Source organism: Eulemur rufifrons, chromosome 5 (genome assembly GCF_041146395.1).
Source record: "Eulemur rufifrons isolate Redbay chromosome 5, OSU_ERuf_1, whole genome shotgun sequence".
NCBI classification, from domain to species: domain Eukaryota; kingdom Metazoa; phylum Chordata; class Mammalia; order Primates; family Lemuridae; genus Eulemur; species Eulemur rufifrons.
Genome location: NC_090987.1, coordinates 53,923,243 through 54,205,273, shown reverse-complemented (window position 1 = coordinate 54,205,273; position 282,031 = coordinate 53,923,243). Strand labels below are relative to the sequence as shown.

The 282,031-nt window shown below is 55.4% G+C and overlaps 1 protein-coding gene across 1 annotated transcript; it reads left to right on the top strand.

Moving 5' to 3' along the window:
• The first annotated feature begins 72,071 nt into the window (after positions 1 to 72,071).
• Positions 72,072 to 277,633, top strand: ADAMTS2 (ADAM metallopeptidase with thrombospondin type 1 motif 2). The gene is made up of 22 exons (XM_069468315.1): positions 72,072 to 72,328; positions 73,331 to 73,725; positions 137,914 to 138,073; positions 191,489 to 191,691; positions 213,617 to 213,700; positions 234,294 to 234,450; positions 237,939 to 238,044; positions 238,784 to 238,927; positions 239,349 to 239,481; positions 240,672 to 240,785; positions 251,740 to 251,885; positions 253,631 to 253,806; positions 254,973 to 255,106; positions 260,966 to 261,089; positions 262,170 to 262,250; positions 263,447 to 263,613; positions 264,572 to 264,731; positions 266,381 to 266,513; positions 267,369 to 267,576; positions 269,070 to 269,199; positions 269,518 to 269,607; positions 276,684 to 277,633. Exons 1-22 carry the CDS (start codon positions 72,205 to 72,207, stop codon positions 277,139 to 277,141), a joined length of 3,627 nt encoding a protein of 1,208 aa, XP_069324416.1. The 5' UTR covers positions 72,072 to 72,204; the 3' UTR covers positions 277,142 to 277,633.
• Positions 277,634 to 282,031: the final 4,398 nt, after the last annotated feature.

Below are 282,031 nucleotides of genomic sequence, written 5' to 3'. Positions count from 1 at the left end.
CCCTGCAGCACATGGCGGCGCGGTGGGAGACAGATCAATGGGTGGCAGAGCGCTGGCTGTGGCTGTCTCAGACCGGGAGCCTGCGCTCGCCCGCTCTGGCTGCTTAGTATTTACCAAGTAAAAGTCATTGCCCTGGAGACGCCCGATTTATTGACACTGAGAGATGAACGCAGTCTGGTCTGCGGATCTGCACGGAAAGTCTCCTGTGTTTCTGAGCTGAGTTTCAGGGAGAAGGAGTCTAGCAAAGTCTGCCTGGAGTGGGGCAGCCTGGGGGTGGGCAGGCGGGTGCAGCATTTGTGCTTTGCACGGCCAGGCGTCCGTGCTGCGTGGGCGATGCTTTCCGCAATCTGACCCCGGTAGCTAGTCTTGGCTCCCGAGAGCTGTCTCACTCCGCTGCCCCTGTTGTCCTGGGGCCACTCCATCCTCTGTCCCTTCTGTCAGGCTCAGCCCCAGCTCTTGGGAGGGAGGCACAGGGACACCCTTGTCCTATAAGCTGGGGTCTCCGTAGTCAGTATTGCTTTAGACCTGGGTGGCTGGGCCTGCCCTGGTCCCCCAGGCCCTTTATGCTTTGGAGTCCAAGTCCCCTGCCTGTGCCTGGGACCCGGGGGGCCTGGGGGACCCCCCCAAACCTGAATGGGGACCCATGTAGGCCCTGGGTGTGAAGTGGACCACATACCTCCAGGCTCTCTGGGACTCAGGCCCATGGACACTCTGAGGACCCTATGGCTGGGCCTTGGTTCCAGAAAGGTGGCCCAGGGAACAGCAGCAGGGTCTTCCTTTTGTTGGATCATGTGAGGTTGGGCTGCCAGAATGGTGCTGATATGATTTGGGGTGACACAAATAGTTTAATAGACAGGGGCCCCACAAAATATACTTGCCCAGGGTCCACGTGCCCCAGGGGCAGCCTCGTCCGCAGCAACTCACGAGCTGTGTGCTTGGCATCTGCAAATGCCCAAGCACCTGCCCCCCCAGCGCCACACCCTCCTCCCCGGCACAGCCCCCCGAAGACTGCTGGCCACGGGTCCAACGGCGGTGCCTGCCTCTCGTCGTGGGTTCCCCTGCGTCACCCCAGTTTTGAGCAGCTGTCAGGCGGCTGTGTGCTGTGGGGGAGGCAGGGCCGTCTCCACACCAGGCTGGCAGTGAAGAGGGGTCCCGGTGGTCCCCGGCAGGCTTCACTCCGCAGGCCCAGCCTGAAGGCCACTGTCCTGGCTGCTCTCGGCTTGCACCGAGGGGGGCAGTGCTGTCTCGGGTCCCCTGCCGTCTGCATCTTCTGCCCCCTCCTGGCCTGGCTGCATCCCAGGGCAGCTGCCAGGCCTGGTCATTGTCTGTCTCCAGGGCCAGCCCTGGCCTTGACACGGGGTGTCAGTGAGGACTGGCTCAAGGCATGCAGGGGCCACCGAGTAGCTGCTTCATATTGGTGACAGATGCTTCCTTCCAGACAGCAGATAAAGGTCTCTCCTAAATTCCAGAATAAAAACATCCACTTATCTGGAAAATGTCAAAAAGAAGAACGGCTGCCCTTTTCCAAGCGGAGCCCTGCGGGCTGCGGCGGGAGCCAAGGGCCCAAGACACGGCGACGTGGGCCTCAGGAGCCACAGACACGCTTCCCTCGGGGGAGGGTGCGGCCCCTCCCGCAGGTACAACCCGAGGCCCGAGACCCCCGCCAGGGCCGGGTGTGGTGCCGAGGACCGCAGCATCCTGTGGCGGGAAAGGCGAGCAAATGCTGGAGCTGGGGGCGGACTTGCTCTGCTCGACACCCCAGGGCGAGCCACGGCTGACGCCACTGCAGAGCCCCTGGAGACGCTGACGCCCGCTGGCTGTCGGAGCTGGGAGGAGCAGCCCCCCGGAGGGCCCGGTGCTCTCCCGTTGCCCTGGGCTGACCCCGGCCTGTTGCCCGCCAGGCCCCCGTGGGCACCCAACCTGGGGCTCAGTGCCCAGATGCGAGCCCTGCACTTGGCCAGGCAGGACCCACCAGGCCCACCCCACTCCCGCCTGGGTGCCTTTCTCTCCCATTGGGTCCCTGTCTTTCTTCTCTGCCTGGCTCTCGTCACCTAACACAGCTCTGCTCAGTCCCTTGGCTCTGGAGGCTCTTTCTTGCCTTGTTACAGGCCCCTTCACTCCTGGTACCTCTTTGTCTCTACACCTGACCCTGGGTCAGAATGTGCTGGAAGCCTCACCCTTTCCAGGGTCTCCCACATCTCAGCAGAACCGGGGAAACTGAAAGCGCCCAGCAGCCCTCTCCCGCCCAGTGAACCGACCGCAGCCTGTCCTCAGGCCGGCAGGTACCGTCGCCAGCTCCCACAGCCCAGACGCATGTCCTCCTCGCAGCCCTCCTCGAGGGGTTGGCGGGGTGATGTGGGGCGCCCAGACGGTGAGTTCTGGGAGGCTGGGCCTGGTGCCGTGCTTGCCACCGTAACCCCGTGCCTGCAGGAGCGCCTCGGACAGCAGCGGCCCAGTAGATGCTTAGGGTCCCCCTGCGGTCCCTCCCTCAGGCTCGTCTCTGGGTTCGAGCCCAGCAGAGACAGGGGTGCTGTCTCCGAGCCCCAGCAGCAGTACTGGCCGACCCTTCCCGTGAAGGGACCTCCAAGCAGTGAGCCTCAGACCAGGGCTTGGGCCTGGAGGTAGGGCCTGGGAGCTCACGGGCACAGTGGCGGCACCTGTCCTGCCTGGCGACTCTCGCTGCTCCTGGCTGGGAGCTGCAGAGCCCGCCGTGGCAGCAGCAGGGACCAGAGCTCCTGCAAAGTGGCTGCAGACGGTGGCTGAAGCTGTGAGGGTATCAGCTTGCTCTCCGGGGCAGGCATGGGGGGCCAAGACGCTGCCTGGGCAGGGCCCCTGGTGGCCTCTGCCGCTGAGCACCGTTTCAAGACCGTGGAACCAACCGTGTGCGTGTCTGTGGAGAAAATATGAAGCTCGTTCTCTTGAACTTTAAGTGCACATGTAGCTCTTTCATACGCATTTCTGCCGTTATAGAAACTGACGCATGTATGGACACATTTCACAGTAAAACTCCGGATGCTGGGCTGACGGGAAGGGCGCACCTTCGTCCTGCCTGGGCGTCACACGCAGGATGGAAGGCGGCAGCCTGCCCGGGTGCGGGGCCTGCCCTGCACTGGCACGAAGGGCTTTTGCTTTGTTGTTTGATGAGTGCTCAGAACAGCGTCATCAAGCAAATTGTATTTTTCCTCCCACTTTACAGATAAGGAATCGAAACCTGGCGTGGTTAGGCACCGTCCAAGGTCACGGCCTCAGCTGCCGAGCACCACCTGGGCCTGGAGGCAGCGGGTGGGGCCCCTGAAGTCCCAATCTGTGACATCCCCGCGGAGCTTCCTCGAGACATCCGAGTGCACATCCTGGACCCGGGCCCTCACGGCAGCCTTCCCAGCCAGATCCGCGCCCACTCTGGGCTTCGTGTCAAAGTTCAAGCAGGCAGACAGACTTGATTAGATTTTATCCCTTGCTTTGAATTATTCATACTTGTCCTCTAATTTCCCCAGGAATAATCTAATAACACACGGCAGCAGGAGGACGACTGGGTGAGTGGGGTTTGCGACGTGCCCACCTAGCACCGCTGGGCGGAGGCTGCCCCAAACCGTGTTTCCTTTAAAGCAAAGCCCTCTGTGAGTGCTCAGGACCTGGGGACTTTGCCTGGGACAGTTTTGGACAGGTCAAAGTTCCAGGAACCCCCTGCATCCTGGAATAGCTGGCCCACCCTCTGTGGCTGGGATCCGCTCTGTCGGCAGGCCCTGTGCTCCTCCCGAGGGAGGGGCTGCTCGCCAGCAGGGACTTGGCTGATGGGTGACGCAGAGGGTGTGTGCCTGGGCTCAGGGCCTCTGGGCCTTCACCCTCCCGCCCAGCAGGACAGGAGCAGCTGCCTGAGGCGCCCGGGACTCGGGCCCCAGACAACTGTCGCTCCCGTGAGCTGTGACTGGGAGGTGATTCCAAGGATTCCAAGACTTCCACCTGCGGCGCTCAGACCTGGCCCCGTGCCTGGCCCCACGGACTCTGTTCCCATCATCTCCCGTCCAGGCCACATGTCCCATTGTCCCAGGGTGTGTGGACCAAACACCCACAGCCACAGTGCTCTCCTGCTCCAGACCCAGAGCTACATGCCTATTTCTTCTGGGCAAAGGTCTAAGCTTGTTGGCTTGGTGCTATGGTTTGAATGTTGGTCCCCTCTAGAGCACAGATAGAATTTTTTTTTTTTTTAGAGATAGGGTCTTACTCTGTCACCCAGGCTGGAGTGCAGTGGTGCAATCACAGTTCACTGCAGCCTCAAACTCCTGGGTTCAAGTGATCCTCCTGCCTCAGCCTCCTGAGTAGCTGAGACTATAGGCACACACCCATGCCCTGCTAATTTTTAAATTTTTTTTGTGGAGATGGGGTCTTGCTATGCTGCTCAGGTTGGTCTCGAACTTCTGGTCCCCCTACCTCAGCCTCCTGAGTAGCTGGGATTACAGGTGTGAGCCAACACACCTGGCTTCAGGTTGAACTTTAATTGCCATTACAAAAGTATTGAGTGATGGGACCTTTGAGAGGTAATTAGGCCACGAGGGGTCCACTCTCATGGATGGGGTTGGTGTTGCTAAAAGGAGTTTGGCCCCTCTTGGCCCTTATATCTTCTGCCGTGTAGTAACGCAGCGAGAAGGCCCTGGCCAGGTGCTGGCAGCTTGCTGTGGAACTTCCCAGCCTCTAGAACTGCAAGGCAATGCATTTCTGTTCATGCTAAATGACCCAGGCTCTGGTATTCTGTTACAGCAGCAACAACAGAGCAAGGCACAGGACAAGGGAGGCCCGGCAGCCCTGTTCCTGCCCCCGGTGTGGGGCCACTGCAGGGCTGGAACCCCCCAGGGGGCTGTGCTGCCCTCCGGTGGGGAAGGTGGGACCCACACCACACGCCTGGGTGGGCTGGCACCTTCCTTATCACCTCCCGGTCACAGCTCACGGGGAGTGACAGTTGTCTGGGGCCCGAGTCCCGGGCGCCTCAGGCAGCTGCTCCTGTCCTGCTGGGCGGGAGGGTGAAGGCCCAGAGGCCCTGAGCCCAGGCACACACCCTCTGCGTCACCCATCAGCCAAGTCCCTGCTGGCGAGCAGCCCCTCCCTCGGGAGGAGCACAGGGCCTGCCGACAGAGCAGATCCCAGCCCTGGTGGCAGAGGGGGGGCCAGCTGGGCCCGGGGCCCGCAGGACCCAGCCCTCAGGCCCGACGAGGAGCTGCTCCTGGCCCTGCTGCCAGGCTTTGCAGCCCTCGCGCCGACCCTGCCGGGTGGTGGCTCCCGCCGGCTTGGGAGCAGACCGAGGGCCAGGCCTGGGTTTGGGGCTTCTCTGCGGCCCCCAGAGGCAGCCGAGGGAGGCCGGGGAGTGAGCACGTGCAGGACGGAGCAAAGCCGGTTTCTGCAGCGCTGACACTTGCCGGCCGGAATCGCAGTCTCTCCGTGGTCGCCTCATTGACTCCACCGCCCGTGAGGTGGGTACTGCTACAGCTCCCACGCCACAGAAAGGGAAACTGAGGCACAGAGCGGTTAAAAGGCTCTCCTAGAGTCACACAGCAGCGTAGCCAGGCGGCAGGGTCTAATTTCAAGACCCACTACGTTTCCCAGGAAGCACAGCTTTCATTGCAATCTCACAAATTTTGATATTTTCATTATCATTTTTTAAGTTCAACATGCTTTACACTAACTTACATTGTGATTGGTTTTCTTTGATACATGAGGTTTTTATGTGTGTATTTCTCAATTTTCAACCAGTAGGCCTGGCCTCTTCCCTAGTGAAGCTGTCAAAGTGTCACCAGGGTCGTAGCTGCCTCCTTTGAGAAGCAGCAAATGTATTTGTTTTCTGTGCTGTGTGGTAAGTTACCATAGATTTAGCAGCTTTGCACAACACCTGTTCACTAGCTCACAGACATGCAGGTCAGAAGTCTAACGCTCCGGGACTGGGTTCTTTGCTCAGAGAAGGCTGAAATGAAGGGGTTGGCCAGGATGCATTCTCATCTGGAGCTTGGGGTCCTCCTCCAGCTTCGTCCAGATTGCTGGGAGGATTCGGTTCCTTGTGGTTGCAGGACTGAGGTCTCCGCTGCCTTGCAGGCTGCTGCCTTCCGGGGCCATTCTCGGCTCCTAGAGGCTGCGTACATATCTGGGCATGTGACCCATCCATCTTCAAAGCCAGCAACAGAGACTCCCTAGAGCTGAATTTCTCTTACACTTTGAATCTCCTGTGCCGGGAAAAACCTGTCCCTTTTAAAGGCTCGACTGATCAGGTCAGGCCCACCAAAGATAACCTCCCTAGCGTAAGGTTAACTGACGTGGAACATTAATTACACTCTCGGAAGTGTCAGTGGAGAAGGTGTGTGTACACCGGGGCCAGGGGCCTTGTGCTATCTTGGAGTCCTGCCGGCTGCGTGGTTCATGGACCTGCATCCCACTCCAGTCCCAGGTGCGAGCTCCCGTCATCTTCTTAGCTTTCTGATGCATTCTAGCAGCTTTTTAAATTTTTGGTCCAGTTTTTCTGCTTTTCCTCAGTGAGAAGATGGGTTCAAATGTCATACCTACCGTTATTGCAGACAGAGCTTCCTCTATTCCTGACTAGAGCAACAAAAACAAGCTAAATTCTTAGGAATAAAAGGAAATTTCCTTAAGTTAATAAAGGGTGTCTGCCAGATATCTAAAATAAATACCATATTGAATGGTAAAATATTAGACTCACTCCTGTTAAAAATCAGGATCAAGGTAAGTTCAAGTTCTTTGTCACTACTTCTAGGTGAAAACTGGAGTCTTGGCCATAAAAAATTTAAAATTGCAAAGGAAGAGAAAAAAACCCTGTTGTTATTTGTAGATAGACATGATGTTCTAAGTAGAAAATCTAGGAGATTCAGTCACCTGTCAAATTACTAGAGTCAGAGAGTTCAGCAAGATAACAAAATAGAGATCAGTACAAAAAATCCATAGCATTTCTAACCACAGAAATAACTAATTAAAAACAGAATAGAAACAAGATATCAGTTGGGATAGCCACAGAATCTGGAAAATGCTGGGGAATGAACTGCCATGAAATGGGAGGGGCCAAGTGTTGGGAGGTGTAAAAGCTTACAAGAGACACACAAGAAAGTCTGAACTGATAGTAAGAAATGTCACATTCAAGGATGGAAATATCCAATATTTTTTGGAGACTTCATTCTCCCAAAGTTAATATAAATTCAGTAAAATCTCAGTCAAAATCTAAGGAGGATTTTGCATGACACTCATCAAACTGATCCTGAGATTCCTAGAGCAGCAGCCTGGGCAGGAAGGGTGAAACGGTCTTGGAGAAGAGCATCAGTGGCCCTCTCCCACATGTCCCTGCCGTGCTGGCTCCTCGCAACTGGGACTCACGTGCTGCGGAGCAGCTGACAGCGCGGGACAGCTGGCCAGGGCACATCCGTGCTTTTACTGGAATTTGGTACAGATAGAGAAGGCATTTCCAATCAGTGGGAGGAGCTTTTTTCCTTTTCTTCCTCTTCTTTTTTAAATAAACGAGGTAAGATCAATTGGCTCTTTGTGTCAGTCAGGGCACACTCAGGAAAAGAGTATTGAAAGCAGGAAGAATTAAATGCAGGGAGCTAGTTCTACTGGGGATGGGAGAGTCCAGATGCCAGCAGGGCAGAGAGGCAGCCGTCTAGCCCAGGCTGGAGGGCTGGAGGGGGCTGGGCCGGCGGCAGGATGCTGGACTCAGCAGGCGGACCCCGGGGAGCTGGAGCCACTGAGCAGAGCAGGACGGGTGGGAACACCTGGCTCTCCTTTCCCCTGCTCTCTGGTCTCCTGGTGGCACCTCCCGTGGACTGAGCCCAGCTGGAAGCCAGCCACAGAGGCAGGGAAATTCAGCCTGTGGGGGCAGCTCCCCATGGCCAGGGCTAAGCTCGGGAAGGGCTGGAGCAAACAGGCTAAGAGTGGCGAACCACGCTGCCAGCTTATGAAAGAACTCACATCCCTGTCTCATGGCTTTCAGAAAATAAATTCCAAATTGATCAAAAGCCTACACATAAGAAACAAAAAAATTCAGGTCTTAAAGGAAATATAGGAGGATATGGTTATAACCTTGGAGTATAGAATGCCTTAAAGATCATATAAATTAAAAATAAACCATAAAAGAAAGGATTGATACAATTTTTAATATGAAACTGAAAATTCTCTTTATGACAAAAGATGCTATAAACAAACAAAAAAAATGACAGACAAGGAAAAAATATTCACAGCCTATAGAAAAGACAAAGAATTAATATTAGAATATGTAAGCAGTTTTACAAGTCAACAATAAAAAGGCAAACCAACCCAAAAGAAAAACCGGCAATTCCAAGAAGAGGAAATTCAGGAAATCTAAGATGGGAAACTACAAATGGACAGCAAAAACGAAATGCTGGCCAACATGGCTAACAATTGGGGAAATGCAAATGAAAACACCGCGACACACCATTGCAGGCACGCGCAGTGGCCACCTCCACCAGCAAGGGCACGTGGTGGAGACTGGGGCGTGCCCCGTGCCACACGCCTTTCTTCCACTGCAGTCAGATCCCACATGTTTAGGGGGTCCAGCGTCTCGCAGTAAAGGCCACATTTCAAAGTCTCTTTTGCCACTAGGGGTGGACTTGTGACTAGGTTCAATAACATGTAATAAGTGTGGAGGGGCAATTTCTGGAATCTCCCTTAACAGAACTGGTGCATGTCCTTTGCCCCTTTGTCCTTCCTAATGCCAGGAATGCAGCTGTGATGGCTGGAACCACAGCATCAATCAGATGATCTGGGGAACGGAGGCCAGGCATGATGGAGCTACCAGGCCAGGTTCCTGGGGACATTGGGGAGCAGAGTGGCTTGGCAACCTCAGCCTGCCCACCCCTGGACTTTGAGTGAGGCCTACACCTCTATTTTGTTTATGCTCAGTTCCTGTTACTCAGTGCCAAATTGTTTCCTAATTGGTGCAGGCCATAGATGAACACAGGCACTGTTACGGGCTGAACTGTGTCCTCCCCAAATTCATAGGCTGAAGTCCTGACCCCCAGTACCTCAGAATGTGGGTCTGTTTGGAGGCAGGGCCTTTAGAGAGGTCATTAAGATGAGGTCATATGGGTGGGCTCTAATCCTACAGGACTGGTGCCCTCACAAGAGGAAGTTAGGACACAGACACACAGAGGGGGAGGGCCACGTGAGGACACAGGGAGAAGACACCATCGACAAGCCGAGGAAAGAGGCCTCAGAAGATCTTGGACTTCCAGCCTCCAGGACGTCAAGAAAATAAATTTCTGTTGTTAAGCCACCCAGCCTGTGGCATTTGTCACGGTAGCCTAAGGACACTAATGCAGGCACTCTGGGGCCAGTTGGGCTGTTTATTAAAATAGGAACTGCTCCTGCTCTTTGACGCGGCCACCTACCTCTCTCTGTGTGGAGGAGCTTCCTGTGTACGCCCAGCACCTAGTAGGTGCTCAGGAAACTGTTGTTTGCATGTGTGACTGTGTGTTTAAGCCTCTTTGCTGCAGCACCATCCACACAGGTGTGAACACGTGGACACACGTCTGCAGGACGCGCTCCGTGCCTGCGCCGGTGGGCTCCTCTGCAGACGAGCTGCTGGGAGTTCCTGGAGCTTTCTGGGGAGCCACCGCCCGCGGGGGTGCCAAGTGCTGCCTCGCGCCCACTTGTTCTCATTGGCCGTGTTCTGCCAGCTCACCTGCCCTCTTACCCCTCTTGGCGCATGGAATCTGCTCTCCTGTCTCCCCTCCCGCCCATGGCAGACCCGTCTCCGAGCTCCGGCCCAGAGAGGCCTTCCCGAGCCACCTGTCTGGCCCAGCGGCTCCCGCTCCGCAAGAGGGTGCGTGTCCCCTGAGGGCTCACCGTGGGTTTGGGGCCCCAGGGGAGCAGCCAGACGTCACAGCAGCTTGGGAGCATCCAGTGGCCTCTGTGGGCGGATCCGTGGAGCCCACTGACCATGCGCAGGGGCTTTCCAAGGGACCTTCTGAGCCCAGGTTTGCATTTACCCACGGCTCAAACCGTGAGGAGTCCGCGGTAAATACTCACTGAGATCATGAACTCCGAAGGGCAGAAGGAAGCACGGAGGTGGCTTCCTGGGCCTGAAATCATTCGGAAGGGGCAGTGTCCACAGATGGCCCTGCTAGCCGGGGGCACATGACAGGGGCCGTGGATGGCCCTCCCAGTGTGGACAGCCTGTACCTGTCACAGGTAGGGTGCTTCGACCATCTCTGCCACGCTCACTTCAGTGGGGGGCTTAAATTACTCTTAGCAACTCATTTACACAAAGAAAATGGAAATGATCTCAAGTTCCCTGCCAGCCTCCAGGAAGAAGAATTAAGCAGAAAGCAACAAATAAACCCATGATTTCCTTCCCTCTTGGGCCTGGGGAAGTGAATTGCTGGCTACTTTTGTCCAGGGGCGCTTTCCCTGAGCGGCTCCCTGTCTAAGCCCTGAAGCTCCTGGAGGCAGAAGGCAGGGCAGGCGACAGGACACCAGGGTCCTACCCAGACTGGCCCTTGCCCTGCGTCGCCCCTGGCGCCCCCCTCCCTCCCCAAGGCCCTGGCAGACTCGGTGCCCAGCGAGGGCTGTGTCCTGATTCACAGATGGCACTTCTCAGCGTGTCCCCACGTGGCGGAAGGCGTGAACAGTCTCTCGGGCTGTGAGATGAGGGCGCCAATCCCACGCACGGGGCTCTGCCCACACGACCCGATCACCTTCCCAAGGCTCCACCTCTTAACACCATCACACTGGGGCTAAGTGGCAACGTATGAGTCTCAGGGGCACAAACAGTCCGACCACAGCACGCAGCATCGTGTGTGGTCGGGTGCCCGGGACAGACTGGTGTCCGCAGGCCAGGGTCCCATGAAGCTGAGCGGGGGAGGAGAGGCCTGCCAATAGACAGAGACGAGAAAGGTCCTGTGTGCCCTTCCCTTGCCCCACACTCCCCGCTGCTGGCGGACAGCCACCTTGGTCAGCCTCCTGTGGGTCCAGCCCGTGCTTCCTCGTGCAAATACACGCGGATCAGCCCCACGCTGCGCCTCTCCCTCCACCTTCCTCACGTGCGCGGGAACCACGATAGACTCTCACTTAATAAGGTCCCTGGCAGCCTCTCCAGAGTGATGCCTCGAGTGCGTCCTCGTCCTCTTCATAAACAGCTGCTGCATCAGTCAGGGGCCCGGCAGAAAGCAGATGGCTCGCTCAAACTGGGCAATCTGAGGAGTGTTTTCTGGAGGGACTCTTTACAAGGTGTGGATAGGACGCAGGAAAGTCACAAGGGGTGACCCTTGTCCTTATCACCCTAGGCCTGAGGGGCGAACACACGACCGGGCAGGAAGTGTGGCCTTTGGTCCAGGGTGCAGCCTGCCCGAGGTGCCCCTGCAGGGAGGGGATGCAAAGCCCCTCTGCCTGGCTGAACCTGACCTGAAGTCAGAGGGCAAGGGGGCCACTGCCCTGGTCACACCACAGCCTGCAGGGCCCCGAGCGGGGCGGATGGTCTGGAATGTGGACAGGCAAATGGGAAGGTAGCCAGTGTGCTTCCGGCTCCTTCTGTGCGTTGCTGTGCCACACCCATTTGTCTGAAAAGTGAGTCCCCTGTGACTTCACTTAGGTTTCCAGCCTATTGCTCCCGCGCAGGCAGGCGCCCCCACGGGCTCCATTTCCAGAAACGCGTTGCTGGGTCAAAGGGTAAGTGCGTGCACAACTTTGATAGTCATTTCCAAATTACCTCCCACCGGGGTGGTGCCTCTACCCACGTGGTTTCACCAGCCGAGGGCGCCGGCCAGCTTGCGTTTGCGCCAAGCGCGTGGTGAGGAGCCCTGGCAGGGTCGCTTTGCGTCCCTCTTACGATTGGGTCCGACCCCTTGCATATGCCGAGGGCCACTGGAATTTCACTGTGCTTCCATGTTCTTCTTAACTTTTTTCCTATTGAGTTATTGATCATTTTCTTATTAGTTTCTAAGAGCTTTTTATATATTAGAGATTTTATTGCTCTGACAGCGATCTGAGTTGCAAATATTTCTTCCCAGTTGGTCTTTTGACTTTGTTTATAGTGGCTTTTGCCCTACGAAAGTTTCCAATTTTTGTGTTGCCTATCAATCTTTTATGGTTGCTAAATTTAGAGTCATAGTTTGACATGCCTTCCTCATTTCAAGTCTGTAAAGGAATTCACGTGTATTGTCTTCCCATACTTTCATGGTTTCATGTATACATTTAAATTTTGCTCCATTTGAAAATTATCCTGATGTGTGATGTAAGGTATGTATCTAACTTGGTCTTTTTCCAGAAGGCTGCCTATTTACCCCAACATCGTTCATTTATTTATTTATATTTCAAAATATTAAGGGGTACAAATGTTTTTGGTTACATGGATCATTTTGTAATGCTTGAGTCATGGCTACACGTGTGTCCATCACCCGAATGGCGTTCATGGTACCTGCTAGGCAGGTTTTTTCCCCCTCCCCTCTTCCCACCTCCCCTCTGCTTGATTTCCGCCGAGTTTTACCTCCCTCTGTGCGCATGTGCCCAGCGGTTAGTTCCAATGTAACGGGGAGTAGATGTGGTGTTTGTTTTTCCATTCTTAACATCATGCATTAGCATGCTCATCTTTACCGAGGGAGACACGCCTTTGTCACTGCCTGCCTTCGGTGTGTCCTCGGGCCTCTCTGCCCTGCGGGTCTGTGGAGATGGCTCCGCCTGTGCCACGCGGCCGTGACGCTGAGGCTTCGCGATGCTTCAGCGTCTGCCTGGAGGGCTCCTCCTGTTGCCTTTCTCCAGTGCTTGTCTTGCTTTCAAATCCTGCATTTGCAAACCTCAGACTGTTCAGGCGTATGATTTCGCTTTCCTCGTGTTCCTGGCTGTTCTTCCCTGCCCTCCACCTCCAGGTGAACATCCAATGGCAAAGGCTGCCTTTAATTGGCAAGTTTGCTTTATTTCTGAGCTACTCTGTGTTCAGAATTGGATAAGGAAGAGGAAAATCACGCTTTGGACACCCGTACCCGTGATGTCAGATACGAGCTGCCCGTGCCTTCTCCAGCCCTGCCCTCGCCCTTCCCCACCCTCTCCCTGGCTGTCCTCGGGCCGGGACACTCAGGCAGCCTCTGCCCCTCTGCTCCCAGCCTTGTCCCTCCCCCACACCCCTAGAAGCCCTTCTCCCAGAGGCCACTGTCCTTTATCCACGTGAGTGTTAGACACCTACACGTCTCCCCTGCTGTGGGGTCCCGGGCAGGTCCAGCCTGCCCAGGTGTAGCTAGAGGCCAGGCCTGAGCATTCTCTGCTGGAAGGAACCCACCCTGCCCGTTGGACAGCCGTGCATCCCACAGGCACCTGACACTCAGCCTTCCACCCCTCCCCCACCCCAGCCCCTCCCCCCCGCACCCCACCCCTCCCCCACCAGCCCTCCCGTCCGCTGCTCCGTGCTGCATCTCTCCAACGCATCTTGTGCGTGAGTCTCGCCCTTTGCCTGTGTGGCACGTCCCTGAACTGGCCACTCCTGAGTTGCTGTTATGCTCCTTCCTGCTGAAGACCCCCCTGGAGGCTGTCAACATGATCTTCTTAGAAGGCAGAGCTGTTGGTGTCACTTCCCTGACCAGGGCCCCCTCAGGGACTCCTGTAGCTGTCAGGATGACAGGTGCAGGATGTCAAACGCACTGGCTTGGCACCCTTGGCCCATCGTGGCCAGGCCTCAGTTTACTTCCCTGGTGCCCGCACCAATGCCTTTCCCCGGCCCACCCCCCCAGACGTCCCCCTCCCTGCCCACCACCTGCCCAGCAGCTCCTTGGCCTTCAGGTCTCAGGGTCTGGGAGGAGCCTCTGGCCCCACAGGTCTGGGCTGGGGCCGTCGGTCTTCCAAGCATGAGCACAACCGTGGCCCATGAGGGCAGATCCACGCTGCTCACACGGACCCCAGGGCCTGGCACATAGTAGGACCTTATTCTTGCCTAAATTATAATGTCCAGAAAGCAGGACAGCAGCCACTGATAGAGAAATATGATGTTTTTCAGGAACACCCCTGAAACTGCCCCTTGGCACTGAAATGCTCTCTCCGTCTCTGAAGGGCTTACGGAAGAGCGGGCAGCGCGCCAGCCGCAGACAGCAGGAACCAGCCCGGCAAGCGCTTCCATGATGCATGCGCTGCGCTGCTGGTCCCCGGAGGCCCATGAAAGGATGGATTATATTTTCAGCAGAAAGAAAAGAAATTTGTCATCTCCTCCAGTGCTGGGAGCCAAGGTCATCCCAACTGCGGAGTCACCTCTTTGGTGGCACCAGGGGCATCCCTCAGGTGTTGGGAGAGGCTGGGGCTGGGCGTGGGGTCCCAGAGGCCCGAGGGCCAGGCACTGCCCAGTGTCTCGGGGCCTCTCTAGGCTGGGAAGTCGCTCCCGGGGCAAGCTCCAGGGTGCCACTGCCCGGGCGCTTCCAGAGGGTGTGCCTCACGCCCACTGTGAGCGGCACGTCTGATGAGGGGCACAGGGCAGGCCCCAGCCCACGCTGCCTCCTTCCACGGGGTGCCCACGTGCGCCCCTCCCCTGCCTGGTGGCATCTCCAGGGAACTGCGGTTTCCGCTCCCTCTGCTGGCTCTCTCCTGCTGCCGGGGTGCCCGCTGCCCTTCCTGGGGACCATGCTACTCCACACACGGGGGAGAGTTGCCAAAACACAGGAGACCAGAGAGCACAGCCTGAGATAGCCAGTGCTGGACAGCTACTGGACGCAGACAAACAATATCGGAATCCATTCTTAAAGCCCGGACATCCCCCCCGCCCCAGGTCCCCGGTTAGTTCCCCGTCTTCCTTGCCCGGCCTCTCCAAGGGCTTCACCCTCCTGCCTGCGCTGGCTCTGCTTCTCACAGAGCAGGCTCTCCAGTGGGAGTTCCGCCGCCTCTCACCGCGCAGGGGAAGCAGCTGCTGGTCTCGCAGGGCCAGTTTCCCCGAGAGAGCCCCCAGCAGGGGGGGCACAAGCCCAGGCCTCCCGTCAGACAGTCCCGGGCTCGGGGCAGCTGGCGGGCGGGAGGCAGCTGTCCCTGGTGCACATGGCTCCAAGGGGCTTTTGGGCAGAGATGGAGTCTGATTCGTCCCTGGAGGCCCAGAGCCCTAACTGGAGAGTAAGGGCTCAGCAAATTTGTTGACACAGGGTCCTTAGATGGGGGCAGCGGCCAAGTCTTGGGCCCGAGGAGTAGAGCCAACAGCTGGTGCAGACGGCGGGGTGCAGGCTTACAGACTGAGCTATTGAACCAGGACCAAAGCAGCAAGTGCCTCAAGCCAAGAGCCACGGGAGGTCAGGAATGACTGCCTAGAGGGAAGGTCAAGGCAGGCTATTGGACCTTGACCTTAACCTTGAAGAACCGGTGGAGTTTTGACAGCTGTGGATGTTTAAGGCGTGACCTTCAGGCCTGAGCAAAGAGGGGGGCACAGGAAGGTGCTGGGTGTGGACAAACAGGCAACTTGCATTAGAAACGAAATCAAGGACATAAATACATGAAAAAGTCTCAACCCAATTAGTAATCAAAGGATACAAATTAAAGCAATAATGGGATGCTTGCTTCTCCCGAAATACTTAGTATGCAAAGATAAAATCGCATTGGCTCTAGGTTTGGAAGGGATTTGGAAGGCTGGCCCCCTCCCAGGGGCAAGAATTTTTTAAGGCTGGGGCCATATGCATAAAAAGCTATAAAATGTGCATATGCTTTAACCGGCAGGGCTACTTCTGGGACGTTATCCTAAGGGTAGAATTAAAGCTGGGCCCCAAGATTTAGCTGAGCTGATTTTCATCGAAATGTTGTTCATGGTAATAAAAAATCTCAACATTTAACAGTGAATCGGTTGAGTAAATTTTAGTCATTAAAAATCACGCAGTAAAAGAGCAGTTACTGACGTGAGAAGATGTTAAGTGGGAAAAGCAGGCTGTAAAGCAGCGTGAGCAAACCAAGCCAAGTTTTGCTCATTTGAACTCCAGTGAGTGGCAGGTGTGTGTGGTGGGGGGGTGGGCCGTCCTCGCTCTCGCCCTGCAGGAGGCAGGCGCGGCCCCAGGTGGCAGTGGCGGCCTTCTCCTCTCCAGGTAACTCTGGCTGGGTGAATCTTTCCTCCTTTGTTCTCTCAAGTGGCCGCAGGCTTGCACTGAGCCAGGCCCTGGCTCTTGGACTGTTCTGGCACCATGCTCTCTCCGGCCTTGCTGTGGCTCCGGAGAGCCGGTGCCTGGCCCGTCCCTTGGGTTGGCTGTAGGATGTTGCCCCAGGGAGGGGCAGGCCTGAGCCTCTGCCTTGAGCCCCAGCCCTGTCGTGCCCGAGGGTAGCCGCACACACACCCAGCTCATAAAAGGGGGTGCTTCCTTGTGCCCTTGCCGTGGACCCTTCCCTCCTGTGGCCTCCTCGGAAACTTCCTTCCAGGATTCCCCAATCCCATTACAATTTTTACTTGTATTAATATCTTTGAACATTTACTTTCTGTTTTAAAGCTCAAAAAACACAAAAAGGTATTACATACCGAAAAATGTGATTTCTAACCATGCCTTCTAGCCCGTTAGAGTCAATGTTATCAGTTTCTTACATAGCTTTTCAAGGATGTTTTATTTTATAAACTTTATGATCATTATTCAGACAAATATTAATACATGCGTATAATGCCTCCTGCCAGTGGCTTCCACACAAGGGGCCCTGCGTTGTGTATGCTGCTCTGTGTCTTGCTTCTCACTTGATGTGTCTTGGCTATAGTTGCACGTCAATCTGTGAAGAGCATCTTTTTTATGGCTATGCAATATTGCACTGTCTGGAAGTACCAGTATTTGTTTAACAATGGAGGTTTAGGGTGTTCCACATCTTTTGCAATGAAGAAGATTTTGCACAAGTGAAATGTGCACCTGTGTGATGATGTCTGTGGGATAAGATCCTAGAAGCAGGCAAAGCTTTGTAGCCCAGAAACGTGGGTTGAAATCCCCAAAGCGCACTCCACGGAAGAGGCACCAATCGCTCCCCACCAGGAACGTGTGCAGAGCCCATTTCTCCACGCCCCTGCCAACACGGCGAGTTCTCAAGCCTTTTGATATTTGAAAAATAGTTCAGATTTTTCACTTGCCTTATTACGAATGGTATTGAGCATCTTTTAATATTCTTAAAAATAATTGTGACATATTGCATGCATACTGACAAGTGCATGGGATATATTTGCACAGGAGAATGAATAATGCCGAATTAAACTTTCTAAGATGACCAACAGGCAGATCAGGACTTAGAACATGCCCAGCGTCCCAGAGCCCACGTGCCGCGGGTGCTCCCTCATGTATGTCTTGATTTCCTCTTCTCCCACAGGTAGCCACTGCCCTCAATTCTGTGATACTCCTATCTTTCCGCAGTCATTCTAGAAATCGGTACACACATCCTTAATTTAGCAAAGTCTGTGGTCAATAACACCCTCATCTTCCTCCCGATGACACAAAGGCCACAGGATATTTGCATGTCATTTACCCTCATCCCCAGCTTATGTTATTTCTGTCATATATTTAAATTCTCTCTCTCTCCTGTGATTTCCGGGGTCTATTTGCACGTAGGAAATAAGCTCTTTGTCAGTGATATGCGTTGTAAATAGCTTCCCCCGTTTGTCTTTTTAAATTTTTATTCTGGCCATAGAGGTTTTGCCATGCAGTTTTTCAAAACATATATGTATTAATGAAAAAAGACCAGCAGATTATACCCAAAATGAGAGCAGCCCTAACCACAATAAATAATGAAATTGTGGCTAATTTTGTGTTTGTTCTTTGCATTTTAAAAGTTGTGGTTGTTGCTGGTTGTTTTTTTTTTTTTTTTTTTTTTGAGAGTATATTACTTTTGGAATCAGAAAAAATATATAACATGTCATAAAAGTAGAATTGTTCATCGACAGCAGGACTGTCCAGGCCTGGCGGGCCGGGGGCACTGACAAAGCCTTGGTATTAAGGCCCTCGTGGCCTTGGGTGCTGCCTCCCCTCCCACCCGGGCCCTGCAGACCCAGCATCTCCACCTGTGCCGGGGTCGCCACAGCTGTTTCTGGGAGACCCAGACAGGGGCTCCGCCTGTTACCTCTGCTGCGTGTGCCTTGGCCCCTGCAGCCCTGGCCCTCCCTACCACAGTGCCCCAAGCCATCCACCACCCTTGGTCCTCAGGGGACCTCTTGAGAGTTGAGTCATGAGAGCTGGGCAGCCTCTCAACTCCATGTCACCTCCTGAAAGGCTGAAATGGCTGCAAGTGGCTTTAGTTGAAACTTTTTTCTCTTTTCCTCTATAATCTTCACATCCCCAGGCTGTACCCGGTAGGTGCTTCGTGAATGCTTGTGGACTAAACGTGGTGGGGAAGAGTTGGGGGCCCAAAGCAGGAGAGGATGGGACTTGGTAGGTCCTGGGATGCCCTGAAGGGGGCCAGCGGGTGCTCCACCCCACCAAGCAGGAGTGGCCCGGGGACAGCTGTTGGAGGCTCTCCCCAGACGGCAGGGGCCATCATGCGGGTGAGGCCAGCGGGGACCTGGGCTGAGCTACCTGCACCCGTACGGGCCCAGTGTCAGAGCCCAGCACCTGCCCAGGGCGCGACAGCTCCGGAGTCTCCTCACACCGGGGTTTGGGCAGCAGCGTGGCTGGAACCATCCTTGCTCCTGTCTCCGCTGCCACCCCAGCTTCCAAAGCCACGAGGAAAGCCTGTCAACCCCTCCCTCCTACACTCCTTGCCTTTTGGTCCCTTGGGAGACGTTCCTGTTGCTGCTGGGACGTCTCCTGGGTAATCGTGCGTGGGTTTGAACGTTACCAACCCCGAAACTTCCAGCAGCCTGGCCTGTGCTTGCAGGTTAGCTGCCAGAGAGCTGCGGGCGCATTTGTGGCTCACCCCGAGCAAGCTTCCACCTCCTATGGCCTTTGCTTTGTGTCAGCCTCCTTCCTCGCTCCATTTTATGTTCCCATCCTCGTTTTTCTGTCTTTTTTGGCTCCCACATTTAATTTATGCAATCTTGTTATATATGTGTATTCTCATAAGCACCTTAAATCCTTTCCAGAAACGTTGGGTGGAAATCATAAATACCATTTCTATCTTCATCTGGAGTCTGGAGGTGGGTAAACATCTCGGTGGCAGCCAATATCATTAACTCTTACCTGGGCAGACAGGGGCACGGCTCCTGAGCAGAGTGGGGCGTGGGGAGGCAGGGGGAGGAGCAGGGAGGGGACAGTCCTGCTCAGCTGCGAGGGAGGGGCCGGGAGCTGGCCAGAGGGCCCTGGATTTCCATGGGGGACTCTCCAGCCGCCTCAGCCTCCTGGGTTTTTTTGAGAAAAGGTGTGTTTTCATTCACCTGCGATCCAGGCCTCGCTAGGCGTCTGGCAGGACTCCAGAGATACGGGCGGGGGGCAGGTGAGCAGAGAAGGAAGAGAGGTGGGGGCAGGGGTGGGCAAGACCCAGTGCGGGGCGTGGGCCCGGAGGGCCCTGGCCACTGGGGCTGGAGGTCACAGACGCTGTCTCGGCGGCCGTGCTGTCCTGGTGATGAGCTTCCGGGCCTGCTGTGGCAAGGCTGGCTGGAGTGGTGTGGCGGGTGCTGGCTGTGTGGACCCTCCCGGGGGCCGTTGCTGAGGAGGCGGGCAGGCGGGCGGGGGGCAGCGCAGCTGAGACTGCAGGCTCTGCCCATCCTATGGTCACACCCCTTTTCCTGGGGACAGTGCTCAGATGCCCGGGGACCCTGCCTCCCTCCCACCTGTTCTTTGGACCCTCTCCCCAGCCACGTGGGAGACTAGGTCTGGTCACAGCTCTTGGCTCATGGTGGGCCTGTCTGTCAAGGTGATTCAGTCAAACTGAATCCTGGGGCTCAAGTGGAAACTTCTGGGAAGAAATGCTTCCTTTCTTTTTCAACTTGAACCTGGAAAGAGCAAGGCCTGGAGCTACTGGCAGTCACATTGCACTATGAGGAGGCTGACAGGGAAACCATCTGGAGATTGGAGGAACAGAATAGAGAGAACTTGGCACCTGGAGGTGTTATTTTGAGCCCCTAAATCCAGCTGTGCCTGAAGATAATTTATTGATTCATATAATTAAAAATTCTCAGAGTATATGGGCTTCAGGAGAGGCTTGATCAAGCAGCTCCATGGTATCACAATAGAGGGACACAGATCCTTTCTATCTCTCTACTTTTCACCTCCAATGGTGCTGGCATCACCCCAAGGCTGGCTGTCCTCTTGTTAGCAGAATGGCTGCCCACAGCAACTGCAATCATGCTCTTCCTCACTGAGAGAGAACTTCTTCCCCCAGGAGCTCCTGAAGCATAAGGAAGCATCCTTCTTGGACGATCCCAGCAAACATCTTGTCTTGTCTCATTGTCCTGACTGGGGTCATGTGCCTGCCCCTGGACCAGTCCCTGTGGTCAGGGGGCTGAGATGCCCTGATTGACCAGCACTGATAGGGGCCCAACCTGAAATTCCAAGGTCCTGTTAGGGATGTGAGGATAAGTGCTGGGCAGGAGCCTGGGGTGCTGACACAGCACGGGCTGGCTGGCCAGGCCTCCAGCCATCTCTTCGCTGAGGTGGGCTTTCCTCTGACTCCCGCTTTTGGGGTGTCTGGGTCTTTGGGTCTGACTCCAGTTACAGGGGAATGGTGGGGCCCTTGCTGGGGCTTGCAGGTGGCTGGAGGGGCACCCCATTCAGAGTGAGGCTTCGAGAAGTCGTCAGGGTGAGCGAAATGGTAGGGTCGGGAAGCTTGTCACATTTGCTGTCCTCAAGGAATTCTGTTTGGAGAAAGGAGCTGTGTCCCAGCCTGGAAGCAGGAGATCTGCATGGGAGTCATGGGTCACTGCCTCACTTCCTGAACCGATCCTGATCCCACGTGACATGCCTGTTACTAAGGTTTGCTGTTGAAACGTGAATGGCTCATGTCACTGAGGCGCACATTTCTTGTTCTGATGTGATGAAATTAATAACCATGGCTTAATAGGTATGGATCAAAATGTAACTCAGCCACCAAAGCCCCATCAACTCCAAAGTCACTGGGGGTGAGCCCCAGGGCAGGGGGCGATGTGTGCCCTCCAGAGGCAGGGGCGCTGTGTGCAGAGAGAGACTCCGCTAGATGTGGGTGGAGGCTGCCCCTGACCGGTCTGGGCTGGGAGTGCGCCTGCATTTCCACCACCACTTTCTCCCACCCCAGGAAGGGTTTTGCAAACAAACAAGGCTGTGGATGGCATGACTTGGGCTGCCTCCCCCAGGTCTCATGTCCCTGCTTCCCGCCTGTCCCTGCTCTGCTCCCCTCAGCCAGGACACCACTGCTTGGACGGGCTTCTGCTTCCTTTGTGGACACTTCCCTTAGTAACCACCTCCCTTCCTCCCCTGGATGCTCCTGTGGCCCGAGAGCCCCAGACGAGGCCTCCCCAGTGCCAGGCACGGGAAGGGACAGCCTACAGTGTGGACGCAGCCTTGCCTCCCTCCCAGAGCCTGCCCTCCTGCCTGCTCCTCTGGGTGGGGGGTGCCCTTGGCTTTCAAGGTCATTGCCTGGGTCAAGGCTGCAGAGCCGTGCCAGGCAGTAGTAGCTTTGGGGCGTCTGATAACACTCTTGAGTGAGAGTAACGCCGCCTTAGATTTCCATTTGTGCCATTGCATCTGGTGCTCACACTGGCCCGGTGCATGAATGTCCCCAGGTTACAGATGAGGGAACTGAGTCTCAGGGCAGGGATCACCTGGGAAGGTCACAGAAGCCAGGCTCCTGCTGATTCTCTTTGTGGTGGCCAGTCTGTCCCAGCCTCCAGGCGCAGGGCCTGGTGGGGAAGCTGTGAGCTGCCAGCATCCCGGGAGGGGAGATGAAGCTGTGACGGGAGTGCGTCCCAGGCCCGCTCTGCCCAGAGCCTCTGATTGCTGGGCGCTGGCCAGCCGAGGACAGGATGGTTATTGCAGACCTGGAGAAGTGTCCTGTTCCTTTGAGTGCTGTTTTTTTCCACTGCAATTGAAACAACTTCGCTCCTTCACATGGGGCTGGGTCAGTCTTTCCTGGCCGCGTGCGGCTGAGCTGGCCCCGGAAGCCCTGACCCGGCCTGGGCCGCCAGGACGAGTGCTGCTATCTGGCTCTGCCCCCAGCGGTGACCTCAGGGGTGGGCCCCAGCCAAGCACTGGGCCTCGGGCAGGGGCCCGGGTCTTGCTCCCTGGTCCTGAATCTCCTGCCAGGGCCAGCTGTGGTCACTGCCTTCGTCTTGGGCCACACGGGGGAGAACACTCAGCCTCTCGTGTCAACCCGACCTGGGCTCTTAACCTGACGAGGGGACCTGGAACCTTCAGCCAGGGCCTGGCTGTGGCTGCTGGGGCTGCCTCTTCATGTCCCCTTCCCCTGGCCTGCCCTGGCTCCAGTCGGCCCACATGGAAGGCGCCCCACCCTAGGGAGCAGAGAGAAAGGAGGCCCTGTTCTAAGCAGTCACAGGCCGGCTCTCCCCCGGGTGTAGGGACAGGGACGTGGGCACGGACTATCTCGCCCACCTGGCCCAGGTCCACGAGCCTTTCTTTGCCCAGCACGGGTCTGGCCTCCCACTTGCTCTCTGGTGCCCACCCTAGATGTCCCAATCCTCGGGCTCTCTGGAGATAGAAGACCCAGTGCCCAGCTTCAGCCCATGGCTGGGGCCAGGAGCCTGGGAAAAGGACAGAAAGGGGACATCACCCAGGCCTGGCCGGCCAGAGCCCAGGGAGAATCAGCAAGAGGCCAGACCACACGTCTGAGCCCTGCGTCCACCACCTCTGTGACCCTCCCAAACCCTGACTCTCCTGGCCTCCACTGAGAGCCCATCTGGGGGAGTCTGGCTGCCCCGGGACATACGGTCCCTCGGGACAGAGCGAATGGGGGGTGAAAGAAGGCAGTGCGGGGGCAGGATGAGGAGCCCACAGGGGTGGGGGTGCTCGGGGCTGGCGACAGCAGATCTGTGACCACCCCGGGGCTCACGGCCGAGAGATGAAGTGTTGCCCGAGCTGCCTTTCATGGAATATCCTGCTGTCAAGTGTGGGTGGCTGTTCCCGAGGTGCACGGCAGGGAAGCAGCAAGGCTTCGTGTGTGAGCGCGTAGGTGTGTGAGTGTGTCCACTGGAATACACCCCCACCCCCACCTCGCCCACTGGCGCCTCGGCCTCGAGCCAGCCCCCTTCGCGGCTGTCCCTGGCCTCCCTCTGCCATCCGCTTTGTGTGGGATGTCAGGGCGGGCACTGGGGCTGACTCCTCAGGCCTTCCACGGGATCCTGCACAGAGCGGCTCGTCTGTAAATACCTGCAGAGTGAATGATCCAATCAGCCAACCAAGCAATAACTGCAGCAAAGAGGAAAAGGTCTGATATGTAAGGGAGAAAAGGAAAGGGAAAAGGGACAATAAAAGCAGGTGAAAGAAATACAAAGGCATTGCGATGTGGGGCTCGCTGGGGCAGGAGCAGAGTATTCCAGAGTATTCCACAGCACTCGAAGGTGGGATCCTGCCCTTGTTGCCCTTGTAAGTTCTCCTTCAAGACCAAGTCCAGTGTCTCCCCCTCTGTAAAACACCCCCCACCCCACCCCCCCACGAGCTAAGTGCCTTTTCTCCAGGGCGAAGTGGCAGGTTGGCCGTGACTCCTGCACACCTTCACCACAAGTCATCGTCACTGTCTCATTTTCCACCCTTGTCTCCCAGGAGTCCCTCAAGGGCAAGGGCATTGTCTAATTCTTCTTGTAGATACTCAACAAATTTGTTGAATCCAATTGAAGTTTGGCTATTTCAGGTCTCAGGCATTTCAGAAATTTGGCTGATGAGAGAGCCATGCCTCAGGGGTCCAATCTATTTGACATTTTCTTTCAAAGATTTAAGACAGAAGACCCAGAAAGGCAGGGAACTGGCTTAGCCCTGTTCAGAGGACTGTGTCCAACACAGACCAGGATGCTTTATAGGAAAGAATTATTTTTCAATAGTTGAAACTGCTTGAACCATTAAATTGGACCTGCTGGAAGCCTAAGGCTACTCATGTCAAGCTCGCTTTCTTCCTCCCTCATTCCCTTGCTTTTAAAAGCGCCATCGTTGTTTAATTTAAGATAGTTTGAGTTCAGTCGAGTCCAGCCTGTGTTTTCTGAGACTGTGCTCTGCTCGGCCCCGCTGGGTGCTGGGGTGCAGAGGTGGGGGAGGCAGGGGGTACGGAGGGGGCAGATGTGCTCAGAGGCAGGCCCGGGGCGTCCCCGCATAGGCGAGGGTGCCCGGGCCAAGCCTGAGAGGCCGGGGGCGGCTGGAGGCGGCGGCACAGGTGTGTGCCGTGTGCTGCATGGCTCAGGCTCTCTGGACTCAGGGAGACGAGGGTTCAAGTCCCAGCTCCCTGCCCACCAGCTGGCTGCGATAGCTGTTCTCTCTCTGCCTTGATGTCGTCATCTGTGCAGCAGGGCTAATGACAGACTGTGCCCCATGGGACGGTGAGGCCTCAGTGAGGCACTGAAGATGGTAGAGTGCTTAGACAGGGCCTGGCACCAGGCGGGGCCCAGGACAAGGGCTGTGCTTGTTATGAAGCTGTCTGGGATTGCGTCACTGTGGAGAGGGAGGCAGGGGTGGCCAGACCGGCCAGGGCCAGGGCTCAGCCTGACTCTTTGACCCTGGAGCTCTGCTTAGCATCTCCCGCTCCTGCCACCCCTGCCCCCTCCCCCTCACAAGCCCAGCCCTGCTGCCCGGGCTCTGGGGCAGGGGCCACCCTGGGGGGCGGCGGTGCTGCCTGGCGGTGAAGGCGCCTCTGCGGGCATGCCCACCGTCTGTGTTCCCTGGTGCTCAGGCTCCGTGGAGGCTGTGAGGAAATCCGAACAGGCCTTCGGAGAGGGCGAGGAAGAGGCCGGAGCGGGAGGAATTCCCCACTCTGGTGTGGCAAGGGGCACAGCCATGGTTGCCCTGCTGCTGGTGCCATCTGGAGCCCAGGGCCCCTTCACTGCTGACCACGTCTGCTCCCAAGTCCTGCCGGTCTTCTCTCCCTGGAGTCCACGCAGAGTTCAGAGCCGGTACAGGGACCCTGCTGTCCCCTGCTGCGTCAGGTCCCAGGATCCCCGGGGGTGGACCTGAAGCCAGGCGGCCTGCCCAGCCGAGAGCCAGAGCTAAGCTTCAAGGACGCTGCTGCTGTCTGCTTGGGGCTCTGGGGACCCTGGACTGCCATGACAGGCCTCCGAGAGCAGCTCTTAGTGCTGGAGAAACTTTTTTACAGATGGAAGCACTAATTAAGACATTTGAATGTCTTCCATATTCCTAATTCTTTGTTCTTTTCCTTTATGTAACAGAGATGATCCTGCCCAGCTCACTGCCAGCTGGTCTAGTAAACATCTAGACACTATAAGGATGTTTTATTTTAATTGCCTGAGCCTCAGGATTGTGGAAGCAAGGTGGCGGGGGAAGGGCTCGGGAGGAGACCGTGAAGAGCACGCCTGCAGGGAAGGGCTTGCGCGGGAGTGTGGTCTGGGCACTTTATCGTTTGAGCAGGTTTGGAAGTTTTTGACCCAGACCCAGGAAAGACTGAGAGGCGTTTGGAGGAGGCTGAGGCTCTGCCCAGGTGACGAGAGGGCAGGTTCTGGGCTAGTCAATTAAACACATTCCTCCTTAATGAACATGGCAGACGGCATGAAAACGTGTCTTATTTTCTAAGTTGCATGAATCAAAGGCTGGCAGGAGGCCCGCCCGGGAGGCAGGAGCTGTTTGCTCCGGACCAGACACGTACAGGATGTCCTGATGCCCGGCTGCGGGTGTCCCCCTCACGGGGAACACGGCTTTCCAGCACCGGGCTCCGCGCCAGCCCCGGAGAGCAGGCGATGGCCACCAGCAGCACGGAGGGGCCTCGGGCGGGCTGGTCCGGGCACTGGCTCAGCCGCAGGGTGGCCCCCCAGCAAGGCCAGCAAGTACCCCTGCCCAGCCCGAGAAGCTGATTAGCGGGGTTGTATCTGGGCCCAGAGCTGGCCCCAAAATGACCTGAGGGTCTCAGCTTTGCCAGTGAGGGCTGAGGGGACAAGAGGGGCCAGGAAGGGGGCTGAGGCTGGCAGCTTCTCTGGGGCCGACTGGTGGGTTGCTCCCGGCTCTCACACCTGGGCTGGAGCAGCCCTGGTGACAGCCTGCCCTGCACACACCGCCAGGGGCTTGGCCGGGGCTGGCCAGCTTCCCAGGTCCAGCAGAAGCAGCAGGGCTCACCTGGCTCTTGGCAGGTCCTGGCCCCTCGGGAGCAAGTCTGGTGTGTTGTTCTCCAAGTGGGCTCTTCTGGGCTGTCACTGCCCTGGGGGGGAGCAGGAGCAGCTCCTGGAGTCCCCATCTTGCCGCTTTCAGCACTCCCTGGGGACAGATGCCCTTGGGACCCCGCTCTGCAGCTCTAGAAGGGAGGGGGCTGGGACTTCTGGTCAGGTGGTCCCAGGGCGGGGGAGTATGTGAGGGATGGGGCTGGGGAGGCAGACAGATGCTGCCCGTGTGGGGCAGGCCGGGCGCACCTGCTCTCCACTACCTTGCTGTCCTGTGCCGCTCAAACCCTGTCCCCCGCCCCTGCCGCAGGTGGCATGCTCTCAGTTCAGCCGCAAGAGTCGCAGCTTGGCCTTGTTAAAACTGGGATCCACCATGAACGCTGAGTCTCCACTCCTAACCCGCAGCGTGCGCGCGTGTGGCGAGGAAAACTCATTAGGGCCCAGCGCTTCCCGGGCTGAGGAAGCGCCGGGCTCATTAGGGAGGCCAAGCCGGTCCTGGTGGTTCTAATGAGCTGCGAAAACCACGAAAACCACGTGGGAACAGGACAATTAGCAGAGAGCGTGTCTTCCGATTCCCAGAGGGGCTTTTTCTGTCTCATTTTGGAGCCCGAAGGCCAAGGCATTTCTTGGGAAGGGGGCGGACAAGCTGGGTCTTCTCGCTTGTGACTCTAAACGGAGCCTCAGCGGCCACAGCCCCTACAGTCCGGTCTCCCCCCCACCACCCCCAACTGGGAAGGGGAGGTGGGCTGGGTGGGGCTGTGGAACCGGGCGGCGTGTGGACAGTGCCCTCCAGGGGTCCCGACGAAACCGGGCTGGGACTCTGGCCAGCTCCTGGGTCAAGGCGGGGGTCTGACAGGGAGCAGCCCTCCAGTGGAAGGATGTGAGGCCCGAGTCGGTTTATTCTCAGACTACTTCCCTGACAGTGGCCAGTGGCAGGAAGGCCACCAGGACAGAGCTCCCACACTGTCCCTGGCCCTTCTCGGCCCCCACCCCACCTGGGCCCTCAGGGGCTCCGGGCTGCTTCTCCTGGCTTCCTCACCCCAGTGGCGGGTGGAGAGGACCTTTTGCCCAGAACTTCCAGGAAACGTCCAATCCCTGAGACTCATCTCCCCCTGGGACTGCCGGCCATGCCCACCCTGGGCTGGGGACCAGCTAGTCACTCTGGTGATTCTCAAAAGGAAGTCAAGGGGCCACGGTCACCAGCGGATCCAACCCAACGTGATCCTCAAGCAGAGACGCAAAGCTCTCCAGGGCATCTGGCCTTCCTGCCAGAGGCTCCCCGCACGTGGGGGCCGGCGGGGCCCACAGGGCACACGGGTGTGCGAGGGCAGCTGTGTTCCAGATGCTGGCCCTGGAGCAATGCTCTGTGCCCGTGGCCCAGGTCAGGGGTCCATGGACGAGTGACCCAAGCCGTGTGCTCCCCTCTGTGCATGTATGTGCGTGACAAGCAGTGGCACACACGTCTCCAGCTCAGTGGACACATCTGTGCTCTTGTTTCTCAGCTCATAGGCCACTGAGTTTCTTTCTTGACACCCTAATTCCCTCCGCGTCCCTGACACAGCACTCTTGCTTTCTTTCCACCCTTGACTGCTCCCTTCTCTCTCTCTCCTCCATGCAATCTTTAAGCTCAGCCCCAGCGCCCGGGACGCGGCCCTCGGCTCTTGCTCCCGCTCACTTGAAACCACAGCCAGGCACAGCTGTGAGAGCACTGCCAGGCTGGCGGCCGCGGCTCTGCAACTCCAGCCTTGAGCCTGGACTTGCCCACTTGGCATCTCAGCTGGCCCAGGACTTGAGCTTGCTTTGCCTGTGCCCCTGCCCCTCCTCTAGCCTTCCCCACCCCCTGCTCCACCTGGAGACCTGGAGCTGGGTGCAGGCTTTGCACAGGCACCATCCAAAGCAGACCAGCCCCGGGATAGAGCTTTCCAGGGGCACCTGCTGGCTCCCAGTCTGTCTAACAGGTCATGGAGGAGCGGTTCTCAGTGCCAGCAACTGGGACAGGAAAAAGTATGCAGAGGGCTTGGGGCTTCTTGATGCCCAAGCAATGAAATATTGATTTGGAGGTGCTGGTCACCAAGAGTATACTATGGAGTCACCCTGGATACATCTCTCCATCTTTGTCCATGGCCAAATAATCCCCAAATCCTGTTTATTTTACCTCCTGGGGGGTGGGTCTCAAATGCATGCTCTCTCCTCCTCTCCACTGCAACCCCCAGCCCACAGCATTGCTCTTTCCTGCCTGGACTCTGAGTTGCCCTGAGTTGTCCCCCCCGCCCCCGCCATATCTTCTCCAGCGTGTTCTACACTCGGCATCAAGCACAGTCCCTGGCACCTAGTAGGGAGGTGCTCAATTAACAGTCATGCTATGGACAGTCAAGATTGCCTCCCAGGTTCCAGCAGGACCCAGTGGAGAAGTTTGCTTCTCAAGGCATATTTCATGTTGCTGGATGGTGAGGATTATTGCTGCTATTTTTGGCTTGCTGGGAAGAAAATTAACAACTTCTCCTTGGTATTAAAACTGGAGGAGAAAGGCTGCTTTATCAGAGCAGGTAGGGATCATCAGTGAGAACACGTGGTGTTTGGTCACAGGTCCACCTGTGTATATAGTCCAAGGTTGGAATGATCGTTGCTCACGTCATGCCTTGTGATTTTTTTTTTAAAAAAAGCTTTTTATTTTGAAATAATTTACATTTGCAGGAAGTTGCAAGCATTGTACATAGAGTCCCTCATAGGCTTCCCTTAACGACCCTCAGTGGTGGCATCTTTATAACTACAGGACAATATCAAAACAGGAAATTGACGTTGGTGCAATGATGTTAACTAGACTCTAGAGCTTACTCCGTTCTCACCATTTTGAAACTTGTAATCATTTCTCTGTGTGTGTGTTTCCATGCAGTTTCATCCCCCATGTAGATTTCTGTAACCAGCACCACAATCCAGACACAGCAGTGTCCCAGCAGCACGAAGGGGCTCCCGTGCCACCCCTTTGTGTTTGGTGTTCGTGCTGGTATCCTGCCCTCCCTGTCCCTGCCTTCCCGCTACCACTCTGCTCTCCGTCTCTCTAGGCTTGGCATTGTGAGAATGTTACAGAAACGGAATCCTGCAGCATGTAATCTTTCGGGGATGACTTTTTCCACTCCGTACAACGCCCTTGAGATCCACCCAGGTTGTCACGGGTATCAACAGTTTGTTCCTCTTTCTTGCTGAGGAGTGTGCCATTGTGTGCATGTACCGCTGTGTGTTCAGTCATGTGAGGAAGGGTCTATGAATATTCATGTACAGCCTTTTGTGCAAGTATCAGTTTTCATTTCTCCAGATAAGCACCGGAGAGCGTGAGGGCTGGGCCATGGGGTCGTTTGGGAGAAACTGACGAACCGGTTTCCAGACGCCCGACCTGTCTTACACTCTCCGCAGCGATGGGCAAGAGATCCAGCTTCTCCGCGTTCTTGCAGCATTTGCTATTTTTTCCTTTAGCTGTTTTAATAGTCTCACCGTGATATCTCACTCTGGTTTAGTTTGCATTTCCCTGATGGCTAAGGCTGTGGAACATTTTTCCATGTGCTGATTTGCCATCTCTATCTTTTCTTTCTTTCTTACTTTTTTTTTTTTTTTTTTGAGGCAGAGTCCTGCTCTGTCACCCTGGTTAGAGTGCCGTGGTGTCAGCCTAGCTCACAGCAACCTCAAACTCCTGGGCTCCAGCAATCCTCCTGCCTCAGCCTCCCGAGTAGCTGGGACTACACGCATGCGCCACCATGCTCGGCTAATTTTTTCTATATATTTTTAGTTGTCCAGCTAATTTATTTCTATTTTTAGTAGAGAAGGGGTCTCGCTCTTGCTCAGGCTGGTCTCGAACTCCTGAGCTCAAACGATCCGCCCGCCCTGGCCTCCCAAGTGCTAGGATTACAGGCGTGAGCCACCATGCCTGGCCCATCTCTATCTTTTCTTTGTGAATTACCTGGTAATGTCTTTTGCCCACTTTGTAATTAAGTTATTTATTTTTTTTACTGTTGAGATTTTTATTATTGTAGTAAAAAATACATGAGAACCAATAAACTTTCCTTTTTTCTCTTGATGTTTTTCGTAGTAATATAAATTGGTATGCACCCAGAAGTCTGTGTGGCTTGCCATGTGGGGACTTAGTTAGGGCAACAGCCTCCAATTCTCAGGATTTAAATACAATAAATATGTATTTCTTGCTCAAACAGAGCCAGAAGTGGGTTGGGCTCTTCTTGGCAGCTTTTCCCAAGCAGTGGCCGTGGGACCTGCCTGCCCCAGCCCCAGGCCCCGTCAGCGGGACCACTGGGCCTCTGCAGGAGCCGTGGGGGAGGCAGACAGAGAAGGGACGCCACTGGGGAGTGTACTCTCCTGGCCAGTTCCAAAGTGGGGTACGGTCCTCTCATCACATCTTAGTGGCCACAACTTAGTCACCTGGTCCCAACCCAACTTCCAGGGAGCCTGGGAATGTGGCCTCTCTGGGTGTCCAGGAAGAGGAGGCAGATTGGGTGAGTGCCAGGTGCGTTTCTGTCACTGTAGGGGCACAAGGCAGCATGGCTGGGGCGCAGGCCTTGGCTCTCATGCCTGCGAGCCTCCAGCGCCAGCCTGCCTGAGGGGCACCCGCTGCATCTGCTGCCGGGAGGACGCTGGGCCCCGGGGAGGGCCTTGATTTGGACCAAAGAAAGAGTTGGGACAGAAGGTAATTAGTGCCACTCACCTCCTTCCTTCCCTTCTGTTTGTTTCTTTCTTTCTTTCTTTTTTTTTTTTTTTTGCCACTGCATCCCAATAAAGAGCCCTAAAAACAAAAGCATCTCTTCCTAAGAGGGCCTGGCACAATTTGCCCACACGTAGGGGGCAGCAGTGAGGGGAGGGCTCTTCCTCACCCCGTCTGAGGCTCCAGCCCACTTTGCACACTGGTAGCACGACCAGTCAGCAAGCATGCTTTATTCGCCTCTGTGGTGTTTTCTTTTTCTTTTAAAGTAGAGTGCATTTTGATATAACTTGCATATAATAAAATGCATAGATTTCTAAGTGTGTAGTTAACTGAGTTAAAAAATACATACACACTGGCGTAACCACTACCTCAGTCAGCACAGAGAACGTTGTCCCCGGCCCGACTCCCGCATGCCACTCCGAGAGGCCAGCGCCGTGCTGGTGTCTGCGGCCCAGCCCAGTTTTGCCTGTCCTGGGACTTCACGTAAAGGGACCCTGGAGGGCTCACTTGTGCCAGCTTCCTTCACTCAACACATGTCCATCATCTACGTTGTGCGTAGCTCATTGTTTCCTTTGATTGGTGACTATTATCCCCTGGTGTGAATAGAACATAATTCATCTGTTTACTTGGTGATAGACACGTGGATGGTTTCCAGTTTTTGGCTATTATGAATAAATCTGGTATGAAAATTTGTGTGCAAGTCCTTTGATGAACATACACTTTAATTTTTCTCGGTTAAATTCCCAGGGGCAGATTGCTAGGTCATAGGGAGAGCGTACGCTCACTTCCTAAGAAACTGTCAAACTGCTTCTCAGAGTGGTTGCGCCATTTTGCACCCTCCCCAGCATGGTGTGACAGTCCCCGTAGCGGATCCCTCCACGTTTGGGATCGTCAGTCTTTTAAATTTCAGCCATTCTCCTGGGTGTGTGGTGATAATTCATGGCTGCTTTGACTTGAATTCATTGGTGAACGTGTTGAACATCTTTTCAAGTCCTTATTGATTATTCATGTATCTTCTTTCATGAAATGTCTGTGCAAATTTTTGCCCATTTAAGAAAATTGAGTTGCTTATTTCATTACTGAGTTGTGAGAGTTCTGAAAATATTCTGGATGCAAGACCTTTGTAGGACAGAAATATCCCAACTATTTTCTCCTCATCTATGGGTTTCCTTTTCATTTTATTAATGATATCTTTTGAAAAGCCAAAGTTTTTAATTTTTATAAATCAATATCAATTTTTAATTGATAATTTAGTGCTTTTTGTATTCTAAGAAATCTTTAGTTATCCCAAAGTCATGAAGATTTCCACCTAGGGGTTTTCTTCTAGAAGTTTTATAATTTCATTTTTTAATTGCTAGAACTCAAAATATAGCAATAATTCAGTAAAATTTGCTGTAATACAGGCCTACTGATGACAAAAATGAAATTTTATTTATTGTGGGATAACATTAATTGGGGTTCAAAGTTATGTTTCTTATTATCAAAATCTGTTGCAAATGCTGACCAGTAATGATATTTTATATATTTCATCTTTGAAAAATGCCTTTGCACAGAGAGAGGAACTGATAAATACCAATGCAACACAGAAGCACGTGATTTTTTTCCCATTTAATTATTTCACTGAGATATAATTTACAAACATAAAATTGACCATTTTAAGGTGTACATGTCAGCAGTTTTAGTGTATTCACTATGCTGTCCACCATCACGGCTGGCTAATCATGGGACCCTTCCATCACCCGCACACAAACCCTGCGCTTACTGGCAGCCAGTCCCAGTCCCCCTGCTTATCCCTGGCCGCCACTGGTCTACGTTCTGTCTCTCCAGAGTTGTCTATTCTGGACATTTCCCACGGCGGCTGCGCCATTGTACATTCCCACCAGCAGTGCACGAGGGTTCCGGTTTCTCCACGTCCTCACCAACCAACTCTCTCTCGCTCTCTCCGTTTCCTTCCCTCCCTCCTCCCTTCCTTCTTTCTTTTCTTTTTAACTTATAGCCATCTGAGTAGCTATGGAATGGTGTCTAGTGGTTTTGATTTGCCTTTTTCTAATGACCAATGAGGTTGGACATCTTTTAATGTTCTTATGGGTCATTTGTATATCTTCTTATAGTTTTAGTTTTTATGTTTATTCATTTAACTAATTTTTGTGTAAGGTAAGAATTGAGATTCATTTTTCTCTCATACAGATGTCCAGTCGGTCTAGCACCATTTGTTAGAAAGATTATAATTTTCTGTAGTAGGAAGAATTCTAAGATGTCCCCTGGGGTAGGCGCTGCACAAAAGTGTCCACACCCTAATCCCTGGAAGCTTGAATATCATGCTATGTAGCAAAGATGAATTAAGGTAGCGGATGGAATTAAGATTGCTGATCAGCTGACCTTAAGATGGGGATATTATCCTGGATTACCTGGGTGGGTCCAATGTAATCGCAGAGGTCCTTAAGGGTGCAAGAGGGAGGCAGAAGAGAAGGTCAGAGTGATGTAAGGTGCTAAGAACTTGGCCTACTGTTGCCAACTTTGAAAACAGAGGATGGGGCCATGAGCCAAGGAATGCAGGCAGTCTCTAGAAGCTGCAGCAGGCAAAGAAACAGATTCTCCCTATGGTCTCCAGAAAGGAATGCAACTTTGCTGACAGCTTGATTTTAGGCCAGCGACACCCATTTGGACTTCTGAACTACAGAATTGTAAGATACTAAATTTGTATTGTTTTAACCACTAAGTTTGTGGTAATTTGTTATAGCAGCCATAGAAAACTAATACAGTCCCCAATATCCCAGCCCTCCTGTGTACACACTGTTATCCCCTCCTGTTGAGTGTGGGCAGGATCTATGAATCTGAGGGCCATCACTCCTGTAAAGTATATAGCGAAAGTGATTTTGCAGATGTAATCAAAGTCTTCAATCAGTTGGCTTTGGCTTAATCAAAAGGAAGATTATTCTCTGTTGGCCTGACCTTGAAAGAGATCAAAGAGGTTCAAAGGAGCAAGCTGCCCTGTTGTGGAGAGGGCCACGTGGCCGTGAGCAGAGTGTGGGCTCTAGGAACTGAGGGCCTCAGTCCTACAACCAAAAGGAACTTGCTTGGAGGAGGAATCCAAGTTCCACGTGGGAATGCAGCCTTGGCTTGCACCTTGATTTTAACCTTTTGAAACCCTCGTGCACCACGCCAGGACTTGAGACCCACCGAAATATATAATTATATGTAAAATAATAAATAAGTGTTATTCTGAACTGCTAAATTTATGCTAATTTGTTATGTAGAAATAGAAAAATAATGCATGTCTCCACTGAATTGCCTTGGCACCTTCATTGGAAATTGATTGAGCACATCTGTTTGGGTCTATGTCTGGTCTCTGTTCTTTCCCGTGGATCTGTGTGTCTGTCTTTCTGCTAAAGTGACTATCGTTTGGATTACTGTAGCTGTATAGAGAGTCTTGAAAATCAGATACTGGGAACTCTCCAACTTTGCTATTCTTTTTAAAATTGATTTTGCTATTTTAGGTCCTGTGAATTTTCACACGCATTTTAGAATCAGCTTCTGCTTTCTCTCTTAAAGCCAGCCACTATGTAAACAGTCTGGTGACGGAGACCACCATGCTGCAGAGAGTCACGTGTAGGAGCACTGAGGTACCAGACATATGACTAACAACTTCTTGGCCCTTCCAACCTGGCCCAGCTGCCAGCTGAAGGCAGCAGAGTGACTCACCCCAGCCAACACCATTTGAAGGAGAAGAACCACCCAGTTGAGGTCAGTTAACTTAGCAACAACAAAATAATTGTTATTTTAAGTTACTAAGTTTTGGGATTGGTTATGAGGCAATAGGACACTGAAAAGTAGGGCTATTCACTTTTTCTGTTTTTTCTTGTGTCACTTTTGGTTAATTGTGTTTTTTAAGGAACCTGTCCATTCCATCTAAATTGTTGAGTTGATTGCCATAAAGTTGATTATAATATTTCATTATTTTTCTTTTAATATCTGTAGGATCTGTAGTGATAGCTTCTCTTCCATTTTAGACATTTTGGTAAGACATATATCAAAAATCATGTTGTACATCATAAATACAAAGAATTTTTATTGTCAATTAAAAAAGATATTTTGTAATTTGTGCTTTTTATTGATCAGCTTACTGGGTCTTTTCAATTTTTGTTTTTGCTTTTGAGGCAGGATCTTGTTCTGTTGTCCAGGCTGGAGTACAGTGGTGTGATCATACCTCATTACAACTACTACTCCTGGAGCTCAAGCCATCCTCCTGCCTCAGCCTCCTAAGTAGCTGGGACTACAGGTGCACACCACCATTCCTGGCTAATTTAATTTTTTTTTTTTTTTTTAGAGACAGTGTCTTGCTATGTTGCCCAGGCTGGTCTCGGACTCCTGGCTTCAAGTAATTTCCCTGCCTCAATCTCCCAAAGGGCTAGGATTACAGACATGAACCACTGTGCCTGGCTGTTTTTTTCAATTTTATTGATTTTTTTCAACATGCTGTCTTTTGGCTTTATTATTTTTCTCTCTTATTTGCTTTTTTTTTTTTTATATTTCACTGATTTTTGCTGTTTATTATTTCTTTCCTTCTATTTACTGTAGATTTAATATATTCTTCCTTTTTAGATTGCTAACGTATAAATTTGAACTATTGATTTTTAATCTTTGCTTTTTTCCCTGTTATAGACATTTAGCATTGCTTTAATTGCATTCCATAAAATTTGCATTTTTTTGTTTTCATTATCATTCAGTTAAAATATTTTCTTATTTCACTATTGATTTCTTCTTTTGTCACATGAGTTATTTAGAAGTATGTTATTTTCTAAACATTTGGAGTGATTTTCTAGATGTTTTATTGTTACTAATTTTTAACTTAATTCCATTGTGGTCAGGAAACAATGTAAAATTTTAATCTTTTAAAATTTATCCAGTCTTATTTTACGACCCAGAATATTTTGGTGAACATTGCATGAGCAATTGAAAACAATGTGTATTTTGAAATTGTACGGTGAGATATTCTACAAATGTCAATTAGATCAAGATTATTCATAGTGTTGTTCAAATCTTTTATATGCTTACTGATTTTTTGTCTCCTTGTTCTACAAATTACTGAGATAAAGGTGTTAAACTCTCCAGTTATTATTGGAGAATTGTTTATTTCTCTCTTGCTCTCTCTCTCTTTTGATTTCAGTTTTTGCTTTATGAGTTTTAAAACTCAATTATTAGGTCCAAAGTTAGAACTTTTATGACTTTCTATTGTGTTAACCATTTTGTCATAGCGAAATATCCCTCTTTATCTGTGGAGAAACTCTTTGTCTTGGAGTCTACTTTGCCATATTTTAATATGACCACAATGGCTTTCTTATTTTTACCATTTTCATGATATATTTTTTCCATGCTTTTACTTTCAACTTATCTATGTCTTTATATTTCATATTCTTGTAGTTTGGCATTGACTTTAAAGAAAATAATGATTTAAAAATTGTTTTTAATCAATTTAATTTAATTTTTTCAATTTAATCAAATTTCAATTTAATTTTTTGAATCAATGATTAAAAAATCAATTCTGATATCACTGTCTTTTAGTTAGTGTTTAGCTCATTTATACTAAATTATTGATATAGCTGGTTTTGATTAAGTCTAATGCCTGGTTATTTGTTTTGTGTTTGTCTCATCAGCTTTGTGTTCCTCTTCCTCTTTTGTCAACTTCTTTTGGATTAATTGTGTACTTCATTCTTCCAAAAAATTTCTGCTATGAGCATTTTATATATTTCTCCTTTTTATATTTATTTTTTAGCAGCTGTTTTAGGAATTATAATATGTGTTCTTATCACAGTCTACTTATGATTAATAGTGTTTGACTTCACACATTACTACTCACACTTCACAAATCTAAGAAACTAATAACATATAACTTTCTTCTCTGTACTTTGTGCTATTGCCATAATTGTAATTATTTTTACATTATAGACCCCACCTTATAATGCTATTACTTTCACTATATATGGGCATTTATCTTTTAAGGAAATTAAGGAAAAAGCTAGTGTTTTAAATACACGTTTACCTTTTCCAGTGGCTGCCATTCCTCCCTGCAGATCTGTCTCCCTCTGGAGTCGTTTCCCTGCAGCCTAAGGACAGTCTTCGTGTTTCTGACACAAAGGTCTGCTGGCAACCAGTTCTTTTAAGCTTTCATAATCTGAGATGTCTTTGTTTCATCTTCATTTTTGAAGAATGGTTTTGACGAATATAAAATTTTTGGATTATAGTTTTTGTTCTTTCTTCATTTCAATGTCCTTCTGTGGTCATCCGCTTACCATTTGCTAGTGAGAAGACAGCCATCATTTGTGTCCTTGTTCCCCTGAGTTTATTTCATCATTTTACACTGGCTGCTTTTAAACGTTTTCTCTTCATTTTTGGTTTTCAGCAGTTTGACTATAATGTGCTTGTGGTTTTCATTGTATTTACCCTGCCTGAGGGTTCGTTTAGTTTCTTGGGTTGGTGAGTTGATGCGTTTTACCACATTTGTGAAAATTTCAATCATTATTTCCTCAAAATGTTTTTTCTTCCCATTCCATCTCTGCCTTTCTCTGAGACTTGAATTACACTTACGTTAGTCTGCTTAATAGTGTCTCATCGGTCACTGAGATTCCATTCTGTTTACGTGTTAATATTATGTTTTATCTTTTTCTTCAGAGTAGAAATTTTTATGACTCTATCTCTAGTTTATTGGCTCTTTCTCCTGCCATCTTAGATTTCCTTGTAAGCGAAGCTAGTAAAATTTTGATTTCTGATGTTTTCTTTTCAGTTATAGAATTTCCATTTGTTTCTTTCACATAATTTCTATTTATCTGCTGAAATTTTCCATCTGTTCACTCATTAAGATCTATTTTTCTTTAAGTTCGTAATCGTAGATCTAATATCCTTTTTAAAACCCTCATCTGCTGATTCTAACATCTGGGTCATCTCAGGATCTGTTACTATCAATGGCTTTTTAAAAATGATGAACCATATTTTTTGCTTTGTTGCATGCCTAGTAATTTTTCATTATATGCTGGATATTGAGGATTATGTATTTGAAGGACTCTAGATTATGTTTTTTTCCTTTAAGAGTTTTGAGTTTTGTTCCGGCAGATAGTTAATTTCCTGGCAGCTCTCTATGGTCCTACCAAGGCTTGGTTTTAGCCTTTGCTAGGGCAGGGTTGTATTAGTTATCTATTGCTGTGTAACAAATTACCCCCCCTCAAAATAACTCCTTAAAACAACAAAAAATTCATTATCACATCATTTTTGGGGATCGGGAAACCTAGAGTGACTTAGCTTGATGGTTCTGGCTCAGAGTCTCCCAGAAGGTTGCAATCGAGCTGTCGCTGAGTGGAGCGGTCATCCACGGCTCCACTGTGGCTGCAGAATGTGCTTGCGCACGCACGCGCCTGCTGGCTGGCCTCTGCTCAGGGCTGACTCTGGCCAGAGGCCTCTATTTGCCCCACGTGGGTTCTCCCTAGGGGGTACTACACAAGGGTATGAGTAACAGGTGAGCATCACTGGGGGCACTCGGAGGCTGGGTACCAGCTCCCTCAGGGCCTAGGGTGGTACTTACTCTAGGGTAGGATTTCTTAACCTTGATACTACTGACATTTTGGGCTGGAAAATTCTTTGTGGTGGGGGACTGTCTTGGGAGTGCAGATGTTCAGCAGCATGCCTGGTCTCTACCCACTAGATGGCAGTAGCACTTGCCCTGATGACAGTCACAAATATCTCCAGACACTGCCTCATGTCCTTTGGGGGAGGGGCAAAATCACCCCTGCACCCAAATTGAGAACCACTTCTCTACGACATGGTCCTTATTCATGAGATGTGGGCTCCCTGGTGGCTTAGCTCAATGTCTTCAAGATGTCTCTTCTCTCTGGTTGGGCCAGAACTCCAACGTCTCCTAGTGCAGCCTGACCTTTAGTATTTAGTATCTCAGTTCCGCTTCCAGCTGTGTATCTACTGCTCTTTGCTGGATCTTTCGATCTTTCCCTGCACATGCGCAGCCCAGCTGGCAGCCCAAATCTGCACTCCCTCTGCGTACTTCCCTCCTCTATGGTAGCCAACTCCTTAAGTGTCAGGGGTTCATCAGCCCAACCCGCAGCCTGGCCTCCTCAGCCCAGCACCGTGCTCTCCCTGGGAGGTCTGCTGGGCACCCTGCTTCCTTGCTGTGCCAGGCGATTGTCCTAGGTGAGGAGTCTTGGTGCCCGCAGGGCTCCCCTGACCTGCTTCCTTCTCCCAGGGATTGTGGGCCTGGCCTGGCTGCTGTCCAATGCCTGACCACACTTGCCGTATATATTTTGCCCACTTTTACAGCTGTTCAAGTCAGGACAATGTGATGCCAATCATACCATCGTGGCTGGAGGCAGACAACCCGGACAGAGCGTTTTTGTTTTTTTTAAAAAGAACCAATTTTTAAAAATCAGAAGATTTCATTCAAAAATCAGTCTCTCCATTGCTCTTGAAAATCCTAGCTGTCAGCATGGGATTGCCTGTCCCTTCAGCGTCTGTCTGGATTAGGGGTGGCCGTACGTCTTCATAGTTATGCTGCTGTTGTGCTCATTTCTGTGAATCCAATTCTCTGTACTCATGTCTCTTAGGAAACGACAAAGATATATTGAGTGGACAGTGTGATTTTTCTCACACATGCTAAACTTCACTTGTTTTTGTCACTGCATTTGAGTTGGTGACCCCTTCCCTTGAAATTTAGGGGCTTTGGGAGCAGATGAGATCCAGGGAGGGAAAACATGCTGATGTCATCTGTCTTGTCCGTAAATAAATTTTGGAGACTGTTTGATTGGAGGCGGCACATGTTCCACAGGGTTGCCAGGCTCGGGTGAGCCACACGGCCCCCGCCAGGCCATGAAGTGAGCAGACTGGCCGAGGGGTCTGCTCTGCGTGGCTCTCCGAGCTCAATCAGAAACTGTTCACTCTTCCAGGGGGCTTCTCCGGCGGGAGACCCTTCAGTAGCAAGTTACTGAAAGAAAACTCAAAGAAGAGAGAGACGCTGCTTCACAGTGTCAAGGTCATCCTCTGATTCACCTCCCACTCCACCCTGTCTGGGGTTCTCCATCCTAAAGGGGATCACGTGGCTTGTCCCTGAGGTGCATCTCATACCCAAATCACGGAGTAACCATTATTAGGTGAGTAAGGGCAGGAAGGACCTCAAACTGTACTTCAGCGGGACTTGCAAGCTCAAAGCCCAGGGGACCAAGTAAGTGACATCAGTAAATCAGGCTAGATGTCGAACGGAAGGGAGTGCTGGGGTCTGTGGCCACGGGAGAGCACATTCCCTGCTCAGGCAGTCTGTTTCCAAACGTTTAAATGCGGAGCAGGTCGAACAAAGCCACACCTGGCTTTGCCTGCCAACTGTCATTTACAGATTGTGGCTCAAGCTCTTTGTTAGTCAAGTGAAAGACACCATTGTCAGTGTCCCCTGGTGGTATCAGTTCTCTGTCTGGGGATGAGCCCCGTGTGGAGGGGGCTCGTTTCAGGAGCTTGGAACATTCCCAGTGGATTTGGGGCGGGAGGGGGGCGCCCCAGGACAAACAGCCCAAAGCCAGCCAAGGGGCTGGGCTTGATGGCTGCGCTGAGCTGCCCCCTGACCAAGTGGCACTGCCCCTCAGAGACATTCTGTGTCCTGCAGCCTAGGGACGGATTTCTTCCAAGAGCTTCTCCCCTAGTGGTAGCCGGCAGGTGCGCAGTGGGGGCAGGGCTGTGGGGGACGGGCCTGCAGTCCTCCCGGCACCAGCTGTACCCAGGTCCTCTCTGGCAGGCCTGTCCCCACCCCCCGCCTGGGGAGCACAGCGAGCTGCAGTCCAAGGCCCCGCAGAGGTAGCAGTGAGGGACGGGCAGTGGCCTGAGGCAGGGGGCCAGGAGAGGCGCTCGCCCTGGACACTGCCCCTCTTGGCCACAGCAAACAGCCCCCGTGCCCCAAGCAGCCACCTGCCCCCACAGCCAGGCAGAAGCGCCCTCTCTTGCTGCAGCCCCGGTGCAACGCGTCACATCCTCACTTCCCGCCCCGGCGGCTCTGCCGTCGTCCGCACCTGACCTGTTTGTTACCTTGCAGGGTCTGTTGGTTCCCTTAGATTTTTCTAAGTGTTCCTGAGAAAAATGGACACTCTTGGCTTTTAAATATATTTTTAAGAATGCTGATTTCAGGCCGGGCGCGGTGGCTCACGCCTGTAATCCTAGCTCTCTGGGAGGCCGAGGCGGGTGGATCGCTTGAGGTCAGGAGTTCGAGACCAGCCTGAGCAAGAGCGAGACCCCATCTCTACTAAAAATAGAAAGAAATTATATGGACAACTAAAAATCTATATAGAAAAAATTAGCCGGGCATAGTGGCGCATGCCTGTAGTCCCAGCTACTCGGGAGGCTGAGGCAGTAGGATCCTTTGAGCCCAGGAGTTTGAGGTTGCTGTGAGCTAGGCTGACGCCACGGCACTCACTCTAGCCTGGGCAACAAAGTGAGATTCTGTCTCAACAAAAAAAAAAAAAAAAAAAAAAAAAAAAGAATGCTGATTTCAATGATCTTCACAGATTCATAAAAACATAGTTCGATGCCTATGTATGATTTCTAAAAACTATCAGAAAACTAGGAAGAGGCAGGAATGTCCTAACTTCATAACAACTCCTACATTCCAAAGCCTACAGCAACCAGGCAGCTTGGCGAAGACGCTTAGAACCTTCCCGGGGAGCTCACGTTCTCCCCACGGTTAGCACCACCTCTGGGGGCTGCTTACTGCTCTGAGGGGTGAAATGGCCTGAGACCCGTCAGGATCAGAAGGAAAAAGACGGAATCCTCCTTATTTGCAGATGATAACATGACGTGTGTACTGAACCCAACTGAATCAACAGACAAAATGCCAGCACCGACAGGAGCTCCCGCAAGGATTCTGCACACACGATCAGCTCTCGGACACCACTAGCTGCTCTCTATTTCAGCAACGACCAACCAGAAATAAGTCACAGAGCTTCTTGGTTGGTGAACACACTGAGGTGCAGGGGAGGTGGCATCCTGGAGAGGACATGGGAGCTCCGCGCCACGCCCACCCCACCGCTTGCCCTATGCATTGCCTCCATTTGGTTGTTCCTGAGTTGTTTATAATAAACCGGCAAACATACTGAAGGCAAAGCCTCTAAATACCTTATCTAAAAAGTGGGGCTCTTTTTAATTGATTCAATTTGGGGACTGGAACACGCAGAAAACTCTTTGCTTTATACGTGTAAGAGAAGCAGTATTTGCAGCACTATTGCAACTCCAAGTATTGAAGCCGGAGCGGAGTTTCTCCCGGACTACAAATTTATAAGGTGCACAAACAGCTGGCTACTGTCTGAACCCTCCATTGTTCTTATCAAATGATGAGAAACTGACAGCCAAATGAATTATCTTTACTGAAAAATGAAGTGAAGAACCATATATGCAGCATATGTATTATAAAAATGTTAATATCCAAAAATACTGTAAAATTCTTTGTAGGAAAAAGTTTTTAATGAAAAGTAACCAAGAAATTGAAAAGAAAGTCATCATTTGCAATAGGAAAAACTTAAAAACCATCCTGAAGTCAGCCTAACAATGCACAGGACCTCGCTATAGAAAAATGGAATATTCCAGTAAAGAACATAGCAGAAGTCACTACTAAATGAAAAGCTATGCTGTGTGCACAGAGATGGCTTAATGTTGCCAGGCTCTCAACTCTTCCAGATTCGTCTGTGCATTACATGCAATCCTGGTCAACATTCTAGCTGGAATTGTTGAGAGGGTCAATAAACTCATTATGAAATTTATGTGGAAGAATCAAGGTATAAGAAAAATTCTACGATCTGAATATTTGTGCACCCCCAAAATTCATGTTTCAACCTAGTCCCCAATGTGATAGTATTAAGAGGTGGGGCCTTTGGCAGGCGATTAGGTCATGAGGGTGGAGCCCTCATGAATGGGATTAGTGCCCTTATGACAGAGACCCCAGAGAGCTCCCTGGCCCTTCTGCCACGTGGGTGCACAGCAAGAAGGCGCCATCGATGAATGAGGAAGAGGCCTCACCACACACCAGATCTGCCAGCGTCTTGCTGTTGCACTTCCAGCCTCCAGACCTGAGAGAGAGAAATTTCTGTTGTTTATAAGCCATCTAGTTGATGGTATTTTGTTATAGCAGCTCGAACAGATTAAGACAGATATCTAAGTCAATTCTGAAAAATGTTCAAGTAATAGCAGAGAGCAGGCAGGACAGTTTCTGAGCAGATGTCCCGGTGCTGTCAAGGCTGTGGTCCTGGCAACAGCGCAGGCCAGGACACGAGACTGTAGAATAGAGCGCTCACAACAGACCTGCTGTACATGGAAACTTGATGCACAACAAAGGTGACGCTACAGAGGACTGGGGAGAGGCCAGGTTGTTCAGTGGATGAGGCCGGAAAAGTCAGCTCACTTTGGAGCTGGACTTCGGGGTCACCTCAGTACCCAGGTGGCTTCTGGATGGATAAAGGAGGAGCTTGAAAGCTGGCAGAAGAATGTGCAGGCTAACATTTTTGTGACGTGGAGCTGGGGAAAGACTTCTTAAACAGAGCTCCCCACGTGGGCACTAGCGGTGAAAGCGGATGGATTTGGCTCAATCCAAACCAAGGCCGTCTGCCGAGTGAAGAGCACCACAGCCCAGGGCAACAGAGGGAGGACTGGGAGATGGCGGTGCTGCCCGCAAATGCTAAGGGAGGACTACTAGAATGTAGAAAGGAGTCTGCCAGTCTGTACAAGAGACACGTAACCCAACAGAACAATGAGAAGGGGGAAGAGGAGGGGCTGCAATGGCCAGCTGGTGTCTGAAGAGACTCAAACACACCAGTGGTCAAAGAAATGCAAATGCAAGCAACAGTGCGATGCCACTGCACATCCAGCAGAGTGGCGGCCCTGACCAGTGTCGGTGAGGCTGTGTGCTGGAAGGCGCGGGCAGGCTCTCGGGAGCGCAGGCGGTCCAGTCATCCCGGTGGGCAGCTGGGCAGAGATCGGTAGGCTGAGTGTGCCCACGCCCGTCGATCCAGGAATCCGAGGGAGGTGATCACAGGGATGCCCGGGGGTGGGGGGAATCACGGGGGGGGAATCACGGCCACGCCTCCTATGGCATTGTTTCTGATGGCAGGAGCTGGGGCCAGACTTTGGGTTCACAGCCATGGGAATGTTATAGGTTCAACATGGATTCAAATTTCAGTGCACCTTGCAGGGGGAAGAAACCCTGAATGAGGTGGTCATACGGTTCCGTGGACAGAGCTCAAAAACAGTGCGAAGAGAGGCAGGTGGAATGGAATGGAGTTTAGAGCCCAGCGCTGTCTGTGTGGGTCGGCAACGCGCACACGGTTCCGCCCGGTCCTTCCCGGGGAAGCCTGTGCGGGCCAGCACGGGTCAGGCTCACTGGACACGCACCGACAGAGGGACGGACGGGATGGGGGATGTGAGCAGAGGGAAGAATTCGTGAAAAAAATAAGCTGGGGGCTTGCATGCACCTGTGTTAGCAGGAGCTGTGATCTGCAGCAGAGGGACAGATAAATAAAGGGTCAAACAATTTCCAGGTTTTAAAATAAATTCACAAAAGTAATTTCTTCCTGTATGGAGGAGCTGTGAAATAGGTGTAGATGGAAAATTGGATTTTAATCTAGGGAAAAAGAAACCTTAACCCATATCAATCCCAGACATCATGAGGAATTCCTGATGATTTAAAAGGTCATTAAAAAATTAAAAGGATAAATAGTTGCATGTTGTCTCAGTTCTGGAAGGAGGGAGAGGACAGGCAGCGGCAGAGAGCACGTGGACACAGAGTTCCAAGTGCCCGCCGCGTGGCGGGGCCGTGCACTGCGGCGGGCGTCACCCAGCGCGCTCTCTCCATTGCCCACGGCCACCAGCCACGATTTCTGTCTCACAGACGTGGTTCTTGGCGCTTAGTGAGGGAGGGAAGGGCCTCACCTGAGCCTGTGGAGCAGCGTGCAGGGCGCTGCCTTCCGAGCCTGTGCCCTGACCCAGCCACGTGGCCGGGGTCCAGGAAACAGCAAAATAAAGGTGGCTCCGTAAGGAAATGGCACACAGCAAGAGACAACGCAGCCACAGATGGTAACTAACACGTTCCATAAAGATGGTGAGGAAAATTAACACAAATATAAGGACTTGTTAAAATGCTAATTCTCCAGAAGAACATGTTCAGAGCAGGCAAGAAAGGAGTTTATGTAAAAGGAAGCTAAAACCATAAACCAGTGTTTCAAGAAGCATTTCACTTTGTAAGTCCTTAAAGAAATGGCAGCCAATAATGCATCACCACCTCACACAGTTATTGACCCACGAAGTAAATGCATGTTATAACACTGCGTTGGTGAGGGCAGGCGGGACAGGCGCGTGCAGCTGGGGGAAGCCGGTGCATTCAACGGGACCGGCGAGCAAACCCCTCTCCCAGAGAAGTCAGAGCGCCAGAGTCTTTCTGCTGTGCCCTGAAGATGCATTTGGTCGGAGGAGCTGTGTCCTCCCCAGACGAAGACTGGCCAGGTCTCACTCGGGCAATAGGCCTGACACAGACTACATTCAGAAATGAGTATGTCCAGTTTAAAATGGTGGCCTCAACTCCAAACGTGGCTGGATGTCCCGTCTCGGTGAGGCTGCCTTCCCCATTCCTCTGTCTAGAGCCTCTCTCCAGCCGCCAGCCTACCCGTGCCCGCCAGGGAGGCCCGTCCTGCTCTCCGCCTGCAGGGTGTTGGCAGCTGTCCTCTCACATGGGCCATTTGACGGTGCCCGGAAAGTTCCCTGCTGGACTCTTCCCGCTGCAACTTCTGTGGTGGCCAGCCCCTCCTGGTGTCCTCAGCATCTGCTTTTTCCTGCAGTCTCATTGTGTACAGCCTCCTCTTCAAGTCCCCTCGTCCTCTCGGGCTGAGGGTCCCCAGGAGCGTCCTGCATCCTTGGCCCTGCGGGACACCAAGAGGGAGGCTGCTCCCAGCGGCAGCCACTCAGAATCTGCTCCCATGGCGACGACTCTGCAGATGCTGCTCCCACGTGGGAGTCAGACACCAGCCCCTGTGTCCAAGGCCTCCAAGGGACCCCACGGAAGTGCCCTCACTAGGCTAGCAGTGAAGGAGGATGCCCTACACCTGTCCCCTTGGAGGGACAGTCACAACATGGCAAAGGCTCTCTCCAAATAAATGCACCCCAAACTCTCTCTCCCGTGCTGCCCAGGCATGGCTTCACACTCTCACCACGTCACCTCCCCTCTACAGCAGGGACCTGGGCACGGGCAGGCCACTGCTTTGCCCAAGGCTGCATCGGGATTAGCGGATATGAATCCATGTCTGAAGACCCCGTGGTGTGAGACTCTACTGCTTCCCAATGGGTGTGTGGGATACCGCCCCCACCCCGCCTGGTCAGTGACACAGACCTGGAGACCAGGCCATGAAGTGTCTGTGCTGGAGACCAGCAGGGTGCGCGCAGCTGTGGTTGGTGGCCCATCCAGGAAGCGTGGGCCAGGCTGGGTCATAGCCCTGTGCGTCAGGCTAAGGCAGTTGCCCTGTACCCTGCGGGACATGGGGAGTGATGGGCAGGTTTGCAGCAGGGAATGGAGGGATCGGTTCCAGGTTTTGGAGAGAGCATGAGTACTCTGGGTGGAGGAACAGGAGTTGGGTGGGTGCCAGCCTCGAGGACTGCGGTGGCACCTAGGAGCACATATCCCTCAGCTGTGATGCGCATTCCGGGGTGCTAGGCAGTGGGCTGGGCATTGTGCCGCCATCACCATGCTGTGAGCTGGGGGACATCACCACCATTGGATGGACAAGGAAATGCAAGTCCCCAAGAGCAGGCGGGATACGGCACATCTGATGGCGGCACCCCTGCATGTGTGGCCCTGTGTTGGGCACGTCTCAGAGGCTGTCGTGGCCTGCCTGAGGCTTCCCTGGTGCTTCCTGGCACCAGGAAGGGGCTGGCCGCTCCTTCTCTCCATCCCTCCCCTGCATCTCTTTCCTCCCTCATGGCTAGGCCTGGAGGGTCTTCGTTTCCGGCTGGGCTCTGGCAGCAGCCCCACCCATGATGGCATCACAGCCTGTCCCCTGCCACCCCACTCCTTCCCCAAAGCTCCAGGTTATTTCCATGACAGCCAGAGTCTGCAGCGAGCCCAGGCCGGTCTGTAGGCAGAGCCTCTGCCCAGCTGGCCATGATGCTGAGCTCCAGGGCCACCCTCTGCCCCACAGACCCTCCATCCCACACGCTGTGGATGCTTGAAGGGATGAGTGTTTCGGTCCTGAAAATCACAGAGGACTCTTTTTTTTTTTTTTTTTTTTGAGACAGGATCTCTGTCACCCCAGCTAGAGTGCAGTGACATCATGGTAGCTCACAGCAACCTCAAACTCCTGGGCTCAAGCAATCCTCCTGCCTCAGGCTCCTGAGTAGCTGGGACTACAGGTGTGTGCCACCATGTCCGGCTAATTTTTCTAGTTTTTGTAGAGGGGGAGTTCTCAATTTTTGTTCAGGCTGGTCTTGAACTCCTGAGCTCAAACGATCCGCCCGCCTCGGCCTCCCAGAGTGCCAGGATTACAGGTGGGAGCCACCGCGCCGCGCCGCAGAGAACTCTTGACTGCGATGCATCCCTTGTCCATCTCCCGTCCTACGTCCTCATCCTGCGTCCTGGTTCCGCTTCTGCCCTCATCCTCTGCACACTGCTCGCCCGCCGGCTAAGCGGATGTGAATATTTTCCCAATCAAGCAGGATCTAGTGAGCTCTTTCCTGGAACAATGAAGGCCTGTGGTCACATTTAGGACACTCAATCCCTCTTCTGAATTCCTGACAGAAATCCTCCCAGGGTGATGTCCAACCCCCCCAGGCTGGCTGGGTTCCCTGCCCCCGCCTGGTCCACGGCCCCTGGGCAGCTACAGCCCCTCCCTATCCAGGTCACACGCTAGACGCCTGCCTGCCTTGGCACAGGTGCCCCAGCAGAGAGGTGCCCTGCAGGGGCGGGAAGCGTGTTTGTTCTCCTCCGAAGCGGCAGGCGGTTTCGTGGCGCCCCAGGCTCCTCTGGGCACATCTCCCTTTTTCTGTGTTGAAGGTCTCCCTCGGTTATGTAAACGGGGTGAGCCATTTTCATGGTCCTGCGACAGAAGTGAGAAGATGGCTTTTCTGAGTGGTTTTAAAAACTGCCTCGCTCCTTGTGGATACAGTTGGTGCCTGGAGAGGAGGTGGGTGGCTCCGGGTTAAATGAGTATAAGGATGGGAATCTTCCTCCTTCTGACAAGCCTGCTTCCAGAAGATCTCTGCGCCGCCTCCGAGGGGGCAGCCCGCCAGCCCGCTCTGGATCTGGCCCCTGTGGTCGGTGCTGCCTGCGTGAGCGGCACGTACCCTGCCTTCCGTGTGGTGGGGTGGTCTGTGCTTCAGATCACCTTGAGGGTGGAGAGAGGGGCCCAGGTCCACCACCACCCGCACCTCTGCCCCTGCTTCCTGTGGGACCTGACAGTGTAGACGAGGCTGGTCTGGCTAGTAGCCACCCTCATGCGGTACAGCCCAGGAGGCTTAGCAGGCAGCCCAGGCACCAGACTCGGCCCCTTCCCCTACACCTTCCCGCAGCTGAGCCCCTCCCCCTGCACCCTCCCCCAGCTGAGCCCCTCCCCCTGCACTCTCCCCCAGCTGAGCCCCTCCCCCTGCACTCTCCCCCAGCTGAGCCCCTCCCCCTGCACTCTTCCCCAGCTGAGCCCCTCCCCCTGCACTCTTCCCCAGCTGAGCCCCTCCCCCCGCACTCTCCCCTAGTTGGGCCCCTCCCCCTGCACCTTCCCTGAGCTGGGCCCCTCCCCTTATACCTTCCCCCAGCTGGGGCTCTCCCCCTGCACCCTCCCCAGCTGAGCTCTTCCCCCACTGCACCCTCCCCCAGCTGGGCCCCTTCACCTGCACCTTCCCCCAGCTGGGCCCCTCCCCCATTGCAGCCTCCCCCAGCTGGGCCCCTCCCCCCACACCCTCCCCCAGCTGGGCTCCTCCCCCTGCACCCTCCCCCAGCTGAGGCCCTCCCCCTGCACCCTCCCCCAGCTGAGGCCCTCCCCCTGCACCTTCCCCCAGCTGAGGCTCTCCCCCTGCACCCTCCCCCAGCTGGGCCCCTCCCCTTGTACCTTCCCCCAGCTGGGCCCCTCCCCCCACACCCACCCCCAGCTGGGCTCCTCCCCCTGCACCCTCCCCCAGCTGAGGCCCTCCCCCTGCACCCTCCCCCAGCTGAGGCCCTCCCCCTGCACCTTCCCCCAGCTGAGGCCCTCCCCCTGCACCCTCCCCCAGCTGAGGCTCTCCCCCTGCACCTTCCCCCAGCTGAGGCCCTCCCCCTGCACCCTCCCCCAGCTGAGGCTCTCCCCCTGCACCTTCCCCCAGCTGGGCCCCTCCCCTTGTACCTTCCCCCAGCTGGGCCTCTCCCTCTGCACCCTCTCCCAGCTGAGCTCCTCCCCCACTGCACCCTCCCCCAGCTGGTCCCCGCCCCCTGCACTCTCCCCCAGCTGAGCCCCTCCCCCTGGACCCTCCTCCAGCTGGACCCACCCCCACCATCCTCCAGCTGGGCCCCTCCCTCCTTCCCCCTCCCCCAGCCGGGCCCCTCCCCCTGCACGCTCCCCCAGCTGAGCCCCTCCCCCTGGACCCTCCTCCAGTTGGACCCCCCCCCCCACCATCCTCCAGCTGGGCCCCTCCCTTCTTCCCACCCCCCCCCTCACTGCCTGAGAGTAGGGCTCACAGAGGACAGGCCTGTACTCCTCAGCTGACTGCTATTGCTTGCTGTTGCTGGCAAGTGGAGGCTGTGGCAGTGTCCTCTGAGGCCAGACCCAGACGTTATTTGAGTGTAGGGAAACACCATGGATGTCCTGTGGTAGGGCTGTTCACAGCTAAGGATGTCCCCTCCTCCATGAAGCCCACCCAACCCCCATGCTTCAGGGCAGCCAGAGGTTTCTCATCACTTCTGGGTTCTGAGGACGCCTCCTGGCATGGGGCTCTGCCAGCCACAGACTCCGCTCCCTGCCGGCCCACTCATTCCGGAATCAGGTTAGCACAATGTCCTGCTGAAAACCCTCCACGGGCTTCCCGGGACTGTTGGAATAAACCCCAAAGTCCTCGGCAAGGTGGACAGTGCCCCACACTGCTGCCCTGTCCTCACCTCCTGCCCCATGCTCCCCACGCACTCTGCCCTGGCCACGCGGGCCCCTTTCTGCCTCTCGTTGCTGCCCGAGGGTCTTTGTGGTTGTGCTCCCCGTCTGGAGACCTCCCCCCAGATCTCCAGGTGGCTGCTGCAGCTCAAACGGCACCTTCTCAGGGCGGCTCCCTTCTCAAGCCATTACTCACTCATTTGTTCAAAAAGTATGTGTCGAGGCTGGCGCAGTGTCTCACGCCTGTAATCCCAGCACTCTGGGAGGCCGAGGTGGGAGGATCGCTTGAGCCCAGGAGTTCAAGACTAGTCTGAGCAGGGGCGAGACCCCATCTCTACTAAAAAAATAGAAGAAAAAAAATAGCTGGGCAACTAAAAATAGAAAAAATTAGCCAGGTGTGGTGGCACGTGCCCATAGCTACTCGGGAGGCTGAGGCGGGAGAATCGCTTGAGCCCAGGAGTTTGAGGTTGCTGTGAGCTAGGCTGACACCACGGCACTCTGGCCTAGGCAACAGAGCAAGACTCTGTCTCCAAAAAAATAAAACAAAGTACGTGTTGAATCCCTTTGAGGTCCTAGACACTGAGCATATAGCCGTGAAGAAAAGCCAAGTCTCTGCCCTGAGATAGCATGCATTCTAGCGGGTACAGATAGAAAACAGACCAACACGTAGACACACAGCATGGCAGATGGTGACGCGTGCCCAGGAGAGAACAAGGCAGGCGCAATGGAGCTAGCTGGGGAGGTCTCTCTGGAAAGTTGCACACCTGCAGAGAGTGAGGAGGTCCTCACAGGGCCAGCTGGTGGAGGTGGGTCTCGAGCAGAGGAGGCGGGAGTGGGCACGGCCTGTTAGGGAAGGGCAGGGAAACTTCTAGGCGAAGGTGGGGCAGAACGAGCTGGGGGAGGAGTGTGAGGTGAGGTCAGAAAAGTGGACCCCACGCCCACCTGCAGCCCTACCCCGTTTCAGGCTCTCAGCATACACCCTGGTCACCTTCTGGGGGTTGAGATTGAGACCACGCAGTGTCCTCATGGGCTGCCTGGACGCCCCACTCACTCAGGCCTATGTCTCCTGCTCCTGGGCACCACCTGCCAGGGTGTCCCCTTGTGCACCTGCAACGGAGCCTGCCAGGGAGGGTGTGGAAACCACCGCCAGGCTTCAGCTCGCGAGCCAGGCCATAAAGGGGTTGGTGCTTTCCTGAGAGAGAAGCCGGTTGTGCCTGGTAGGTGGGCTCAGTCACATGTTCCCCGGGAAGCCCCCTGCCCAGAGTCTGTCTGCATTGAGCAGGGTGCTCAGCTTGTGGGACTCCATCTTTAGGGGCCTGGCAGAGGCGTGGGCTCTCTGAGTTAGGATTCTTGGCTGCAAGTGTCAGAAGCCAGCTCAAACCAGTTCAAGGGCTCTTAGAACCAAACTGTTGCTGCCTCCGAGGGACCCCAGCACCAGGCCTGGTGTGCCTGGACCCTCCATCTTCGGCTTCTGGGGCCTACCCAGGCCGGTTTCTTCCCCTCCAGGCTCCTGACAGTGGCAGAACCTTGTTTGGGCACCTCTCCTCCAGGAGGAAAGGGGCCGCCAGCCTTGGGTCCAGTTAAAAAGCACTGAGGAAGGATGCTGATTGGTCCAGTGTGGGCGGACTGTCCAATCCCGCAGCAGGGGGGTGGGGCACTGTGTCGGATTGGCAGCTCTCCTCCCACCCAGAGATGGGCAGTGTCCCAAAGAGCCAGACTGGTCTGTCCCTCCCCCCTGCACCCAGGTTTCTGGCTTGTGGCTGAGACCCTCCTCACAGCTGCCCAGACGTGGGAAGAAAGACAAAAACCATCCATCCTGCAATCTGGGACACACCAGAATCCCAGACTCCTGAACCAGTTTTAACATCCACTGGCAATGACTGTGCCCCTGCGGCGGGCGTGCCCTGTGCCAGGTGCTACAGATTAACAGCCCTGCACAGGTGTGAGCCTCCCGTAGGTATGCCAATGCCCAGTTTTCATCCGGGTGACTCGGAGGCCAAGTCGCCAGCCCAGCGGAGCCACATCTGGATTAGTGTCTGCTTGGCTCCCACACCCGGGCTCTCACCGCCAAACATGCTACCACCCTGACACGGCCAGGTGGGAAAAGAAGATTCTTCAAAATGCAACGTGACAGACATGAAACGACAAACTGTAAATACAGAAAAAGTAAAATACATGAGCCAGATGGAATTATCTGACAGCTTCCGCAATAAAAGGATGAGATAAAACAGGAAAAGAGACATGAAGATTTTTAAAAGTTTAAAGTAGAGGAGTAAATAGCAGTAGCTAACAGAATAAACGAGACCAAGGAAATAGTAAGATAGGGTAATTAAAAATCCGCGAGTCCGGAGGAGCGGCAGCCTGATGAGCCCGGGCCGGGCTCCAGCCTCCCCACGCCCCTCCCCCAGGCCCGAGGCTGGCGGCCCCACCCTGGCAGAGTGCCGGAGGAAGGGCTCACAGCCAGCCAGGCTCCCTGGCACTGAATCGGGCACCCTGACCACACAAGCGGCTGTAGGGAGCAGATGGGCCTGGACTCCCTCCACTGGGTCTGGGTTCAGCGCCCACTTCCATAGCTGATAAGAGTGAATGAGGCTAATCCCTTCCTGATACGAGCACTTTGCATCTCCACGAGGCATCCTGCACATGCATCTGTTTAGAGACTCTCGTCAAATGTAACTGCTCACATTGCAGACAGGCCTCCCTGCAGTGTGCCCTGATCTAAGGGGATTAACTGCCCACTGGGAGGGCAGCAGAGCCTGGGGACTGTGTGCTGGGGTCTTTGACCCAGACACCTTTCTCAGCCTCGCCTGCTGGGGGTCTGTCTCTGGCCCAGGAAGTGAGCCCACAGAGCCCTGGGGTCTGCCCAGCCCACGCTAGCCTGGGTGGGGGCTGCAAGCTCAGTGGCTCCCTAGCAGGGCTGGGCTGGCGGGGCTCTGTGTCTGAGAGCAGCGTCTTCCAGCAGCCTGCAGACAAGGGGACGTGCGTGTTGTTGCTGGGATACCGTGGAGCACTGGGAAGCTGGGCCCAGCTGCTGGCTGGCGATGGCATTGATCTTTACCAAAGGGCTGTGCCGTTTGCGTGGCCCTGCGGCTCCTGTGTTTGGGCAGGCCCAGGGCCTGGGGAGTTGGGGTGGCTGTCAAGGGGCCAGAGGGCTCAGCTCTGTACTGGGCATTGAAGGGCAACCCTCCTGGGGGGCTGCAGTCCATGAAGGGCCACCACGCTCTGGTCATCGCCCCTCTCCCAGTGTCTTCTCTGAGCCAGGCATGAGGCTGGTGCAGTCGGCTCCTGCCCTCGTGGGGCCCACCTTCTAGCTGGGCTCACAGACGATGCACACACCAACGAGCGTGGGTGCTGGCAAGGCGGTGGAGGAATGGAGGCAGCTATGGCGACGGGGAGGTGGCACAGCACTACGGCTGGGTGACCTTGGACGACGGCCCTCGCCTTGCTGAGCCTCAGTTTTCTTACCTGTAACATGGGGATGTTAAAAACAGTTCTTGCCTCAGAGGGTCATTGAGGGAATTAAATGAGATGCGGCATTTAGAATATTGCCTCACACATAGGACGTGCTCAACATGTTTGAAGTGTTGTGGGCTGAATTGTGTCCCCCCAAATTCCCATGTTGAAGGCCTTACCCCCGGTACCGCAGCGTGTGACAGCATTTGGAGACAGGAGCTTTAAGCAGTAATTAAACTAAAATGAGGTCACTAGTCCAATATGGCCGGTGGTCTTCTGAGAAGAGGAGATTGGCGCACAGGCACAAGACCACGGAGGACATGTGGAGCAGATGCCACTGACAAGCCGAGCAGAGAGGCCTCAAAAGAAACTCACCCTGCTGGCACCCTGATCTCGGACTTCCAGCCGACAGGACCATGAGTGATGTGTTCTGTCGTCTGGCCGCCCCGTCTGCGGGACTGTGTTTCGGGAGCCCAGCACACGAATACAACAAGCGTCCACGATTGTTGTTCTGTGCCCAGTGCTCAGCCCAGGGCAGTAGGCAGCAGGCAGCGGGGGCTTCTGTGGACCGAGTGGATGACAGCGTGGCTGCAGGGAGCGAGAGGCGGCTGGTAGGGCGCGGCCTGGGCTTGCTGTTGTGTTGTAAATAAACCGGGCGCCACTCGGGGCTGCTCGCCACCCGCACCCTTTGCCGACAGCTCGCGTAGAGCTCTGTGCCGGTGGCGCGTGGGACTTCCCTCTCCGTGGGCCCAGCTTGCTCAGCTGGTCTGCTGCTGATTGGACATGTCCATCGTCCCCGACATTTCGCTATCACAGACGGCACTGAAGGGCCCCGTGCAGCCCTCGGGTACGCTGCAAGGTTTTTCTTGACAAGGCGTCGTGGAGCATGTGGATTGTTAATTTTAATTTTAATAGATTTTTCTTTTAGACTCGTCTTTTTAATGACATCCTAAAACTCAGAGTAGCTGGCTGGGGGGGTCTCGGGGCTCAACTGCTGTGGGGCAGGTGGGCCCTGCCACCCCCTAAAGCAGGTCATGGCAGGAAGGCACCATGTGGGGGCTGCAGCCCCCTCCCCCTTTCTTCACACAGTATTAGGGGGCCCCCTGACGGTGAGGCCCAGGAGATCGCCTTCTCCAGCACCAGACAGAAGAGGCGGGGAGAGGCCGGTGCGGAACGGGGAGAAAGACACCCTGCTAAGCTAGGGCCTGGCCTCTGACACCTGCAGCTGGGGCCTGGGAGAGCAGCTCCCTTCAGGCCGCATCTCTTCGCCCTTCTATCCGGCGCCCAGCTGGTAATCGCCACTCTGGGCGGTGGGTGAACCCAGGCCCGCTTTTCTCGATGATCTCCACGCGTCAGACCTGGATCTCCAGGACCGTGGAACAGGGAAGGGGGCAGCCCCATGTCCCCCTTCTCCATGACAGGGGCCCAAGGTGGGCACACCTCAGGGGGAGGACAGAAGACTCCAGATGACTCCAGGTGGATCTAATTGGCCCACTGTCCCTGATTTATATTCCCTGAGCAGCGGTGGTGGGGACCCACTCCTGAGGCTGGGCAGTGCCATCCTGTCTGAGGAGGGACAGACGTGGGGGCTTCGTGCACACATCCCTGGAGAGGGGGTGAGGCCCTGTGTCCGTTGTCCATGTTCGTGGCCTTTTTTCCTCGTGCAAATGAAAGCACTGAGGTGCCATGGGCCGGCAGGGAGGGGTGGATGTCACTTGCATGTCACTGACAGAAGGGGAACTGTTCAGTCCTTCTGGGAGATGATGTGGCAATATCTGTTAAACTTAAAAGACACAGTAACTTTAACCTGGCATTCCCACCCTGGTGATTTTATCCTGTAGAAATAGAACCACCAGTGTGCAATGAAGCAAGGATGTTTATTACAGGCTTGCTGGTAGACACACACACACACACACACACACACACACACACGGCACGTAACGCGCCTGCAAACAACCTAAAAATGTCAATGCCTATGGGAGTGGTTGGAAAATTGTGGCCATGGGCTTTTAAGCAGCTGTTAGGAGAAGGTGGGAGGTGGATCTCAGGCTACCGTCCTGGGTGGGGGGCCACGATGGGGCACGAAGTGAGAACTGTTACCTGCTGCTATGGATGGAATAATTCCGTTTTTGACAAACAAACCTCCTAGGACCCTCACATGACCATGAGAGTGGGCTGTGCCAGAGCCTGGGGATCCCGGCGGGTATTGTCTTAGCCCATCTAGTGTTGCTATGAAGGAAGACCTGAGGCTGGCAATTTATAAAGAAAAGAGGTTTATCTGGCTCCTGGTTCTGCAAGCTGGACGAGAGGCGTGATGCCAGCACCTGCCGCTGGACAGGGCTGCTGGGAGCTTCCACTCATGGTGGGAGGGGAAGGGGAGCCCTCGTGTGCGCAGAGATCATCTTGCAAGAGCAGAAGGAAGGCGGGGAGGTGCCAGGCTCTTTGACAACCAGCTCTGTGGGAGCCAATAAAGCAGGACCCCGCTCACCACCCCCACCCCATGATTAATCTCTTCGTTAGGGCCCTGCCCTCATCACCCAAACACCTCCCACTAGGCCCCACCTGCAACATTGGAGATCAAATGTCAACATGATATTTGGAGGGACAAACATCCAAACTATAGCAGGTTTGGAGAGAGGCAAGAGGGATAGTGGCTTGGAGGGGCCAAGAAGCCCCCCGGTTGGGGTCCTGAGACTGGACTTTGGAAGGAGATGGGTCCAGCCACTGGGGCTGTGGTCCAAGGCCAGGGTAGGGCTGTACCTGGCTGAGCCAGACTGTCCCCCACCTCCCGGTGGTGGTGGCTGGTGTGGGTGTGAAGGAGGCAGGTACAGCTTTACAACCTTGACCTTCAGCTCCTGTTTCGTCCAGGGCAGTCCCTCGCTTGGCTGCTGAGTTAGCATTTCCTGGGCTTTCATGCCATGCAGACACAGGACCCACTGGAAACACAGTTGCCTGGCTAGTATGGTCTTCAAGGAGGTAATTAAGGTTCAATGAGGTCATAAGGGTGGGCCCTGGTCCAACAGAACTGCTATTCTTATAAAAGAGAAGCGACACTGGTCATTTCCCCCACAGCCCACCCCCCGCGCACGCAGGAGAGGCTGCGACCAGTGAGAAGGCGTCTGCGGGCAGGAACTGCGGCCTCGCCAGGAACCCACCACGTGGGCACCTCGATCTCAGACTTCCAGCCCCCAGACCCATGAGAAATAAATTTCTGCTGTTTAGGCCCCTCAGTCTGCGGTGTTTCGTTATGACGACTTGAACAGACTAATAGAGCTATTCAACTGGACAATCCAGGTTGTAGGAATTAACTTCTTTTGTGACTTAACAGGCATACTCTGCATCAGAACCATTAGAGTAGTACAAGAGACACTGTTTTGTGGCCACTCCTTCTCCTCCCTTGTGGGCCATGTAACTGGGGTGAAGCTGACCCAGCCCTGCCTTTGAGGGTGAATCACACTGCCAAGGCCTGAGGCCTCAGTGAGTTCTTGGCCACTGGGTGCAGGGACAGGCACCTGACCCCATCTGGGTCCATCAGATATCTGGGACTCAGCTGGAGCTCTTGGGGAAGCAGTTTGCTTCCTCCCAGGGATTAGGGCTGTGAGAATGTACAGTTGGAGCTGTGGCAGCCTTTTTGGCACCATGAAGAGACATCTTGTTTGAGAAGGGAGTGACCAACAGTAAGTAGGGGAGAGAGTTCGAGGGAAGAAACTGGGCTCTCAGGACAATATTTCAAGCCATTCAAGGCCAAACTATCCCTGGATGTTTAATTTTGTGAAACAATAAATTCCCTTTTTGCCTAAGTCAGCCCAAGTCAGTTTCTGTCACATGCCATGTAACCAGGATTGGTCCACCAGTTCTTGTCCACCTCTGATCCCTCTCATCGCTGGGCAGGGCCCCTCCACTGTGGGGGGTCTGACACACAGAGGGCTACCACTTGTCTCACGCACGGTTCCTGGCTTTCCCAGGTGGCTTCCTGCCTCACAGTCCCACAGGCAAGATTTGTATCCAACCTCTAAGAGTTTTGCAGGAGGAAGACAGGCATGGGGGAGGCGGATCAGAGCTTTTTCCTCCAGGAAGGCTGAGCATTGAGTCCCTATGGCCCAACTTTAATTTAACTGACAATTTAAAAAATCAAAACCAGCGTCTGGGGCATTTAGAATGTCTGTCTTCCCGGTTTAATTTCATGGGGATCGTGTTATGGCTTTGGATAAAATGTTTCATTTAAAAGAACTGGTTCATCAAAGCAGGGCTTTCCTGTTAGAGGGTTAGCTCCATCGATAAGAAGCATGTTCATTAGGGCAAAGCAGTGCCTGGCTCGGCCCTGGCTGTAGGCTCAGAGAACCTTTGGCAATCCCTTGTGGGCCTGGGGGAGGCAGTACTGCTGGATCCCGACTGATTTCTGGAACACACCATGCATGTTCTCTCTCCCTTTGCCCACGCTGCTGCCTCTCCCTGGACGCCTTTCCCTAGGTCTTGGCAGGCAGGACCCTACGTAACCTGGCTTTCCCTGTTCTGGTGTGGCCTTGGCCAACGCCCTCGTCTGTGCCAGGCATGATTGTCTGCAACGAAGGTGTAAAGCTTGCCCCACTTGGAAAAAGTGTCTTTGGCAATGTGGTTAAATTGATGATTTTGAGAGCAGGAGATTATCCCGTATTATCTGGGCAGGCCCAAAATCACAAGTGTCCTTGTAAGAGGGAGGCAGCAGGAGATTAGACACGCACACAGAAGAGAAGGAGGTGATGTGACCAAGGAGGCAGGGCTCAGGGGGATGCCACCATGAGCCAAGGACCCCCGGCACCACCAGCAGCCGGGAGAGGCAGGCACGACTCTCACCTGAAGCCCCTGGAGCAGTGAGAATCATGTCAGACTTCTGCCCTCCAGAACGGGCAGAGAATAAATGCCTGCTGTTTTAGGCGTCCCTCCTCTCCCCCTTGGTGGGGATTTGTGACAGCAGCAACCACAGGAAGCGAATTCAGGAGGGACGCCCATGGACACTGTCCTGAGCACACCTGGGCCTTTGCTGCTAAAGGAGAGGGCGGTGCCCGGGGCTGGAGCTCGGCCGCACGGGCTGGCCCAGCGCGGGGAGGCACCAGCCCCTCCCCGCTCTGTTTTGCTTCCCTTCTCTCCCTGACGTCTTGCTAACCTCTTGCACCACGGCCCTATTCTCTCTGCCCACAAAGGAGATGAGATGTGGAGAGTCACAGGAAGAAGACAGTTGCTTTTCTTCCCATGATTTGGAATCATTTCACTTGTTACGACAACCAGCACTTCCATAGTGTCAAGAATGGCAAATAATGAAAATGAAGTGGAACATGCAGCGGGTTGCTCTGCCATTCCCAGCGCCTCCCCCAGCCCTGCGTCCACGCCCTTTGCCACGCGACTTTGCCGGTTCTCCCTCTGGATGGGATGCACTTCCCCACGCCACGCGTGCCGGGCTGGAGGGACATTGTGCTGGTCCTGAGTCCAGGCCTTGAGAGGCATTGTGTCTTTATGCTCACTCTTCTAGCAACTTCTGACCTTGTCTGTGAGGCGAGCTTCCCCGGGGAGCTGCTGCCCCCTCAGCCTGGGCCCTGGAATGCGCACAGGGAAGCAGAGCTGTGAGCCTGGGAATATGTTACTGCTGTTTTCAGTTGCCAGGTTTTAGGGTGGTTTATTATGCAGCGATATTATGGCAGTGGTTAACTGCTATGGAAACTGGTACCTAGAACAGAAAGCTACAATATGTGGCATTGGCTTTGGAACCAGAAACTGTTACAGGAGGCTAGAAAAATGATGGCCTGTGTTATGGATTGGTGAAACATTTGCTAAAACTGTTACTTGCAATAACTTGGAGGTTAGAAAACGTACCTGTTGTGCGCATGGCCTTGGGCTGGGTGTGTCCAGGTAGAAAGTTGAAGGCATGAGCCAGCCCCTGATGCCCAAATTTGATGTGGAACTACAGAGAAAAGACAGCCTGGGAAAAAGCTGGCCACTTCTCAAAAAGAATTCTCAGTAGAGAGCCTGAAAATTCTGGAACTTGCTGGGTTGCAAAATAAAACTATTTCTAATCTCCAGCCTTTCCATCCGATAAAAGATTTTCAACTTAACATATAGCCTGGAAGAAAAGTCAAATCGATGGCATGGCTGTTAAGATATAGGTTGGGGGCACGGATCGAATCAAAGGCACAGCTGCCACGTCTGTGTGAAGACCTCTGGAAGGACCCAGCGGTGCCTCGTGGTTGCTGGACAGACCCGCGCTGTGGTCCCGCAGCAGCCTAAGCCGCTCGCAGTAGCTGTAGTAAGTGCGGAGAGGGGTATTTCTTGAAGTGAATTGTGAACGTGGCTTTTGGCACCCAGAATCCAACAGGAATAGGAATAGGAAACCTACAATTTTTGAGAGAGCTGTTTTGACATAAGCCCACCAGTCTGGACTAAAAGAGACTACGACTATTCAAGATGGGGAAAAAAATCTCCGGGCCACCGACTTCTCATGGGCAAGACACAGGCTGACAAAGACTTCAGGTGGCAGGAAGGGCATGTATTCTAGCTTTCTTCTCAGCAGTGACCAGGGAGCATGACGGAGAGGAAGGCTCTCCTAGACAGCAGGGACGAGAGTCACCTGCAGCAGTGGGCTGAGGATCCAGTTCCAGAGAGGGGACCTGGAGCCAATCTCAGAGCACTGCCCACCCCCAGGGCAGCAGGACCTGGCAGTGCTTCTCCAGCAGGATTTAAGAATTGCGACGGGCCGGTGCCTGCCACGGGTCCCGTCCTGCCTCGTTTCCAATGGGAGTGTTTGTCGAGTCGTCCTGCGCCTGCTCTCCCAGGGCGAGCTGGGGGCCGTGGGAGGGGGGAAGGTAGGAGGGGTGCGGGCAACTCCTCCTTTTGCTCCACAGGTCTCTGGATTAAGACGCGTCTGGATCTGACTTAGGACCTGAGATTCTGGACTTCAAGCCTGATGTCATGCCTGGATAAGACTTTCAGGGCTCTTGAGATGGCAGTGGGTGTGTTCTGTAAGTGGGAGCATCTTAGCCTATTTTGTGCTGCTATAATCAAATACCTGAGCCTGGGTAATTTATAAAGAACAGTGTTCTTTCACAGTCTGAAGGTGCGAAGTCCTAGATCAAGGTGCTCGCATCTAGTGAGGGCTTTCCTGCTGCATCCTCACATGGCAGAAGAGCAGAAGGGAGAGACCCCCTCCAGCAAGCCCTTTCTATAACAGCCCACCTCCCGACACTGCGCTGGGGGTCAAGTGTCCAACACATGAATTTTGGAGGGGATACGCACATTCAAACCATAGCAGGAAGGCCCTTGAGTAATTGTGTCCAAGAGGGCAGTCTGTGGCACATTGTATTACTGTTCCAAATTCCTCACCTATTCCATATTAGTTCCCTGGAGCTACTGTAACAAATGATCACAAACTTGGATGACATAAAACAACAGAAATTTATTTCTCACAGTGCTGAGGCCAGAAGTCTGAAATCAAGGTGTTAGCGAGATTGGTTCCTTCTGGAGGCTTTGAGGGATAGTCTAGTCCATGCTTCTCTCCTGGCTTTCGGGGCTGGGTGGCTGTACTCGTCCGCGTGGGCTGCCAGGCAAACACCAGAGGCTGCGGCGCAAACAGCAGAAGCTTGTTTCTCGCGGTGCTGGGGGCTAGGAAGTCCAAGATCAAGGTGCCAGCCCATTCAGTTCCTGGCGAGGGCCCCCTCCTGGCTTTAGATGGCCAAGTGTTGCTGTGTTCTCACATGGTGGAAAGAGGGAGAAAGGGAGGGACGGAGTGTCGGGGGGCGAGGGGGAGCAGGAGACAGAGACAGATCCATCTTCCTCTTCTGATAAGGCCAACAATCATATTGGATTAGGACTCCATCTTACGGCCTCATTTAACCTTAATAACCTCTGAAAAGCCCTATCTCCACATATAGTCACACTGAGGGTTAGGGCTTCAACATATGCATTTTTCGGGGACACAATTCAGCCTGTAGCTCTGGGAATCCTTGGTATTCCTTGGCTTGTAGTTGCATCATTCCACTCTCTTCATATGGCATTCTCCCTCTGCCTCTCCACTTCTCTTATGAAGATGCCAGTCATGTTGGTGAGGGTCACCCTAACCCAGCATGACCTCATCGTAACTAGTTACATCTGCAAAGAGCCCATTTCCAAATAAGATCCTTTTCTAAGGTTCTGGGTGAGTATGCACTTTCGGGGGACGCTATTCAATCCAGTACACCTCCTTATCCATGCCCACTGTCGTTGACCGCAGCTTCTGTCTAGGATGGAGTGTGCTTCCCCACCGCATCCATGATGGGCTGGGCAGTGCCTCTTGCCTGGCCAGTGGGACGCAGGTAGAAGGGATGGCATGCTGATTTTGAGCCCAGGCCTTGAGAAGCAGGTGCCTTTATGTTCATCTTCTTAGAAACTTCTCGCCCCCTCCATGAGACGGGCTTCCCCCTGGAGCTGCTGTCCCAGCGCCTTGGGCTCAGTATGAGCTGACTCGGAGCCGCACTGCCTCAGCTGCCCCGCTGGCCTGCAGAGCTGTGAGCCTGAGGATGGTGGCCTGGGGCTTAGGTTCCGGGGTGGTCTGAGGGGCAGTGCTCCTGTGGCAGTAGCTGGTTGATACGGTGAGTAAGTGGCAGAAAGGGACGAACAGCCCTTCTGAGCCCCTGCTCCTGCCGCCATGCTGGATTGTAAGCCCACTGTTGCCAGGTATTCTATTTTATGAAAAGGAGCCAAGGATCTACATTTCTAATCTGAAAGCTCCTAATTTTATGTGTGTGCATCTAATTCAATTAAAAAACTCGCTGCGCTGTCCCAACCAAACACGCCAGTGGGCAGGATTCTGCCTGGAAGCCTTTGGCCAGTGGCCTGGAGTTGTGGACGTACCAGGCCCAGTGGGTCCCTCTGCTCAGCTGCTCCTCCATCACTGGCACCACTGTGGGCAGATCCTGGTTCCAGGAGGAGAGCGTCCTCCCGTGTGGCACGCGATCGTGACAGGCCCAGCAGAAACCCAGGCTCTTGCTGGGAGGAAATGCTGAGCTTGTCTCTGTGGATGGTTCCAACAAGGCCAGGAGATGTAGGAGACTTGTTACTGTGATGCCTTCCTGTCCTTTGATGGGGCGTCTCAGGTTATGTTGTTAAGAAATATTTGTCAGGACGATGCACCCAAAATTTCTGTAACAAAAATGATGGAGTTTTAAGGGTTACTCTGAAAAAAAGAAAACTACCAGAGAAGAAGGAAATCAAATGCCACCAAGTTAGAAATCGATTCTACGGGACGAATGTCTCACTTTAAATTTAAATTGAGTCCAAGTTCATTTCTCTCCCAGACGTCTAGAAGGTGGCGTTCAAAATGTTTACCCTTGTTTCATCTGCCTTTTTGCTTAGTCCTGGCCCCACCTCCTTTCCTTCACTTGTCATTTCATTGCACACATATGCTCGTCTTTACATCCACGTACACATAATTTTATACACGGCTGTGAAGTATGCCAGACGAAGAACGAAACAGTCCTGAAAACAGCTGGAACATTATGCAACAGTGGGGAGACGGGGCACATGTACATTCTGTACTGCAAAGTTGCACAACAGACCAAGTTTGTTAGAAGTGAGGCTGGGAGGCTTTTATTTTTTCTCTGGGACAACAGCTTGCTTGATGGAGTAAGCCTCCTGCAGAAGGCGTCATTTCAGGAGCCTCCACTTGCCCAAGAAGAGGAGCTGTGCTGGCAGCACAGAGACAAGGGGTATGACAGGCCTGCGGGCTGGGGCAGGCTGCTGAAGGGACAGAGGCTCATGCCCAGCGTCCAGCAATGCTGAGGTCTGGGGTGCGGTGATGGCTTGTCCGGGACCATCTGGCTCTGCAATTCTCAGGTCCGTCCACTGTCTCTGCACTATCTCAGGGTGCAATGAGGCCGAGGCTCAGAGTCCAGTGAGGCTGAGGTTCCGGGTCCAGCAAGGCCAAGGTCCAGGGTCCCGTGAGGCTGTGAGGTCCAGGGTGCAGAAAGACCAAGCCCTGAGACCCAGTAAGATGGAGGCCCAGGGTTTAGTCTGAGTTGAAGCTGAAGTCTGGGGCTCAGCAAGGCGAGGCCCAGTTTCTCGGGAGAGTTAGGTTTTGGGGAAGCATTTGCTTCCCTGCTGGCGTGTGTCAGGTGGACAGAATCTTCTTTCTGCCAGCCTCTGATGAATCTTGAGCCAACTTGCTCCCACTCCCTGTTGCTCCCGGAGCTCAGAGTCTTCCTCTAGACAGTGGTGGCCTATCTGGGACCACCTGGCCCTGTGATTCTCCAGTCCAGTCACTGTCTCTCTTGTGTCACAGGAGGACTCAGGAGAGTAGGGGCTTGGTCATTCAGGCCACGGCTAGGTCAACCCCGGGGCCACCTGGCCCTTTGGCTCCGCTCTTACTCAGCCATGGGCCTCCTCATCTCACAGCTTCAAGCCAGTAAAAGAAACCAATGGCACCTGCAGTCCAGTTCAGAATCTCCATTGCCAATGCCCAGGTTGCGGGCGGGGCATGCTTTATGATGTTTAAATGAGGGAGATTTGAGGTCTCAGTTGACCTCAGGGATAACGGTGTGGCTGATGATGCGCTTTGCCTGCTCGATAACCGAGGACGATATTAAGGCTGCCAGGGCCCTTCTGTCTGGCTTGGAGGCGCTGTGGGGACTGAGGGGCTGCAGGGGCTCCCCATCAGAGGAGCTGCAGGTGGCTCAGTGTGAACAGTCTAGGCAGGAGACCAGACCGCAGCCAGACCGCGGAGAAGGGCTCCTCTGGGAAGCAGCTGCCCACCCCTAGGTGCTCTGAGGCCTGGGCCAGGGCCTGGGCTCAGTAATGAGGGGAAACGCTGTGGTCCTGTGCTCTGGGGGCCTCGAGAACAGAGAGCTGCTGGGGGACTCAGCTGCCCTGCAAGCAGGCCAGCGACCCCACTGTCACTGCAACACCTCAGTGCGCTGGCAGCCCCGGTCCGCAGCCCGAGGGCAGGGAAGGTGAGCGCACAGCGGAGCCTCCTCGCAGGCTTCCAGCGTGGACCTGCGGAAGGTTGCTAGGGAGTCTCAGGGCTCTGCCGCGGCCCCTCAGAAAGGAGATGGGAAATCGCCATGGGGGAACAGCGGCCGCCTGAAAGTCATTCGATTTCCTCTTTCTCATTTTCAGAAATGCAATTAGGGAGGCCGGGCGCTGCGTGGGCTCTGGAGCGCGGGGCTGCGTGTCTGCGTCTGTGGGTGTTTGTGGGCTGCAGGTCAGCATGCGTCTGTGTGCCTGTTTGTGCATGTGTCACCACGTGTGCGTGGCACAGCGTGTGCGTGTGTGTGCGTGTGTGTGTGTGTGTGTGTGCGCCTCGGCGAACGAACGATCTTTCTTCTGGTCTCCTGGGGAAGTTGCCTGTCAAGCGCCCTGCATCAGCTTCCTGTGTTCCATTCACATGAGCTCGCTGGCAAGCCCCCTCCTCGCAACGGCAGCTCCCCTGCAGCACCCTTGAACCCCAGCCCCCCCCAGCCCACGTCCCTGCCCTCCCTCCTAGCAGCCTGTGCTTGCAGACTTGTGTTTAGAGGGCCCTGGGCATAGTCCCTTCCTCAGGCACTGTCTGTAGCTGCAGCCAGTGGGCAGGATCTCTTGGTGGGTAGCAGGGGGCTACCAGGGCCACGTGAGAGCCAGGAAAAGGAGCATTTTGGAAAGTTACAGCAACTCAGGCCATTGTGGAGGTCCCTGTGTGAGAGAGCAGAGAAACCCCGGGTGGGGGATGCAAAGCCGTGGGCCGGAGAGCTGCCCCTGTGCTGTGACAGGCCACGCAGGGGCCCAGCCCCAGCTTCCCCAGGGCAGGAGGCAGAGGTGGGCTCTGCGGTGCAGGGGCTGGAGGCCACGGACCCCAGGGGTCCAGGGGCCAGGTGGGGATGGTGAGGTCTAGAAGTTACCCAGGGGCGGCAGCTGTCCTCAGCTCCAGCTCATGGTCGCCCTGTGGCAGAGTGGCCCAGTAGAGCCAGGTGGGTTTTTTTCCCCATAGAATCCAAAGCTACATATTTTCATGGGAAGTCTTTTGATTTTTCAAATCTTAGCAAATAACTGGAGTTAAAACACAAAACCCTGTGGGCCACCGGTTGGCATGCCTCATTTATGACGCTTGAGTCTATGGCAACAGCTAGTGACTCCACTACTACTTTAGGCAAAGAGTGGTATTTATGGGAAAGGTGCTCAGGTCTGTACCCCAGAGGGCCGGGGGTCTCAGAGAAGCCTCTGGACACCCTTGTGTGGGGTGAGCGCTGGAGTCAGGCGGTACAATTCTGTACCCTGGGGGGCTACCAGCCCTGAGCTTCCACTTCTTTAGCTGCAGGTGGCCCCTGGGCCTGCTGAGTGGCTCAGGGTGGGACGGGCCAGGACACCTGTGCTAGCTGCTGCCCATCACCTCCTGTAAACAGCTGCACCTGGAGCACAACGTTGGGCTGTAGACATCGGAAGCATAACGTACCGGAGTAAATTGACCACGGCCGTCCATGGAAGTCGTGAGGACAGGGAAGAGAGCTCACCTAAGCGCTTTGCTCCTTCACGGCGGAGCTGAGCCAAGGCCCGCTGCTCCCGGTGGCTTCGTCCTTCTGCTCCAGCGGAAGAGGAAGCTGCGGGGCTCAGCTTGGTCAGTCGCCTCTGACCAGGGCAGATGAGGGTAGTCGTGGGCAGGGATGTGGTCGATCCTTCTCCTGAGAAGGGAGCTGGGGAGCCCCAACCAGGGCTCCTAGTTCCCCGAGCATTTTGGGTGAACATACTCTTTCTTCCTTCCCCTACTTTAAACCCGCCACTGAGAACAAAATGCAAACGTCCGGCTGAGACCTGCAAGGCACTGCCTCATCGCTGGCCCTGTGGCCTCTCTCATTTCATCTCCTCCTGCTGTCTCCTGCTCTCCCCACCCTCTGGCTTTGCTGCTCTTGTTGCTTTCCCTGGAGCAGAGAAAGCTCTTTCCTGACACAGAGCATTTGCCTGTGCCTGCCCCTGCCCGAGAAGCTCATTGCTTGGGCCACTCATTCCCGGGAAGTTCTCTCTGATCAGCTTTTAGCCCAGACCTTCCCTGTTCCGCCTCCTTGTCCCATGCATTCTACATCATCTGCCTCTTTTTATTTTCTTCATAGCATCTATCTTTGAAAATTATCTTACTTTGTTGGTTCAGTCCGCAAATATTTACCAAGCACCTACTGTGTGCCAGGCTGTGTTTTGTCAGTGGCCGCATTTCCTGCACGTCTTTGGCAAGGTTATCAGGCCAAAGCCAGCCCTGTCATCCTACTGCCCATGTCCTGCAGTACAGCCAGGGTTTGGTTCCAAAGTCAGCGATGACACGGAAAAGGCCATGGTCAAAATACTCTGGAAAATCTCCAGTGCCCACAGTCTTGCACCCACAGCCCAGTACTGTTCTTGGGTGCAGCCGTGCACAGGAGGGCTGGGCAGCAGCGCCAGCACAGGTGTCAGAGCCCACGCTGCCACGTGTCAGTTGGGAGCCCTTCATGTGTGTTAAATCATTTGAGTCTCAAACCCACACAGGAAGTAGGTAGATACTATTATTCCCATTACACAGTGTAAGAGACTGAGGCACAGGGGGCTTGCCAAGGGCACATGACTAGACAGGGAGTTGAAATCATCTGTGCTGCTGAGCCGTGACGAAGTGCCCCTGCTGCCCAGGACAGCCACACGACAGAGTGGGGAAGGGAGCTCTCCAGTTTGGAGATCTGCCTCGTTATTCCAAAAGGATACTTGTACTTTCGGCCACCAACCTGGATTAGGGGCTGCTCACTTCCACCCTCTGTTAAAAACAGATGTAACCCAGGCCCCAAGCTTTGCAGGAGAAGATGGGTGCTGTGTGCACCAGGTCACTGAGTGTGGGGTGCTGTCCTGGAGACCCCCGTCTGACCAGCAGGAAGCAAAGGCACTCGAGTCCTCGGGCTCAATGTCAGGCTTCCAGTGCCCAACTGGGATGATCGTGTGGGTGTTGCCACCATGTTGGGGAGAGATGTCAAGGCCAGGTCGAGGGTGTGGCAGGGACTGGGGGCAGATCACAGAGCTAATGAGAGGGTAGAGGGAGCTGGCGACCACAAGGGAGGGCCCGGGATGGGCCTGGCCCTGGCTGGGCGTGTGCACGGGGAGTGGAGGTGTCAGATGCCCAGCCTGGGAGGACCGGGCACGGGCTGGGGCTGGGGTGGAGATGGGGGCAGTTCCGGGTGGGAAGGTGGGTGGGGCTCTCAGACATCTTGAAGGAGGGGTCTGGGGAAAACAACACTGACAGGGTGGGACTGTCCCGGCTGGGGTCATTGGCACATGGGCTCTGACAGCCCTTCTGGGAGAGCACAGGACACCTGTGTTTTGGCCATCCTTCTAACTGGTCAAGGGCAAAGATGATGCCGAGGCAGCAGGGGCCCTGAGGCTGTGGTTGGACGCTGGAGCTGCCCCACCTGCAGACTTCCTGGTGTGAGATGAGGCGTTTGCTTATGGTTTAAGAGGTCTGTGTTTCTTGCAGCCAGAAGCATCTTGAGGTACCCAGAGGCGTTTCCAAGATGGGAGGGACAGACCAAATGTGGCCCCCCTGCCGCCTGTGAGAGGCCAGACACAGGTGAACCCAGGGCTCTAGACACTGGCCCAACTGGGTCCTGGGTGTCAGTATCTGCCACACCCAGATGGTCCCTTTAAAATTCTTGTCTGCTCTCTCTGCTAGGTTGAACACACATGCAAGTGGACAGTCACAAGTAGGCATTGAGCTATATCCTTCCCCGGCCACCACTGCTTAGACTGAGTCTGAGCTTCCTTCTTGCATCTCCACGTAGAAGTGTTAACTGAGCCTGGATCCCCAAGCCCCCAAACTTCAAGCACTTTGTCTTTCACTTCCAGGCGGAACTGATCCCAGTTTGTGATGGCAATAAAAACAGTTGCTGCCTAGACACTGCCCACGTTTCCCCTTTTGCCTGACACAGCTCCCTGCAGGGTGTGTATATTGAGGGCAGGTTGCTCAAGAAACAGCGAGAACCACAGTCCCCGAAGGCCACCTGGCTACCACATTCTGTTCAGTCAGCATTTCCTTGGCATATTGCTTGCCAAGGCCACTCCTGGCTAGAGCTCTGCCAGCGCATCTGACAGGGCCAACGGCAGTGCTGGGCAGCACTGTCATCTTCAGAGGCCCCTCTACAAGGTCAATAACCCCTCATGCTTGGTACACTCCGCACATGGGCCCCAGTGGGACTGGAAGAGTCTAGGTGCTTCCCCACAACCCCAGGGAGCTCGCTTGTCTGGAGGGAGGACAGTGAGGTCTCATTGCCTCCATCTGCTTGGCAGGTCTTGCCAAGGAAGGTGACCTTGTTAAAGGGGTAGAATACCTTCTGGGGGCCTGGTTTCTGTGTGGACATCAGGGGACGGCAATGGCTCTCAAGTGGGCTCCTGTCTCTAACGATGCCTTGCTGCATACGTGGCCCAGAAGCCAGAGGCACAGCAGCCCTGACTGTCCTCTGCAGAGAGACGCAGGCACCCTCCCGCCCGGAGCTGGGACCGGCACAGAGGAAAACACTCTTCCTGCCCCGCGTCCCTTCTCTGAGGTATATGGAGTGACTTGTGACACCCAAGAAGACCAGGAAAGGTTCCCATTTCTTCCTGCACCTCACACCTTTGGGAAGATTTTAAGGGGCTGGGTGTGCAGGACCTGAACCAAGGCTGGGTTATCCTCATCCCCCCCAAACAGCGGCTTCCAGATCAGGGCTGCCACTCCAGTGCCTGCAGGGCCCAGGCTGGTGACACTCACGAGCAGGAGGCAGGTGCAGGGCAACAGGGAGTGGGGGGACTGTGCCAAGTGGGGGAGTACAAGCCAGACCTAAAGGCATTCAAATTCAAATAAAAACAAGCACTCCTAACATGCTCTGAACAAGCGTTGGAGCTGAATCAGCCCTGTGGTCCTTAGTTTTTGTCTTTGGGATCTAGACTGAATAAGTAGACTCGAGCAAAGACCGCTGGGGATTTCCATGTCCCGCATTTTACCGAGAGGAGAAGGCGGACCAGAGGGAGAGGCACACACCAGGGGGGTAGGGGGAACATTTCCTGGAAGAGGAAGAGAAGAGATTTGAACCGCGGAAGTTTGAAGAAGGAGGGTTATTTATTTATTTATTTTTTAGCTGAAGACAGGTGATCAGGAAGCTGGGATGTGTCTCTAGGTCCTCCCCTCCTCTAAAGGGGCTTCACTGGAAATTTTGACGGTGTGTGCCTTGCGCAGTCACTCAGCCTGTGGGTGTCCTTGTGGGGACTGACGTGTGGGCTGGTCAATGGCGGTGGTCAGCCTCTCACTCGTCCCTGGCCTCGGGCAGGGGTCAGAGCTCTGTCTGGGAAGAGCCTTTGGAGGCTGGGGGTGATGTGATGGGAACAGCGGCCAGGGGTTATTTGGGAGTGTCAGGGAGATGGGGGACAAACTCTCCAAAAAATTCCTAGAGCAAGTACCCCAAAGTGTGCAAAATAATGTGGCTACATGAACCCGTTAGATGATACCATCGACTCACAAAGTCAGAGTTACTCCTCTTCAATTCTTTCTGATTACATTAAAGAAAAGATCTCTGTGCTGGTCTGTCTGAACACTTTTGTAACACTTGCTAATCCGCTTCAGCTCAGTGCCTTTTGCAGGTAGTAGTATGTAGAATTTGATAACATTTTTTCTTTTCATTTTATTTATTCTTGGCTGCTATCTTTGATTTATGATGAGATGGTTAGATGTTGGCTCTTCCATTTATGGTAGTGATTTGAAGTATCCTTTACAAATTTAAGTAAATTATTAAGTGCTGTATCAAGAAATATAATGGCGGTAGTAATGGCAGGAGGATATGGTAAGGACCATAAACGTGGCCGGACGGTAGCAGATTATGACCCTTGACATAGATGAGACTGCTGGCTTCATCTTTTGAGGAAGATGAAAGCACAGACAGACACGAGAGGAATGCAGCATGGGTTCCAGGACAGCACCTGACTGGACCCAACGCTGGGCTGCCTGGCTCCCCCAGCCTTCAGGATTCAGCTCATGCCGCTTCTTATGGGAAGTCCTCCCGGATGCCCAGCTCTGGAGTCATCTCTCTTCTGATACACTGGGATTCCAGTTCCAAATTTCTCTGCAACCAGCTGGGTCATCAAAGGTCACAAGAGCAGAGGCAGGGGATCTGTGGTAAATTGCAGGGTAAGTGCCCCATTTAATGGTTGCTAAGCAGGAGTGTGGGCCCAGTGTGGCCACCCTTCCAGTTTCTCAAGAAATGCTAGAAATCTACATTTTTAAGTAACATGTCACCATTTTTAATGTTGATGATCAACGTCCACCATGCCTGGGGGCAGGATCCAGCCTCAGGTGTCCTTAGGTGATACAGCGAAAGGAGCTTCCAGGTGAAGATGGCTGTCAAGCTGTAGCGCCTTCACACCTGGGTCCTAGAAATGACAGAGTCAGGGACACCAAATCACAGCTAAAGTGAGTTGTGCAAGTCATGTGTTTCCCCATAAGACTGGACCCTCCTGGCTAGCAGGGAGGGGCTTGAATCATCTCCGGGTCCTCTGCCCCCCTGGCCAAGGCCAAGGCCCTGGCCACACAGGCCTGGGGCAGCGTCAATGAGAAGATCAAAGGGACAGGTGTCCACCCTCTGGGAAAGTGAGACGGAAGCTGGCATCACACAGCAGAGATGTTCCAGCAGTCATGTCTGAGAGGGGGTTCCCAGGCAGGCACTGGCGGGGGTCAATGTGCCAGGGAACACCAGGCCTGCTGGGACAGGGACTCCAGGCACTGGGAGAACAGGGGCCTTGCTTGGAGAGGAGGGATTCCAGCTAGCAAGGGCTCTGGCAGCAAACTCCCAGGAAGAACTGAGACGCCCCTGGACACTCAGTTGGAAAAGGTGGGCGGAGTGTGCAGAGGCCATTTCAGGCAGCGGGGTGGGGGTTGGGGCGGCCAGGGAGTGCAGTGGCAGGAGGCTAGAATGGCCACGTGGGACTGAGGACAGACGACAACCTGACTGTGTGTGCTCTAGGACCAAGGGCTAGGGTCCGGCAGGAAGAGGCTGTGCTCAGAGGCTGCAATGGAGGGATGGGAAGGCAGATGGGGGTCAGGGACTTCAGGAGAGGAGAGAGGTTGGGGACTAAGGGAATCTTGTCTGAGTAAGGGCAAAATGTTGATCTTTGGGGTGGCCGCCAGAGTGCACCTCCTGTAACAGCATCTTTCTGCCTTTGGGGGCACCAGGCCAGGTTCGGCGCTCCAGGACCCAAGAGTCAGCCCCCGACCCCGTCCATTCGCACACCCTGTCCCGCCCCAGGGCACTGAGAGAGGGTGAGGTGGGCCCCAGGTTCCCAGGACTAACGGGTGGTACCCGGGCACCCCGAGGGCTCTCTGGTGCGGGGTGCTCCGGCGGTGCCGCTTCTTCGAGGGGCGCGCCGAGGGTGGCCGGCGGCCGGGCTCCCCCAGCCCGGCCCGCGGCGCTTCTCTGCCGCCGCCTCGAGGTGTCTCTGCTTCGCTGCGAGCCCGGAGCCGCCGCGGCGGCGCGAGGAGGGGAGCGGGCGGCGGCGGCGGCGGCGGCGGCGGCCGCGCCAAGAAGCGCCGGGTCACCGCAGGCTGAGGCGCCCGCCGTCCCCGCCCTCCCCCTCGCTCGCCTTCTCCCTCCCCCCCGCCTCCCTCGCCCGCTCGCTGCTTCCCCTCCCCGCCTTCCCTCCGCGCTCCCCGCCCTCTCCTCCTCGCCTCGCCTCCTCCGCCCCGCGCCCTGCGGTGCTGCAGCTGCGGGCGGCTCCAGCTGCCCCCAGATGTGGGCTGGGCGGCGCGCGGGGAACTTTCGCGCCGGCTGCGAGTGCGGGGCCCCGGCTGCAGTCCGGCTGCCATGGATCCGCCGGCGGGCGCCGCTCGCCGCCTGCTCTGCCCTGCGCTGCTGCTGCTTCTGCCGCCGCTCCTGCTGCTGCCGCCGCCCGCGAACGCCAGGCTCGCCGCCGCCGCCGACCCCCCGGGTAGGTGCGGCCCGGCCCCCGCGCCCTGCGCCCCCCGCCGGCCGGCCAGCCCCGCGCGCCCCGCCGGCCCCTCCCCAGGCGTAGTCCGGTCCGACTTGGGCAAACTCCGCGCGCCCCGCCCGGGGCCAAGTTGGCCAACTTCGGGGCCGGCTCGGTCGCGCAGGGGGCGCCCCGGGGTGCAGCCCGGCGCCTCCGGCCGGGGACAGCCTCGGAGCCCTCGCGGCTCCCGGGTCGCGCAGCGTGGAGACTGAGGGCCGGGAGAGCCCGCGGCGGAGAGCGCAGTCAGCCCCAGCGGGTCCGGGGGAGCCAGGGCGAGGCGGCGCCCGGGCTCGCGTCCGGGGACGCTCGGGAGGAGCCGGTGCCGAGCGCGCCGCCTTGGGCCCTGAGGATTGGTTGGGGCTCCCGGGAGGGGATCCCCGTTGATCGGAAGGACCCTGCTCCACCCCTGCCTGTCCTCGGGCGCGCGGGGAGAGGGGGCCGGCAGCGGGCTGACCGGGAGCTGGTCACGGAGGGCAGGCCGCTCGTGCTCGGGGGAGCCGAGTCCTCGCCGCTCCGAAGGCCAACAGTGAGGGCACTCGGGCGGCAGGGGCAGCCGAGGGGTCAGGCGCACGGGTGGGGGCCAACTGGGAAAGGCTTCCGAGCAGCCCCATGTCCTGACAAGGACCGCAGGTTCGGGGGTGGGAGACACTCTGACGAGGTCGTCCCCTCAGGAACTGTGAAGTGCTCACCGAGCCCCATCCCAGAACAGGGCAGGGGGCCGAGCTCTTGTTTGGCAGGGTCCGGGAGGGGGACAGCCCTGAGGCGGCAGGGCTCCGGAGTGGTGGCCCTGTTAACGCCCCTTCCTGGTTGCAAGAAAGCCGGGGAGGTGCAGGCTAGCTTTTGGGGGCTGCGTGGCAGAATGTCTATTCTGTTAGTCGGGCGGGGTCTAGGGGATGCGCGTCTCGGCGCCGGGGCTCTGGGGCTCCCCGGCCTCCGCTGGTCTAACGCCCCTTCCCATTGCAGGCGGGCCCCTGGGGCACGGAGCGGAGCGCATCCTGGCGGTGCCAGTGCGCACTGACGCCAGGGGCCGCTTGGTGTCCCACGTGGTGTCGGTGGCTACGGCCAGGGCGGGGGTACGAGCCCGCAGGGCTGCCCCGGTCCGGACCAGGAGCTTCCCCGGCGGCAGCGAGGAGGACCCCGGCAGTCGCCTCTTCTACAATGTCACGGTCTTTGGCAGAGACCTGCACCTGCGGCTGCGGCCCAACGCCCGCCTCGTGGCGCCCGGGGCCACTATGGAGTGGCAGGGTGAGACGGGCACCACCCGCGTGGAGCCCCTGCTTGGGACTTGCCTCTACGTCGGGGACGTGGCCGGCCTAGCTGAAGCCTCCTCCGTGGCTCTCAGCAACTGCGATGGGCTGGTGAGTACGCACTTCTGTCGCTCTTTTTTGTACGCTGCCCTTGCCTGGGCCTTGGGAACGGGTTATCTGGGAGTCCTCTGGAAGGGCAGGACTTGCGCTGAGGACCTTCTCTGCCCTCTCAGTGCTTAGGAGCCACGGGCACCGACTGAGAAGTTGGCTGGAAGGCAAGTTATTTTGATTGGTCTGAGCAGGGGACGATTTATGCAGGGAACAGCCAGGGTATCCAAAATGCTTATCAGGTGCATCTTCCTTATGCCTGCCCATACATGTCTATGGCTTGCATCCAGGTGTAGGTCGGTGTATGTGTGTGTATGTATCTCTGTGAGTGTGCGCATCTGCACGTGCTCTGGAATGTTGGCGCATACTTGTATCTGGGTGCCTGTGCACCTGTGTGAACATATGCATGTGCCATTGTGTCTCTTGTGCATATATGTGTCTGTGCGTTTTTGCTCATGTGGGTCAGAGTGTCTATTGGGTGTGTGTCCCTGTGCTTTTCGGCATGTGGCCCAGCAGTCTTCGTGCTTCTGTGTGTGGGGGTGATGCCAGCCCAGGGAGCAGGCAGTGGCTCTGAGAGTTACCCTCTGCCCCCTGGCTGACTGGGAGCCACTGGGTTTTACGCTGTGGTTTCCTGTTGAACTCCAGCTGATTATTTGAAAAGTTGGTTTTTCCTCTCTATTTTGAGCTGAGGGGAGCCTTTGGAAATGAAAGCTCTATTGCCCCTGAGCTGCTTGATCTTTTGGGGGCAGCCCCTGAAGAACAGGAGACAGATGGGGGTTCCCTTTTGGGACTGCCTGGGCCACCTAGTATGACTGGAGCCCTGAGGAGTTCTCCTTCCTCGGTGGCGGGGGGCGGGGGTTGGCAGAGGGACCATGGCTCTGCACAAGGGGACCTCGCAGGAAGCCTGGATCGATGGTCAGGGAGGAGGCTGACATTGGCGGTGCCCTGTCTGCTGCCTAGGGGCCTGGCATACAGCAGAAGCCACTGCAGTTTTCTATTTTGGACTGGGTGTGCGGTGGTCAGGCCGGCTGTGCTGGCCAGACATCTGAAGCCGCCCACCCTAGGATCTGCTCTAATTGCTGCTCAGGGACCTCCTGCCCCAGCAAGTGGCCGCTCTCCCAGCCCTGTGGCCCCTGAGCACACTCGTCCTCAGGCAGCTGAGGTTCATCCTGCCGTCTGCAGAGCCAGCAATTACACCTGGGCCCCACAACCGCTGGCGTTCTTTTTATGGAGACACAGGAAATGTGACTTGTTGCTTTGGAAAATCACTGCCTTTGGCTGGATTTAGGTAGAACTTGGGCATATTGCAAACAACAGTAAATATCCTTGGAGGAGTTGGATTAAAATGGTGAGCCTTGATAGTCCTGTTGTCTCGAGGATGTCCCAGGCCTCAGAGGTGTGTCTCATTTTACACTGAAGGTGAGTTTCCTAAATTAAAGGAAGTCTCTGCCGGGGCTCGGGGTGAGGCGGGAGGAGTCCACACAGATGCAGTCTGCTGGTGGGCCACCTCCAGTGTACTCAGTGATTCCTGCTGGATGGCATCCTGGGGAGGCATTGTCATTGTGTCATTCATTCGGTTGTTCATTTGGGGATTCTTTTGTTCAGCCGCACCTTCTAATGTGTTTACCCAGGATAAACACATCTGGTCAGAGATGTGGCAGGCCTGGTGCCCCCCCAGGGGCTCCCCTCCTCAGAGTGCCTAACGGGCTGAGGCACTCTGGTCAGACTTGGAGCGCGCTCCTAGGGGGCTCTTTGGATGGGGTCTTGAAGAATGAGTGCCTGGCTGGAAAAGGTGCAGGTTGGCAATCTGGGCAGAAGGAGGGGTGTGTGCATAGGTACCATGTGTGAATTTGGCGGCGCAGGACAGGCATGCTGAGGTGTCACATACACACTGGACATACTCAGGCAGACGTACAAGACACAGATGGGAAGAATATTGGGGTTGGAGGAAGGGCTGGGGCCTGGCTGAGTGGCCTTGAATGCTGTCAGTGAGCAATGGCCTTGAGAGAGTGGGACAGCATCATTGGTTCTTCTGTTCTGTTTTCTTTTTTACTATACATATGTGCCTGTTCTGATTTTATATTAACTAATTCCTTAACCCTCTAAGTCCCTCTGTGTTTTCATGATAGTAGGCTAAGGACCTGGGGTGTCACACATGGTGCCGCTGGACCTCACAGAGGCCCTGTAAGGGAGGCATCCTCTGCCCTGGTTATAGATGGAGCACTCAGGCTCTGGGAGGTTGAGTAACTTGCCTTAGGCCACACAGCCAGTGCTGGCAGGAATCTGTCCCCTTCTGTCATGGTGCTCCCAAGTCTGAATGGGTGGAAGGGACATCATGGGTCCAATTATCTGGGGGTCCTGAGGAGTGTCAGCTTCAGGCATGGCTGAATCCAGGCACTCAGAACATGCTATCTATCTCTCAGCTCTGCCCCTGTGTTCATCTCAGAATGCCCACCACCCCTGCCATGTGGGGCCACCAGTGGCTCCTGGCCTCGCTTGGCTTTTGAGGAGGAAATCTCTCTGAAATGGAATGCTCTCCTCTCTGGGTGATACCCGTAATAGTCCTCGGGAGGGATCTGATTAGCCCTCCTTGGGTTACAGGCCCATCTTTAAACCACTAGCTGTGGTGTAGGCCTGGCCTGAGTCTCTTGCTCACCTTTGTGGTTGAGGGTGAGAGTCAGACCCCCAAACTCTGGAATGGAGAGGGTTCAATTCATACAAGCAAGGGGAAGGACAAGTGTGCCGGAGAGATGACAATGGTTGCCCCGTGTTCGGCTCAGATATCCTCCTGGGCTCTAGACTTGCCTGCTCCGCTGCCTCTGGGATTCCTTCCTTGGACGACCCCACACTTCTCAAGTTACATGGGTCTCTCACTCTCTTCCACACCCCACTCTTCACATGGGTGGGAATCCCAGGCTCCCTGCTCCCGTGCATGACTCCCTCCCCCAGCCAGCCACCGTCCTGGAGCTCTCTGGACCCCGTCCCAGTCTCTATCTCCTCACACACCTGCCTCCAGCCCCATCTTTGGCTCCTATGCTCCTCAGCTGCTCCTGACTGGTCCCTCCCAGCAACCTTCTTGCCACTGCAGCCAGAGTGATTTTAGAAACCACACATCAAATCATGTCACTCCTTTACTTAAGATCTTTCAGTGGTTCCTATTGCTTGCTCTTAAAAAAAATCCAAACTCACTGTCCTAGCATTCAAGGCCCCGCTGACCTGGCTGGGTGCCTCCAGCCTCATCTGTCACTGTGTCCTCCTCACGCCTGCACTTCAGTCTCACTGAACTTTGAGTTCCCCCAACACTGGACACCCAGGGGCTTTGCACAGGCTGTGCCCTGGCCTGGACAGTCTTACCCCCTCCTCTTTACCTGCTTCATGCTGTAGGCCTCAGCTAAATGGCAATTCATCCAGGAAGCTGTCCTGGACACACACATGCCATGTCGTACCCTGTGGTTCTTGGCAACTAGTACCGTGGCATCCCTGGCTATGTCCAAAGGGGCCAGCTCCAGACTTTGCAGAGTTCAGCTGGGAGCTGTGAAATGAGAGTGCCCAGGAAGTGGGGGTTAGAAGCCTGTGCAGGAAAGGGTGTGGGACCTGCCCAAAGGCCCTGTGACCCCAGTGTTCAGGGAAGGCTGGTCTGCTCTGCTGCCAACCCCAAGGTGTCTGCATTCAGTGGGGTAGGCCCCCTTGGAGAATGGTCAAAAGGTCTGCCTCTTTTCCCACAGGCAAGCGCTATGCACACATGCAGTTTTCCATGGTTTTCTTCCCTGCACCTTCGGGTTCATGAAACCTGAGTTCAAATCCCCTGGTTTAAATCAAACTGAGTAGGGAAGGGAAACCTTCCCTGGGCATGTATGGGGAAGGGTTGGGTGGCCGGGGGGGGGGGGGGGGGGTGAGAAGACCTTGGGCTGGGCACTGATGACTTACCTCCTGATCCTGGGCCACCTTCCCTCTCCCACTGAGCCTCAGTTTGTCCACATGGAAAGTGGGGGCTGGAGTCAGCCATCTCTGGGACCCTCCAAAGCTGGAGTTGCACATTCAGATGCCTTAGAAGCCAGATGGGGACCAGGCACAAGTGAGGGGACAGGGTTGGTGTTGTCCCTCGGGAGCATGGGCTCCTTGCTGCTGGACACTCCCACGTTTCTTCAGAGAAGCTGCGTTTGTGTGTCATATTTCTGATTCTGTTGTCATTGTGCGTCCAGAGAAGTCCAGCATGGAGACCTCATGCGGGCCCTGACTGGGGCCCTAGGGGCAGATGTGGAAGTGCTGGGGGCTGTGCTGGCAGCAGGAGTGTTGGGGCAACTCAGCAGACAGAGGCTGTGCCGGGAACTTGCTGAGAATTCCGCCCTACTTCATCCCAGCCAGCCCACTCCCCCTTTTGCGCTGTCCACAACCACCGGGCCGCCTCACCACCACTTCTCACCGGGGCCTGATTGGCGGGAGGGGCTTTCCTGGGGCTTTCCTGGGGGCTCTTCCCCAGCCAGGGGCTGGGGAGGGATGTAACTGCCAAGACGGAAGCCGACTTGCCAGGGGGTTGGGCTCCAGCTGGCAGAGCGGCCGCCCAGGGTCTGCGGCCCGCCTCGCGGTGGCCCCTCACAGTGACATCGGGGCATCCCTGGTCTGCAACCCGGACTCATCTAGCTTCAGCTAATAAGGGTAGGGGTAATTCGGGGGCCGAGTGGTGCCCCCTGAGCTCCGCCTGCCCTGCGTGACTCTTCCCTGGGGGACAACTAGCTGCAGCTGCCCCCGGGCCCCTCACACACCCCGGACACAGCCTACTGGAAAAGAGAAGGGAAATCTCCGCAGGCGGCCCTCAGCAGCACTCTGATTGGACAGGCTTAAGTCATGGGACCTTTTCAAAACCAATCATCGTGACCTGGGAGTGCAACATGCTGATTGGCTCCAGCCTGAGTCACATGTTCTGCCCATGGCCTGCAGTGTTCGTGGGGAGCGAGGGCTGCTGGGAGGCTGTGCCTGGGTGCTCTCCTCGGTGCGCCCTGGGGCCCGGAGGGTTGGTGGCTCCCTACCCCGTCGCTGAGCCTGAGCTGAGGGCCTGCATGGAGGCGCCTGGGGTCTGGCAGCTGCAGCATGGCCCTCGGGAGGAGGACCCTCGGGAGAGGGTCCGAGGATCAGCACTTGCACCAGCTCCCTGCTTGGCGCCTCGGACCCAACCCCTGCAGTGTTGCTGTGGGCCAGCCCCTGTGTCCCCATTTTACAGATGAGGAAACCGAGGCTCCAGGGAGTTTCTCAGCTTTGTGGGGTTCTCTCTGTGTGGGGTGGCCTCTCCCCTTGGCATCCTTCAAAGAGAGGCATAGTGGAGCCGGCCCCCACCCCCCCCACCCCCCAAGGCCAGCATGGCCAGTCAGTGGCCTCTGTCTCTGATCCCAGGGAGGCCACCTCTTCCTGGGCCCTGCATCATGTTGCTGCCCTGCCCTGCACTCCACCGTGTGTGTGTGTGTGTGTGTGTGTGTGTATGTATTTCTGGCACTGGTTGCTTAGTGTAGTGATGCTGCTCATTCAGGTGTTGGCAGGTTTCAGGTTCCTCTTGCCTGATGGCTACCCTCGGCTGCCCTGTCCCCCAGTGTCCCCAGCATTTAGTGAGTCGTGGGTGAGTGAATGCAGGACCTCCCTCAGAGTCAGCTGGGAGGCGGAGAACGCTGGGCCCTTACCCAGGCCTGCAGTGGATCGCAAGTGGTGCAGCCAGTGTGAGCAGAGGAGTCATCAAGGGGCTCATCCGCCCTGAGCCCCAGGGACACGCTCCATGGACTGGCACATCCACTTATCATCAAGGCTGGCTTTGCTTGGTGGTGGCCTGGGCCTCCCCACTCTGGTCTCTGAAGATCCTAGGGGCAGGTGTGCATCGGGCCCCTCCTGGGACCCTGAGTCTGGATGGGCAGGCAGACATGTCCTTCATTACCCCACCTCCCTCTCTGGCTTGGGCAGCCCTGAGGTTTCTGTGTTGCTACCAGGGCACAGCAGGCAGCTGGCTGTATGTGAACATGCGTGCCTGCTTGTGTGCCCATGCATGGGGAGTGTGTACCTGTGTGTGCACATGGGCATGTCTTGTATGGAGTATATGTATACTTAAGTATGCATGTGGGTGTGCACATGTGCATCCATATCTGTATGAGTGTGTACATTTGAGCGTGTGTATGAGTGTGTGCACTCGAGTGTGTATGTGGGTGCACGTGTGTGTACTTTTGAGTATGTGAGCATGTGCATGTGCACACATGTATATTTAAGTGTATACGTGCACGTGCATGAATGTGAATGTGTGCATGTGTGTGTGTGTTCTTCGAGGGGGTTTCCAGCAGCAGAGGGGGCTGAGATGAGGTGGAAGTACTGAAGGGGAGGAAGACCCCAGCCTCTCGAATCTTGGTGTCTCCTGAGACCCCCACCCCCACCCCTGACGGGTGCTCTAGAATGGGAGGACCCAGGTAGGAACCTCTGCCTCTGCTGCATATGTTTCATATTAAATGTCAGCTGTCCACCCGGTCTGCGGTGTTGCCATTAATATGGAGAAGTTATTACTGAGCCTGGAGCCGGCTCCTCGGGCTCATCCATGAATTTCAATTATGCTGCACATCGACTCCAGGGCCTGCAGAGTGGGGCACAGAGCTTCCGCTTGGAGGCAAAGGAAACCTTGGCGTCCAGGACCAATGCTCGGGCACTGCCGAGAGGCCAGGTGGGCTCTGCACATTTCGGTGGTTAACACCCGTAAGCAGTGGGCTTAGTGTGGGCTGGAGGCTGCTGTGGACACAGAGTCAGCTCTGCAGCCTGGACAGGCACTGCAACACTGCAAACCTCAGTTCCTCAGATTGCAAAAGGGGAATTCCATCAACACCCGCCTCACCAGGTGTTGGAAGGATGGGTACACAACATGCACTTAGTCCAGGCCTAAGGCAGGGGAAACATTGGCCATTTCTGCCTTTCATTGGATCTAAGGTGCTATCAAAGACAAGACACACTGTTACTTTATATGCCACCAAGAAAGAGGAGACACTCCCATTTAAACCACAACCTGGTGCCTTAATCACGATCCACTTGAGACACAGGCACCAGCTCCAGTGGCCCCTGCTTGCTCTGATTGCTCTCCTCACCCTGAGTGGGCTGTTTCTCCTGCCTTGCTGTCATTTTGCACATATTGGGTAACCAAGTATGGCAGAGCACAGCTGCACCCACTTCCGGGTGCCTTCCTCTCTTTGGTAAAGTATGAGTAGTAATCATTCCTCCAAGGATCGGCATTTGCCTTGCTGGCACCAAGGCTACACACTCTGCTGTGTCTCTGCCTTTCTGCCCACACCCTAACTTTTTGCCATCACAGTGTGACTTTTTGAAGACACCGTGAGTGGCAAAGGTCTCCACACAAGAAATGCTGACGCCACACACACCTCATGCAAAGTCATGGCAATGTGAGATGCCGTGGCTGAATCGGTGTGTGCCCGGCAATGCCAGCCCCCCACGGTGCGAGACCCACTGCTGCATCCTGGGTTCACAGGTGGCAAATGTGAAAAATGTGTGTTGCAGAGTCATGAAAACATGGCTGGATGCTGCTGATGGAACAAATGATTTCGGGGCTCTGAAAGCTGGCATGCAAGTTCTGTGCTGGGGAAGCAGGCAGGAGCAGAAGCTGGAGGTCCAGCTCTATGAGCAGGACACGCAGAATTCATCTCTGAGCCTGGGCATTTGTCCTCTGAAAGCAGAGATCAGGGCCACATGGAAAAATAAGGTGTTTTATTTGTGTTTCATGCAAGGCTTGTGAAGGCTTACTAGTGGCCACTCTGATTGGGACAGAGCTTCTGGAGGCATGATAAAAAGTGTCTCAGAAGCTATGAACATATTGGTAGATATTTATACATACAGATTTTTTTTTTTTTTAGAGACAGGGTCTCACTCTGTCACCCAGGCTAGAGTGCTGTGGCATCATCATAGCTCACTACAACCTCAAATTCCTGGGCTCACGGGAACCTCCCACCTCAGCCTCCTGAGTAGGTGGGACTACAGGTGTGTACCACCACACCCGGCTAATTTAAAACATTTTTTTTGTAGCGACAGGGTCTCATGATGTCTATAGATATTTTATGGATTACACACATACCATCTCCAGCCACTTGCAAATGAAACCTCATATTAAGTGATACCACAGATGAATTCTATTTTTTCCTGTCAGTCTGTTCTTATACCAAAACTAAACTCTGTTTATTATTAGAGCTTTAAGGCTCCAATATCTAAAGTATTAGGTACTTTGAAGCTATGCTGTCCAATACAGTAGCTACAAGCCACGTGAGGAAATTGAACACTTAAAATATGGCTGGTCTGAATTGAGAGGTTCTCTGAGTGTGAAACACACACCGGATTTCAAAGACTTAGTACAGAAAAAGAATGCAAAATATTTCATAGATAAGTATTGATTACAGGTTGAAAGGATACTATTTTGGACATATTGGGTTAAGTAAAATATATCACTTAATTTCACCTGTCTTTTTATTTTTTTTTAAACGTGGCTACAGATAAAGCCCGAATCACATGTCCGTTGGGCGGTGTTGCTCTGGAACATCTGGCTGGATACTTCCCTCTTTGCTCTGACTCTCTTGCAGAGTTCTCTTGGCTGGTCACATCTGTTTATTCTTTCAAATGAATTTTAGAATTGTTCTGTCAGGTTAAAAAATCCCTTGTGAATTTGATTGACAGTAAATTAAACTTAGAAACTAATTAAAGGAGGAATTGACATAATTTACAGTATTTACCAGGAACATGGTTTTTGCCCAATTTATTTAATTCTGCTTTGATGTTGCTCAGTAAAGTATTATTCCTTTTTAATACAAGCACCATTTATTAAAATCAAGGTTATCTCAAGGATTTTTTTCCTTTTGCCATTTCAAATTCCATCCTTCCCATCTATTGTTGGTATACAGGAAGCCTATTGATTTTTATATAATTATCTTTTATTAAGCAGCTTGATTGAACTCATTAATTCTAATACAGTGTATATTTATAGATCCCTGTGGGTTTTCTAGGTATACGGTTGTACTGTCTGTAAACACTGATAATTTTGGATCCTCATTCCCAGTCTCTCCGTCTAGAACCGTCCGAGCGATGTACAGTGGCTACGGGCATCCGCGCCTGTGCCTGGCTTTAATGGGAACGCCCGGTGCTTCTCTGCTCGCTGTGACGCTTGCTCATGGATTAAGATGGATTTCACGTGAAGGCAATATCCTCTGAATTCTAGTTTTCTAAGGTCCCATTTTTATCAGCAAAGGTGCTGAAATCTCGATAAAATGTCTTAACTCTTAACGCCCTATCCCCACCCCCTCCAGGTAAGAGGCCAGAGGTGTCGCAGTCCCCTGGGGCTGGTGTTCTCAGCCTCAGGTGAGCTGCCAGTTCTCATTTGCCCACACTGCTGGCCCAGAGGTGAAGCCCATTCCCCATTCACGGCTGTCAGACCCCTCAGAGGAAGCATTTGTGGGGAGTGGGCAGCTTTGCGGAGGAAGGTGAGGGGGCTCTTCTTCCCTGCCACACAGGTGGCTCTGGCAGAACAGGGCCTGGTTCTTCGAAAGCCCTGTGGCCTGTGTGTGGGGAAACTCCCACCTTGGTTGGCCAGGTTCTCTGCCTCTCTGTCCCTCTGCTCTGGAGCGGGCCACCTCGATGCTCCTCCTGCGTGTGGGGCAGATGCGCCCTCTGCTCTGTGGCGTTGGCACCAACCTGCACAGCACCCACCTGCCCGGTCTCGCTGTTACCTTTTATTCTATGTGCTTCTAGAAGGTATTTTTCCAAACAAAGGCAATTCTCCCTTAGAGGAAATCTAAGAGGGCCCGTCCTGCAGAAAATAAAATTGTTTTCCATTGCGTGGTCTGTCTGCCCACTGGTGGGCATGGAACTTGGGAGCTTTGAACAATATCTGTTCAGACCCCACCCTGAGAGATTCTGATTTATTAGACCTGGGTGGGACCTGGGATCTGTGTTTTACAAAAGCCACATGGGAGGGTCTTGCGCACAGCATGATGGGTGCCCGCTGACCTGGAGGGGGGCTGAGCCTGGAGAGGTCTGACAGACCAGGGTTGGGTCCTGGCTCTTCTCCTGCTTACCTGTGACCCTCCGTTTCCCCAGTCGTGATGCCACCTGCCTCATGGGACGTGTGCCAGTGAAGGAGCAAAGGGGAGCAAGGCAGCTGGAATGTCCCAGGAGGCCCAGGGAGGGAAGGGATGGCCAGTAGGGATGGCCAGGCCTCCTGGAGGCCTGGGATGCAGGCTCCTGACCCTCTCTGACCAGGTGGTCCCTCACCTGGAATTCAGATCCCTAGCAGAGGGAGGACGGCCTCCTTGCATGGCTGTCCCCAAGGCCACCCGCAGTGGGGAGGGGTCCTCACAGGGTGGCAACTGGCACCTGTTGCTGGGCTGTCCACACACAGCAGGTACCTGGAACTCCGTGGGCATTGAGCACTGATCCTGAGAACTCAGTCGGGGCAGGGGCGGGGCGGGGGGCTGGGGCAGGCATCCTCCTTGGTGCTCCTCAGTGCCCCCCAGCTGGGCCCCCAGGCCCTGTGAGGCTCCTAGCCCTCCCCCTCCCCTGCCTGTCCCTATTTGCTCCTATGGCCAGCCATTGGCCACTGGTTTGAGCTCACCCACCCTGAGCTGAGGTCTGGGCCCCTGGATGAGCACCCCAGCATGGGTCTGTCACAGGCTGGGCTGCCTGTCCAAGACCTGTGACAGTGTGATGTAATGAATATCGAGTTGTTTTTCATCCCCGGTTCCTGTCTCAGAACCCTGGGCCTCACTCTGTCAGAGCCCCCAGGCTGTGCGCCGGTCTACTGTGATCTGGTTTTGCTCACAACACTTTTGACACTGAATGTGTGGCTTTTGTCCTCACCCCGACCAGTTCTCCAAGTAAAACCCTTGTCCTTGCCTGAGTGATAAGGCTGATAGGAGCATCTGTAATTATAATATTTGGTCTTAGTTCCCTGGTTCCTGATGCAAGCGCTTCTAAGACCCTTAGACTCTCTAGAGTGACAGGAGTGTCTTCTTAATGCCAGTGAGCTGGCTGGCAGGCGGAGGCCCCTAGGGAGCTTCAGGATGGGGGCCTGGCCCCCAGAAAGACCAAGGCAGGGCTAGAGGGTTGGGACTTCAGCTCCACTCCCCCAACTTCCAGAGAGGAGGCTGATGGAACCTCCATAAAAAACCCTGAGCCCCAAGGTTTGGAGAGTTTCTGGGCTGGTGAACACCTGGAGGTGCTGGGAGGGTGGGTGTCCCCGGGGGGCGTGGACGCTCTGCGCAGCTTCCCACGCGCCTTTCCCTGCGCATCTTTTCCACGTGGCTGTTTCTGACTTGTATCCTTTATAATAAACTGGTAAGAGTAAGTCAAGCGCCTTCCTAAGCTCTGTGAGCCGTTCTAGCAAATTACCAAACATGAGAGAGTCGTGGGAACCTCCCGGTTTAGAGCCACCTGGTCAGAAGTGCAGGTGGAAACCTGGAATTACGACTGGCATCTGAAGTGGGGGGCGGTCTTGTGGGACTGAGCCCTCAAACTGTGGGGTCTGCACTGACTCCAGAAGTGTCACTATTGTGCTGAATCACAGGACAGCCAGCTGGTGTCCTGGGGGTTGGAGAACTGGTGGGGTGAGGACAAAAGCCACACATTCAGTGTCAGAAGTGTGAGTAAAAGCAGATCCCAGTAGACCCGCGCACAGCCGGGGGCTCTGACGAGCGAGGGAGGTCCCAGGCCAGGGCTCAGCAGCCCCCAGTGCAGCTGCAGAGGCAACCGTTGCAGGAGGGGCAGTGCGGGGTCCAGCCAGAGCCCCTCCGTTCCCGTCTGTCCCCTTCTCCTCCCCATGCCAGCACCTCCTCGCATCCCTCCTCTCCCCTCTGTCCCCCCACTGCCCCCCTTCGCTTCTCCCCCTCCCTGCTTTCCCACCCCCTTCCGCTCCCCCTGCCCGCTCCTTTCTCAGCGTCCTTCATCAGCCAGACTCCTGGGCACCCTTGCTGGGTGGGGGCCCTTCACTGCCGGCTGCACACGCTGCCTGCCTGTGCCTTCCTGTTCACACAGCACCTCCTGTGACGCCACTCAGAAGCCCCCACTGCCGATGGGCACGCTGGGAATGGAGAGGCAACAGGGGCGCAGAGGGGAGTGACCCACCCAGGTCACACAGAGCCCGGAGTCTGGGCTCCTTCCGCGGCAGCTGGAGCTCCCACAAACCTTGCGCTCCTCAGAGGTACACGCCACTCACACAGGCGGGCTCACTGCTGCGAAGGAGGGTTAATTCCTCTCCTCCTCAGCTTGCCACAGAGCCCTTGGTACACTTCCCAGCAAACAAGGGGACCAGAGTGGCCCCTACCTCCGATAGGGTGGCTTGGCCTTTGGGCACTGTCTTTCCTGTCAGGGTGTCCAGCCCCTCCCTGCCTGTGTCCTCAGTGGGGAGGGTGGTCCGCCTAGACTGTTCCCTGCCCCCGGGCTGCCGTGGAAGGGTGTTCAGGTGGTGTCCTGCATGAAGGCGCGTGGGCAAGGGGGCCCGTGAGGCCGGCGCCTGCTCTGCCTGGGGGTGGGTGCAGTGGAGGGTGGAGGGTGCCCAGCACCGGATGGAAGATGGCAGACACCGGAGGAGGGGGAAGGGTGTGCCAGGCGCCTGCCCCCACCATGAAGGTCACCAGAGTTGCCGCATTCTTCTCTTTGAGGAGCTCCTGTGTTCTCAGGACATGGCACATAGGAACCAAAGCCACGGGCAGTCGCAGAGAGGCGCTGGCCGTTAAGGGTGGCTCTGGCTGAGGCAGCCTTGGCTGTGGTCACTTTGTGGCCTCTGGTGGCTCCAGGCTTGGGCACAGTCAGGGTGGGCAGACGTAGGCCAGCTCTGTCTTGGTGTCAGCCTGCCCTGGTTGGCCGCAGGTCCTCACAGCCTTCCCCCAGCCTGTCTTCAGGTGCCCACCGGGCTCAGCACCATTTATTTGCTAATTCACTCGTTCCTCTGCCTTTGAGATGCATATTCCATCACCTGGTTCATTTCTGGCCAGTTTTTCCTTGCACCTGTCTCAGGTTCTTTAATTGCTGTTGCTGAACAATATGTTCCAATATCTGATAGGGCAAGTATCGCCATCATGCTTTTTTAAAAAAAATGTTTTGGCTGTTTGTATACATTTTCCAAATGGATTTGGGTTGTTTTCTTATGAAATATCATAAGAGGATCTTTACTTTGGATAATGTTGCATGCCTAAAATGGTGTCCAGCCTGCAGCAGGACCTCAGCAAATCTTTGCTGAACAAGTAAATGACATCTTCATGTTTAATTTTCTCATGGAAATAAGGAAATTGATTCAAACCTTTAAAAATATACCCCAGTAGGTTTATAACTAAGAGACTTAGAATTTTATTGCCATTGTGAATAGGGTCTTTTCCACTGTATTTTACAGCAGGTTATTATAGATATCTAGGGAGACTTTTAATTTATAGATGACCATTTACTCAGAATACCTGGGGCCTGCTTGTTCCAGATTAATGATATTCTCAGACTTTAGATGTCTTCATTCCTAAGGAGCGAACAGTTAAGATGACACATTAGTACAAATTATACACGCATGTGCAGAACTGCACCTCAACCGTTTACAGCCATTGTTGACCTGGCAAACCCAAGCCTTGTGGTACGGCCACCTGAGTACCCCTTGCTTCTTTGGTCCCAATGACTTGCACCTTTGCCTTGTGTTTCAGCAAATTCGTCTTCTTGTTACTATAGTGCACAAATGTGAAACACAGATAATCATACAAAATCCTTTTAAAATAAATATCTTGTTTGGATGTTTCCCATGTCTGCATTTCCAGATACATAAGTTTCTATGTTTATTTTGTATCCAGACTTTTCATGAACTTCCTTATTAGTGTTTTTTTTTCCTTTTTTTTTTTTGTGGATTTCTTTGGGGGAGAAGATTTTGTAAGTATGCAATAATCTTCTGCAATTCATAATATTTTTGTCTCTTCTTTTTCAATGTTTATTCATTTTATGTCTTATTATGTTGGCTAGAGTATAAATTGAATTTGGTAATTCTGTGTGGGAGATACAAGCATATCTTCAGAGCATTTAGCCCATTGTCTAAGGGAGTCGAGAACCAGGTCCTGCTTCCTTTTCTGTGAATGCTGGTGGAGGTAGACCCAAAGTGGACAAGTCTTGCCCAAAGTGGATCTCTCGTGTTCACTTACCCACGGCGGCCTGGCTTTTCTTTCCTTGGTCTATTGCATCCAGTAGAGCCTCGAACGTAGGAAGTGCCCATGCAGTGGTTTCGTGGGCATGAGTGGCAGTGGCTGGCCTCCCCTTTAGGTCAAGGAGCCTCTCAGCCCCTTGTGGTCTGTCAGGTGTCCCCTGTGGGTAGGGAGCAGTGTACCTGGGCATGCACAGGATTATTTGCAGGGCTGGCAGGAAAATGCTGCCTTTGAAAGATGGTCCTGAGTTTCTGCTGGGGATGTGGTTGAGTGAGACACTTTCAGAGGAAGCAGATCTAGTTGTACAGTCTGGAAACTCCACAGAAATTTGGACTTAGGAGCCCCGTTTGAGTCCCTGCTTTGCCCCTTACCAATGAAATAATCTTCTGAACTTCAGTGTCCTCATTGTGCAGGGTGGAGTTTGCAAATTGGTGGGCTGTGTGCCATGTCCACCCACAGATGAGTTTTGTTTGGCCTTCCCAGTGTTTGACAAATTTCTTACAAAGCTCAAGATTTCCAGTTTCTCTTGAGAACCTGGGAGAGCGGCCGGGCCTGGCCTGCATCCCTGAGGGCTGAAGCTGAGCAGGGATGGAGCCCTCGCGAGGGCTGCCACACTCCAGGTGCTGCAGTCTCCACTGCTGCCTGCAGTCACCCTGGCCCGCTTCACTTGTGTTCACTCCCTGCACGGTCTCTGTGTAGCAGCTGAGACTTTCTCTTATTTGGAGATTGGTAACACATGGGCTTTGGAGCCGCCATGTCTGCCCCCCGTCTCCTCCCCACGATTTCAGTCCGCATCGGCTCCGTGCGAGGCCCCGCGCACCGAAGTCGAACGTGGTTCTGCCCCACGGAGTGTGTTTGATTCTGGCTGCTCCCCTCGCTGGCCGAGCCTATCGCTCCTCTGTGAAAGGTAAAGGTCAATGACAGGAACTGCCCTGGGGGGTTACTATGAGGCTTAAATGAAGTAAAGCCTGTGGCCACTTAGTGGCAAATACTTTGTTACTGCGAGGTGGTGTGTTCCTCATGGCACTGCTGGGAGGAACCAAAGTGTGAACGTACTTGGAAATGTGAAGCGCAGTGTAGACATTCGTCACTTTGCAGTGCTCTGTGGGCTGGGCCTGGGCGGGGTGGGGAGGCAGGGCTGGGGGAGGGGCGCAGGCCAGGGTAGGATGCTCTTCCCGCCCCAGGCATAACTGGCCCGGGACGTTTTGCCAGATGAGGCCGTGACTGTTCTGAAATGGAATTCCTGGGTCAGAGTAAGGAGAACAGATGTTTACTGGAAGAGGCCAAGAGCTGCTGACATCACCAAGAGCCCCTCAGGACCCGGCTGAGGCCGAGGGTCCCCCATCCCTTCCTGCCAATGCAGCATTCCTGGGGAGCTGCCAGGGCTGGGGGTGGACACACACACACACACACACACACACGCCACTTCTTCCGCCAAATCGTCCCCACCTGAACACAACTAATCAGGATATGGAAAACTTTCCAGGCTGGAGAGAAGAGGCTTGTCGGCAGGCAGGCCCTGAGAAGGGAAACGCAGGCAAGGTGGTGAGCAGACCGTGCCCGACGGAGGGGCAGCCTTTGTCGGTGGAGAACTGGCCCGCGAGCCGCAGGGACGGGGAGCAAAGGTCCCTGCCTCCCACCTTCTCCAGACAGGGAAGGCTTGTCCTGTCATTTCTTCTGTGGCCGTGAATCTGGCGGGTGTGACAGGCTGCTGGCGCCTTGCTCCTGTCCTTCCACCAGCACCTGTGCAGCCGGTGCTGGTGGCCCTGTCTCTTCCTGCAGGCCGTCCCCAGGGCAGACTCCTATGACTGCAAGTGACGGAAAACCCAGGGCGAATGCTGCCCTCTCCCCATGGGCCCAGCCTCAGAACTCACCAAAGCCCACCTTCTCTTCCCAGCAGAGGCCCCGCCTTTCCCAGAGAGTTTCTGGGAGGGTCCTCAGGGTGGTTCTCACTGGCTCAGGCTGGGCCATGTGCCAAGCTTTGAGCAAATCACTGTGGCCGGGGCAGGAGAGCAGGGCTTCGATTAGCCAGCCCTGGCCACGTGGCCATTGGCCCCAGGGGTGGTGTCTGCTGTCTGAAGCGCTGGGAACAAGGCAGGGAGGCTGGGCCCCCCTGGGGAAGCCAGGTGCTGTTGTCAGGAGGAGCTGTGGGAGCCCCACTGCTTCCAGGACCTCTGCCCGTCTCTTCCCTGGCTCCTGCCTCCCGTTTCTCCTGTCCCGTCCGGCCGCCATGACAAGCACAGCACCGCCTTGCCACGCCCTCCCTTAGGTGCGTCCGGGGGCTCCCCTTCACCTCGAGGGTAAGTAACACACAGGTGCCTGCTGACCAGTCGTCAGTTCCTGCTTACTCTGACCACTGTCTTTGCTCCCGTCCATCCTGTGGGCCTGGGGCAAGAGTTCCGAACGATCATACGTTTCCATCCAGTGTAATCTCTGCCCATGTTGAGCACAGCCCTTGTCATACGTGTGGCTTGGCTGCAGTTGAACCTAAAATGATCTGAGGGCCCGAAGGGAGTGATCAGGTGGCTGAGGAGGCAGGGGCTTCTCTGGCTCACATGGGCTCGCACTGGCAGAGCAGACAGAGTGGGGGTCTCTGAGGACCTCCCGGCTTTTGCGTGAAGTGCTGGGGACCCATGTGCTTGGCCAACTTCTCACCACCCACCTTCCAGGAAGCCTCGCCGTGCTCCGTCTTGGCGGCTGACACAGCTGTGCTGCTGCGCTCCTTTGCCGAACTGTTCGCTCTTCTCTGTGTGCCCCCCTCGCCTTCCCCTGCCGTGGGCCCTCTTGGCAGTCTGGCGAGGCCCGTGGATGCTTTGTCAAACAATGTTTTACATGCACACTATATAATACAAAGGAAACGGATTCTATTGAACTAAGGCTATCAACGTTGAAAACATTTATAATGCATCTATACATGTGCTTTTTAATTTTTTATCCTCATGCTTTTTAAGGTTTTTGTAGTTTTATTGAGACATAATTTATTACTATATATTTTACCCATTTATAGTATAAAATTCAATGGCTTTGGTATATGTTCAGAGTGATGCAACCATCACCACAATTTTAGACCATGTTTCTCACCCCAAAAAGAAACCCCATACCCTTTAATAACCCCAGTTACCCCATACCCACCAGCCTTAGGCAACCGCCAACCTACCTTCGGTCTCTGTGGATTTGCCATTCTGGACGTTTCACACAAATGGCATCGCGCGGTATTTGGTTGCCCTTTGTGCTGGCTTCTCTCACTCAGTGTGACGTTCTCGAGGTTCGTCCCTGTTGTAGCGTGTATCAGGACGCCGTCGCTTCTTACGGGCAGGTGCTCTCCCACTGTACGGATGGACTGCAGCTTTCTCATCCGTTCATCACTTGGTGGATTGGGTTGTCTCCACCTTTTAGCTCTGGAGAATAAGGCTGCTGCGAACATTCATGTCCAAGTTTCTCATGTGCTTTTTAATTAATGCATTAAATAACAAGACCTAGGAGTGCACAACCTCTCTAATTTAAGTTGTGCCAAGTGTAAACACCGTCTGGCCCCCTCTGCGACGGTGGGGATGAGAGATGCAAATGCCTGTGAGTGCTGTCGCCATGGGCACAGGTGCAGCTGATGCTGCTGGGTTGCGCTGCCTCTGCCCGGCGCTGAAGGCATCGCCAGCTTCCGGTTAGCGGTCAGTGAAGATGAAGGTGGAGCGTTAGCCTCCCCTAGTTTGTAGAGCTCAGGTTAAGAACCCCCCAGGGAGCACCCTGAGGGCCAGGACAGACTGCGGGTCCCGGGGGTCCGGGTGAGCGCTGTGGCCTATGTCAGGGCCGGGTGTGCAGACCAGGGTGGAGGCTGTTCTGCCCACACTCAGCCACACTGTGCGGCCCGCCGGGAAGGGTGGTGCCCTGCTACCCTTTCCTCCCCCAAGCATTGTCCGTGCCCTTACCCTGGGAGTCCTGCAGCCCAAGGGTGGGGGCCCAGGCCCTCCTGGGCTGCCACTCCGTGGCCCCATCGTCTTCCCTTCGGCCAGGCCATTTCCCTTCACAGTTTCCTAGCAGGGAATGCAGGCAGGGGCCTGTCAGCAGGGGGCCTGTCAGCAGGGGGCCTGTCAGCAGGGGGACTGTGGACAGATTTTACGTCAGACACACAGACCTGGGTCCCTGCCCCCGGACGGGTCAGTGCTTGCCTCTGGAGGGCACCAGGCCTCTGTCACTTGCTGTGCAGCCCTGCCAGCTGTGGGGTGGTGAGGGCTCCTTGGTTTCGTGGAGGCCACGGGTCTTGGCTTGGTCCTGGGCCTCTGGGTTCTGCCTCCTGGCTGTCCCCGTCTGTAGCAGGATCTGGCCCTCCTGGCCCATGCCGGGCACAGCACTGCTTCTGAGCAGTGATCGGGGGGAGAGTGTGCACAACTAGCAGACACCTCGCCAGGCACCGCTCCTTAGGGCCACCCGAAGTGGGGGTTAGGCTCCAGCTGTGTGTGGGAGAGCGACTGTCCCCTGGTGCTTCCAGGTCCCCTGGAAGGAGCTGCAGCCTGGAGAGGCCTCTTTCTCTCGCTCTCGTCCCCACACCTGGGTTGCTGCCTCACCTGGCCCGGGCCCCACCTGCCCGTGGAGCTGCCAAGGCCCTTGTCTGGGGCCCTCTCAGGGGGCCCCCCATCCTGCTTCTCGTGTTTCCGAGGCAGCCAGAGGCTGCTCTCACAACGTGGCTGGCGCAGCCGTTCTAGGATTGGCTCCCAGCCTCCTCGGGCCTCCTGGGTGTCTTCTGTGGCAAAATGGCTCTATTTCAGGGCGTGTGGGCGCACCTGGCATTGCTTCAGGCTTTGCCCGCAGCTGAGGGGGTGGATCACAGCCCTTAGTGTGGACCTGGGTTGGGATGGAGACTGGACTGTGTGCCTGCTCCCGCGTGACCTTGGGCAGGTTGCTTGACTTCTGAGGCTCCAGTGTCTCTGCCATGCGATTGCCAGGGCGGACTCACGGGCTGGTGGCACGTCCTCCGGTCTTCTCCCTCGCCTGTGCTGGGCCCCATCAGGTTTGGCAATTCCAGTGCCAGCAGTCCTGGGATGGCTCACAACGGCTTGCAACTTACAACGTTTTGTTCTATCTTTCTTAAATTAAAAAGTGTTTTAGGCCGGGCGCGGTGGCTCACGCCTGTAATCCTAGCACTCTGGGAGGCCGAGGCGGGTGGATCGCTCGAGGTCAGGAGTTCGAGACCAGCCTGAGCAAGAGTGAGACCCCGTCTCTACTAAAAATAGAAAGAAATTATATGGACAACTACAATATATACATACAAAAAAATTAGCCGGGCATGGTGGTGCATGCTTGTAGTCCCAGCTACTCGGGAGGCTGAGGCAGGAGGATCGCTTGAGCCCAGGAGTTTGAGGTTGCTGTGAGCTAGGCTGAAGCCACGGCACTCTAGCCCGGGCAACAGAGTGAGACTCTGTCTCAAAAAAAAAAAAAAAAAGTGTTTTATATGCTTTCATATAAAACCTAATGCATAAATAAACCGAAGGAAGAAAATGAAATTCCCTGTAATCCCATTACTATTCAATATTTTTGTGTGTGTCTCCCACATCCGTGCACATGTGTACAAACACTTACAAAACAAGGGGCATATAGTACATTCCCTTTGTGACCTGCTTTTGTTCAAGCCATGTATAGTGGACGTATTGCTGGAGCCTCCCAGGAGAGCAGGAGTGAGGTTTGGAGTTTGAGCTGGAACGCTCTGCAGGGAAGGCTGTGCATTCCATTGCCTGGGGAGGGTGGGCACCAAAGGCAGGGGGAGGCAGAGGAAGAGGACAGCACTCCTCGGTCCCCCACCATGTGCAGGCAGATGGAGGAGGCCATGTGTACAGGAGGAGAGTGATCCCGGAGGAGGGATCACAAAGTGGGATGGCAGGGACCCAGCAGCACGGAGGGGTCTCTGTAGGCATCAGGGTCAGGGGTGGGGAGTTGTGAGGGGAGTGGATGATGGTCCAGGGGGTGGGGAGTTGGAGCGCCGTGGACACAAATGCTGTAGTGAGGGAGAGGTCAGTCTTAGAAGATTTGAGTGTATGTATGTAGCGTTTATGTGTGTGCTTGTGTGTATGTGTGTTTGACTCTTCCTCTTTGCATAGTGGGTTTTAGGTGGCTTGAATTTGCTCACAAACCAAGGACAAAGACCCAGGAGAGAGGGAGAGTTTAAGCTGTGGAAGAGAATGTGTGTATTAGTCAGGGGTTATTCCTTACATGTGAGAAATCTAAGTGAAACTGGCTAAAGCAAAAAATAATTCATTGGTTAATAAATCTGCAAAAAGAAAAATATAAAGGGCTACTAGCTTCAGGTATGGCTGGATCCAGGTGCCCAAATAAACTTTCAGTCACTTTTTCTTTCACTTTCTCCCACTCTTGGCCCTACTCTCTGCTGTGTTGATTTTACTCTCAGGCATGTTCTTCACATGAGGAAGAAAAATGGCTGCAGGCAGCTGCCACCTTGCATCCTCACGGATTGTCTTTTCCCTCAGTTCCAGCGATGGTTCCTGGATTCAATTTGCTGGACTGCCTTGTGGCAAGTCCATATCCCTCAGCTGTGCTCACTGTGTTCGCTGCGTTCGGGTGATGATCCATTCTGCTCAGCCTGCCTGGGTCATGTCCCCCTGCCCCCACTGAGACTGAGGGGAGGAGGGGTGGTTCCCGAGGAACACAGGGGCTGTGCTATCCGAGGAGGATGGTGAGCTCCAGGCAGGCTTAGGGCTCCCGAGGAAGAGGCTGGGGCAGAGATTGGGATCCCTGGGAGGCTGGAGGAGGGAGCTGCTGCTCCACAAGCACAGAGAGAGAAGGACACGGAGGCAGATGTGGAGCAAGAGGGGATTTCCTCGTGGCCTCCCCCTCCTCACCAGGCAGGGGGACGGCGAGGTTGCTGACCGGTCTCCACAGATCTCCTAGGAGACAGCTGGCCCCGGAAGGAGAGCATCAGGCTGGAGGTTGACTGATCACCGACTGCCCAGGAGCCCTCAGGCTGGGTAGCAGGAGTGGCCTGAGTGCAGAGCAGCAAGCCCTGGGCCCAGGCACAGCTGTCCTCCTGCCTGGGCGGCATCGTCTGGGCAGGGCCAGAGATGTGGCAGGCTGGGTACAAACATGCTGGGCTGCACAGACCTGAGTGAGAGCGCCGGGGAGCAGGATGATGACTGCTCTGCCTGGGAGAGGCAGTGGGGGCTGAGCCCAGCCTGCAGACGTGTTTCGAGTGGCCTCTGGGTGAAGAGAGGGTCACAGCCTTGCCTGGGCAGCGGCGGGGGTTCTGTTCTGATGAGTGCGCCTAGGGTTGGGGCGAAGAGAGGGTCACAGCCTTGCCTGGGCAGCGGCGGGGGTTCTGTTCTACTGATGAGTGCGCCTGGGGTTGGGGAGACAGGCAACAAGCAAGAGACCAAGCTAGCGTCATTCCATAGTGGTGAGAACCGAGCAATGAGGAAGCAGGCGGTGAGGCTGGGCGCGGCCAGGGCACGAATGCACGCATGTGAGTGGGTGATGCGTGTGTGTGAAGGTGACGTGTGTTTGTACACATGATATGCGTGTGCATGGGATATATTCTCAGGAGTGATGCATGCGTACATATATGTGATATACATGATGCACATATGTGAGGGCATCTGTGAGATGCATGTGTGCACTCGTGTGGGCATATGTATGTGGTGTGTGTGTGGCGTAGGGGATGCAGGTACACGAGCGATGCATGTGGGCATGTGTGTGGTGCCTGTGTGTTCACTCGGGAGTGCGTGGACGATGCGTGTGGGAGCCCGTGCGTGGTGCCTGTGTGTTCACTCGGGAGTGCGTGGACGATGCATGTGGGAGCCCGTGTGTGGTGCCTGTGTGTTCACTCGGGAGTGCGTGGACGATGCGTGTGGGAGCCCGTGTGTGGTGCCTGTGTGTTCACTTGGGAGTGCATGGACGATGCGTGTGGGAGCCCGTGCGTGGTGCCTGTGTGTTCACTCGGGAGTGCGTGGACGATGCGTGTGGGAGCCCGTGTGTGGTGCCTGTGTGTTCACTCGGGAGTGCATGGACGATGCGTGTGGGAGCCCGTGTGTGGTGCCTGTGTGTTCACTTGGGAGTGCATGGACGATGCATGTGGGAGCCCGTGCGTGGTGCCTGTGTGTTCACTCGGGAGTGCGTGGACGATGCGTGTGGGAGCCCGTGTGTGGTGCCTGTGTGTTCACTCGGGAGTGCGTGGACGATGCGTGTGGGAGCCCGTGTGTGGTGCCTGTGTGTTCACTTGGGAGTGCATGGACGATGCATGTGGGAGCCCGTGCGTGGTGCCTGTGTGTTCACTCGGGAGTGCATGGACGATGCGTGTGGGAGCCCGTGTGTGGTGCCTGTGTGTTCACTTGGGAGTGCGTGGACGATGCGTGTGGGAGCCCGTGCGTGGTGCCTGTGTGTTCACTCGGGAGTGCATGGACGATGCGTGTGGGAGCCCGTGTGTGGTGCCTGTGTGTTCACTTGGGAGTGCGTGGACGATGCGTGTGGGAGCCCGTGCGTGGTGCCTGTGTGTTCACTCGGGAGTGCATGGACGATGCGTGTGGGAGCCCGTGCGTGGTGCCTGTGTGTTCACTTGGGAGTGCGTGGACGATGCGTGTGGGAGCCCGTGTGTGGTGCCTGTGTGTTCACTTGGGAGTGCATGGACGATGCGTGTGGGAGCCCGTGCGTGGTGCCTGTGTGTTCACTTGGGAGTGCATGGACGATGCGTGTGGGAGCCCGTGTGTGGTGCCTGTGTGTCAGGGCATAGCTGCTGGGAACCCACGGTCCTCACTGAGAACAATCTGAAATCTTTGACAAGACCTCTGTCATAGCTGGAGGGAAACAGAAGAGAAATGACATGCAGGTATGCTAATGTGGCCACCAGACGCCCCTGCCCAGAGAGCAAGGGTGAAGAGGGCTTTCCGGCACTGTCCGCGGCCCAGGCCTGCTGCTTAAGTCACGGCCTGATCTTCCTGGAGGCCGTTTGGCACCGCCCCTCCTCCCAGAGGCCAGGCTGCAGCGTCTCAATGCCCAGAGAGTGACATCAGTGTTTCCCCAAGGATTCTGTCCAGGGGAGCCTCTGTCCTGTCCTGAGCCAAGAGGACCCTGGTGTCACCCACCCGCCCTGGTCCAGGGCAGGAGCTTCCTCTGCCTCTCTGTGGCCTCAGAGACAGATGCCAGCTGCTGGACTGTGGCCCTTGTCGTCTTCTGACCACCGAGATTCCAAAGAGGTGGAGGCCCAGCGTCTGCCGAGCCCCCTCTGCGTGTGTCTGTTTCACCCCCTTCCAGCCCTGCTTTGCAGGGGTCGAAGCAGCTGTACCAGTCTGCAGGGGCGCCGTCCCTCCTGGCAGGGCAGCGTGGCGTCCCCGTCTGTCCCCCGCCCCGCCCTGCGTCTCCTTTCCCCGGCTCGTGTCTGGCTGCCCCCGCGGCTCGTCCTGCTCCCGGCTTTAGTCTCTTGCTGTTTTAATGAGGGCTTGGCCTCCTGTGCGTGGCGGCTCAGCGGCGGTGCATTTAATTAATACTCTTACATCGCAGTTCTTCAGAGTAAATGCTGCCATTTTATTTCTCACTAATTGGAAGAGGCTAGTTAAGCTCTGAGATGAATGACTCTTTCTGCCGGGGACATCTCAGCCTGGAATCTCCATCAGGGTGGCCATGCTGGGCCAGGCGCTTTGGGCTCTGTCCGGAGCATCGGGCTGGGAGGCAGGAGGGCTGGCCTGCTCTGTCCCACCTGGTCCAGGGAGGGCACCTTTGCTCGTGGCCAGGGCAGAGGTCCTGCCCAGGCTGAAGCCCACCCCTGACCTTTGGGGGAGGACATGCAGATGAGGGTGTGCCATTGCCCATTCCTCCTCATGTCCCAGCTCCTAGCCCTGGATGAGGCCCCGAGAGACCCCAGGGAGCTTTAGTCTGGGTTTCCGGAAGCTTCCCCTGGCCCAGTCCTCTTCCACTCTGCATGCCTGCTCCCCTGGCCTGAGCCGGGCGCGGCTGCTCGGCAGGTCCTCAGCTAGACGTGTTGAAATGGACGTTTCCCAACAAGTGTATGCCCCATACCTGCTGCAATCAAGGAGACACGGATCACACCAGGGCTGCAGGGCTGCTGGCCACCCAGGGCTGGGCAGCGGGAAGAGGTGCGGGAGTGCCCGCCTGTCTGGGGGATGGCTGCTGGGCCACTGCCTGTGGGAGTTTAATGAGCGCACCTGCCCGACCCACCACCGCAGGTCTCAGTGGTGCAAGGGGCCACCATTGTGCAACAGAAAACATTTTAGCCGCCTGCATGTCCATGCAGAGGAGAAAGACTAGATGAACGCTGTGCCCGCCCTTGGAGCAGAGCAGTCTGGAGGAGCGAGGAGGAGCTGGAGGCGCAAGAGGGGTGGACGGTGGAGGTGCGGAGCTGGTTTGGGGGTGGACGGTGGAGGTGAGGAGCCGGTTTGGGGGTGGACGGTGGAGGTGAGGAGCCGGTTTGGGGGTGGACGGTGGAGGTGCGGAGCCGGTTTGGGGGTGGACGGTGGAGGTGCGGAGCCGGTTTGGGGGTGGACGGTGGAGGTGAGGAGCCGGTTTGGGGGTGGACGGTGGAGGTGTGGGGCTGGTTTGGGGTGGACGGTGGAGGTGAGGAGCCGGTTTGGGGGTGGATGGTGGAGGTGCGGAGCCGGTTTGGGGGTGGACGGTGGAGGTGAGGAGCCGGTTTGGGGGTGGACGGTGGAGGTTGAGGAGCCGGTTTGGGGGTGGACGGTGGAGGTGCGGAGCCGGTTTGGGGTGGACGGTGGAGGTGAGGAGCCGGTTTGGGGGTGGACGGTGGAGGTGCGGAGCCGGTTTGGGGGTGGACGGTGGAGGTGAGGAGCCGGTTTGGGGGTGGACGGTGGAGGTGAGGAGCCGGTTTGGGGGTGGACGGTGGAGGTGAGGAGCCGGTTTGGGGGTGGACGGTGGAGGTGAGGAGCCGGTTTGGGGGTGGACGGTGGAGGTGCGGAGCCGGTTTGGGGGTGGACGGTGGAGGTGAGGAGCCGGTTTGGGGTGGACGGTGGAGGTGAGGAGCCGGTTTGGGGGTGGACGGTGGAGGTGCGGAGCCGGTTTGGGGGTGGACGGTGGAGGTGCGGAGCCGGTTTGGGGGTGGACGGTGGAGGTGCGGAGCCGGTTTGGGGGTGGACGGTGGAGGTGAGGAGCCGGTTTGGGGGTGGACGGTGGAGGTGCGGAGCCGGTTTGGGGGTGGACGGTGGAGGTGCGGAGCCGGTTTGGGGGTGGACGGTGGAGGTGCGGAGCCGGTTTGGGGGTGGACGGTGGAGGTGAGGAGCCGGTTTGGGGTGGACGGTGGAGGTGCGGAGCCGGTTTGGGGGTGGACGGTGGAGGTGCGGAGCCGGTTTGGGGGTGGACGGTGGAGGTGAGGAGCCGGTTTGGGGTGGACGGTGGAGGTGCGGAGCCGGTTTGGGGGTGGATGGTGGAGGTGCGGAGCTGGTTTGGGGTGGACGGTGGAGGTGCGGAGCCGGTTTGGGGGTGGACGGTGGAGGTGAGGAGCCGGTTTGGGGTGGACGGTGGAGGTGCGGAGCTGGTTTGGGGGTGGACGGTGGAGGTGCGGAGCCGGTTTGGGGTGGACGGTGGAGGTGAGGAGCTGGTTTGGGGGTGGCGTGTGGGTGCTGTGCATTGAGGGACAAGCACTGCCAGCCACACCGTTTGTAATGTCTGCTCCTCTGTGCATGTCTCCAGGGGCAAGTTCATAGGCGGTGGCTGCAGCCCACACACCATGCCAAGCCCAACAGTTTACTTGGGGATGCTGTGTGGACAGGGTCGGGGATGATGTCCTCTTCTGATTTTCTTTGAAGTGAATATATTTTTGTAATACTCAGATAATTAATACAAGAAAGTAAATGAAGTTTTTCTGTCATTCTTGGTGCACACACAGGTGCTGTGGTCAGAGCCATGTGCGTACCGTGGGGAGGGTACGCTGTGATCAGCACGGTGCCTGCACACACTCGGCTCCTCTGTGTCCTGGGGTCGCCCTCCCTGTGGCCGGGGCTCACTGATGAGCAGTCTCATCACCTCCCTGGACACCTACATGTCTGTCTCTCTCTCTCCACGAGGAGCTGTGCTGTGGGCTTATGGGGTCTTCATGCTCCCTCCCTGTTGTGTTGGTGACAGGAATTGGGCTCACAAGGGCACTGTCCGAGCAGGTGCACATGAGAGGATGACACTGTGTTACGATATCGGTGGCTGTACCAGCCGAGTCTGTCTTCAGGGACAAGGACAGCTCTAGCCAGAGCCCAAGCATGGATTTAGGAAGAATTACCACGAAACCAAGAGGAGGAAAGAAACCAAAGTGCTGGGGGACCGGGCGCTCAGAGGAGTTGGCCACCCTGCAGGTGGCCCGGGCAGAGCTGGAAGGAGGGCCAGACGCAGTGGGGCCCCAGGGGCACCAGGCTGGGCTCTAGGCTCTGCCCTTTGCATTCCTGTAGTTGACTGTTGCTGAAAATCAGCTGGAATTTCTTTCTGTCCTTTCTTTCTTTGCTTCTTCCCTCCATCCTTCCTTCTCTCCTTGCTTCCATCCCTTCTTTCTCTTTCTTTCTTTTCTCCTACTCCATAGTATACGACGGTTCTCCATCCTTCCTCTGATGGATCCTGCCGTGAAGAGCCCTAGTCCAGCCTCTGCTGTCCGGGAGCTCACAGGTTCCTGGGGAGACATGTGAGGAGGGTCTCAGATGCCATCCCAGGGAGCAGGGATGGTGTCCTGCAGGGTGGGGAGCCCCTGGGGGACGGAGGCAAGTGTGAACCCCCTCACCACCCAGTGCCGTGGCTGGACCCCCATGAGGCCCCTGCCCCAGCTTTTCTAAGCACCTCCCAGGGTGCTGTCCTGCTGTGTCACTGCAGCTCTGGTGTGGCCTCAGCCACTGTGGACCCTCCTGAGGGACACCACTATCCTCTGTTGCCACTGTCACTCTGGCCTCAGGGAATGGGTCAGATTCCACCCCCAGGATCCCTTTAATTCTTTGCAGATACTACTTCCTGGGGCTCTTGTCTCCTGTCTTCTGTCCCCCGTATCACCAGGCTCCCTGCCGCCCACGCCCACTTCCCATTTCCTGGTCCTGGCCTTTGATGTCCATCGGATGCCCCCTCTGTGGTGAGCTGCTCTTTCTCTCTGGGAGCTTTAGAGCTCTCCATTTGTCTGATGTTCTTAGGTTTCATATCATGGGTCTAGGCATGGGGCTTTCTCTGAGCTTAAGCTCTCTATGAATCCATGGCATTGAAATCTTTCATCTAATTTTGGGAAATTCTTGACCATTATTTCAAATATTCCTTCTCTCCCCTCCCCCCACGTTCTCTTTTGGGGTTCATCCACATCACCCGACTTTGCTCTCGTGCCTCCCCCCTCTTGCTCCCTTCCCAGAGAATCCAGTGAGTGCGCCAAGTCCTCAGGGGCCGAGTTGGCTGTTTGCCTCATCTGTTCTGCGGTTCGGTCCAGCAGCCCAGTCCTTTTTCCAGGGACAGTATGCGTCCCCACCCGTTCTTTGTCGCTGCTCCTTCCCGCTCTGTGCTTCTGTGCTGTTCTTTGTCTCCTTGAGGACACACGCCATGCTCATTTCCACTCTCCCCTGTCTGTCGTCGGCTGTGCCGGGCACGGTCTTTCTGTTGAGCACACGTGCTACTCAGATGTGAGCTCTGCTCCCCAGGGGGTCTCGGTGGTTGGCTGGTCGTGTGGTGGGGGGGCTCGTGCCAGCTTCCAGCTCAGGCCCCTCCTAGTGAGTGGGACAGGGAGGGGAGAGGACCGTCCCAGAGCTGGCTTTCCTCCCGCCCTCTTGTGTGCCCACCCACGCAGCTCACATTTCCTGACCCAGGAGCCCAGCTCCCTGGGCTGATGGAGGAAACGAACTCCCTTTGGGGGTACCCCCACTTCACCCACAGGAGTGCAGTCAGCGGGACCCTGACGTGTCATCGCACAAGACTCTGGCCTCAGTGTGTCCTAGAAGGCGAGGTATTTAGTCTTATGCATGGTCATGTGTGATGTGTGTCTGGGGTGGGGTAGAGGCTGTGCTGGGGCGGAGGGTCTGTGTCCTGGGGACCCAGGAGGAACAAAAGTGAGAGGTGTGAATGAGGCCTGGCCTAGGCAGGGGCAGGGGAAGGAGGAGGCCGGGCAGGCCCTGGGGGTGGGTGTGGGAGGGAGGAGGGATCCAGGGTGATGTCCAGGCTTGAGCTGGGGTGACTGGGAGGAGGGGCCCTGCTGACTGATTGTGCTCTGGGCAGGGAGGAGCAGAGTCTTAGGAGGAAGGAGCATTCTCATCCAGAGAGGCCCTCGCTTGAGGCTCTCAGGGCCATGCTAAGGGACACCCCTGTGGCCCTGGTGGCTCTTGCTTGGCCCTGGCACAGAAAGGTGTGGGCCCTGGGGACCCCTGTCCATTGGCGGAGGTCTGCTGGCCTGGAGCCTGGGGCCATGAAGGCCATAAGGGTTCCGTGGAAGAGAATGGCCCCCAGAGTGTGCGGCTTGCGATTCCGGCCCAGGCTGCCCTGTTGGGCAAGCACGCTGGCCTCTGCAGGCCCTTGTTTCCCTCATCTGTGAGCTGGGGGCACAGTCCAGCAAGTGTGGGCCCATGAGGAAGGGATGCGGCCCGGGGGCTGGCAGAGAGGCGAGCGGGTGGGGCTGTGAGAGTGTGGGCGCGAGCCCAGGAGGCCTGGTTCCTGGCGGGGCAAAGCACCGTGGATTTACTACTCTTGTTTCAAAAAGAGGCGGAAGCAGTGCATGTTCCGGCTACTCCTGGGTGGGGAGGAGCCTGTCCCCTTGGCTCCCCCCGCCCCTCCCGTTCTCTTAGCTCAGGGCTGGCGGCCGCCCAGCTCTGAGTGAGACGTGGCAGCCGGGAGGCTGAGGCCCAGCCAAGCCCCAGATGGCTGGCGAGAGGTGCTTCCCCCGAGGTGAGCAAGACAAGGACTGGGCTGACCTGGTGGGAGGGGCAGGAAGGGCCTAGGAGCCTGGGAAATGCCATCCCTGGCCCTGGCGCTGCCTGCCCGCTCCTAGCTGCACCCCACCTGAAGCCTCCCTGGGGATGCAGGAGCCTGAAGCTGAGGGTCTGGGCACGGGCGGGTGGGGCTGCTGGGAGCCCCCTCAGTTCTGGCTGGGGATCCCCCTGACGTTGTGTGTGAGTGCACGTGTGTGTGTGCCTGTGCACGCGTGTGAGTGTGCACGTGTGCGCCTTCTGCACGGGCCCTCGCAGGGTTTTAGGCCACTGATTGGTTCCATAGTTACCATGAAGTCCTTAAATACTACCCTCTTGCTGCTGCTTGATGCATCAGATTTTGACATTATCTGTTGACTTCCCACCGTGGCAGCTGAGGGTTTAGCTCACTGACAGCCCCGCTATCTCTCCATACCCCATTCTTCTAGAATAATTCTGTCACCACTTTTATTTAATAGTTCATGTTGGAATTCCCCATTGTATCAGTTTTCTGTGGCTGCTACAAAAAATTGCCACAAACTTGCTGGCTTAAAACAATAGGAATTTATTCTCCTACAGTTCTGGAGGCTGAAATCAGTTTCAATGGGCCAGAGTCAAGGTGTGGGCAGGGCCTGCTCCCTCGGGGCTCTCGGGGAGCCTCTTCCTGGCCTGCTCGTGTTCCTGACTCGCGGCCACGGCGCTCCTGTCTTCGAGGCCGGTGCCTTCAGCCCTTCTCTGCTCTGTCTTCTCTGCTTCCCTCCTACAAAGCTGTCTGAGGTTGCACTTAGGGCCCATCTTAGTCTGTTTGGGCTACTCTGACAAAATGCCATAAACCAGGTGGCTCACAGGTAACAGAAACTTACTTCTCACAGTCCTGGAGCTGGCGGTCCGAGGCTGGGCGCCAGCGCGGCCGGGCTCTGGAGATGGCCTCTTCCCAGTTCACAGATGGCACCTTCTCACCGCGGCTTCACGTGACGGGAGGGACGAGGTAGCCTCTGTGGTCTGACAAGGAAGGGCGCTAATCCCACCCACGTGGATGGGACCTCATGACCTAATCACGTCCCAAAGTCCCCACTGCCCAATCCCTTGGGGGAACAGGTTTCAACAGAGGAATTTCAGAGGGACACAGGCATTCAGTGTACGGCAGGGCCCACCCTGAAAATCCAGGATCTGTCCCATCTCAAGCTCCTTGACTTCAGCACATCTACAAAATCCTTTTGCTATAGAAGGTAACAGTCACAGGTTCCAGGGATTAGGGTGGACATATCTTTGGGGGCCGTTTTTCAACTGCCTGGGGGTGGCGGGGGGAAGTACACAGATGGGCCTTGGTCAAGCAGAGAATCTCTGTCAGTGTCCACTCCTCACGTTCTTTGCTGTCACTGCGCCTTTGCTGATGGGGTGACATCCGTGTGGTTCTTGGCGTGCTGCTCCCAGCTGTCTGACCCTGGGGCATCGCTGTGCCTCTGAGCTACTGGGCGCCGGCCGCATGGGTCAGAGAGAGCGGGGGGAGGGGCACAGCCGCAGCCTGGTGCAGGACAGAGCCAGACGAGGCCCTTCCAGTGGAGTGTCCAGTCAGGGGCCAGCTCCTCCTGGGCCAGGGGGCGAGGTCCTGGGTGGAGAGAGACGGGCACGGCTTTCCTGTTCAGAGGGGCTGGGAAGGTCGGCATCAGAGTGAACATCTGTTGAACATATGTGTCTTTTCCTTGTATAATCTGGTTTGGAAAGATTGTTTCCTGTTGTCATTGAGAGAGTAGATGACAAAGACCTGGCCCTGCCCTCAGAAGGGACCCTGGGCTCTTACCTGGAGCAGAAGGGCGTGAAGGCCAGGAGGCAGAGCTGGCAGGAGAGTGGGGACGGGCTGGGTGGCACGGCTGCCGCCCTGGTGCCTGTGCAGGAGCGGGCGGGCAGCCTGCTGCGTCTGCGTCCCGCACGGCCTCCCCGTCCCAGCAGGGTGCCGCCGTCTGGGGAGTGGCCCTCTTGCTGCCCCAGGACAAAGACTCTACTGCCTCTGCTTCCCCAGGACTCCCAGCCACTGTCTCCCTGGGCCTCCCAACACCCTCTCGAGGCTGGACATTTCTCCCATTTTACATTTGGGGGACGTGAGGCTCAGGGAGCCTGAAAGGCTTCACCACCCACGCCACACCCCTGGCGAGGAGGGGGGAAGGTGAGGGGAGTTGAGTCAGTGACCGAGGCTCCTCCTGTGGCCCCTGAACTGGGCAGCAGGGCCCTTTGCCACCTTTGAGGGACCCATGGAGGGTCTAGGGCATCGTGTATTTCAACTTTGATGTCATCTGATCACCTGGGAACTTGCAGAAATGCAATTGAACTGGTGTTTGTACCTGTCTGCTGAGCTGGACTGTCCCTCCTTGTAACTTCTTGTGGACGACGTGGCTGCAGAATTCTAGTCCGCAGTCAGGTGAGGAGCTGCAGGGGGAAGGGGAGCAGAGGTCCAGGACAGCAGCCACCCTGCCCCAGCCCTCCTTGCTCCTTTCCCTGGGCCCAGGGCCTCACCTGAGCCTGCTGCCCCAGAAGGGTGGCTGAATGGGTGGGTACCTGAGGGGGCCATTAAAGACCAGGAACAGTGCCCCTCAGGCTCCGGGCTGGCCCCACTGCGTCCCAGGGACCCTGGGTGGGACTGGAGGCTCTGAGGAGGGAGGCAGAGGGCCAGGAGGGCAGGGTTGCCTAGCAGACAGCACCCCCGGCCACACAGGAAGCCAGCCAGGCACACGTGTTGGACCCACCAGCCTGGGGAGGAGCCCCTTCTCCCCTCATCTGTGCACATGGGTGTCATTTTGGGAGAAATCCTTTTGTGGATACAGTTAGAAAGGATTCCTCTCAAAGGTTTTGCCTAGAAAAAAAAAAAAGAGGCTCTTGGTTGTGGGGGCTGCGGGATGGTTCTCACGCTGCAGGAGGGCCTGTGGCCCTCGCCCTGGCACCCTTGCTGGTGGCAGCCGCTGTGTCTGTCCCCGGCCTGCCCACGGGGCTGCTCAGCTCCCCTTCCAGCTGGCGTGCACGACCTTTCCAGCTGGCATTTCAAGTGCTCTCCCTTGGCGCTGCTGAGCACCGCGAATCTCTGAGGCGGTCATTTGTCAGATGGTCCCGATGCCTCCCGACATCCCGTCAGAGCCCCCTGCTGCTAAGACGGTCGCGTCAGACTGTCCCAGTGCCTGTCTGTCTCCCCACCTCCACGCAAGCAGCCCGAGCGCTTTATAAACTGGGAGAAATCAGAGCACCAGAATTCTCAGTACAAACACTTACCTTCCGCTTGTTCTTGCTCCAGAAGGCAGTGAACTTGGCCCACTGTGGGCAGCGGGGCTTTGGGAAGGAAGCCTTACCTCCTGCTGAGGGAGGGCGAGCAGATCCTGCAGAGGGGAAGTAACCTTCCCCTATTTATGGAATGCGGTACCAGGCTCTGGCCTGGGGGCCGCAGACCCAGCCAGAAAGCTCTGCTGTCCTGAGATCTGGTCAGAGGGCAGACAGTGACCCCGTATAGAGCCCACATGTTGGGACTGGGAAATGGTGTGATGAAAAATAGAACATGGTGGCAGAGTGCGGTGTGACAAGGAAGGGGCACTTCTGGCCAAGGTCCTTCTGAGGAGGAGACGTTTGAGTGAAGATCTGGACTCCTGGAAGAAGGTTGTTCCAGGTTGAAGCGACAGCAGGTGCAGAGGCCCTGGGGCAGGCTGTAAGCTCAAGTGTGCCAAGGACAGAAGGAAGATCTCTGTGGTTGAAACTTGGAGCGAAGAGGAAGAAATCCGTGCTGACGAGGGCAGTCACGTGGTGGGAAGCCGCTGGAGGGTTCGGGCAGGCGGGTGACAGGTCTGATTCATGGTTCAGAGATTCTGTTGGGCAGCCGTGTGGAGAATGGAGGACGAGGTCACACAGGCGCAGCCTGGCGTGCTCCATGGCACTGTCAGCAGATGGTGCAGCGCAGCCCAGGAAGCCCTGCAAGGTGGTGGGCCGGGACCAGGCTGTGAACACGCGTGGGCAGAGCTTCCACCGTGTCATGGAGCTGTCCTCGGAGCAGGGCCCACTCGGGTTGGCCGGGCGCTAGAGCCCCGAGAGGGCTGGTGGGCTCCTGTGGGCCCCAGGCCGTGCTGTCTCTGCAGCCTTGGAGGGTGGCAGTGCCCTCACAGCCGCCCTGTGGGGTGGTGGCAGTGCCCTCACAGCCGCCCTGTGGGGTGGTGGCAGTGCACAGCAGGGCAGCGACACAGCGTGGGCGCCCTGTGTTCGCCCCATGCTAGCTGGGCGGGGACGTGGCTGGGGCTGGCGGCCACTGGCTTCCCCGGGGGATTCTCCTTACTTGGCTGACCCTCTGCCGGGGGCTGGGCTGGCCCCTAAGGACTCAGGCCCAGGGTTGACTCTGCCAGGGCTGTAACAGAGGTGGGACAGCTACTCCTGGGTTAGCCCCCTTGGTGCACCCCCACCCTGCAGCTGACCTCCTGTCTCCCTGGGGACCCCTCGCCCTCAGGCGTGGCTCCTGGCAGGCCTGGTCCTGGGACAGTTGCTGTGTCCTCAGGCCGTCAGAGCACTTGGTGCTGTGGCATTCGGTCTCATGGCCTTGCTTCCTTCCTGGGGGTCGAGTCCAAGGTCGAGTCCATCTGTCTGGCTGTCTGCGGGCCCAGGGCCTGGCACTGGAGTTAGAGCTTCAGTGAGACTAGTGACAGAGCAGGGAGCCATGCCCTCCCCTAGGCATGTTGGGGCCAATCACACTTCCTGGGCTTCCTCCTGTCCTGGGAACACAGGCTTTGGGGAGCTCTCTGGGACCTCTTCCTGCTCACAGGCTGCCTTGGCCCCAGAGTGTGTGCTGAGTGCCAGCTGTGTGCATGAGATGTCTGGGACTTGCAGCACAAGGCTGAGTAGCAGTCGGGAAAATCCTCCTGATTTTAGGGGAGAACAATTTTTCACGGTGGGGTCTCGTGTCAGCTTTAGATTTTTTGTAGACGCTCTTTATCAGGTTGAGGACGTTCCTTTCCATATTCATTAGTTGAGAGTTTTTTTATTTTTACTCATGAATGGATGCTGAATTTTATCATATGTTTTTCTACATCATTTGATGTGAATCACGTGTTTTTTCTTCTTTGGTCTGTTGTGTGGTAGATTACATTGAGTTTTGAACATTGGGCCAGCCTGCATTTCCAAGATAAACTTACCTTTTTTATGGTGAGTTATACTTTTTATACATTGCTGGGTTAGACTTGCCAATATTTTGTTGAGGATTTTTGTATCTATGTTCTTTAGGGACATTGGTTTTTTTCTTTATTGAACTTTGTCTAGTTTTAGTATCAGGGTAATGTTGGCCTCATAAAATAAGTTGGGAAGTATTCCCTCTTCTTCTACTTTCTAAAAAAGATTGTGTAGGCCGGGCGCGGTGGTTCACGCCTGTAATCCTAGCACTCTGGGAGGCCGAGGTGGGCAGATCGTTTGAGCTCAGGAGTTCGAGACCAGCCTGAGCAAGAGCGAGACCCCATCTCTACTAAAAATAGAAAGAAATTATATAGACAGCTAAAAATATGTATAGAAAAAAAAAAAATTAGCCGGGCATGGTGGCACATGCCTGTAGTCCCAGCTACTCGGGAGGCTGAGACAGGAGGATCCCTTGAGCTCAGGAGTTTGAGGTTGCTGTGAGCTAGGCTGACGCCACGGCACTCACTCTAGCCTGGGCAACAGAGTGAGACTCTGTCTCAAAACAAAACAAAACAAAACAAAAAAAACACAAAACAAAATAAAAAAGATTGTGTAGAATTGGTGTCATTTCTTCCTTAAATGTTTAGGAGAATTTTCTAGTAAAACCATTTGGGCCTGGAAATTTCTTTCTTATAAGTATTTAAACTACAAATTCAATTTCTTTAATAATGACAGGACTTTTTAGGCTCTCTATTCTATCTTCGGTGAGTTTTGGTAGTTTATGGTTTTCGAGGAAATATACATTTGACCAACATTGTTGGATTTATGTGCATGGGGTTGTTTGTAGTTTTTCATTAACTTTTTAATGCCTACAAGGTCTTCAGTGATAGCCTTTTAAAAGATCCCTGATATTCCTAACTTGTATTTTCTTTCTTTTTCTCATCTGTCAGTCTCACTAGAGATTTATCCATTTTATTGATCTTTATAAAGAACGAGCTTTTGGTTTCATTGATTTTCTCTATGACTTTTCTGTATTCAGGATCATTGATTTTTACTCTTACTGTTTCCTTTTTACTACTTGCTTTGGGTTTGTTTTGCTTTTCTCTATTTGAGCAATTTTTAGCATTCCATTTTAATTTACTTTTTATGTTTTACTATATCTTTTTGTGTAGAGTTTTAGTGGTTGCTCTAGGGGCTGCAATAAACATACTAACTTTCACAGCCCGTCTGGAGTCCGCGTCTCACCACTTCAGGTTTCTTGCTGAGCCCCGATGTCGAACGGGCCGCACCTCGCCCCGTGTGCCCTGGTTGTCTTCTGCATAGCCGTGTCTGTCGTAAACTGCATTGCTGAAAATTACAATACTGTAATTCCTCTTTATTTTAAAGTACTCAAGAACTAGTCTGTTTTTTCAGATCAATAATTAATGTTTCTGTTGCTCTTCCTTTATTCCTGAGGTTCACAATTTCTTCCTAGCGCCCTTTCCTGCTGTCTGAAGGACTTCTTTAGCAGCCGTCTTAGGGCAGTTGGTCTGCTGGCAGTACATCCTAGTCTTTCTTCATCTGAGAAGGTCTTTATTTCTCCAGAATTCTTGAAGGATATTTTTGCTGGAAATAGAATTCTGGGTTGACAATTCTTTTCTTTCAGCATATGAACAATGTTTTTCCACTTCCTTGGACTCCATGGTTTTGATGACAGATCTGTGGTTATCTGAATCATTTCTCCCGTAGGTAACATACCATTTTTCTCTGACTACTTTCACCATGTCTCTGTAGTTTTCAGCAGTTTGATTATAATGTGTGTGGGAGTGTATTTCTTTGGATCTATCTCATTTGAGGTTTGCCAATCTGTTGAATCTGTGGGTTTATGCCTTCACAGAATTTGGGAAGTTTTCAGCCATTATTTATGCAGATATTTGTGCAGTAATGCACTTTTTCTCTTCTCCTTCTGGGACATGAATGTTAGATCTTTTAGTATTTTCCCACAGGTCCCTAAGGCTCTTTTCATTAAAAAATATTTTTATACTCTGTGGTTCAAGTTGGCTAGTTTCTGTTGATCTGTCCTCAAGTTCACTGACTTATTCCTGTCATATCCATTCTGTTATTGAGCCTATGCAGTGAGTTTTTAAAGTTTCTGTTACTATAGTTTTCAGTTCTAAAATTTCCATTTGGTTCTTTTTTTATATATATCTTCTCCTTCTTGCTGAGACTACTTTCTGTAAGTTGCAAGAGTTTTTGCCATTACTTTATGGGTATTTCTATAATAGATGCTTTAAGATTATTGTCAGATAATTCCAACACTTGTGGTCTCTCAGTCTTGATATCCATCGATTGTCTTTTCCCAGTGGAGTTGAGATTTTCCGGGTTCCTTGTATGCCAAGTAATTTTGGACTGTATCCATGACATTTTAATATTATGTTAAGAGACTCTGGATCTTGTTTAAATGCTGTGGAGAAGGCTGATATTTTTGTTTCATCAGGTGATCGACCCTACTGGGTTCAGGCTGCAAGTTCCAAGATGCTTAGGGATTGTGGTTTCAATGTTAGGTCCATTTCCAAAGCCTGTCCAGTGCCATTCCTGTCAGTACCATGTACGCACCTCTCGGTGGGCAGTCTGGGACCTAGATATCGGTCCACCTCGTGAGTCAGTCCCCAGAGCCTGCGGTGTGTTGTTTAGGGTCAGATGCACTCATGCACAGCTCACACGTGAGCCCACTTTCTGACATCAGTTTCCTGAGCTGTCTTTGCCATCTTCCTAGCACTTTCCAGTTTCCTGAGGCTCCCTGTTAAGGCTCTCTGGCCAGAAGGTTGGAGCTTTAGTTACCTGTCCTGTTGCACACTGTCTATGACTACAGTCCCGGGAGGGCAGAGAGAAGAATAAGCAATGGGGTTTCATTCTGCCTTTCTGGGGCCCCAGCGCCTCCAGTTGGAGAGTTAGGCTCACTTCCTCCGAGTTTTAGGTGCCTGTGGGCCAGGTGTGAGAGCACAGAGAAAAGAAAAAGGAAATAGAAAAGAAAAATGGGGGATTCCCCCACTGTCTGCTCAGTCCCTACTTCTGGGGTTTGAGCTGCCTGGTATCTAGGCCAAGGGATACCGGGGAATAAAAAAAAAAAGTAAACTCCCTGCCAGTTTTGTGGTACTTCAAATTCTGGACTTCTTTCTCAATCTGTGTGTCCTTGTTTGCTTTCCAGGATCCTCAGGGGGCTGCTCAGGCCTTTAGTCCACCTTGCCCGCCACACGTAGCAGCAGACACAGGAGTGTGCTCAGCATCTCACCTGGAACCGGGTCCCCCCTTAGGGGGCCTTCTGTGTGCTGGGCAGTTTATAGTGAGGGGAGGGACTTTAACCAGCAAAACGCAGGCATAGCTAGATCCCACCTGGACAGGTGTTTCCTAGAGAGGGAGGGAGGCCCTTGCCTGCATACTTGCGCCCAGCAACGCTCACAACACGCCTGGAACAACCGAGAAGGGACTCAGGTTTCATCAGCCCCTGCCTGAGACCCTCCAGGGGCTGCCTATTGCACAGAGGAGAAAATTCAAAGCTCCCACCTGTAGCAGAAGAGGCCCTACCCAGTCTGTCCCCACCTACCGCTCTGACTTGTGCATTCACACCTGCCAGCTGGGGCTGGATAGAGACCCGGGTTACCCCCGCCTAGTAGGGCCAACAGGAGGTAACCAGGCTAACAGGGAAGTAGAAGAGAATGCCGTGACTATGAAGGCGACAGTTCAGGGTAATGTTGGGGGCAGGGGGAAGAGAAAGGGGGTGTTCCTGGGGGAGGTGAAATTGGAGCCGAGGCCAAAATGACCAGACAGAGCCAGCCGCTCAGAGACCCGGGGAGGAAGGTTCCAGGCAGAGGCAGAACAGGCCTGCCACGAGGCCTTGGAGGAAAGGAAGCCCATGTGATGGGAGTGTGGAGAGCAAAGGGGGGCTGTGGGAGGGGACATGTCAGCTTGGGGTACCCTCTATTTTCATAAAGGCAGCGGGGTGAGAGGCAGAGATCCCAGCGCCTGCCCACGTGTGGGCTTCCAGCTCATTCTGTGCTTCCCTTCCTGAGGCCAGCCAGAGGTTGGCTGAAGGGCCGTGCGGGCTGGGGCTGATTTCCAGGTTCCCCTGCAGTCATGCCTGGAGCCTGGAGCCTGAGGGCTGCCTGGAAGGGCGCCCACGGGCAAGGTGTGCAGGCCTCTTGCCCGCCCTCCTCCCCGCTGCCCGGTGCTGTGAGCAGGGCCATCCTGCGCCCCCACTGGCTTCACCTGCCCCTCGGACGGCCCTCGCTGAACGAGAGGACACTGTTGGGGGCTGCAGGGCAGATGGTGCAGGTGTCCTGCCTTAGTTTGTGTTCTTTTCCCAGGGGGTAGGTTGTCTCCAAGTTCTGTGTCAAAACCAGAATTCAGCAAACTCAGACCCAATGCACTAAAGCAGGAGAGGCTTGAAGCCCACTTTCCCCTAGTTCCTCAGGCACTGCCTGGCGGGGGGAGATCTGTGCACAGCTTTGCCTCCCCATGGTGTCCACGGGCTGCAGTGTAGCACTCTGGGGACCCCCCCCCGTCCCAGAGTGTGGGGGGCTGGAGGGCAGAGCCCGGCTCTGGGGTGAGCAGACCTGGATTGGCCAGTCATTAGTTGTCTGATCCAGAAAGAGTCGAGTAACATCTTGGAGCCTCAGTTTCCCAATCTGTACAGTGGGAGTAATAATACTGAGCTCACTCACTCTGACTTCATCATCTTATTTTTAATCCCTTGACAACTCTCTAAAGTAGGTAATCTTGTGTCATTTTATAGGTGAAAAAACAGCGGTCAAAAGCGGCCAAATAGCCTAGAAGTGACAGAGCAGGGATTTGAGTGGAAAGTCTCAGACAGGTCTCAGCTGAGCCCAGTGTTTCCCTTCAGCCCAGGGGATTCAGAGGGGGCATGGCCGGATTGGGCCTCTGAGCAGTGCCCTCACTGTTTGGGGTTTCTTTCTTGGGGGGCAGGGGCAGGGGCCTGTGAGGCCCCCGAGCCTTGGCCCAGGTCACAGTGGGGAGTTCTTGCAGTGGGGACCAGTTTGCTCTGCTTGGCCAGAGTGAGGAGCTGGGTCTTCGCTGAGGCCAGGAGGGGCAGGCCCCTGGCTCCATCCTGGGGGGCCTGTGTCGGAGCGTGTGCCAGTCCATGGGGAGCACCCTACTGCCTCTGGCCCGTGGGGCCTCTCTGGCTTCTATCTTTCTTCTGGCTCTGTGCAGATGAAGGGTTTGCCAGGGCCAGAGCAATAGTGCTTCATCTGTCTGCTGGCTTGCGTTCTCAGACTGTTTCTGAATTAAGTTTTATGTACGAGGACTCTTAAATAATATCACTGTGTTTATTCAGATCTTGGCTTTAAAGTACATTTTTGAGCATGTACATCATTCCTCCTGAACCAGGGCCTCCTTTATGGAGGGGTTATCTTCAGTCTGAGAAATGCCTGCTGCGTCAAAGTCCCCGTGCTCAGCGCTAGGGATGCAGAAGTGAAAGGGTCTGTCCTGTCCTCAGGCAGGTCATCGTCAGTGGGACAAGGACAAAAGATCAGACAAAAAGTGTTGCCAAGGCCACATCGGTAGGTGCTGTAAGAGGAAGCTGTTCTTTCCTTTCTTTAGTTTTCTGTTATTCATAATGAAGCGATTCACATTTACATAATTGACAATTAAAAATTATTTTTTGAACATACATGTGTTCATTATCAACGAAAAAATTAAACAGTGTAGAAAAGCATGAAGAAGAAAGCAAAAGTCATGAAATCCCACATTTCGAGATGGCCACTGTGGGAGACAGAACATCCTCCCCAAGAGTCGCCTGGGCCTGGTCCCCGGAACCTGCGAGGACGCTATGTTCACGTGCAAGGCTACGGATGAAAGTAAAGTTGCTAATTATTTAACTTTAAAATGAAGAAATCATCCTGGATTATCCAGGAAAGGCACAGTGTAATCACAGGGATTCTTAAAAGTGGAAGAGGGAGGGAGAAATTCAGACTCCGAGAGGGACCGGAAGATGCAGGCTGCTGGCTGTGCAGACGGAGGAAGGGCCTCAGGCCACGCAGGGTGGGCGGCCTCTAGAAGCTGGAGAAGAAAGAGAGTCTTTCTTAGAGAGTCTCCTTAGAGCCTCCAGAAGGAACGAATCCCTGCCCACACCTTGATTTTATCCCAGTGAGACCCGTTTTGAATTATGACCTCTAGAGCTATAAGCAATAAATTCGTGTCAAGGCACTAAGTCTGTGCTAATTTGTTACAGCAGCAATAGAAACTAACACAGTGACCACTGATACTTTGGTGATCATTTTTCCATGTTGTTACCTGTATGTAATTTTTCATAAGTGGGATTTGTCATTCATGATATTTTTATTATAGTCTTTATATTTAAGTTTATTTTTGTTCTCTCTTCTGCCTTCTTGACTGGAATGCTCAGCTCATGTATTTTCATTGTGGTCTGCAGTTGTGACTCATTTAAGGCTGTGAATTTGCTTGTGGTGGTGGCTTTGGTCTCATCCCAAGTTTCGATATGTTGAATTCTCACTGTCATCGTTTAAAAAAGTATTTATGATTTGATCCCAGTAACCTAAGAGCTACTTAGGGGAAAGTTTACAAAACTTCCCAGTGGTTGGATTTTAGATTGTTAACCTTTGGTGTTAATTCCTAGTACAACCCAAATGTTTTCAGACCATAACATCTGTGGGTTCAAATCAGATTTCATCAGCATTTATATCCGAGTTTCACCATTTCTGTCACACCCACCCCTAACCAGCACAGACCTTTTTCCTGCAGGGACCTACATCCCCTTCCACACAACCCCCTCTAACACCTCTGGGCTTCCTCAGGTTCTGTCTCGGTTCTGCAGAGCCCGTCTGCACCTTCCCGCCGAGTGTCTTGCTGGGCCCCTGCCGTCTCCCGGCCAGCATCCCAGGCTCTGCAGGTGTCGTCTGTGTAGACTGCTGTAACACAGGGTCACAGACTGGGTGGCTTATACACAACAGATATTTATTTCTCACAGTTCTGGAGGCTGCAAGTTCAAGATCAAGGTGTTGGCAAACTCAGTGTCTGCTGAAGGCCCGTTTCCTGATTTCAGGGATGGTGACCTTTTCCTGTGTCCTCACAGGGTGGAAGGGGCAAGGGAGTTCCCTCGGGCCTCTTTGATAAGGGCACTAATCCCATTCCTGGGGGCTCCACCCTCCTGGCCTAATTACCTGCCAAAGGCCCCACTTCTTCATACCATCACTTTGGGGGGGGTGAGGGTTTCAATATATGAATTTTGCGGGGACACAAACACTCAGACCATAGCAGCACTGGGAGCCTTCCACAGCTGCCACATTCTGTCAGAATGGGAGAGCTTGTCTCCGTGGATACCTGGCAGAGGTGCCCTGGCCAGGGGCACCACCCTGAGTTTATGAGCACAAGGGAGGACCTGGGTGCTCCAAGCCTTGGAGAATTTCTGAAATTGTCCTTGTCCCCTGGTGTTTGCTCAGTTTTTGCAAATGTTATATGGGCTTCTGGAGGGAGTGTGTGCTCTGGATTGTAGGGTCAGGGAAGGAGGAGGGGCCCAGTGCCCTTGCTGCCATGGAAATCAGAGTGGAGCCAGAGAGAGGCTGAGGAGGAGGGTATGGAGGTCCCTGTGGCCTTGGGAGGAGGGACAGAGGCCACGGGTGCTGGCGAGTAGGAGAGGGGACACAGAGGTCAACCTGTTAATGGGGGTGTGAGGGCAGGGGAGCACTTGGTGGTACCTGGAAGGGGAGTAGGGTCTTCTTGTGAGGATTGGAGAGGTCCAGGCGTGTTGCTGGGCTGCGAGAAAGGACTCTGGAGCGGGGAGGCTGAGGACACAGCAGGGGGAGGGACAAGGGACCCGGGGAGGCTCCTGGGGAGTCGGGCATGGGGTGGGGTGGGTTATCCTGCCTCAGAGGAGGAGGATGATTGCAGTAAAGAGGGTCTGGTGGCCTCTGTACCAGCGACTTCCTCGGCGGGAGGCAGGGAGGTGGCCTTATGTCCCAGTGATGCAGGAGCCCAAGTCATGCCTTGAGAGTGAAGCGGGGCTGTCAAGGGAGGGTCATCGCAGACATACAGGCTCAGAGTGTTGGGGAGGGGCGTGCTCAAGAGTCAGGAGTGGCAGGCTGTGCTGAGGGGCTTCTGGCTGGACTACAAGGGCAGGGGAGGAGGCAAAGTGGGGACCCCCCAACTTCACCCCTTGGTTCTTGGCACCGAGAAGCAGAGTTGGCAGTGGTCTCAGCTTGTGGCTTTGCTGCACAGGTGGAGTGGGAGGCTGAGGTGCAAGGGCTCAGGGGCTCAGGGGCCAGGGCCACAGGGTAGGGGGATTCAGGCCAGGGTCAGTGTTTGTAAATGTTCCCATGTGCTTGTAGGGTATCTGCCTTCCGTTATGAGTTGTCATGTCCACCCATAAATCAGCCCAGCTCGTTTCATTATTACATGAATCTGTGCGTCTCTGCTTTGGTCTAGGAGAACTGTCACCTGCTGGGAGTGGCCTGTTGCCATTTCGCTGACTTTGTTCTCGGGCTACCGTCTCCTGTGTGTCTAATAGCGGCAGACGCTGTGGTGCTTGGCTCGTGCGACTCGGTGACTGTGTTTCCAGTGTGTCGTCAGTGAGGCAGGGGCCTCCTCGAGCCACTTACTGCTGGCTCTGGATTCTGTTTTATGATGTTAGAGACACCCTGCTTTCTGTGTCGCGTTTTTCTCTGCCTCTCTTTCACCGTGTTTCGGGGATGTCTTTCAAACAGCGCGCCTTTTGTTTCTTTAAACTCAATCCAATTGATCTTTAACTGTAAGGTGAAACCCATGGGCAGGTGTCGTTGGTGACGTGAGTGGCCCGGCTGCTGTAGTCTGGCCTGTGTCTTCATGTCTTTATGTTTGATTGTCCCCCACCCTTGGGGGCAGGCTGGGAGCTGGTTTCCTCTGGCACCTGCCCCTCTGACCGCTCTCTGACTGCTGCCCTCCCCGACTGCCCCCCTTGCCTGGACTGCCCCTGGGACCTGCCCGCTGGGCGCACCTCCACCCGCCTCCCGGGCCTTCCTCTCCGGCGCGATGCCACCGCCCCCAGGTGGTGCCCTCTCTGCCAGGCTGTGTCTTCTGGGATGACTTGCTGGGCCCCGCTCCTTCCTGCTCCCTAGCTTTCCTGCCGCCCCCAGCCTGGCTGCAGGGTTTCCCCTTCCATCCCAGACCACAGGCCTCAGGTGCTACTGTCCCCTCTGCGCCACCTCCTCTCGCCCTGCTCCCCAGCCTCGAAGGCCTTTCGCCTCCACGTGCTTCCCCTCCATGTGCGCAGCGAGGCCCCACCTGTCCCTCGAGCTCCCGTCTGCTCCCGGTCCCATCCCAGCGTCTCAGAAGCCCTGCCCGGCCTCCCACCTCCTCCACTGCCACCTTGTGTCACCCAAAGCCGGGGAGGTCCCCACTGACCATGGAGGGAAGCGTGGGATCCTGTGGTCGTTCGTCTGCCCCACAGCTCAGGCCTCCCTACTCCTGCGTCACTGCCGCGGTGTCACCCGACGCTGCGCTGCTCCTAGATTTCCTCTCTTCCCTCTGGGCTCTCCCCTGCCCACCCCAACCTGGTGGGGGCCCTGGGGGCTCGACCCCATTCTCCTCCTCCTCGTTGCACTTCCTCCCAGAGCGACCTCAGCCATCTTCGAGTGTCTGCGGAGCAGCTTGATGGCTCAGGTGGGCCCTTCCCTGAGAGCCTGCCTTGTCTCTGCACATGGCAGCTCCTCCCAGCCGCCCTTCCATCCTCAGTCCCCAATCAAAACAAATGAGAGCTCAGTCCTGCCTCCCAGCCCTGAGCCTGGGAGAGAGCACCGGGCAGGGCTTCCTCTGGCGGTCTCGGTGCCAGCCCCGCCCCAGCCACCTTGGGGTGTAGCGAGCGTCCTTCCACACCTGCAGTCACGGCAACCCCTGGGCTCCCAAACACCCTGGGGTTGCTGTGGCTCTTGGAGCCAACCCGCAGTCCGGCTGTGCCTGCCCTGCATCCCACCAGGCCTCCCCCTCCTCCCCGCTCCTCCCCTCACGCCTGCCGGGCCCTCGCCGGCATCTTTCCTTCCTTCAGGGTCCCTAAGGATCTACTTAACGGTTAGCATTCCCTTTCCTCATATGTTGCTGTCTAGATTGTGTTGTCTGCATCTTTTCTCTTCTGCAGTGACTTAGAAGAGACCATCCTGTTTTTATCCTGCTAGCTATTACCTTTCAGTTTTTAACACCTCCCTAACATTAAGTGTCTCTAAGAATCACCATCAGAAACCAGAAACCACTGGTGGAGCCATCTGTTCAGGAGGATTGGAGCATTTCACCCCGTGGCTCCCTGCTTGCCACTCCCAACCGCACACAAACGGCGTCGAGTTTACTGTGGATAGAGTCGGGCTCACCGTACTGGCTATCACTACTATTTCCTTTGTTTCTTTCTTTCTTTTTTTTTTTTTTTGAGACAGGATCTCACTCTGTTGCCTAGTCTGGAGCGCGGTGGCGTCATCACAGCTCACTGCAGCCTCCAACTCCTGGGCTCAAGTGATCCTCCTGCCTCAGCCTCCCGAGTAGCTGGGACTAGTAACATACACTACCACACCTGGCTAATTAAAAAAAATTGTTTTGTGGAGACAGGGTCTTTCTATGTTGCTCAGGCTGGTCTCAAATTCCTGATCTCAAGTGATCCTCCTGCCTGGGCCTCCTAAAGTGCTAGGATTACAGGCATGATCCATTGTGCCCAGCTCCTTATATTATTATTATTTTTTTTTACAAAAATAATAAGTATCTTCCGTTTCAAGGGTTTTCTTTGATATCTATATTTAGTTTCATAACTGTATTCAGGATGATTTAGATTTAACTGGTCCCAGGCAGTTTTTTCTGCTGTTGCCTTTGGCCTCAGCCTTCCCTGTCTGTGTGATTGTCATTTGTATTCCCTCCCCAGTTGGCTAGAGGGCCTTCCTGGTGGTGGGACCCGGGAAGGTGGCCTACTCAGCTGTGCATGCCGAGGTCTGAACGCTTGTGTACCCTGCACCTGCATGCTCGGGTCCTCACCCCCACGGGGATGGTGATGGTGTGAGGAGGATCTTGGACTTCCCAGCCTCCAGAACCATGAGAAATAAATTTCCGTTGTTTGTAAGCCACCCAGTCTATGGTATTTTGTTATAGACGCCTGTGTAGACTAAGATAATATATGATACCCTCAGTAGAAGGGGCTGGGCAGGCCTGTGGGCCACGTGCTATGTGGCTGAGCGAGACCCTCCGTCTCCCGGAACACAGCCCAGAAGGCCATTTCCTCCTGGATGGGGACTCCTGGGTTGGAGGATCCTCCTCTCCTCATCGGGCAGCCTCCGCCCAAGGTCTTTGCCCGTCTGCACTTCCTCCTGTTCGCAGTGCAGATCCATCTAGTTGTTTCCGTGGCAGTAGGACGGCCTGTTTAGGGTGAGTGTGTGGAGGGCAGCCCAGGTGGGCTGCTCCTAAATCCTTCAGAGCCTCCAACCCACCCTGCCCCAACTCCTGGATCAGGAGGGGCTCGTGTGCCTCGCTCAGAGTGTCCTGGGCCGGTCCGGGATTCCTTCCGCTCCGAGTCTGTCATGGTTGCAGGGAGAGGCTCACTCATGTGCTTCAGGTTGGAAATCAGGCAGGAGTGTGGAAGTCCCATCCCAAACCCCGGAGATGGGACCAGCACCCAGGCCATGACAGTGAGGACTGCCTGGTAGGGCCACGCGGGCACCTCGGATCAGTCAGTGCTGGGGTCACAGGGGCCCAGCTGAAGGGATTTGCTGAAGGCAAGACTCACAGCGCTGCAGCCAGGGTGAGGGGACCCACAGTGCTGGGCGGAACTCGAGCGGTCCCTACAGTGGGAGCCCTGACCACCCCGGGGCCCGCCAGGCCACGCAGAGAAAGCAAACCTGCCCTCTGTCCCCAGCTGCCAGTTTCCTGTTGGTGCCTCCCTGTACCCAGAGAGCCCGGGGGAGCTGGTTTCTGCGGTCAGCCCCCAGGGGTGAATGTGGAGGGGTGGCCAGCGGAGAGCCCCCCTGCCCAGAACGTCGGCTTGTAAGGCGGAGACACGTGGGCCGTGCTCTTCTTTGTATCTTTTCAAAGCCAGGTTTCCTTTCCAATCCAGAACCTGTTTGGTCAGCACGTGTAAGTGCCCGCCTGGTGCGGGTCGTCGTCGTGTTCTGAGGACAGACAGACTCAGCAACTCCGGTAGGGTGCTCGAGGCGGAACAAGGAGCCGCCCAGCCGGTAGAAACCCTCCAAGTGCCCCCAGGCCCTGCTCATCTGGAAGCAGTAGTCATGGGCGGACAGAAAAGGTCTCGATGCCCGTATCCACACACAGGCTTCCCTTGCTCCTTGCTTTAGACCGCCTCAGTGGTTCTAGGCACTCGGTGTGGGAAGGTTATCGCATCGAGTGTATGCAAAACCCACGTCTACTTGGGACTTGATGGGAGATTTGAAGCGTTTCCAGGGATAATCTTGACATTTCCTGCTGACTCTAGAAGCAAGCCCCTGTCCACTCCACTGGCAGGAAGCTCCTTTGACAGCAGGGACAGGCCTCCTTGGTTGCTGGGTGCACTGTGCTGAGGCCCCCTGAAGACGTGGGTGTGGCCCTGCAGGGGTGCTGGGGACGGGGTCGTGGCTGGGGCCCTTATGCTCCCCTGCCTGTGGGTGCAGGGTCACAGGGCCACCATTTATGACCTGAACAAGTTGCCCCTGATGTCATCCTGGGCTGGAGGGTCAGATGTGCTGGGGTGCTCGGCATTGCTGGGCCAGGCTAACCTCAGCATCCCTAGGGGTGTGTCTGCTGGGGCAGCCCCAGTGGAGCCTCCAGCCACGCACGCATCTGCCCTGAGCTGCCGCGGAGAGAATGTTCATTGCACGCGACTGGCTGGCTGGACGTGTTTCTGGGCTGTCAGCTCTGACGACAGGCAACATCCCTTTTATCAGCGTCACCCCCCTGCTTCCCAGTCATGACGCTGAGTGTTTGGGACACACCAGCACCTAAAAAAACAAAGACCATCCCGGATGCCGGCTCCAGTGCGTGACCCGGGCTGGGATCTGCCAGTCCACTGGCATGTTCTGGGCCATGGCAGTGGGAAGCTGACGTTCCATGCCATCCCGGGCTCTGGCCTGTCCAGGGTGATGAGAAGGCCGCGTTCCCAGTCTGTCTGGATTCATGGCCCCAATTCACTGCAGTTAAAAGGGAAAATACTCTTCACGTTGAGACATCAGTTTTTGCTTCAAGTCTAATTTCTGATCCATAAACAAAGCCTACAAGAATAAGAGTCTTCTCATGTGTGAATCAGTTAATTAATTCAACTGACTTAGAGGAACACACAGTGCCTCAGCCTCTTCGTGAAGTTTAGCACTTTTGAGGGAAGTGCGAGCCTGTCAGGACAGAGCAGCCCAGCAACGTGCCCCTCGTTTGGAGAGAGCAGAGCAAAGTGACGCCAGACTGTCCCCCTGCCCACAGGGAGGGGCAGCCCTGAGTTAGCACTTACACGGGTGCTGTGAGTCAGAGGCCGGGGCCCAGCACCAGGATGAGGTCATGGTGCCTGGGGCTGCAGGAAAGACGGTTCCCACTCCCCGGGGAGGATGTCACAGGCCCAGGGAGCCTGCCAGCGTAGCTCCTGACAACCTCTAGGAAGACAGGAAGGCTTCTCTTTCCATGGAAAAATGGCTGTGACTCAAGCAGAAGGGAATTAAAGGCATGCTAATGGGCTGGGGATGGAGGCTTGGAAATGGGGTGTCTTGGAAGGCCCTACCCAGAACCCCAGGAAGCTGCCTGGACAGGGGTCTGCGCTCCAGGGTGGAGTGGGGGCTTGGGTGGGCTCCATGCAGTGTGCTCTGCCTCAGATGCATGTTGCAGGGAAAGCGTGTCACCTTGGGCTGGCTGACCCACCTCACCCTACCTGGCCCCTTATCAACAGTCCTTCTGGGCTGTTCCCAGAGGCATGGCTGTCCCTAGGGTGCAGGGGCCCTGGGCACATATATTTTTTACAGGGCTCCTCTCTCTATAGACAGTTTGATTAAAAAATGTATGACAAGATTCATGAGCCTGCATGGGACATAGTGAGGTGTACCCATAAGATGTAGGGGAGCGGGGAGAGAGGTGCTAGCGCCTTTGTCTGCTATCCGGTCAGTGCGTGCACGGAGCCTTGTTAGCGTTCAGGTCCAGGAACAGTTCTTCATGTTCTTTATTGTTGAGTGTGCTGTTCCCAGCTACTTGCGTGTTTTTATGCCCCACAGCGGGGGAAAAAGCAGCCATGCTGTCATCACGGGTAACACGTGGCTCTCTGGAACCTGTTTGCGTGCAGACGCTGTAGATCTTCCTGCCCCACGTTCCTAACCCCACGTACTCAGTGCTCCGTGGGGTGTTTCCCCCACCAGACTTCGTCCTCGGCCCCGCGAATGCGGGTGTCTGTGGCTCCCTGTCAGGCCCTGTCTGTGCCTCCTCACCGAGGACCACCCATGCAGATTTGCCCAGTGTAGGCAGGAAAATGTGAGCCGTCGCTTATTGTCTGGTCATGTTAAATTTACCGTTCGGAACTTTATAGCTTAAGGGAAGACGCACATATCTTGCGGTCACCTCTTCCTTGCAGTCCTTAGGCTGTTCCTCTGCACAACCGGAATTCGACCTTGTCCAGTGTGGAGTGCACCCCTGCCTTCCGCAAGCTGCCATCAGCAGCAGGGGGAGAAGAGGCCCTGTCATGTGCAGCAGTCCCTGCATCAGCAGACCAGCCTGGGACAACGATACCCAGCGTCGCTGAGAGGCCGGGGCGGCACAGGGAAGGGTCGTGGCATTACAGAGCAACAGCTGTGCTCTGAAAGCCCTCCTGGCAGAAGGGTGCAGCGAGCCCTGCAGGACTGCCCTGAAATGGCACAGAACCTTTGAGGATGTGGGGCCACCGCCCTGGGCGCGGTAGCCCAGGATGGCACCACAGTTGGAGTGGGGATGGACAGGAGCCAATGACAGCAGGAGCCTTGGGCCCTGAATTCATTCTGTGTCTGATGTGAGTGGAAGTCACCAAAACTTGCATGTCAGCACTTTCCTGGTGGCTCCAGCCCACTCACATGCGTGCAGGAAGTACCCCTCTGGCCATCAGGGACAGCTTGCTCATCAAGCCACTCGCCTGGGACCCTGGGACAGCCTCACAGGCTCAAGTCTTAGAGCTTCTGCAGCATCTGGTGGGCCCCCCACACAGGGTAGATGGTTGGGGAGTGCCCCAAAGGGAGCAGCAGGGCCCACAGAGATGGCTCAGGTGTGGACCCTCTGCCCAAGAGCACTGCTTTGGCTACACTCTTCTCCCTGGTGTTCTTGCAACCTGTCAGGCTTGCTTCCTCCTCAGGGCCTTTGCACTTGCTGCTCCATCCCTGGAACTCACCAGCTCCTGCAGTGCCCACTCCCTGAATGCCAGGGATGCAGCAGCAAAGCCAGGCACCTTGTTCCAGGGAATGGCAGTCATGATGAATGGACACCAAGAGTGGCCTGGGGTGGTTTTATTTTATGTGTTTAAACTTATTATTTTGAAATGACTTTAGATCTATGCTAATTTGCAAAAATAGCAAAAAATGTTGCAAAAACAGCATCGAGAGTTCCTGTATGCCCTTCACCCAGCTTCCCCTGGTGTTAACGTTAACATCTTACGCACCATAGAGCAAGGACTGAAACCAGGGGGTTTTAGCATTGACACTGTTACAGCACTAGTGCTTAGTGTCTTAGTATGTTTTGTGTTGCTATCACAGAATACCTGAGACTGGGTAATCTGTAAAGAAGAGAGGTTCCTTTAGCTCACGGTTCTGCAGGCTGGGAAGTTCAAGGGCATGTCCCTGGCTTCTGGCGAGGGCTTTCCTGCTGCATCATGACTGGGTAGAGAAGGTCAAAGGGGAAGCGGACACATGCAAAAAGGGAAACCCAGGGTTGTCCTGGCTTTATAGTGACCGTATCTCTGGGGAACGAATCCACTCACTACCATGAGAATGGCATCAAGCAATTCACGAGGGATCTGTTCCCACGATTCAAACGCCTCCCACTGGGCCCCCCTCCCAACACCACCACACCGGGACTACGTTTCAACGTGAGTTTTGGTGGGAATGAACAAATCGTGTCCAAACCATGGCACATGGTCTGCAGACTTCACTGGATTTTGCCAGTTTCCTGATTGACGTCAGGTGTTGGGTTCAGGATCCCATTCAGGGGATGCCTGAATGGGATAAAATGCCTCGTGGCATTTTATTAGTTGTGACCCTTTTGTTTCCTGCCCTCTGAGATTTCATGACCTGCATGCTTTTGAAGAGGACTGGTCAGCCACTTTGTAGCCTGTGCCTCCACGTAGGTTTGTCTGGTGTGTCTTCACGTTGGATCGAGTTCATGCATTTTTGGCAGGATTATCACGAACGTGCCGAGCGCTCTGCTGGGCGTCGTGGTGCGCTGGGTTTATCACATCAGATGGCGAACTGTCTCGTGCCGTCAGTGATGAAGTTCTTCACTGGGTTAAGGTGTTGTCTGCTGGGATTCTCCCCTACAAAGTTACAATTTTTTCCCTTTATAATTAATAAATCTCTCATAGGGAAATAGTTTGAGGTGCTGCAAACATTCTGTTTCTCATTGTACTTTTGCCCACTAATTTTAGCGTGCACAGATGATTCTTATCTGCAACAGTCCTTACAATGGTATTGCTGATAGGGTTTATTAGGGTGATTTTCTATCTCATAATTTCTTCTACATTTATTAATTGAATTCCACTGTGATGAAGAGCTGCCTTTCCTCCCCCATTTATTTATTATTTGGCTATTTACTTATACCAGTATAGACTCGTGTATATTTATTTTATTTTGTGAGTTATACCATTACTATCATTATTTACGATTTTGTTCAAATTACCCCAACTTTGGCCATTGAGAGCACCTAGAGTTGGATCCTCTGCCCTTCTACCTTGCTCGGGGTGCAGTTTTACACGGGGTGGGGGCAAACCGCCTCTGTACAGGGAGCACAGGAGCGAGCGGAGCCCCGAAGGAGGGGAGCAGTCCTGAGGCAATGAGAGCTGACCTGTGGCCACAGCCTGCTCTCGGGGACGGCCTGGTGCCATGGTGTGCACCTGGCCTGGAGGAGCTGCCACCCACTTCCCTGCCTGCTCTCCGGTGGAGGCCCTGAGAGCCCAGGCATGGCACAGCCGGTGGGTGGAGCTGTGTTGTGTGTACGGTGCCATGATGTGCCGTGGGTGGGTGGTTGGAGCAGGCAGGGGTATCAGACATATGCCTGATGTCACCTTTCATGCCCTGGGACTCACACTGTCTCCCCCTGTGACACCTGGTGGCCAGGTCCCCTGTGAGGAGCAGGATCCACGGGGCAGCCCGTCCCATGCACTCTGTCCCCTGAATCTGCAGCGGTGACAGTGGGGCGCCTGAGCCTGCCCATGCCCTGGATACAGCACCTTCGGTCATTGCTGGCCTGGCTGCTCAGGCTCCTCGACTGGGCTCCGGCCACCCACAGAGGGGCCCAGGGTCATGCGGGCTGCTGTCCTAGCTCTAGAATGAGTAAACATCCCAATGTCACTAGTAGGGGCTCGCCAGTGCTGGGGCCCTCCCCCTGCCCTGGATCAACAGTGGATGAGTAAGGACATGGGCCGGGTGGTGTCTGGAGGCCGGAGGAGCAGCCTGGCTGTGGCCCAGACAACCTGGCCCTCAGAGCCCGTCTTTTCCATAAATAAACTAGACAAGACCCTTCGTCAGCTGGTGTGGCCTGATTTTTGTTTTGGGAAATCTGGACAGAAGGGGTGGCAGACAGCCTCGGGCCCTGCAGGGCTGCCCGCCTAGGAGTGGCAGTTGGGCAGGCGGGCAGAGGACGGTCGGCGGTCAGCCTGCCCCGGATACCATGGTGGGCCCCAGAGATCGGAGCAGGAAAAGAAGCCTGATTTGAAGGAAACCAAACTCAGGCAGTGTGCCAGGCTACTTGCGTGTGAGGCCCAAGATGCCCGGAGAGGGCCTTGGGGCCCAGGGACCCAGGGTGGGGACAGCCCTTGGTGGAAAGTGAAAGCAGAGAGCTAAGAAAGCTTCCAGGCCGGGCAGCCCAGCACCGAGGGCGAAGAGGGCACCCCCCTGAGCCTCACCGTCACCTCTCAGGCCCGCACTTCCCGGTCAGGCTGGGTGTGTCTGGCCCTGCTCCTGAGGGGCGCGTCGCTGGGCAGTGTGTCTTCCCACACCGCCCCGAGCCAGGCCAGCAGACCTTGTCCTGCTGTGGCCTTGACTCACTGCCCCTGTCGCCGTCCCCACGCTGACCAGACATGCCTGGGGGAATTCCAGCTGAGGGCGAGCCTACGGCTCCCTGCCCACCAAACCCACCTTCATCCTCCCACCAGGCAGGCCTTGGTGTGCATGTCTCCCCCGGCCACCTGGACTCTCTCGTAGGCGCAGACCACATGGGAAGGACTGGGACCCTGTCTCTGGGGTCTCTGGGACTGGGGGCTTCCTCTCTGGCTGTGCTGCCCTGGAAAAGGTGCTGAATCCTGTTTAGAACATGCCACACAACTAGGACTCTGTACCCTGTCTTCCAGGACCTAGCCTCGGCCTTGGGATAACCCAAAAGATTGTGGGGAGAGGGGCATGTGGGGAGCCCTTGCCAGCATCTGGAGGCAGAGCCACCCTCTCCACAGGGAAGGAGGACGCCAGCCTGCAGCTGGCCCCAGGCACGAGCTCCAGAGACAGTGGAGCTCCCCTGTCTAGGAGGGGCAGCCGGGGGTCCTGGCGCCTGCTTGCCGCCCGCTGGCTGTGCAGCCTTCTCATCTCGCTGTGCCTGCACTCACTGTTGTGTCCTGAGGTGAGAATACCTGGTCCAGAAGGGAGGGCGAGACGGGCGTCCCACACGGCCAGCCCAGGGCGGGCTCCGACTTCCCTGGCGTGGCAGTGCTCCCGCATGCCTGGTGTCTGACCACGGGGCAGTGCTCCTGCAGTGACCTGCCCAGGTGATGCCCTCCTCCCTGCCCGTGTGGAGGTATGCTCCCGAGCAGCCGCCTGCCCAGCTCTGGCCGCGCAGGGCCCGGCACCCCTGCCAGCAGCCAGCTCTGTGTGGCGTTGGACGTGGGGGCTGCTATGGGCTGAGTGGTGTCCCCCCCGGCCCCCAGGTTCCTATGTCGAAGTCCTACCCCCTGGATTTGGACACAGGGAGCCAGGGTCTTTAAAGAGATAATTAAGTTAAAATGAGGTCACTAATCCAATGTGACCCACACCCTTCTAAGAAGAGGATATTAGGACACAGGCATGCACAGAGGAAAGACCATGTGAGGCCACGCAGAGACGATGCCACTGACAAGCCACGGATGGAGGTTTCAGTAGGAACCAGCCTGCTGACCCCTCGATCTCGGACTTGCAGCCTGCAGGACTGTGAGAGCATATTGCTGTTTAAGTGGCCCGGTCTGTGTGGCACTTTGTTCTGGTGGCGCCAGCAGAGGCCACCTAATGCAGAGGCACTGCCGCTGGCCTCTTGTGGGAGGAGCTGCCCCTTGGAGCTTTTCATCTGGCAGATGTGGGTGAGCCTACAGTGGATGCTGAGGGACAGTCCAGGGTCCCCAGGCCATTTGGTCCTGGAGCGGGGCCTTGCAGGCTTTGGTTGCGGGCCAGGGTGAGTCCCCTGGGGGCTCCAGGATGGTGTGGGTGGTAACATCTGCAGCCCTTGCCACCAAATAACATACATCTAGGGAAAGAGCAAACATCGGCACTCAAAGACAAGAGCCCCTGCCATTCCAGCCCTGGCCAGACGGAGCGTGCTCTCTCTGGACAGGACTGGGTGGTGGTGCCCAGACGTGCTGGCCCCGGGTGGTCAGAGGAGAGGAGGAGGGGCAGTGTGTGCAGGCCTGGGAGGGCGGCGTGGCTGGATTCTAGCTGGTGGGGGCTGCCTCAGGGCCTGCGGCCGGCCTGGGGAGTGAGGGCGCTGGACCTTACTCCGAGAGCTCTCCTCCACCTACCTCAAGGCCAGGGCCGTGGTCCAGCTGGTGGGTGTGGGATTTTGATAAGATTCCATACTTCTGAAAAAAGTATTGAAGGATTCACTTTTCAAACAGTGAAAAATTTCACTTTTTGATAGTTTGGCAAGTGTTCCTACAGCAAGAGTGATTTTTCTTGTTTAGTGGAGAGCGCCCTGTTATTTATGTGAATGTTAATTTGTGACTGGGGACATTCCCCGACATGGTCTTCATGCTGAGCAAGACCTGGGAAATGTCAGCGGAGCATCTGGCAGGGACGACTGTCAGTTCTTGTGACGGATGGGCAGGCCTGTTGTGGTCCCTGGGTCTGGATCTGACCTGCTGACCCCTGTGTCCCGGCCAGGGCGGGCAGGCCAGCTCTGTTTCCTGGAGTCTTCCTGGCTTTGGTATGCTCAGGGGCTGTTGAGATGGGGGAGCTGGCTGCAAAAGACTGAGCGTGGGACATTCTGGACTCTCACAGGTCCCGTGGGAGCCACTCTAGCGTCGCTTGATTTAGTGGGAAGGCCGACTGGCTGCCACCCCAAACCTTAACACTGCCAACTTTTCGTTACCCGTTTCCAAAGAACTCTCCTGTCACACTAATAATGATGATGACAACAGGCTAATTTATTGGGTGCTGTGCTGAGTGCTCTATAGACAATATCTCATTTAACCCTCACATCAACTGTGTAAATCCCATTATTATTGTCATTTTATACCAAAAACACTGAAGCTCAGAGAGTCCACACAGTTAGCCAGCAGGGAAGTAAGCATTTGTTTATTTTTATTTTTATTTCAGCATATTACAGGGGTACAAGTGTTTAGGTTACATATATTGCCTTTGCTCCACCCGAGTCTGAGCTTGAAGCGTGTCCCTCCCCCAGACGGTGCTCACCACATTCACTGGGTGTGGATATACCCATCCCCTCCTCCCCTCTTGGAAGTTTGAATTGAAGCAGAGTAACTGGCGGCTACACTCTCAGTTGTGAGGCCGTACTGACTTTCGGCACAGAGATACAAATGATTTCACAGAAGGGGACCGTACTGGCCCTAGGCCTTCCTTCTTCAGTCACCAGTAAATCATGGATATATTTGTTCCTTAAATGATCAAAAATCTGTAAAACCCTTTTGGCCTGTTATAAATTTGTAAATTTTGTAAAGTTTTTTGAAGGGCATAGAGTTTTTGAAAAAATCTGACCATTTACATTTATTGTCATAACATATATTTGTTCTTACTTCTATCATCTAATGTATGTTTTCTGTTTTTCTGGGGGTTTTGGTGCTGTTTTTCTAGTCTCCCATATTTTATATATGGTCTAGCTTCTGTAATTTGGAAGATATATATTAGTTTTACTAGTTGTGGCTTCTCTCACTTTGAGTAGTATTCTTAACCTTAGACTTAGAAATTTAGAAACTGACTTTAGAAATTTATCAGTAATTGTTGATCCCTCAATGGAAGATTGGGAAATCAATGCAGTTAAACTATTCCTTCCTTCCTTCCTCTACTCTTTCTTTGATTTTTGTGAATTTGGCAATTTTTTCCTCCACTTAGTAAAATCAAATTATGAATTATGAAAAATGACCTCTGGTTTGTAATCCTAATTATCTCAGCGGAATAGATGCAGAAGTCAATTCTGGTATCTCAACCTGTAATTTCCCTGTTTGTGTGTCTTGATTTTGAAATCCAGTCCGTGCTGCATAAATGGCAGGTGAGGAATGGTGGAGAGAGCGGCCAGGCGGCGCCGCGGCGGGTGCCCTGAGCGCGTTCCCTGGCAGCCCCTCCACGCGCCGCGTTCCCTGGGCCCAGCGTCGCTCAGGGTGGCACACGCGGCCAGTTGGCAAAGCCAGGGCTCCTGTCTCACGCTGGTTCTAATGCAGTGTCTCTCTAGACCAGTGGTTCCTAAGGGTTGGCCTAGGAGGGGAACTAATGAGTACCAAACAGGACATCAGGAAATATTGAATCCTATCAAAATCCCAACTGACTTCTTGGCAGAAATTAACAAGCTGATCCTAAGATTCATACAGAAATACAAGGGGCCGGAATAGCCAAAACAATATTGAAAAAGAACAAAGTTGAAGGACCCACACTTCCTCATTTTAAGACTTACTACAAAGTGGTAGTTAGTCAAGACTGTGTGGTACTAGCAGAAACACACGCAGATCTGTCTTTCTGCTCTACAGATACAGGTGGCTGGAATAGAACTGAGAGTTCAGAAATAAATCCTCACATCGATTTTTGACAAGGGTGCCAGGATAATTCAACAGGCGAAAGAGTAATCTTTTCAACAAATGGTGTTGTGCAACTGGACATTTGTATGTGAAAAAATGAAGTTAGCCTCCTTCCTCACGTCACATACAAAAATTAACTCAAATGGATGGATCATAGATCTAAATATAAGAGCTAAAACTATATAGCTCTTCAAAAAATGTAAGAGTAGTCTGTTAACTTTGGGTTGGCAAATTCTTAGATGTGACACTGGAAGCACTAATGACAAAAGAAAAAATAGATAAACTGGACTTCAAGAAAGTCCTCCATGACCTCAATGGACACTACCAAGAAGTGAAAAGACAACCCACAGAATGAGAGGAAACCTTTGCAAATCAGATATCTGATAAGGGACTTGTATCTAGAATATATAAAGAGCCCTTATAAGTCAATAAAAGACAATTAATACCATTAAAAATGGGCAAAGTATTTGAATAGACATTTCTCCAAAGAAGCTAAACAAATGGCCAATAAGCACTCGGAAAGATGCTCAGAGTCATTATCCATCAGGGAAATGCAAGCCAAACGGAATGGTCTGCTTCACATGTGCTAGGATGGCTAGAATCCGAAAGCCAGAAAACAACAAGGAGCAGTGAGGATAAGGAGAAACGGCAACCCCAGACGCTGCTGGTGGGCGTGTGAAATGGTGCTACCGCTGTGGGGGACAGTCTGGCACTGCCACCGTATGACCCAGCAGCTCCACTGCGAGAGAAATGACAGCATCTGTCCACGCAAAACTCGCACACAAACATTCATAGCAGCGTCAGTCATAGGAGGCAAAAGGTAGAAACAACCCAGCGTCTATCAACTAGCAAATGGATGAATAGAAAGTGGCATATATATACATATGATGAGATATTATTTGGCAATCAAAAAGGAATGACATACTGAGACACGCTACAGCACAGATGAACCTGGAAAACTCACTAAGTGAATGAAGCCAGTCACGAAAGACATGTAGTATACGATTCCATTTACCTGAAATATCCAGAATCAGCAAGGCCACAGAGGCGAACGTAGAATAGTGGTTGCTCAGGGCTGGTTGGTGGGGAAGGGGAGAGGTAGGGGAACATGGGAGTGACTGCTAATGTGTATGGGGTTTCTTTTTGGGGTGATGAAAATGTTCTACAATTAACAGTGGTGATGCTTGAATTGTATACTTTAAATGCGTGAAATGTGTGATATGTGAATTACAGCTTCATAAAGCTGTTATATATTTAAGAAGCATTGAACCTCATATTGAAAAAAATTATTCCCTTTTCAATTGTATTTTACACTTTCTGATTAAGTCAATTGAGTCTCAGTTTGGTACTGACAGACCTTTAACACCTCTCTAATGCCGCCCATCTCTCTGTGCCAGCTAGGGGGAAAGGCAGGCGGTGGGCACTGAGGCGCGAACGAAGCCCAGGCATGGAGGGAAAGACCTGGGTGTGCCTGGGGACAGGGGCTGCCGGCGCCCTGTGCACGGCCGTGGGCGCCAGGAGACATCCTTGGCCTTTATTTTGTAGGAGTGGGTTTCTGGTCTTCAGTTTGTTTTGGTTCTTATTCCCGGACCTCTCCTTGGTCCTGTGAGCACTGTAGAAGGATAAACAGTACCTAATTCGCAGGTCACCTGGCCCAGCTCCTCACTTTGCAGAAGAGGAGGGACCTGGGGGCTGCAGGCGGCACAGGAGTGGCTCATGACCAGAATTTGAAACCAGGTCCCCTGGCTCTGTGTCCCTGCCTGTCTCTCCCTCCACCCTGCCCTTCCAGGTAGGGCCCAGCTTTCCTTAGCACCTGCTGACACTGGACTCTGTGCTGGGGGCTCACGACTGTCGGGGCTCCTTGGTCGTGAGCCTCAGAAACTGGCTCTGGCCAGCTTAGGCCAAAAGAAGGGCTTTCTGCAGTAAAGGAGCTATAGGGCCTGAAACCATGTCCAGAGAGGGCTAGGGCTGATGGACGAGGCGGGAGGGTTCTGTGGCGCTCAGGGACAACCGCCACTCAAGAGAACCTTGGGAGGCCCAGCCTTGGCCACAGCCCCCTCCAGCCTGGAAGGACAGGCCCTGGATGGGGGTGGCTCCCCACGAGGAAGGAGGAGAATGGCTGGTACTTGGCAAGGACCCCACGTGTCCACCCCAAATGCAAGAGAGAGGGAGGCACCCTTGTTCTGCCACGAGGATAGCCCAGGGACCCTGCAGAAGTGGGTGCCCTGGAAGGCAGAGAGCAGGAGCTGACAGAAATGCAGCAGGGAGGACAACTGACTCCTGACCCCATGGAGTGCGCTTGCCCACTGATATCCCTCTGGAAAAGTGGAGAATCAATACGCAAAACGTCCTCTGGGACGCTGCCCTGTGAAGCAGCCCACCCTGGTTCGGGCGGAGTGGCTCGGACCCCGCTGCACCCTTATCCCACCCCTGCGACTGTTCAGTGGTGAGGGCTCCAGCCGCTGCCCTGGGCCCCCCAGGGCTGCCGGGGGCTTCCCCAGGCACCTGGGAGGGGCGCGTGTGCCCAAGCAGGGTCTGTCGGGATGCCCTGGCGGTTGCAGGTGCCATCATTAGACCAGGCTCGTGTTGCCGCGGGGGAAGTGGGGTGGCCACTGCCCCATTGCCCGGCTGAATCTCAACGGTTCATTACCAAAAGGAGGAAGGGGAGAGAGGGTCTCTCAGAGTCAGAATAGTTTCAGGAGTGGATATCTTGCCAGACGCCAGCATTTGGGGGTTCCCTATGGCAAGTGTGCATGGTGTGCGCGCGTGTGCTTGGAGCAGGGTGAGTTTGGGGGGCAACGGGGAGCTGGCGCGGGTGCGTGCTGCCTTGTCCTGTGTTGGAGCCTGGATCCCTCTGTGTTTGGAACAGCTTCTCTTTTCCTTTCTATTCTTGATTGTCACCCCTGCAACCTTGACAAACACCTGACAGTCTTTGTGCCGGAGGTTGCAAGAATGTCAAGGTTGAGTGACAGACCTGTCCCTGGTCACACACACGTGGGAGCCTGCTGGTGTGCTGCAGCCGGTGGCTTTCACGGCAGGAGCCAGTGAGGAGGGGCAAGCCAGGTCGCTCTGCGGACGCGGACGGGGCGAGGACGCACGCTTGGGCTGCCGTGAGCCCCTAACTCTGAGGGTGTCAGTGTTTTAATGCTTTAACGTTCAAAGTGACGGAGGGTAGCCATTAAGCCTTTGGATTCTTGTAACATTTTAACTTTTAGTTGCCATTTCTAGTGATGACCATAAATCAAACAGCAAAAGAGCAGGGCCCAGAAGAAGGAAGAGGCAGGGCAGCAATCTGTAATTCACCGTGATATGCTGGCGACCTGACTTGATGGCCCAGGTGCCAGGCCGTGAGCCCTGTGGCAGCACCTGAGGGTCAGGCACAGAGCCTCCCTCCATCCCCCAGAGGAGGACCTGCCTGGCTCGGCAGCCGGTCACAGACTTCAGGAGCAGAGCAGCCCTGGTGGTGAGGGCTGGCCAGCGTGCCAGCCCCGGCCAGACAGTGTCCACCGGCAGCTCCCAGCGGGCGCCCCTCAGACCAGCGTGCTCCAGGCTTCCTTAAATGTTTACCAAGTGGAGAGAGGAAACCGATTCTAATTAATAAAAATTGCGTGTAAAAAGAGATGCGCTTGCCACTGGCAGCATGAAAATCAAAGTCCTGGAAAAGACTCAGCGAAACGTAGCTGACATTCTGCGCCTTGTTCTCTTGTCAGTTTTCTTCTGCAGCCGTAGACAGGCCGTCCCGGGGCGCATGCTAACGCACTCGGAAGCCAGGCGAGGCCCGGACCGCGCTGTCGTCGTCAGGAGTCCCTCCTGAGCGCGGTTCTGGCCAGCTGTCTCGGGAGGCCGCCAGCCTGGTCTCGGTGTGATCGGCCGCCGGTCCTGGGGCAGGTGCCACCTGTGTCCGTCAACATGATACACATGTGTGCGTTTCACGGTAGCCAACAGGATGGGCTGAAGCTGGCGAGGACAGCGAGAGCGTCTCCGTTTGAGAGCCGCCGCGCGGCAGTCTCCGGTTGTGTGAGGAGACCTGAGCAGACTGGCCTCGTGCCTCAGACGTAGCTCCGTGTGCTCTGGTGCCCTTCGGGCAGGCACTTGAGCTCTGGCCTCCTGCCATGGCGAGGTCCAGGGTGGCCTCAGACAGATCCAGTGTGCTTGGGTCAGCCCAGTGACCTTCCCCCAGGAGGCCAGCCAGGGCACCTGACCCCTGGGGCCAGGGAGACCCCAAGCTGTCCCTTGGTTTGCTCTGGCCAGTGAGGGCTCCTCCTCAGCAGGCTGGGTCTGGCCTCGTGGTCCTGCGGGGTCCCTCCAGGATAGCCCTGGGCTGCGGTGTGGATGGCTATTGGCCTGGGGCACAGGCCCCCAGAAGAGGGGGCTGCCCTTCTCTGTCCTGCTCTCCCAGTGTCCTGCTCTAATTGCCCCAATAGGCCTGCCCTGTCCCAGGGGCCCGTCTGGGAAATGCCCCTTCCACAGGGGCCTGGGCTCCGATTCCTTGACCCTGGGTGTCCCAACAGGCCTTCCCCCGCCTGGGCCTCAGTTTCCTCATGCGGAAAGCAAACAGGCTTGATGGCATCACTTGGGTGGAGGAGCCCTGGCAACGTGTGCCCTGGTTGCGCTGGGCCCCGGGTGGCAGTGCTCCCTGGTGACCGTGCAGGGGAAGGGAAGACTGGCCCATCTGCAGGTGAGGGCGTGGGGGCCCAGGGAGCTCAGCACCTTGCCCAAGGTCCCCTGGCCAGACAGAGGGGTGCCAGGAACCTCGCATGCCAGGCTGCAGGACAGCCTGCCTGCCCGTGGGTGAGTTTTAGTACAACCATGAAGCAGGTGCCCCACACGCATGCGGGCGGCAGTGGCTGCGACCGGAAGCGACTCCTGCCCTTGTGAACACCCACCGCGAGCTGGCAGTGGGGCGGCCGCAGCCCCCTGGCCTGCCCCTCCGCGTCTCTCTCGGAGGACACGGCCCACTGCGTTGGGGTCATCCGTTCCCTCATCCCACAGGCATCTGCTGACTCCCTGCCAGGCCCGGCTGGACCCTGCGACCCAGGGCCGAGTCAGAGTGTGGGGCCTGCGGGCTCCCCCGGCCCCTCCCCACAGCCCTGCTGACCTCATTCCCACCGGCGGCTCCGGCTCCTGCTGCCCCCGCTCCCACCCCCACCCCGGGCCACCACCCAGGAAGCCCGAGATGCCACAAACCCACGTGTCCTGCTGGCCTTGTCCTTCTTCCTGTGTCCCTCAGAGGACGCCCCTCTCGCCCAGCCACCCACCCACCAGGACCCTGAGTCAGTTTCCTGCCACTGCTGCATGTAACAAATTACTTAAACCCATAGGAATTTATGCTCTCACGCTCCTGATGGCCAGAGTCCAAGCTCAGCATGACCTGGCCGGCCTCGAGGTGTCAGTGGCCGCGCTCCCGCCGCGGCGGCAGGTGGGCAGCTGCCCCGCCCCTGCCAACGTCTCTCCACCTTCCAGGCCGGTGTCTCCCTTCGCTCTGCTCGTGGCTCTCTGTGCTGTCTCAGCCCTCTGCCCGCTCACAGGGGAGTGGCAGCGACTGCCCCGAGGCCCTGGTCATCCAGGACAATCGGGGACAGCCTCTGGCGCTACAGAGCCTCACGCGGTCACACCTGCGTACGCTGCTGGGGGACCCAGGTAACTCTGGGGGCCTGTTTTTCAGCCACCACAGCCCTGGGAGCCTTCCTGGGCCCCTTTTCCCTTCTGTCTCAATCAAATCTGCCCCCAGGTTCTGTTGGCTCCACTTCCTCAGCTTCCTCAGTCGGCCACTTGTCCCCGTCCCTCCCGCTCCCTCTGCCTCTGCCCCGGGCACTGCAGCACCTTCTCCCAGCCCCTCCAGACCCATTTTGGTTCTTCCAGTGCATTCTCCCTGCAGCAGCCCACAGAGTCCCAAACAGGAACCGGATCAAGGCGCGCCCTGCCCAGAAGCCCCCAGGCTGCCCACGGTCCTCCCTGCGACGCCCCCCTCTGTGTGATGTCCCCCCCACCAGCCTGCCAGCTCTCCCCGTCACCCGTGGTCTGCCCCCCTGGGCCTTTGCATTGTGGTCCCCTCTGTCTGGAGCGCCGCCCTCTCTCCGACTCCGCCTGGCCCGTGCAGAGGGTTTGGGGAGGTTCCGGGTGGACATCACGGCCCGTCAGCAACTCCCTTCATTCCCGGGTCTGGGCCTGACACTGTGCTCTGTGGTCCTCGACCCTGCGTGTCCAGCAGCCTCTACTCATTACTGGCTCTGACACCTCCTGGTGAGTGGTCCGCGGCACCCACTGGCACACCGCTTCCCAAGGGCCCTGGCCGAGTGTGCCGGGCGTGTGGCCCCCTCTCCAGCGCCCCTCACTAGACTTGACGCAAATGGCAGCTGCCCAGCAGCCCCATGGTGGTGCCGACTGCATTTAGGTCCTTGGAGGCTTCCAGTCAGTGGCAGGACAGTGTCCACAGAGCACCAGAGGGGCCGGGGGAAGGAGGGCAGCCGGTACAGCCACTCTGTCCCTTCCCCCTGCACGATGGTGTGGCAGAGGCTATTTGGGTTACTCTGGAGGTGTGCGGTTTCCGTACACCTGGACAGGGATGCCAGGGCCTGCCTGCTAGAGGGCACGGCCCTGACGGGACGGGGCCCCTGGCCAGTGCTGGCTGAGCTGGAGTGTCAGTGGCCCCAGAAATGCCAGCTTCTTGATTTTGCTAGAGAATCTGGAAATCTGGTCGTTCACGTGAAATCTCCTGATTCTTAAGTCTGAGCAACAAATTCAAGCTTTTAAAAACCCCTCGTGGGTCATAAGCGTATGATCTTTATAAGGGAAATACACCTGCGGGTGGGACATGGGGTGGGCGTCACTGCGAGACCTTTGGTGTATGAGTGATGGACCACAGCATAACAGTGTGGGAGCTGGAGGGGTCGTGGGCTAGGTGGCCGGGCAGGGCCACCAGACGGCCCAGGGCAGAGTGGGGCCACGTGCACAGGGAGGGGTCATTGAGGGCGGAGCCAGGCCTTGAAGGGAGAATGGGGTTTACCTGCTGGCCAGGCGGGAGTGGGTGGGACTCCTGAGCACGGCACCGCAGGGCAGGCACGGGCTGGCGGGAGGTGTGCGAGCAGGGCCGGGAGGGCCCTGAGACCTGGGAATGCCGGAGCACAGCACAGCCCCGTCCAGACGGAAACGGGGAAACGGGATCCTGAGAGGGGTTTGCAGCAGGGGAGGGCCCTGGCTGGCAGTGCAGCTGCCTGTGGAGTCTGGACCGGACTGGCGTAGACGGAGGGTAGGGGGTGGGGGCTGCAGGGGCACGTGCTCTGTCCAAGGCCCACTGTGGTCAGAATCTATGTTTTCCAAGGCAAGCTGGAATTCCATGTTTAGAACACAAAATCTCATTGTTTTGAGTGTTGGCTTCAGGGCTTTACAAATATTGTTTGGCCCAAATGGAACATGTCTGTGGGCAGATTCAGCCCCTGCCTGGCTGCTTGGACTGTTGTCTTAGACTCTGGGCTCCTGGGGTGGGGGCAGCACTTGGCCCTTACATGAAGCGTCCTGGCACCCTCCTGGGGAACACGCGGGGCTACAGCCATGCTTGCGTTCCTGCTGCTCTGGGCAGCGCTGGCTTTACAAACACAGCAACTTTTCTGGAAGGAGAGAGTTGGGGGTGGGGGTGGGGCAACCTCAGCGGAGCCCCTTCCCCAGGCAGGGCTCAGCGCTACCCAGTGGCTCTGCCTCTGGAAGTAGACTCTCTGGGCGGATGGGGTCCTCTAGGGCCATCTGTCCATGCCCTCTGGCTGCCCAGTGCTCAAACCGAGCTCCAGCTGGGCAGGGTCCTCAGGTGGGAGGTGCTGGCCTCCAGGGCCCTCCTCGCGGTGCCCCTCCTTGGTCTGTGTGTGCTGGGAATTTGAATGTCTTGTCTTTGGCCCCGCAGGCTGGTCTGATCCGGATGGAGGAAGAGGAGTTCTTCATCGAGCCCGTGGAGAAGGGGCTGGCAGCGCAGGAGGCTGAGCAGGGCCGTGTGCATGTGGTGTATCGCCGGCCGCCCACCCCCAGACCCCCTCCCCTGGGGGGACCACAGGCCCTGGACACAGGTGAGGCTGCGCAGGTGGGTGGGCTGCTTGGTCAGCCCTGGATGTCCCCCTGGCCATCTGAGGCCCTGGTCCTCAAGGGAGCATCCTGGGGAACTCAGGTACCCCCTCCCAGGCCGATGGCCAGCTGAGGCTGAGTCCCAGTCTCAGTAGCTCAGGAATGGGATGGCTGCCTGTCTGTGCACACGGCATAGTTGGAGAGCAGGGATGCTGGGGCTGGGGCCTTGCTCTGGGTGCTTGTGGGCCACAAGCAGTCCAATCACCCACGGCCTGCAGGTCCGGGGCCTCTGCAGCAGAAACCAAGGCTATCCCAGGGCCCACCTTCTGCTGCCCGAGGGCCATTAAGTATCGGGCAGCAGGGGAGGCCCAGACCCGGCCTGCACCCATGGCCCGAGTCTGTGCCTGTGACGAAGACATCTGCCCCTAGGCAGCCCCTCCTGCCTCTGTGCTACCACGGTCCCTGGGATGGAGCCTGTGTGGGTCCCAGCCCTAACCTGGCTGCTCTTTCCAGATCCCCAGGGATGTGCCCCATGGAGACCTGGGAGGCACTCCCCACAGCCTCCGCATCCCCTGCAAAGGCTCACAACTTAGAACCAAAGTGTTCCTGGGCCCAGGATCGCGGGAGGAGTTGCTGGGTGGCTGTGGCCTCTCAGAGCTGGCGTCACCGTAGCCCAGATCTTCCTAGCATCCCCTGGATCTCTGGTCCTGGACTGTGGGGAGGCCAGGGTCGGGCCCTGACATGTCCTGCAGGCCTCACCGTTCCCAGGGTGCCCCTGTGTGGATGAGGCCAGCTCACCTGTGCCTAGCTCAGCCCGCAACCTCTGGCCCGACCCCTGGCTGGGGAGAGCCATGGCAGGTGCATCTCCTAGTTCTAGCGAGCGCTCTGGAGGCCCCTAGCTGGGCCAGCCCTGGTGCTGTGATTTACTGAGAGGTTCCCACCACTCCACAGCAGCCCTGGTGCATTTATTTTAGGTTTTTCTGACATCCCAGCTTGACAGATAAATTGGGTGCAGTCTGGCAGGGCACCATTCTAATTCTGTGAAACAGTGTCAGATACCTCTGCAAAGGAGTTGTTCTATCAGGAAGCCCAGTGTTCTCTGGGGCTAGTCAGTACACCGTGGCCCCTTGTTCCCTGGTGATGAATCGCCATCTGCCTAGACTGCCAACAGCCGGCCTACTGGGCGCTGCCTGCCCAGCTTCCCCGGCCTCAGCCCAGCCCCTCCTGCCGGTCCCACCCTTGTGCTTCTGTGCAGGGGAGGAATGGGGAGTGACCTAGGAGGGAAGGAGGGAAAAAAGGGCCAGGGAAGTGCCCCATTCCTGGGCTCAGGGCCCCGCTGCCCTTGGGACAGTGTGGGCCCTTGGTCTCTGCTTTCGCATCTGCTCAGTGGGGTTAGAAATGCCTGTCTCTCAAGATCTCAGGGCCTGGCCACTTTGTACTTCTGGGCTGGCCTCTACTGGAATATTCAGGGTAGTTCTAGGGGCCTCCGCTCAGACAGGGGGAGGTGAAGCCTGCACAGTGGGGCTGGCCAGGTGCCCTTGGCCCTGTCTCTGATCCCAAATTCCATATGGTGCTTGTCTTCCTGAACACGGCAGCCCTTCCCACATGGCCTGGCTGGCCTCGCCTTATTTTCTGGGCTTCTGCTGGTGTTTTGGCATCTTCCACCAAATCCTCCCTCCGCTACCCCGCTGACCCCAATCCACATATCTTTAATGAGACCTTGGAACTCGGAACGCAGGCAGGGCATTCCAAACTCAGAATAAGCCCAGAAACCACTGACCTTAGAGGATGCTGGGTGGGGCCACCTGCCAGGTCAGGGGTGAGGCTGCGCTGGGAGGTGGGTAGGGTGGGGGAGGAGGGAGCCTGTGCAGGCTGAGTGCTAGGCCTGGCCCTGGGCTGTGAGCCCAGGGTCTCCAGCTGGGAGCCCAGGCTGTGGGTGTGGGCGCGGGCCTTGGGCTGCGGGTCAGACCACAGGCCGCGGGGCTGGGGCCAAGTCCCCTTTGCCTGACTTTCCTGTCTGGTGTCAGCATGGCCCTGCATGAGTGACTTGGTCCTCAGAGAGCTTGTTTCCTGCTCCGTGTGCCTACCTGCTCCTGCGTGGCCCAAGGCTGAGAGCGACACACTGGCTGGAGGGGGTCCAGACGAAGTTAGTGCCGGGGCTAGGTTGATGGCCCGTGGTGACCGCAGATGTCCAGCTTTCCATCAGCCGGGGCCTTATCAGAGCCCAGGCTCGTAGCTGGGAGATGTTTAAAAGCTGTGTCCTGTGTCAGGGCACAGCAAGGGGACACAGCATGCTGGACACAGAACCCTGGGACCTCAGTGCAGAGGGGCGTGTGTGTGTAAGCCAGGGGACCCTTTCTTCTGGTGAATTCTGATGGGAACCCTGATGTATCAGTGCAGCTCTGGCTGAAGCAGGCAGGAGGTGCTGATTGGCGGCTTCCTCCTGCCTACACAGCAATTTCTGGAAGCAAGTGTGAAACACCCTGCTGTTTATCAATGGGTGGTGGATAGGATGGGGCCCCTGGGGAAGGGGAAACAGCTGTCCTGGGCCTCCTGGTCTGCGTGGGCCTCTGTCTGGGGCGACAGGCTCTCGGTCCTCACAGGGTCGGTGGTGCCTGGGGGTCCTGGGCTCACGTGGCCGCTCTTCAGGCACCGAGATGGGTGTCCCGTTTTCCCTGCCTGGGGTGATCCCAGGGGCTCACGGAGCCTCAGGAATTCATTTCCACCCACGGTTTCTGTCATTCAGGATCAGTTGCTGAGTTGCAGATCGCCAGGGGAAACGGATGGAAAATGACAGTTTTAAATGTATTTCACAGGCCCAGGCCCGGGGTGGGGTGTGCCTTGGTCAGCTGAGGTGCCACGGTGCCACCGTCTACCCTGGGGAGGGCATTGGGATAGCAAGGGGTTGAGGGAGTGGAAGAGGACCCTTTCTTCTCCTCCTTGGCCATGCCTGGGTCCATAGACGTGTCCTTGCCTAGTGCCTTTGGGCCGGGAACTAGCCAGCACGGGACGCAGAGCTCTGAGGCCAGCGTGGCCTTTTGGGGCAAGGCGGTTGGGGCATCCCCCAGGCTTCCTCTGGGGCTGGGCTTTCTCGGGAGTGACAAGCACCTGAATCCCTGTTCTCTGCCATCCCCAAAGCCAGTCCTGTGCCCGGGGCTGCGTTGGGGGCGGGGCCTCCGTGTGACATTGTCCTCTGGTGTGCGTATGTGTGCATGTTCACGTGCATGGGTGCATCTCCTCCCGCCTAGGGCTGTCGAGGAGGACCCAGGGCTGGCGGGCGGGGGACGGAAGGCCCGCTCTGTGCTTGCAGCTGGGTGTCCAGGTGCACCACTGCCCTCTCAGCCTCAGGTTGCCGTGACGTCGTACCGCCACCAACCGGGGGCTTTAAACACTAGAAATGTATTCTCTCACAGTTCTGTGGGCAGATGACTGACGTCTGTCTCCCTGAGCTGAGATCAAGGTGTCTCTGGGCCATGGCCCCTCTGGAGGCTGCAGGGGAGGCTCTGCTCCTGGCCTCTCCCAGCTCCCGCTGGCTGCTGGCGCTCCCCGGCCTGTGACTGCGTGGCTGCAGTCTCTGCCTCCCTGGTCACACGGCTTCCTCCTCCTCCTCCAGCTGGGTGTGCCTCCCTGTGTCTCCCTCTCGTAAGGGTGCCTGCGATTGCATTCAGGATCACCCCAGTAATCCAGGACAGTCTTCCCATCTCGAGGTTCTTAATCTAAGCAGACCTACAAAGTCCTTTTTTGCCATGTAAGGTACTGGCCACAGGCTCCAGGGATCAGGACCTGGTGTCTTTGGGTTCCGCCAGCTGTGGGAGGTGAGTGGCCCCGCACAGGCTGGCTGTGCAGTGGAGCGGTGCGCACCTGCGGGGCACCGCGTAGCCGTGTGGAGGAGCAGTGCCATAGCTGTCTCCCACGCCGTCTCAGGGACAGTGTGCAGGCACGGCCCAGGCAGGCCCTTGGCCCTCCCGCCTCCTCCACTGCACCCTCTGGCTGGTGGTAAGCGGAGCTCTTCCTGTGCCCGCCTGAGTGCCAGTCCCAGCCAGGCAGTCCCTCCTACTGTGAGGCCGGGAGAGGCGGGGCCGTGCTGCGGCTGCACTGACCCTAAGCCCATGTACGCTGAGAAGTTGGCCTTGCAGTTGGTGCCCAGGGCCTGGCTGTCTCAGCCTGCGAGGGGCTGAGCTTGGGATTTTGCAAAGGTCCCCACAGGGTGGGAAAGATCGCTAGTCATGTGATCTCTCAGACACAGAGTGCTGTTTGCAGAATGTCCTGCCATTCTGAGGCAAGAGCTGCAAACTCAGAGGCCTGCAGGGCCCTGCAGCCAGTGCCAACGAGGGTAGCAGCAGAGGAAAACACTAATTGCACCCACCCTAGGCCTGGCTTTCATTTCCCTCCTTTTGATATAAGCATAGACAACAGAGAATACATCTCTGCTAAAAGGAGCAGAGCAGCGGGAAGGCAGCAGCCTGTGGGGCCAGCCCTGGCCTTGCCATGGGCACAGGGCAGACTGGAGACCCCCTGTGAAGGGGTAGCTCCTCCTAGGCTCCCTCGACCTTGCCCTGGTGGCAGTGTGGGTCTGGGCCAGCGATCACCCTGCTGACAAGAGAACCCAGGTATCAGAATTTTATGTGAATCCTCCTGATTTTAAAATGTGGCTTCAAATTTCAAAAACACCATATGGACCAAACAAAACACTGCCGCCTTTGGGCAGCCGTGCTTTCTGCAGAGGCGGACGTGTCCTCTGCCTCCCTTTGGGGCTGCCCTCCTGGGCACCCCCGGGCCTGGCCTTGGGATGGAGGAGGGGCAGGGGGTTCCCGTCCTGGGGAACAGCCACGGGGTGACCGTGCCCCACACCCCGCCAGCCCGAGGGAAGAGAAGTCAAACAGCTCTGTGCCCGTGACCTTGGCCACCGCCTCCTCAGAGGCAGCCGGTGCCAAGCCTCTGCCCGCTGCTGTCAGGCTGCGGTGTCCTCCCCGACAGGCAGAGGAGGGACGCCACCTCAGGGGCCAGGGGAAGCCTGCTGAGGAGAGAGAGGACAGGGCACCACCTGGGTGGCTCCTCCCCGCGGCTGAGCGTGGCTGGTCTCAAGGTCTTCACCCGGCAGCCCACAGCCAGCCCTTCCCAGCAGGCCAGGCCACAGGGAAGTCCTCCAAGCCGCAGGGAAGCCTGGGGGGCGGGCAGGGCTGGGGGCTGGAGGCAGGGCCCACGCTGGGGCCTCTGTCGGGCTGAGTCCTGCCGGCAGCGAGGAGTCCCCAGAGGGCTTGGGAGGGGCCGGTGAGTTCTGCGTCTCAGCCCCCTCTGGGTGCTGCTGTGCGAGAGCGACTGGAGCAGTGGCCTGGGGGGAACTGGAGCTCTGTCCCCACGGACCAGAGGCCTGGGAAGCAGGCGCAGCCCTACCGCCCGTGGCAGGCAGATCACCAGGCCATGTGATGGGGACGCTGCCAGTGCGAGGCGTGAAGGAGAGGCCCAGCCAAGATGAGGTCCGGCGGGTGCTGGGGGTCAGGGGTATGCGGGACAAATTTGCTGAAAGCCAGGTCAGGGAGCCTTGCTGCCTGGTGGCTGTGAATGCCTGTCCCAGCTTCCTGTGGCTGCTGGGACAATACCACGCACTTTGTGGCTTAAAGCGGTACACAGCCCTCTCAGCCCTCCTCTCCTGCCACGGCTGTGCCTGCAGCCCAGGCCGGAGGGCGCCGGGGAGAAGCTCTGATTGTGAAACCCGACGCAGCTCGGGGAGGCGTGTTTCCGAGCTGAGCGCACCCTTGGCAGAAGCCACGGTGCTCCCGTCCTCGTGTAGGCTGGGCCCTTGGGACTCTGTTGGAGATGCCAGTGTGGTGACGTGGCCCCAGGCCGGGAAGGGTGGGCGGCGGCAGCGCTGGGAAGGCGAGGCTGCACGTTCTCAGAGGCCAGGAGCTGCCTGGGGTCAGGCGGGGAGAGTGCTCCCAGCTCCCTGGCCTGGCGGCTCCCCCACCCCGGCTACTGCTGCGAGGGCAGAGCAGGGCTTGCAGGGGCTTGCGGGGGCTGGGGCCCACACCATCGCCCCGGGGACACGTGCTGGGGGCGCGCCGTGCATGCCGTCTGTGCCTGGCGCTCCGCCTGACGGCCCCGCGTGCTCGGTCCCTCTCCTGTGCCCTTGCTGTAGATGTAGCCTCCCTGTGCCTGGGGCCAGCCTGTCCCCTCCCCGCCCCCCCCCCCGCCCCAGGCCTCTGTGTGGGTCAGGAGTGGAGCTGACCAGGGCCATATGGCCCGGGAAGGGCCTGGGTTTTTGGTGGAGCACTGTTAACAGATGACAAACAGGACCCGTGACCCAGAAGATGGTGGCCTCGGCCCTGGCTTGGCTTCGGCCCCAACTCAGGTACAAGGGACAGTTCTCAAAGGTCTGTGGCTCTCAGAGGAGCCACCTTAGGGCTGTCTGGGCAGCTGCTCCCAGCAGGGGCTGTTCGGTGCAAGGGTCACATGTGCCTGGCTCTACCCCGCCTGCTGCTCCACTGGCTGCCCGCAGGGCCCTGGGCGCCTCACCAGCCCTCCCGTTTCTCAGCAGGTACGACGCGAGGGGCTGTGGGAACTAGACGGGATAGTGTCCTCTCCCCACGGAGACGGGCCTGCTCCGCGCGTGCTGTGACGCATCCCCTGGTTCCGGGGCTGGTCTCCTCGGCCCACTGCCCTTCTCTGCCGTGCTCTCCTCCACAGATGCACTGAGCTGGTGCTGTCTTGCCTGACCTTTGCTGCGCTTCTTTGCTGTGTTGCAAATGTCCCCCGAGAGCCTCCCTGGTGGCGTGCAGTTGGCGCACCCGGCTCGCAGACGGCCCGCGGCTCAGGAGTGAAGCTGTGATCTGCTCGAGGCGCCTCTGGCATTGAATTAGTGGCCGTGGGCTTGGCACACCCCCACGTTGCGGGTCCCCGACACAGCAGAGGCAGCTTTCTGGGAGCAAGGCCATGTCTCCAGGGGCAACCCTGCGTGTCTGTGACATCTGTGCCTCGGGCCTGGGGGTCCCCCTGCCAGGGCGGGAGCGGTGGGGCCTGCTTGGTGCAGCCCAGGCTCCCACCAAGCCCTGGGAGCCCTGTGCACAACTGTGGAAGAGACTTGGGCTTCCAGCATGTTGGGGATGAAGGGACATCATCCAGGCGGGTCCTCGGCAGAGGGCTCTTGGGTGCAGGATGCTGGGGCTGCGGTGAGGTGTCAGGGCCCAGCATCAGGGCCGAAGGCGTCTGCCGCCAGGGGGCTGCAGAGGCAGCTGAAAGGACGTCTGAAGGGGACACAAAGCTGTTCCCCAGAAGCAGCAAAGACAGGACTGGCTCAGAAACTGCATTTGGGCCCAAGGTCCGAACCCTGCAGGCCCGTGCCTGCCGGAGGCCTCTGGTCACAGCCCCAGTCCGTCTCGGAACTCTCTGCAGGTCGGCAGGCACTGCAGCCAGCTCCAAGCCTGAAGTGTCTTCTATAAAAATTTCCAATTTTCCTTGACCCATTTCTCTTTGAAATTAATACTGAGCAGCACTGTGCACTCAGCCCTGGAGGAGCTGCGGACGGGGAAGGGTCACGCGGTCAGGGGGAATGTTGGTGTCTGGCGCTCCCGCTCTCCCACTCCCTGGCTCTGTTTCTTCCTCCTTTCTCACTCGTTTGGAGCTTGGGCTGGGTCCTGAGTAGGGACGTGTCCCCCAGAGCTCCTGACTTGGCCCTGTCGGCCTGGGTCTGGTGCTGGGGTGTGGGCTGCCCCGTGGGCGGAGCCTCTGGCACGTGCCTGAGCTGGCAGGAGGACCCAGGAGGAGCCCAGCTGGAGCCCTGCGGGGTCCAGGCAGGACGGTGTGCACACCTGGGAGGGAGTGCGGGGAGCTGGCAGTGTGGGGTCTCGGGCGGCCTAGGGGCTGGGCCTGTGTGGGGAGGGGCTGCGGGCGTGGTCCCCAACCATGGGAGGAATGGCAGTGATGACACCGTGCCTCTCAGATGGGAGGCCGAGGCCCAGAGGGCGCCTCGCACAGCGCCACACGTGTCCTCACCGTGCGTCTGGGCTGCCCCGGGTGCTGGGTGAGCAGCCGCGGACCAGCCGGACCAGGTGTCTGCCCTCTTGGGCTCCCAGTTCAGTCGGGGAGACCCGACGCACAGATGCTCGCAATGGTGGATAGTCCCGCCGTAGTGAAACCGTGAGAAAGGGCAGCACGAGAGAGCGCGGGCAGGGAGGGAGGCCCAGGCGGGGGCAGTGGTTGAACTGAGACCTGAGTGAGAGGAAGGCCCAGCCGGGGAAGAGTGTTCCTGGCAGAGGGGACAGCACTGCAGGAGCCCTGAGGCCAGAGTTACCGCAGTGCGACCCAGGCACAGAAGGAAGAGCTGGTGCCTGGAGCCCAGGGAGTGAGGGTGAGTGGGAGGCACTGGGCCAGGCAGAGGGACCGGGGTCGGTCCCTGGAGTGGACAGGCGTGATGCGAGGCTGGGTTTCATCCTCATGCAGGGGGAGCCTTTGGGTGGCTTTCAGTGGAGAGAGTGGGAGCAGGGAGGGAGCCCAGTGACAGATGGCGGTGGCCGAGCCCATGGGGCAGGGCCAGTGGATTTGGTGGCCAGTTTGAGGTGGCGCTCACAGGCCGTGGGTGTGAAGGAAGGCATCGAGGACAGCTCCCGGCTCTTGGAAGGCCTAGCAGCTGGGGGCGGCTGTGAGTCTGACCGAGGCGGCTTTGGGGAAGGAGGCAGGTCAGGCGGCCTAGGCCAAGGGCAAGAGCCAGAGTTGGGGCCTGTCCCGCTGACCCCCCAGCCGCGCCTTCTGCGGCTCCACACTGCCCTGGCTTGGGGGCAGGTGTCTCAGGAGAGAAGGTGCGGGCCACACGCCGAGCCCGTGTGCTCCCAGGCTCACAGGGTGGAGGCAGGGCCCTGGCGCGGCCCCCAGGCAGGCTCTGGGTGCACTGGCAGCTCCTCTTGCCCTGGGAGGCAAAGGGCCTGCTCTGTGGGGTGGGCTGTTGGGGACAGTGCCAGGTCCCAGGTCTCTGGCAGACCGAGGCCTCCTCCCCCAGCCTTCCAGGATGCACGGACACTGGAACGTGTCCCGCATGTGCTTGTGAGCGCGCACAGGGCAAGTGTGGTTGCCTCCCACGCCCTCAAAGCAGGGCCGTACTGTCCACCCTGTGGGCCCCGGGCAGCACAGCCAGCTGCCGACACAGCGGTGGCCTTGAGGCAGCCAGAATGCTCTTGGCCCCTGGGGCAACCTCCCTTGGAATTTGGGGTTGGGGATGTCTTGGCAGCTGTCCTCGGGGTCTATCCCTGCGAATAGGTTCCTGTCGATCCTGCAGAGCGGCCTGAGCCAGCCCGGATGCCCTGGAGCTCTGGCCCTGAGCAGTCCTCAGGGAGCCCTTGCTGAGTGACTGAATGAGACTCACCGCTCAGCATGGCGGACTGGCCCCTGAGTAGCTCCTGGCTTCTCCCAAAGCAGTGCTGCTCTCTGCGTTGATTGGTGAGGAAGAGTGATCCTCGCTGTGTCTGTCACCGCCTGTGTCTCCTCTTCCTCGTCAGCCTTTGCCCGTTACCTCCTGGGGTCTTGTGTGTTGGGATAAGCCCTTCATGTGCCCTAGACATTGACTTTCTGTCACGTTTGATACCAGCTCCGCCCCAGGCTGCAGCCTCTTTCCTTTCCAGTTCTGTTGGTGTTAGCTGCGCAAAAGCCCATGTTCTGTAGCCTTCTGCATGGGGGCTTGGGCCCACCGTGGGTGCTGGGACATCCGTGCAGAGAAAGGGTGAGTGCGGCCGCCTGGGAAGCCGGGCCGCACGGTCCTCATTCCCGGAGCAGCACCTGCTTCTCGGAGATGTCTGAGAGCTGGCCACCGAGGACGCTCACTGCTACCGTCGCCATTTCAGGACACTTGCCGGACTTTCCTGGCTGCGGACCCCCAGGTTGTGGCGGTGAGCCTTTGCTAGTCCCGCGGGCCCCGGGGGCCTTGACGGGCCCCATTTCCTCGCTGCTGACCAGGGCTGGCTTCTCAGGCTTGCTACCTGTCAGGCAGGGCCAACACACACTTGAGTGTTCTGCCGTCACCGCCTTGGGACTTTTAATCACTTTTTGAACAAGAGACCTTGTATTTTCGTTTTGCACTGTGCTTAGCGAATTATGTGGCCGATTCTGCTCTCCACTCTCCTCCTGTGACCCTGCTTCCTCCCTGCAGTCTCTTGGAGATGCGCTCCAGACCTTGGGGTCTAGGACACCCAGGCTCTGCACAGTGGCCAGAATCAGGGGTGCCCAGCAGATGCCAGCTCCCTTCCTTCTAGGCCCAAGCGCCAGCACTTTCTAACAGTTAACCGCTGGGTCTTTATTTGGTGATGTCTAATGCAAGCCTGCTCATGGCCAGGGGACAGGAAGCCATCCCTGCTGTAACGCAGGCCTGGCCATCAGAAATGTGCCCCTGTGACTGCGATGGGCCATTCAGTACCTGGGGCTGCAGTGATGTGACTCTCAGCCTCTGCCCTGGGGACACTGTTGACGCAAGGGCTGTTCGCAGCATGCTCTGGCTACTGTCCCCGCATACTTGTCTTTGGACAAGAAGGGCCCTGTGGAAACCACAGCACTTGTTCCCTCATTCATTGGATCCACCCTGCAGATGTTTACCCAGCACCCGCGCGAGGCCCTGGGTATAGCGCCAGGCTCTGGGGCTCGAGGGCACCAGACAGGGGCAGCCCCGACCTCATCCAGCTCACAGGGAACTGGGTGGCCGCAAATACCTGCACAACTGTAACTGGGAAGTGCCACAAAGTAACTCCACAGTAACTGCTGTGGGGGTGTGGCCTGAGTGTGGACTGCAGCTCCTCTGGAGGAGAGAGTGGCTGGGGGCAGTAGGCACAAGGGGCCTAGGGCAAGGACGAGGCTTGTTTGGGGGTCTGGCAGTGGGGCTGGGTGAGGGCCAGCTGTGTCCCACTGTAAGTGGCATGGTCTGGTTTTTGTGAAGGTAAGAGGGGAAGAGGCAGGGAGCTGGGAGGAGGCTGTGGCCTGGAGCAGGGTGGCCGTGGGGATGGAGAGGAAAGGCTGGACCAGAGGCACGGAGCCATAGAGGGGGCCACAGAGCAGCAAGGGTGCTGGGGGTCCTGCCAGGCAATCCCCACACTGCCCAGAGGAGTCCGCTCCCCACTCCCATGGGCGGACCACACTCCCATCCAGAATGACCCCGAGGCCAGGCAGGAGCCAGCCTGCAGCCCGGGGCCAAGCTGCGCCCCACGTCTCCACCCCTGCCGCCCACCCTGCCTGCCCACTGAGGTGGTGCTCTCCGGGAAGGCGGTGCTCTCAAGAGTTGTTTCCTTTGCTGGCTCCAGGCCTAGGAAGGTCCCTTTGTGCCGGGACCTCTTTTCAAGACTTCCATCCACATCTCCCTGGATCCACGTTTGAGTCTATCTGCAGATTCCCAGCTGGGGGAAATGCTGCCCTGGGCTTCGAGCCCTTGGCAGGCTGCAAGGGCTCTGTGGGGTGTGCCCCAGGAGCCTGTGTTCAGCCTCTCTGTGCTCAGCCTTTTGACAGTTCACGTGGCAGGGGCTGGGGCCAGGGCTGGGCAGCCAGGCTTGGAGGGACAAGCAGACTTGGCAGGAGAACAAAGAACGGAGATGGATCAGGCCCATCTGGCCCAGCAGCGTCCAACAGGGCAAAGGACCAGGGACCACCCTCAGATCTCCAAGCCACAGCACAAGCCCTCAGTTGGCTGTGGGGAGGGGACTGGAAGTTCAGGACATTTTGTTTGCATGGGGGGCTCTAGGGGACTCATGTTAGGACGAAGGGCTGCGATGGCCTGCTCGACCCTGCCACCCAGCCTGGAGCCCATACCACGGTGGTCACAGGCTGTGTCGTGTGCACAGGGTGTTGGGCCCTGAGACCAGCACCCAGAGCCGGGTGACAATGACTTCTGGAAGGTCAGAGCCCCCAAGGACAGCAGCTTGTGTCCCTTCAACCCTGCCCAGAGCCTGGGCAGGCACCCACGGGGGCAGAGGTCTTGCACGGGGACGTGACTCGGGTGGGCAGGCAGCAGAGGCAGGGGCACTGGGTGTGGGGTGCAGGTGGGTGCCAGCTTGGCCGGTGGCAGGAGGGCCTCTGAGTTTTTAAGAGAAGCCAGAAATCACAATTTTATATAAAACCTTTTCATTTTAAACTGTTGGCTGTTAATTCAAAATTTTTGAAAGCTGTGTATGAGCCAGTCAGCCCGGGGCGGCGGTGGCTTCGGCGCTGGGGCCTGGCTCCCACGCCCACGGCCCTCCGGCGGCCGGTGACGGTCTCTCGGACGTGGCCACGGCTGCCTCCGAGTTGAAACGTACTTCAGAGGAATTTTTATTTTCCTTTCGGGAATGTTGAGAGAGACCTTTCCAGTGGTTCCGTGTCTGTGAGGAGACATCTGTGGTCGTCCTGTTTTCCTTGGAGGCCGGCAAGGAAGCCCATCTGCAGCGCGTCACCAGGACGGGGTGTGGGGGGCTCTGTCCGGGCCAGACAGCACCTCGGACCGCGTGGGGGCCCTGGAGGGGCCAGTCCTCAGAGCCCTGGAAGCGGCCCCCTGCCCAGGACAGCCCCAAGGGAGCCTGGCCGGCGGCCCCTGGCAGCGTGTCTGGTGCCCAGTCCCAGGGGTCTGAGGTTCTCTTCCCTGGGCTCCCGCGCTTGTGCCCATGCCTGGGCGCCCTCCAGGCCCCTGTAGCTTGGGGAGCAATTGGTCTGTTGTAGTCATAAGAGGACCCCCGACCCCGTGTCCACAACGCCCAGGGCCTGTGCTTCACGTTCTGGGCAATGTCCCCACAGCTGCTTATGTTCTTGGCCTTCGTCACCGGTGGGACAAAACGGCTTGGATTTGTCTTGGGCCCTAGGACTGATATGGGGTGTGGGGTCCTCATGGAGAGAGGAGGCCCTGCAGGAGCCACCTCGGGCCACCTCAGGATGGGACTCCTGGGGGCAGGGCCGAGGCTGCCTTTGGTGGTGTCCTCTGTGCTCCCCACGAGCTGTGGCGGCCCCAGGTGTGGGCTGGGAGCCCAGCATGGCTCTGGCTCATGGCGTCCCTGCTCTGGCCTGGCCTTAGTTTCCTCATTTGTAAAATCGGGGGTGTTGGACTAAAGCCAGGCCTCAGCCCACAGCCCATGGCTCATGTGCTGTGTCCCCACGTCCCTCCCCCGCTGACTCACACGGTGTCTTCAGAAAATTTGAGTGTACACTTAAAAATCAGAGGTTTCACATTAAAATCTCAATTCTCAGTTTCTTCAGAAAGATCAGAAGCCTGGCCACCTTGGGCATGTTCCTGCGGGCAGAGTTTAGCCGGCAGCTCCGTGCCTGTTCCGGGCGGGGCGAGCACGTCCCCTCTCCCTGCTGTTTCACGCACCCTCTCCTGGCCCTGCCTGCCCTGGTTGGCGATGAGCGAGAAACTCCCGGACAAAGACCACCTCTGGCTGGTCGTTACACACGCGCACAGCCTCTCCTCTCTCACACACCTGCGCACGTGCTGTGACGGGGCCGACACATCCGCATCCTCATCCACGCAGGAAGCTCTGGGAGGAACCAAGCCACCCTGAGGAGCTTCCCTGAGCTGACACTGGGAACCCAGTGTCCCGCCCGTCTCTGTGCGCGTCCCGCTCAGCTGAGGCATCAGGCCCATAAGGCTGCATGGGCCACCCTGACACTATGTTCTTTTAAGAAAGTCCCAGGACCCTTCCCTGTTGGGTACCTGTGGCCCAAGAGGCAGGTCACAAGACTGGACAACTTGGGACCTGGGAGCTCACTGTGCTGTGGGCTGAGCTGTCTGCCCGGCCTTGGTTTGCCACAGCCTTGACCCTGACTTTGTTGCCCGGTGCAGTGGGCGTGAAGGATTCACTTTCCAGGGTCAGCGTCTGTCTGTCCAGCCAGCCAGCCAGCGCCCGTGAGTGCCCCAGCCCTGTGCTGGGCGCCGAGCGAGCACAGTCTGTTCTCTGCCCCGGAGGAGTCCGGCTGGGAGACGGGGCAGACGAGGATGAGCTGTCTCGAGAGGTGCTAGCGTGCGGGAGAGGCCCGAGGCGCGGGCAGCACACGCCGTCCTGGGTGGGGTGAGCTCCAGGAAGCTCGCCAGAGCTGGTGGTGCCCTAGCCAGGGCGCAGGCTGAGCGGCTGTGCTCTGGCTCCAGGGACAGGGCAGGGTGTGCTGGCTTAAAATGTGGACTTTGAGGTCCTGCCACCTGCTTTAAATCCTGGCTTCTCCCTCCACCTCCCAGCGTCTCTGTGTCCTCATCTGAAAAGTAGTTAATGGATGTCCCCCGGTAGGTTGTTGGGAGGGTCAGTCCCCGTCACACCCGTAGAGGGCTCAGTGAGGGCCTGGCGCATCGTAGTGACGAAGTGCCGTCCTGACCAGAGCGGAGCCCGGCCTCCAGCCGCAGCGACGGGACAGGAGCTCTTCACAGCATTCCGTCCCCGCAGCTCCTCCTCCATGCCCCTCTCAGGGGGGCCCAGCCCACGGCCATTCGGGCTGTCCTTCCCTGTTCTGACAGCTGCCGAGCCGTCCGATGTGGGAGAGAAAGGCTTCCCTACAGGGCCGCCAGGGTCTCTGCGCCTCCAGCTGCCTCCCCGGGCCGCTGCTCGCACTGCGCTGACCAGCGCTGTCTGCTGGGCTGAGGAGGCGTCTTAGCAGTCCTGGCCCAGGCCAGTGTGCCCTTCTGCCCCCAGGGCAGGTGTGGGAAGCAGGCACGGCCTGCAGCCAGGGTGGGGGTGGGGTGGGCCCCTACGCGGGACGGGCCTCCCGGGGTCCCGTAGACGGGGCTGTAGAACCTCATCAGCGCCTGCCCTGTGCACCCAGGGCCCTTCAGAGCCGAGTGGACGATGAGAACTGACAGTCACGGCTCTGTTGGACACTGTGATGTGCTCTGTTTTTCTCACCCGCTATCAAAACCCAAAATGAACAAATGGAGCTAGTATTTAAGAGAATTTTTATACAGACATGGCTTTCCAGCTTTCCCTGAGCAATCGGGGCCCTGGCAGCACCCAGCTTGCATTGCGCTTCTGCGTGGCTGCTCCCTGGGGAGGGGACTGTGTTCCGTCCCCCCAGCCCCACCGTCCCCAGTGACTCCCTGGCTTGCAGTCCGGGGCTCGGCCAGCCTGTGCCATTGTGCCCTGTGGCCTTCCTTTTAGCCAAAATACATTTCTCTGCATCCTTGCTGCTATCAGCAGTTGATGTAGGAGAGTCAGGCAGAGGGGGTGTGGGCGTCAGAGGCGGAGGGTGAGTGCGTGTGGCCCGCCGGCTTGGAGAATGTTCTTACGGGCTTAATTTGCAGCCCCACAGGCACTGGCTCTGCTCATTTGTGTCTGTTCTGGGCTCCCATAAGCATCTGAATTGCTACCTCTGGCCTATTTAAAAGAAATTAACTTGGAAATTGAATGGAAATTCATATAAATCACCACTTTAACTATTTAAAAATGTATAATTGAATGGTTTTTAGTATATTCACGATGTTGTGCAGCCATTACCACTATCTAGTTCCAGAACATTCTCATCATCGAAGTGCAAACCCCATACCCATTAGCAGTCAGTCCCCCTCCCTTCCCCCTAGATCCCGACAACCACCAATCTACTTCCTGTATCGATGGGTTTGCCTTCTGGATGTTTCGTAGAAATGCAGTCATAACATGTGGCCTTGGGGTTTGACTTTACCCTCCGGTCTTTAAAAATAATCTGTCTTGCCTGTGTGCAGGCCCGAGGTTCGCCATGCGGCTGCAGGGGCTGGTCCCTTCCTCCATGCCCATGCTGGCCCGGTCCTGCCCCTCGCTGGCCTCTGAGGCCCTGCAGGTGCCTGCCTTCCTCTCTCACCCAGGCCTCGGGCCTTGCCGGGCCGCTGGCCACGCCGGGCTTCCAGAGCCGCACGCCTGCGCCACCCCTGCACCCAGGGGCTCCCCCCACCAGGCTACTGGACAGCCCCCTGGCTCCTTCTCTGACTTGTTTATGACCATGGTCCCTTCTCTATTGGTTCCAGGTCCCCTCCAGAAACAGGGATGAAGGGGTTTCACTAATTTCTTCAAATGATTTGGAGTTTTAGGCTGTTTCACTAAGGTTTTAGGCCAGTCCTTAGAAGGACTCCACAGAGAGCGTATAGTCCAGGGTCCACTGCATGGAAGCGTCGGATGCCCAATGACGTGACTATCAAGTAACAATAACACTGAATGATCCCCACACTGCTCCCCCACACATCTGCAGTCATGCCCAGTGGCAGATTAAAGTCCCTGTAGGCGCTGGGTCCAGGGCACGGGTGCCATGCACATGCCCGCTCCCACCACCGAGCACAGAGTCAGGGCTGGGTCGAGTCAGCTGGGTTCCTGTGTCTCTCCATAACGGGGGCTTCATCTCACAAGCCCCCTAGAATAGGCAGCACGTGTGTTTACGAAGCTGAGAGCTGTAGGAGGGGAGGGAGCCGTGGGAACTGTGGTGAGAACACTCCAGCACGTGCATCTTCCTAAGGGGTGGCCCCTCCAGCTCCTGAAACGAGCCCAGTGCTGACACTGAAGTGGCAGTTGTGCCCCCCGCAGATGGCATTTGGAGGGGCCCTGATCACCTCTGGAGCAGCTCTGAACTGGGAATGTGGAGTCAGTGTGGGACACAGCACACGGACCGCCACTCCCAGGCCCACCCCAAGAGAAGAAACTCATGAGAAACCGCTGCGGGGACGGAACTGGAGCTGGTTTGGACCTGGCGTGTCCCCTCTTAAGAGAGAGGACAGGAAGTGGGGCCGCTGGGGCTGAATGGGGGGAAGGGTCTGAGCTCGCTGGTGGAGAGAGATGTGGGCCCGGCGCTGCAGCCGGGGCCAGCACAGCTGTGAGAGGACAAATTAGAGAAAAAATGATGCCATTTTTTTATAAGAAAAGTTATAAAGGAGAAAATGGAAACAGAAAAACCAAGAGAAATTGAGATGACAGAGTAAGACGGGAGAAAGAAGCCCAAATTTATAAATCATTAGAGTAAATGTAATCGAATTAAACTCTCCAATTTGAAGGCAGAGGCTGTCATAGTAGATAAACAAGATAAATCCACAGTCCAGCTCTGTGCAACCCAGAGATACAACTAAAGGGCAAAGGTAAGAAAAGGCTGAAAGTAAAAGTACAGAAACAGAAATATCAGGCAGCCAAAGGCAAGCTGATGTTAAATCAATCTCAGACTTAATAGACTTCAAGACAGGAGACTCTGCTAGGGAAAGGCAGGTCACCGTTTAATGAGAAAAGGTTCATTTCTCCAAGATGATAGAGCAGTTCTAAAGGTATAGTCACTTAATAAAATAATGTCAACATACGTGATGTAAACTTTGTTAGAAATAGAGAAATTGACAAATCTATCATCATTTTGCAGAGATTCCAGCCATTTTTTCCAGTTAATGTTGAATTAAGTAGACCAACAATTCCAGTAGAGATAAGGATGTTCTAAATAATGTAAATTTTAGTAGCAAGCTGGATTTAATGGATATAGATAAATTTTGCATCTGACATGTAGAAGTTACACATTTTTCTCAAGCACATATGCAACACTTATAAAAAGCGATCAATTAAGTGCAAGTCTCATGAAAATTAAAAGAGTAGTTAGTAGCATCCGCAGATCTTGTCCTCTGACCATCATGCCTATAAGTTAGAAATTAATAACCTCCAAATTAAAGTTCTCATTAGTTGGAAATTAAAAAAAAACTTTTAAATAATTCATGAGTCAAAGAAGAAATAATAATGGAACTTTAAAAGTAATTGCAACTAAATGATAGTAATACCACTAAATATCAAAACATGGATGCAAATTTATATTAAAAAAGAAAAAGTTTATAAATTAAAGAGATAAGTTTCCAGGGTAAGAAGTTAGAAGAAAAGCAAACTTGACCCAAAGAAAGTAGAAGGATTAGACATCAGTGAAATGGAAACCCTCTCAGCCCTGACAATTATTCCTGTTAGGAGGATGCAGGGCCAGCGTTGCCAGGTCTTTCAGCTTTTCAAGGGAAGTGAGAAATACATAGTTCTGCAAGAAATTTCTGAATTTAAAAATGTATGATGTCTGTCAGCTGAATTCAGGTTGTGTACCTCGTTTACGACCCCTGCCACTGGGAGGACTGTCCTCCTGGGATTTAACTGGGGGTGACGAAGGTGACTCGGTGAGAACAGCCTCCCGGCCACAGCCAGTGAGCACCCGCTGACAGGCCCGCACCGCCAGGCCCTGCTCCCTGGGGAGTGCGTGAGTCCACGCCGCCTGCGCCCGGGGGGCTGTCCTTCTGGATCCGCATCCCGGCTCAGACTTTCTGTGGACTCACATTGTCGTGACTCTTGGCTATGTACCTGAGAGGAGAATTGCTGGGTCATATGATAACTCCGTGTTTAACCTTTTGAGAAACTGCCAGACTGTTTTCCAAAATGTCCCCGACGCGGTGTCCCCCAGAGGGCCAGCGCCAGTCGCTGCACAGAGAACAGGCAGAGGCGCCGTTTCCAATTAGCAGGCTCTTCGCTGTCTGTGTCTGGGGTCCTGCTGGTTTCTGGCTCTCTCTGAGCACTCGATGTTCTCAGGCTCCAGCCTGTTCTATCCAGAATTTGGGGAGGTGGTGGAGAGGGTGTGAACCCTGCTTGTTTTGGCTGGAGAGTAGTTTTTACATTGGGTCCATGCTGAAGTGGATCCCGCATCGGGCAGAAACGATTCCTGAGGCTTTTTGTGGGTAACAACTTCAAACCCTGCCCGACTGTGGCGGCTTCTTGCAGCTCTGCGTCCCGGACCGTGTGAATGTCATTTTCACGTACAGCGTCTCGCAAGGGCCTGGAGAGGTGGGAAGACCCCGTTTATCGGTGAGAAATGGAGGGCTGGCGATGGCATGGTTCGGAGGCGGAGGAGCTGGGTTCGATGGGTCCGACGCGGGCCTGGGGTCTTCCTGCCGTGCTGGCCCCAGCGCTCGGGCGAAGGGGCAGGGCCCGGCCTTTGCAGGGGCGGCGCGCCGAGGAGGCCTTTGCTCCGCCCCCTGGTGCGACCGGAGGCTCCGGACGGTCTGGGTCTCTCCTGTCCCGCGTTTCCGCGAGGCCCCGCTGGCAGAGGCCATGCGCACGGGCAGAGTGGGAGGTACCCGTGGGCCGGCGGTGCTGCTGTCGGAAGATAAGCAGAGGCTGCTCCTGGGAGTGATGGGAGGGTGGCCTCGGCCTCCCTGCTCCTGCCACTCACTCCCCTTCTTGGGGACAGTGCGGCCAGCCCAGGGCTTGCACAGCGCAATACTGGACAGCCGCACGGTGGGACCCGGAGGCCCTGCTAGCTGCTGTGTGACATGCAGGCAGTCAGCTGGGTCACCTGCCAAGTGTGGCCTGGGGCCTGGCCAGACTGGAATAGCTCTGAGAAGTGAGAGGTCAAGGAGCAGATCATTCTTTTATTTTTTCTTTATAATAGGTTTATGGAGACATAATTCACATATGCTGTAGTTCAGCCATTTAAAGCGCACAATTCCACGGTTTTAAATATATTTAATATATTCACCGAGTTGCATAACTATCACCACAGTCAAACATTTTCATCATGCCAAAAAGAAACCCTGTACCCATTTCTCCTCAAGAACTTTTACTTCTTCCTTTCTCGTTTGGATGCCCTTTTTTCTTTTTTCTTCCCTGATTGCTCTGGCTAGAACTTCCAGTGCCATGCTGAACAGAAACGGTAAGAGGAGGCTTTGTTTTCTTATTCCTGATCTTAGAGGAAAAGCTTCCAGTCTTTCATCATTGGATGTGACGTTGCTTTGGGTTTTTTATAAATGCCCTTTATCGTGGAGGAAGTTCCCTTCTCTTCCCCGTTTCTTATTTTTAAAAATAAAGGGTGTTGGATTATGTCAGATGCTTTTTCTGCATCAGTTGAGATGATCCTGTGGTTTATTTACCTCTGTTCTGTGAGTGTGGTATGTTACGTTGATTGATTGTTGTGTGTCGAACCACACTTGCATTTGCAGGGGTGAATCCCACTTGGTTATTTTGCACAATCCTTTTACTATGCTGCTGATTTGGGTTTGCTAGTATATTGTTGATGATTTTTGCAACTATATTTGTAAGAGATATTGGTCCGTAGTTTTCTTTCATTATGATGTCTTTGACTTTGGTATCAGGGTAATGCTGGCCTCATAGAATGAGCTAGGAAATGTTTGTTTTTCTTCCATTTTTTGAAAGAGTTTGAGAAGGAATTGGTGCTAATTCTTTAAATGATTGATAGACTTCACCAGTGAAGCCATCTGGTGCTAGGAGTTTCTTTATTGGGGGTTTTTGATTATTGATTCAGTCTTTTTACTTGTAGGTCTATACGCATAATGCTTTTTATTTCTATAAGGTTGGTAGGAGTGTCCCCACTTTTGTTTCTGATTTTAGTAGTTGGACCCTTCTCTCTCTCTCTCCCTCTCTCTCTCTTAAACCTTGGTCAGTTTAGCTAAATGTTTGTCAATTTTGTTGATCTTTTTGAAGAACCAACTTTTGATTTTGTTGATTGTCTCTATTTTTCAATTCTCTATTTTGTTTATCTTTAATCTTTATTATTTCTTTTCTTCTGCTAGCTTTAGGTCTATTATAGGTTTTCCTTCTTCTAATTCCTTAAGATATAAAGTTAGGTTATTGATTTGGGATCTTTCTTATTTTTTAGTGTAGGAATTTACAGCTATAAATTTTCCTCTGAGCACTGCTTTTGCATATCCCGTAAGTTTTGGGTATATTGGATTTCATTTTTATTTACTTCAAGATATTTTCCAATTTATCTTGTAATTTATTCTCTTACCCAGTGGTTGTTTAAGAGTATATTGTCTAACTTCCACATATTTGTGGATTGTAAAGTTTTTCTTTTATTGTTGATTTCTAGTTTTATTTCATTGTGGTTGGAGAAGACTTTGTATGACTTCAATTTTTTAAATTTATTGAGACTTGGTTTGTGACCTGACATATGGTCTATCCTGGAGAATAATCCACGGTACATGAGAAGAATACATATCCTGCTGTTATTTGGTAGGGTGATTATCTATGTCTGCTAGGTCTGGTTGGTTTACAGTGTTGTTCAAATCCTCTGTTTCCTTATTGATCTTCTGGCTGGTTGTTCTATACATTTTTGGAAGTGAGGTATTAAAGTTTCCAGCTATTATTGTAGAATTATCTATTTCTCTCTTCAATTCTGTCAGTTTTTCATTCATATATTTTGGGACTCTCTTGTTAGGTGCATATATGTTTATAATTGTTATATGTTCTTGATGAACTGGCCCTTTCATCAATATATAATGCTCTTCTTTGTTGTAAAATTTTTTGACTTAAAGTCTATTTTGTCTGATATTAGTACAGCCATTCCAGATCTTTCCTGGTTACTATATACATGGAATTTTTTTCCATCCCTTTTTAACTTATTTGTGTATTTGGATCTAAATTTGGTTTCCTGTAGACAGCATATAGTTGGATCATGTTTTTTTTTCTTAATCCATTCTACCAATCTCTGCCTTTTAATTGGAGCATTTAATTCATATACATTTAAAGTAATTAGTTATAAAGAAGGACTGAATTCTGCCATTTGCTATTTGTTTTATACATGTCATGTATTTATTGTTTTTCAGTTTCTCAAATACTGCCTTCTTTTTTGTTTAATTGATTTTTTCTAGTGTTCTATTTTGATTCATTTCTCATTGCATTTTCTGTATATTTTAAAGTTATTTTCTTAGTAGTTACCCTGGAGATTACCACTATTATCTTAAACATATAATAATCTGGTTTGAATTAATACCAACTTAGTTTCAGTAGTTTAGAAAAACCATGCTTCTATACAGCTCTGTCTTCCCCACCCTTTATAATGTTATAAATGTTAAAGATGTACAAATTACATCTTTATACATTGTGTGCCCATTAACACAGATTTATAATTATTGTTTTATGCATTCGTCTACTAAATCATATAGGAAAAAAGACAGGAGTTAAAAACCAAGAATATGGCATTACCTTTATTTGTAGTCTTTATTTCTTCATGTGGCCTTGAGTTACTGTCTAGTGCTCTCTTATTTCAAACCGAAGGGCTTTGTTTAATATTTCTTGGAGGGTAGGTCAACTAGAAAAAAAACTCCCTCGGTTTTTGTTTAACTGGAAATGTCTTACTTTTTTCCTGTGTTTCTGAAGGGTAGTTTTTTGTTTGTTTGTTTTTAAATTTTTTAGTTTCAGCATATTACAGGGTTATAAATCCTTAGATTATGTATATTGTCTTTGCCCCACCGGAGTCAGAGCTTCAAGCATGTCCATCCCCGAGACAGTGTGCACCACACCCATTAGGTGTGAATATACTCATCCCCTCCTCCCCCCTCTCATCTACCTAACACCCAATGAATGTTACTACTATATGTGCACATAAGTGTTGATCAGTTAATACCCATTTGATGGTGGGTACATATGGTGCTTGTTTTTCAATTCTTATGAAACTTCACTTAGTAGAATGGGCTTCAGCTCTATCCAGGATAATACAAGAGTTGCTAGATCACCATTGTTTTTTGTGGCTGAGTAGAACTCCATGGTATACATATACCACATTTTATTAATCCACTCATGGATTGATGGGCACTTGGGTTGTTTCCACATCTTTGCAATTGCAAATTGTGCTGCTATAAACATTCGAGTATTTTGCTGGAGATAAAGTTCTTGGTTGACAGTATTTTTCTTTCAGCACTTTAACTATTCTATCCCACTGCTTTCTGGCCTCAGTAGTTTCTGATGTTGAATCAGCTCTCAATATCATTGAGAATCTTTTGTATATGGCAAGTCACTTCTCTCATGCTGCTTTCAAGACTTTTTCTTTGTCTTCTCTTAGTCTTTTGACAATTTGATTATAATGTGCCTCAGTATATATCTTTTTGAGTTATCAAACTTGAAGTCAGTAAGCTTCTTAGATGTGTAGATTCATGTCTTTTATCAAATTTAGGAAGTATTTGGCCATTATTTCTTCAAATATTCTTTCAGCCCCTTTCTTTCTCTCTTGTCTTTCTGGGACCCCCATTATGTGTATTTTTATGCACTTGATGGTATCATACAGGTCTCTTAGGCTCTATGCTTTTTTCTTTATTCTTTTTTCTTTTGCTCCTCAGATTAGATGATTGCTGATAATTCAAGTTGCTGATTCTTTGTTCTGCCTGCTCCCAAATCTGCCATCTATTGACTTTTTCATTTTAGTTATTATAGAATTCAGCTCTAAATTTTTTTTTTTTTTTATAATTTCTATTTCTTTGTTCATATTCTCTGTTTGGTGATACATCATTCTATTTTTCTTTAGTTATTTGTCCATGGTTTTCTTTAGTTATTTGAACATAGTTAAGATAGTTGATTTAAAATCTTGGTTTAGCAAGTCTAATATCTTGGTTTCCTCAGGGACAGTTTCTTATAATTTCTTTTTTTCTTTCTGTGAATGGACTATACTTTCTTGTTTCTTTGCATACCTCATTTGTTGTTGTTGTTGTTGTTGTTGCTGGAAACTGGACATTTTGAATATTATAATATGGAGACTGAAAATTCAGATCCTGCCCACTTCTCAGGGTTTGTTGCTGCTTGTTGTGGGTTGTTCTTCCTCACTTTTATAATGACCTTTCTAAACTATTTTTGTAAAATCTGCATTCTTTGTTGTGTATGACCTCTGAAGTCTCTGTTCTTTTAGCTCAGTGGTCAGCTAGTGATTTGACAGAGATTTTCTTAAATGCCTATGGCCAAGAGAAAAGAAATACTCACCCAGTCTTTGTAGATTGGTTCTGTGTTGGGACATCCATTCCATGCTTAGCTAGGCTGTTCACAACTCTGTCTTAGCCTTCCCTTCCTATTTGCACAGAGCCTAAAGTTCAGTCAGAGGTGAAAGCTTTGGGTCTTCTTATGTCTTGTCTTTTCTGAGAATGCATCTGACCCTAAGCATGTGTGTGGCCTTCTAGATTCTAAGGGAGCTTTCCAAAGACCTTATTCCCCCAAGTATCTCCTTCCCCAGCTTCTTTCTTCCCAAGTTTTTAGATCTATTTATTGCATGCCTTGCTTCAATTGTTGTCCCCATGCCCCAGGTGGCTGCGGCAGATATATTTGCCTTTAAATGCTTTTGACAAACACCATCTGGGAAACCACTTCGGCCCTGGAGGAAGCTCTGAGGCAGTTGAAACAAAGGCAAGCCACCAGACAGGTCAAAATACACAGCCACAGTGCTTTGGGAATAAGGGTGATATTTCCCTGGTACCAGCAACCTGCAGAGGAATGTGGGCTGCCATCTTCATGGTCACAGCTGAGTTGGGGAATAAGGTATGGTAAGCAGGCAAATTAAAACACCACAGCACACTTACTGAAATTCAACAGCTTCTTTCCTTATTAAGCATTCCCTTGTTGGGGTAAGTTGCTAGTTACATTCTGAACTTCCAAAAAAGTTGATTCTGACAGATTTACCAGATTGTTTGTTGCTTTGGGGGAGGTACGGAAAGTTTGGAGTTCTCTACTCCGTCATTTTGGTGATGTCCTTTCCCTTACCATGTGCATCTTATCAGAATGTACTTCAGATTATATTAACTTGATTTCAGTGAAATTTGGAAACATATTCTTATGTAGCTCTATTCCTCCACGCCCCTTCATACTATTATTGCTATATATTTTGTATTAGTTTTCTATTGGTGCTGTAACAAATTACAAATTTAGTGGCTTAAATAATACAATTTTATTGTTTTACAGTTTTGGAAGTCGGAAGTCTGAAATGAGTCTCACTGAGCTAAAAGCAAGGCATTGGCAGTGCTTTGTTCCTGCTGGAGGCTCCAGGGGAGGATCTGTTTCCTTGCCCTGTCCAGTTTCTGGAGGCCACCTGCATTCCTTGGCTCACGACTCCTGTCCTTCGTCTTCCATGCCAGCAGCTCAGGCCAAGTCCTTCCTATGAGGCCATCCATCCAGTTTTCTCTCTTCTGCCCCCTCCTCCACCTACAGGGCCCCTTGTAGTTATATTAGGCCCACTGGCTAGTCCAGGATAATTGCACCATCTTTAAGTCATCTGATTTACAACTTTGATTTCCCTTTACATGTAACTTTGCATATTCATAGGTTCTGGGGATTAGGAGGTGGATATCTTTGGAGGGCCACAATTCTGCCTACCACATATCTATATATGTTACAAACCCAACAATACACTGTTATAATTATTGCTTTATATAATTTCATGTTTAAAGAAGCTGGGAGCAGAAAGGGGAGCAAGTACATATTTAAAGTTTGTTATGTTGACTTTCTTATTTACTGTTTCTGGTTCTCTTCATTTGTTCCTGTGGACTTAAGTTCCCATCTGGTGTCATTTCCTTACTCCTTACAGTTTTGTTCCCATCTACCTCCTTTGTGATGTTAGTCAAATATATTACATTTCTATATCATATAGGCCCAACAATTATGTATACATATTGTATATATATATATAATTCTATACTATTGCTTTGTAAGTCAGTTAAAGGAAGAAAGGAGAAGAAATATACATTTATATTGTTTTTAATAATTGCATAGTTACCTTTATTGGTGCTCTTTGTTTTTTGTGTGTGAATTTGAGTTACTCTCCAGGGTCACTTGATTTCAGCCTGAAAAGCTTCCTCTATTATGTCTTGTAAAATGGGTCGGTCTGCTCACAACAAATTCTCTCCATTTTTGTTTATCTGGGACTATATATTAATATATTGCACCTTAATAGTTTTGCTGGATGTGAAAGTCTTGGTCGACAGGTTTTTAAACTTTGATTATACCATTCTACTATCTTCTGGCTTCCATTTATTTCTTATGACAAGTTAGCTAGTAGTCCTATTGGGGTTCCCTTATATGTGGCAAGTCATTTTTCTCTTGCTGGTTTCAGAATTTTCTCTTTGTCTTTGTCTTTCAGCATTTTTACTATGATGTCTCTGGGTGTGGATCTCTTGACATTTATCCTACCTGAAGTTTGTTGAGTTTCTTGGACACGTATACTAATGTTTTTCATCAAATTTAGGGACTTTTTAGTTACTGTTTCCTCTCTTTTTTCTGCTCCTTTCTCTTACTCTCCTCCTTCTGGTACTCCCATTATGTATAGTTTATGCCCTTATGGTGTCCCATATTTCTCTCAGGCTCTGCTCATTTTTCTTCCTTCTTTTTTTCTCTCTGTTCTTCAACTTACATAATATCTATTGATCTGTTTTCAAGATTCTTTCTTCTTCCAGCTGAAATCTGCTGTTGTGCCTGTCAGTTATTGTACTTTTCCAGAATTTCCATTTGGTTCTTTTTAATAATTTTTCTCTTTACTGATACTCTTTATTTGATGAGACATTGTCGTCATTCTCCTTTCCTTATTTAAGCATGGTTTCTTTGTTTCTTCGAACATATTTACAGTGGCTGTTTTGAAATCTTTGTTAAATCTGATGCTGGGCTCTCTCATAGGTTCTGTTGCATGTGAATGAGTCACACATTCCTTTTTCTTTGCATGTCTCATTTTTGTGGTTGTTGTTTAAAACTGGACATTCTAGGTAATATAGTGTAACAACTGTAGATGTTGATTCCCCTCCCCTGCTCTGGGACCTTTGTTGTTGTTTGCTTGTTACTTGTTTTTTGAGCAGAGTCATGGTGGGATAGCAGTGCTTTTAGCGGGGCTCTTTGACTATCTGTTTCCCTGATCTCTAAGCTTCAGTAATTAATGGCTGATTGCTCTATTATTTTTGACAATGTCCTGGGGCATCAATTGCTACATAGTCTGACTTAAATTTGGGTAGGGCTTGTTTCTGAGACTAATCTTTGAAAATTATTCTATCCCTAGGAGGGACCTTCATAGCTATCTATTTTCCTGATTTTTTCTCTAGTAAATTATCTGATCTGTGGCTTAGTTTATCGCTATTATAGAGCCACCAGCCTCCTCTTAAATGCTTACCACCAAAATCTCCACTGTTTTTGACAGCTCATTCAGGCTCAAACTTCTCCACATTCTGTTGCAAATAAAGTCAGTCTTTTGGAGAAAGCTTCAAATCTCTCTGTTCTTGTGGACTGCCTCCCTCCCTGAGCAAATTCTCTGAGCCACTGCTCCAGGTGTTGGGCAGAGAAGGTAGCCTCTGATCTTTTTGGTTTGCCTCTCCCCAGCATGGAACCTTTTCCCAAAAAGCAAGTTAGACTGAGGGTGATTGGGAGGGTGTTCTCACCTTGCTGCACCTGGGATAGAGCTTCTACCCTATGAGTTCGGGCTGGGTGGAGGAGGAAGCCCCAGCCTCTCAGCTACACTCACCAGGAATTTAGCCTTTGTATTAACACCTAGGAGTTGGAGAGGATGAGAAATGTTGGTGGCCCACCTGACCCAGTGAATTAGTGTGTCCTTGACTTGGATCTGAGGGAGGGGAGCCCCTTGTTCTTGGCCACACCCACCCAGGGGGGAGACTTCCTTCAACTTGACCTGGTGGGCGCTGGAAGTCAGCGGAGGCGGTTGGTAACGCCGCCAGTGCCACAGACTCGTCCATTTCTTACTGGAATTTCTTTTACCAAGATTTAGTTGGTTTCCTTGAATAGATGATGTTTCTTTAAGTTGTCATTGTTGATTCCTTTTTAATAGTTTTCAGCAGTTAGGTTGTTTTGGTGGGGAACGCGTCCGTGGGGCTCCTCTCACCACTATTCCAGAAGTGCCACTCTTGGGAAAGCTCATTCCTCAGCCCTCTTTAGGGCCACGGCAGTGAGGAAGGTAGAGGACGCTGTGTCTGTCAGCGTCCTTCAGGGTGTAATTGATGGAGATCCAAATCCAATTCAGCCAAAAAAAGAAAAAAAGGAAATTTACTGGCACGCAGGAGCAGGAGCAGCACAGCTGGCCCAGAGGAGGCTGCCAAGGCTGCGTCTTCCTCCCGCGGCCGGGCTTTCTGCTCAGGCTGTCTGTCTGCAAGCGGCCGGCGCTCACGCTGTGCACTCACCCAGCCAGGGGGTGGGATGTTCTCCTGGTGTTCAGACCTCACGGGGGACTGGCGCAGGGTGGGCCCTTCCCCCAGCAGAAAGAGGGGTACTGGTTTGAAAAATCCACCAAATGGTCCCCACTCGCCCCTTTAAAATGCATAAAGATGAGTACACATATAATTTTGCCTGTAGTTTATTTTTGTGCACTGTAAATCTCTTTGACATGCTCAGAACTTAAACTGCGTAAGAGTTATCTCTTGTGACTGCACTTTTCATGCAAAAATGAATGGCCACTTCCTGAAGAACTGAAATCAATTCAAATTGCGCAAGTAAAAGAAAGAGGAAACTTGAATTCTGCCCAAAAGTAAACTTCTTCAAGAAGGCTGCGGTCTTTTGATTTTAGTAAACTGAACTTACTGAATGGCCTCTGACATGGCAATTTTCATGGCATTTTGAACATCAAACTGACTTTGGCTGTTCTGATGGTGGGGGGCCGCACACCCCGACTCAGGAAGGGCAGAGCGTCGCTGAGCGGCCCGCGGGGCTGATGTGCCGTCGCCTCCCTTCTGCCCGCGTGAGGTCATCTCTGGCGACATGTGTCTCGCGGAGGCTGGCTGCCGGTCCAGGGTCGCAAGTGGAGGCCGCCTGAGACGCGGGCGCATCCCCATCGTCCTGTGTGTTTCCAGGCATCTCGCACTCTGTCCCTGTCCACACGGTGACGAGGCTTTGTTCCTCAGCCCCGCTGGCAGTGGTGTGGCCTCTGCTTCTGGAAGGTTCGCTTCTCTCTTCTACTCACATTCCTGTTTCTTCCTGGCCAAGGGACGCTCATTCTCCAGCATCTTCCACAAAGGGCCTTGGTCTACCCCACTCATGTAGCTAAACCCTCTGTCAGGGACACCAAGGCTCAAGCCAACTCCTCCCATAAACTCCCGAGGGTTTGGCTTCCTCCTCTTTCTCAAAGCCGGGAGCCCTCCTGGGCTGAGCCTCGCCCCCTGAGGCTGCCTTCTGCAGCGGCCGTGGAGTTCCGCCAGGAGAGTTCAACGCCATGTTCCTCTTCCCTTTCCAGACAAAACCTCTGGAAGAGGCTGGGAGTCTGATGATATCTATGGTTTACCCAGAAGTGAGTGTCTTTAGCGGCACCACTGCCAGGATCGGGGGCAGCAAGCGTGAGGTGTCACGCAAACCCCAGGATCCACTCCTTGACACGTATCCCGGGAACTTATTTGACAGAGGATCAGGTTTGGCAAAACTGCCCGCCAGGTTGAGGATGGCAGCAGCTTTCAGGGTTTCCATACAGGACTCTCTCCCTGGCTTTTCGTTGGCCACACCCGAGGCTGCCTCGCCAGCAGCCCAGTCCCTGCCGAGTGTGTCTGAGCGTTGCACTCTGAGGACTCTGCCCTTTCCCTGGCTCCCCTTCATGGCACTGTGCTCAGCAAACCCGCAGCCCAGCTAACACCTGCACCCCACCCGCGTCTGCCTGCACCCCACCTGCGTCTGCCTGCACCCCACCTGCGTCTGCCTGCGCCCCACCCAGCCTCCCTGTCTCTAACAGCATGGCCCGTCACACAGTCACTCCTGCTTTGTGATGTTTGCTGGACGATGCCGTAGACCCAGGCCAATGAAGCTCTGCTTGAAGCCTGCGCGGGTTCATTCCCTTTGCAAGGCTGGAGGAAAACCCTCCTCCCTGCCCTGCTGTTGCTCACGATGGTGGTGGCCAGCAAGGCTCGGGCAGGCGCTGCGGGTGGCCAGCAGCCAGACCGCACCCCTCAGTCTGTTCGCCTCCCCTTCCAGACAGCTTTTCACGTCTCTCTTACCGCATACCTCCAGCATCCTCCCCGTCCTCCCTGAGGCCGTGGCTCCCCTCGCCCACCAGCTGGTGTCCCATCTTGCTGTCTGGGCAGCAACCCCCGCCCAACACACACACCAGAGGAGTCACTGTCTCCAGTTCCCCCCTTCCACTCTCCCTTAACCCCACTCAGATGGGGCTTCTGTGCGTGGCACTCGCCAAAACCACCATCCTCAAGGTCAACAACGACTTCCTTGTTGCTAAATCCACCGGCCAATCCTCAGTTGTCATCTGTGGTGCATGACAGATGCCCTCTTGGCGTGGCTCACAAGACAGCAACTTTCTTGGTCTCTGACCACTGACCACTGACTGCACCAGGAGTTCGTCCTCAGGCTCCTCTGCTGGTCCTTTCTCTGCCCCGCCCTTTGAGGGTCAGCCTGCCCCAAGGCACCTCTGGGGGAGGATCTCACTCATCTCGTTGCTTTAGGCACCACTAAATGCAGTGGCTCGTAGAGCTGTGTCTCCAGCCCAGACCTTTCTCCCGCACCTCAGACTTGTATTCCAGCTGTGTCCCCAACCCTAGGATGCCTGGTAGAAGTGTCAGCTCGGCATGCCTGTCCCTGCACCCTGGCACTCACCCTCTCCGTGGCTGCACCCTCTGCCTCCCCCAGCTCTGGGGCCGGTAATCCTTCCTGCCATTTGCATGGCCACGGTCCTGGAGTTGCGGTTGACCCTCTCTTGCTCTCACACCCATGTGCGGTCTGTTGGGAAATCTGTTGGCTTTTCTTTCAAAATCCATCCTGACCGTGGCCACCCTCACCACCTCCCCCGCTCTCACTTGGGCCAAACCCCCCTCCTCACGCCCAGTGGCGCCTCCTAGGGACCCCCTGTGTCTCCCACCCCATCCACCCTCAGCGCAGCAGCAGGGATTCTTTGTTTTCTCTAACAGCTTCTGCATGATAGAATTCACATACTGTACAGTTCACTCAACTAAAGTATACAGGTCAGCGGTTTTTAGCATATTCGAAGGGCTACCATGCAACAGCCATCATCACAGACGGTTCAGAACATCATCGTCACTGCTAAGGGACCCACACTCCTCAGCTGCCACCCCCATTCTTCCATCCCTCACCCCCCAGGCAACCACTGATCTACTTCCCCTCTGTGGATTTGCCTGCTCTGGGCATTTCCTAACTGGAATCCTATACCAGGGGTCCTTAGTCAGTGGTGCTTTGATGCCTCTGTCGGACTGTGTCCTCTGCCAGAAACCCCGCAGTGGCCCCGCTTCGTTCTTTAGAACATGCCCTCGCGGTCCACCAGACCCTGCGTGACCTGGCCCCACTGCCTTCTGCTTTCCTTCTCACTCTGTCCTGCCGTTCTGGCCTCTCTGCCCTGCTTCCCAAGCCCCCTCTTCCTTCTGCCTGGACCCCGCCCACTCTCGCACCCTGCAGGCTGCCCGCCCCTGGCCATGCTGCCCTGGCACCCCGGGCCCCACACCCCTCACAGCGCTCCCCATCTTCCAGCACCCCGGTGAGGTGCCTCGGCACTGGCGGGCCTCTGCTGGAATGGGAGCTCCTGGGGCAGGGGCTGTGCGGGGCTCACCGAGGCCCCCTGGAGCTGTCCCTGGAGGGCAGTGAGCCCCTGTCAGTGGTTGGGGAGTGAATCCGTGGACACCCAGCAGGCGAAAAGCAGGATTCAGCTCCACGGAGAGACGTTAGCAGTTTCACCTGCTGCGTGTTCCAGAGAGCTAGAGCAGTTCCGATTCCTCTGTGGCTTGCTTCAAGCTTAGGAGGAATGTCTGTGATCCCGGAGTGGATGGAGCTGCTTGTTTCTTCCAAGCCACAGAACAGCTTGGCCATTTCTAGAGCGCACAGCCTCACCAGGGTCTCTCCAAGAACGTGGCTTTGGTGTGTGTCTATTGTAGGATGTTCACGGCCATCGTGGGGCGAGGCGGGGAGGCTCAAGTTCTGGCCGAGTGGCTGTCCTTTAACACCGACGATGTTCCCACGAGCAGCAGCCATGTGGCCCGGGGCATTGGGAGAGACGAGGTCACTGGCCTCTGTGGCTCCTTTTGCTTGTTTCTTTGTGGGACGCCTTGCAGGGCGAGAAGCCCTGAGCTCCCGTGTGCTGGCGAGCGCAGGGGTCGAGGCGAAGCCAGAGAGCACAGACGCACCAGACGCCTCTTTCCTCTCTTGGCTGTTCTCAGATGAAGCCAGCCACACAGGGGCACAGAGGCCGGAAAGCCCTCATCGGCCCTGTCTTCTTTTTTCTTTTCTTTTCTTTTCTTTTTTGAGACAGAGTCTCGCTCTGTTGCCCCAGGCTAGAGTGCCATGGCGTCAGCCTCGCTCACAGCAACCTCAAACTCCTGGGCTCAAGTGATCCTCCTGTCTCAGCCTCCGGGGTAGCTGGGACTACCGGCATGCACCACCATGCCCAGCTAATTTTTTCTATATATATTTTTACTTGTCCATATAATTTCTTTCTATTTTTAGTAGAGATGGGGTCTCGCTCTTGCTCAGGCTGGTATCGAACTCCTGACCTCAAGCGATCCTCCCACCTCGGCCTCCCAGAGTGCTGGGATTACAGGTGTGAGCCACCATGCCCGGCCAGCCCTGTCTTCTTAACCACATAGACAGAAAGCTCTTCTGGACATTCCGACGTGGTGGCTGATGACCACGGGTCGGCCAACCTCTCTAGCAGGGCCCAGTGCTGGGGAGCAGCACAGAACCACGTGATTTGGCTCAAAGTTGTGACAACTTCCTTCACAGTAGCCGAAGGGGCATTGTCTTAGTTCAAGCTGCTGTGGCAAAAACACCGTAGACTGGGTGGCTTAGATACCGATTTCTCGTGGTTCGGGGGGATGAAAGTCCAAGATCAGGGAGCCGGCAGATTGGATACCTGGCAAGGGCCCACTTTCTGCTTCGTAGATGACACCTTCTTGCTATGTCCTGACATGGTGGAAGGGGCAAGAAAGCCCTCTAGGGTCTCTTTTATAAGGGCACTAGTCCCATTCGTGAGGTTCCACTCTCTGACCCAATCGCTTCCCAAAGGCCCGTCCCCTGATGCCGTCCCGCTGGGGATTAGGCTTCAGCATGTGCGTGTGAGGGGTGGACAGGCATTCACAGCAGACAGCAAAGGGGAAAAGCCTTTTAAAATGCTCTTTATCAGAGGTCTCTGGCAGCCTATCCTTGTTCCCCAGCTTAAGGACCGCTGGCTTTCTGTCTGTACCTCTTGCTTAGGGTCTTGGGGCCTCGGTCAGGGCCTAGAGGTTGGGATTTCCTGGTGGATTTGGTATTTAGACTTCCTGTTTGCCCTCGTGGGCATGGCTGGAATGCTTGAGACTGGTGTCCATCCTCCCTGAGCACCTGAAGACAATGTCTGCCCTGTGTGCTCAGAGGGCGGGAGCAGCTGTGGTTCCTGGGCCCAAAGCCCAGAGGCTGGGAGGCAGAGAAGACCCCGAACACAACACAGGGTGATGCCCACAATTGCACCCAGGGCAGCCCTTCCCCCGAGCCAGGAGTGGAGCTGACCTTGAGGCAGAGGGTTGGGCAGAGTGTGGACATATCTTGCAGGGTGCGGTGACGTCTGGAAGCTGTGGTGTGGCAGGGGGCTTTGAGGCTGAGTGTATTTCAGGGCTGGGATGATGGAGAGGGGTCTTTCCCGTCAGTGGCAGCTGCACCAGGACTGGGCTAGGGGGACATGGGTGGTGACAGGAGGCTGAGGCTGCAGGATGTATGAGAAGGGGCTGAAGCAGCCAAGGAGAGCGACCCATGTTCTGGGGCTGGGGAGGACTGTGGAAGCAGTCCCTGTACAGAGGGGACCTGCCACCAGGAGCTCTGCATGGGTTCACACAGTTCTTGTGGAGACCCAGAAACAGGACCAAGTTGGTGTGCGTCAGTACTGGACCCACTTTTGGTCTAGGCAGAGGCGGTCGGTCCATGGTCCCTCCCCGCTCCGTCCTCGCTGCCCTTCCCCAGCCGGCCCTTCTGCTGGCCCTGTGCAGGGGCCACGGCCAGGGTGGGACAAGGTGCTGCGCTCACCCCCAATCCTTGGTGCCTGTCCCTGGTGCCTGCACGTGGCTGCTCTGTGGCCTGGGGCCTCAGTGTGGGCTGTGTATGTTTCTCTCTTTTGTTTTTGTGTTTAATGTTACACATTTGAATAAGCAGAGCATTTAACAAAACAGATAATATGATATAATTTCATCGTCGAGGAACTAACACCGATAATGTTCGTCAGTATTTAATCAAGATTGACTGGACAGAAAAATGATTCATCAATTGTGTTTTATACACTTGTACACATAGTAGCCTTCTATTTCAAAATGCATAGTTATCTTCACTCTGCAAATTATACTTAGTATTTGCTTTTCTTGATGTATTTGCTGAAAAACAATTCTCACAGTAAACAGTAGTTATTTTTCAGCAGGCTTTCGCAGCGGCAGACGTTTTCAGCTTGCGTCTGAAAGGCGTCCGTGAGGTGTCTGCACGGTGCGCTCTGCCTGTGCGTGGCCGTCTGCCTTCCATGCCCAGGCTTGTTAGGAAGCTGCGTTTCATGGTATTAGTCAGCCGTCACCCAAAGGATTTGAACTTCAAACAGTCGAACCCTAAGGACATCTTGAAACTTTAACTGAGGAGACGTAAGAATGTGTACAAACTTCATCGTGGGAATCAGCAGTTCATCGGCTCTTTATTTTTTTTTTAAAAACGTAGTATCCTAGCAGCAGAATCAAAGACAAAAATGTAATCATCACAATCTATAAGGTACTACGTACTTTACTAATCTACTCCTCTTAATCTTGATACAGACACACATGAAAATCTCCGGGTTGCACCAAAGCATGGCCATTCTTGCTGTTTCACAGGTCAGGAAACTGACTCAGAAAAATTGCAATAACTTCATTAAAATGTCCTTGTTCAAATGTAATAGCCTCAAAAGGAGCAACCTCGCATAGTGTTTGAGAGCACAGATTCTGGATGGGAATGCGCAGGGTTTGAGTTCTGGTTCTGATCCTTGCTGCAACAGCTGTGTGAAGCTGGGATAGTCTTCCTCGATTTCCTCATCTGCGGCATCAAGATGATTATCGCAGTGAACTTGTTGGACTGTCGTGAGGATGAAATGGGCAGCTGCAGATAATGCCCTGAGAACAGAGCCCGAACCTTTCAAGAGCAATGTGAATATTTCCTTTTGTTAAGAACTCCAGATGGTTCCATGGTACCACCTGCCAGCAATGCTGGAGTTTTAATGGGACGGATGATACATTAGTACAGTGCAACAACCTCTCACAATGCACTTGCCGATCAAACTGGATTTTTGATTAATTTAATTACACAGTAAAGGGTCAGGAGGGCACACAAGCCCAGGATAAATGTGGAATATCTTCTTGGAGCATCAATTTTACTTTAAAAGGCTGTGTTATACTTCGTAATTTAAAATTCACACTTTTCACAAGACGTGATGCAAGGGCAGCAATGAAGTTCCAGGTTTGGGAAGCTGCTGTGAGTTCTGCCTTAACTTTCTGCAAAATGGGTTAATTTCCTATTATTTTATGGGAATTTGAATAAAAAGTTTGGACAAACATTGATCCATATCATCGTTGAGATAGGGAAAAGCTTATTATATGTACAATCGTCCTTTGATTTACTTGTGGAGCTTTGATTTATTCTGTCATCAGAACTCTCCATGGTGCTGAGGTCCCTGAGGACACTCGGAACTCGGCCTGGAAACTCCGGGCAGTGTCGCAGTTCGAAACCCGGAATCTGGAACTGTGACCCTCTCCCTTCCGGGTGCGCTCACGCTCAGACTTGCCCCTACAAAGGAGTTTCCTTTTTCTTTTAGTAAAAAGCAGCTTTATCGAGGTGTAATTGCTAAAGATCTGCGCATACTTAATGTGTGTAATTCCGTGAGTTTGGTCGCGTGCAAACGCCTGCGATACCGTCACCACATGGAGGCGGGAGACGCATCTCGCACCTGCCAGAGCTTCCTCGGCTCCCTTGGTTTTTTGTTGTTTGTTTGCTTTCATGGTCATGGCACTTAACACACGAGATCTACCCTCCTAACGAATTTTGAAGTGCACAGTACTGTGTTGTTAAGTGCGTGTACGGTGTTGTGCAGCAGAGCGCTAGAACTTACTCATCCAGCACAGCTGAGACTTTCCACCGGTGGAGCAACAGCTCCCATCTCTACCTCCCCTGGCAGCCACCATTGTGCAGTCTGCTCCCATGCATTCGGCAATTACAGACACCTCACGTAAGCACATGCGTGCCGTATTCGTCCTGGGACTGGCTTATTTTGGGATGCACGCGTGTACACCAGTACACGGGCACCGACTTGGACACGCCAGACAGGCCTGGGTCCCTTGCACTTTTTGAGAGCCCTGCTGTGTCACAAAATGAAGAGGTGTTGTCAAGCAGGTGCAGGAAGGGTGGTATAATATGTTGTAAGCACGTGCATGAAGCGAAGGAAGTCTGTATAGACGCGAACACTGCTCAGTGGAGCTGTGCCAACAGGTCCACGTTCGAAGGTGGGGAGGCGCACGTGCCCCTTCCAGGCCTCACCGTCTCTGGGCACCTGTATTCACAGCCTCCCGGGTTGTTACACCAAACGTGTGTATTTGATGTATGTTTAAGGCCATGTCTCTCCCTGGCTTCCAAACAAGCAGGTCCTGGAGTGCACAAGTGAATCACCCAAGACCCGCACGTGCTTTGCGCAGCTGAGCCCAGAGCAGCATCTCGGGGTCAAGGCCCTGAAGGTGCCCAGGGCCGGGGGGCACTCGTGACGCTTGCTGGCAGGAGGTGGCCAGGCCAGACTGTCTAGGAGTCTTGCCCTGCCCATCGCCTGTCTCTGTCCACCCCGCCCACCTACGGCCCCGCCCGCCAGGACCGCCTTTCGCTAAACCACTTAATCCGGTGATGTATGTCCTCTGGCAGGCTGAACCCATCGATCTGCCTCGCAGGGATTTGATTACAGTGTTTTCTAACAAAGTCTACAGCAGATTGCCATGAGGTTTATAGTGAAGTAATTATGGTGCTTTGGTGCTTGTGCCAAGGCACAGGAATGGACAGGGTGAGGATGAGGAGAAAAGGTCGGAGAATGAAATTACAAAGACGGAAGGTGAGCTTAGCAGGAGCGGCCTGGCTGGCTGGCAGGGCCTCCCAGAGGCTGGGGAAGCTCGAGAAAGGGGAGTTGTAAAAATGAGCCATTTCACGCTTAATTACCATTTCCCATAAGGTACTTGGGGAGTGATGATGTGCACTGAACTTGGACAATTAATGCAATTAAACATTCATGGTGCCTGCGGCCCATTTCCTGCCTGGGGATATCTTGGGAAGCAGAAGCGAATTCTTTCTTCTTGGAGGTGATTTCAAGAGCAGCTTGCGGGGGGAGGGGGCGGGGGCGCGTCCCATAGGGCTGGGCCTTGGGGGTGTGACCCTGACACTGTGGGAGTGGGGCAGACCCCTACCAAGAGCCTTTGCAGGTGGCAGCTGGGGGACGGGGAGGGCCGGCTGCCGCTGACCTGGAACTGCTTCTTCGTTGGGAGTGGGTGAGGGGTCTGGTGTTTGTGGCCCTGCCCGTATTTTGGCATCTCTGGCTGTCACCTCCTTTCCTTCGATTGTGACTGAAGGTCCCTGCCTTCTCTGGGCCTCAGTTCTTTTATGTGCCTTGAACACTTACTCTGCGGCTGCTGCCAGGATCATTATGCCTGCTCCACAGATTGGGAAGCTGAGCTCAGAGAGGGAGAGTGGCTTGGCTGTGTTGCACAGCAGGAGGCAACCTTGCTGGGACCAGACCCAGGGACCTGCTGATGTGCCAGCCACTCTCAGGTGTGGGTGAGAAGCACGGGGTCTTGCCGGTGACCAAGCATATCCCAGGGTGGCCGTGTTCCACTGAGACTTCAGCCAGACTTGTGGGAGGGGCAGCAGGCTTCCTAGTTCCAGGGCTGTAGCCCTTGAATAAGGTGACAGGTGAAGGCACTGCTGGGGCCCAGAGCCCCACGGGTGCTCCCCATGGGTGCTCGCCCAGGTGCACTGGGACAGGACGGCAGGGCAGTGCTCGACAGCAGGTTTGGTTGGTGGGACTCTGCTGGGACGGTCCCAAGGGCAGGGACAGCAGACCCAGATGTGTCTAGGGGGTGGTCCGGCTGGAGACTCCTCCAGGTCTCAGCCCACCCGCCTTTGCTGCCCCAAGAAGAGAGGCATCGGGTAGACGCAAGGCAGCAGCGGCCCTGGGCTGTGCAGGTCTGTGGCAGGGACTCCTCCCTTGTCACACCGTCACACGCAGGCTGGCCTTCAGGCGGTGGCACGGGAAGGGAGACAGAGCCGGGGCCCTGGGGAGCCTCGGGCTGTGGTGAACCTGCCCCTGCCCCTGCTCCTCCAGCTGGAGAAGACAAACACACCGGCTGGAGCAGACGGGATCCTGGGGCGGGGAGCGGAGTTGACGGCACCTTTCTCTGTGCACCTGGCCCACCCTGTTTGGAGCCTCCCCAGCTAAGACGCAGTTCTTCATCCTAGTCCTCCCCAGCCCACCCTCCTGCGCACCCTGTCTGTGCCCCAGACCCCCTGCCTGAGTGCCCATGGGCATCTGTCCCCTGGTCCCCGCAGGAGCCTCAGGCCCAACATGCCGCAGACAGCTTTGCCCTCCTGCCTCAGGGCTCCTCCCTCAGGGCTGCCCCCTCCAGGTCCTCCTCCCTCGGGGCTCCTCCCTCAGGGCTGCCCCCCCCAGGTCCTCCTCCCTCAGGGCTCCTCCCTCAGGGCTCCTCCCCAGGTCCTCCTCCCTCAGGGCTCCTCCCTCAGGGCTGCCCCCCAGGTCCTCCTCCCTCAGGGCTCCTCCCTCAGGGCTCCTCCCCCAGGTCCTCCTCCCTCAGGGCTCCTCCCCCAGGTCCTCCTCCCTCAGGGCTCCTCCCTCAGGGCTGCCTCTCCCAGGTCCTCCTCCCTCAGAGCTCCTCCCTCAGGGCTCCTCCCCCAGGTCCTCCTCCCTCAGGGCTCCTCCCTCAGGGCTCCTCCCCAGGTCCTCCTCCCTCAGGGCTCCTCCCTCAGGGCTGCCCCCCCCAGATCCTCCTCCCTCAGGGCTCCTCCCTCAGGGCTGCCTCCCCCAGGTCCTCCTCCCTCAGGGCTCCTCCCTCAGGGCTGCCTCCCCCAGGTCCTCCTCCCTCAGGGCTCCTCCCCCCCTCACTCAGGGCTCCCCCACCAGGTCTTCCTCCCTCAGGGCTCCTCCCTCAGGGCTCCCCCCGAGGTCCTCCTTGCAGAAAGGGCTTCCTGGGAGGCAGCTGCGCAGGTGGAAGCCCAGTCCCTCCTCAGCCCCGTCCCCGCCACCCCAGGCCCCGCTTGGCGGTGTGGACTCTGCCTCTCAGCCCTCCTGTGCTCCGCCAGCACAGCCCCTGCGCCCGCCCTCCCCATCCCGCCTCCCCACGGACGCCAGGGCTGCTCCGAGTCTCCCACCCGTCCTCAGGACGAGGCCCTGCTCCTTTGTACAGAGAGGCTGAACCAACGGCCTCTGCCCGCGGCCTCCTCCCTGCTCCTCTGCGCCCCTCGGGCCTCCCTCCGCACACTGGCCTTCCTCACTCCTCACGCCAGGTCACCTGCTGCATTTTGGGTCCTGCAGGGCCCATGGTCAGGGTCTCCCTTCCCACTCTGCCTGCCTCTCGGCCCTCCCCGCGGTGGGGGGGTCCGGTTCCCTGTCCCTGTCGGCCCACAGCCCTAGAGGGCGTCCAGGAGCCGGCTGGGCCCACTCACCCTGTGGTTCCAGCCCAGCTGGCCACCCCTGGCCTGGGAGTGCCTTGACTGAGCCACGCTGTCCAACAGGCGCCTGTCCCCTTGCCCCAGCAGGCCCATCCCTCCGGAAGTGTCCCCACAAGGGGCCCCACAGCCCCAGGGCCTGCCTTGCCAGCCCAGGCAGGCCAGGCCATTCCCGCCTCAGCTCTCCACCGTCGGGCTCCGCTGTGGGCGGCAGAGTGCACAGCCCGCAGCAAGCAGCCGCCCGGCAGGGCACACTCCCTCCGCCCCGACGCCCGGGGAGGTCCAGCCCCGGCTGCCCATGGCCACTGAGGGCCTGGCTTTTCCTGCGTGTGTGTGGCTTGCTATTGGACTGGACTAACGATGGCAGCCACGTGAAAGGGTTGGCCCCAGATACTGTCCCCGCCCCTCCTCTCTGCCAGCTGCGTTCTCCACTCCCTTCTCCAGAGGCAGCCGCTGCTGGCCTTTCTTCTGCGTCCTTTCAGGATGTTCCAGGCACACACAAGTACGTGTCTGCATGTGTGATGCATGCTAGGATTGGAAGCCCTGGCTCAAAAGATTTTGTGTTGTGTGTATACACGTGTTTACATTTTTATTATTTTCCCGTGACTGTTACTATACATAGTAAATACTGAGCGTGTCCTATGCTGCATCTGCCGTCGTCAGCTCATATATCTTGGAGATTTTCTGTAGCAGGACTCACAGACTTGCCCATTCTTTCTGCATAGTATTCCATTATATGGATCACTTATTTAACTTATTTAACTGACCTTGATTGATGGAGATTTTACTGTCTTCAATATTTGCTATTTGCAATAGTGTTGTATTAGATATCTGTATACTTAATCCTTTGCCCAATTGTATGAAGACATTTGTAGGATTAAATTCTACAACTGGAAGTGCTGGTTCACAGGATTTGTGCATTTTAAATTTTGATAGAGATGACCGCATTGACTTCCTAGGAGGGTTTGCTGGATACATTCCTCTCAACATGCGCCCCTGATCCACGTATTTTTAATTTGACAATCTGATGTAGGTATTTCTTTTATTAAGAGTGACACTGAACCTCTTTTCATATATTTAAAGGCTACTTGATTTTCTTTTCTGAGAACTGTCCATTCATACCCTTTGTCCATTTTCCTTTTGGATTGCTGAACTGTTTCACATTGATTTGTAGGAACACTTTACATATTAAGGACATTAGTCCTTTGTCTGAAGTACACATGATGTTGGATGAGCCCTTGGCTGTGTGTGAGACTGAACCAAGACCCCATGAGGGAGAGGAAGAGCCTGGTGCACACTTCGTGTTTGGCGCTCTGTGGATAACCAGAGTTTATTGGGTCCTGTGTGAGGATTCCACAATAAATCTCACCCACTGGGAGCTGTCTTTAAGAAGGGGAAAGGGATGTGGGTAAGCAAGTGGGGTGTGAACTCTGGCCCAGGAAGCTCCAGCCACTGTGGGGCTGAAGGCAGGTGGGCTGTCAGGGTGAGATGGAGAAAGTGGGCGTTCTGGGCGGAGGGTGAGGCTGCAGACTGACCCGGGAGCCCACTTCGACTCCTTCCCTAAGCAGTACGGTGCTTATGTTATTTGTGTGCTGCCTGCCAACTTCACATTCAGGTCCAGATTTCTGGCTTCTTAACAAAATCAGAAGGCCCATCAACGCCCTCCTAGCCCCATGGGCCGCCTTGGGCTGGAGAAAGCCTGCCCAGCACCCCAGCCCCAAGGCCACACTTCCTCATGGCTTTTCTTATGGGAGCAAAATATTTCTCGGTTAAGAGGGAATAAACAAAAGATAAACAGAGAGGGCTGCATGAGTCAAGGCAAAAAGGAGAGAGAGCATATTTCTTTCTGCAAATACAGACCATTTCTCTATGTTAAATGTGTAAACAAAGTGTGTGGGTCAGAGAGATGGTGCGTCGTGAAGCACACCTGCCTAGCCGGGCTCTGCGGGGCCCCTTGGGTCGAGGGTCAGGGAGGCCCAAGTGAGGGTCACCTTGTCATGAGGCGTGGCCTGTGGCCCCTGCTGCAGGCAGCATGTTGTCAGGGTGGTGCCTGCAGTTGTTGGGATGTGCCAGGAGCCATGGCAACGGCTTCCAAGGGAGAGTGGAGAGGCTGGGCGGCATGTACCCACTGCTCGGCCGCAGCGAGCACACACAGTGCCCTGCCCTGCTGGCCTCAGGGCGCCTCCTGTGCCCTCCCCTGCGAGAGGCGTCCAGGGGAGAAGTGGCTGTGCCGTCTTTAATGTGCTGCAGCCAGCGGCTCCGGCAACAGAGATGTCCAGAGACGCGCGCGGCGGCTGCCCCTGTGCCTGCGCCTCCTCCTGCTCGCCTGGCCTCCGCTTGCTCCCTGGCAGCACGAGGACCACGATGACTCCATTTATCCAGCAGGTGCTCTGGGCTTCCGTTTATTTATTTGTTTTGCCAAGCCCCGTATGGGCTCCTGGGGACTTGGAGAGCAGTCGAAGGGTTCACGGTGGAGTGTGTGTGAGTGTGTGAGTGTGTGCTGTGTGTGCCTGCGTGTGCGTGGGGGGCGGTGATCAGCAAGCCGGCGAGCCTGTCACGGTGGCTACGCCCAGAGTGCCCTCGTGGGGTGAGGCTGCCCAGGGCCTGGCAGAGAGCCATTACTGAAATACTTGACAACTGAATGAGCAACGAACAAATGAACGAAAATGTGTGCTGTGGGGGCCAGAGGAGGAGACGCTGACGTGGCCTGGTGCAGGGCGTGGGGCCAGGCAGGCAGGAACTGTCCCAAACGGGAGGAAAGTCAGGGCAGGCCCTGGAAGGAGGAGCAGGGTTAGCCAGGCAGGAGGCAGAAGGTGGCAGTGGGTCAGGCGCTCTGGGAAGGGCACTGCTGCCCTCGGGGACCACATGCAGCCTCAGAGGTGGGCAGGGGCACGAAGGGCCTCACTGCCCGATTGGCACCCTCTCTGTGCCGTGGTGGGAGTCAGCTCTCAATGCGCACGGCCGTGGTGGCGGCCTCGGCGCCTCTGCAGGGCGAGCGGAGGGCGAGGGCCCCTGGAGGGCCACTCAGTCCACCTCAGCGAGCTGGCTGCGGCCCGGCAGGGTCACGTGAGCTTTCAAACAAGAAAAGGAAGCTCCGAACCTTTCAGAGTAGAATCAGGGCCATTTCTGCAGTCTCTGCCCAGCCAGCCGCTGGGCCTGTCCCCTGGAGCCCTGGGGGTCTCGGGTAGCCAGGTCCTGGCGAGCGGGGCCTGGACCACCCCTCCGCAGGAAGGGGCCCCTCCCTGCCCTCCACTGTGGGGTGGCCCTGGGCCCTGGGCCTGGAGTGCATCCCCATCCTGCCCCCCACTTAGGAAAGGCCCCCGTGAGGCTCTCGGGGATTAAATTCACAGGATTCAGCACTTGCTCTGATTCCTCATTTCCTCCCTGCTCTAAATGGGGCTGATCAAATTAAGCCCTGTCAACACCGTGATCGGGTAGCAGGCTGGGTGCCGTGTGGGGAGCACGGTGAGCCTGGGCTCTGGGGCATGGGGGGGGCCCTTCCCTCCTCCTCGACTGCAGCTGGGGCATTTCCAGGGCAGGAAGCATCGAGGGGGTTGGGGTCCACCCGGGTCAGTCAGTGTCCCCACTCCCAGTCCCAGGCTTCTGGATGCCCAGTGCACACAGCAAGACCGACAGGGTGAGCCCCAGCCCCTGTGGGGGGGACGGTGCGGCCAGGCTCAGAGCAGTGGCCACACTAGGTGCCTGTCAGTGCCACCCCCAACCCACACCTCAGGATCTACCCGTGGGAGGGGCGGGTGTGACAGAAGGTGCTTGCAGCCCAGCAGGTGAGCCCCCTGCCCGTGGAGGACAGCAGCAAGTCCAGAAAGAAAGGAAGGCCAGGCCTGGGCCTTGCCCCCAGGTGGCTGGAGCAGAGGAAGTGAGCACGTGGCGTGGGAGAGGGCAGAGGGCGGGGGAAGCTCCGGGTCCGAGCTGGGCAGCACGTGGGGGGCCTGGCTGCTGCCCACCTATGAGGGGCCCCCTGTCTCCCCTGGAGGCCCAGGGGCATGGGAGGCTCCCAAAGCTCTCCTGGACTGCCAGTCACGAGGCCCCAGTCTCCAGGGCTGCACCACGGCCCTTCTGCCCCCAGCATGGGGCAGGGGTGGGAGCAGTCCTGGTCTCTGCTCTGTGGGCTGGCCCTGGACGGAGGCGGGCGTGAGGAGGAGCAGGCAGCAGCCCGGCTCTCCTGTCCACACCCTGCCCCTCCAGGCTCTTACCGATAGGGTCCAGGTGACTGACACCCCTAGGGCTGGGTAGGGCACCCAGTGCCCAGTGGCCCTGAGAACGGACCCTCAGCATCTCACTGGTACCATCCAGCACACACTCCCGTGCGGAGCATGGAAAGCTCCAGTTAATAAGAAGACACCAGTGAGACAAGCACAAGGCCCATGTGTGTGGTGAGCGGCCCCGGCTACTTTGTGCCATCCCAGGGACACTTTCCTGTGTCTCCCAGTCCTGTCAAAGCCCCAAACCTCAGGTTGTCAGTCGTTTTCACTGTGGCTGAAAGCGGGGTGGGTCCTTGTGGCCCAGGGTTGCAGTGGGTGTCACTCTGCAACGGGGTCCCCTGCCGGGCTAGGGGCCCTGGTCCCTTCAGCTCCCTCCTGCCTGCTGGGCCCAAATGCAGCTGCCTCTGAGGGGTCAGCCGGAGGCTCGGGGTGCAGTGGCCCAGCCGGATGCTGGCGCCAGGCAGGCATTTGTTGCCTGCCGTCCCTGGGTGTTCCCTCATCTGCATAAGAGGGGCCCCATGCCCACCCTACCAGCTGCTGTGAAAAATAAATGGGAGAAGGTTTGTCAAGCCCCCGGTGCCCAGCAGAGGGTGTGACGAGGCATCTGGAGAATGCTTCCTCGTAGGAAGGTGGCTTGGGTGGCACAGTGTGGAGAAGCATGTGCCTGGCTCCAGGCCAGGGGGGCGGGAGCAGGAGAGGCACCAGGGGCAGCCCAGTCCTGGCTGGGGCCGGGAGCCAGGGCAGGCAGCTGGCAGGAGAGGGCTCACGCAGGGCCAGGCGACATCAGCTCTGAGACCTCCTGCATATGCTGGCACCAAGGTCCTCCCAAAGGACCAGGACCCCCACCCCTGCAGTGCTCTCGACCACCCTGCCGGACACGGGGCTCAACATCTGGGAAGGTGAAGGGCCCAGCAGGGGAGACCGGTTGGCAGGCAGAGAGAAATGCCTCAGCGCTCAGATTTGCAGAATGTGGAGACCGATGAGGCGCCGAGCCGGCTGGCAGCAGGTGCTAGGGCCATGCCGAGGGGACGGGGCACAGCCAAGCAGGCGGGCAGTGCAGCTGGAGGTGGGTGCAGGCGGGGAGGCATTCAGTCCCGGGCATTCCGAGTGTGAGGGGCCAGGAGCCTTCTTGGGGCAATGCCGGGAGGCTGCCAGATGTCCAAATCAGGGACTCTGGAGCGTGTACCAGTGTGGTGACGGGGACTCCCCGCCCGTGACGCGTGTTGGCAGGCTGTGCATGGGCAGAAGCCTCTGGGCCCTGCGACGTTGCCCATCAGCACACCACTTGCCTTGCCAGCCTCCCGCCTCCTCCACGTTCTCAACAAAATCCCTGGGAATCCTCCCTTCTGCTGGGACCTGTGGGTGTCTGTGTTTTGTTCTGAAGTTCACAGTAAATATTTTCATACAAAGATCCACCAGTCTCTCCACTGGCTCCCACCATCTGGCCGCTGCATGCCGGGCAGCGCCGTGAGGGGATTTCTGGGCCAGTTTCCCTTCCCCAGGCCAACTGCTCGTCAAGGAGGAGGCTCTCGGCCCCGGAGGCTGCGGTTGGTCCCGGGCACCTTCCCGGGCTTGAGCAGGTGCTGGGCGGGGTGGGGCGCAGCTAGGCCCTGCTCCTGCCCCGGCTCCTGGAGGCCCCTGGGCCCGGCTGCCAAAGGAGCCCTTGTGAATCTTTGGGGCAGGGGTGGGGTCACTGCAGAAGCCACTGGAGGATGGTGCCGGGGCGCAGGCAGGTAAGGAGGAGCCCAGACAATTCCTGGGGGAAGGGGAGTCAGGGCTGTTCTGGAACCTCTGTGTGAGGGCTGCAAGCCAGCAGGCACCAAGCCCTGCAGCAGGAGGCCGCAAGGGGCTCCCGGAGCTCCTGGTCGTCAGCATGGCCCTGCTGGCTGGGCCCGGCCTCGGTGGCCTCACACCACTGCAGCGTCATTTCCCACAGACGTGCATCTGGGGGATGAGCCAGAGTCTGGTCCCTTTGCTGGCCACAGACCTTAAATACCCATCAGGCCTACTGCTCACTCCTCACTGGGGTCCCTCCAGAAAGTGGGAGGTGCAGGCACAGGGCAAAACAGTGGCACCACTGTCTGATGCCAAAACCGAGCCACGGTGTCTAGGTCAGGCCAGCACATACGATTGTGTCCGTGTGTGTGGCGGGGGCGGAAGGGGGTCACGTTAGGACTCTTGTGGTTGCAGGGGACAGAAAGCCAAATGAATTGACTCAAAGAGCTGGGAAGTCCAGGGGTGTATGGGCTTCAGCCACAGCTGGATGTGGGGACCTAAATGGGGTGACTTGGTCCTGCTCTCTTCATCTCTTACCTTTGCATCTCATGGGACAAGGACGCATCCAGCAGCCCTAGGGCAATATTTTCCCAATATTTTTCCAGCTTAGCAACCCAGCAGAGAGAAAAGTGAGCAAGTGTGTCTTCCTGCACACACAAACACAGGACGTCGGGCTTCGTTGACCTGGCTGGGCCATGAGGGCACTCCTGGGGCTGGGGGTGCAGTGGGGTTGGCTCCCCCTGAGCAATATGGGTGGGAGAGGGGAGGTGGTTCACCAAAGGAAAAGCACGGAGAGTGCCCAGAAGGGGACAGGTCACCATGGTGCCCAAGTCCAGGTGGCTCCATGAGGGCAGGTAGGGGGGTGCTGGGCAGGCCAGGATGTTCTACGCCCACCACCGAGGAGCATCCTCTGTCCTGGGAGGGCACGTCCTGAGGACTGGCCCGGAGAGAGCAGCCGGAGGAAGTTTCTTTCCCCTTCTCCAGAGCTCCCTTTTCCTCCCTGAAGCCCTGGGAGGTTGAGGAGGCCGGGCTGGAGTTCCATCTGGGGGCAGCCCATTCCGTGGTGGTTTAGGGAACGCCCAGCTCTCGTCCGGGAGATTCCGTGCAGCTGTTACTGGTGCGGTCCTGACCGCCAGGCCGGGAGCCCCTCGACACTCCTCCGTCCCACCTCGGGTCGTAAAAATGTCATTGGATGTGTTGGAGCTGCAGAAATTAATTCAGATTTGGTAATAAGGTTATAAAAGACTGGGATGAAATAATCATAATGAGCCTCTTTTAATAAAGCTCACCAGTGGGGCTCTGTGCTGACGGCCCCCGTGGGGCTGAGCCTGCTGCTCCCCGTCGGGGCTGTCTGCTGCGTCCTGATTGTGCTTCCACATAAACATATTTTGTCTTAATGATCGTCTTTAGGGGAATGTGCAGTCTCGGAGCGATTGTCTCCAGGCAGCTAACAAATGGAGGGGATGACCTTCCTCCAGATGACCTCCCCGGGTGGGGCTCCCAGTGTGGTCCGAGGGGCAGCTGGTGGCCGGGGCGGTGGCCCCCGTGGGGCAGGCTGGCAGCCCCTGCGGAAGCCTGCGGCGAGGCTGTGAGCAGGAGCTGGGTGGGCGTTCTGGCCTTCCTCTGACTCCTGAGCCTCCATCTCCTTTCCTGGGTGACAGGGTGGTTCCTGCTCTGCAGGGCAGTTGTAGGGATTCACATCTGGGGACTCCTTAGCACTGGGAAGGGAAAGCGACTTGTTCTCATCCACATGGTTGACGGGTCGGGGCAGCAGCATGGCACCTCTGTCTGTGTGCAAGGTCTGTGTGCCTGTTGCCTCATGCGCTCCCCTAGCCCAGTGTGCGTGCCTGTCCGCCCGCACAGGCCGCTCAGCCAGCACAGGCCGGGCAGTGGGAACAGCTCACAGGGCCCAGGGCAGCCAAGGCGGGACCTGGGAAAAAGCACTGGTTTTGGAACCCAAAGCCTGCCCAACAGCAAGATCCTAAAAAAGCATTTAGGGCCGGGTGCGGTGGCTCATGCCTGCAGTCCTACACTCTGGGAGGTGGAAGCCTGAGGATCGCTTGAGCTCAGGAGTTTGAGACCAGCCTGAGCAAGAGCAAGACCCTGTCTCTATTAAAAATAGAAAAATTAGCTGGGCGTGGTGGCACGTGCCTGTAGTCTCAGCTACTCGGGAGGCTGAGGCAGGAGGATCGCTTGAGCCCAGGAGTTTGAGGCTGCAGTGAGCTGTGATGACGCCATTGCACTCTAGCCAGGGTGACACAGTGAGACTCTGTCTCAAAAAAAACAAAACAAAACAAAAAAACAGGCATTTAGGTATATTTTCTTTTAGCACTTCCATGACTTCATTTTAATCATCCATCTACCTAGAATTTGTTTTTTGTTTTTTTTGTTTTTCTTGTTTTGTTTTTTGAGACAGACTCTCTGTTGCCCTGGCTAGAGTACCATGGCGTCAGCCTAGCTCACAGCAACCTCAAACTCTTGGGCTCAAGCGATCCTCCTGCCTCAGCCTCCCAAGTAGCTGGGACTATAGGCATGCGCCACCATGCCCAGCTAATTTTTTCTATATATGTTTAGTTGTCCAGATCACTTCTTTCTATTTTTAGTAGAGATTGGGTCTTGCTCTTGCTCAGGCTGGTCTCGAACTCCTGACCTCAAGCGATCCTCCCGCCTCGGCCTCCCAGAGTGCTAGGATTACAGGTGTGAGCCACCGCTCCGGGCCTGGAATTTGTTTTTGCTCAAGGTATGAGGTCAGAATTTGATCTCTTCCTACTAACCAGTTGTCCTAAGGACATTAAAACAAACAAAGTCATTTATATCCCCGACTGCTCTTTCCTCTCTTTTCTCCCTGTGTAAAGCAACCATTCTAAGGTGATCAAAGAGTTCTTGATGAATTGTTTGTCGTATCAGTTTGTGCCCTTGCATGCCTGGGATTATGTTTGATCTCGTGAACATTACAGTGCCTGGTTTCCTTCTGTTGGCAGTTACGGGGTACATGCTGCTTCTCCCCATTTGTTTTAGCTGCGCCTCTTGCAGATAATTTACAGCTGGGTTTTGTTCCACCTCCTGCTCCTGTCCCCTCCCTGCCCCCAGCCTGGTTTGGCCTTCCCGGTCCCATCTCCCCGACCCCTCCTTCCAGCCCAGCTCTCGGCTCCCAGGAGGCCCCCCACCTCCCCTGTGCGGGGCCTGAACTCCCATAGCACCTCTTCTACCCCGCACGGCTGTGGGGCAGTGAGGCAACCGAGGCACGTCTGACCCCATGGCCCTGTCTTCCAGGGGCCAGTATCCAAGGTGGGGAGGCGGTTAGTGCACGGGCGTGTTCAGACGGGATCCGCGCTGCACGTGGTGGTGTGTCACAGGAAGAGGCGGGCTCCCGGCACGCAGAAGTTGGGGGAGGGGCTGTTCAATTTAGGATGACACAAGGCATGTTCTCCCTCAGGAGCTGACATTTCCGCTGACAGCTGAAGGATAAGGGTGAGGGGACGGCCACTCCGTGGAGAGGGGACAGCGGAGCGTCTCAGGGTTTTAGCACCTGCCCCATCATTGCCCGTGGTGTGGGCGGGATGGGGAGGCGGGTGGGGCTGGCGGCCACTCTGTCTTCAGGAGCCCAGTACAACGTGAGGGGCAAGGGGGTTCCCTTCCCTCTGGGCCTTTCGAGGGGCTCCTGTGGGCCTGGTTGGGGGATGAATTTGGGCAAGAGCCACAGCGGCGGCAGAAGAGGTGGCCCAGGCGCAGGCAGCCAGCGAGGGCATGGACACGGGCGGCACTTGCCGGGGCGGGGAGGGCCTGGGCGCCCTTGACCGCGCAGGGCAGGCGCTGCCTCGCGGTGCTCCAGGTGCACAGACCCAGGCCCAGGTTTCCTCTTCTCCAGTCTAAGCACATGTTTCTACCAATTTTGCTTCTGCCACATCAACCCTCGGTGCTGGAGAAGAAGCCACTCCGAAGGCAGGGGCTCGGGTCCCCACTCCTCCTCGCTAGTTGTGTGGCTTGGCCAAGTCACTTCGTCTTTCTGCTGCTTGTTTCCTTGAGGCGAAAATGGGGGTGATGATGAGGACGGTGAGGACTGTCCTCCTTGCTGTGGGCTCAGGCTGCTTGCAGGGGTGGGACGGGGTGTAGCTTTCTCGCTGCAAAGGGCTGTGTGCACGCCCCTGTCCCCAAGACTCGGATGCCATGGAGCACTCCTAGGACACAGGCAGGTGCAGCCCTCGGCCCACGGGCACCCCTTGCTCTCTGGGACTGTGGGTGAGTTGGCCCCTGGGACCTGTCCGCTGCCCTGAAGGCAGTTGCTTCAGGATTCCCTGGACGTAATTCTGCTTCCCCTCACCTGTCCTTCCCCCAGGCTGTTGATCAACTCTCTGGTGGAGCCTTTTCGTTGCATTCTAGACTCTAAAACTAGGGATGGCTCTCAGATCTGCCTCTTGCTATGTCATCCTTGGGCCAAGGCATGAGAAAAAACATCTCAGCTGCCATCCAGAAGGGGCCCTGAGCACAGGGAATGCCAGGAACTTAAAAACCCTTTGGTTACCCATTTCGAAGATAGGGTCCTGCTACAGACACCTCCCCTTAGGGGAGCTGCAGCCCACCTGGGCATGATTGCTGGGGTCCCGGTTGATCAGCCACCCCGGGGGGACCAGCAGCATCTTGTGGGGAGGCTGCACACAGAGGGCAGTAAGCCCGAGGGCAGTGTCCTCCTGCCTCCGCAGGAGACGGGCAGCACTGACAGCTCATCCCTCAGGCCTGGTGCATTAATGACGGTGGAGCAAAGGCCACGGGAGCTCTGGTCTCTGTGGCTTAGCATGGCCAGACACAAGAATGCGGGGCTCCTGGGGGAGCAGGAGAGAGCAGCGAATAGCCTGCTCCTGGGGAGACCACGTGGGCAACCCAGTGCAGGTGGGCAGAGCCCAAGGTCAAGCTGATGTCAAGGGGATGACTGACTATGAAGCCAACCCAGGGATGAGCCACTGGCCAGAGCTCCCTGTAGCGAGACACTATTTGGGGACAGGCCTGCTAGGAGCAGAGTGTGGTCAGGGTCTCTCCATGGCCCGGGCTTCAGGGTTAAGCCTGTTGTGGGGAAGACTGAGGTGGCCAGTGATTGACAAGGTGAGACATCAGCCTGGCTGCCAGGTCCCGCTGGGACAGAGAAGGGTGGGGTCAGGGCTGTGTACCCCAGGCCTGGGGGCCGGGCAGACCCCACTGACCTTGGGTCTGCTCCCGCTGTCCCGCCCTGTGTCCTGAGCAAGACTGAAGCTTCCAGGGGCCAGACTCAGGGCAAGGCTGTCACCCGCCTGTCTTCCTCTCATCCGCTTTGCCTTTGGGCTTTGGGGCATCTCTACAGGGGCTGGGCCTTGGCAGAGAAGGAGTGTTCTAGAATGTAATGTCTGTGTCATCCCCCAAAATGATCACAATTAAAATAATGACAGCCGTAGTGATAATTCTGCTTGAGTTGAAATTGACATTTCTAAAGCATCTTTAGAAAACTTTGCTGTTTTTAATGGGCATGTAACACACATTTAGTTAAAGATGCTTGCTGGGCATAGGGGGCTTCAAGACATGCCCCAGCCCAGCACTGGCCTGCTGGCAGCCCCAGGCCTCCCCTAGGGAATGTTACTCACAAGGACTCTGGGGTTAGGGCCAGGAGGGCACTGAGGGTGGCAGGCAGGTGGCCTGGTGGCTCCAGCCCTGTGCATCCTGTCTCTAGGTGTGGCCATGGCACACAACCTACTGTGCCCCTCGGGAGGCCCCACCCCCTAATTCCTCAAGAGGAGCTGGATGTTCTAGCTTTTTTAAAATGTGAAATCTCCCAATTTTCAAATACTGTCAACCAAATAGGGAATTTTTAAACACACTGTGACCCTCACAAGCACCTCTGTGCTTTGGTTTTGCTCTGGGGGCTGCCCGTGGGTGACCCCTAGATTGACAAGGGCAGAGGTTACCGTCTAGTCTCTTCCCCCGGGGAAGAGTTTTCCCACAGGAATTACCATCCTTCTGCTTCCCAAGGTGGTTCTGAAGGTGAGCTGTCTCTGCTCGTTGGAAATGCAAAGAAATAAATGTATAAAAATAGAGTGGCAATTCCTCAACCTCCGTCAGGTTTACGTTGCTGGCGTTTCCTCTGGGAACGGCACGAATGGCCCTGAATCATCTCCAGGCAGCCGGGCAGGCTGGGCAGCTCCGCGTGAGCACTGCCCGCAGGGCCGCTGGCCGGCCTGGCCCTGGAGCGTCCTGGGGCAGCCCCGGCTGTGTGCACATGCCTGCCTGCATGTGTGTGCATGCGTGTGTACACGTGTGCGTGTGTGTGCATGAGGGCGACACAGGGGACTGTAGAGCTGAGGGGCCAGGGACCCCAGAAGGCACAGGCACCCCAGCAGTGCTCAGCCCTGGCCCGTGTGCTCTTCTTCTCCGTCCGAGCCCTCTCCTTTGCCCCGTGCCTCCACTGTCCCTCTTGGTGTTGTCTTGCCCCCAGCCAGGTGGCAGGTTCGCGCCTGAAACTTAGTGGTCAGTTTGTCTTGTGTGAGATGGGAAGCAGGGGGAGGGGAGAGAGCTCCTGGCTGAAATTGGCCACACGGGGGTTCCATCAGTCTCCCCATCTATAAAATGGGGACAGCAGTTTGCACTGGAGAGACCTGCTGTCAGCACTGGGTAAGGAGGTGTGTGCCAGGGCTGAGGGTGGCCAGGCCGCCTCACTTGTCCCCGAGCAGCCATGCTGCCTTTAGCGGCCTGGTTCCACCCCCAGGGCCTGTCATGGGTCCCCCTGACATGGAGGGAGTGCCTGTCCCTGTCTGGAGGAGGCAGCGGGTAGGAGGCTTTGAGGATAAGTGGGAGGAGTTGTTCTGGAAGACTCTGTAGAGAGGTGGTGCTGCAGGGGTATGGACAGCTGAGCTGAGCTCTTGGTTCCGCCCTCAGCTGCATGGGCCTTGGGCGTGGCCTGCACCCCAAAAGTTGTTGGTGTCTGGATGACCTGTGGGCCTGTGTCCTTCCCAAGCCAGGAAGACCAGCCCAGGGAATGTCATGGAGAAGCAGGGCCCTGGGGCGGGGGACCTGGGTCAGACACGGAGCTCAGTGCAAGGGGTGGGGAGCTGCCAGATACTTTGGCGTTGGGGCTTAGCAGGCAGTGGGCAGTGTGGTCTGGGACCACCACTGATGCTGAAGGTGACCTTGAGGGGCAGGCCTGGGGGGCTGGGAACTGGAGCTCTGGTCCGCGGAGGGAGCAGACACAGAGACAGAAGCTGCAGCTGTGCTGGTGGCAGGGAGGACGTCCTGAGGCCCCTCAGGCCCCCTCCCCAGCGTGGCTGCCCCAGGAGGCCAGCGCAGGGCCTGTGGGGGCAGGAGGTCAGTGCCTGCCCGCAGACTGCGGTGAAGGGGTCACGGGAGGGGCCGATCTAGGTCCCTGCACAACTCAGACCAGGGAGGGTACGGTCCCCCGGGGAGGGCAAACAGGAGGTGCTGGCCCAGGATGGGAGGGCACGGACCTGGCCAGGATGACGGGCCGTGCTTCAGTGGGGGGCTGAGCAGAACGTTCTGGGAGGCTGCTGTGGCCTGAGGAGACACACACAGCCCAGGCTGGGCCTCGGTTTCCCCAGTTATAAGGGGGCAGTGACACCTGGGACACTAGTCTTGGCACTCAGCCCTTCAGGAGTGTGCGAGTGTGCGAATGGGTGGGAAGAGGTGGCTGTACCCTCGCCCGCTCGGGCTGCGCAGGCCCCTCTGCCCGGGCTCTCTGTGGCAGGTGCCAGCTCCGGGCTCCGCAAGGCCCCCCACTGTGCTGGGCTGAGTCTCGCGGTCTCAGCAGGCCTGTGCCTTCGTGCGGAGGGCACCATGGCCTCTGCTGTGGCTGGAGGTGCCACCACGGGCTGGGAAAGAGCTGGCCTGGAAGCCGCGGAGGTGCTGGTTTGAGCACTGCTGAGTCTGAGGCGACTTGGCAAGTCGCTGCTGCCCTGTGTGGACCTCAGTCTGTTCTGTGAAGGGGCAGCGGTGCCCTCGGTGCGGGTGCTGGGAGTTTCGAGGTGATGGCTGAGCTGGCGCCTGGTCGGTGCTGAGTTGCATGTGAGCGGGGTTTTGTGCCGCTGTGATGTCCCTGGGAGCCCGGGCTGCTGCTGAAGACAGTGTCCTCTCCTTCCAGGGGACTCCCGTGCCAGCCTGGACAGCCTCAGCCGAGCCCTGGGCGTCCTACAGGAGCGCGTCAACAGCTCGCGGCCGCGGGCGCGCAGGCACGCTGCCGACGACGACTACAACATCGAGGTCCTGCTGGGCGTGGACGACTCCGTGGTCCAGTTCCACGGGAAGGAGCACGTGCAGAAGTACCTGCTCACGCTCATGAACATCGTAAGTGCGGGGCGGGGCGGGCGGGGCCCATGGCCAGGTCCCCGCGCTGTCCGAAGCTCTGCTGATTTCCTTGTCAGCGGTAACATTGTCACAGGGAGGCTCTCTGGGGCCACAGTGACAAGAGTTGACCATCCCACTGACCTCACTGAACCTCAAGTTTTCTCCTCTGCAAATTGGGGGTAATTAGGACGTGGCAAGGCTGTTTACACCCTGCGGCAATTTTTCACAAACTCCGGTCATTTGTGTACCAAGGTTTTTTTGATGTTTGACATTTTTAAAAGTTAAAATTATTTAAAAAGGAAACCTCGTTTATGTAAAAAGTAACCTAAAAGTAAAACACAGAATGATGTTATTCACCCCCTGCCGTCTGCTGGCTCCGAACCGCAGCCCACTTCCTGTGAAAAGGGGAGACCGGTGTGTGTCAGGGCGGGGAGGACGCACGGACGCCAGTCCAGGGCTTCTCGTCGAAGACCGCAGAGGGCATCCCTTTCTCCCTGCAAGTCTGTGTGTCACCTCCGTCTTCCTGGGTATTGTCCCTTGTCTAGCTACTACCAGGAAATTAAAGGATCGCCGCACCGCATTCCAGAGCCCCCAGCCTGGGCAGGAGGTACGAGGATGCGAACAGGGCACGGGTCGCGGGCGCCTGCCCTGCTGCGTGCAGACCCGTCCCCTCTCTCCGCCTTGCGCCATCAGAGCTGCTGTGAGGATGTGGCCGCCACCCCGCAGCACGCAGGCTCCCCGGCAAGCAGGGCTGGCCCAGCATAGCTCTGTGGGGCAAAGAGGGGTCGGGAGGGAGGTCCAGGCTGTGGTCGGGAAGGTAGATGGGGGGGGGGCATCAGTGGGAGGAAGCCAGGTTTGGGGAGGGCTGGAGGTGGAGTGGAAGGGGGGCAAGTGGGAAGTTTGAAGCCACGGGGCTGCACGTCGAAGCTTGTCGGTGAACGAGGTCCCGCAGGGGTCCGGCTGGAGGTGGCAGCGAGGGGTGCAGAGGTCTGCTCACACTGGCTGCTCAGCTCTGCTGTCTGGGCCAAGTGCTGAGCCCCTGGGAACGCAGCGAAAAGACCCACGGGGCAGGAGGGAGGCTGCGAGTGCGCTGACCGCTGGACAGAGAGGGTCCTACCTGCGACGTCACCCTCCCCTTGCCCTGCGGTGGGCACGTCAGCGAGCCCTCTGGAGCGCAGCCCTCTCCTGTGCAGAGGGGGCCGAAGCCACTGCGCTTGCAGATGCATTTCATTTTGGAGAGTGTCACCACACTCATTCTCATTTTATTTTTGAAATGTACCTTTAATGAAATAGTAACAATGAAACCATAATGGATACATTTATTGAGCCCCTAGTATGTGTCTGTGTGCCAGGTCCCTGCGAGGCACTTGCCAAGCTAATTATCCTAGGGAATCATCACACAGAGTCTGCAAGATGGCAGATCTTATCTGCCTTCAGAATACGTCTTCCACGGTGCCTCGGCCCTTTGGCTAAGATCAAGTGCAGAGTTATGTCCTCCCCCAGCATTATCTTGCCTTCCAACCCAGCGCGAAAAAGAACTGGGCTTGGAATTAGTCCCAGGTCCACTCTTGGCCTCACCTTTTCCAGGTGTGTCATTGGGAACACGGCTTCCGTCCTCTGAGCCTCGGTTTTCTCATCTTTAAAATGGGTCAATAATTTCCATCTTGGGGATTGTAGTGAGGATTAAATGAGATAATATAGGTGAAGTTGCTTTTCATTCTCTAAATATAGTGAACATGTTTTCAGTCTGAAATAAAATATGGTTTTGTTATCTTGACGGTGACAATATTTAATTTAGTGACAGCATATCGGAATCGTTTTTGAGAAGTCCACCAGAAAGTCTGAGTGCACTTGGGGTGTCCACGGAGAGTTCTTCAGGAGGCCTTTTCCCTGGTGTGGTATGGAGGGTCTCTCTGTCACAGAGAGCTGGTTGGAGGAAGTCTAGAGTTTTCTCTTGGTTTTGCCATCTAACTTAAATTCATTCTTTCAAACGCTTCTGATCTAACTGTACCCGCATTCTGGATAATGGGATGGTTATTCTAGAAAAGCATGAGAAATATAAAAATTCTTAAATCAAAATTAATTTTATCACAACAAGGCAAGGGTTTTAGGAGGTAAACCTTAGGAACTGAGAAAGAGTATCTGGGCCGCGTCTTCTTCCCCGTCTCGCAGCTGTGGTGTATTTACTCGGCAAACAGCTATTGAACGTGTGCGTGTCCCAGGCACAGCCGTGGGTCTTGCAGAGGCAGAGGGCGGTGGCAGAGGGTCCTGGGGCTCTGGGAGGCGGGTGGGGCGCTGGGGTGTCTCTGCCTCTGACCTGAGTGCCACCTGGCGCGGGGACACAGACAGTGTTCAAGCGAAAAACAAATGGGATCATTTCAGATCATGATAAATGCAATGAAAGAAATCAAGTAGCCACGAGATGGAGAAGGACGATGGTCAGGGAAGGACGTCAGGTGCACAGGGGAAGCGCTGGAGCTGAGACCTGAGTCTTACGGGGAAGAGATGGGGGAGAGTGTTCCAGGCCCAGGGAATGGGCAGTGCAAAGGCCCTGGGGCAGGAATGGGGTTGGCACATTTGAAGAAATGAGAAAAGGCTCGTGTGATAAGGAATGTGGGCAAAGCCAGTCCCTGTGGGCTTCCAGATGTGGAGAAGGAACTGGACATGGCTCCAAGGGCAATGGGAAACTACCAGAGACACTTTATTCCCCTTTTTCATAGGAAAATGGAAATTAATCCATCTGCACATGTCTTCCTCTCAGACCTGCTGGAGGGGAGAAGGGTTGGAAATGTTTGCTGAGCGTTTTGTGATAGCCACCAGCGCACGAAGAGCCTCTCCCCATGTCAGACCCAACACCCACCAGCCCCTCCCACACCCTCTGCAGAACCTGTCCTGCGCGGTCTGGTTTCCTTCTTTTCCGCCTTAAATCTAGAAAAGTAACATTTTTTTGTTTATTGAAATATTCTATATTTAATACAGACAATATATTATTTACAGTGGAAAATTTCATGTAGGTATGTGAATGTTTTCTCCCAGCAATTATCTACTACCTGGTTTTAATGACTGCATAATATTGCACCATATGACTATAGCAGATTTTTTATGTAACACTATTTATGAGACATATTTGTATAACAAAACTTATTTCCTATTAGAAGTCAGAGATGCCACTGACTGTATTATATCCTTATAGCTGAATTTATCATGCAACCTTAATTATTTCCTTGAATTGAGTTTCTAAAAGTGGAGCCCCTGGTAAATAGATATGCACATTTCAAAGCTTTCTGTGCTAGAACGTTCTCTGTTATGGTTTCATCTGTTCCTGCTCCACTGGGCAAATGTCAGTCTCCACCCCTCCTCACAACACTGAGTCCTTTTTAGCTGTGGTAATTTAATAGTTTTTTGTTTTAAGTTATATCTACTTCATGGTAATGAGGTTGCATTTTAAGAATATATATATTAATATATATTCTTTTTTTTTTTTTTTTTGAGACAGAGTCTTGCTTTGTTGCCCGGGCTAGAGTGAGTGCTGTGGTGTCAGCCTAGCTCACAGCAACCTCAAACTCCTGGGCTCAAGCGATCCTTCTGCCTCAGCCTCCCGAGTAGCTGGGACTACAGGCATGTGCCACCATGCCCGGCTAATTTTTTTTTTCTATATATATTTTAGTTGGCCAGATAATTTCTTTCTATTTTTAGTAGAGACGGGGTCTCGCTCTTGCTCAGGCTGGTCTCGAACTCCTGACCTTGAGCGATCCACCCGCCTCGGCCTCCCAGAGTGCTAGGATTACAGGCGTGAGCCACCGAGCCCGGCCTATATTCTTATTAATATATGTAAATATACTATATATATTTTAAAACATATGATTTTATTTTTTGTGATTGGCCTATTCATGCCCCTTATTCTACTGGAATTTTAGTTTCTTTCTTTTTAATCTGAAGACTCTCTACATTCAAATAGGTTAACTCTTTGTCTGTCGTATGCGTGAGAAATTTTTGCCCCCGTTTTGTTGTTTGACTTTTGTTCTGCTTGTGACAGTTTTCGGGGGCTTACGTTTCTGTGTGGGTCGGAGCCTGCAGTCTCCCCTCCCGCTTCCTCCCCTGGGCGAGGTGCGTGAGGCTTCCTGCCCTCCCCAGGAGTCCTCCGCGCTCTGCTCCGCACGCCGCGTCCCCCCAGCCCCAGCCCTGGCCCTGCCCGCGCAGCCCACCGTTCCTGCCGCACCCACAGTGTCCCCCAGAGTGCACGGAAGGGCGGAGGGAGAACTCAAAGGGCCAGATTGCTTCTGTGAGATCCGCCGTTATTTCTGGCCACGTCTGGCTGCCGTGAGAACCGTGGGGACATCACCAGAGGGGAAGGCTGGCCTGCAGGCCGAGCCCATGCAAAATGCAAGTCGGGGTCTCTTGTTCAAAACGCGGGAAGAAGTACCACAGACGGTGCATGGAAAGCCTTTTCTTTTCTTCCTCGGTCTCCCTCTCTCCACTTGTCAAGGCTTTTTATTTGCTTTTTAATGTCATTCTAAGTAAAGAAAAATTGGAATTTTAGATTATTAGCATGAATTTTACTATTCACCTTTAAATTGTGCAACGTCTATTTTATTTTTATTTTTTATTTATTTATTTATTTTTTTTTTTTGAGACAGAGTGTCGCTTTGTTGCCCAGGCTAGAGTGAGTGCCGTGGCGTCAGCCTAGCTCACAGCAACCTCAAACGCCTGGGCTTAAGCAGTCCTACTGCCTCAGCCTCCCGAGTAGCTGGGACTACAGGCATGCGCCACCATGCCCGGCTAATTTTTTTTTTTTTCTATATATATTTTAGTTGGCCAGATAATTTCTTTCTATTTTTAGTAGAGACGAGGTCTCGCTCATTGCTCAGGCTGGTCTTGAACTCCTGACCTTGAGCGATCCACCCACCTCGGCCTCCCAGAGTGCTAGGATTACAGGCGTGAGCCACCGCGCCCGGCCGCAACGTCTATTTTAAATGCAAATATTCGAACATTTAACTTGTGTGCAGAATCACCGAAATTGAGCAAATTGTATTTCATGGCTCATCCCCAGAGGGTGCGTCAGGCTGGCCAGAAGTTCAAGACAAGCACGGGCCGCACTCAGGAAGATTGGAAGGAGGAAGAGAGGACCCCCCATGGAGCTGGCTGAGGGACTGCTCCCTCAGGTACGGGGTTCTCACCATACTAGATCTTTGCAGATGCCCCAGGGTCCCCCAGCAATGGGGACTGCACCCACCAGGCTCTGACAGCTGCCGGTTCCCCCTGCCTGCCAGCCACCACTGGAGTACACGCTGCCCTGGCCGCGGGGCTCTGGGGACGTCGAGCAGGCACATCCCCTTCCCACCTGTCCACTGCTCCAGCGCAGGGCAGGTGGCCGGGGCTCCCTCCATCTCTGTGCCGGCGTCACTCAGTCAAATCAGGGTGCAGGGAGGCTGCGTCTGCTGAGAAGTGGCTCTGGCTGGCCGCCTGCCAGACGTGCCCACTCGCTGCCAGTGCTAGGTGTGTGGCCGCCACTCCCTGCCCTGAGACGCCGTGGGGCATGTGTGCCTGCCGCACCCCTCCTTGCACCTGCCAGGGGCAGCTGAGAACCTGTCCTGGGGAGGTGGGACTGTGCTCCACTGTCCCGTGGGGCTTCAGTTACAAAACACATTCAGGGGTGAAACGATGGAGAACTTCAAGACGGCAGCTGTGATGTGTTAAGGCCCGAGCCCAGGGCCCTTCCGAGTGTGGGACCCTGGTCACTCGCCTGAGCAGCCAGCCCAGCCTGCAGGGCACGTCCAGGAACCTGAGCCCTGCGCTCAAAGCCCACAGCCTGGATGTGCCCTGTGCCCACGGCTGTCCATGGCCACACACCTCTGAGGCTCAGCGCGAAGCTGCCTCTGTACTCAGCTTTCTGCCCAGGGGAAGCAGGCTGTGTCTGAGAGGGCGTGGGTGTGTTCTGAGCACGGGGCAGGCTGCGGCGTGGTGGCCTTGTCCTCCGAGGCCCTCTGCAATATAGCCTCGGCAGCCCTCGAGGTTGCCGGCAAACCTAGGACGGGCCCAGTCTCCTCGGGTTGGCAGCCCGTAGCCTGGCCAGAGAGGCTGGGACCCCTCGGGGATGCCCGCCTGAGAGCCCCCATCCTCATCCCCCCATTTGAAGGCAGAGGGGTCTCCCTCCCCAGACTGTCAGTGCTGTAAGGATGGGGTGTGAGCAGATGTGTGGCCGCCCAGCCTTGCTGGCCCCCAGGCCGTCCCCGAACGGGCAGTTCTCCACCCTGGGTCTCCCTCCGCCTGCATTCTGTTCTTGCCATCCTCCCCAGCACCCCGGGCCGGCCCTGGGGCTGAGGGCACCCCTCTGCGCCCGTCCTCTCGCGGCACTGGGGACCCGCTGTCCTGTTTGACCCTTGCTGCTTGGAAGTGTGATCCCTGCCGTAGCGAGTGCTCCCAGGTGGGATGCACTTGCATTGCTAGACGTGCCTGCACTGCCCCCGGGCTTAGCTGTTTGTCACATGGTCTCACACTTGTTCTGTCAGCCCACGGGCTGCTGTCTGCTTGCAAACTAGATGCTGTGGCAGTGTGTGTGTGCCTGGTGGCCACGCTGCCATGCTAGGACACGGGCCAGCTGTTAAGCAGGCACAGACAGCGACTCTCCTCCAGGCTCAGGTACCTGGGAGGCAGGATGAATGCCTGAGGGGAAGACCAGCACCATTATTAAAGTAACATGTTTACGTACACATTTTTAAAAGTAAACTCTACCTGTGCCAAGACTTCAAGAAAATTATGACTTATAGTATTTAACTAAAGCATTAATTTCAATTCTACTCTTCCCTGAGAAGCCTAAGGCCTGACTGTGTTGCTTGGATTTCGGGATCCACAAAGACCTAGAGCCGCCAGTACAAGCCCCTAGCGGATTGCACTCCTTGCAGACGGGAGGCAGACTGCTGGGGCGGGTGGCACGCAGCTCCTAGCAAGGCCACGGCCGGCCCGTCGCTACTGGAAACACCTACTCTCAGGCCTGCCATCGGCCACTGAGACCACAAGACAGATGTGAGACATGTCCTCCTGAAGTGCCACCTTTTGTGGCTGGCAAGCTTTTTAAAGCATTAATTTTGTTTTTTTTTTTTTTTTTTTTTTTGAGACAGAGTCTTGCTCTGTCTCTAGGACTAGAATGCAGTGTCATCATCACAACTCACAGCAACCTCAAACTCCTGGGCTCAAGCCATCCTTCTGCCTCAGCCTCCTGAGTAGCTGGGACTAGAGGCTTGTGCCATCACACCCAGATAATTTTTCTGTTTTTTGTAGAGACGGGGTCTCACTCTTGCTCAGGCTGGTCTTGAACTCCTGACCTCCAGTGATCCACCCGCCTCGGCCTCCCAGAGGGCTAGGATTACAGGCGTGAGCCACCGCGCCTGGCCAAAATATCAATTTTATGTGAAAATAAATGCGGACATATTACTTAGTTAAAGCAAAATTCATGTGAATTTTTCAAGATAAATTGGAGATTCTAAAGCTGGGTTGGCAAACTATGACCCAAGGGTCATAAGTAAAGTTTTGTTGGAACTCAGCCACACCCATTCATTTATGAATTGCCTAGGGCCACTTTTGTGCTATAACAGCAGGTCGAGTAGTTGTGACAGAGACTACGTGGCCCACAGAGCTGAAAACAGTCCCTATCTGGTGCTAAAGAAAAAACATGCTGTGAGACCGTCAAGAGCTCTACTTGTTTAGTGCCCACCTTGAGATGTGGCCCCGGCCCTCTAACGTTAGCATGTGCATCTCACCCCATCGGTGCACTTGGGTGTCCGTGTCAGGGAGCACTGAGCATAGGATGGCCACTGGCTATGGAGTCAGAAGCAGCTGGGTCCTAATCTTGGCTTTTACCTACCTGGCAAAGTTGCTTTCCTTCCCTGCACTTGCTTTCCTCATCTTTAAACGGGAGGCATTACCTCCTCCCTCACACTCTGAGCTGCCGCAGAGGTTTGCATGGTCCCTGACAAGCGCCGGGGAGCCCCCAGCAGACATGCTCAGACTTGCCTTCTTCAGTCCTCTGATCCCATGCAGCTGGAACAGCCCTTTCCTGAAGGCCACCACAGGGGCCTCACGCTTGCACTGATCTCTTCCCTTTTCCTGCTCAGACCCCAGCACCGCCACCACCACTCTAGTCCTGCCAGTTCAAAGGATCTGTGAGGTTACTTTGGTAACCTTTATCTTTTAAAAGGATAGCATGAGCTGATCTTAACCATTTTAAAACACCAGAGTAGGAGGAACAGATTTCTGGGCAAGCAGAGCAATCTCTCCAAGCTATGTTAACTGCTTATGTTCTGGAAGAATTCCTGAGCCCCCAGATCATCTCATTGGCTGAGGGCAGACACGCTCCTTGGGCCTACAGAAAGTAGGGGATCCGAGGGTCTTCTGTGCTTTCGCAGTCAAGGCTATACCCTCTGATCCCTCCTAGCATGGGAACGATCCTCTGTACAGTATGTTCTTAAACAGTTTTTTTTTTTTTAATGAATGATTTCTCTCTGTGCCAGAATTCAGATATTTTTCCTCTTTTCTTTTCTAATTTAATCCAGAAATTGGCCTGGACTTACTAAAGCCTTGCCAGGGTTTGCAAACAATCAGAAGGCGTATGGGCCCAATTCCTCACCCGCTCTCAGGAATGCTGGGGCCGGCGGTGGCGGGGAAGGCAGTGGCCGGGCAGGAATGCTTTCTGAGGGTCGCGGGAACTCTTGTGAGCTGGCCCCAGCGCTGCAGACCAGCCAAACGGAAGGCATTGCCCTGCGTCCTGTTCACGTGTCCCTGGCTCTGGTTCCTGGGAAAGAGAAAAGCATCTCTGAAAGTGGACATGACAACTTGGTCCCCTGAAGTTGAGGGGAGGCAAGTAGGGCTTCTGGGCAAGGGGGCACGTTTGGGTTTGGGCCGGCAGCGTCCCAGGCCTCGGGGTCTGTTGGTGCCGTGGGCCACAGGGGTGTTCCCAGCGCTGTTTCTGTTCCTCATGCTTGTCCCGCTGGCCTGCGAGCCCAGCCCCGTGTGCCACCAGGAGCTACCGCTGTCAGGGCCAATGGCACGTGAAGTTGCGTACAACGCTTAGGAGAGGGCCGCACTCTCAGATGCCACCGGGAGCCAGGCAGGAGGGGCGCGGGTGGGGCAAGCTCCAGGGGGTGGTGAGGGTGGTGCCGCCCGAGAGGCCACGGCCTGGAGCTCCCCTCCTGGGTTCCACTCACTTGTGGTCACACAGGAATAAACAGGCCCATTGCCACGAACTCTTTTCCATGAGAAGCTGGAAATCCAGTTTTTATAGGAAATCTAATTAGTTTTCATTGTGGGCAACAAATTGAAATTAAGAGCCCATGCTGCACAGGTGAATCAGAACGTGGTTGCAGGACAGGTCTGGCGTGCTGGGAGCCAGAATGTTCTTTCTGACCTAGGAGAAAAGAGGTGACTGCCTGGCCCCCCGTGCCGGTGACGGGGAATAGTTGTGAGCGTTACTCGAGTCCAACACCAGGAAAGCCCGCGGCAGGCGCCAAGCGTGGAGAACACAGCGAGACCCTGAGCCCCTGGTCTGCATCCGGCCCCTCTCTGGGCCCCGGACGCCGCATCAGGACAAGTGCTCACACGCCAGTCACTGCGCGCGCGACCTCACCAGGGAAGGGCACCTGGGTGGCTGGCCAGGGAAGGCTCCTTGAACGTAGGCCTGGGTGGCCACCCCAGCGTGAAGGCCCCGGATGGTGGCACAGCGTGTGCGGAGGCCCAGCAGCATTGCCGAGTCACGAGGTGTGGGTTGGGCCCGGCGGGAGCACAGCGTGGGAGAGGCAGGGGACGAGGTTGCTTTGGGGTCTAAAAAGATAGAAACATCTCTCGTAGGAAGTTTGGGGTTCATGCCTCTGTCATTGAGGCAGGTCTCCCCACGGCCTGAGGAGGGAGAAGCTGGTGTTGGCTGGCTTTGCGCGTGCCGGCCCTGTGCAAGCGAGACGTCCATGGTCTCTCCGCACTGCCCCGGCCCCTGAGCCTCCCTGTCCCGGATGAGGCCACGAAGGCCAGGTCGGGCAGCGTGGCCAGGACAGAGATGAGTCCACACCCCTCCTCTGGTGCAGGCCTCCCCCCACTGTTCTGGCCTGGCGAATGAGAACTCCCGAATCCCTGAGGACATGCCAAGGCATGTTGTCATCTGGCCCTCCCTGACCTCCCGAGGGCACGTGACACCCCTGGGCTCTCCCCGCAAAGCTGTCTTTCCGTGTATTTCTGCGACTCTTGGTTTTTCCCTCGGCTTCTCCATCTATCCTGTCTTCTTGTTCTAAGATTCACCTTCCCACCCACCCAGTCACTCACTCAGCACATATTTATCGAGCACCTACTACGTGCCAGCTGCTGTCTGGGTGGCAGAAATGTCGCAGCGAGCAAGTGGGGGCCGGCCCGCAGGGAGCTCCTGTTCCATTCAGGGGCGGGGTGGGGTGGGGTGGGGTGGCCAAAAGCCCAGTGACTATGTCGCAGGGTGGAGGACATGCTGACGGGGGCACCGCAGGCTGTTCTCGTCTCTGCTGCTTCCCTGAAATGTGTGGCACCGCCAGGCCTCGCCCCAGCCGCCCCCTCCTCTGAGAGGCCTCCTGGCGGCTGACACAGGAAGCCTTGGGGCAGCCTGTGCTGGCCTCCCCTGGGGAGCTGACAGTTGTCAGAGCGGGAGTCAGAGTCCCTGTGGACGAGGAGGACCAGGCATCGCCACTCCTTGGTGACAGCTTGAGGCAGCGACAGAGGTTGTCTCGTGCAGGCTCCAGCGAGAAGGTGACAGCTGAGCCAGAAGAGCAGAAGGCTCCTGTCACCCCTGCCCTCGGCCCCTCCTGGGCTGTCCCCGTGCCAGCTGCAGTCGAGCTGCCCTGGCTCATGCTCCCCTGCCTGGGGCCCTGCTGCTGTGTCTCGGGAGGGTTTGGGGTGGCACCCCACAGCGGTGCCACAACTGTGGCATACAGATTAGGTTCAGAGTCTACCTACCTGATTTTTCAAGTTTAGCACCTGGCAATGGGATCGGCACATAGTAGGTGTTCAGTAAACATATTCAGAATGAATAAGTGAGTAGGCCAGGCACGTTGGCTCGCACTGCAATCCCACACTTTGGGAGGCCGTAACAGGAGGATTGCTTGGAGCCAGAAGTTCAAGGCCAGCTTGAGCAACACAGTGAGGCCCAGTCTACACAAAAAATTAAAAAATTAGCTGCGCATGGTGGTATGCACCTGTAGTCTTGTGTACTCGGGAGGCTGAGACAGGAGGATCCTTGAGCCCAGGAGTTCAAGGCTGCTGTGAGCCACGATCGCACTATTGCACTCCAGCCCAGGTGACAGAGTAACACCCTGTCTCTAAAAAAATTAAAAATCAATGAATAAATGAATTCCCATAAAATGACTATGGCCTCACAGGCTGCCATAAAAAACGGGCTCCTCCCGTCAGTGGAAAGGAACTCCCAGCAGCAGGGTGTCCTCGTGCCCCTCCTCATCCGTGGGCCGCGCTGCCCGGTCAGACGTGCCGGGTGTTGGACTCCAGGTCACGGGGACGCAGTTTTTAGTTCTAACAGATTTGCCAAATCGCTCTGCAAAGCCTCTGCCAATTCCCACTTCCACCTGGGCGTGAGCGGCTCACTCTCTCTGTGCCTCAGTCTCCCCACTGGAGGGGCAACAAGGCTCTCTTGCGGGTGCAGGAGGGGAGAGCTGCTGTGTGCACGGAGGCACCGGCACAGGCCTTGGAAGGTCGGAGCCGACGGGCGAGGAGCAGCTGTTGCTCACGCGGTCTGTGACTCTGCGAAGCTGGCCCAGCCGGCTCTTGTCCCTGAGCAGCTTGGCCCGCACAGGGCACGCCATTTCCTGAGTGCCGCGAGAAGGACAAGGGCCTTGGCAGCCAAAGGCACGGTCAGTGCCCTCTGTCTCACTGGGGAGGGGGGTCACAGCGGGGTGACCTCTGAGTGGGCTTTGGTCACAGAGTTGGTGTGTCCCAAGTGGAGGTGGGGCGGGCGGCATTCTGTGCGGAGGGAACGGTGTGTGCAGAAGAGGCCACGCCTTGGAGAAGCAGCCTAGGCAGGTGCGGGCGAGTGGGGCAGGGAGGCCTTGGAGGTCCCAAGCTGGCCAGACAGGGAGCTGGGGGGGGGGTGGCCCCTGCAGAGCAGGCGTGGCGGCTGGCGGAGTGCCGGGCGCCAAGGATGACAGCGGAGGCTGTGGGAGGGCGCCCTGCCTGGGGGGGCGACGGGCAGCTCGTCTGACACACAGTGGAGGTGATCTGAGGTCACGATGGTGCGGTAGAGGGACGCATCCAGTCCACACGGCTTGGTCCATGGAATGTGCGCAGGGTTGAAGTGCGCCCAGGGGAACCGCGCTGTGGCCGAGACAAGGCCGCGGTGGCAGTTCGTGCACGGGGGCCGCCCACAGCCCCTCCCCGCCCGTGCCTGGCAGGGGCCCAGGCCTGGGGGCTGCCCGGCGGCCCTTCTGACCCGCGCAGAAATGGTCAGGGCCCTGTGCCCCGAGTCCCTTGCCCCTCTCCTTTCGGGTCTGGGTTTCCTGCGTAGCAGAGGGCAGGCTCTGAAACGTGCTCATCCATCTCTCGCCCGCCGGGCTGGCAAAGGAACTGAGCGCAGGGCCCCGTGCCGTGTGTGCACGGAAGGGCAGAACCGCGTCCGTGTGTCGGAGGACCTGCGGTGGCACCAAGTTCTGGGCGTGAGAAAGCCCTAGGTGATCGCACTCCCGGGCAGGGCTGTGTTGGGCGCACGACACTCGCGGGCGCTGGCGATGCCCCAGCAGGGCCGCTCGGGGCGCCCGGCGAGCCCCGCCCATGTCGGGGGCGCAGTGCGAGGTGACAGCCCGACTCTTAGTCCCGGCGTCCTCGGTGTCTGCTAGGTCTGAGCCTGCGCTGCCAGGGTCCCTCCCCATTTCCTCACGGTGGGGGGATGCCCGGGGCCCTGACAGCAGGGGGGTGGGTGTGGGCAGGCCCGGCCCGGGCTCCGCACCTGGGCTGCCCAGGTGTGCCGGTGCGGGTCCTGGTGCGGGTCCTGTGCCCTGACTGCAGCCTCTCCCAGGCCACTGCCGGCTACCCCCACCCTAACCAAGGTACTCAAAGCATCTGGCAAAGTCCCCGACACACAGTACAGGCTCCGTAGAGTTGCCACCAAATTACAGGATGGTAAATACCGCAGGCTGCTTCTCCGGGACCCCGCACACGAATGGCGCGTCTGAGCTTGCCTGTCGGCCCCCCCGGGACCTCCTCCTGGCTGCTGGGGTGACTCACGAGGAGCTCACGGCCACTGAACTGCTGAGTGTAACGCTAGAGCAGCACATTGAAAAGCAAGGCTGCCTGAAAAATTTTCCTGTGCTGGTGCTAATAACTGCAATAGGCTGCCCCTCCCCCTCGCCTGAATTTGGGGCAGAAGCTTCTGGAGCCCCCACACACCCCTCTGGGACTCGGGGCATCCAGGGTGCCACCTCAGGCCCACTCATTGGCATAAGACCCCTCCTGTTTCTAACCGCCTGTTTAGCCACCACATGGGGTCGGCTCTGCTCTTAGGGTGTGGTCTCGTCTCGGTGGGGACTGGGGCCCAGGGCCCGGGGACTATCTGTGTCTGACCCCCATGTGGGGAGAGCAGCAGGGAGGGGGGCTGTCACCCAGGTCTGACGTCCTGCCTGTCCTCAGCCTTCCGCCCTGCTGCTGCCCCCAGGCCACAGCCCCTCCTCCTCAAGGTGGCATTTGCCTTCTCTTTCCTTAGGTCAAAATGGTGACAGGGCAGCAGAAGAATATGATTTACAGGGGCATAAAAGCACAGTGTTCTCAAATTCCGTGGCGGTACCCACATGGCCCCAGGTGGCTGGCTGCAGTCCCAGGGGAGTGGCGCCACAGGCCCTGAGACTTGCGGGCGGGATGCCAGGGCCAGGGGTGGCACAAGGTCTGGCCACTTGGGGCCCCTCCCTGAAACGAGACTCCACAGGGAGCCCCCAGGGCCCTGTGGTCAGGGAAAGCCGAGCTCAGCAGAGCACCCAGCGGGAATCGGAATCCTGCCTTCCCGCCGCCTTCCCGCCAGGGCTCGCAGCGGCCGGGAGGCCCCTGGGGGACCTTGAGCCCTGGCCTGCAGCCTTAGCAGTGTCCTTCTGCGTCCCTAGGCCTCTGCAGCATCCGTCCTCCCTGCCTTGCAGCATTGTCCTGTCCTGAGACACCGGCAGTCGGTGAGTGGGAAGGTCAGGCCCCACGTGGTGGCCTGGCTGTGGCTGTCCACTTCCCCACCGCAGGCTGGCAGGGGGAGCTCCAGGCCCGGGCTACACTCGCAGACCCCTCCTGGTGGCCTTGTTAATTAACTGGCCGTGAGCTCCTCGTGAGCACCCCCAGCAGCCAGGAGGAGGTCCCGGGGGGGCCGACAGGCAAGCTCAGACGCGCCATTCGTGTGTGGGGTCCCGGAGAAGCAGCCTGCGGTATTTGCCATCCTGTAATTTGGTGGCAGCTCTACGGAGCCTGTACTGAGTGTCGGGGACTTTGCCAGATGCTTTGAGCACCTGGTTGCGGTCAGTCCTGGTAACAACCCGAGGGCCAAGCACTATTATTGAGGAAACTAAGGCCCAAACAAGTTAAGTGACTGGCCCCAAGCCACAGGCAGGGTTGTGGCAGAGCCCAGGCTGGAACCCCTGCAATCTGACCTCAGAATGCGGACGTAAGCCCCTATTTGGGGGTGGCGGGCGGGCAGCCCCTTGCGGTTGTTGGCGCCCTCGCGGGAGAATGTTCGCGGCAGCCTTGTTTCCCGTGAGCCTGCTCCAGAGTGACATTCGGTGGCACAGGGAGCAGGTGCTGTGCCTCCTGTGGGTCCTGGGCAGTGCCCAGCTTGCCTGGGGGTGACACAGCCACAGTCCCCACCCCGGGGCACCTGCAGAGGTAACCCCACCCAGCTCTCCAAAATCGGGTGATTTCAGGCTTGAAATAGCTTGACTGGAGGAGCGAATTGCTTTGGGGAGTACGGAGCAAGAGGAAACGGGCGAAACGTGTGCCCCAGCACAGGCCAGAGACGCCCAGGGACAGGGGAGGCCCCCAGCTGAGTGCCTCCCTCCCCTAGTCCCGCCAGCCCCCGATTGTGGATGTCACCTGCGGAGTGGGGGACCTGGGCTTGCGCTTGGTGTGGAAGGAGGGGCTCCAGCCGCCTGCCACGTCGGTGTGTGGCACGACCTTACTCACTCTGATGCTGCTGTCTGCGTTGCACGATAGCTTGAGATTTCGAGCAGTGGTGGGGGTCATGTTATTCTCGCTCTGCCTCGGAAGCCTTTGCCGAGAAGTGAGAGGCGGAAGGTCTGCAGAGGGAATGTGTATTCTCGGGATGGGCCAGGCCTTTGCAGCCCCACGTAGGTGCCATGAGACGCACACAAATGACAACCTTCCTCCCCGGAGGCTGCAGACCTCTCCCCCTGGCTTCCGGCTGTGCTGTCTTCTCTGCCTCCACCGGGAGGCCCAAGCCTGGCCTCTGAAGGGCCTCAGAGAGGACAGGCTTATCTCCACCTATTTCAGGGGTTCCCAGAGAAGCCACAAGGCAGGCTGTGCCCTTCCACACCCAGGCCTCACGACAGACTCCTCATGCCGGCTCGCCCCCGAGGTTCTGCTAGGGGCGCCTCTAACTGCCCACGGCTCAGCCCAGCGAGGGGACCTTTCCTGAAGGCTGGGGACAGGGTTGGGAGCCACAGGCAGCCATGGAGCCCCACCTCCTGGACAGGTCCCACACGTTGTGCCCCTCGCCACCTGGCAGAGGAGAAAGTCACCTCTGCCTGGCAGCCTCAGGTGGCCTCCCAGGGCTCACAGTCCCCCTCCCAGGGCTCACAGTCCCCCTGGAGCCCTGTGGCCGTCACGGCAGACCAGCCTTATTGTCTATTCCAGAACAGGCACTTGGCCGCTCTTTCGTACGCAGAGGCACATTGCAATGTCTCTCCCCGAACAGGAGAGTCCTTGGCCTCTCTCCACACAGAATGTCTGCGGCTTTGATCCCTTTCCCCCAGGGTCTAAAGATTCCAGGATCGATTTCGCAGACAGAGCTGAAGGACGTTGTCCCTGTGCTTTCCCTCCTCCTGTGGCCTGGGCCAAGGAGAGCAGCTCCTCCAGGCACACAGGCCTGGGGTCGGCTGGGTAGGGGCTGGCTGGGACTGGGGGAGGGTAGGCACTTAGGTGGGGGCCTCCCCTGTCCCTGGGTGTCACTGGCCTATGCTGGGGCACACATTTGGCCCGTTTCCTCTTGTTCCATATTCCCCAAAGCAATTCACTCACTGAGTCAACAACCCTTTACCGAGCAGCTCCTGTGGGCTGGATGCTGCTGGGAACAGCTGTGCGAGGGGAGGAACTGCAAGTGCAAAGGCCCTGCGGTGGGGACAGGCGCCTGAGCAAGGAGCAGCCAGACCAGGGCTGGAGCCAGCGAGCCGGGCCTGCCCTTCCGCCTGCCTGGGGTGGGGAGGGCGCAAGCAAGGGGCCTCAGCTTCCCTCCTTTGAAACCTTTTTATTTCTATGACTCTTGTTTCAGATGTTACTCAGATATGTAAAGAATTCAGGGGCTGGAGGGGGAGAGTGGGAATTCCAGGCACGAGCCAAGGCACAGGCTGCAGGAGAGGACAGCCAGGCTTTGGACGAGGCCGGCTGCGCTGTCAGGAGTGCGGGTTCTGTGCGGGGACAGTAGCTGACGTGGAGCCCTGGGAAGCCAGCCGGGCCACGTGGAGAGGTCCCTGCGCGCCAGGCTGAGCCGGGGCCTGCTCCTGCCGGCACTGGAGAGCCATCGAGGGTTTCAGACAGAGGACAGAGGAGCTGGGATCTGTTCTGCCTGGAGACCACGTGAAGGATGCGAGCGCCTTGTGTGGCAGGACAACGGCAGGGAGCTGCTGGGGTTCGCCTGCCACCGGCCACCTGTCCGGGCGGTGAGGGAGGCGGCTGGGCAGGAGGGTGTGAGGGCCATGGGTGGAGGCTGCCTCCTGCTTCTGTTCTCTTCCTGCCGCGTCTGTCAGCTCTCTGCTCGCAGGAATGTCGGGCTGCGTCCCTGTCAAGGATGCGCTGCTTCGCTGGGAGTTTACGTCACTGCCAGGGGTCCCCCTGCCCAGCTGGGCCCCGCGGGCTTCTGGCCAGGGCGGCAGAGCAGCGTCCCGTGGGGAGCAGGAGCGGCCAGCCTGGGGGGCAGGGCCTGTGGGGAGCCCCCGTGTCTGACAGGCCGCCCCCGCCCCGCGTCCCTGCCACTTCTGCCCCGCGACACCGAGACACGGTGGCAGGGAGGCCAGAGGGCAGTGGGGCTGGAGTTTGCGGTTTGGACTCTGCCACGTGCACTCAGGAGCAAGAAGACCACCCAGACTGGCCGGTGGTCTCGGGCCACGATGCCCTGTGGGGGTCCTGCCCCATGGGAGGGGCTATCGAGGCCTGACCTGGGGGTGGGGGGCGCGGCGAGGTCTCCTGAGCAGGGTTCTCGGCCTGGCCGGCACCTGGCCGCTGTCGAGAGGTGTGGTGTTCTACAGCGAGACGGGGCACAGCCCAGCTCCGCCCTGTCTCCCAGAGGGGAGAGATGCCCGCAAGACTGCGGCGCGCCCGGGGATGCATACTGTGGCGCAGACTACCGAGGAGGGCAGGCTAAGAGTCATCGCAGGCCGGCCTGCCTGCTGGCTGGACGGTGGCCTGGACTCCTCCTCCCTGGTCATCTTCTGGGAGCACCCCCAAACAGGCCCCCTCTTGCTCCTCAACAGCCCAGGGGGCCCAGTGGTCTCTGAATCTCCTGAGGCTCCCCGAGGCCAGGGCTGTTGAGGGTGCCCAGCCTGGTAGGCGGCAGCTGGCTGCTGGGGACAGCCCCAAGGTGGAGCCTCCCCAGCCCAGGGCCCGTGCTCAGCAATCTGACACCCTGGGACCCCAGCAGGACGTGGGGTCCTGGCCCTGGCCACCCGCCTGTCTCAGGGAGCTGGGTGCCCAGCGGTGGGATTTCCAGAGTGGCTGGTCACCTCCTGTCCCAAATCAGGAAGCAAGGTCAGCTCTGCCCGACGTCCATGAAGGACACGAGACCCCCTGCTCAAGATGAGCGCAGCTGCCCTTGGCCACAGGAGCGGGGCCAGGAGAGCGGGAGGATGCCGGGCCGCGAGGGGAAAGGACAGGCCAGGGCCCAGGAGGGGCCAGCCCTGCCCCTTCTCCCTCCCCCCAGGGCACAGCAGGCCTGTCCCTCCCAGAGCCTCAGCTGTCCCACTGCTCAGCAGGGCTCATGGCCCGCCCCCGGCCGAGCTTCCTGCCCTCCTGAGGGACTGTGACCCGGGCTCAGAACAGCGCCTGGGGTCACGGTGCCCTCGAAGCCCACCCAGACCAGCCCCACACTGGGCTTCCTAGAGGCCCTGAGAGGTGCAGTCCAAGCACAGGCTTCAGAGTGGCCCCGTCCCAGGGATACTCTGAGAGGTGATCCCGATGACTGTCTCCTCCGACCCCATGCGGAGCACAGGCTGCCTGCACCTGCCAGCAGACTGACGGGGCCAGGCAGGCCCCTGTGTCTGGGGAAGCTGCGGTGACCCCCTCCCCCATGCCAGTCTGCATCACTCCACATATCTCTCCCTCCTCTCCACTTGTCCCCGAATCTGAGCCCCTCTGCTCCACATCCCGGCCCCTTCAGTCTACTTCCCATAAGGGAGCCAGGGTCATCTTCGCAAATGCAGTGTCATTATCCTGCCCTCCGGAGGCACCCACTGCTCTCGGGGTAGGTTTGGAGCCTTCCTGGCCTGTGTGGTCCCCCGACCTCCTCTTGCCCTTCCCCACCCCATCCCCTCTGGGGTTGGCCTTATTGCCTCTGACCCCAGGACATTTGCATGTGCTGCTTCCTCTGCCGGGAGCACCATTCCTCGCTGATGAGAATTTGTTCTCACTTCTCAGCTCTCACAACCTTGGGGGGCCCCTGGGCCACCTGGGCAGAGTCCCCACCTGTGTGCCCTCTACTTCCCTACTTTTCCCTGCCGGCCCCATCCTTGGCGGGTGAACGCAGAGCTGGTCTCGTTGCTCTGGGTGACCCTCTGTGCCTCCCAACAGGAGGGCCGCTCTCCGCCGGTTCGGGTGCACACTGGGCGCCGACGCAGGCAGCTCTGCGCTGGGTGTGCGGGCTCGGGCCGTGGAGAAGGAGAGGCCAGGCCACTCTGGGCCCTGGGGGGAGGCGGGCTCCTCAAGGGGCCTGGGTGGCTCAGTGTGAGGAGTCCGGTCTAACAAAATACCACAGACTGGGTAGCTGGAAAAGCAGGAATTTATTTCTCCTGTTTCTGGAGCCTGGGAACCCCGAGATCAGGGTGCCGGCCGACTCAGTCGGGGGGAGCACCCTCCTCCTGGTTGGCAGACGACCCCCTTCCTGCCGTCTTCACATGGCAGAGAGAGGAGGCCAGCTCTCTGGTGTCCCTTCCCCTAAGGACACGAGTCCCATCATGAGGGCCCCACCCTCATGCACTCCTCTATCCCTAAATACCTCCCAAAGGCCCCGTCTCCAGGCTGAGGACCAGCTGTGGTCATTAGGGCCTTGTCCTCTCTGCAGTGGCCGTGCCAGCAGGCCTGCCCTCCTCTCCTGCAGGCTAGCCCCCAGCCATCCTGCCCACAAGTCCCAAAGGTGCAGGGACCCCAGCACCTGTTGCACCGGGCTGCTGGGCGACACCTGGGTTCTTTGAGGCCACCCCTGCTGGGAGGAATCTGTCTCCTCCCGGGTCCCAGGCAGCAGCCCGGGGCTCAACCTCCCTTTGCTTTTCCTTCCCACCCAATGTCCGGGCTGTTTTGTGCACTCCCTGTCCCCCCCACCCCCACTTGAGGTGTGACCTTGGGGGTCGGGTGGGGGGTGGAGAGAACCTTGGCCGGTCGCCCCGGCCTGTCTCCTCTGCCCAGGCCCCTCCCTCGCTCGGGGTCTTCATTTCTACGCCACGACGTTCGGTGGAACTCCTGGCCGGGCTCTGCCTGCGACAGATGAAGCAATACTTTGGAGAAGGAAAAACTCTTTTCTCTCGTAAGAAAAATCTGGCTTTTAAGGCTACTGTCTCAGCATAGACTGAAAAACCCAGTCTGACCCTCACAGCTGGGCAAGAACATCTGTGGTTTAGGGCTATGCACCCCAGGGCCTTGTGGGGAGCTGCAGGCCGTGACGGCTCTGCAGCAACGGAGGTACCGTGCTTCGGCGTCTTCACGGACATCACTCCGTCGCACACGTGTGGAAATTTCATCCTCACAACAGCTTCACGAGACGGGGCCTGTCATCCTTATTTTACAGAGGAGTTGGCAAAGCCTCCCAGGGGACCCGCGTGCGCACCCCGGGACCTCTGCTTCGTCAGCACGGGTCCTGCAGGACGGCCCGGGGCCCAGGGCCACCCTCCCCAGGCTCGTGCCAAGCCCGCAGCAGGAGTTACGGGGACTGTCCACACTGCCGTGGGTGCAGCCAGGCGCCCCTCCTATGGGACAGCGAGGTGGAGGAGCCTAAGCATAACCAGGGCCGGAGTTCCTGGGGCTGGGTGGTGGCTCCAGCAGGGGCCCCACGTGCCTGCAAGCTCTGCCCCCTGACAGTGGCGTCTTCCGCACAGCAGCGGTGACAGCAGTCCCTGGGCTCCTTGTCTGGCCTGCCCCACGTGCCTGTCTATCTCATCCATCATGATTTGATTTCCCTGGTTAACTGTCCGTTTTCCTGAGGTGTCTTCCCACTGTTTACAGGTAGCGATCGCTGTTGCTCAGATGGAGACTCTAAAGACGGGAGGGTAGGGAGCCCAGGCGCCGGCCTGACATGACTGTGGGCCCCGGAAGTGCAGCACGGCCGAACCCGCCCTTGCAGAGGGCTGGTCCGCGTGCAGGGAGGGGTGTGTGGCCGGTGCACGCCTCTCCTCTCAGCGATGGCGGGTGCAGGCGGTAACCTTGCAGCGGGTGTTTCCCGAGCACCTGCCGTGTGCTGCTCCGCCCTGGGTGCTGGGCATGCAGGCAGGGAAATGCAGGGGATGGTGCAACTCGCGGTGTGGGGACACGGAGGGCTTGGAAGCAGCAGCCATAGTGTTTGCTAAGGAGCAGATCAGACCTGGGAGGCCCTTCTGGGAGGACGTGACTGCTAAGCTGGCCTCAAGGAGGAGTGGGGTTTGGTCACCCAGTGAAGGAGGGGATGTGAGGAGCTGTTCCAGGGGTCCCCGTCAGTGGGGAGGAGCCCCCGTCAGTGGGGAGGAGCCCGGGTTAACCCCGCCTGTGTTCTGGAAGGCCATGCGGGCTGCGAGGAAGGGCATGTGTGCTCATCCCCATTCCTGTGCCATGGACACAGCGAGTGAGGCCCGGGGCACCTGCTCAGAATGTTTTCAAATGCAAAAAATAAAACACATGTGAGAGTTAAAATAGTGATGAAATGCAAAGAGAGGCAATCGTATGAGCCCAGCTATCACAGCAGAACCGGGAAAGCACTTTTGTGATGTAGTAATGTCTGCTCTTTATTAGCACATGAAAGACTTAGACCTGGTGGTGGGTCTAAAAGGGCCCCATTTCCAAGTAGTGACGCACATGGGGGACCCTCTGCCACCACCATCAACAGCCGTGCCGTGATTCTGCCAGGGCCGGCCCCGCGCTGCCCGTGGCGCTGGGGTTTGCTGTCCGTGTTCAGCCTTGACAGAAAGGCCACGTTTTCGTTCGTGGGTACAGTGGAGATAGGGCCAGTTTTCCTGTCCTTGTTTAGGCTTCTGGTGAAGAACCCCAGGCCGGGGCTGGGGTTGCTCAGGAGGGGCGGCCGGAGCCTGGCAGGTGGCGGTGGCTGGGGATGGGGGGGCGCAGTGTGGAGGGAAATGGAGGGGGACCACGTGGTGGGTCAGAGTTGATGGTGAGGCTGGGTGTGCAGCGTGGGGAGAGGCAGGAGCAGGGTGGGGGCCCACAGCCCTGGCCTGGGTGCTGGCTGGGCGGAGGTTCCGTCTGCAAAGCCAGAGCTGGTCCTGGGCCTGTGGCTCCTGCTGACGCCTCCCCGATTGCTTTTCAGGTCAATGAAATCTACCATGACGAGTCCTTGGGGGCCCACATCAACGTCGTGCTGGTGCGCATCATCCTGCTGAGCTACGGGAAGGTCAGTGGAACCCTGGGCCGGCCGGCCTGCCGGACACCTGAGCCTCCGCCCGCTGGGAATGAGTGGGACCTCCTCGGACAATGTCTGTGCTCGCCAAGGCCACGCTGCCTCTCCCTGGCCGCGGGGTGGCTCCTATAGCAAACGAGAAACGTGGGAGCTGCCCCTCCAGCTCCTCTCTCTTTTACCTTTGCCCCTTGATTTAAAATGTAGGTTTTAGGCACTCAGTGCCACAGAGGCCATGCGCGAGCTCCGGGGTCGGTGAGGGGGCAGAGGGGGTGGGCATGTGGGCAGGAAGGACTCGGGGGGAAGGGTAAGCTGGCTTAAGACTGGCCAGTTGGAATAATTTCAGTGGGCTCTGGGGCCTGGGGCCGTCCCAAGTTGACTGTTACATGGCCCTGGGGTAGTTAGGTAGGTAGATAGTAACCCAGAGTCTAGAGTCCGATAAAGGAGGTGGGCTCTGGATTTCCCGGTTGGTATTGGAAAAGTGTACTCGTGGACAAGTTGCTGACTGTCATTAGGAATTGGCTAGCACCAGGAGGGGCAGTCCCTCCTAGTCCCTCCAGGCTCAGCAGGGCCCCTGATGTCAAAAGATCAGGAATATGTGGTCAATACACCTCTTCCTTCGATGCCTGCCCACATCTTAAATCTGTGCCCTCCTCTCCTCAGGCCTCAGAGCTTCTGCCCCAGCTGGGCCCTCTCACCCTTCCTACCTCCTCTTGCTGTCAAACTTGGAACCCTCTTTGCTAGCATTGTGCATGGGTATATGCGCGGGTCACTGAGTAGAAAGCCTCCGGGGACAATGACCTGGGATGGAAAAAGGGAATGCCGTACAGAGAGAGATTGTGAAGAAGGAGGAGCCCCATGGTTCGGCCAGTGTAGACTTTTCAAGAGCCTGTACCAGGCATGTTGGAAGCACTTTGCACGATTAATGCACTCAATCCACAGGGTAGATGGGGATATCTATGTGCTATGATGGTGCCCATTTCACAGATAAGAACATCAAGGCTTAATGTGATTCAGTGACATGCCCGAGTATGTGGCCAATGCCTTTTGGTTCCTGAGGAGTCAGGCTTCTCACCCAGGCATCTGAATGCTAGAGTCTGTGCTCTGACCATACTCATCATATAGAAAATCAAATTGTAGTAAGTTCAAACATAGCAGATGTGGTAATTACATAAAAGGTTAAACTCCTCTGTTCAAAGACAGAGAATCTCAGTCTTGAAAATAAAATCAAACTACACACAACTTATAAGGCACTCAATGTAAAAATGATAATGAAGGGCTGACGTGGCAGAACCAATCCTGGGAAAAGTAGACCTTGAGCCCATTCTCCTTACACCTGCCAAGCAGGTTGCTCTAAAGGGAGGCACCCACAGGGAGGATATGAGTTGTGGACCTTTATGCACCCCAAGAGAACACAAAACATTCCAAAGCAAATCATTAGAACAAAGAAGAAATTGGCAAAAACCTAACTGTGGGAGTCTTTAGTACCCTTTTCAAAGCCTTTAACAGATTAGATATTAAAAGGTATACAAATTTAGAATAATACAGGTAAAGTTAAATTAGTGATTATTTTTTTTCCTTGCCCTACAGAAAAACAAACAAACAAAAAAGATGTACCTTCTTTTTGAGAAATCATAGAATTACAAAAATATTTTGGGTGATAAAGAAAATTTCAGTGAATTTTATACAATAGAAACTATTTAGGCAACGTTTTCTGACTAAATGCCCTAAAACTGCGGGCGGGAGTCGGGGTAGAATTTATAAACCTAAAGAAATCCAATCCATTTGAAAAATTTTTAAAGAAGTACAAGGAAGGAGAATATTAGAACTGCAGTTGCAGACTATTTGGAAAACTAATAAAAACAAGAATACTACATATCAAATCTTATGGGATATGGCTAAAGCTGTATTCAGAGGCAAATTCACAAATGTTTTCCAAACTCACACATGAAAGAATGAAAACAAGTTAACCCTGCATTCAACTCAATATGTTAGCACAAATTTCAGTAACAACAAAACCAAAGAAACTGAGGAGAGCAAAAATAAGGAAACAATTTAGAAAAAGCAGAAATTAATAAAGTCGAAAACAGAAATAATGGAATCAATCAAGAAGAGAGCTTTGGGAAAGCTCTGGCATATTTAATCTAGAAAAAAGACAAGAGGCTCAAACTAACAGTTTAGAAAGGATATATATAATGTAACCTACACCAAGATGCAGAGGAGAAAGAACTCAGGGCCATCCTAACAAGCAGCTGGAAGATTTCGCAGCCAGGCAGCTGGGATGCCCAGTGGTGGTGGGTGGAGGAGGGGAGGTGCAGGGCCCTCTGCAGGTGGATACAGCTAGAAGAGCGGGGAGAGGCCCACTGAGCCTCCATCCCCAGTTTGTGGTGGTGGCCTTTGGGCTGCACAGACTCAAGGGCTGGGGGTGGGCCACAGCCCAGCAATCTGGTTCCAGTGCTCCATACACAGGACTCTCCCCCACTTCCCCACTCCAGTGAAGTATCCCCTCAGTATGTTCCTCTCCTTTTCTCTCTCCAGTCCTCTCTCTGGTCCTCTCCTCCCCAGGCCAGGTCCTTCTGTTCCTGGCCAGGATCCTTTGGTGTCTTAGGAAGTTCGGGCCTTTGGCCTGAGGGATGGGCACAGTCATATCCCCTTTTGGAAGTTTCCAAAAGTGGGAAATTTCTGGTCCTGCTGGTAGAAAGGGGAGAAAGGCCCATCAGAGTGACTGGTCCGGGTGCCGGATGGCCGCTGGCCTTTGCCCCCAGTGGCTCCCATATTGGTTAAAAAGAAAAATTCAGAAATTGCGTAGGGTTAGTTTCTTACCAGGGCTGGCACAGCTTAGGATCTTATTTGGCCTAAGAAGTGTCTGTACCCTTCCCAGTCTTGATACTTACTGAAACAAAGCCTCCGTTATTAACTGCTGGCAGGCTCTATGCTAAATTGTCCCTACCCTCAGCCACTTCTTTTTCTTTTTCTCTTTTTCCTGAACTGCACAGGTAGGTAGAAGGACTATGTGACCACAGTCAGAACATTTGCAGAAGAGAGCCAAACCCTCAAGGTGAGAATTTGAGGATCTCTGTGTCAGGGACCTGGAATTCCTGGGGAAATGGAGGATTTCCTGGGGAAATGTGAATATTGCAAAGTTGACTCCAAAATATGTAGAACACAGCATAAGTCCCATTATCATGGAAGGAACTCAAGTTCTTCACCTTTTCCAAAGTTATCCTAAAATTACCTTTAAATACATTCAATTCAGGTAATCTACTTTTTCCAGTGCATTCTTATTCATTTGCAAGGAATTATTAAGCAAAGATAATACAATACTCTATAAACTCATACATTCTGAAATCTACCCAATTCATTTTTTGCAGTCAATATGACCCTTAAACCCAAAGCTGCCAAAGATTACATGTCCAAGACAAAGTACAGAATGTCTCCCTTCTAAAAATAGAGATAAAAATCCTAAGGCATTGGGAGTTTAATTGAATAATGCATAAAGAGAAACTTCCACCATGATCAAATAGGGCTTGTCCTAGGAATGTGGAGATCGTTTAATATCCAGAAATCTATTCATAGAATTCATCACATCAGTCTCCAAATGACAAAACTCATCATCTGACAAATCCTTTTTGAAGGGCCTCGTGTGGGAAGTGCTATGCTGGGAACACTCACTGACATGGTCCCTGTCCTCGGGGGATCACTTCCCGAAGGGAGACGTAGACAGACGACAGTTGTAACAGGTGGCTTAGGGGCACAAAGGAGCCGCTGCCGGGCAGCCCAGCTTTGCCTACAGGGTCAGGGAAAGTGGCTGGAGGATACAGGTGTGTTCCAGGGAAGGGGAAAGCACCAGCCCAGGGTTGCCCCAAGTTCAAAGGCTGGGAGGGGAGAGAGGGCAGATGGCGCTGCGGGGCAGAACACAGGGGTGGGAACAGCACACCTAATGCCAAAGAAGCCAGAAGGAGGAGATTCCCAAGGAGCAGATCTCCTGCATCTCCTGCCAAGGAGTTTCATCCGCCCGCCCGGGAGGATAGTTTCGACAGAGTGGCATGACGTGATTTGCATTTCTAAGAAGATCCCCGGCCTCCTGTGCGGACCGGCAGGTGGGAGCAGTGGCTTAGGAGGATGCCAGCGCCACCAAAGGGAGGATGACAGAGGCTGGACTGGGCCTGTGGCTCTAGGGGTGCAGAAAGGAGGACAGAAGAGGCCAAATTGAGATGCAGGTAGAGGCAGAGGAACACTCAGCCAGGTAGATGGCGATGCTGACCCCGAGATGGGGACACAGGAGGAGAAGCTGGTGTGGGGAGAAGCTGATGAGTTCAGTTGAGACATGCTGAGCGTGAGGTGCCTGGTGCCATCCCAGCTAGGGTGGCCAGCGAGAGGCGGATGTGGGTCTGGAGCCCTGCAGGGGACTCTGGGAACAGGCGGCGAGAGCTGTGCGCGCCGGGAGCTTGCAGACGGCAGGGTGGCTGAGAAAGGGGCGCAGGAGCTCCCACGTGCTGAAGGCGGGCGTGTGCGCAGGCCACGGGGGCGACTGGCTCCACAGCCCCTTACAGGGTATCTCCTTGTTTTAAAAAATCTAAGAAAACTAGAAACAGATGGTAACATAACAACGGAAATTTTATTTAAAAGTGGAAAAAGAAGCACATTTCCCTAAAAACATTCTGCACAGCTAATTCTTAGGATGTGAATAGATGTTTACGTGAGAAAATAGATGGGCCCCTGATCAAGTAAGTCTGGGAGATGCAGAGGGGAGCAGGCACTCCTGCTCGCAGGCTCCAGAGACGCGGCTGCGGACGCGTGCACGGCAGTCTCCGAGAGGTGGGCCAGGACCAGCCCCTCTCCCCAGTCCTCACCCGTGGTCGCTTCCTCGCGTGGTCGCCGTGGGACAGCCTGGCTTTGGGAAGTGCCCGTGCAGGCAGCCACAGTGAAAGCAGAGGCAAGGACAAGACGCGCAAACTTGTTACTGCGATTCTGGATATTCTGGTCAGTTTCATGGGACATGAAACTAATATCGGGAAAGAACAAATTATAATTGTTCTCTATTAATTATGTATCTCGAAAACCCAAAAGAGTCCATTGTCAAACCCATAGAGTTAATAAAGGAGTTTAGCGACAAGGCCAAATATCAGACAATTATACAAAAAATCAGTAACTTCCGTGTGAACCAACAATGCCTTGGTAATAGGGGTAACAGAGAGGGGAAAATACCCTTTATGACAGTGACCAAAAGTACAGAATACCCAGAATAGTCCCGGCAAGACAGACACAGAACTCAGGAAGAAAATGGCACATGGTGGCCGACAGGAAGAGAGTGACACTAAATGGAGAGCCGCGCGCTGTTGCTCCCGGGAGGACCAGATGTGCTGATCACAGGGACGTTGATCCGTCCCAGATCAATGAGTGGAAACGTGATGAGATGGTTTTAGGTCCATCTAGAGACGTGGTCAGGAACCACTGGGAAAGCCTTGAAAGCCAAGCAAATAGGAAGAGTCGCACTCAAACATCTTAGAAAGTGAAAATAATTAAAATCATGTTGGATTTGCATAAGAATTAACGGACAGATCAGTTGAATAAAATAGACACCTGAAAATACCACTCCAGCATGTAACCTAACGTGATAAATACAAAGAGAATGGCCACTGTGTTATAAATAAATATATGATGCATCTGAATTTAATAAATAGCAAATTAAATTATCCTATGATAAATATAAGCCAATACGACATTCGTCTATTTAAACCACACAAATCAAGAAGAAAATATTGGTTGTCAAAGGGCTTTCTGAGCGTAAATCCAATAGACGGAATTGCAAAGGGAAAGGAAGATATAGTTGAATACTTAAAATATAAAACTTCTGTCCAAAAAACACAAAGGCAAAAACAGAAAAGCCATTCGCAATATGACAGATATATTTATGAAGACCTCCTCTTATTCATAGGAAAAACAAAGTTGGCAATAGAAGGAAACAGTTAACAGAAGAAGAAATACCATATGGAAAAATATCTAACTTTACTATAATCAAAGAACTATAATATACCATTTGTAAAAGACCAGCTCTATTATGATTAAGAACAGGGATTTTCTGCTGGTTTGGGTGAATGGAGCAGGCACTCTTCTGGCGTGAGTAGAAATGTGTACACATTTCTCCAAGGAAATGTAACAATGTTTATCACTGCCCTTTAAAAACTTCTTGATGTTTGCTCTGACTATCCCAAAGCAGTTGTTACAGCTGTGGACCAAGTTTTAGCAACAAGTCAACTGTCATGGCCTTATTTCTAAATGCAAACAGGAAACAACCCATAATATCCAATAATAGGGCTCAGTTAAATAAAGATAAACCTGTGCGGAAGTATTAGGCTTGGTGTTTTCAAAGCATGTTTGATGGCTTTGGGAATTGGTTACAGCATAGAGTTAAGTTTGTTGTTTGGTTGAAAAGCAGGATATAATTTCACAGTATGTTCTCAATTTTGTGTACAAATATATATGCAGAAAAACTGGAAGAAATACATCAAATGTTAACATTTTATCTCTGGGCAGTAAGCTAATGAATTTTTATTTTCTTCTTTATACTTTGCTGAATTTTCTTAATTTATTATGATGAGCATATTTCTTTTATAACCAAAACAGGGCATTTTTAATTTGTGAAAAACTGGTTTACATTTTTAAAAAATCACTTAAAAAATGATACTGTTGAACTAACTCCAGCACTGTGGCATGCCACAGGGCTCTGTCCTACTCAACATTTTATTTCAGATTTGAGGAAGGCAGAAGGGAACCCATGCTTTCCCTTGGCACCTCATCTCTGTGGTGGGTTGGGGACAGCTGGGGAGGTGTCTCTGTTCTTCTACCCTATTGGTACTGGCCTGTATTGCCTGTGGCCAGGCCAGGGGGCTCAGCTGTATACCTAGGGGCCTCTGGGCGCGCCATCTTGGCCAGAGTGAGGATGCGGCTGTCACAGGCACGTGATGCTCCCTGTAGGGGAGGCCACGTCACCCAGGTATGCAGGCACCTGCCTCACGGCCAGGGCCAACATGGCCCTGTCTCTCACGTGCCATCTAGGGGGGCGGGTCGGTACCCCCTCTTCTTCTGGTGGCAGAGTCGGGAATGAGGGAAGTGGCTGGGATCTGTTGTCGGGGTGCAGCCTGCTCGTCCCAGGGACAAATATGGGGACATGTGCAGGCCCGGAGTGCCTGGATCCCACGGCCGGGAAGGCAGGGAAATTGAAGCCCGCGGTGGGCAAGGGGGAGCTTCAGCAAGACCAGGGACTTGTGCAGCGAGAACAGAGAGGACACAGGTGGACCAATGCCAGCCTGGCTTCCACGTTTTCCTGCTGGGAAGGGGCTCGGGGAGTTCAGATGGAAAGACAGAACTTAGAAGCTGGACGTGTGCTTTCAGAGCTAAATCCAGAGCCTGCTGTGGCCCCAGACCCCAAGCGCTCAGCAGACTGGCCCGGAGGGAGTGCTGGGCATGAGTATTGCGGGGCCCAGTGCCCTGCCCCAGTCCCCTCAGCCTGGCTCCCCTCTCCCCTGCAAAACTGTGTGTCCCACCCCACCCCCCGCCCCCACTGGGGATCCAGGAAAAGCTGGCTGGCCTCCTGAATTGCTCTGGAACATTCTAGCATTCTGGGCTTTGTCCCCGTACCCAACGCATGCTTCCCCTGAGGCGGCTCAGCAAAGCCATACCCTGCCCACCTATTTTTGCCCACCCCAACCCACCTGCTTCCTAGAAACCTGAGGGTCCAGATTGGGCCCAGTGAGGCTGTGGTAGGGGTCCTGGGGGGTGGGGGAGACTGGCGCCCATCGGGTCCTCTGTGTTCTGGGGTTTGCAGGAACCCCTGACTGGTTAGCTGGGTGTTGACTGTCAGGACATTAGGGGACCAGCTCGCTGCCCTGTCCTCCTGTGGTGCGTTTCTGGGTAGTGAGAGGGAAGTGAGCCCAGGTTGTGCATCCCAACCTCGGCAAGGTGGGCCCGCAACAGAAGTGCAGGGCACGGCGGCGTGGGAGGGCCTGGGATGCTGAGGGGGGCAGAGACCTGCCGGCCAGTGCCAAGGGCACAGCGCTGGGCACGGTGGCTGCACGCTTGGCTGCAGAGTGAAGCCCTGAATGCAGGGAAAGGAGGGGCCACCCACCCACCTGGTGCCATCGGATGACGGGAGAGAGGCCACCTCGGGAGCAGCTGCAGGGCCCAGGGTGCCGAGCCGGCCCCCCCAACACTGAAGACCTGGGCACTTTCTAATCCATTATAGGCCAACGCTTCTGTAAGATACATTGAGAATGAATTATCAGAAAAGGCAAAGTGACAAAGACCAACTGTGATGTGCAAAAATCCCTGTTTTTTTGCTAAATTCCGTAGACATAAATTCACCTCATCCAGTTGCTATAAAAGCTCCTGATTTCCATACTGGTCTCCGTGTGGACGGTAACAGTTTGTGTCCACGGGCCACAGATGCCCCTTCCCATCGCACTGGGGAGCAGATAGGGACAAGACCTGTCTCCGGGTCTCTGAGGGTGTGGTGGGCGCAGGAGGAGATGTATCCCTGGGAGCCCCTAAGGCATCTGGCCAGCCTGGAGCCCCTGCTCTGCCAAGCAGCTGCTCTGACTGCACCGTTTGATCCTGGGGACACGCGTGGGGCAGGAGCTCCTGTGGCTCGGCAGAGCAGTAAAGATGACGTCAGAGTGGTGAGCACCACCAAGGAGACATGACATGGTGGCAGGTGGGGGACTTGCATGGAGCAGCCCAGCAGGTGACTTCCCAGCCAAGATCTGGGGGGCAGGAGGCACAGCACCTGTGGCCAAGGGAACGGGCTCTGCTTGTTTACAGAAAAGCAAAGCCAGGCGTCTAGATGGGGCTCTGGGGACAGAGTTCGGCTCACAGTGAGGATGGACTCTGATGAGCTGCTTTTCAAGGGACCATAGTTTTCCTGTCCAGCAACGAAGCTCTGGAAGAATTTTAGCAAGGCAAAGCCAGGAGGGGCCTGAGCTGTGCAACCCCCCAAGGTCAGGGTGGACGCTGGGAGCTATGAGGCTGTGACCCAGAGCTGGGCAGAAAGTGGCCCAGGTATTCAGAGCCTGTTACTCATTCCCACTAGGGCAGAAGTAGACCAGCTCCCCCACCTCCCCTCCCCACCGCCTGTCCCCGGGCCCCACCAGGCTCCAGCTCGGATAAAATTGGTAGCACTTGTGTGAGTGACATGTTGTTTGCCTTCTAGCTTATGAGAAGCCTCTGAGTTATCTCAAGTTTTTCCTAAAACAACATTTTTCTCCATTTCCTAAAAAATAAAAATAAAAAAGAGATTATCTTATTTTGTACAATATGCCATCAGCCAGGGAGCAGAGCATCGGCAACACTAGAGGGTTGCATAGCAACTGGCTTTTCAATTGATTTTTTGAGAAGGTACCAAAGCTACTCAACTGTTCTCATTTTAAATATTTCCTAGGATGAGGAAAATCAAAGCACATGGAAATCAGAGACTTGGGGACCAGCAGAGAAGGACATAGAGTGTCTTGCTGTGAAAGGCCCGGTCAAGACAGAGTGTGGAACGCTGGTTGGAATTTCCCAGCAGTGGAGGTGAAAGGTCTGAGAAACTGACTGAGTGTCTCAGTGGAAGGGATAGAAGAGAGGTGCTCAGGGCGAGCTCAGGGTGGGGCGCAGCCTGCCCACCTGCCAGCCCCCTGCAGGGTGTCGGCCTTGGAGCAGCTGCACAGCCTCTGTGCAGGAAGATGGGGAGCGAGGGTCTGGGAAGACACGTGGAGGGCCTGGAGACAGGTGCCTGGGGGGCCAAGGGTACCTCACTGCTCACCCCAGGGACAGGCCCTAGCCTCCCGAGGATCTGCATACCTGATGATGGTCCAAGGCATGATGGCCAGCCCTGGTCATTTTGGGCCCACCTCCTGGTGCAGACCTCCCTGGGTCCAGAGACTGATGGAGGTGGCATTAGGGCTGGGCACGACCCTTGGGAGGTATCTTAGTCCATTCGGGCTGCTCTAACAAAAATACCTTAGACTGGGTAATTATAACCAGTGGAAATTTATTACTCACAGTTCTGGAGGCTGGGAAGTCCAAGGTCAAGATGGCAGCAGATTTGGTGTCTGGTGAGGCCCCTGGCTCAAAGACGGCGCCTTCTGTGTGTGTCCTCACACGACAGAAGGGTGAACAGGCTCCCTCAGGCCTCTTTTATAATGGCAGTAATCCAATTCATGGGGGCCCCACCCTCAAGACCTAATCACCTCCCAAAGGCCCCCCATTTCCTAGTGCTATTGCATTGGGAATCAGTTTTCCATGTACGAATTCAGAACATAGCAGGAGGCCATTTCCCTGGCTGCCCGCAGGCCTGTTCGTGTGCAAGCCCTGGGAGGCTCATTTGAGAATCTTGTCCTGGTAGCTTGCCTCGCTCTGGGAACAGCTTCCCAGGGTTCTGGGAGGGTGGCTGGCAACAAAATGCGTTAGTGATAGAGGAGGCTCCTGTGAGAAGTGAAGGCGCCTTCCTGCCCTCTTGTTGTGGTTCCCAGAGGCCTGTCAGGAGGCGATCTGAGCGGGACGGCCCGCCTGGCACGCGAGAGGCCCCAGCCTCAGGGACCCCGTGTTGCACTCAACCCCGGGGAATGTGGTGGGGTGTGTGTTCACAGAGCAGGGACCGTGGGGCCTTATCCTGGTTGTTCATTCTGGCTTTGTTAATGTTTGTGGGACCTTTAGCAAGTAATTTAATGTCACGGGACCTTAGTTTCCCCAGTAAGAGGGGACCTGTAAAACCCCAGCACACAGTAGCAATGACGACGGTACTCAAGGCATTCATGCAAGTTGCTGTGTGTGGAGCCTTTATGGGGCAGGCACTGTCTGAAGCCCTGTACGTGACATCACCCCCTCACCCTCACAACAACCCTGTGGGGTGGTCACTGTTACCGTCCCCGCGTGACAGTGAGGGCGCTGGCTCTGGAGGGTGTGCCATCTCCCCAGCGTCACGCAGTGGCGGAGCCACTGTTTCTGGAAGGATGGGCTGGACTCTTACTCGGCAGGTTGGGGGGCACAGGCTTCACGTTCTTGCCCCTTGCTTCCCTGAGGGTGCCCCCTATACCACCTGCTCCCAACCAAGGGTGATTTTGCCACCCCTCCCCCACCCAGGGGACATTTGGCAATGCCTGGAGAGACTTTGGTTGTCACAGCTAGGGGAGGGGTGTTACTGGCTTCTGGCAAGTAGAGCCAGGCATCCCACCATGCACAGGGCAGCCCCAACCAACAGGGAATTATTTGGCTCCAAATGTCAGCAGCGCTGAGCTGGAGAAACACGTTCTGCTCACCTGAACCCGACTGCCGTCCTGTTCTGTGCCTGTCTAGGAGGGCTGTCTGAGGCAGGAACCCCCTCTGGGCCAGGGCAGCTGAGAAGGCTGGGCTGAAGCCAGATCCCCTTGGGGCACCAGCCTGCCCCTGCAGGTGGGCCAGCTGCCCCAGGGACTGGTGTCATGCTCCATCTTTATCACCATGGCAGCAGAGACAAGGACAAGGAGCATTTGTGGACACGGACTCTGCGCCCCGCCTGCACTGGCATGGACGGACGCCTCCCCCCAGCTCCACGCTCGGCGCTGCCGTTGTGCCCATTTTGCAGATGGGGAGCCCAGGACAGCGAGGTGACTTGTCCCAGAACATACAGCAGATGAGAGGTTTGGGCCAGGCTCCAGCTCCCAGCCCTCCAGCTGGCCAGGTGAGCCCCACCTGCCACTTGCTACTGGCCAGGTGAGCCTCTGACCGGTCCGCGGCCTGCGGGGTCCCCCGCGCAGAGGCCGCAGCGAGACGCGGTTACCGGGAGACCGGCCCCCAGGGGCCGACCCGCTTTCCTCCCGGTCTCCCTGACCGAGGCGGGGAGACCGCGAATAATTCTGCTCATTCCAGAGCAAACGATGGAAGTATCAGGGAGACCCAACTTTGGCTCGAGTTTAACTGCGTTACTCAGGTGGGTGCCCGGAGGCGGCCGCGTCGGGCGGGTCCCCGCCGTGCTCGCGGCAGCAGCGCCCCCTGGCGGCCGCCGGCCCGCCCCGCTCGGCCCTGCGGGGAGACCCGCGCGAGGGGCTCCGGGGTGACAGCCGCCGCTCTGGGACCGGCGCGGCTGGAGCGAGCCACTTGGGGTTCCTCAGCGGACGCTAGGAGCGTAGCAGCACCTGCATCTTAAGCAGGTGTAGAGTTTAAGTGACACGGTGTGCGGAAGCCTGCGCCCCGTGGGGCCAGCTACTTGCTGATTGGCGCGTTCCTGCAGGGTCAGCACTTCCCGCTCGCCGCCCCAGGGCTCCTGGGAACTTCCCACCGGCCACGGGCCCCAGCGCCTTGCTCCTCGTCCCTACCCCAGCCTGGCCCCCTCGAATGCATGTGCTCTTTCCGTCATGCTTCCATTCTCTCTGTGACAATGGCAGGCACCCAGCAGCAGGGCCCCTGCGCTGGCAGCAGAGACTGGGACTGCTCAGGAGCTATCTGTGGCATGAATGAGGAGCAGGTGCCGCTGAAGGCCAGCGTGGGCCCGGCAGCCACCTTACCTTCCAGGAGCTTCTGATTCGACAGACTCAGAGGCCAGCAAGAGTGACAGGCACAGGGACATGAGGCTCCCCATGTGGCCCTGTGACTGCTTCAAGGAGATGGAACTGAGGCAGGCAGCTCAGAGCCAGGGCCCAGGGGGCCAGGGCAGAATGGGGGCCTTGGTGCTGGACACAGCCCACCCAAGGCCCATGGGCCTCCATAAGCTCTTGGCTGTTCCCGCAGAGCCCAGGGGGTCACCCAGGCCTGAGATTCTGGGACTGGCAGTGTTCCCTCATCCTTGCCCTGGCCCAGACTCCTGCCAGCCCTGGGGAAAATTCGGCCAAGTGACCCTCCTGACCCAAGTGAGGGGTCACCAAGCCCTTGGCTCTATAAGGTCCTCGGATCTGCCCTCTGGACCCCGAGGTTGGATCACTGGCCCCTTCGTGCAAGTCCTCAGACGCCTTCCCTCCCAGGCTGAGCGAGCCAGACAGTCTGGACTAGGGGTGAGTGCTGGCCTTGTGGGGCCAGGCCCCTGGTGCTGCACTGGGGCGACCCCAGAGCCCAGGGCGAGGTCTGCTCCTGCACATGGGCCGCTCTGTGAACCAGCTTAGCAAGGAGGGTCTCAGTGCGGAGACAGGCCAGCGCTCACAGGGGCCAGGGAGGATTCCTGCACACCCCAGGGAGTGGGCGGAAAGGGTGGCTGGGGCAGCCTAGGCCCTGGGCCCCGAGACACTCAGGCAATGGAGCCAGATTGGAAGCCTGTGTCTGCACTGGTAGATCTCATGTCCACACAGGGCTCTTGAGGGGCAGGGCCCACCCTGAGGGACAACTGTCCTCTTAGGGCCCCACTGGAGGTTCTGGTGAGCCTCTTGGGAACCCATCTATTCCTGAACTCTGAGCCAAGGCTGATCGGTGTGTGAGGGGAGGTCAGCCCACACAGCGCTCCTTCTGTGTCCTGGGGATGGGTGGCCCCAGGACTCTGTCACAACCCGGACAGCAGGCTTCTTGGGCTGGCCCTCCAGGGGTCCCCATGTGGAGGCTGGAACGTCTAAGAGCTGTTCTTACAGTGGAGAGCCTGGCCCCAGGGCTCAGAGGTCTCATTCACTCAGGAAATGGACCCCTCAGCTACCCCCACCCCAGGGTCTGGACGTGCCCGTGCACCGCTGAGCGGCCTGTCCACTGTCCGCTGCTCTGGAGGGCTGGTGCCCGAGCTCCCCTGAGACAGCGCTGGCTGCCCTGTGACGCCTCAGGCTGGTTCTGCAGCCACCCCCCGGCAGAGCCCGGGCCACTGCTTCTCAGGAGCACCGCGGCCCAGGCTCACTCCTGTCCCCACTGCAGCACAGCTGAGAGCAGGTGGGGTCGCACAAAAAGAATTTCCTGGAGGAACCAGTGCAGAGAGGAGCAGGCAGCCAGGAGACGGGCACCTCAGGGCCGGGACGGTGCAGATGACAGGCGTGCTGGGGGAAGAATGTCTCAGTTGAAACAGGCGACTCTCTCGTGTTCCCTCACTTCTGGAGGAAGTCCAGGTAGGAGGAACAGATGCGAGGAACTCCTCGCTCGGGGTTGCCACGCTATGATCCCTGGCAAGGGCACAGAATGGTGGAGTCTGGGGTGCCCCAGGGAGCAGGAATGCACCTGTGGGACTGCGTGCATGGAGGCCAGGGCGTGCAGAGGCCAAAGGAGGCAGAGTCCCAGCGGGTGGTCCCACTGGAGCGACTGCCGGGGGAAGCTGCTGGCACGTGAGGACAGTCTCCCACACTCTGGACAGCAGCAGGGAGGCCCTGGCAGGTCCTAGAGAGACCTGGGCCTGGGCTCTTCCCATGGGTGGGACTGCCTCTAGGAGCAGGTGCCTTGCCCTGCCCACAGTCAGCCCGGACCTCCCTCCTGGGCCCCAGACCTGCCCAGCCACCTGCGTGTCTCTGCCTAGACATCAGTGTCTGTGAGCAGTCCCTAGAGGCATGTGGAACCCGCGGGAAGGCTGCCGGCAGCTGTCATGAAGTGGGGGGAGAGGGTGGAGGGAAGTGGGTCTGGGGTACCAGAGGCAGGAGTTTGTGGGTATTTGTTTGGGGGGCTGCCAACAGGCAGACCTACTTCAGCTAGTTTTTGGTCCTTTCAAAACTGTTCCGCCTGCCTGGCTTAGGTCCTGGCCGGCCCTTCTCTTTGGGGCAGACCACTTGGACCGGTCACCCAATAGGGCTGCACCCCAAGGAGCAGGAGAGCTCCCTAAAGCAACGCTGCTGAGCTCTTCCAAGTAAGCAAGCTGGGCAGGAAAGACCATCCCCACGACTGTGTCCCTGGGCTCTGTGGACGCCACACTCTCCTTCCCGAGCTCGTAGCCCCCTCCCCGGATCTCCTCTCTGCATTGCCACCAGGCACCAAAGCCAGAAACCTGCTCCCTCCTCCCTCCTTCCCACCCTGCAGCCCTGAGCCTCTCAGTTCCTGCCACCCATAGGTCCTGACCATCCTGATGTGGCACCAGCCTCCGTCCATCTCAGCTGCCACTCTGTCCCCTTCCCCCTCCCCCCAACTGACCCAGAGGGCTCTTTCTAAAATGCACGTGGGCCCTGCCCCAGCCTCTGGGCATAAGGTCGATGTCCACGCAGGCTAGTTCCTGGGCACCCCCAGACCTAGCAAGGATAAGAACCCTGCCCCCGGGCTGCTCCGTGTCCATCTGAGACAGGCTGGAATCTTGGGAAAGTTGGGACATTGCTAGAGAGAGAGAAAGTGCGAGCAACTTCAGTCAAGATCCCAGGGACAGACTGAGTCCCTGGATGCCTGAACACTGATGTGACCCCCTCCTTGACTTTTCAGGGTGCCCCCCTCCGGGACCCAGGCTCCCCGAGGCCAGTGCACAGAGACCGTCTCTGAAGTCCTGCTCCCAGGGCTGCCCTGGCTCCAGTGCAGCCTCCCCCGCCCATGCCTGAGCCCCCACGCTTCCCCCACCCCTCCCCCGCTGTCCCCGCAGAGCCCAGAAGCCGGGAGGGCCTCCCAGGTCACCCCAGCTCTGGATCCTGCAGCACAAACTCCACTGGGGCTGGAGAAGACAAGCGGCAGTTGCCCTCTTGGAATGGGCGGAGAACAAAACAAGGCAAGAACAAAAACACCAATCAATACTTCAATAAATTATCTTGCCGCAGCAGCAAGATCACTTTGGCTGCCAAGAGGGGTTGGGAAGCCCAGCCTCAGGGAGGAAAGAGGGGATCAGCCAGAGTCTTCCAGTCTGCAGGGGCGTGGAGAAGGGGCTGTTCCCTCGAGGGCCTTTATTCTAGGGTTCTCCAGCTGGGGACCTGGGGCATGTGTTTTGTCCATAGAACTTATTTTAATTTGAGCCAACGTTTACTATTAGGTGGGCATCCTTGTAAACTCCACATGTAATGATTGACCTGCCAGGTCCAGTCTGGCAGCCCCAGGCCTCTGTTCTGCTGGCTCTGAGTGGACACTGCCCCTCCTCCCGAGCATGGGCCCCTGGGTTTGCCACGGCCCTTGCCACGCCTTAGCACCCGCCAACTTTCTGCAGCATCATAGGGAAAAACCAACCTGCCTCACTGACTTGTGTCACCTGCCTTGCCCCTGTAGGCACTTGGGTTTGTAGCATCCTCCCAGAACGTCCCACAGTCTGCCCACCGAGGACAGCGGGCCTCTCTGCACACCCCCCACTGGCTCGTCCTCGTCCTGGGTCAGCCTGGCTCCTGCCCTTGGCTCTGTTCCCTACCTGATGGCCTTACTCCTGTTTCTGGTCCTGACACTGGGGTGTGTCTTTATGGCTGGACGCTCAACTCAGAGACTTGGCCCAGGCTCTTCTCCCGCTGGTGTGGGACATACCAGCTACCCTGAGACCAGCCGCCCTCTCTCACCTGCCAGCCAGTGCCTTGACCAGGGATCGTCCCATGGGAGGAAGGGTATTGTTCAGACTCTCCTAGTGACAAAACAGGACTCAGAATTGGCTTTCACAAGAAGAGTAATTTCCTGATGCATAAATGAGACATATCTGCAGCAGGCAGCCTCTCAGACAGTCCCCAGTGACTTGGTCTTTTGGTACTCACGCCCTGGTGGAGCCCCCTCGCCCTGAGTGTGGGCTTGAGATTAGATCCTAAACACTCTGTCCTGGAGGTGCCGTTTGTTTTCTTGCAGTCTCTTGTGTCACACGTGCTGGGGAAGCAGGGTGCCATGGTGAGCTGGCCAGGGAGGTGCCCACACGGTGCGGTGAGAAGCTGTCAGCCCTGCAGCCTGTGAGGAACAGAGTCCAGCCCGTAACCACATGAGTGAGCTTGGAGTGGACCCTCCCTCAGGGGAGCCTTCAGATGAGACCACAGCCCCATTCGCAGCTGGACAGCAATCTCCCGAGAGACCTTGAGCCAGAGGAGCCCAGCTAAGTTGCTTTCGGATCCTTGACTCAAGGAGACTGTGAGATGATTAATGTTTGGTTTTTTTTTGGCTGTCAAGTCTTGGGGTAATTTGTTACGCTGTGCTAGATAACACACAGACTCATGGTAAGCAGCCTTCAGGCTTGGATGAACCCAGGTGCTGGTGTGAGGATGCCAGGAATGCCCCGTCTTCACCTCTGGGCCCAGCTGTGCTCTGTGGGGGCTTTGTCCTGGGGGGAGGTCTCTCCTCCTGTGGTTCAGGGGTCCCAGAAGCTGTGGGCCCACGTCTCATGCCGTGCCGACTCCCTGGCCTGCTGTGGCTGAGTGCTCACCCCTGACCATCACAGTGGCCAGGAAGACGTGGTGCTTGCGTTGGCCGGGCCTGGGCCCCCCCACCCCTGAAGCCCGGGATCTGACCCAGATTAAAGGAGGGGATGGGCCACCTGTGGGAACAGGGCAGGCAACAGTCACCGCAGCCTACCGGGGACGCAGGGAAAGGGGCGGACTAGAATTGTGTGTCCCGCCACAGGAGACGCAGAGCCCAGTGGGCAGGCCAGTTCGCTGCCGCAGTGACCCCCCGACACTGGGCCGGGAGACGTGCCCTGCAGGAAGCGGGGCGCAGCGGGGCGCCGTGGGGCGGGCGGCTGCACTCGGGGGGCGCCCTGCAACCGCCCTAGACAAAGTGGTCATCAGGGACCTTGGCGCTGACCTTTCTGATTGGGACCCGGGCTGGCAATTTTTTAAAAAATTTTATTTTAAAAGTTAATTCTTGTTTGAGTTGATTTGTTTTGGACTTCATTATTGTTTTTAATTGACACATAATACTTTTACGTATTTATAGGGTACAGTGTGATATTTCGATACATGTGTACAATGTGGAATGATCGAATCAAGGAAACCAGCACATCCGTCACCTCGAATGTTTATCATGTCTTTGTGCTGGGAACGTTCACAGTCTGCTCTTCTAGCTGTTTGATAGTATGTAACAAACTGCTAATTACAGCTCCCCGCAGTGCTATAGAGCACTAGAACCTGTTCCTCCTAGCCCGCTGTGCTTCACATCCATTAGCTACCCTCTGGCTCTCTGTCCCCTCCCCAGCCTCTAATAACCACTATTCTACTCTTTTCATCTACGAGACCCACGGTTTTAGCTCCTCCACAAGAGTGAGAACACCTGGTTATTTATCTTTCTGTGCCTGGCTTATGTCACTTAACATAACGGCCTCCAAGTTCATCCATATTTGGGCTGGCAATATTAAGCTCAACCAGCCACAAGGCCCCAAGCTTTAACCCCAAAGTAAACCCACCCATGGGGGTCCCTTCCTTCTCACTGACACTCGAAGCTCATTCTTAAGCCGGAGCTGTGAGAAAGCAGATCCTCTCATCTGACCCCTTCTTCAGAACTGTGACCTCTCGGGGTTACCGGGAGGCAGGTGTCACCTGGCAGGGACTCGGGGCATGAGCTGGGGTCCAGCTTAGATGGGAGGCAGATGCCCACTGCCCGGCTCCTCCTGCGTGAGTCCGAGTGGGCAAGTTACGCTGCCCCGTCTGGTTATGTTGCAGAAACAAACAAGCTTCACATCCCAGTGGCTTAAAACAACAAAGATTTACTTCCTGCCCATGCCTTGTGTCTGTTGTGACTTGGCAGAGGATTCCAGTGTCATTGTCACTCAGGGGCCTAGGTGGCAGAGCAGCCACCATCTCGGTGTCACGGGACCACATGCAGAGAGGAGCGCTCGCTGAAGCATCTCAGTGGCAATGAAATGCTCTGCCGAGAGGAGACCTGTGCCACTTCAGCTCACAGCCCATTGGCCGGAGCTAGTCACATGCTCCTGTCAGTCTTGGGGGCAGGAAGTGCCCACCCCCCACCTCCTTCAGCTTCCCCTAGGCAGTCCATCACTGTGCCGGCGTCCAGCAGGTCCTGGTCACGAGATGGCTCACTCTGGTTTATGACTGACTCCACTGGGACATGCTGACACCTTGTTGCAATGAGCAGTCTCATCTCCCAGGAGCCGGAGACGAAGTCTTCACAGTTGGCTCTGTGCTCGGGCCTTGGGAGCTGCTCGCCACCCCCTAAGCCACGGACCTGCATAACACATGGGACTTGCCTCCCTTGGCCTTGAACCTTTGTTCCTTCTTCTGGAACTACCCGGCTTACTAACAATACCCTCTGTCGGCCTTTTGATACTTACGCACACAAAGAGAAATATGTGGCTGTGCTTTGTGTATGTTTATGCAAAAGAAGAAATAGAATACCTGCATACGTGTTTACCAAGGAATGTGCGTCTCGGTTTCATGGACAGATAAATCGTTAAAGAGGAAAAGAGTATGCCCAGGGCTCTTGGAGGGACTCTTAGTTCTCGTGGAGGAAACTACTTCAGTGGTGGGAGTATGTGGTAAGAGCAGAAACCAGTGCCGCCATGAGGATCATGGAGTGGGACATGTGCCGCTCACAGGAGCCTTGCTTTTGAGACAACATGGTGCATGTTTTATTTGGGGAGGCAGTTTAGGGCAGTGGGCTGGATGCAGATTTTGGTTTGAGGCTTCCTGGGTTCAGATCTCAATTCTTCCACTTCCTACTTATGTAACCTGGGGCAAGCTACCTACCTTCTCTGAGCCTCAGTTTCTTGTCCAGGACTTCCCTCTTAGTCCTGAAGACTAAATGAGAGGCCGAGAGTGGTGGCTCATACCTGTAATCCTAGCACTTTGAGAGGCAGGAGGATTGTTTGAAGCTAGGAGTTCGAGACCAGCCAAGGCAGGAGGATTGTTTGAAGCTAGGAGTTTGAGACCAGCCTGAGCAGGAGCGAGACCCTGTCTCTACAAAAAATACAAAAATTAACCTGGTGTGGTGGTGTATACCTGTAGTCCCACCTACTTGGGAGGCTGAGACAGGAGGATAGCTTATGTCCAGGAATTTGAGGTTGCAGTGAGCTATAATGATGCCATTGTACTCTTGCCTGGGTGACAAAGGGAGACCCTGTCTCAAAAAAAAAAGTAAATGAGCGTGTCTGCTGATGTCATGGTGCAAAGCGGGTATGCAGGACGGTCTGTCCCCAGCCGGCCCTGGCTCTCGGGTGTGCACCATGACACACGGCGGAATGTGGTTGTTCCCACGGCTTCCTCTCCGCAGCTCCTGTGGGGACGGTCTGTTTATATCCATTCTTTGTATGGCTCCTTTGCTAGAGCAGTTTCTTTTCTGCAGTTTCTTTCCCTCCATTGTATTGGGTTCTGAAAATACCTTCAAGTGGAGAAAACATAAGGTTATCTCCTGCTTCCTCTGGGCCTACATGCCATATTGGGACTTCTACCTTGCATGGCTGGACCCTCCCAGAACTGTGAGCTCTTTGGGGTGAGGTCCATACCACATTCACCTCCTGTCCAGGGCCTGCCCAGAACAAGTGCCTGATGGAACGCAGGAACTCCTGGAAATGGGGGGAGGGGACTCTGGGAGGCCTTGGCTGACCTCAGAGCTTTGCTTCCACATCTCGCCTGAACCCTGTGTGGTGACTTTGTATGGAAACCCATGTGGCCGAGTGTGGTGCGGGAACCTCTCCTTCCATTCAGACAAATGGAGCCAAGTGGGAGGCAGGTCCTGAGAGTGACTGGGCATGGCGCCCAGTGCCACCTGCCAGTCCCCAGTGGATGGGGTCTGTCACCACCACACCCTGCTCAGCCCCCACCCAGTCCACCAGACGCCACCATCTCTCCCGTCTCTCCTGCCCCTACAGTCCATGAGCCTCATCGAGATTGGGAACCCCTCTCAGAGCCTAGAGAACGTCTGCCGCTGGGCCTACCTGCAGCAGAAGCCGGACACAGGCCACGATGAATACCATGATCATGCCATCTTCCTCACACGGCAGGACTTTGGGCCTTCGGGCATGCAAGGTAAGGCTCGCCCCTGCAGGGCCACAGAGGGGAGTGAAGCTGCGGTGGAGCTGGGAGGGCCCCCAACCGCCTCAGCCCAGGAAGAGTGTCGAGGCAGGAAGGGGCTGTGGCCACCTTCGCTGGGCGAGGGTTGGGGCCAGGTTCCAGCTCCTGGCTCTGGAACAGCAGCAGGGCCTCTGCCATTTACCCCAGGGGTCCAAGGAGATCAGAGGTGGTGCAGTGGGCAGAGTCTGGGCCTGGCAGCCCGGAGACCGGCCAGGGTCTGTGGCTGCGCTTCAGGGTTATTTGCTTCCCCAGTTTCTAAAAAACAAATTGAACAAGTTGCCAACCTTTAAAAGTTTAGAGATTTCTACATAAAGATTCAAACTTTATAAAGCTGACAGATCTAGAAGAAGAAATTGGCAAGTCTACAATCGTAATTGAAGATGTTAACACCCTTCTTAGCGACTAATAGAACAACAGACAAGAACACTGGTAAAGACACAGAAGATTGGAATTAAGCACCTTGACCTCATGGGTGCCGGAGACGGCTGCCCCGGACGCAGAGCCTGCGCTCCGCGCGTGCACAGCCCGACACGCCGCACCGGGTGTGCCGGGCCACTGGGAAGTCTCAGCGAATATAAAAGATCAGCGTATGTTCCCTGACAACACTGGAAAAGAAAGATAAGAAATTCTAAATGTTTGGAAATTAAACAGTACGCTTATAAATAATCCATGGGTCAAAGAAGAAATGACAGTAGAAATTAGAATATAGTTTTAAAAGGAATGAGAATGACAGCATGACACCTCAGAACTTGCAGATGTAGCAAACATAGTGATTAGATTGGCATTTATAGGCTTAAGTGCATTTATTAGAGAAATAGGCTGAAAAGTCAATCACATATGCGTATATCTCAAAAAATTTGACACAGAGCAGCAAGAAAAGTAGAAGGAAGGAAATTACAAAGATAAGTGCAAAATTGTTGAAATGAAAAACAATATAGTACAATAGAGAAAGCCAACAAAACCAAAATTTGGTTCTTTGAAAAACATAGATTAAAACTGAAAAACTCTTAGCAATGCTAATTATAAAAAAGAGAGGGAACATACAAATTTACTAAGATTGGGAATATAAAAGAGACATTGCTATGCATCCTTCAGAGTTTTTTGAACAGCTTTATGTCAATATATTTGTCAATTTGAATGAAAGGTACAAATTCCTTGGAAAAAGACAAAATCTGAGAAAAAAATAGAAAATCCAAATAGTTTCATATCTATTAAAGAAATTAAATTTGTAATTATTATAAAAGCCTTCCTTTATAGTAAACTCCAGAACTTGACAGCTTTACCAGATAATTCTTCCTAATGTTTCGGGAAGAGAATACCAATGACACACAAACTCCCAGAAAATGAGAAGAGAAGGAACATTTTCCAACTAGTTTTATGAGGCCTGTGTAACGTCGGTAGAAAATCTGAGCAGGACATCACAGGAAAAAGTTTACAGGTCAATATCTCTCGTGAATATAGATACAAACTCCTCCCAAAATATCAGCAAATCAAATCTGGTGCTAGAGTTTTTAAAAAGGTACTATGTCACAATGAATTTAAGTTTATTCTAGGAATAGAAGGTTGGTTTAACATTTGAAGATCAATCATTGGAATTCATCCCATTAACAGAATAAAGGAAAACATTATATGGTCATCTCAATTGATCTAGAAAAAGTATTTGACAGAATGGTTTTATAGAATGGTTTACATTTAAAAGGCTGAATTAGCTCCCTTTTGCATGCAACGGAGCCAGTTGATCAGAGCGTTCTTTAGCTCTTTGTCTGGGTGAGAGTTCTAATGGGTCAGGGCAAACTGCCCCATAGGAGAGGAAACCCACACAAATTTTATATTAAGTGACCTGATCTTTCTTTTAAAAATGTGAGAGGAAAGACAAGGATTACCAAATATTTAAACAAAACAAAACAAAAAAAACAAAAAACTTACAGCATGAAAAAGATGGACCAAGATGGAAACAAGATAAAAAGCTTGAAAACTGACTTCAGAGGAAATAGAGATACTTTAGAGACTGAAAAAGAACATTTTAAAAAGTAACATTCCCAGAATGTTCAAGGAAGTACATCCATAAACCCAGAATAGGTTGCTATGAAGAACTAGAGAACAAGTATGAAATTAAGGATATGATGGATACAATAAAAAATTCAAAAGCGCAGACATCTCTCAGTTTGGAGCAAAAAAAAGGTTCAAATGAAAGAAAATTTAGGAGACCTAGAGGGGCAATCCAGGAGGTACAACATGTATCTAGTAAGATTCCAGAAAGAGAGAACAACCCCAAAATAAAATAAGAGGGAAGGAAAAAAAGAAAAAATAAAGATACTTTTTCGAATCATACAGGCTCATGTCATACTAAGTAGGATGCATAAAAAATACACCCACACCAAGGCACATATTCATACGCGAGCTTTGCACAGAGACAAAGAGAAGATCTCAAACTTCGCTCTGGCACACTGAGTCAACAATTGTCTCAAAATCTGCAGAGCAAAATATATAAATAGATTTTCCTGTTTATTCCAAGGGGAAAAGACAACAGTTAGATTACAATGGTGCTATTTTTACAGAAAAGTGTAAAAGCCAGCACAGCCCAGGTCCCTTGGCCCTCCTTCCTTTCTTCTCTGTTTTCCCTTTGAGCAAATTGCCATGGGGTATGGCAGGAGTGGGGGAGGTTAGGGTTCTGAGAGTTGGGGCTGCACGCTTGGCTGGCCTCTAGGAAGAGCCCCAGGGGTATAAGCAGAGGCCCCTCATTTCACCCCAGCTCTGTGCCCATCTCACCCCACTTCTATCTTGTCCAGGCTGCCTCCCTCTGCTGAGATTAGAACTGGGGCGTGAAGCTAGATCTCATTTTCTGGTCTCCTCGGTTTTATGTGGGGTCTCAGCATCGTGACCTTCAGCCACCCTCCCCCTGACCCTGGCCTGCCGCGGGCTGCTGGCCTTGCCTCCTGCAGCTGATCTGACCTCTTAGTCCCCACCCGCCACGCCCCTGCTGTGTGATTTCCTGGCTCGGTGTGGCTTATTGATTGGCTCAACAGCCTTGCAGCCTCTAGCGTCACGGAGATGGGTCTAGTGGGGTATGACTCAAAGACCAGAGAAACCAGGGTACCCAGGGAAGGTGCCCAGAGGAGGTGGCTTGGTGGCCATGATGACAGCAGGCGGGGCCAGGCTGCCTCCAGCAGAGAGAGGGTGCGGAGGAGAGCAGGCGAGCCGCAGCCTGTGACACCCGGACTCGGAAGTGGCCCCACCACAGGCAGGGCAGTCACAGGACTCGGGTGGGGATGGGCTGGGGCCTGCTGCCTGGGTGGTCTTCTGAGCGGCGCCAGCTGAGGGTCCTCAAGGAGAAGCAGCACCTGGGAGTTAGGCCAGGACCCCCCCGCCCGCCGTCTGGGTCAGGGCTGCCTCAGGCTGGGCTCTGGGCCTGGGAGCTGGAGCTGCCCCTTGTCTCCTCCCAGGCTACGCTCCTGTCACCGGGATGTGCCACCCCGTCCGCAGCTGCACCCTGAACCATGAGGATGGCTTCTCCTCGGCCTTCGTGGTAGCCCATGAGACCGGCCACGTGTAAGTGGCCTGGCCATCCTTGTGGTCTGAGGAAGGGGAGGGCGCGGAGGGGCCACCCAGAATCTCCTGCCTGCCCACTTCTCCGGGCCTTGGGAAGGACGCGCCTGTGTGGACGTCACTTGGGATATGATGTTCTGTGCTCCCGGCGCAGCGCAGGCCCGAGGCCCACTTTCTGCAGCAGGGAGAAGTCACAGGAGGCTGTGCCTGTGGCGGTGGGAGCTGGGGCCTTGCGCGTGACCCACTCAAGCCACTGGCAGAGGGGCTCCCGCCCTTGTATAGAGAAGTCGCTGAGCCTCTTAGGCGGTCGTCCAGAGTTAGAGAGCCGGGTGCAGGAAGCGCCAGCCCGCGGAGTGCGTGTGCCCAGCACCATCTGAGCCCCGGAAGCTCGGGCGGGGCACGCGTTGCTGATGGGGACCCTCACGTGGCCGCACTGCTGAGTGTGGAGCGGGTGCCCCAGACTAAGGGCCGCAGACGCCTCCACTGCACTCTCACGGAACAGTGCCCCTCCTTGGGGACGGGGTACCTGGGGGGCTGCCCGCTGGACGCCGTCGCCCCAGAGCGCCCAGCTTTAAGAATGTAGCCCGTGGAGAGTCGGTACCTCCTGGCTTGGGCAGACCAGGCTACCAAGGCCAAGGGAGGCCAGCAGGAGAGGCAGGAGGGCCCTCCTAGGGTCCTGGTGGGGTGGGGCTGGCAGGCCAGAGCACTGGCGGGGGCCCACACACTGCCTTGTCCCTCACAGGCTGGGCATGGAGCACGACGGGCAGGGCAACCGCTGCGGCGACGAGGTGCGCCTGGGTAGCATCATGGCGCCCCTGGTGCAGGCTGCCTTCCACCGCTTCCACTGGTCGCGCTGCAGCCAGCAGGAGCTGAGCCGCTACCTGCAGTGAGTACCACCCGCGTCCCTGGGGGCGACCCCTCCACCCCTGGGCTCAGTGCAAGGAGGGCGCGAGTCCCTGGTGAGTCGGGGTCCAGCCCAAGCCCTCAGGCCCCGGTCCTCCAGCCTGAGGTGCAGGGGAGGAGAGGGCAGGCCTGTGAGAGGCCTCTGACCCGGGAGGAGACCCCATGGTTGGGGGCCGGGCCTTGAATGGCAAGGGAGTAAGGCAGCTACTCTGGGATCTGCGCAGCACAGGGCCTGGTATCCTACCCCAAGGACAAGAGATGCAGCAGGGAAACTGAGGCAACACAGCAGAGGGCCGGGGCTGCAGGCAGGCCCACCTGGCAGCTCCAGGAGGGTCCTCAGTGCCTCACGGGCTGGATGGCCAGCCTGGCTGAAGGCTGCTGTGGTGCCCCATGTCTCCTCACAGCTCCTACGACTGCCTGCGGGACGACCCCTTCGCCCACAACTGGCCGGCGCTGCCCCAGCTCCCCGGGCTGCACTACTCCATGAACGAACAGTGCCGCTTCGACTTCGGCCTGGGCTACATGATGTGCACTGCGGTGAGTGACGGGGAGGCAGGCTCGGGGGGCAGCTCGGGGCCAGAGTGAGGGCTGGCCCGGCCTGGGGAGGGCAGAGCAGCATGCCCCCTGGCCCACCACTGCTCACCCAGCAGGGCCCCAGAGCCCGCCCGGGGGGTGCAGACATGGTCCTGGGCAGGAGACACACAGGTGACAGGGCTGTGACCAGGGATCAGCGAGGGACAGCGGGAGCCTGGCAAGGCCTGCAGAGGTCAGGAGGGCTTCCTGAGGAGGAAGTGAGGTGTGAAGGCTAAGTGGGAGCAGAGGACATTCCAGAAAAGAAGGCCAGGTGTGCAGAGGCCTAGGAGAGCGCAGCATGCGGAGGAGCACCTGTGTGCCGGGGCCGAGGGCCCGCAGGGCCTGTCGCCAGCACGGGGGCTGCGCGGCCAGCGCTGTCGTGCCGTGAGCGTCTGAACGCTCATCCCCGCTGTATGGAGGAAGGGAGCAAGGGGTCCCACGTTATAGGTGAGGAAGCCAAGGCCCACTGCAGTTAGGTGACGAGCCTGAGCCCACCCGGAGAGCATGGGATGACCCCGGCACTGCCGCGGGAGCCTGGCTCCTTTCGTGACTGCCTGAGGAGCACCGTGGGCCCAATTCTCACGGCAGTGGGCGCTCTGGGAAGGTGTGGACAGGGGCGCGGCACGGCCAGACCTGAGTTTCAGCCACTCCCTCAGGGAAGTCCCAGGGGAAGAGCTGTCAGGGCAGGACACAGAAAGGCCAGAGAAGAGGCGACTGTGAGGTCCAGGGGACAGGGGACTTGGCCGGGGTGAGGGTGGACCTGTGGGAGCAGAGGGGGCTTCACCAGGACTTCAGGAAGGGACTCCACAGTCGGGGGTCAGCTGGTGTCCACAGGGCCCCGCAGCGACAGCCCTTTGAAGTCACCGGCCACTCCTGCCCTGGCCAGGGGCGGCCACCCAGCCCTCACGCTGGCACCCTGCCTCCCAGCTGCCCGTCCAGGCTCCACGGGGTGTGCAGCTTCACGCTGCCCCGCAGGGCGGGCGGGTCGTCGCCACCCCAGAGTCACGCAGAGCTCGCGGCACCCACCCACGGCCTGTCAGGAGCCAGTCCTGCGGGGGCATCCCAGGTTATAGAACCAGGGGAGGGGGACAGGAGCCCCTGGGCGGTCCCCTGGAGCGGTAGTGGCCTGGCAAGCTGCTGGTGCTCTCTTCCAGTTCCGGACCTTTGACCCCTGTAAGCAGCTGTGGTGCAGCCACCCCGACAACCCCTACTTTTGCAAGACCAAGAAGGGCCCCCCCTTGGACGGGACCATGTGCGCACCTGGCAAGGTGAGTCAGGACTGCGGGCACCTTGAGGGCAGCAGGGCAGAGGGCAGGAACCCTGAGGCGCACAGACCACCAGGGACAGGCCCCACAGTGGGGGCAGAGTACCTTCTCAGGGGACCCCCACCGCCCTCTCCTCCCCGGCAACCACTAATCTGCTTCCTGTCTCTATGGAGTTGCCTATTCTGGAATTTTGTATAAATGGGGTCACATAATATGTGACCTTTTGTGTCTGACTTACTTCACGGAGCATGAAGTCTTCAAGGTTCATCCGTGTTGTAGCGGGTGTCAGTCCTGTGATCCTTTGACGGCTGAGTACTGTTCCTTCGTGTGGACAGAGCACATTTTGTTCACCCACTGATGGCCATTTGGGTTGTTTCCCCCTTGGGCGCTTGTGAGTAGTGCTGCTGTGGACATTCGGGTATAACGTTTTGTTTGAAGACCCGGGAACCAGGACTTTTAAGAAGTGCCACTTTATACTTTAAGCCAGGTTTAAGAAAAAAAATTAAAAAAAATAAATAAAAAGAAATGCCGCAGACTTAGTGAACTGCTAGCAGTCCAAAGTGGGATGCTGCTGGGGACACGCCAGGGCCGGGGAGGCCAGAGCTGCCTCCTGCCTCCTGCACAGAGGCTCAGGGAAAGGAGCAGGGGCGCAGGCCGGGGGCCGCTGAGTTGGGCAGTGACACAGCTAAGCGCGGCACCCCAGCCCGGGCAGGGGAGGTGGTTGGCGTGGGAGGTGAGCCCTGCTTAGGAGCTCTCCCAGGGAGCAGGAGCGAGGGAAGGGGGTGGGGGAGGCCCCTGAGTGGGGGGTGGCTGGCCCCCTTCTCCTGCGGGGTGTGGTAGGACGCTTTGTGCATTTAGCCCAGTAAATAAAATTACCATTTTATGCCCTAAAAAGCAGAGTTATGCCGACTGAGGGGCCAAGCGGGGGCTCGCTCAGCCTTCCCTGAATCAGGAGGCGCACAGATTGCAACTGACCTGGATCAGCCACTGGGGGTGGGTTAGGGGAGCAGGGGAGAGGGAGGAGGGAGGGCTTCTTCTGGGAGCCTGTCAGAGTCCCCAGCTGTGTGGGTCTGTACGTGTCAAAGTCCCACTGACTATTGCAATGTGCTTTTACGTCTGGAAAGCAATTATTCCTTTGCCCCCCCATCCTGCAAGAAGAGCCAAAGGAGTGGGGAGAGGAGGGGAGGAGAGAGAACAGGCTGGGCTGGAAAAGTAGCAGGTCTCCAGATAGGTGGCTGGGGGCAGGGCTGGTCCCTGCACCCACCCCCGCGCCCCACGCTCCAGCTGGGCCGCCCCACGCTTCTCCCCTCCGGCTCCCGCACGCTCTGTCTCAGCTCAGGCAGCTCTAACAAAACGCTACAGACTGGGGCTTGAACAATAGGACCATATTCCTCCCGGTTCTGGAGGCTGGCAGTGCAAGGGCAGGGCGCCGGTGCGGCTGGCTTCTGGTGACGGCCCTCGTCCTGCTTTGCAGATTGCCACCTTCTCATCGCAGCCTCACACGGCGGAGAGAGAGATCGGCTCTCTCGTGTCTTCTTACAAGGACACTAATCCCATCTGTGGGGGCCATGACCTAATTACCTCCCTAAGACCCCGTCTTCTAATACTATGACACTGGGGGTTAAGGCCTCACCACATGAATTCTGGGGGGACACAAACATTCGGTCCACAGCGCTCCCTTACCTGGGCCCCGCTCCTGCCTGTCAGCCCCCTCTTGCGCCTCTAGCTAAGGGGGACACCAGCCAGCGTTTCTGTGGGTTCTCCCCGCCCCTCCATGGTTGAGTGAGGGGAGCTTGGGGGTGAGAGATGAGGTGACCAGCCGTGCGCCTGCTCGCTCCGCCTGGTGGGGTGGAGCCCCGGGCAGAGGACCCGCCGGCCGCGTGGCCCACGTGGGTGCAGGGGCAGGCTGCGAGCCTTTCAAAAGGCTGAGGAGGGTGAGGGGCCTCTGTGAGGCAGAGGAGAGATGCGGGCAAAGGGCGGGGGCGGGGCAGGGCTCTCCTGAGAGACGACCACCAGGAGGGGTGACAGGGACACCCCAGGCATGGACACGGGGGCACGGCTTCCCCAGAAATGGCCTCTGATACAGAGCCCTCATTGCAGGAATTTTCCAGGTGTGATCTCAGGGCCAACCCTGGCGGGGAGAGCAAGGCCTTGCACAGGGGTGACCTCAGCATAGGGCTTGGCCAGCCTGACGTGGGGCTCTGGAGCTGGGCTGGCCTTTCAGACTTGTCCCAGCTGAAGCGCTGTCGGTGCCAGGCTGGGATCAGAGAAGCTGGAGGGCGAGTAGAGGCCAGGCACGCAGGGCCTTGCTGCAGCCACAAGGCCTGTACCACCTTGCCGCTGTGGGAAGGAGGGCCCTGACCACGAAGCTCGCGATGCTTGAGCCTTGGGGCCCTTCCGAGGCCCTGGGAGGGGCCGGGCAACATGTTCACGTGGTCACCTTTTCATGAATTTTGCAAAAGAGAGATATTTTAACCACAGTAAATGAAGACCACTTCTCTTTTCACTCCTACTTGCCCTTGACATGCTTCTCCCGTGGGCTGGCATTGGAGTGGCCATGGGCATTTTGCAGCTTTGGCCACAGAAATTGGATTTGGGGTTATGTAGTGGTTTATCAACATGATTTTCAGTGTCTACCATGTGTAAATTATGGTGTCTGTCCAGGTGTGAGAGTAGCTTCCAGAAATACTCACAGGGTCGCTCTGCCAACTCCGCCAGGGTCACTGCAGAGTATGTGCCTTGTGCAGCCCGTTCACCTCAGATATTTGTAGGAAAAGGGCCTCAACTATACCAGAGGTTGTGATTACTTCTGTATTTGCAGTAGTTTGTTTTCTTCTGGGGTTTGTCTTGTAGATGGAATGCTTTAAACACAGATCCACTGTGGATATTTCTTTAGAAGAGCAAAGTGTAACACGACAGTCTGCTTGTTTAAAAGCTGTGCCAGCCTCACAAAACACAAATGACAAAAAACGAGGGACTCTAAAATAAATTTGCAAAGAACATGAATGAAAATGAGATGCAAAAAAATGTGGGTAAAGCCTTACCGCACCGTTTTAACTGCAATTTTGAAAGTCGTTTTGGAATGTTTCAGTAAAATAAGGGAGACATCACAGACTCTGATTTGGAGGTCTATATAAAAAGTGTCTTCTTTCATCATTGTCAAATTTGTTTATTAAAGAAAGGAAAAAATTCTGATAAAAATTAGTGGGATATGAAACTAAAACAATACAATGAGTAAAGAAATCGATAGAAATAAATCTGACTTCAAAAAGTTCATTGTAACCAAAGAAAGTTTCAGAGCAAACCAAAAGCAGTCATTCATTAGGCGGTAGGCGGAAGTGACGTGTCAAAGAAGTAACAGGCTCTGGGTGCATGTGACAATTCCGTTAATGAAGAGGGGCGCATCTGATGAACACACGGGGAAACCTTCAGACCTCTTTCTGATTTACGTGAAATGTTTACAACATCACAGACACCGTGGAGCTCAGAATATTGCCCCTACTCTGAGGACAGCAGCCGTTCCTGAGCAGTGCCAGTCCAAAGAGGGTTTAAAGTCAAGCTCTGACCGAGAAAACTTGAAATGCCCTGAAATCCACATCAAGGAAGGAAACTGGAGAGCAGTGCCTCCAAAGTTGATTGTTCTTGATTTCAGATGACATCACCAATAACTTCTTTAAATGACTGATGATAAAAAAGAGAGAAAGTAAATATCTCCCTCAACATGCTAGAGCAAGTGTTAACAAACTATGGCACGAAGGCCGACTCCCTCTGCTGCCTGCTTGCTTGGTTGGTTTTTTCTCTAACAGTTTGAATGAGGTGGGATTCACATTTAAATTCACCCCTTTAATGTGTGAATTCAATGATTTTCAGTGTAGAGTTGTACAACCATCACATCGATCAAATTTTAGAACATTTTGTCACTCCAAAAAGAAGCCCCGTGCCCATCAGTAGTCACTCCAGTCCATCCTGCTCCTGCCCAGCCCTAGGTAGCCACAAAGCCACTTTCCGGCCTTACAAGTTTTCCTATTCTAGACATTTCATATCACTGGAATCATACAACACATGACCTTTTGTGACAGGCTTCTTTCAAGCAGCGTGATGTTTACAAGGTTCATCCCCATTGGAGCTCATGTCAGTATTTCTTTCTTTCTTTTTGCTGAATAATAATCCCTTCTGTGGATAGTCATCCATTTATTGGTTCTAGTCACCCATTTATGGTTGATGGACATTTGGATTCTTCCCACCTTTTGGCTGTTATGAGAAACGCTGCATGAACATTCATGTACAAATTATTGCATAGATATTTCATTTTTCTCGGATATATGCCAGAAATGGAATCATTGGATCTTATGGAAACTCTATGTTTAATTTTTTGACAAACTGCCAGTCTGTTTCTCAAAGGAAACTTCACTTTTTTACATTCCAACTAGCAATGTACAAGGGGTCAGATTTTTCCACATCCTCCCCAAAACATGTAATTGTCTTTATTATAACTATCTCAATGGATATGAAATATTATCAGGATTTTGATTTGCATTTCCCTAATGACCTATATTGTTGAACATCTTTTCATGTGCTTAATATCAATTTATAGATATAAATATATATATATATTTTGGATAACATTCTGTTAAGATCCTTTGCTTATTTTTTAATTATTTATCTTTTTATTATTGAGTTGTAAGAGTTCTTTATATATTCTGGATATATAAAGTGTCCTTTGTTACACTTATCAGATATATGATTTGCAAATATTTTCTCCCATTTGGCGGGTTGTCTTTTCACTTTCATGATAGTATTGAGTCACAAAAGTTTTTAATTTTGATGAAGTCCAATTTATCTGTTTTTGCTTTTATCCTTGTGCTTTTGGTGTTGTATCTAAGAAACCATTCCTATTAGGTCAAGAAGATTTGTGTTTTAGTCTAAGAGTTTCAGCTTTTACATTTAAGTCTGTGATCCATTTTGGGTTAATTTTTGTGTGAGGCGTGAGGAGGGGTCCAACTTCATTCTTCTGCATGTGGATATCCAGTTGTCCCATCAGCATTGTTGAGGACACTATTCTTTTTCTATTGAATTGTTTTGGCACCTTTGTCAAAAATCAACTGACCAAATGTAGAGGTTTAGTTCATTCCACTGATATATTTGTCTATCCTTGTGCCAGGGCCACACTGTCTTAGTTTTATAGTAAACTTTGAAATGGGGAAGTGTCTTCCCACTTTGCTCTTTTTTCAATATTGCTTGGTTATTCTGGGTCCCTTGACTTTCCATATGAATTTTAGGAGTGGTTTCTCAATTTCTACAAAATTCTAGCTGGGATTTTGATGGGAATTAGGTTGAATCCATAGGTCAATGTGGGATTATTGCCATCTGAGCAATCTGATCTGTGAACATGACATATCTTTCCATTTACTTAGATCTTTAATCTCTTTTAACAATGTTTTGTCATTTTTAGTGGACAGGTTTTGCATTTCTTTTGTTCAGTTTATTCCAAGGGTTCTTTCCTTCTTTTCGATGCTATTGTAAATGGAATTTTTTTTTTTTTGTATATTGATCTTATTCCTGCAACCTCACTAACTTTGTTTGTGAACTATTAGTTTTTGTAGGGGATTCCTTGGGATTATTTGTATAGATGACTATGTTGTCTGTAAATACAGACAGTTTTACTTCTTCCTTTCCAGTATGGATGCCTTTTATTTTCTTTTCTTGCCTACTTGTCCTTTCTACAACTTCCATTACAATGTTGAGTAGAAATGGCATAAGCAGATGTCCTTATCTTGTTCCTGATTATAGGGTGCTCTGGTTTAAATGTTTGTGTCCCCTCAAAAATGCATATTGAGCTGGGCATGGTGGCTCATGCCTGTAATCCTAGCACTCTGGGAGGCCAAGGCGGGTGGATCATTTGAGCTCAGGAGTTCAAGACCAGCCTGAGCAAGAGCGAGACCCTGTCTCTACTAAAAATGGAAAGAAATTATCTGGATAATTAAAAAAAAAAATATATATATATATATATATATAAAATTAGCCAGGCATGGTGGCACATGCCTGTAGTCCCAGCTACTTGGGAGGCTGAGGCAGGAGGATCGCTTGAGCCCAGGAGTTTGAGGTTGCTGTGAGCTAGACTGATGCCATGGCACTCTAGCCCGGGCAACAGAGTGAGACTCTGTCTCAAAAAAAAAAAAAAAATTCATGTTGAAAGTTTATTCCAAAAGCAACAGTCTTAAGAGGCGGGTCCTTGAGGAGGTGCTTAGGCGGTGAGGGCTCCATCCTCCTGGATGGGATTAATGGCCTTATAAAAGGGCTACCACCCGTAGGGGTGGGGAACATGTGGCCTTCTAGGTCCTTAAGTGCAGTCTTTTGACTGAATCCAAATTTTACAGAACAAATCCTTTCATTAAAAGGAGTGTAGCAGAGAAGGATGAAGCTTTTCTTGCCTCCTTTGGTGTTTGAAAAATAGTGATCTTGAAATCAGAAGGCCGCAGGTTACCCACCCCTGCTAGGACTCTTTTGCACTTCCATCCTTTCTTCCACATGAGGACACGGTGTTCGTCCCCTCCAGAGGACACAGGAGCAAAGTGCCGTCTTGGAGACAGAGAGAGCCAGTCCTCACCAGACATTGAATCTGCTAGTGCCTTGATATTGGACTTCCCAGCCTCCAGAACTGTAAGAAATATTTTTTTTACTATTTATAAATTACCTAGTTTTCAGTACAAACTGATGAAGGCATAGGGAGATGTAGTCAGTGTTTTACCATTAAGCGTGATGTTAGCTGTGGGTAATTCATAGATTTCCTTTCTCAGATCGAGGAAATTCTCTTCTATTCCTGGTCTGTTCAGTGTTTTTTTTCATGAAAGGATGAGGGATTTTGCCAAATGATTTTTTGAGTCTCGAGATGATCATGGGGTTTGTGTGTTAATTTTGTAAATAGGATGTATTACATTGGTTTTCAAAGGTTAAACTACATTTCTGGGATAAATCCCACTTGGTCATGATGTATGATCTTTTCAATATGTTCTTGGATTCAGTTTGCTAGTATTTTGGCAAGGATTTTTACTTCTATATTCATAGGAGATATTGGTCTGTAGTTTTCTTTTCTTGTGATATCTTTGGTATTGGTATCAGGGTAAGACTAGCCTCAGGGAATGAGTTGGGAATAATTCTTTTCTATTTTTCAGAAGTTTCTGAGCAATTAGTATTAATTATTTTTTAAATGTTTGGTAGAATTCACTAGTGAAGCCACATAGGCTTGGGTTTTTGTTTGTGGGAAGCTTTTACATTACTAATTCAATTTCTTTACTTGTTATAGGTCTATACAGATTTCCTATACCATATTAATTCAGCTTTGGTAGTTTGTGTCTTTCTAGAAGTTTGTCCCTTCCAGTGATTTTTTTTTCCACTGGTATTTGAATTATTTCCTGGTGTTAACTTGCTTTCAGCGTGAAGAATTTCCTTTAGTATTTCTTATATGGCTAGCAGTGTTTATCTGGGAGTATCTTTATTTCACCTTCATTTTTGAGAGTTAGTTTTGCTGTATGTCAGATCCGTAGTTGACACCACTGCCTGTGGCCCCCATTATTTCCAATTAAAAATCAGTTGTTAATCTTATTGGGATTTCCTTGGACATTATGTCATTTTTCTTGTGCTGCATTCAATATTTTCTCTTTGTCTTTGTCTATTTTCAATATTTTGTCTATGGTGTCTCTGGGTATGGATCTCTTTGCATTTGCCCTATTTGGAGCTCATCAAATTTCTTGAATATGTAAGTTAATGTTTTTCATCAAATTTTGGAAGTTTTCAGTCATTTAAAAAATTTTCTTCTGCTTCTTTCTCTGTGTCCTCTCATTCTGGTACTTCTGCTATGCATATTTCAGCGTGCTTAATGATTTTGCATGTTTCTCAGAGGTCTTGTTAATTTTTCTTCATTCTTTTTTCTCTCTGCTCTTTAGATTGCATAATTTTGATTGATCTATATTTAAGTTCACTGATTTTATCTTCTGCCAGATCAAATCCACTATTGAGCCCTCTAATAAATTTATCATTTAAGTTTTTATACTATTCCACTCTAGAATTTCTCTTTAGTTTTGTTATTATTATTATTTCTGTCTCTTTACTGGTATTCTATGTTTGGTGAGACATTATTTTTATACTCTCCTTTAATTATTTAGACATGGTTTCCTTTTGTTCTTTAAACATACTTATAATAGCTGCTTTGAAATCTTTATCTGCTAGGTTCAACATCTGGGACTCTTCAAAGGTAGTTTCTATCAACTGCTTAATTTCCTGTGTGTGGGTCACACTTTCCTGTTTCTTTTCATGTCTCAGGATTTTTTGTTGAAAGCTGGACATTTTATATGCCACATTGAATAAACTATGGCTATTGATCTCTCTGGGCCTTCTTGTTGCTGTTGTTTGCGTGTTTCTTTTAGTAGTGATTTGGCTGCGCTGTTTCAATGGAGTTTTTCCCCTGCAGTGTGTGACGGCTGATACTGCTCCTCAGAGTGCCTCTGACCACAGCCCTACCCCTTCCTCCCTAGGACAGTGGTATTAGCCAAGCTCTCTCCGACTGTCTCTTTTCGTGATCTTTCTGTTAAGCTTCTGGGCATTCTGCCTCTATTGACATCACACCCAGCTCTTAGCCTTCATTAACCGCTAGCTGATTGCTGTATTATTTCTGAAAGAACCCTGGGTGTATAATTTGCTCTATAGTATGATCCAGTTAAATTCTGGACCTTTCATAGGGACAGGGTGTTGCCAGTCTCTGAGGCTTACTCAGACCTCAGGAGGGCTCTTAGCTGACTTTGTCCTTGGTTCTCTCTGTTAAATTTCTACAGGTGAGTATCCTTAATCCAAAAATTTGAAATCCAAAACACTTCTGATTTCAAGCATTTCAGATAATGGATACTCAACCTATAGTTAGTTTATCATTTTGTTTGTTGCTACTAATATCACGGAACTATTGGTCTCCTTTTAATTACTCACTGCCAGAATCTCTAATTTGTTTTATTTTGTTTTGTTTTGTTGCCCAGGCTGGAGTGCAGTGGCATGATCATAGCCCACTGTAACCTTGAATTCCTGGGCTCAAGCAATCTTCCTGCTGAGCTCAGCCTCTCAAGTAGCTGAGACTACAGGTGTGCATCACCACACCTGCAAATTTTTAAATTTTTTTGTAGAGACAAGGTCACACTGTGTTGCCCAGGCTGGTCTCGAACTTTCCTGGCCTCAAGTGATCCTCCCTTCTCTGCCTCCCAAAGTGCTGGGGTTGCGGGAGTGAGCCACTTCACTGGCTTCTATTGTTTTTGACTAAGACCTTAGGCATGAACTTCGCCATGCTCTGTTTCAGATAAATGTCAGTCCCCTTCGGGAGAGCTATGGAGCTGTCTGTTCTGCTTTACCTCTGAGCAAACCACCAACACTGCACTGGAGCTAGAAGCAGGGACTGTGGCCTGCTTCTCCCAGAGTGACACTCCTGGTATACATGCAGATCAGTCGATGGGAATGGTAGCCCCTAGTCTTGTTGGTCTGCCGCTTTCAGCATAGAACCTTTTCCACAAGCAAGCTGAGCGGGTGGGGGCGGGGGGGGGTCTGGTCCACTCTTCTTGGGCTGCTGTACCTGGAGCACAGCTTCTGCTCCATGAGTGGGGACTGGGTCGGAGAAGGAAGCCCCAGTCCTCTTGGCCCCCCCCACCGGGACTAGGCTTTCTGCAACACAGAGGGGAGGGATGGGAGATGCCAGAGGCCTGCCTTTCTTGGCATGAAACTAGCCTTGGACTGGGAGCTGGGAGTATAGGGAGCCCCATCTTCTTGGCAGTAAAGCTTTGGTTACATCGAGAATGTACGAAGGAATGGAAGAGGATTGTGGCTTAAATGCCATAGACTTTTTCTGTTCTATTCAAGATTTAGTATATTTTCTTAAATAAATATGTCTTCGCTTGTCGTATTGACCTTAGGACAATTTCCAGAGACTTTAAATGGTTGTTTTTTAAAAAGTAATTTTCATCAGTAAAATGGCTGTTTTACTGGGGAGAGCGTTCACCAACCTCTTTACACCTCCATTCCGGAAGTTTCCATTTGCTGCCTGTTTTTGTAAAAAGTCTCATTCACAGCTGTGTCCATTCATTTATATTGTCTGTGGCTGCCTCCATGCTCCGGCGGCAGAGCCGAGTAATTCAGCAGATGCCACGTAGCCCACAAAGTCGAAAATAGTTACTATCTGGCCCTTTTACAGAAAAAGTTTGCTGAGGAGCGAGTGCATCTCTTTTTATTCTGTCTGTGGAAAACAGTGCCACAAAATTACTGTGACAAGAAGAGCGCATGAAAGAGGGCGCCATCAGCAGTGTAGAAAAAGTCGTGTCAGATAAAAATCATTGTTCTCTGTTTTTAAAATTTTGTGTGTGATATATTTTCTTATTCTAAATCAATAATTCATTTTATGCCTAATTTAATATTGTTAATTTTGCAGTCTTCTCAGAGTGGGCCCCTGAAGTGCAGAAGCGTCCTCCCTCTGGGAGGGGCGGGAGCAGCACGGTCAGACGGCGTGGTGAACCTCGCGTCCTGCACGCTAGTGCTGTGCTTACTGTGCTCCTGGGTTCATTTACTTAAATAGCTCTGTGCGTCTCTGGAGTTGCTGGTCTGGTGTGCGGGTGCATCTTTATAAATGGCCCTGTGGGGGCCCTGGGGTATCTTCCCTGGGGGCGTGCTATGGTGCAGCCTCTGGCTGAAGGACTGCAGAGAGGGCGGGCTGGTGGGGGCTGGGCAGCAGCTCCTCCTCTCACTGCTGCCAGTGGGATGAGGCCCGTCTTCCTGGGGGCTCTGAGCACCTGGGGGCAGTAGGATGGGCCCCCTCTGCGCCTCCGGGGCCTGGCCAGGGCAGAAGGCACAGGGCCGCAGGCTGCAGAGTGCAGGGGTGTCCCAGCAGCCCTGGTGTGAGTAGTGGGTCAAGGGAGTGGCCTCTGTCTTTCAGCATTGCTTTAAAGGACACTGCATCTGGCTGACGCCTGACATCCTCAAACGGGATGGCAGCTGGGGCGCGTGGAGTCCGTTTGGCTCCTGCTCACGCACCTGCGGCACTGGCGTGAAGTTCAGGACCCGCCAGTGCGACAACCCACAGTGAGTTGGCCCTGTGTCCCCCAACCTTCCTGAGTGGCAGCTGAGGTCCCAGGAGTCCCTCACCAGCCAGCCTGTCCTTGGGGAGCTCCTGTGCTCATTCTGGAGAGGGTGCAAGGGTGGGCTGCCCTGCCCCGTCCTGCCTGGGAGGCTGGTGCTCCTGCCTCTGGCCTCCTGACCAGCCGCCCGGGCCACCCCCACCTGCCTGCAACCCACCCTGTACAGGCTTACTCTGCCTTTCCTGGTCGTGGGCTTGGAGGAGACGGCTGGGGCAGAGTTAGGGAGACAAGGGCAGAGAGGGGGCCTCTCGTGGCCCCCAGGATGCCGGGAGCCTGGGTAGCTGTTGTCGTCAGGTGAGAGCAGCGGGGGACTTGCCGCCCGCGCTGGCTGCCCGTGCCAGCTGTAGCCCCACCCGCAGCCGCGCTCCCGCACCGCCACCCGCAGCCGCGCTCCCGCACCGCCTCCCCCGCCGGCCCGTGCCCAGGCCCTGTGCTGTCCGCCTGGTCCCTCTCCTTCCCCCTGCCGCCCCCCACGCTGTAAATACACCCTGGGCTGTGCTCCCTCCTCAGTCCACAGCCAGGACCTTGTCCGCCTACCGCTGCCGTTCCCGCACTGCTTGGGCACGTGAGGCTTTCTTTTTTGGCCTTTCTACCAGTTTAAAGATTTTGATTTATCTGAAAATATTGCAAATCTAGAATTTTGCATTTAAAAAAATGACAGATTTCCAGCTTCCAAATCAGGCACCATAGAAGCAATGCCGGGCACAGATTCGGGCTGGCGGGCAGTCTCTGGGGTGCACCCCGCCTGGCAGGGCCCAGCCTCTGCCGCAGTTCCCATGGCTCAGGCGTTGGACTGTCTCTGGCCAGGCCCTGGCCGGCCACAAGGGAGCCAGAGCGGCTCAGCAGTCGCGGCTCTGGGCAGAGGGTCAAGGCCATGTGGGCAGAGGGTCAAGGCCATGTGGCCCGGCAGCCCAGGAGGCCTGTTTGGGGCCGGCCACCCCCACGCGAGCAGGAAGCCCTCTTCTCCCCTCCTGCCCTCCTGCCCGGAGGCTCCAGGCCGCCCTCCCGGCCAGGGCAGAGGCAGGAAAGGCGCCCTCCAGCCCCTCCTCAGGCCGCCCTGAGGCCCTTACCCTGGTGGGAGGCGACGGCCAGCGGGGAGCCAACCGCAGAGGCAGTTTGCGGAGAGCTGCTGTTCTCAGCGAAGCAAGGACGTCACAGAATCACAGCCCCAATTCCCTGGGGTGGAGAGAACCCAGAGGCAACGTGTCGCCTTGTGCCAGACGCTCGAGAAGCGGTTGAGCACTCTGGTTGCCCTCTTTCCTTGCGTGCCAGGCCCGCTGCCCAGGGCCCGGCTGGGCAGGAACCGCACTCAGCTCCTGCCTTCCCGGGGATTTTAGCCAGTGGAGGGGGCAGCGTCTGAACACCCGCCACAGCGGCTTGCTCACTCAGCCCAGCGTCAGCACTGCCAGCAAGGGGCACACAGGGGCTGTGCGGAAGCCGCCTCCCCAGGGGAGCGCCGGGCGGCAGTGTCACTAGCAGGTTCTGTTCTCGATGACCTGAGGCCTGGCAGGCTGGGGAGTGGCCGGGTGCTATAGCTGGGACGCGGCAGGGTGAGGTCCCTTTGCTCAGCAGAGCTGCACCGTCCAGACACCTGAGACTCAGGGATCCCCCCAAGTCCCACAGTGGCACTCCAAGTGCTGGCCTCTTTCTGGCGGGACCGCGCAGCAAGGCCTTCGCTTTCTCCTCCAGCCCAGCCAACGGCGGCCGCACCTGCTCGGGCCTTGCCTACGACTTCCAGCTCTGCAACCCGCAGGACTGCCCTGACTCCCTGGCCGACTTCCGCGAGGAGCAGTGCCGCCAGTGGGACCTGTACTTTGAGCATGGCGATTCCCAGCACCACTGGCTGCCCCATGAGCACCGGGATGGTGAGCCAGGCAGGGAGGCGGCGCTGGGGGCTCAGCAGGCGGGCCTGGGGTTGGGGCAGGGACTTGCCTTGGCCTGTGCCTCGGATCCTGCGTGGGGCGAGGCTGCCACAACACTGGGCTGGCGGCAAAGCCCACCCTGGCCGGTGTGGCTGCTGGGGCCCCCTTCCCGGCAGGGCTGCGATCCCACAGCAGCCAGAACACCTGGCGTGGCCGGGGACGCTGGGGAGGGGCGGCCGGGCTGCAGGCTTGCTGGAGCTGGGCTTCCACAGCTGATCCGGTGGACGAGGCTGGAGCTGCCCGGTGAGGTCGGCTGGGGGAGGGGCGGGGCTGACTCAGCCAAGCAATCTGGTGGCCTCGGACCTCTATTAGGACTCTCAGTTGCAAGTGTCAGAACGTGTGACTCCAACTGGTTTCTGTTGGCTCATGGAACTGAGAAGTCTGGTAGCCTCAGGCCTGGGGGTGTTTGTATTCCATTTGGGTTCCCCCCCCACTGCCCCCCGTCATGGGATTTTAAATGTACAGTTTCTGTTCCTCCGGGGCATTGGGCAGGGGAGGGAGGCCAGGTGTGAGTCATTGCTCCATGTATGTTGCACTAGCGGAGCGCCTGCTCTGTGCCACATGGGCCAACGCAGAGCTGGGGGGTGACAGAGTAGATGGTGTCCCCCTCTGGGGGCGAGGGGGCTGCAGTGTGGTGGCCCAGAGCTTTAGCCACCTCTGAGATAAAGGCTGAGGAGTGAAAGGGCCAGGGCCCTGCGACTGAATCAAGGGGCTCTGGTCCTCATCCGGGACTTCCGAGAAGGTGGAGGAGAACGTTCTGCAGATGGAGCCCTGGCAAAGCACCCTTTGCACCTGCCCAGAGCCACAGTCTCCATCCGCGCAGGGCCTCGGCCTGTGAGGTCTGGGCTGCACCGGTAGCCCGGCTGGCTCAGTTGGGAAAGGGCTTCCTAAGCCCAGCACCACCGGGGCCAAAGGCTAAGGAGACACGAGACAGGAAGGGGGTTGCCATCACCCTCCCCTTCCCCTCTCCGTGCCCCCTGGAGCACAGGCCACACGGGGGCGGGTGAGTCCCAGACCCTGGCAGGAGTCTGTCCTGCCTGGTGCATCTCTTCTGCATGCGTGGGCAGCTGTCCAGGCTCCTTGCTGACACCCTGCGGCTTCCCTTCCAGCCAAGGAGAGATGCCACCTGTACTGCAAGTCCAAGGAGACGGGGGAGGTGGTGTCCATGAAGCGCATGGTGCACGACGGGACGCGCTGCTCCTACAAGGACGCCTTCAGCCTCTGTGTTCGCGGAGACTGCAGGGTGAGTGCTGCGCGGCCCGCGCGGTGTCCGCGGCTCTGAGTCTCAGCTTCCGGGGTGCCGGCTTCCACTTCTCGGGGTCACTGGGAAGATGAGTGATGTTAAGCATGCAAAGTGTCCGAAACAGCCCCGGGACCAGAGAGGGCAGGCCCCGAGCAAGGGTCCGTTATGCCTTCCCCGTGCCGGGGGTTCTCGGGCGCCAGTGTGCCTGGGATTCAGCCGGGAAGCTGGGGGCTTCTCCTCCGACGTCCTGATTCCATAGATCGAGGCAGTGGCCTGGGAGCATGACCTTTGACAGGCTCCACGGTGATTCCGATGCACAGGCTCCTCGAGGACCCTGTGAAGCAGCCCCACACTTGCACTCCGCAGGACACTGGGAAGTTTACTCTGGGATCACTGGGTCTCATTGGTTTGGCACTTTGTAGAAATGCCCTGTCCTGTTTTCCTTTACTATTATGTCCTTGGCTTCTATCTTAGGCCACCACAAGAAACATCCATGGGCCACCTCAGCATGCAATAGTAACATGAGCACAGACTTGGCTCTGCCAGCCTCCCCTGGAAACTACCGGAAGCCTCTGCTAGGGTTGTGTAGATGGGACCGACTCTCATCTTACCCTCCCGAGAATGGCAGCCCCCTCAGGATGCCTGTGGCAGAGCCTGTCGGTGCTGCAGGCACCCCCAGGAGGGGGCGTGGGCCACTCTCTGCCCACAGGACTTCAGTCGGCCATAGGTGGCCGTAGGTGGCCGGGCTGGGGGAGGCTGTCAGCTTGAGCCCAGCAGGAAGGCCAGGCCTTGCATCTGGCTCAGAGACAGTGAGACCAAATGCTCAAAACTATCGCAGGCAGCATCTGCTCCGTGCCCGTGGGATTGTAACTTACAGAGGTGACTGAGTGAGGCCAGTGCCACCAAAAGCGGAATTTATTACTTACATTGCCCAAGAGAAGGGCCCAGCACGCCATGCAGGAGGCAGGAGCAGGGGCAGAGCCTGGCCAGGGCCTTCACTGGGGCCCCTCGGGACGGGCCAGGCACGCAGAGTGAGGAGCTCAGGTTGGGCCAGTTGGAGTCACTCCGGAGGGCTCTGCGCTTTAGGGGTGGTTTCCAGTTGTCTGGCACCTGGCCCTGGGATGCTCTAGGGCGCAGGAGGTACTGGCTTGGTGTGTCGGAGTTGGATAAAGGGGGTGTTGGGCTCCAGCCTGGGGACTGGCTGGCCTGCGTGTGGAGGGTGCGCCCCGAGCCCGCCTGCGTGTCTCCCAGCGCTGGCTAGACTCAGCAGGGGAGGGGCAGTCTCTCCCTGGCCAGGAAGACTTTTAAGATGTCAAAATATCACCAGATACAGAAATTTAAAAAAATAAAACTGTAATGCAGGCAGTAAACATGGGAAACATTTATAGTGGAAGTATCTGTAGATACGGCTGTGAGTGTGGTTGCAAATCCAGCGGCCCAGAGCACTGACTCCCTGTGGCCATGAGCGTGGCTGGAACTTCACTCCTAACGTGATCGTTAAAGAAGAACGGGTTGACTATGTCATTAATGGTGATCTCAGTGGAGAAAAGCAGGTTGCTAGGTTTTGCATAATTAGAAAACATATGTATTTACATACAGTCATGTGTCACTTTGTGACAGGTATATGTTCTGAGAAATGTGTCCTTAGGCGATTTTGTCATCGTGCCAACATCATAGAGTGCACTTGCAGACACCTAAATGGAGCAGCCTACCGCACACCGGGGCTTGCTTTGCCGGGTGGCCTGTCGCAGCCAGCCAGCACGTGACGTACTCAACATGGCAATTGTAGCACAATAAGTGTTCATGTATCTAAACGCATCTAAACATAGAAAAGACGCAGTAAAATATGGCATTATAATCGTATGGGACCACTGTTGCATATTTGGTCCATTGCTGACCGAGAGGTAATTGTGCAGCAAATGACGATGCGTACGTATGGTCATGTTGCAAAAGACAGAGAACCCTGGGGACAAAAGGGAAAGGTTAAACACACGGAGGAAATGGGCAGTAACAAGATTAAACATATCGATCTGAATGATACACATGATTGTGAGACTCTTCTTTTAAAAGAATCTAATATTGGGTAAAAAAATAACATCCTAGTGGATGCCGTCAATTAGAGAATAACAAAACATAGTGACTCAGGACGTCACAAGTCAGATGGCGGCAAAGATGTGCAAGAGATCAGAGAAACATGCGTGTGCACATGTACACACACGCACACACGCACACATGCACGCACAAGTACACACAAGTACACACGTACACACACGCACACATGCACACACAAGTACACACATGCACACACGCACACACAAGTACACACACGTACACACGCACACACACGTACACACACAAGTACACACACAAGTACACACACGCACACACAAGTACACACACGTACACACATGCACACACAAGTACACACGTACACACACGCACACACAAGTACACACACGTACACACATGCACACACAAGTACACATACACACACAAGTACACACATATACACACAAGTACACACATGTACACATGCACACACGCACGCACAAGTACACACATATACACACATGTATACACATGCACACATAAGTACACGTGCACACACAAGTACACACACACAAGTACACACACACAAGTACACACACACACACACACACAGGACAGGGAATTGAGAGAATTAGGCATTAAAGGAGGCCAGCAGGGCCACTCTGATTTAATAAAGGGCACCATGCAGTACCTTGAGGAGGTAATAACGTGCCATCAGATATGTCATCTAAAAACTGTAAAAAGGGAGAGACTGAAGTAAACTGGCACATTTCCTGACCCTGATACACAGACAGGACCGTGTGACCGGCTGGAAGCAGCAGGAAAGCAGCCCTCATTGGCACCTCCTTAGTGACGCCCCTCCGCAGGCCACAGCCTCCCGGCCACTACAGCATCTTCACCTCGACTGGCACCCGACGCGGAATCCAAGCCATCAGCCTCCTCTGGCCTCTGACGGTGGCCGGTAGCCATCATGGTCATGCAGAGCCACTCGGTGGCCTGAGCGCTCAGTGGCCCCATTGGCCCTGTTTGGGTCTAAGGCAAGATTTCAGGGCAGGGGAAGGACCGGCCCTCGCTGGCCTTTTCTGCTCGGTTAGAACATGGGCAGTGTCTCCCGAGGTCAGGCAGATGCTGTCCCAGCCAGGGCCGGGCACAGCCCTGCCACGACCCAGCCGGTGCCCAGACAGAAACCCAAGCCGCGGTGTCCAGCCGCTCCTGCTGCGGGCGGGCAAGGTCCTGTCGACTGATGAGGCTCGTGCTGATTTCAGAAACAATAAAAGATGAAAACAAATGTGTCTTAGAATTGAGGGAAAATGGTGAGAGGCCACTTTAACATCTCTCAGGGTCTGCCAGGCCCAAGATTCAGTCTGTTTCCTTTTGCTCTACCTCTATGACACTCAGGACTTTCTATTTTCAAATGTAGCATGTGGCTACATTTTTTGCTTTGTCCCGATGTCCTGCCCCTTTTCCAGCACCAGTTAGTGTCTTCGGTTGTAAACGGGCTCCAAGCCTTTTTAGCAAGAGACGTGAGCCCGCGAGTACTCCTGAGTCAGAGCTGTGCTCTCTGCGGCGGGGGCTCCCCGCTCGCGCTGTCACGGGGACCTGCCAGCGCCGCTGCTGCCCGTGCACGTGTTCCGGTCCCCCTGCCTCTGGGGCTGCTGAGAATGTTCACTCCTGGTTACTCTGCAGGCAGAGAAACTACCGGAGACCTGAACACTACTGTAATTCCCCTCGTGTTAGAGGCAAACCCTCTCCGGGGGGAGTACGCCGTCCTGGCCTGAAAAGGAGGTTCTCCCCCCTCCCCCGTCCCCTTCCCTCCCTCCCCTTCTCGTCCTCAGCATCGTCTCCATCCCTCGCCAGGACACGCTCTGCCAGGAACCACAGATGTGTCACCAGGGTCATCTCCCCTCACCTTCGCAAGCCCTCAGCAGGGGCCAGATACGGAAGCAAACCTTGGCGGTCTGAGGGACACGCCCTCTAGGGTTGCGTAGCCAGGGGTGGCAGCTCTGTGCTTTCAGCCTGGGCTTCTGTGCCTCACAAGTCGAGTGCTTTCTTGGTCTCAGTATGTCATGTCGCTTCCCTTTGGTAAAACTGTTTTCTCAGGAACCATTAAAACAAATAGGAGCATGTTTGTCTGATTGTTTTCCACCCTACTTACTTCCAAAAACGAGTCAGTCAAAAAGCTTACTATCCAGCCTGAGCAAGAGCGAGTCCTTGTTGCTTCAAAAAATGGAAAAATTAGCCAGATGTGGTGGTGGCACCTGCAGTCCCAGCTACTCGGGAGGCTGAGGCAGGAGGATCGCTTGAGCCCAGGAATCTGAGGTTGCAGCCTGGGCAACAGAGTGAGACTCTGTCTTAAAACAACAACAACAAAAAAGCTTTGATAAAATATAGATCAATAAAAGTTCAAAGATCATGAACTTCTTCCTATCTACACATTCACAAATGATGCATGAACTGCTATTCTGTAGCTCTCCATGGTCTAGAGCCCCTGCCCTCAAAGGTCCTTGCAAGACAAAAGTCAGAAATCAAAGAGCAAAAGGAAAGGAAGTGAGTCTCTCCAGTGGTGGTGGTAGGAGGGTCTTTAAAGGAGAATTGGCGCTGTGCTTCCTGGCAGCCAAGGCAAAGAGGGAAACCTGTGATGCTGTCATGCACTCTGGGACAGCCAAGGAGAGCAGACCAGCTCAGAGGAGAGGCTGTCTTCCCTGTTTAGTTCCAAGAAAGGTTGGTCTGGGCATCTATGTGGAAGTGGCCTTGGGCAGAATGCCCAAGGTCATTGACATGCAGGGCTGCTCCCCATGGAGCTTCTGTGGCTCCAGGAATGGGGAGCTGCCAGGGCTGCAGGGACTAAAAGAACCTGTCTTAGTCCATTTTCTGCAGCTATAACAGAATACCAGGCTGGGGAATTTCTAAAGAAAAGAGACGTGTTTAACTCTCGGTTCTGGGTGGTGGGAAGTCCGACAGCACAGCACAGGCAAAGCTCTGTGACCCACCAGGGGTCATTCTGTGGTGGGAGGCGGAAGGCAGAGTGTCAGAGACAGAGGGGGGATCTGGCTGAACTCGGTCCTTTTATCAGGCGCCACTCGGTGGGCAACAGCATCAGGCCATTCGTGGGGGCAGAGCCCTCGAGACCTGACCACCTCTTAGAGGCCCTGACTTTTACTATTGTTACGATGGCAATAAAACTTCAACGTGAGTTTTGGTGCAGGCATTGAAACTGTGGCAGAACCCGAATATGTTCCCGCCTCTACCAGGTAGCCGGGAGCAAGGGGACGCCCCACGCGGTGCAGAATGGTGTTAGCTACTGGGGTGGCAGCGTTGAGGGGCTAGCTCTTGCCACTTCCTGCCCAGACACCCTCAAGGCAGACTACAGAGGACACTGCGGCCTTGGTGCAGAGCGAAGCTTGGGGCATCCAGGCCTGGCTCTGGGCGGGAGCCCTGGAGGGGCCACTGATGGGGCTGTGCTGTGTGGATGACCTGGGAGAGAGGGCAACGTGGAGGGGCCGAGGCCAGGCCGCGACATATGCCCAGAGGCCAGCTGCACCGAGCCAGAGCCGTCTCGGGCATGTGGCCCTACCTGGGCTCTGCGGCTCACACGTTCCGGCTGTGGGGACTGAGGCACAGCGAGCACAGCTGGTTCGCCGTGGCACGCAGGGCCTGTCTTGCTCCAGAGCCTGGTCCCCTTCCCCTGCGCGGGACTGCGGGCTGCGGAGGGGATGGGTGCCAGGAGCCCTGGGGACACAGGTCGTGGGCAGGCTAGGGCCCCAGTGAAGAGGGGGTGTCTCCAGTGCTCATGGCCCCCTCCCCCTGCAGAAGGTGGGCTGTGACGGGGTGATCGGCTCCAGCAAGCAGGAGGACAAGTGTGGCGTGTGCGGAGGGGACAACAGTCACTGCAAAGTGGTCAAGGGCACGTTCACGCGCTCGCCCAAGAAGCACGGTGAGTGAGCCCTCGCCCGGGTCCGAGCGTCTGCAGCTCCTACGCCCGGGCTGGGCTGGGCCCGGCTCATCCTTGCAGCTCTGTCTCGGTTCATGACTGTTCTCGTGGGGGGTGGGGGGATCAGGGAGGGTGAGGCAGAGGGGGAACCCTACGTCAGGGCAGAGGAGAATGGGGGCCCGGGTCACAGGGGTCAGGGCAGAGAATGCCAGGTTATAAGGGTGCCCACGTTGGGCCTTTGGAGTCTTTATTGGAGATCAGGAGCCCCCCAGCCCTCCAGTGACACCCAGCTGGCCTGTCTGTCCCCGGTTCTCTCCTCCTGCCCCAGCTGGCTGTCAGCAGGGCTTTGCTGGACTGGTCAGTGCAGCCTGCAGCCTGGGCGCACAGTAGGTCCGTCCCTGCAGGGCTGCCGGATGGGGCTGGGGACCATGGGGTCCCCGGCCAAGGTGGGCTCTGGGGAAACGGCCCTCTGGGAGAGCCTCGTTCCAGAGCAGTGCCCTTCCTGGCCCTCGGCCCTCTGGGTAGGCCTGTGGCAGCCAGCGGCACCTCTGTGGGCCTGGCCGTCCTGCCTCTGAAGTGGGGAGAAGCCATTTAATTGGCCCTTTAGGAGCAAATGAGCGGGGCTGGTCTCAGAAGTCCCTTAGGTCAGGTGCTCAGCGGGGCCTCGCCGCAGCCCCACGGGAATGCGGTGTCTTTAGTTTGCAGGTGGCAGAGGTCAGAGAGGCCACGCAGCTTGCTGACAGCCCCTCCCAGACGTGGCATCTTAGCTTGGTGCTGAGGTGACTGAGGGCCAGGGTTCCACCTGGGCGGGTTCCCGGTGGAGGAGGCCGAGGGAGCATCTAGGATGCGATGTGGACACAGGGCCAGGACAGGAAGCAGCGCCAGCCTGGGCTGTGCCCCGGCCCGGACGCAGCGGCCCTCCTGGCGGCCTCTCCTCGGGTGGGCGGTCAGAGCCCAAGAAAGCCCGGGCCTGGGGAGCGCCCGCGGGGGCACCGCCTTCACAGGCGAGGTCCCTCCGCGCTGTCCGGCGTCGAGAGGCCTCTTCCCTTCTCTTCCACACTGTCTTCCCACATCCAAACAAAGGTCACATCAAGATGTTTGAGATCCCCGCGGGAGCCAGACACCTGCTCATCCAGGAGGTGGACGCCACCAGCCACCATCTGGGTGAGTCTCAGAGCTGGACGACTCGGTGTCCTTGAGACCTGGCTCCTTGGGGCTGGGCAGAGGGCCAGGGGCCAAGAGGCCTGGGCTGTGCGGCTGGAACCTGAGCTGGGGCGCCCCCCCCAACCTGTCCCTTGGCCTGGGGCCTTGCCGGGGGTTTTCTCCCTGCGGAGAGGCCCCGGGGCTGGACTGGGTCAGGGGTCCTGGGTGCTGCGGCCCAGCGCCCACGGCGGCAAGTGGCAAACGCCGCTCTTGTAATACTCATTTTCCTCTCTCCCTTATTTTAAGAGGAATCTTTGTGTTGCTACCTTAATGCAAATCCGGTACGTTAGGTAGAAGGTAAACATAAAAATTAATTCCCAACAAAAAGACACCTCTGTCGCAAAGCTGTTTCCTGCCGAGGTCTCTGGGACGGAGGCCCACTCTGCGGAGGGGCGAGTGTCAGGGAGGAGTCGGGCCCACCAGCGCCAACAGAGGCTTCTCCACGACGTGGACAGAATTAGAGGGGACCTTCTCACTCGTGCCCTGTCTGTGGCGCCCCAGAGTCACCCAGAAGCCCCCAGCAGCCACCTTCCACACCGCCGGAAGTGTGGGCCCCCTGACCAGCCAGGTTCTTGCTCCTGGATGGCCGGCAGAGGCCCAGGGGCCTGAGGGCCTCCGGTCAGGCCAGGCCTCTTCGTGGAGTGGGGGCTGTGGAGCCGCTGGGCCTCAGCCAGGCCACAGTCACCGAGGGGGTGGAGAGACCCTGCTGTCTGGGGACATGGGCTTACCCCTCGTGTCCAGCAGATGCCTGTGCCGGGGGGGGGGGGGACCCCTCCTTCCATGCTGCCTGATGGCCACCAGCTCCCACTGAGTGCCCTAAAGAGACAGCGGGAGGGGCCTGGGCAGCTGCCAAGCTGCTTCCGAGGAGGCCCTGCCTCCAGGGCCTGGGGGCAGATCCAGGAAGGGCACTAGGGTGGCAAACGGTGCGCGTGGGGGTGATCTAGTCCCGGCAGGGCCTCAGAGGGCAAGTGGGCTCCCAGAGCGATTTGGATGTCAGCGGCACAGACACGCTGGCAGAGGGCGGCTGGGGAGACGAGGGGCTCTGCCGCCCACAACTCCCCACCAACCACACCAGCATGCCCTGCGGGCCTGCCCCCGCCGGCCTGGGCCCTGTCCTGGGGTGACTGCGGCCAAAGACTTCCCCTTGCCATTCTCAGCTGTCAAGAACCTGGAGACAGGCAAGTTCATCTTAAACGAGGAGAATGACCTGGATGCCACTTCTAAATCTTTCATCGCCATGGGCGTGGAGTGGGAGTACAGGGACGAGGACGGCCGGGAGACGCTGCAGACCATGGGCCCCCTCCATGGCACCATCACCGTCCTGGTGAGCCGAGGCCAGGCCGAGCCCACCGCCTCCTTGCTGCCCTGGGGCGGGGCTGGGGAGCCTGGAGCCCTGCGCCCCTGCACGCTCCAGGCTGCGCTCTGCACAGCCTCCTTGGCCTGCCCTTGCACCCAAGGTCTCCAACGCTGTGTCACAGCCAGGAGGGGACATGGGCCCATGATTCGGGGCTCTGGGCCCTGTGTGACCCACGGGTGACCTTGAACATACTCTCCCCTCTAGGGCTCTGGTGTCCCTGTCTGAATGACATTTGCAGCCACCATCCACCACGCTCATTCACGTGCGCTGTCACACTGAAACCCTGCCACACCCTTGGGGGGGTAGTCAGGGCCCAGGAAGCCAGACCACCAACCCCGGGTCACACTGGACATGCCTCTAAGTAGGACTGGACCTCAGATCTCCTGGGTCCAGGGCCACAGGCTGCTCCTGGCTGTGGGGATTACTAAGGGGGCTGGATTCTCAAATCACTTCTGAAAATTTAATTTTAATTGCATAAACGACATATTTTATTTGTCAGAATGTAAACACACAGGTAAGCCTCTGGTGCCCTAGCGAGCACGCTAGGGGCGGGTCCAGTCAGCCAGCCCTGCGCTTCACACGTGGGCGCACCTGTGAACAGGTGTGATGACGGCCAGGTGCGCTCTGTGTCCGCCCTGTGCCAGCCTGCTTGTTTCATGGGACATGAATCAAAAATATATATTAAACAAAATGTCTTTAAACAGAATCTCACATAAAACAAGGTTATACACGGATCAGTTGACAAAGCTGTGACCAGAGGCTTGCGGGGACCTAGCCCCGTGCCCCGTGGTGCCCCAGCAGCTCTGGCGGAGCAGCCCGCCGTGAGCGCCGGGAGTGAGTGCGCCCGGGCTGGCCCCTGCACCGGCCGCAGAGGGAGGGAGGAGAGCGGGACAGACACATTCACGGCCGTCCTGGGGGGGCACAGGTTGTCCCGGAAGGAGATGCCCGGATCTCACTGACGTACAAATACATGATCCATGAGGACTCGCTCAATGTCGATGACAACAATGTCCTCGAAGATGACTCTGTGGTCTACGAGTGGGCCCTGAAGAAGTGGTCTCCCTGCTCCAAGCCCTGCGGCGGAGGTGAGGGGGTCTCTCAGAGTTGGGGCCCTGAGTGGCATGGGGGTGGCCGTGAGGCGGTGGGAGCACCCCAGGCAGGCCCAGCGTGAGCAGAGCGTGGAGCTGGACCGCAGCGCTGCGGAGGTCTGGCTGAGCGGGATGGGTCTTCCGGGCGCGGGGCTTCCCGAGTGGACGGTGCCCTCCTGACTGCCGGGCCTGACGCCCGAGTGAGCCTGGGCGTGGGCCCAAGGTGGGAAGACTGGCCCTGGGGGCTGGGGCGCCTCGGCAGGGACCTTTGCCTGGGACCTCTGCCTAGCGGGTGGGCAAGAGGGGTGGGTGCTGGGGCATCAGGCCAAAGGGGCATGAGACCATGCTGGCACAGCCCGCCTGGCAGGACCTTGGCCTGTGGGTGGACCCACCATGGCATCGGCAGGACCGGCCACAGGCAAGCTTGGGCAGTGCTGGGGGCAGGGCTGTGCGCAGAGGGGCCCATCTGTCCAACGTCCTCACTGCTCCTGGCGGCTGGACGAGATAGGAGGCCGGTGGCCAGGACAGACCTCCCTGGGATTGCAGGCCAGGCCCCACAAGCAGCTTACCAAGGGAGGGGGCCACGGCCTGGTCCAGGCTCCTGGAAGGGTCCTCTTCCAGGCCCCCCAGGCAGATGGTGTCCCCACCCTTCGCTGTGCCTCCACGTCCCGCCGGGACTTCATCAGCACGTCCTGCTGATTCTCACTCCTGCGTGTCTCTCAGACCCGCCTGCCATTCCCACCGTCCCGGTCACCCCCTGGTCCTGGCACCTTCCTCCCCACTGGTGTGTCCAGTCTTGCCCCCAGAGTGACCTCGTAAAGGAACACGTCAGACCGTGTCCATTCCTGGAGTCAGAGTCTTCTCTGCTGCTCCCTCTGCTCTTGGGATTAAGAGACAAAATTCCCCTCATGCCTCCGTGGTCCATGGAGCTTGCTGACGTCTCCTGGAGCCCTGGCACCCTGCCCGCGGCCCCCTAGGCCCTGGCCGCGCTGGCCTTGAGCTTGCCTGCCACCACCGCACAGGCCTCCCCACTACATCAGCACCCCTCCCTCCTCTGCTTCCTGGGACGTCCCCCGACGCCCGGGCTGGCCGGCTTTTTCTCGTCCTTTTGTCTTGCCCCCCAGGCTGGGGCTTCGCCACCATTTTCCTCTCAGGCTCTGCCGTTCCGCTGGGGGCTGCCCTGTGCGCTGCAGGGGTGGAGCAGCACCCCTCCCCCAGTTGTGACACCACCCTGCTGGAGAAAACTGCCCCAGTTGAGAACTGCCACACCAAGGGTGTGGTGGAGGGGGACGTGTGGGCCGTGCACCCAGTGCTGGTCCAACGCCCGGCTTGTGCCAGGCCCCCCGCGCACACTGAGTCACGATGGAGAGGAGATACGGCCTCCGCTCTGGCCAGGATCCAGGGACGGGACCGTGGGAGAATCCAGGGAGGGGACTGGTGGGGAGAAGGTGGCCTCTCTCTGCGCCGTCTGGCGCCCTCCCAGAGCTCCCAGCACCCCCGCTGGGCTTGCAGCCCTGCCCCACCCTCCACATCATCTCAAGGGTGCGGAGGAGAACTCAGCTGGGACTGCTGCTGGAGCCCACCCCTCCGTGCCCCCTTGGGGGCTGTACTGCCCCATAGAGCCCCCTCCAGCTCTCTGTCTTTAGGGTCCCAGTTCACCAAGTATGGTTGCCGCCGGAGGCTGGACCACAAGATGGTGCACCGAGGCTTCTGCGCCGCCCTTGCAAAGCCCAAAGCCATCCGCCGGGCATGCAACCCACAGGAGTGCTCCCAGCCTGTGTGAGTGCCCCTGGCTGGGGTCCCACTAGACGGAGAGAGGCTAGAGGCCAGCAGGGGTTCCCATAGAGGGAGGTGTGGGATCTGAACCTCTGAGCAGCTCTGGGCATGGCGTTGCCCAAGGCATGGAACAGGGTCTCTCCCACCATGTTCCCTGGAGTCTAAGATGCTGCGGGTTGGAAGGTGCACCCCAGGTTTGGACCTCCTAACCTGAAACAGTGGTGTACATCTTAGAAATGACAACAAATATTGATGCCCAGATGGGGAAACTGAGCTTAGAGGGCCCAGGGCTGGCCCCCAGTCCTGTGGTAGATGTCTCCTAAGCAGGGCTTTGGTGTCAGGCCTGGGGCTTGGCCAGCTGCACTTCTGGGCCCAGGTTCCTTTTGCAGGGCCCTGTGAGGGGAAGATGGTTGGTAACTAGGCAGACGGAGACCGTGCAGGACAGGGTGCTGAGAGTCCACACTGCTCTCGAGCTCTGCCCAGAAGGATTCGTGACGTCAGCAGGTCAGGACAGATGGCAGGGTCAGGGGCCTGAGAAGGGACAGAAGGCAGGCAACGCTCCTCAGGCTTGTGTCCTCCACAGCCACTGGCTCCACCAGGGGTCTCCCTGTGGGGGACATGCATGGGATTCATCATCAGTAGGACCTGGGCCAACTGAGCCTTAGTTTCCCCCCCTGTGCAACCCTGCACGGCTGGCAGCTTTGTAAGAACGGGAGAATGTGGGCCGGGGAGCAGAGGAGGCTGCCTTCTCTCTGTTCTCGCTGTCCACCTGGGCTGCAGGGAGTGGTGCTGGAGTTCAGCTGGGCTGGCTCTCCGGGGGCTACAGGGGCCTAACCATGTGCCGCTCTGCCCTGGCAGGTGGGTCACGGGCGAATGGGAGCCGTGCAGTCAGAGCTGTGGGCGGACGGGCATGCAAGTGCGCTCCGTGCGCTGCGTTCAGCCAATGCACAACAACACCACCCGCTCCGTGCACACCAAGCACTGCAATGACGCCCGGCCTGAGAGCCGCCGGGCCTGCAACCGTGAGCTCTGCCCCGGTCAGTGGCGGGCTGGGCCCTGGTCCCAGGTAAGTGCCTGGCCCTGTACCCTTGGCCCCCAGGTACCTAGGTGGCCAGGGCATTCCACTTTGGCATGTGGGCCTGGACACAATTCCTGTCGTGGGCCACATCTCGTGGGTTTCAGGGCACAAGTGGGTGCCATGGGGTCAGTGCTCTGCTGAGAAACCCACTGGAATGTGTGTCTGTACTGTACAGGCGGAGGCCCCTGGGTGCCCCGGGGGTCTGGAATCCCAGGAAACGGGAGCCTGGGCTCCAAGGCACAGTGGGCTGTTCGGGACTCTGGGATATGAGAGGAGGTCTGGTCTCATCTCAGAGGCTGGAGAGGCTGTCTAGAAGGCCAGCCGGCTCACGGGAGGGAGATGTTCAGTGGGGCTTAGACGTGTGCTTAGTCCAGAACCTGCTGGACTGCATGGTGGGCCGCGTCCTGGAGCTCAAGGAGAGTGGGCTCAAAGGCCAGAGGGACAGCTCAGGGACAGGGGCCGAGCACCAGCCAAGGCCAGGCCACAGCTGACATGAGCTCTGACAGCCAGCCCACAGGCCTGGTATGCCGGGGTCCCTGAGATCATCCTCAGGCTCAACAGCCGCCTGGGAGGACGCACAGAGCTCAGAAGCTGCCGTGCTCACAGCTGTAGTTTAGTACACTGACAGGACACGGTAGAATCAGCAACGGGAAAGGGCACACGGCGTGAAGTCGGGAGGAAACCAGGCACATGCTCCTGGGTGTCCCCTCCCAGTGGAGTCACAAGGGACACACTTAATTCTCCCAGCGCTCACGTGTGGCAATACATGTGAGGTGTTGCCAACCAGGGAGGCCCACCAGAGCCCGGGCACCCGGGGTTTCCACTGGGGGCCACACAGGTATTTAGTGCCCATGTGACGGACCTCGGACGGCAGAGGGAAGCAGGTGTTCCCCATAAACCACATCGTTGGTACGAACTACCTGGACCAACTGCTAGGGCACGACTGAGGCCTCAGGCATGCAAACGCACTCTTAGCGGACAGAACCTTCCATGGGCTGGGTTCCCAGGAGCTTCCCAAGAGCCAGTCCTAAAAACAGGCCCTTCTTGGGAATATGCAGGGTTTGAGCAACCCAGGTCTGCTCAGTCAACCCTTTCTCGAACACACCACAAGGACTGGAGAGTTTTCCTTGGGCCGGGCTGGGCACCACTGCTCCTTCTGGCCCCCCCCTGCTGGTGTGGTGGGGCAGAGAGGGCACTGGTGGCAGAGCCTTGAGTCTGGGCGTGCTGGGGCCTGTTGGAGCTTCCGGGACTTGGTCAGAGCTTTGCGGGTGGCCACAGGGCACAGCTGCTGGAAAAGGGAGGTTCTCCCTGGGGACCGGGCATGTCAGGCCCACACAGCCTCTGAACGGTGCTGACTCAGCCATGCGGAGAGACAGGCACTGTGAGTCTCCTTCGTGTGCCCTGGCGGTGGCCGCCCGGCGCGCTCACATGGGGGGGGGGGCGGGGAGGCTGAACGGCGCCTGGCGACTCTCCCCCTGCAGTGCTCGGTGACCTGTGGCAATGGGACGCAGGAGCGGCCGGTGCTGTGCCGCACCGCAGACGACAGCTTCGGCATCTGCCAGGAGGAGCGGCCCGAGACAGCGAGGATCTGCAGGCTTGGCCCGTGTCCCGGTAAGCCCCCTGCTCCCTGCCCTGGGGCGTGGGCTGGGGACGTGGTTCGGGCGGGTTTGGCTCTTCCCCAGAAGTGGCTGGACGCAGAGACCTTGGAGAAGCAGAGCCCCCTGGGCCAGGGCTGGGGCCTTTCCCTAGTGGGAAGCGGAGGAAGTCCGCATGCACCCTGACCTCTGAGCGCCCCTCCCTGCCCCTGTGGCCCTGTGCCCACTCGGCAAGCCAGGGGCTGTCAGGAGCCCTTAGAGGAGAACCACCTCAACACGCTCTGACCCGGCGGGGGCCCAGCCGTTGCCACAGCCCCCTCTCTCCTCCCTCTAGGAAACGTCTCCGACCCCTCCAAGAAGAGCTACGTGGTGCAGTGGCTGTCCCGCCCAGACCCCGACTCGCCCATCCAGAAGATCTCGTCAAGTAACCGCCCCGTTTATAACTCTGCCTCTGCCCTCCAGTGCATGCCCTGCGCCTTGTGGAGCTTGCCGTGGGCCCCCCTGCTCTCTTTCTATGGAAAGCTCCCCTGACTCCGAGCGCGCCTTGCGTCCGTTCTCTCCCGGCCGCGGTGCTCGGCACCTCCGGAGCCCGCGCCGGCAGGGCCAGCCTGGCAGAGGCGTGGCCTGGGGCTCTGGCCCCTTGTGTCAGGGCCGGGACCTGGTTGGTGACGGCTTGTAAAGGGGCAAAGATCTGTCGTGGTGCTGGAGGGGTCAGAGGCCACAGTGCGAATGTGACCACTTCGCCACGGGGCCGCCTGCCACCTGGCTGCAGTGGGGGGACTGGCTGCCCCTTCGCACCGCCCACCGCGGGGCGCGGCCGGAGGGGTCTCTGGGGCGTGCGGTTTCGCGTCGCTGTGCCGTGCGGGGGACCCAAGCCCGGGTTTCCCGCGGTGCCAGGGGTTTCCGGCTGCCACCACCGCTGCTGCTGCTATGCCACCCTTTGCTGAGCGTCCTGACTCGTGGAACTGTGGCCTGCTTCCACCCGGCCTTTGCGTCCAGCTCACACAGCCCCCGCCCGTCCCCTGTCCTCTCAGGGGTCCGGATGAAAAAAGGAGGCAAGGGTCGTGTCCCTGCGGGGGACCTGGGAGTCCCCGCGCTTCCATTCTCTGTCCATTAGCCCCAATGGCCTTTCTCATCGTGCGCACAAGACCCCCGTCCATAGGGTTGAGCGAGAGCGAGCGTGATACGGATGTGCCTCACCTACCAGTGTGAAAAATACAGAATTACCTCAATTTTTATTGCTTTTTTGCTTAGAAAAACTATGTAGAAAATGCCTTAAAGTTGAAAGGTAACAGAATTGGCTGCTAATGCCAGCTTCCGAGGGGGGCCGTGGTCCAGGTAGGAGGCAGTGAAGGTGTCGGGGGAGCCGGTGGATCCAGCCACCTTTTGCCAAGTTCAAGGTTTCCGACCGCACGGCCTCGCTCCCCCAGCTGAGCGCCCGCGCATCCTGGGCGCGCTCAGCCTGTCCCCGCGGGAGGGAGTCGTGCGGGACCGCGCGGCCAGCCGGCGCCGACTGTTGCGTGGGGCCGCGCGGGGGCTCCGGCCTTACACCCGGGACGGCCCGCTGCCCTGGCCGCGTAGCGCACGCCGCCCTCCATCGGCCCGCGTCCTAGCGTCCCCGCCGGCGCCCGGCTCTGACCACTGTTCTGTAAATACCGGTGTGTAACGCGTGCCGATCTTCACGACTGTTAACTTGCAACTTTGCCGGGGCTGTATGGGCGCCGCGCGCCTGGGGAAGGTGCCGTACGGTCCTGGGCATCGTGCTCTGTCTATATGCACTTTGGTTTATCAGGGACATTTTATTAGTGTTTTGTATGTATTTAATGACGTATTATATAGGTTCCATTGTTGTTGCTTTTCCGGTTTTTTTATGAGACAACATTAGCGTGTGCCAAAGTGACTGTGAAAATGACCTTCTATTCTTACTAATGATGGAAAGACCTCCTGTCATGCATCCCACAAATAAACTCAATAAAATTCCGTGAAACTGGGCGCTTTGCTTGGGTTTGGCAAGCTGATGGCTCGTTTCTCTCACCTGGCTGACGAGGCTGAAGAGCTGCGGGTTCACTCTGTCGCGGTCACCCCGTTTCTTATTCAGATGACTTCACTGCCCCACGGAGGTATTCAGGTCCCTTCCCAGGCATTTTCCAAATATGACCGCAGCCTGTGCAGACACTCTGGGGACCTTGACTGTGACTGCGAGTGCCAAACGAGCGCCTGCACGTGTCTGGGTCCTCCCCTCGGAGATGGTGGTCTCGGGCGGGAGGAGCCCCAAGAGGGTTTCTCCTCGTCTTTGGGATCAGAGCCTGTAGGGTGGAAACTCGGGGTCAGTAGTCACCTGCCCGACTCCAGGCACAGTTCTCAGCCCTGGGCTACTCGCTGGAGGACGGAGAGCTGCCCAAGTGGCCCGGGGGGCGGGGGGCTGGGCAGCCCCAGGAGAGTCTGGGTCCGGGAGGGGAGGGCCGCAGTGGCTGCCAGGGCAGCCTGCCGACATGCGGGCGTGTGCGTGTGTGCTCAGCCGCGCCTGCCCGTGTCTCCCCAGCTCCACCCTGGGGAGCCTCGGGGCCTGTGTTCACTCAGCTTGCTGACAATGACCAGGCAGAGGGTCAGGGTTCAGCAGGGACCTCAGGAGCTGGGGCCTGTGCTGTGTCCTGCTGGCAGGAAGCTAACTGCTCCGTTTTATGGAGCACTGAGGAGTCTTCTGCCAGGGAGGAGTAAGAAAGCTTGGGAGACCATGAGAGAGAGCGGCGTGGAGCGGCCCAGCACCGCAGACACAGCCTTGGGGCACAGGGCCAGGCCCCAGGTGCCAGCCTGCCCAGGGCTGTCATTAAAAGGAATCGTAGCGCAAGACAGACAAGGAGCCCCAAGAAAATTGTCTGCCAGTCCTTCGTTCCATTCAGTCTGCCTCCCAGGGATGGGTCAGGAGCAGCTGCCCCCTAAGGGGGCCCCCGTGAGAGCTAAAGACAGACTGCCCAAAGCCCAGGGGCCGCACGCCCAGGGGACACCCACGGTGCCATGGAGGGCATGTGGGGAGGAGGGGGTCACTCACTTTTTAACCAGCCGCCTGAATTTCTGACTGGCGAAATGGGTGACTGCTGTACTGAGAAAAGAGAAAGAAGTATTCTCCACCCCAGCGTTTCCCGCAGCGGGATGGGCGAGGGTGGCGGTGCGTGAGCGTGGCCGAGGTGCCCTTCCTGGCTCCCTGCCACCCCGCCTCAGCTTGACAGTCCCCCGGGGGACCAGCCTCAGCCTCTCACAGCTGCTCACGCTCCCCCAGCCGTCGGTGTCGCAGGAGGAGTGTCTCCTGCGAGTTTGATGCATGAAAGTTTCACTTTAAAACTGACCAAAAGGACTTAAAACTTTTCTTTGTATTCATGTTCAGGGCCACCTTGGTTTACCGCGGTAGTTTTCCATGAACAATGGTAGTATAACATTTTCTTCTACAATAAATATTAAGTTTAAAAAAGGAGTTAATTTAAAGGAAACTACTAAGCAAATAATAATACAGGTGGTATTCGGCTATAGCCAAGATCGTGGGACGGGCACACAATGACTTCAGTTTTGGAAAAGTGTGTTAACTCTCGGCAGCTGATTGTCATTCACAGGAAGACAAAGTCTTGCTAGTTAATTGCTGCTGGAAATGGCTGTAGATCAAGTATTACGAAACCAAAATTCTTATCTTGGTGGAAAGCTGTCACCAGCCAATGCCTCAGGACACATCATTCATCTCTCAGGTCAGTGATAATACTTAAAAATACACAACCACTGGTGTACTTATTTTTTTCTTTTGGAGGTATGGTCTCACTCTGTTGCCCAGGCTGGAGTGCAGTGGCTTGATCAGAGCTCACTGCAACCTCGAACTCCTGGACTCAAGCAATTCTCTTGCCTCGGCCTTCCAGGTAGCTGGGACTGTAGGCACGCATCACCATGCCTGGCTAATTTTTGTATTTTTTATAGAGACAGGGTCTCACTGTGTTGCCCAGACTGGTCTCGAGCTCCTAGCCTCAAGCTGTCCTCCCACCTGGGCCTCCCGCAGTGCTGGGATCACAGGTGTGGGCCACCTTCCATGGCCACTGGTGTACTTTTAAGAGCAGTTAGTAGTGATTATTTTGAAATTTTTCTAGGATGATATTAGCACAGCCAAGCTCTTGGCCAGTGTTTTTTTTTTGAATTGTTTATTCATTAATTGACTTATTTTTATTTTTAAAAACTGAGAGCAATGCAGCCCATTGTTCAGAGGAAATCAGGCTCAGAAATCCACCACAGACAAGGTGGAAGGAGAGCCAACCCCTGGACCATTGCCGTTTATTCAGGGGACATTTACTGAGCATTTCCTTTATGTCAAGCTCTGATCCACTTGACCAGGGTGCAGCCAACATTTTCTTTAAAGGGCCAGGTAGTAAATAAATATTTTGGGTGTTGGGGCCCATGTGGTCTCTGTGGCAACCACTCAGCTCTGCCGTTGTAGCGGGAAAGCAGTCATAGATAAGAAATGCATGGGCATGGCGGTGTTCCAATAAAACTTTATTTACAAAACCAGGTGGAGGGATGGACCTGGCCCCTGGGCCACGGTTGGCTGAGCCCTGTGCTAGACTGATGGTCTTCAGGGATCCCAGCATGGCAGGGAAGACAAAGGCTAACTGTTTAGTAGCAATCTTGTTATTTGTGTGGAGGGAGAGGCACAGGTAGCAGGAAAGGTGTCACTGTGTGGCAGGGTGGCCCTCCCCCAGCACCATCAGGCCCCGGCTCCTTCCCTTGTCAAAGCCTGGGGGGGGAGGCTGCCCCCGGCTCTTACCACGAGCCTTGCATGTCTCCCTGTGGGCTGTGATGGGGGGTTCACGTGTTCAGACTCTGGCTGCCAGAGGTGGGGGCCCTACGTTCCCCTCAGCCCAACCGCAAACAGGACAGTCTGACGTTACCTGTTTCATATCCTGGGCATCTGTACAAGAGTTCCATCTGAGGAAAGTGTTTTAGCAGTTTGAAAGCCCTGTAAGCCACATCTCAGGACCTTCTGAATTGATTTCTGGACCCCCCCCCCCGCCGCAAGAGGCCCCCCACCTTCCCCTCTCCACGTGGTGAGCACGTTTCTTGGTCTCAGTGTTAGGGAGACCTGGGCTTTTCCTGAATGGCTGGGGATTGTTTTTATCTTTGCATAGTGGATTCTGCAGCCAGCCACGTTTCTTCCTTATTTTGTCCACTTGGGAGCTCAGAGCCAGAGTTGAGTCACCTCTGCTGGTGCACACCTCTGCATGTTCTTCCTGCCTGTAGCCTTGCTGTTTAGGATCCATAATCTCCTTGTTTTGGACTTCCTCAGTCATTCATATTTATCTTTTTCATATTTCTACCTCTGGTTAACTGCGCTAGGCTCTGGTACTGGAGGGCCATTCAAATATAGCCTGCGGCTCTGCCCTTTGGAGCTTTCAGGACAATGAAAAGGTCTGGGAACTAGTCACCTCATATGTGAGCTTGCCTGCTGGGAAGACATGGCACCATGAGACCACGTGCTGGCAGGATCTTGCCCCCTCAGGGAGGTCGGGCGGTGCCTACCTGAGAAAGATGTGTTCCAGCTGTGCCTAAAGGATGAGGGTGGCAGCTGGAGGCAGAGGGCAAGTGCAGTATGTGCAAAGGCCCTGTGGCCAGAGGGAGCTCAGTGGAAAGCAGGGGTCTGAGACCTGGGGAGGCTGGAGAGATGAAGGGGACAGGTCAGGGGCTTCAAATGGGGGTGTGTGTGACATGGTCATGTTGTCGGTTAGAAAACAGCATTCCGACTGGAGCAGGATAGCTAGATGAGACAGGGCCAGAAAGGAGGCTCTTACCATGTTACGGCCAAGAGGCAGCTCTGCCGGGGTGGAGGTGGGAGAGAGAGAGAGAGGAACGTGGACGCATCCGCGGGTGTCTAGGAGGAAACTCAGACGGACTTGGAGATGACGGGCTGGGCGTGAGGGGAGGAGGTGTGAGGACACCCGGTCTGGCCCGTGTGCCTGAAAGGCCATGCATTGAGGCAGGTGGTGCCAGCAGAGGCCCTGAGCTGGGGCTGGACGCGTTGGGTCTCAGGGACCTTTGGTGCCCAGTGGGGACATAGGGGTGTGTGTCTCATAGCAAGTTGTACGCAAGAGTCTGAAGCTTCAGGAGTTGGGGCCGAGTGGTCTGAGTCACCGGCCTCTCAGGGAAACGCCAGGCTTGAGCAGCGGCGGTGCCGAGTGGGAGGATGACGTCAGGGGCTGGCCCTCGCGGGGAGGAGGGCTGCTCGTCTGTTGCTGCGGGAAGTTTCAGCAGGCCGGGCGGCTTCAGCTGTCCACAGCGCCGCACGTTGGTGCGCAGGATAACTGGCAGGTGCGGCTCCCACCCAATGCCCACCCTTTGTCCTCCCTCCTCCCTTCCCCTCTTCTGTCCTTCCTTCCTTTCAGTAGGAGATGGGGTCAAATAAGGAGAGCGAGGGAAAAGGAGGGCCCATCAGGGGGATGGGGGCCAGGTCCGAAACCATCTTTGTGGGGAGTGGAGAGACCGGACGGGGCAGGCAGTGATCAAGAATTTATAGTGGATCGCATACCCCTGTAATACGACTTATTCTTTGCTATTGAGTGATTTTTTGTAAGTCATCTAAACTTGTAAGTTGCAGAGTGAGGTGGGGGAGAAAGGAGGGTGTGACCTCAGGAAGACAGAGTGAAGGAAGCGAGCGCGGGGCGGGAGAGCCGGCGGGGGCAGCGCCCAGGGCAGGCAGGGCGGCAGGCGGGCAGGGAGCAGGCGGCGCTGCAGCGGGGCAGGGTCCCCGCAATCTGCCCGTGGTGGCCGTTCTCGCGTGGGAAGGGAACGGAAACGTGCCGGGCAGGATCCGCCAGGGCGGCAGCCTGATCGGGAGGGCCACTGGGTGCGGGAGCTGTGCCAGCACGGGAGGCGTTCGGGTAAGCTGAGGCAAGCGTAGGAAGCCCATGAAAGCTCCGGTGATTTTCCACTTCCCCGTAGCATGTGGGGCTACGAAGATCATCCAGGCAGTGCGGGTCAGGGCGGGACGCAGGGTGGTGGGGCGTGGTGCGGCCTTGGCCACGGCGGTGGAGTTTGCTGTATTGGGCTTCAGGAATTGGCTTTTAGGTTTAATTTTGTTACACTTAGATAGATCGTTGTAGAGTCAAACTCTGCCACAGAGTTTCACTGGGGTTACGCTGGGATGTCAAATGTGAAGATCTGACCAAACCCCGTTCTCTAAAATGAGCTTGGAATCCGCCCGTAAGAACAAAGCGGCCTTGTTTCTGTCTCAGCCCGTGAGATACGGAAGCATCCAGACTCGGCTGGGTGTGCGTGGAGGAGGGAGCCCCCTCACAGCTTGGGTGTCAGCACGGCGGGGCAGGGCCCAGGGGACCGAACCGCAGACTTTCCGCCTCAGCTCACTCGCCTCTGCTGCCTCGGGGCTCTGTCTCGCCTTCTCCAGCAAGCTGCCCCCGTGGGGACACAGAGTCCCCCTTATCTTGTCGTTTGGTTACTTGTCCCACTTTTCTCTTTCAGAGAGCCACTGCCAAGGTGACAAGTCAATATTCTGTAGGATGGAAGTCTTGTCTCGCTATTGCTCCATCCCAGGCTACAACAAGCTGTGCTGCAAGTCCTGCAACCTGCACGACAACCTCACCCGCGTGGGGGACGGCATAGAGCCACCGCCTGGGAAGCACAACGACATCGAAGTGTTCATGCCCACTCTGCCTGGCCCCACTGTGCTCGTGGAGGAGCCGCCTTCGCCAGGCAGCCCCCCGGAGGTTCCCCTCAATGCCTCCAGTACCAATGCCACTGAGGACCACCCGGAAACCAATGCTGTAGACGTACCCTACAAAATCCACGGCCTGGATGATGAAGTCCAGCCACCCAACCTAATCCCTCGACGACCGAGCCCGTATGAAAAGACCAGAAACCAAAGAATCCAAGAGCTCATTGATGAGATGCGGAAGAAGGAGCTGCTCGGGAAGTTCTAACGCAACGGAAAGATGGCATCGACAGCATTTCCCTGCTTATACGGATATTCCATGGGTAGCACATCCTGCATCATGAAGATGAAGCCGAAATTCCTGATTCCAAAAGGCTGGGAGAAAACAAAGAGGAGAAATGATATAAAAAATCCAGACATGGCAACCAGGCCAGCGTGTGCATCTGCTGCAGTGGTGCTGGGTGTGGAGTGCAGAGGAGCACACAGGCTCCGCGCTGCCAGGGAGGGGAGGGACAGGGACGCCTCTGGGAGAAACAAGCCGGCCCAGGTTGCTGAGTGGTCGCTGGGAATCTTTCTGTCCTTTGTGGTGATGCAGGACACTTCCCACCAGTCCCCAGGCCAAGGCACTTGACAACTGACCCGTTGCCAAGATGAGCACAACGAAGTGGAGGTCAGGAACTCAAACGCCTTCACCCGCCAGGTAGGTGACGAGGATGAGGGCAGTGGCCAGCTGGGGACTGTGACCGTCCTGAGAGCCACACCCGTCTAAACCTGAATGTCATGTCCGGTCGTTGCTGCCTTGTGAACTCTGTCTCTCTTCTCACCGGCCCTGGGCTTGCCGGGTAGTGCGCTTTTTCAGAAGTCTAGATTTCCACACGAAAAATGCGATCTTCAAAGGTCAACTCCGAATGTTTTCAGGGGGTCTGGGAGTCCGTCAGGCTTTAGATCATCAGGCTGCCACCTCTGGTGTCAGGCTTGGCCTAAAGCAGTTTTGCTAACTAAGGACTAGAAGTCACCTGACCCATGTGGTGCTCACCTTGTACCACATTTGAAGGCGCCGACCCGGTCCGCGCCGTGTGGCTGTCCTTTTCCCCAGGGGGTGATGAGAATCCTGTCACTGGAGACGCGAGGACAGACCTAAACAGGCTGTGCCCAGAAGACCCGGGGGCGCTGTCCCGGCCTCTCCCTCTCCACTAGCCCTGGCCTTGCCGGCGCCTCCAGGCTCTGGTGGAAGCGCCCCGCATTCTCCTCTGGCAGCCTGGCCCCCAGCGGCCCCAGAGGGCCTTCTCCCTCCCCAGGTGCCCCAGAAGGATGAGGGAGACCCACGCTGTGCTGGGAAAGTCTGGTGAGCAGGCCCAGGCCCAGAGATCTCCCTGCCCAGAGAGGCCAGAGTGCGGCCGCCCGCACGGCCAAGCTGGAGGATTCTGAGGCCTGGGCTTGCGGGCTCCGCTTGGCTCCTGAAGACCAGCTTGGATTGCCTGCCGGGGTGGGCTTCCCCGTCCAGCCCCGCCGCCCACTCCTGTCCCTGAGAAGTCCCAGAACCCAGCAGGGAACCGCGAGGCTTGGCCCCTGACGGGAGGCTTAGGGGAAGGTGGCAAGAGCCTACTTTACCTTTCAGTCTTTCAAAACTTCTAGCAATTTCCATTTTCAGCAAAATGGTTTTTCTGAGAAAGATTCAAATAAAAGAAAAACAGCAGGAAAGGAGTGGGGATGGACGGGAGAAAGGTGGCTAAGTCTTACCTCTCACCGCACCGGTGTTGGACGAACATGCAGCTTAAACGTCCCCAAATCCCAAGACCCGGGGCACGTTCGCTCCTTAGCTGGGCCTCGTCTGATAGTTCTCAGCTTTTCACGTCCCGCAACCTTCCAGAGGCTGCGTGTTCTCGCTCACCCGTGCTTGTTTCCCATTGTACAGACGAGCAGACCGAGGCTCAGGATAATCCACAATGGCTACTTTCTTATGAGGCTGGAGGTGCTGAGAGCGTTTGTTGTCTGAATTTGCGTGTGCGGGGGTGGGTCTGTCTGTGTGGCCCAGGGGACAAAGTGAGGGTGTGGGAAGCAGCGAGGACAGAATCTGGGACGACGTTTAACTCTCCACCTGGGCAGTGACTAGCCCCCGCTCCGCGACCACACCCCACACATGCCCATGCCCTGTCCTGGTGTCTCCTGAAGAAGCGAACTGGAGAAAACCTTTTTGAAAATCTCTCCTGGTATCCCGTCTTTAACAAGGTGTGGTCCAGAGCACTTCTGCAGTCCTGCCTCTGCTTAGGAAATGGAGCCCGCGGCTCTCCATCACTTGCTGAATCCAGGACAGCTGGTGCTAGTCACGGGCTGAAGTCTTTGTTTGGGTCTGTCCTGGACCCTGAAGGAAACTCAAGACTAACGCCAGCCAGAGAGCATTACTTGGTTTACCAAGCGTCAGGACGGGAGGGCTCCTTCCCGGATCCCGGCAAAGCAGGGCTTGTTTTGGGGCTGGAAGCCTTTGCAAAGAGGCCCTGGGTGGCCCATTGCCCGGGCACCTGTCCTACTCTGAGAAGCGTGGGCCAGTGCGGCCGTGGCCCAGGTGCCATCTCAATGCCTTGAGCCCTCTAAGCAAAGAGGTCTCTAGAGCTAGATGGTCCTCAGAGGTCTCTCTGTCCGAGGGCCTCAGTGTGCACTGGGCCGTGAGAAACTGCGACTCTCCACTGAGCTTGGGACCACTCGGAGAACCAGCTGAGAAACAGTCCTGATCCTTCCGAGGCAGCTTCTGCCTCTGAGGAGCTGCTGGCGCCCAGAGGAGGCAACGTCTTCTAGCTGAGTTCCTAACACCATGCTGAGACGCAGACCGTCTGCGGCACCGGAAGGTCTGCTGGGGTGCCCGAGAGTCCCTCCTCTCCTCTTTTGTGGGCAGATTCGTGTTCGATTTTTGGAATTTAGCTCTCTGATTTACTCCTTCTGGAAAACCCATGGAATTTCATGTATAAGCCTTTCACTTGTATTTTGAGGTTTTTTTTGTTTGTTTTGAATATATAAATGGTGCTCAATAGCAACATCTTTGTCAGATGAAACATTTTGATTCTGTTTACTCCTGTATGACAGGTAACCATGGTACTGAATCATCAAGGTGCTGAACTAGAATCACAAAATTTTATCTTACTGATGTAGTAAAATTTGACTTACTTTTATAACTTATTAAAGTTAAAATGTCTGTGTTTTTGCAAATCACGCCCGCGTTTGTTTGTTACCTTGACGACACTTGGCCGCACCCCAGCCTGACGTGGGCGGAACAGAGGGTTGAGCTGCCTTGGCCAGGCCATGAGGTGGGGGAGCCCCCGGGAGTCTTGGCCGCCACCACCGCTCAAGTCAGGACTGTGTGGAGGGCAAAGGGCGCCCAGAGCAGAGTCCCCTCTCCCAGCTTCCCACGGGGTGGGCTCCGCATGTGACAGGACTGAGCCCAGAGCCCCCAGCTGAGCCAGGAGCTCAGGAAAGAGACGCAGCATCTCCAGGAATCTCCTCCCCCGGTTGCAACACCTTCTCTCCTATGATTAGGGTTTCCAGAAAAAATGCTAGACACTGAGTTACATTTGAATTTCAGAGAAACAACGAATACTTTTTTACTGTGAAAATGGGACATACTAATACTAAGAAATAATTCGTTGTTTCTCTGAAATTCAAATTTAACTGAGAGTCCTGTGCTGTTGTTTCCTAAATTCGGCCCGCCCGCACCCCGCGTTCCCCTGCTAGATGGAACTCAGCTGTCGCGGCCCCGCTGCCTGGCGGGTGCGGGGAGGGGCGTTTCCTGTGGTCGCCTACAGAACACGGACTCCGCAGCCCTTGGTACAGGATTCCATGGACGCCCACTGTGTCAAATTCGCTAATTTGTCACTCAAATATTTTGTATCTGGACTTTGTTGTCTTCTATTATTTTGACAGAATGTGATTTTAATAGCTCCCATTGATCGTGGATTTTACTATTTCTCCTATTTCTGTTGCATTTTTATCAATTTTTGCCCTCCTTTTAAAAAGTAATCTATTTTACTGTATTGAGGTCACATTTAGGGGAACATACACATTTCTCACTGTTATTATCTTCTTGGTGGCATCATCCTTTTATCGTTATGAACTGGCCAACTTTATTTCCGGAAATAATTTGCCTTGAAAGTCTTCCCCTAATGTTAGCCCAGGGGTGCTGTATCTTTTATTTATTTATTTATTTATTTTTTGAGACAGAGTCTCGCTTTGTTGCCGGGGCTAGAGTGCAGTGGCGTCAGCCTAGCTCACAGCAACCTCAGACTCCTGGTCTCAAGCGATCCTCCTGCCTCAGCCTCCCGAGTAGCTGGGACTACAGGCATGAGCCACCATGCCCGGCTGATTTTTTCTATATATATTTTAGTTGGCCAGATAATTTCTTTCTATTTTTTTAGTAGAGACGGGGTCTTGCTCTTGCTCAGGCTGGTCTCGAACTCCTGACCTCGAGCGATCCACCCGCCTCGGCCTCCCAGAGTGCTAGGATTACAGGCGTGAGCCACCGCGCCCGGCCGGTGCTATATCTTTCACTCCTTTACTTTCAAATTCTCCATATCCAATGTGTTCTATTTGTACTTTGTAAACACATAATTTGTAATAAGTCTGACATTTTTGATCTTTTAATTGGACCATTTAGCCGGTTACATTTAATGCCGTCACTCAGTCAGTCCAAAGCCCTCCACCTGCCTCTGTGCCTCTATTGTCCCGAAGGGCTCCGCGCTCTCTTTTCTGCGTTCTCACCTTCCTTTGGACTGGGGGCTGGGCTGTTTTTTCCATTCCATTTTAATCCTCTGTTAGTTATGAAGCTACATACTGTTTTTCTCTTATTTTAATGACTATTCAAGGAACTTCAACATGCATTCCTGACTTACCAATATCTGTGATTGCTCTTAAAGTGACCCTCTTTCCCACAACGCAAATTCTTAGAACAGTGTTCTCAAACTGTGCCTTCAAACTATCAATTTTCATTTCATTATGTCCTTAAAGGAGTTCAGAGAAAAATGAAATAAAAAAGCAAAGATATGCAAAACACATGCCCAATTTAAAAAATAGTTTTGGGGTAAAACTGACACACAATAAATTGTACATACTTAAGTGTATAACTTGACAAGTTCTGAGAAATATCCATAAATGGGAAACCATCACCATAATC

Excerpts from the sequence above, each read along its gene's own strand:
- ADAMTS2 (XM_069468315.1), top strand. The coding sequence starts at position 72,205 with ATGGATCCGCCGGCGGGCGCCGCTCGCCGCCTGCTCTGCCCTGCGCTG. Across the intron at positions 72,329-73,330 it reads CGCCGCCGCCGACCCCCCGG|GCGGGCCCCTGGGGCACGGA; the intron begins GTAGGTGCGGCC and ends TTCCCATTGCAG. Across the intron at positions 191,692-213,616 it reads TGCTCACGCTCATGAACATC|GTCAATGAAATCTACCATGA; the intron begins GTAAGTGCGGGG and ends ATTGCTTTTCAG.